The 288358-nt window shown below is 38.2% G+C and overlaps 6 protein-coding genes and 2 long non-coding RNA genes across 10 annotated transcripts; 3 read left to right on the top strand and 5 right to left on the bottom strand.

The window, feature by feature from the left end:
• Positions 1–49486: 49486 nt before the first annotated feature.
• On the top strand, positions 49487–225869 carry LOC116176069. Its single transcript, XM_031494536.1, is given in 130 exon segments — positions 49487–49800; positions 64729–64784; positions 93608–93806; positions 103757–103861; positions 104067–104183; positions 113036–113167; positions 113217–113332; positions 113383–113635; positions 113862–114104; positions 114379–114632; positions 114680–115040; positions 118130–118498; positions 118550–119056; positions 119106–119975; positions 120056–120349; positions 120401–123409; positions 127207–127360; positions 127410–127927; positions 127978–128892; positions 128940–129122; positions 129173–130022; positions 134607–134782; positions 134834–135754; positions 135805–135942; positions 136681–137463; positions 144979–145122; positions 145176–145247; positions 145383–145466; positions 146460–146675; positions 146941–147372; positions 147420–147710; positions 150194–151342; positions 151394–151720; positions 151798–153063; positions 153113–153415; positions 153472–153792; positions 155739–156059; positions 156111–156428; positions 156474–156791; positions 156841–157164; positions 157214–157519; positions 157569–157889; positions 157939–158262; positions 158318–158623; positions 158884–159201; positions 159261–159584; positions 162285–162593; positions 162642–162962; positions 163012–163347; positions 163398–163703; positions 163756–165348; positions 166008–167588; positions 171389–171712; positions 171763–172077; positions 172122–172808; positions 172858–173163; positions 173210–173848; positions 175056–175370; positions 175420–175749; positions 175799–176107; positions 176157–176462; positions 176513–177151; positions 177199–177513; positions 177560–177895; positions 178080–178382; positions 178430–178732; positions 178781–179101; positions 179148–179474; positions 179519–179830; positions 179879–180211; positions 180261–180869; positions 180922–181569; positions 181626–181934; positions 181983–182315; positions 182363–182668; positions 182713–183018; positions 183065–183709; positions 183757–184071; positions 184121–184453; positions 184501–184806; positions 184856–185164; positions 185216–185530; positions 185813–186139; positions 186189–186500; positions 186553–186879; positions 186934–187239; positions 187288–187593; positions 187643–187963; positions 190879–191202; positions 191255–191563; positions 191612–191941; positions 192069–192371; positions 192420–192725; positions 192779–193093; positions 193140–193829; positions 193879–194202; positions 194255–194560; positions 195275–195580; positions 195629–196276; positions 196325–196636; positions 196682–197008; positions 197064–197369; positions 197418–197723; positions 197769–198089; positions 198141–198464; positions 198513–198824; positions 198871–199197; positions 199337–199642; positions 199694–200365; positions 200416–200745; positions 200794–201108; positions 201159–201482; positions 201527–201826; positions 201874–202179; positions 202233–202556; positions 204888–205217; positions 205269–205859; positions 209801–209995; positions 210046–210399; positions 210447–210659; positions 210803–211201; positions 214075–214437; positions 214490–214894; positions 214951–215163; positions 215215–215400; positions 215545–217653; positions 222533–223266; positions 223315–223824; positions 224644–224827; positions 224878–225869. Coding segments are annotated over 130 exon segments (53715 nt in total). The 5' UTR covers positions 49487–49790; the 3' UTR covers positions 225117–225869.
• On the bottom strand, positions 98579–100109 carry LOC116176070. The gene is made up of 3 exons (XR_004146415.1): positions 100049–100109; positions 99861–100001; positions 98579–99800 (listed from the first exon to the last, which is right to left on the bottom strand). It is a non-coding gene; the product is annotated as an uncharacterized LOC116176070 (long non-coding RNA).
• LOC116176068 (max-like protein X) lies at positions 109735–110645 on the top strand. The gene is made up of 2 exons (XM_031494535.1): positions 109735–109907; positions 109960–110645. Exon 2 carries the CDS (start codon positions 109977–109979, stop codon positions 110562–110564), a length of 588 nt encoding a protein of 195 aa, XP_031350395.1. The 5' UTR covers positions 109735–109907; positions 109960–109976; the 3' UTR covers positions 110565–110645.
• A 2903-nt stretch (positions 225870–228772) lies between the features above and the next one.
• On the bottom strand, positions 228773–247378 carry LOC116176067 (vigilin-like). The gene is made up of 13 exons (XM_031494534.1): positions 247301–247378; positions 247163–247241; positions 246654–246873; positions 246395–246602; positions 241479–242085; positions 240651–240965; positions 240345–240602; positions 234851–235401; positions 234602–234799; positions 234195–234549; positions 230695–231189; positions 230333–230643; positions 228773–229957 (listed from the first exon to the last, which is right to left on the bottom strand). The coding sequence occupies exons 3-13, from the start codon at positions 246830–246832 to the stop codon at positions 229715–229717; spliced, it is 3720 nt and encodes a 1239-aa protein (XP_031350394.1). The 5' UTR covers positions 246833–246873; positions 247163–247241; positions 247301–247378; the 3' UTR covers positions 228773–229714.
• A 1412-nt stretch (positions 247379–248790) lies between these two features.
• LOC116176066 (succinate dehydrogenase [ubiquinone] iron-sulfur subunit, mitochondrial-like) lies at positions 248791–250509 on the bottom strand. 2 transcript variants are annotated; one of them, XM_031494533.1, is made up of 7 exons: positions 250344–250508; positions 250032–250284; positions 249678–249955; positions 249493–249627; positions 249280–249442; positions 249052–249174; positions 248791–249003 (listed from the first exon to the last, which is right to left on the bottom strand). In XM_031494533.1, the coding sequence occupies exons 2-7, from the start codon at positions 250080–250082 to the stop codon at positions 248899–248901; spliced, it is 855 nt and encodes a 284-aa protein (XP_031350393.1). In that variant the 5' UTR covers positions 250083–250284; positions 250344–250508; the 3' UTR covers positions 248791–248898. The 2 variants fall into 2 exon arrangements, with proteins under 2 accessions (XP_031350393.1, XP_031350391.1); XM_031494531.1 differs by having other exon boundaries at positions 250032–250509.
• A 4075-nt stretch (positions 250510–254584) lies between these two features.
• On the bottom strand, positions 254585–257290 carry LOC116176065 (ABC transporter G family member 20-like). The gene is made up of 8 exons (XM_031494530.1): positions 257046–257290; positions 256641–256991; positions 255971–256480; positions 255748–255925; positions 255582–255697; positions 255387–255457; positions 255072–255337; positions 254585–255022 (listed from the first exon to the last, which is right to left on the bottom strand). Exons 2-8 carry the CDS (start codon positions 256977–256979, stop codon positions 254718–254720), a joined length of 1785 nt encoding a protein of 594 aa, XP_031350390.1. The 5' UTR covers positions 256980–256991; positions 257046–257290; the 3' UTR covers positions 254585–254717.
• A 3114-nt stretch (positions 257291–260404) lies between these two features.
• LOC116176062 (E3 ubiquitin-protein ligase listerin) lies at positions 260405–278988 on the top strand. Its single transcript, XM_031494529.1, has 17 exons — positions 260405–260583; positions 260634–260828; positions 260878–261144; positions 263765–264235; positions 264284–264468; positions 271409–272240; positions 272289–272493; positions 272541–273352; positions 273402–273835; positions 274876–275062; positions 275111–275264; positions 276932–277286; positions 277338–277481; positions 277534–277667; positions 277717–278123; positions 278603–278770; positions 278826–278988. Exons 1-17 carry the CDS (start codon positions 260536–260538, stop codon positions 278883–278885), a joined length of 5058 nt encoding a protein of 1685 aa, XP_031350389.1. The 5' UTR covers positions 260405–260535; the 3' UTR covers positions 278886–278988.
• LOC116176064 lies at positions 264497–265044 on the bottom strand. 2 transcript variants are annotated; one of them, XR_004146414.1, is made up of 3 exons: positions 264942–265044; positions 264694–264869; positions 264497–264638 (listed from the first exon to the last, which is right to left on the bottom strand). It is a non-coding gene; the product is annotated as an uncharacterized LOC116176064 (long non-coding RNA). The 2 variants fall into 2 exon arrangements; XR_004146413.1 differs by having other exon boundaries at positions 264694–264859; positions 264942–265027.
• Positions 278989–288358: the final 9370 nt, after the last annotated feature.

Raw genomic sequence — 288358 nt, 5'->3', positions numbered from 1 at the left:
AAAACCTGCAAAGTTTATTTTAATACCACTAAGGTACGGAGAGTGATGAGTTGTTCTAGGCCTTTATCCTACTGCTCGTAGGATTGATCCGAAGACGCTCGGTCGTGGGATAATGCTCTTGGTTTTGGTGGACGCTTATATAGGTCAGTCGCCGCTAATTTCTAATACAGTAGGCTGGGGTAACATCCCCGACAATTCTATAGTCGGTCCGTGTAGAAAGCTGATGGAGATTTAATAATTTCCATTCCGATTGAAAGCCGTGACCCGATCGCATTTTCGTAGTTTTCGCCCCGTTTTAGAATATACACAGCGTTGTATACCAAACCAAATCAAACCGTCTAAAACAATTTGTTGAAGCGATATATATATTTATAATTGTCTACTTGAGAAGACAGTTTACCCACCTACTTGCGGTTAGCGCCATTTGTTTATAAAGTTTTAGACTCGCACCTGAAAATTCTTAACACATATTAATGTAGCTGTTGCAGTTTACTTTATTTTATTGTACAATGGTGTTTACATTAATATAACTAAATTTCTTTTAGTACCTGACGGTGATTATGCATTGCATTTGGTTCATACATAGGTGAATAAAGTTGAAGATTTCCTATTAATGCAAAGTGTGTTTTTTCGAATGAATGTTTCGCCTCAAGACCCCATTTACTAAAATGTTATTCTATTGCATCTAAGAGGTTTAATTTAATTTAATAAAGGTTATTGACTTATTATTTATCCCTTTACCCTTTCCTTAAGAGACCAGAAGAGGATAATTGACAGTTAAGCGGCGCACATTACATATAATTACATAACAAGAACCACACCCAACTTAATTAAGATATAGGGAGATTAACTAGAGGTGTGATAGAGTAGAAGAAGTAAATAACATACGTTACAGCGCGAATTATTCATACGCCACCAGGGCATTTGTTTATAGGTCCCGGAGGTCTAAAATGTCCCTCCATTACCTCTATTCGGGTGCAAATAGTGCAATTCAATGTGCGTCAAACTTCCTGGGAATTATTTTTACCCTCCTATTGCCTGTTTATATATTTGGTGCCCACAACTACTTTTCCGAAGGTACGAAAAGCGGGCACTTGCAGCAACATATTTTAATTATGCTCTATACATACCTATCATAATTAGATGCGTATGCAAAGCACTTTACCAATTCTACCGCTAATTATGAAGTGATCATAGACAAAAATAAATCAATCCTAAATAATTTGCACATTTATTAGTTAGTGCCCACTTTTGTTTCTGAGGGCCACACCACACCTAAACGGAAATGGAATTAATTTTCCTATTCGCACTGACTCACAGAAAAAAAGCTATAAATTTGGTAGTAGCACAAAGACCGCGAAATGTTGATAGGATATTACATAAACTAAGGAATTTTGTAAAAGATACCATAAACAAATTAACATCGTTGCCTTCGTTCCACATACCGTATCGTTTTTTGCTGTGAAATAATTCACATCTGGACAAGCGGTGCAAATCAAAAATCAAAACATCTATTCCGCAATGCCATAAATCTCTGAAGACTGCCCTAGATCAAAATAGAAACAAATAAATTAAATATTAATCATATCGGATGAAATACAAACCTGATTGGTAGGTTCGCCATTATCGGTCCCGTTAGTGCCTACTTAGAATTTTATTTCCTAACGAATACTTTTACTCTCCCCACCGTATTTTCCTTGAATGATTTACTGCTTATACATAATCGGCGAGACCAAATCCGTTAATTTCGCTATAGGGTACAATTTAAATATATAAGTACCTCGAGTGACAATAAGTGTGAGATGGGTTATCGTAATAATACATGATTATACACTAAAATAGAGATGTACGCGATTGCCAACTACCTACACTTACACATGCAACCGGTACTATAAATTTTGCAGTTTATCCCTCAACAAAATCTTGCAAATAACATAATTTAGAATTTTGTCTTAGATCAAAAATTCGATTGGAATCGTAGTTATTTGTATTGATCAAGTTTAGCTTTTTGCTGATCAAAGTGCGGAATTTACACAGTCTTAATTCTTGGGAACGCATTCTTCTCTATTGTTCGTGTTAGCAAGCTAAACGAGCCAGCGTAATTATAAGGTTAATTTAAAAATCATTTCATTAACGTTTTTTACCGGAATATTCATAAAAAGTGACAATTTTACAGTACACTTCCGTTTCATTGTAAGAAGACAATGTAGCTTGTTAACTGTTTTAACAACGCGGAGAACAATTTTAATCGTTATTTGCCAGAAAATGTAAAAAAGTCTTGGGCTGAATCGGAATTTGGGTGGACAATATTCCACTTTCCTCTTTCACTCAAAATTCCAGACGAAATTGAGATTAATGAAGGGAACTTACCATTCTCGAAAGGCACCAGCTACTTGAAGATCCTGAGAGTTTCTGAAACTCACAAAGTAACCATAAGCGACCGACTCATGAGCTTCAAAATATACTACCCGCCATAAGTATCTGAACACCCAGTGTACTTTGATCAATTTTGATGAAATTTTCAGGGCAGTTGTATTTATTTCGAAATAAGAAACGATGAAAATTTGAACATTATACAAATTAAGTATCACTAATAATAATCATAATGCTTCTGTGGCCTTCCCCTTCGCTGGATCTAACACGTGTGGGTTATGAGGGGTAGGAGCTAGGCCTACGATACTTGTAGGAGGCGTAGCTCAGATGACTATTCTATTCTATTCGCAGGGAAACCCGACCGGGCAGCACTTAGGCACACCAGAGGTCCATTGTGCCTCTCAATGAAAGATAGTTTAGCCTAGTTGCTTCACCCACCCCGGTTCCAGATAGATGTCTCCAAGGAGTTGATGAGCAGCTGTGTAGCTCTAACTTTGGCTACAAGGTTCCTGATGGGTTCGAATCCCAGGTAAGGCATAGCTGTTTGTGACTGTATAGTTGAGTGGGTAGAGTAACTAATTAGCTAACACTTCGCCCACTATAAAATAAAGGTAATAAAATAGTATATTAAGTATGGAGAACGGTAAGGGATTTTTACCGTTCGAAGACAATTGTTTGGAGGAGGAGCGGAGCGACGACTCCAATTATTGTCTGAGAACGGTAACCCTTAACGTTCGACGTGCTTATAACATTTTTTGCGCGATCGAAATTAAAATTATTCAACCAAATATAAATATGCACTAAGAAATTAACGAGCAGAATAAATCGAAATGATCGAAGTGGTATGGTGTACATCACTAGGTAACCAGTTTAATTGTCAAAATTGAAATTAATAATTTCATAAAATTGTGCATGTGTCTGATGTAGTTTGCTAGCTTTGCACTTCCTTTATGACTTTATGAGCCAGGTATTTGCCGGTGGCCGAATGGTGTGTCGAAGATTAAATTAAAGATTAAATGTAATGTAAGACTGTTAACATATATTGAACTGATTGTTTTTAAAAAGGCGTCGGTAAGTATTTTTGCTGTTCTGTTTTCAGATCGGTAAGTAATTTTGGCGTCGTCGTAATCATAGCAACTGGTAAATTCCACTTACTGTCATGGAAACACACATGGTAAATAGTCAGAAATGACCGATTGCGCAAAAAAATGCTTTACAACCACCTGTAAACACTTTAACATACTCGCAAACTTTACTCACTTCGTTGTTCCGAAGCCCCTTTCTTATTGTCTTGTTTTTAGAGGTGCCTGTAGCGCTAAAAGATAAAGATTTGTGCACGTACTCATCGGTAGCTTTCCAACTTTTTGGCACTTCATTATCGAGATATTCGCACTTAAAATTTTGATCCTCTTAACAGATACGCTCTTTGAAATCTTGTGTCTTTCTGTCGACACCTTTAATAAAAGGATTATATGACGGATCGAAACAGGGCTTTCAGAATCTCTAAGGGCGCCCAAAAACATTAGGGGTCGAATCACTAAAGGTGTTTATTCTTAAGAGCTAAAGGTATCAAAGATTCCCAAGGGGCTTTTGGCACCTTTAATAGAACTTAAGTGTTTAAATAGTCTTCAAGGCTCGTGGTCTTACAAGCACGAATTTACTTATATTTATACTCCCTCTCTCAGTATTCACTGTAATTAAGTTCCGCCTATTTTACTACGACAAAGCGCTTGTAAGTTCTGCGAGCCTCTTCTACAAGCTTTTGTCAATTCGACTTCGGTAAGAAACAAACATTTATCGATTCTCCTGCACTTATTTTATTACAATGACTCATTCTTAATTACCTCATTCCGAATATACACACGTAAAGCAGTGTTTATGATCCTATTTATTTACACGTGAAATAAAATTGCAATCCTAATCGCGATTTTTACTTGATATTTCTAATTCCTTGTTAGCCTCCACACGGTGGTTAAATAACATCCCAATTCGGGTAATCATTATAAACGAAACAAATATAACTTCTTCCAATGCTACCACTCAGCCATTCGTACGCTTAAAGTTACATGCATACCTAAATATAGCTTACGCGTTTTTGTCAATTAAAAAAATTCCTTTATAGGGAAATCCCATTACAATGTTCTAATTTTTTGCACGCCTGAAGTAGTTGATTGTGCACAAATATATGTTTTACACGACATCTACATTTGCCACCGGATTACCTAATTTTAGGTGAACGTGAACTGCCAGTCAAAGGTGCCCTTCATTATACGAGACCTAAGAACTGGTGTGTCGCTTTCTTTTTCAAGAGTTTGATTAATCAGTATTATTCGAAATTGAACGAGCAAAGGATATCGACGTTAGTATTGCCGTATAATTAAGGTAGCCATTTTATTAAAGAGAAATTAATTTAAATCTTTTCTTTTTTGGCATTTTTAGGCGAATTCATCTTTTCTCCTCCTTCCTTCCCTTTCTTGTACGAACAGAATGGTAAGACTTCGTAGACATACGACACGGCGGAATAAGCGAATGTTGCAGACAATCTACGCAATAAGTCTCGGAAAATTACCTAGTAATTCATTATTCTCTCATAATAAGTTGTAATTGCCGTAAAATTGTATCTGATCCTATACGTAAGGTGTTGATTATCTTACGGTAACCGTCAAACATCCCAGCTTTATGAGGCGCTATTGACGCTCGGATTATTGGTGTTGTAAACCGCCTTGGGCAACAGTAAAGATTGTCCTTAACGTTTCAAAAAAATGGCGGAAGTGTGTCTAATTGCATCGTAAGGTATGGGCAATTTTTATCGGATAAGTATTCCTTAAGCGCACATTACCTCTATTAGGTACTTTTCATGGTGTATAATAAACGATAGGTTTGTGTAATAAAGAGAAGCTTTGAGGTCTGTAATTATCATCTATCTCGATTTCTATTTATGGCGATTCTCATATCAGAATGAGTATAATGATGGTCTTCGACCTTGCCAACCTGCAAGGCCGCGAAGCAAGAATCCCAATTCAATCAACTAATCCGAAACTGTCCAAAACTAGTTTAACCACGCTTTCATCTCGATTTGCGCTAACGGTTCCATTTAGAACCCGCACGCAACGCTTTGCAATAAATTATTAACAGTTTTGGCAAGCTATCGATAGAGATAATGTTAAATTATAATGTTGGCGCATTGTATATCAAGTTTTGAAAACCCACGAATACACCTGAGCGAAACATCGCAATTATTAATCGTGATAAATCTGCGGGAGGACCACGGGGAATCAAACATTTCTTTTTGCATCAGGTAATTAATCAAAAATGCAAAACAGCTTTCGATTGCTATTATGTTTGCCTGTTTGGGCTTTATTTGCTGGAAGGAAATTTCAAACATGCAGGATTTGGCAAATATGCAAGTCACCAGGGCGACTTGGATGTTAGGTTTTCGCCTCGAGATCTTGAACTCGTGGAATCGTCATCGTATCTATGGTTTATGGGTTGATTTGGAATAACTACCTGCGATAGAATTATCGCCACATAACAAGAGCCATGTTTCTCACCTGTGGGTACGGAGTTGAGCGTAAAACCCTTAGGAGTCAGATACATCGGAGGCCGGGATCGTAAATCTTCGGAAGCTCAGGCTATTTTGTTGATTTTAATAATCGAGGCGCCTCCATCCTCTAGGCTTTGTCCGGTTGTAATTCAGAAAATATTAACAACAGTCTGGATACATAAATATTAAGTCTACTTCAGGTTAATAAGTCGTAACTCAGAAAAGTAGCAATTATAATTAAAGTTAATTTCGATGTAAACGAAGAACTAGAAATTGCAATTTAAATTGGTAAGTCGTAATTTAGAAACTGTCAGATTTAATTAAAAATTATCGAAGTCATCTTGTGAGATCGAAGTGACTTCAGCGCATTTTTGTGTGGTAGATCAGTATTCTATTACCTTGTCAGGGGCTACCACATTCCCTTTGTCGGTACCCGCCTTCGACGACGAATGATTTCTTGCCCTGACTCTTGTTTGATTGGTAGGGCGCGAATTGAGAAAACGAGTTAATGATTGAAGATGGCCGTCTGCTTTAATAAGAAGCCATTTTATAGGCATTCTTTAATTAATAAGAACCAGTAGTCCATTCAACAAGTAGTTTTTATTTATTCGAAACTAGTCTAAGGGAATTCGCATCTCTTTCACAGATAAAAAATTATTACATCCACCCAGGTTCGAACACCGGACCTTCGGATTTATAGCCCAACACTCTACCATTGAACTACAAAGTCGGTGACCTAGGAAATAGGCGATCAAATGGCATCCACATGCCTGCAGCTCTACGGATCGCGGGGAAGTCCCTTGTTCTGTTATATGTTGTTAAGTTTTGAACATAACCTTTATCGAACGAGCCGGTAACGTACAAATGTCTTTGCAAGCGTGACTGCTTGTTATTATTGTAATTTGTTGCAAACATAGTTTTTTAAGTCCATAAATTAATTGTGGGTTCAAAATCATTCCTGAACACTATCCAAAAGTTCATTAATAACCGACCTTTTTCCACCTAACCCCACTTTTTCCAACTTTCGACTGGACTACAGAGAAAATTAAAATTAATCAATTCGCGTTGGGTAATCAGAGCGACAAGTTAATTTCCCATTTCAAATTTTGATTATTTCGCGTCTGAAATATGGAAAGCTTAATCGTACATTTAAAAACCAATATTAATTCGGGTCGAGAACTACCAAGGAATAACCACGTCGTTTTCGTAGATAAATAAATTTGTGGGGAATTAATCAAGGGCGACAGTCGGTGTTTTTCGGGAATAAAAATAAGAATTAAATTGAACGCGAGTTTTCCAGTAGATTCAATTATATCTAGAAGGGGGAAGAGACTGTGGTCTCTTATTACACGATACAGAGAATTATTATGCAACCAGAGAACGTGAAATACGCGCGATTTCATCACATAAATTGGAGTCGAATTCGGTCAAGGACAGCTGAATTAAACGCGCTGGTGAACGCGAATCGAATACAAGCCTGAACGCCAGCCCAAATGTGAACGCGAACCTAAACGTGAACGCCAACTGAAACGTGAATGCTAAAACAGTGTACTAACCCTGAATAAACACAATTTGGATGCATTGAGGGAAAAACCCCCTCTTGATTTAATTTAAGCGATTGGAAGTGGGAGTTTGCTTGAGACGGATCATTTTCAAAAGTAGCTAACTTTTTGATGATATACCTACGGGACAATAACTCTACTAAATGGGATTGTCACGTACGCGTCACTAACTTGAACTGCTGTCTATCGATTAATCAGTAAATGTGTTTGACTGATAACACTTCTCTTATAATGACAACATTCTTCTAAATTACAGTGATAAAGATCAAGTGGAAAATTCTCACACGTAACATCACACTAACAAACTAAGCCCCCCCCCCCCCATCTTAACCTTTAAAATGTAACCCCTTGGATTCTAACAAACTGAATCATGGAGAACCCCCTTTTCTAAATTACCCCTAACTTGACTTTTGAAATCTAATTACAATATAATTAATGTTCAATCTTTTCCAATATGCGACAAAATCTTTGGAGTCTTGCATCCAATACCAATAACATTGTTAATTTTTCTGCACGAGTGAGAGTTACTTCTTTTAATGTAGCCATTTGCAGTCTGTACCCGTAAATTGAGCCTGCTTGTTAATTCTTCTCTGCGGTCGACTAAATTATCGCACCTTCTTAGTTTTTTAACGTATTTCGGTTTTTTTTCAGATTTAATTCCTTGCATAACTTTCAGTTGTCGACACCACCACGCCAAAAAGTACCAATTAAAATGACTCGTCATGATTTTCTTGACGTGCATTTTTCGGTCAAGTTCACATTCATAAATTAATGAGTTAATGCACGTATGTAACAAAAAAAAAACGCTTATTTTTTTCTATTAGAAAATTAATTAAATGTGTATGCATGTAATTTACGCGACTATGAGGTGATGAATACAACTTCATAGACCATTAGAGTGTAATAATAATCGATGGATGGATTTAAAAAACTCATCTTTTAAAATAGACGCGTGAATGGGGCTATTTGGTCAATTAAAACCACATAAGAAGAAAAAATATCGAAGAATGCTTATTAGTTATCTTATTGAGCGGTATTGGGTAGTTATGGTATCATAATTCATTTTTATCGTAATTGTAGTGGAAGAGAAAGTGGACGTGAAGGTCCCATATTGAAAGGGTTCGGTTGTTCTTTATGTCCTGCTTTCCATGAAATAGAATTTTTTAGGTGTCCGCATGACATTTCTACTATAAACGTTTCCGGTCTGGTATTGACATTTAAACGATTATACAAATTCAAGGTACTGAGAGCCCACTTAAGGAACCCTATTTGGGGGTATGACTAACAGTACATTCAATTAATCAATTTGATAGGTTTTGAATAATTGTTGAGTTGTTCTACATGCAATGCTCATCTTTAGTTGATTCACAACTGGTAGGTTGCAAACAGTGGACGTAACAGTAGGTACTACAAAAACGCCCAAAAACGTTTTTTCTCGATTATTGGAATGTTTTATACCAAAATCTAGAAAATATACAGGGTAATACGGAAATTTTAACGTTCCCCAATAAAATAATTGGAATCATTTGGTACAAAACTCTAGGTTGATGGAAAAAAATATCACCCATATCAAAAATTGGCTGGAAGCCAGATTGAGTTGTTCCCAACAAATGGCAATCGGAGGTAGATATTGGAAATAAGATCACGGTAATAAAAATAATCTCAGAGAAACATTTGTGCATTCAAGAAACCATGAAGTAAAACATTTTTTTTGTTCGTTGACTTCCGATCGAATAAAAAACCAAACGTTTCCTTACGAAGACATTCCTAACAATCGGATAATTGCACTTTATACGTTCGCGCACATGTAATTCATTTTGCAAGCGTCCAGCCGCTGTCATAATATTTTTACCCTGCTGGGTACATTGCACGCCGAGCATTCGCGAGCGTGCGTGAACTTTCGAAGAAAAAATCGGGAATTAATTTAAATAGACATGCATTTTGATTAAAGGATCGCTTCCACCATTACATTTCCTTAACCGATGTATAGTTGAGAAGGGGTGACATGAACTTTAAATAAGGTTGTTACCAGTAATCACAGATACGTGGGAGGTCTGGTGTAAGTTTGCTCCTTAAATCATTGGGAATTACTTATATGGTGCGCTGTTCTGTTATTCAAATGCGTGAGTGTGTCTCGTCTGTAATAAATTGATGTAAATTTTTCATAGATTTTTAATCGTTTCATCTCGATTATTCTGCACATTTTGGACGTTACAGGTATTTATCATGTGCGGTAGGTGGTTTTAAATGGTTTCCATGCCTAAAATGTGCCAATTTTTTGCCACTTTATGTTATGGATTATCGTAAATTTTCTTTAATATCAAAACCTCGCAGGGATAGCTTTGTATGATGACACAACGTATAGAATACTAATTACAGAACATACGTTATCAAGTACTAGGACGACTACACAAAGTATTCATGGTTATTTATGATCATACTAAGTTTACTGATTAATTATTAAAACTGACGAAGATTGAAATGAATATCCACCTTAGCCATGACTTCATATTGTAGTAATGCCAAACTATTATAGTAACAATTATATAAATTCAATATTCGGGATCGTTTGTTGTCTAGTTCTAGCAAGAAAAGAATGAGCATGAATTGAATATGCGTATTCGTCCAACATTAATGGAATACAAGATGTCGTCGTACAACCGTCAACAATGAACGTGGTTGTTAAAAAGCACCATGGCATTTCGTCGAATTTAATTTGTAGATCGCCGTAAAGCTTCGTCGTTATCATCGTCTGCCGCGCAAAATTTCGTCGTTCTTTCGCACAAATCATCGCCTTTGTCGTTTAATCGACTAACAATCTGGGTTGTCGTTGCCGAAAAAGGCAACCATCGCCATCATCGCTTAACGACTTCAGTTGTTTATTGGGCCTTCGTATAAGAAGAACTAGGTACTTCAAAACAACAAGTAACTCCTTTCGTTCATATTCCTTTCCCAATTGTTCCTTTGTATAGTACATGTGCGCCCCGTATCCAAGCCAAAACAAGATTATCTATTTACTTTTTTTTACATTTTTTAATCAATAAACACGTTAATAATTAGTGTCGCAATTCTTTCAACATTCCTTTTATACAAAAGCATAGCAAGCATGTCATATACCTACAGTCCACAGAAAAAATATCGATGTTTCGTTTTACACGCAATCCGGCTTGGCACAAACCGATTAGAATTCAACGAAGTTTTTTGAAGTGTCTACTATCGCTCGGTATGCACTGGATGTTTTGCATGAGGGTAAAAATCATCTTATACGTTAGGGCCACGCTTCGAGTAATGCCGTGCGCACCGATGAGCTTCGGTAGTAAGTAAGAAAAATTAAATAAGCATTCGCGAAATAATTATTACCATTTGGAAAAATAAATAAATTTAGAAATTACAGTAACAAAACCATGTGAGCGGAAAGCTCAAAATTATGGTACTTACGAAGCGCCGCTTGCGAAAATGCAAAATCCAAATGATCCCCTCTAAACAACGGCTTTATCTTTTATAAATATTTGCCATTTAGTGGGAGGAACGACGGTTTTCCAGCCTACACAGCGTATTCGCTTATCCACATCCAAAAATTAAAACTTCTTTAAGTAATTAATTGTGCGGCTTGCGGATCCTAAAAATCTGTAATTGGTCTTACCATTTTACTTCATTAAAAGCCCTTCTTTTGAAAAATTTACTGTAGCTGTTTGTCAATAAAGCCAGAATTGAGCTTAAGTTTTAGTTTTGTAAACCGCAGACCATTTCAACCGTTAATACCAGTTCATGTTCCCGTGGCCAATGGATTCCGAGTACTGCCGGAGCCGGAGCATTTAATTCGGAAATAGGGCACTTAATTAGTACCTAATTAGCACCTAATTATGCAATATGTTTGATTATGTTCTGCTGATCTTGCTCTGCTAGGTTCATTGACATCGTCCATTTAACCAAACGGAAAGTAAATGTTTGAGACAAGAAAACTAACACATTTTCAGCCCCCAGATATTTGGCTATCACGATAATTTAGAAACACGTATCCTTCGGTTGTATTGGCTATCAAGCTGCCTTTGCTTATTCTTGAGTGCGTGTTGATTAGGGTTTAAGGAATGAAAAGCAGTTTGTAATAATGCGAACACTCGTTGAGTAATTATTCAGGGACACCTGTCCCTCAATTCTGTGGTAGGACCAATAATTTTGGAAGACTCCGACTCCTTCGATATAGCCCTTATCGAGTTTAATAGTTAATCGTTTCCGATTATTTTATTCAGATCACGAGTTACGAAAAATTGGTACCTACTCACTAATGCACGCTTAGAATCACGAGCTTCTTTGAGCATCAAGCTATCCAAATGACAGAAGCTTTTTAATTCTTCAAATTATTGAAAACCTATTTCTTGTTAGTATGGCGAGGAATTCCGGTAGTAGGTCCGCGCGCAAATGGCGTGAACGGCGGCGGTCATCTGGGAAGCACTAAAACAAAATTAGCGGGAATAAAAGCAACAAAACACAAATTAATTAACGGTGTCTACGGGAAAGCAAATGCAGGAACACGAAACAATATCACCCTTAAAATTAATACCGTACTTACAAATGAAACTATCAAAACACCAGCGGTAAAAGATTCCCTCTAAACAACGGCTTTATCTTTTATAAAATTCGGCCATGCCATGGAGAGAACGCGGTGTCCCCAAGCAGCTCAGTGTATTCAACTAATAACGTCCAAAAAAAATGTTCTTTCATTAATTGTGCGACCTGCTGACGTCCTAAAAATCTGTAATTAGTCTTAAAATTCAAATTAATTAATAGCGCTTCTTTTGTAACCACTCACGACTTAATCTGATGTTGTTTACTGCAACTCATTAAATTAGCTACTTTTAATTATACGCACTTAAATGTGCGAAATGAAATTTCTAAATTCATACTTCTAATTAACCCTTATTGTATCTTGCTACTTTTCAGGTCGGCAAAAGGTCCCTTATCAAACTGATACCTTCGTAAACCTGCATGCCCTTGCACTTTTAATACTAATAACTAATAATAACTTAACGGAGCAGACATTCTAAAATTAATAATTCGCCCTCCTCTTCTAAATGACAATAGCTTTCGGACGTAACAAAGATAATTAAAATACCTTGAGGGGAACGGTTGCAAACGGCGAATTAATTGCAGCTTTTCTTTAGGGTAATACGGTAATTCGTTTACGGTAAACGGATAGAAGGTAAAGGTAATTGATTTAATTTCTAGAGTTGTGTTTCAGCCGCCATGTCCAACTACTAGAAAAAACAGAAATACTTTAGGCGCGACAATTTTTGGTGACGAAGCGCCTCCAGATACCGGGCGTACACCTACCGGGTAGTCTCATGGTCATGAAAGTATATAAACTGAAAGACGTAAAATAGGTGCTTCGTTACAATATGAAATGCTATTGCACTACTGTGGAACGCCTGTGTGCTTTCTAAGGGTAAGGGCCGATAGTGCAGCGGAGAGCCGGCGCTAACTCGCTTATTTGAGGTAGTTTTTTTTTTCGGAGTAGAAAGAATTGGGACCCACACCATTTTGTTCAGAAATGTTTGAACCTTCAGAATCTCGCTTTACGACATTTTCCCGTGGTCCTGACAAAAGTTATAGGCCGCTAAAGTTGAAATTTACTCATTTTCGCGCGCGCGACTAGACCACCAATAGTTATTTACATTATTAGTGCGGGAACAGTTATTTTGAAGATGAGCGCGAAGTTTGGTGGCGCGAGTGCGCAACGCGCACGAGCGACGCATCTCGCGCGAATCAAGCAAATACTGTTCACGCACGTAACATGTATTCTATTTTTTGCACGGATTAGTTAAATCGAATTTATATAAATTCAAATCCTTTTCGCGAGATTTTTGCGACATTATAATTCTATTGAAAAAATCAAGTCCTCTATGCCGATAAAGTAGAAATTTAAAATGTCAATTTATTGTTAAAAACTTCTGGTTTAAGCTTATTTTTGCCCGTGTACTACAGGGAATGATGTAAAGTGTATTTATATTTTCTTTTTTACTCTTCCATCATGCTACTTATTAGTTCATGATCCGCAGTTAATAGATAATTTCGTTGAATTTTTAGGCACTAGTGCGCGAAAGTAGATAGTCAATTGTAAAATTGACGTTCCCGACGTTCGTGTTTGATTGGGAAAACGCGATTTAGAACGAAGGAGTGCAAAAAAGTATTTATTTTCTCAGCAACTAAGCGATATACATCAATCATTCCTTTTGTAAAATGAAAGTACATTTATAGCAGAATCTAAAGCATTCAATTTACCTACCTTGTTATGCACAGTTTTTAGATTTCCAATATTTATAGCTCATTCGATGCTCCAAAGCATTGTGATTATTTTATTTTCTATAACATTACCGTGAATTTTTCATAATAAAAAAGGTACGGTCATTTAAGTAAAAACCTACCGACCTCGCCGAGTCGGTAATCGCGAGTGAGACGGAGAGGGAAGGATAGTCAGCAGCGTTCGCTAAACAAGGAGCGATGCGTAAGAGATTTTACTTTACTAAGAAATTTCTCCCCGAATACCAAAACTAGCTATTTAGGCCGTTTAGTTTACAAATGCATTCCGCCGAGTTGCATTGTAAAATCTCAAACAATTCATTAACTCCATGTATCTCAGTTCTTTGGTGAAATATATAGGTACAAATAGGTACCTTTCCTGTAAATTTTGGGGGTTACTCCACATTAGGTATCTCTTGTGCTGTGCTGTATATTGCAAGATCAGCAGTGACAACGGTATGATTTTGTCCCAAAGATTCAGGCTTGTTTTTTGATTTCACTAGACGATGGTTAGGATGGTATTGTAGCTCGCTGGTGGAGAATTCAAAAACGGCATAGGTATATTATATTGAATGGTAGATACCGGAACTTACTTAGGAGGATTATCAGCAGGTACTTAGGCTGTTACAGTCAGTTATCTGGTCGTTATCTAGTGATAGGTAAACCTGGTGGTCAATCATTTCTAGACATGCCGTCTGCATGATCTCGAATTTAAACTTAACTTAAATAATTTAAATATGTAGTCATCTCAATAGTTTCAAAACTTTTATAAGTTTATTTTTTCCCTCCGGTTCTTTTGAAATGTGTTAAATTCAACTTTCAACTTTTAATGTAATAATTCAACCCTCCGGTTGGTTGTCTTAACAAGGCTTGATAATAATTCGTTTTGAAACTTAGGACAACCGTTCCGGTTTAACCACCCTTCAGGTTTTTTCACTTGGCTTCGGCCAGTTAATAATTAAAAAACAACATGTTCGTCTTATTCGTCTTCAACGTTTGTAACTTACCGTTTTCCTGTTAAATTTCACATCGCCTGATGATGGCAGTACGCCGAAGCTATAGTCGCTTTTATTTTTAAAAACTTCAACGAATAAAAACTATATGGGGAAGGTTTAGAGAGTTTTGATCACACAATATATTTCAACCCCCATTTCTAGGAACCCCAAACCCCAAAAAAAAAAAAATCCATGTATTCGTTTAGGAGCCACCTTCAAAAAAGTGGTAAAGTTTCTTTTTTTCTCGGCAACAGTTACAGAGACTGGTGGTAAGTCTTTGAATAGGTTTTGCTGTATGCCCTTTCCCGTTTTGCAAATAATTTTTCAAAATTCCTACCGCAAAAGGGCACACCCCTCAATAGGGGTGCGAAAAAATGTTGATTTCGACGAAATTTGGTATCTGGTTGTTTTTGAATCTGAAATTAGTTTTTGAAAATTCGAAAAAAATAATTCCACTGCAATTCTTGGCCGGACAACGAAAATTGACAAAATTCCACGAAGTTTGTTGTCTAGGTACATACTTACGGAACAAAATTATTGAACAGTTTTTCTTAAAGTCATTTTTCAAACAAAAGTTACACTCATTTGCAAATTGGTCTTTCGGGTCAGAAAATGTTCTCCGACAGTGGCTCCGACAGTGGCATAACAAGTACAGTAAACGTCAATATTACATGTTCTGCTAAATGGTGTCTACCTACATTTCACAAAAATTTGTCAAATAAAAAATGATAATTTTATCACAGCGAGCAACTTCGACATCAATGAGGAAACAGTCACAGAATAAGAATAAGTAGGCCAAATTCTGTGGAAACAGACGAAAAAAATTCAACGCACAGTCCTTTTTCAACGACACAAGAAATCCAAATTCCTCGTTTACCTATCACTAGATAACGACCAGATAACTGACTTTAGCCTAAGTATGCTGATAATCCTCTTAAGTAAGTTCCGGTATCTACCATTCAATATAATATACCTATGCCGTTTTTGAATTCTCCACCAGCGAGCTACAATACCATCCTAACCATCGTCTAGTGAAATCAAAAAACAAGCCTGAATCTTTGGGACAAAATCATACCGTTGTTACTGCTGATCTTGCAATATACAGCACAGCACAAGAGATACCTAATGTGGAGTAACCCCCAAAATTTACAGGGAAAGGTACCTATTTGTACCTATATATTTCACCAAAGAACTGAGATACATGGAGTTAATGAATTGTTTGAGATTTTACAATGCAACTCGGCGGAATGCATTTGTAAACTAAACGGCCTAAATAGCTAGTTTTGGTATTCGGAGAGAAATTTCTTAGTAAAGTAAAATCTCTTACGCATCGCTCCTTGTTTAGCGAACGCTGCTGACTATCCTTCCCTCTCCGTCTCACTCGCGATTACCGACTCGGCGAGGTCGGTAGGTTTTTACTTAAATGACCGTAACTTTTTTATTATGAAAAATTCACGGTAATGTTATAGAAAATAAAATAATCACAATGCTTTGGAGCATCGAATGAGCTATAAATATTGGAAATCGATATCGTGAAATAAAAAGTTATGAGAGTTCAAAGTGCGCACTTTTCATCTGCTACACGAATTTTGGAAGTTGACGGTCATTTTTCTAAAAACTGTGCATAACAAGGTAGGTAAATATGAATGCTTTAGATTCTGCTATAAATGTACTTTCATTTTACAAAAGGAATTATTGATGTATATCGCTTAGTTGCTGAGAAAATAAATACTTTCGGTGGTCTAGTCGCGCGCGCGAAAATGAGTAAAGTTCAACTTTAGCGGCCTATAACTTTTGTCAGGACCACGGGAAAATGTCGTAAAGCGAGATTCTGAAGGTTCAAACATTTCTGAACAAAATGGTGTGGGTCCCAATTCTTTCTACTCCGAAAAAATTTTTTGAACGATTTCGCGGCTCTCTCCGCTGCACTACGAGGGAGGGAGACTCTTTTCCATGGCGCATTTTATGTTAAATGTTTTACTATATGTTGAACGGCTTAAGCAATTCGGACGATAATCATTTACGTCCAACATATCATATCATAACAGTAAAAGTACCACCGACAAATTCGATGACTCCCACATTCGTTACCTACGCATCGATCAATTGTCTCAACGAGTGTCAAACGATCTGTGAACATCAGAACATCTCCAAGGTGTTACCGCCAAATCGTACTTAGCGACCTACTTTCCATAGTGAATTGATATGTAAAGAGGAAGTTGCCAATATGGTCTTAAATATAAGCACAAGCAACTACACTCGCATTGCAAAATCAATTAAATGTCAATCCCAATTTTAATGCACCTACAAAAGAGTTGGGTAATGAAGATTCTTCACTGCTATAATTATTTTGTTCCACGTCAATAGTTATCAAAATATTATACTTTTATTATTTGATTGAGCTAATCGGTTGCATCGCATCTTAATGTGCCTATTGCGAATTCATGAATGAATAATTGTTAATCCTTTTATTCTCATTATGGTAAGACTATTTTGACACACACGTATCTACGTCAATCATGTAGTAGAAGCTTGAAATTCCGATAAAGTATATAGATACATTGATTTTGCTAATAACGTTACAAATAACGCTTTAGATAATATGGTTTACAGGGGCAGCCGCAGGAATTCTTTACTTATCAGTGACATGTCATGTTTTATATTTTACTCGCAATCGGTTAGTAATATCTGAATTTTTAACCTTCAAAGCGGTCGCATCGATTACTGATAAATTCCTGAAAAATTTTTCGCTCGATTAGAGCGTTGTGCGCGGGTCACCATCCCGTTGAAACCAACAGTTTCCAACTATGTACTTTTTTACTGGCCATATAAAAAAAATTAAGTGGTTATGTGAAACGTTGTATTACAAAGCTCTTATAGAGCTCAAGTATCGTGGTGGCAAGGAGAAAGAAAACAAGTTAAAATGTACCTAATCGTAAGCGATTTACAAAAAGTGCATTTCCACTTGCATTCATTTCCCATTTGTAAGATGCAACTATTGTTAAAATCGTAAAAATCCGGCCACAAATATGAAAGATAGCGTTGGAAATGTGCAATCCATTTTTGACGTGCTACTTCAATTTCAGTTTATAAGAGGAATTTCATTTCAATGTTTTTCTAAATAAGAAAGTTGGAACTGCGCATGCGCAAAATAAAATTTTGAAACTGGTGGTAGATTTTCCTTTATTCCAAGCACCTATGTATCAAATTTCGTTTAAATTCTTCCATAAATAAAAAAGTTGGCACTGCGCATGCGCAAAACCAAACTTTGAAACTGGCGTTTGATTTTCCTTTTTGTAAATCGTTTACGATTACTGTTTAACTTGTTTTTTATTTTTGCGCTAAAAATAAAAACGAAAACGACAAATTTCGATTTTTCTGGTATATCTTCGGAAGTAATTGAAATTTTCTTTACCGCATGATAATATTAATTACGCAACTTTCCCCTAATTTGACCCCATGATTTCCGAGATCCCCATGATACAGACATCCTTATCTTGGACACAGTGTATATTATAATATAAGCCTATAAGTACGAAATAATACATGATTAAAATGCGCTTTGCTTTACGTGAATCGTTTACGATAACACTTTTTACTTGTTTTAAATTGAACCGTAAATTTTACTACCAACCCAGCGGCTTTAATCTAAAAGCCCGTAGTCATAAATCACTGCCTTTGTTCTTCGTTACTACTTTAGAAGATTCTTCCATAGAACTTTTTACTACTGCCAATTCTAAAATGACCTTTTTCGCACATTGAAGAATTTCGTGTACTTTCTACACCTGATTTGTTCATAGTCCTTCGAGATTACTCTAGATTCCATGCAAGAAGATATTAACTTTACAAGAGCAAATGATGAGATTTTCAATTCCTCCAACTTGCTACGTATGTGCACTTTGGGAACCTTGACCGTCTAAATTCATAATAAAATCATGGTCCGTGATATTTACTGACTACTTGTTCTTTGTCTTTTAAGATATCCTCAAAAGATTAAGATGGTTACATACCCGTGACCGAGTAATCCTCAGAAAAACCGAATGGAATAACTACCAAATTAGGCATGTGTTTATTGAAGTTTTGAAATAAATAGGAAAAGGGCAGGACAGCTTTTAAAAAAATGCCGTATCAAATTTGACAGCGGACTTCATCATCATCACCATCCTACTTTTGTCATTAATCATACGCGACAGGTGCTTTTCTAAAAGCTGTTTATGTTCTGCATTATATAAGGTAACAAAGAGTTAATTTCTCATTAACGTATTTTTTAGGGCTCTTTGTTGAAGCTACTATTTTTATTTTCAAATTAGCCCATGTTCGTACCTAGGTAAAAATACTTGCGGAGCTCTTCGGTCACGATTATAAATGGTTAACAATAAGTTCTTCACGTTCACGTCTTTATTAGCGATATTTTTTTAATGCGTCTATTAGCATTTCGAAGGTTTAGTAGTTTATTGCGATAATTGTTTTTTATCACAATCCTTGAGAATCGTTGTTAATTCAATTGATGAAGTAAAACAAAAGCGGCGCAACAGATGCTCAAAGAGATCTTAAGGAAACCTTGACTTTTACAAAAATGTATATACGTAATAATAGTTATTTCTGTACAATTAATGCTTCTGCACACACACGATGAGGATGCTGATTTATAGGTATTCTATTAATTTTCTTAAAGCTTCTGTAAAATCTTACAGCTTAATTATTATCCTTTGGCAGAATCCTATTAGACTATTAAAAAAGTTACAGCGATGTGTAATTAATTTCGACTTAAAATCGAATTTTTGTACCGTGTGTACGAAAAAAAAGTTGGAGAACGTGATTCATTTCAGTTCGCCGGAGGCGTTGACTGCGCTATCTAAAATTCTTATTTTGTGTAATTTTGATCGTTTGCATTCTAATTTACTTTTTTAGATCTAGGAAGCTAGTCGGCCGTGAGTATCTTCATTTAAAGATAACCGTATGAACCAGAATGGTTCATTTCACAACTATTGTCTCATATTTATACGGTTTCCATGGAACTACTCATCAAGCAAATGGATAAACCACTCTGATAAATGTTTTAAATCGATAGTCAAGAATTTCCTTTGCTCATGGAAGTTGGGTTGGTAATTTGAATCCTAGATTGGAATCACAAGGTTCCTGAATTCGAACACGGGATCCCAATACATTAGGAGGAAAATGATTCGAGATCCACATTCCTGGCATTGTATAAATAGGATAGTAGTATATTTGAATCATTATACACTGAGATTTCAAATTCCCATATAAAAGGATTAAACTTTTACTTTGGGGAATTCGGGTGGGTAACGTATCCATTATCACCCGTTTGAGAAAGAAGAGCCAGCCGGATTGTTTGCGATTTTATTCCCTAAAGAAAACAGGATATTGTAAAAATCAAATTGGCGCGGCCAACTTTACCTATCCTCGATTTCACTAAAATGATTTTTTCTTTACCAGAAATGAGTCGTGTAATCAAATTTTGACAATAAGTCAAAAGTATGGACATATGTACATTCATAATATAATCTTAGCGAGAGGGAATTATGTTCCGTTCAGTACCGTTCGTGAATTGAGAATACGCGACTAAAACGCGAGATTCGCATCTTATTATCCTTAATGGGCGCAACGTTCTTATGTTAATACTATCGGACCGATATAAGATCAATCGCAATGAAGCAGCATTTCTCGTTGAAAACTCGTCGTTTCAAGGCTGTGTAAGATTTACATTTTCACCAAAAAGGGGTTAGTCGCCCTCCGACCGTTTTCCAAAGAGAACATTCGACATCTTCAACACAGTAGGAAGCAAAAGGTAGAATTTAACACGCAGAACACCACCGATCATTGATTGCTTATACGGAGCTCATGGAAGTATGGTAGAAACCACGTTGTTCTGTAAATATTTCATAGTAGTTTGTTAAAATAATTTTTAATGAATGAAATTTTACGTAGAATGGAAACATGTGTTAAATGTTATGTCCAATCGACCAAATTGATTTTAAGTGAGAACAAATGTATTTCCCAGTTATTTATTTCGTGTGCCTCACTCCCCATTTAATAACGTGTATTTTTAGTCCAGGCAAATTAACCATGTTTTAGTAAAAAAAAAATTGTTATTGAAGCTTTGTCAAATGCATATGTTAAAATGGTTTACAACAAATACAAAAAAAATAAATACGTGAGCAGAGGAGTGGAACTAAGTTGTTGGGGAGGGTGAAAAGGGGTGACAATCGTATTACGGCAATTTCCGGCAAAAGTTGAGACTAGAGACAAAAGTGTTGAATGGAAAAGTTGTAGATTGTGAAAAACTCTATAACTTTTTCCAGTTACTTTCTCACATAACTTCAAAGTAACTGAAAAAATCGCGAGAAACACTTTTAACTAGACTTGGTTGAAATATACTTTTTTATGATTCAAATAACAATTTTTTCCAATATGAAAAATTAAGAGGTTTTTCGGAAAAAACATTTTTTTTCAAATGAAACTTGTCCTTCAGAGATTTATCGTAGGGAGTTCTATTTGATGTCATTTTCTTCGCTTTTATCTATACTTGTTGATGAAATAAAAAATTACAGACCCTATTGAAGAAGAAGTTCAAAAAACGAAAAAAACTCCAAGACTTAAGTAACACTGAATTTTCTAGTAAATGTTCATAATTTGTTTGAAATTTGTCAAATACTGATTACAGCATTCAATTCTACAGGAAAAAATACAAAAGAACCTATTATTTCTGTGTTTGAAGAGACACTTTATTTCTTTACAGTTTAAAGTATTATAAACATTTAGGTCTCATAATAGAGCTTCATATGAATATGAAAAATAACAATCTTTTCCAATTTTCGGCGCATTTTTGCAAATGTAATTGTAAAAAGGTAGCTTTTAATCTCAGTTTGGCCGACCCCGGCTGCCTGGCTGGCTGGCTCGCAGCACATGCGCATCCCTAGAAGAACGCTTGTACCGGGTGAATCATTAGAACTGATGTCAGTTTGAATTTCGCGCGTACAATTCTAGTGTTTTTTACGGGATAGAATTGGCGATGATATATTTTTAGTTATTTTACTAATTCTTATTAGTCACCAGTGCCGTCGTTATTTCGTTAATTTGTTGTTGTTTTTAATTTACTTCTCGAATCTGTATTATCAAACAGTTTTTTCCAAAAGTACGCTGTAAATTCAAGAATTTGTTGAAGTAAGTAATTAAATAACGGTTAAATCAGACTAATGTGCATTTGTAGGTTAAAAATCCCCTTCTTGAGGATCCTCCAGTCCTGTCGAGAGCAGTTTATGGAAGGAAGAGTATCCCGATGTTATTATTTCTTATAAAGCTTTTGCCAATCATAAAAAACGAATCGTTGATAGATTTGAAAATAAGAATTGCATTTGCAAAGAAGAAAAAACAGGTCATCCATTACTAAGAAACGATGAAGTGATCGAAGACAAAGATTGGAAGCGAGTTCCAGAAAATCAGTCCGTCAGTTAAGTGCCCAAGCTGGTAAGTGGTATACGTAAAATGAATACCTATTATACCTATTAACTTTATTTTCGAATTACAGGAGTGTCTTATGCAACATGCCAACGAATTTTGCATAAAGATCTACGTATACATACACCCGTACCGGGTTTCTGTTCTACAGCAACTGCACGCTCTTGATTATGAGAATCGACGTAATTATTCTGATTGATTTAATAACAATTTAAATAACGACTTATTTGTAAATTAAAAATAAATTAATACTCCTTGGAGAGTGATTTTACATACACCACTGGAATTAGGCAAATGATAATCTATTATTACCAACCTTTAAAATTTTTTGTTTTGCGGGACATTCAAACTGTCATCAGTTCTAATGAATCACCCGGTAGAAAGACGAGAAGTGTACGTTACCTACCGGGGCCGTATAATTAATAACTTTAGGGACCGGGCTACATGATGTGGGGTAGGCGACATCTGGGCGCCATCCCCGAGTGTGTTATACTAACGTAGTGATTTTTCAGTTTTTTCCTTCTACAATTTTGGTCCGATTGTTTTCAAACTGGTGTCGTTGAAAAGATCCTGTACACGCGCACACGTACTCGGAATTTGTTTTTTTCCGATGGGAAAATAGGAATTCCAGCTATGAGAAGTGCTTCAAAAATTTGAGAATATTTGGCGAGGGATTTTAGCGAAATTCACTAAACTGGCGTATTTATATGATTGTGGAGGCGTCAGAAGTGGGTACCGACAAAGGGAATGTGGTAGCCCCCGATAAGATCTTACTGGTGGTGGAGTCAAAACTTCAAACGCGAATTGCGGGTGAAGGGGCGTCGAAAGAGGGTACCAACAAAGAGAATATGGTAGCCCCGACAAGTAAAATAGTATATTTCAACCAAGTCTCGTTAAAAGAAAATCATTTTTGTGGAAATGAACAATAAAATACAAAATCCGCGGTCGGAAATGCAGGTGGGCAACGTTGAGCGCATTATTTTCGGCGTACCTAGGAACGTGTTTCTTCAAAGCTGGCGTTATCAAGACTCATTGTATTTGGCGCATTATTTCTAATTACTCGAAGGTGGAGGTAGTGTTTCGTTAAATGCTGCAGAAACGAGTGCAGAAAACAAAAAAACGGAGTTGGTTCGCGACGGTTGGAATAGAGTGTAGGTCTGTTTACACTATTTATTCGGGCTGTCCGGTCCGCTCGATTTGATTGATTGAAGACGCAGTTCGTCATTTTCATAATAATTCTGTGCAGAAGAAAGTTTAACTGAAGTTGTGAAAAAGTTGTGAGAAGTTTAAAGCGTGTTGTCCGTTTTACGGAAGAAGTTAATCAAGTTGAAGAAAAGGAGTCGGTTTAGTACCCCGTGACCCGTGAGGCCATCTGCTAAGGTTCTCTCTTTGTCAAAGTAAAAAGTGTAAACCGTTCACACAGCTACCGATCCTTTTTGCCATCGCATCGCCAGTTCTTTTATAAAGTTTGTGTGTTAAATAAAAGTGAAGTTCTGAAGTCGTCAGCGTTTGTGTTGAGTTCCAGTTTATCGTAAACCTGTTCACGACCAGATTTTAGGACTATTAAAAGATAAAACAAGTTAAAAAGTAATCGTAAACGATTTACATAAAGCGCATTACCACTTGCATTCATTTCCCATTTGTAAGATGCAACTTCTGTTAAAATCGTAAAAATCCGGCCACAAATATAAAAGATAGCGTTGCACATGGGCAATCCATTTTTGACGTGCTACTTCAATTTCAGTTTATATAAGAAGAATTTCATTTCAATGCTTTTCTAAATAAGAAAGTTAGAACTGCGCATGCGCAAAACCAAATTTTGAAACGCGTTAGATTTTCCTTTATTCCAAGTGCCTATGTATCTTTCATTTAAATGCTTCCACAAATAAAAAAGTTGGCACTGCGCATGCGCAAAACCAAATTTTGAAATTGGCGTTAGATTTTCATTTATTCCAAGGGCCTATGTATCAAATTTCATTTACTTTTATAAATAAAAAAGTTTGCAATTCGGTTTATAAATGGTCGAGATGCGAAAAGGGCACTGTGAATTTTGAATCGATTCGACTCAACTTTTGGCATTGCATATTATATGGCTAAAGCTATGCCCATAGCGTCTCATAGAACGAGCGGGCGGACGGACGGACGGACGGACAAAGTGGCCAAAATAGCGCAATTTTTTATATATTGTGGAAATGCGCTAAAAACTGTAAGTACCTTTAAGATTTTTAACTATCGACCGTGTGCGTACGGGGTACCATGTAAAAACAAGCTTTGTAAACAACTCTTATTACAGGAATTTTGTTTTTATTTCCATTAATGTGTTTCGGGAAAAATTGTCAATCAATTAATTGTGTGTCGAATTCGAATCCATTGGACCACCCGCATAGTCAGATTTTTCTCTTCGTAGATTTATTTCAGGTGTCGAGGCCACCGAGTCTCCCAAATTATTAATTTCAATCAATATTAGGACTTTTCTTTGTAGCAGATGCCGGAAGTGTAAGAGTAGAAATTATAAAAAAGTTTCAACTTTGATTTGTTTGAGCAGGTGTTTTATGGGTGGTTTAGTTGACCGCATACGATTGCGCACAGCAATATATCCAAGCAATCCAATTTACATGAGTAGATATTTATTTGAGAGTGATCAAACCAGAGCATCCGGTTTTAATTTGCAAATTATTAAGTGGAAATAAAGTACGCAAGGTAAAAGTCGTTAACAATTGTTTATTACTGAACTAGCCGTGGTATTAATTAGTCCATTTGAAGAAATTAATTGATCTGATCTGAAATGATGGCAAAAGGTCTCAATCCATGCTGCAGGAAAGTGTTACTGAAATAGATGCTCTAGCTAGAGGAATATATGATTTATCTCGATTATTTCAATAACGAAAAGTCGAAAACCATATTTTTGGTAAGGTAGTTCCAGTACAAATTCAATTTCACGTCTTCAAAGTAAACGGGCAACTTTTTTCTACGAGAGTCGTCACTGGATTACCACTGCCAGAGTATTACTCGTATGTGTACCAGTTTACAACCGATGACTTTGCAGGGTTGGAGAACTTTCATTCCGAATCGATCATTCAACTACACAATTGCAAACAGTAAGCTCCGCCGTTTAAAAAATGACCGAGATAAATAGCGTCCATTATTAATCCACATTAAATCCGCGAATTATCGTACCAGCGGGCCTTTGAACAAAAAACTGCATCCAATCGATAACGGTAATTTTTTTCTAAAACAGTGCTGTTAATTAACCAAATTGCATCACTTTACAACTTTAAATCTTGGCTTCCCACATAAGTTGCTCAAAGTATATTTTTAGCTCTGATGGTTCGTTACCTGAAACTTGATTACCCACAAAACGACGAGAACGTTCGTGCAAAGAATTGCTAGGGTTATAAATTACGTCTACGTTTTTTTTACACATTTTATTGCGTTTTATAGACTTTAGTCATTTTTTCTACAATGTCCATTTAACATGATATAACCACAGGAAGGTTACTAAATGTCCTTGTTGCATCTTCTCAGTTTTTGTGGTCATCTTACAAAGGATTTGGACTCCATAATTAATTAATTGAAGGCTTACCTTAATTGCATCAACTTTGATTTGCAAATACCTTAAACAAACGCTTGAAGAAGGTAATTTGTACATGAAAGCTTTTAAAACACAATTATGCATTTAATTAAAGCTTACACAAAGCTAAAAATAGCCATGACTAACATTTTTACCGGAATAAAATAAGACCATTTAGAGAAGCACACCGCTTTAGGGTATCAGCCAAAAGGTAGCTAAACCACGATTTGTTGAACCTAACCGAACAATGGGCCGAGTCTATTGCAATAAAAACCGTTTTATTGACGGATGAAAAATCGTCTTCCCAAAATTTATGTAGATGATCCACCTACCATGCAAAATCTTGCGTGAATGGGCGTTAATTCCATGGACAAATTTATTGTTTTGTACGTATATGAAACTAAATGTTAATGACTCCTGAAAGAAAAAGACGAATTGGAAGTTTGGGCGTATTCTGAACACCAAGCAAATTTGAAGTAAAAGATTTCAAAGTGAAAAATAATTGGACCGGTTACGCTAAATTTCTGGTAGGTACACGTTTTCGAGCCGGTTTCTTTTACTGATTAAATGCCCGTTAAAAACATCTGAAGGTAATCAGTTGATTGTCTGTATAAATGTTTCGTCGCCGTCATAATACGTCTTGTAAACTTACCCGAAATGGCTTCTTACATAAGTTTTCCTTCCCATTAGCCCCATCATTGCTTTTTTGTGGTTTATTATTTAGCTTTTATTTTCATTGACAAATTGTTACAAGACTTTTTCATGTCGTATATAAATGTCCATGGTTAACGAACCATTTCAGGCAATGGTAGATAGATTTGAATCTTTTAAGCAGTCATTTCGGGGAAATGGGCGGATCGGCGGTTCGAAAAAGCAAGCGATTCAATACTGATTTTCTTAAAATGCTCAAGGTAATTAAAAATCTCACAAAGTGCTCACTTTAATATCGTCTTGTTAAATTATGTAATCTATGAACCTTATTTTCAAACAAGCTTAAAAATGTGACAACCGCTGATAAGAGAATCACTTAAGAAATTTGGTTTGCATTTGCACTAAAATGACATGCCACGCCGTGTCGAAGACAGCTGCATTTATATACCTCCAGCGAGACGAGGCGCAAAATTCTGCACTTGTTTTGATGCCTTCTAGACAAATGTTTAGTTTTGAGGGCGTCTATTCGTTTTTCCAATTCTTTATTATATCGTGGTTAAGAGTATTCGTGCTGTGTTCGATAAAGGAAATTAGAGGATGGTACTTTATGTTTTAAAAAATTGATAATCGTCGCAAGTGAGTTAAATTTCGATCAATATAAAAACGCGGATTTTTTAAAAATCGACGTTAGATCACGAGATTAAGTTCTCGTATAATGAATGGCTCCATTGACTTTCTTGAAGTTGAAATACGATTACTAATGAAATGATCCGACCCTAATTTTCTTAGAAAATATTATTTGCGTACAATTATCCGCTTCAGCAGTACCACAAAGGACAACAGGCAATTCAATAAGCCCAGCCCATTCTTCTAGTTATCACGGTCACATAGTGTTAACTCCGCATGTTAAAAAAAACTTCCACTATGGCTCGTATTTATCGTAATAGTTGGACACTTGGACAATTGGAATTCGCAAGTTATCCTTCCAATATGATGGTCACCAAACTTTACTTCGGATTTAAAATTGAACGCGTTTAATTTACATATACTGAACTTCTACTGTATCAGCATGAAATTTGGCAAAAAAATACCAGTTCTCCGTTAGTAGAGTTGTCTTATCAACATACAAATCCACCCTACGATAAATTCCCGGTGGTTGAACTTATGTTCGTTCGTTTTTCTAACACAAAATATAACAAACTCTCCGCTAAATTGCAGGTGACCGACCTCTAATAAATTCCCGGCGGGTGACAACAAATCAAACATATCCTGAATTAATTGACCCAACTTTCCTCACGGCTCAACGCACAATTCGCACAAATAAGAACCACCTCACGGTTATCGCACTTCACAACTCGAATTCTCTCGCGAGTCCAATGTTAATTTTTTACAAAATATAAAACTACCCCGCGCCAACTTACAGGTGGCCGACGTAAGTTTTCAGAGCTTCCAACGTGAACGATCTCGCGATTTGGTGCTAATTTCCTCACGGTTCTACCCGAACAACCAGCTCCCCACACTACTTTTCTTTTCTGATCGATACCCATCTCGCGTCTGAAACCCTTTCCACCAATAAAACTGACTCATCCGTCAAATCAGAACGCTTGACACCTATAAATTGGCTGACTCCGCGTGGAATATCGTAGCAGGCCGCATAACCACGAGTGCAAAATATGTAATCCGAACTAATCGCGTCATGGTCCCTCGACTCACTGGAGCCGCCAGCTTTAGCACGCATTGGCAAAACCAGGACCGTATTTCAGGACCACTCGCTCACACATAAAATCAAACAAGATCCTGCCAAATAATGAGAACAACCTTTATATCTTAAAGTGTAACAATAAAAAAATTAGTCGTAATCGGTAAAAAATAGTCTAAATCTTATCAATCCACAAACGTGCTGTTGTTTAGTCGTTTTCTGCGACACAAAGTCCGCTCAGTCGTAAGGTTGTTCTTTCCCGCCCCTAAACGGGTAAATGTCAGAAGAACATACCGTCAAAAATCAATATAAAATCAACCTGGTCCAAACTGATAAAAGAAATCAATATTTCGCATTCATTTACGGACCTTTATAACAAAAGCAAATGATAATGCTAATTTTACGTCAAATTTAAGTACTGAGGTGGTACGAGTGGACACTTTTTTACTTAGACAATTTAGATCTAGATAATTTATCGCGTTTAAAACTTCCGTTATTGTTCGTATTTACCGTAATAGTAGCAATTCGCAAGTTATCCCTTGAATTTGTAGGTCACGAAACTTTGATTCGCGTTTAAAACTTTACGCGCCGGTTGTATACGTCTATAACTTCGCTACCATATTAACACGAAATTTCTCCAAAAATAAATCACGCTCTTGATTATGTGTCGCCACAATATATTAAACGACCCTGCGGTAGTTAACTTAACCAAGTCAACGTGGAGTAACTCGGATGTTGCATATCTCACACAATACAGCAACTCAGCTAAGGAATCTGTTGTAATCTGAACCATATCACACGACTCAATGGCGCCTTACGTTTTCAAACGCATTTACAAAGTCAGGTCCGTGTTTAAGGACCACTCGCCCACGTAACATGACCAAAAAGTGCCAAACTAAAACTTGTAATATATTTAGTATATCGGACCCTGCCTAATTGAAGGACAAAAAATGGCATACATCGTGTTGGGAAGAACCCAACTCTCACGCTGCATACAAAAACTATACCTAGGAACAGAAATCACCTGACCGTTGATGTAGTTGCCGAGTAGCAATCTACAGAGGGAACCTAAAATTCATAAAAATCAAATATTAAAACTCACACTCCTATCCTGACCACGTACGGTGTCAAGATCATCACCGTTCCAAGTAGTCTTTTAGTTTTACACAAAATCTATTAAACATAGGTACTAGAATCACGTCGCAACAGAGTTCCAAAGCTAGAGAGTAGAACGGGCTCGCTCCCAGGCTCCATGTCTAAGCTTAATATAGTCTAAAATAGTGACAATCGAGAAAAAAAGGCAAATCGGTAAAAAATAGAAGACAAGATCTTGTAATTCCATGAACGCCCATTGCCCTCTAAAACTTTAGCGTTAGGGTTGCGAATAACTTGCAGTTGTTTAGTCGCCTCCTACGAGACGCAGTAGCAGTACCCTCTGCCGTAAGGTTATTATTTCTGACCCGTATTCTGTACAGGGTCCTGCAACAGCGGGTCGGTTTTTCTTAGCTCATACCTGGTAAAAATTTTAAAAAATCCTTTTGTGCAAATGTCAACTATATATAGATTGTTGTGCATCTATAGAAATTATTTTTGAACACAAGGTGCCCTATTTTTACGTTGTAAATAAATAACTGATTTTTTAAAAATTGAACACCCTATATATTTATTGTTTTGATTTGATAACTTTGTCAATGTTGCCATCTTATTAACTTTTTTGCGAATAATTCCCACTTTTATGAATCGCAGCGACCTTGTAGAAATAAATTTGAACAATAAAGTTAATCCGAGTAGAGGGCAGCACTTTGATAATGAAAAAGTTGGAGTTAGTAATACAGGATGTTCACAATGAAATGGTATAATTTTTGAATGGCAAAGTGCCATAACTATTTTCTGTTAAATGGGACTTTCACTATTTTATTTCGCTATTCGATAGTATTTTGTGTTTTCTTTCAATTTTTATAAGGGGCGTACCGTGTCTGAAGCTCGTAGTGTTCAGGTTATTCAATATTTTTCACAGAAGTACCTACCTATTAATTAATTACATATTTATACATCGGAGTAGGCCGTGATAATAACAAACAAAAGAATGCCCGAAAGTAAACAAAAACAAGTAAGTAAACAAATTAATTATTTACTGCAGATGTACTCCTTATTTCATAGTGCAATAAGATTAATTAAAAAGACTAGTTGATATTTGTTGAAATTCACCATACTGTTTTGTCATTTACATTGATAGTGCTAATACTTACTTACAGAGCTTATAGAAAGCTTACATAAAATTCAACAAGGGCCTCTGCTAATTCTTTCGGATTTGGACGTCTTGATTCGTTTCCTCTTTCCCTCGATTTTTTAGAGTCTGAAGCAAAGTGAGATTTTTGTTGCACTTAACACAGGTATTTCCGTATGCGGTACACTTCTCTTTACCATGTTTGTTTCCACAAAATTCGCATTTCCTTATTTCTGTCCTCGATTCTACCCCACAGCATTACGTGTGTGTTGTACAATTGCAGTGAAGGCAAATTGTAACAATGTGTACAAGGTGACTCGCTGTACCTACATAATCGATCTGTTAATTTGTGCTATCAATTGGAAATTTTGCGTTCATCGCTCAACGTTTCCTTTTACTATGATTTTGGGCTTATTTGTGCTACTAGTTTCAAATTGTAGGCTAATCCCGCTAATGAGTAATCAAAGTTTCTCGGATTCAATATTCAAATTCAAATTCAAATTCCTATATAATTCTTAGTAACAAATTTAGTCTTGGATTTAGTATATTTAAATCTGTGGTACTGGCGATAGTTTGCCAGCATCTTTCAAGAGATTGTTAATAAATCAGTATATCCATTCATGTATTTTGGATAATGACTGAATCACTGAATGTGAAGAGCACGTCTTTTTGTAGGGAGATCAGTCCAATTGATATAATTACACATCTTCCTATTGTACTGTATAAAAACAGTCATTTTGAATTGATCGCCTTCACATTCAAGTAGTTGGTAATTACATTATTATACTATTTAAATTTTCATAATATGCAAATAAGCATAGTTAGTAGTAGGTGGACTTTAATTATATTCGATACCTAAATTTAAACGATTCGACCTTTTTCTTTCACCGCTGTTAATGGATGTAGGTATCTGACAAGCTATTGTATGAAAATTAATCTTCTAACCATTTGTTTGATTTTTTTAATTAGTTTACTAAATTAATAGATCAACAATTGAAAGTAGGTAATAACCATCGGTCTGTAATTAAAACTGAAACCACATCACACGCAGTCTGCATTGTTTGAATTTATTTTCGCAACGAGTACCTATATAGGTACATGAAACTTTCGCGTCTTGAAGACAAGAAAAAAAGGATAATACAAATACGAAAGTTGCCTTTTTTTGCATTTAATTGGTGGTGTTAATCAAACACGAAAAGCCTAAATCAACGAAACCCCATATAAGTAAATGTTAACAGAACCAATGCTAAGTAAAGTCAAACAATGGCTGCAGAAGACCGACAGGATTTAAAAGTGTTAACTGTACTTTTAGATATTGTATACTTATGTAAATTTAAGACATAAAAACATCCATCGCATTTTGCACGTTGCGCTGTTCGCGCAACTTAAAAGCAATAAAATAGAGAAATCCAGCTAAAGTAATAAACATCATCCCCTACATCTTCGAAAATAACGTACGAGGTATTTGTTATTACAGGTAAAACGTAACCTTGTACGACCTTAAACAACTCGTTGTCTCAAGCATACACACGATCGCGTTGCGGATTTATGTAATAAATGTAATTATATATTAATATGGGTAGTAATGTCAATCTAAGTTTGTTTATAACGGATTTTTGCGTCGCCATTAAATAAAACCGTATAAGCGTGACTATGGAAAATAAGTGTTACAAACGCACAATTTAATTAATGCGTCCCTCTTAAGTGCTGTTATTTAATTTATTTAAAAAATACCGTTATTGTTTACTTTCATAAGGAGATGAAAATAGTGCTTTCTACGTTAATGTCTGTATGGTCACCGTAGTCGCGTTACTTCTTGCTGAAATGTTTTATATCAATCCAGCAAAACTGAAGGCATCCTTCTGCATACAAAATTCAGATTGTAATCATACAACCTAAACAAACAAGGTGTAGTTTGATAGTTTCATACATGAATAAATAGGAAATGATGTCCATTTCAATCCAAAATAATGTTTTCAATCTATTCCCACTATGCGCAGTTTTCGCAGGGACGACCTGAACCTGAACGCCAGTCACCCATCTGAAGATTGCAGCGTAAATTTGGTAAGGTGTACTAGTATAGGTACCTTAAAATGTTGGAGCAATAAACGCCATCTTACCATTTTCATGGATAACTAAGTGACTAGGTCAAAATGAAAATCTTGATTATTTTGGCGAACTTTTATCAAAAGTTATAATAATATGCAGGGTGTTCCGAGGTGTTCCATATAAAAAAGTCGCATTTTTGTTTATTATCTGAAAAATGCGACGCTGTTTTGATTTTTTAATTACTTACAGATTTAGATTCAGTAGAAAAAAAACAGAATTTTGATAATTTAACTGTTTCACTAACTGTAGGTATATTGATAAATCTGAAATTCTAAAAGGATTCTGAAAGGATACTCAGAAAATTCGTAGTTCTGATGTTTGTAAAATATTGTAAAACTATGATAATATAGGGTTCTAAGAAAATAGTGGTATAATTCTAACATGCTCCTAAGTAGATTCTACGACGATTCAGAGCCCCCTGCACTGAAAGAAAATCCTGTTTACCTTATGAGGGTTAAATGACATCTACACCTTTTTCAAGTGTAATTCAGAAACCATCACATTGTAATTCAGATTAGTCAATTGGATTTCAGAAAGTGTTAAATGTGATTCAGATTAGTAAACTAAATTTCAGAAACTATCAAATGTAATTCAGATTAGTTAATTTAATTTCAGAAAGCGTAAATTGTAATTTAGATTAGTCAATTGGATTTCAGAAAATGTTAATTGTAATTCAGAAACCATCACATGTAATTCAGAACCGTAATTTCAATTTCGGAGAGTGTATAAAATGTAATTCAGAAACTATGGAGTGTAATTCAGATCAGTAACTTAGGGTAGTGTCACACTTGGACACTATTGTGGCGCAACTTTTCAATATTGCACAAAAAATGTCTTGACCATTCTGCAAGGGTTCAGCACATTTTGGATGTAACAGGTGCCTGCATATTTGCAATTGAATTACTGCATTTCTTGTCATAGCAATTTGACAAATTGCACAATTATCTTTTAAATTCATAATATTGTTGAATATTTACACTCTCACTTTTTTTTATTTAATAATTAACGCTTGCAAACATACCTTGACAACAATAACAAAATCACATCCAGAGGTATTTTGATAATTTAATTTTTAAAGAAAAATAACGAATTCTCAATTACAATTGATAAATTCTCAATTACAAATGACGGACTCTGAAAAACAATTTACACTATCTGAAATACAAGTTACTAATCTGAATTACAATTTACGCTTTCTGAAATTAAAATGACTATCCTGAATTACACTTAACACTTTCTGAAATTCAATTGACTAATCTGAATTACAATTAATGTCTTCTGAAATATATCTTACGGTTTCTGAATTACACTTGAAAAAGGTGTAGTTGAATTTACCAAAGTGTTGCTGTAAGCATTAATATTAAGTAAAATTACTTAAATGATTGTTTAAAACAACTTTTTGGATTTAGTTAAACACTATCTAGTTAATGTATCCAGAGTTTAAGTAAGTTTAACATTGTTTAAGGGCACTATTAACTAAAAGAAGATTTTACTTGAATATGGTAACTTTCAGACATATGTCTTGTTACACTTACTAGACCAATTTGTTAGATTTACTTAAGTATAAGGTTAAATGTAATAAATAAGTAAAAAGGAACTATAATCGTTGGGTTAATATTTTACTTGACATATCGTAACAGGTACATAGTTACAAATTATTGCTTTGATTGGAAGTCAAAAATAAGCTAGAAGTAAAAAGTACTCCGACAGTAAGCGTCAATGTCATTCAACAGATATGCGGACAGTCTATTGATTTCCAAAATTTACGATACTGTTCGCCTTTATGGTAATTTATTAATTGAATTTGATCAAAACTTTGTGGGACAGAGCGTATCTGCACAGCATAGTAGGTATATGTTAAAATCTTGTAAAATAAATAAATATTTAAGAATTTTATTAACATTAGAAATAAGCGTTGTGCATCTGCTTCTGGAGGGATCTTTTTCTGGCACCCATGTCCACTTCCACCTGTATAAATTACAATGTAAAAAAAGGTGACATTATTCGTGTCGCTTGCGTTTTTAAAAAATTTCACTGTCTGTCAGGGGTTGAAACCGGGACCGAAAAGAACCGGTACAGGTACCGGAACTATTTGTATTTATAAACTCACTTGAAACCGGAAGCGTCATTTAAGAAGTTATGAAAAACAGAATCGCTTCCGGTACCATTATTATTATAAATATAGGCAGGGTTAAACGTAATCCTTCTCATGAGCATTTGACGTACCTATGACAAAAAAATCGGTAGGTAAACTTTGTCATGCTGAGATTCGGCATTAATCTCAGGACTCCAGAGAGAGTATTTTAGAGTTAGCTCGTGAACTCTCATGGGGTCAATAACGGTCCTTAATAGATTGCTTTCTAACAGTTATTATTTTTATCACTTACTTCGGTTTCAATATCATAACTTCTATTAAACACAAGTGATTTGCTTATATAACAAACGAAAAGCTTCTAAAGCTTCTAGAGTCAGGTTCAGCATATCCATAGGAATAACGCGCCACATTTTATGAGCCATTATCCATACTTCCTGGAATAACGCGCCACATCCGCTTTTATGATTTATAGCCGATTACTCATGGGGTCAATAACGGTCCTTAATAGATTGCTTTCTAACAGTTATTATTTTTATCACTTACTTCGGTTTCAATATCATAACTTCTATTAAACACAAGTGATTTGCTTATATAACAAACGAAAAGCTTCTAAAGCTTCTAGAGTCAGGTTCAGCATATCCATACTTCCTGGAATAACGCGCCACATCCGCTTTTATGATTTATCGCCGATTACCAATCCTTTATCGACCTGATGGCGCCTTGATATCGCTCTAGAAAATTCGATACAATAAAATAAAAGAAAAGTGCAGTTCATTTTATCGGCTAAGAATAAAATCTTGCTTTGTGAATTACGCTCAGAATTGTAAAATTTGCAATCTCAATGGTCAAAAATCAAAATTCTCACTTTTATTCAGAGCTGTCACACTAACTTTTACACCTCAACTTAAATACTTTGACTAAAACCAAAAAAGAATCAAAAACAGTAAGACGATTGAAGAGTGTGTGAGGAAAGCAATAGTTGAAACTGCTGTTGAGGCAAGGAAAGTTGACAGAGGTGAAACCAACAAAAAGAAGGTTTAATTCAACCAGAAAAAATAGGTTTCGTTTATGCAAAAGAATAATGTGCCTTAATTTTTGTATTATTTATTTAAGTTGAAACCCTTAAAAACCGAAAAAAAATTCAAACCGGAACCGATTACTAAAACCACAGAACCGGAAACGGTACCGAAAAACTGTAAACAATAATTCTAACTAAGTAGTGCGGTAGCCACAGGCAGTCAGTTGGAGCAATGGCGAAGTCTAGGGATCGGCGGCCGGTTACTAAACAAAATTACGGTACATGGACACGGTCACAAGGTAACCATTTCTCAAGCGGTCACAGAAGCACAAGTTAATTAGCAGTATCTACTGGAAACAAAATGCAGGAACGCAACCCAACCGTTTATAATTAACGGAAGGGAACGTATCAACCGCTTACGTTAATATTCAAACGGTACGGTAGATAAGAAAATCACTTTAATTAAATTAATTCATTAAATGTGTACTATGCGCTATGCAAAACGACGAAATATCGAAGAAGATCCCCTTAAATCATGCTTGTTAGCTTATATAGCAATCCCAAAAAATGTGGAAATGGAACTCGGATTTTCCAGCCGGCCGGCGTACTCGTGTGATAACGTCCAAAAATTTAATCTTTTTCAATTAATGTCCAGGCTCCCGGGCGCCCTAAAAATCTGGGGGCTACCTTAAAATCTATATTAATCTAGCGCGCTTCTAATGACAGTATTCAAAATCTAATCAGACGAAGTCTGCTGCAACACGATTGTCACTACGATTAATTATACTCACTTTATTGGTCGGATAAAAATTCTAAAATTTGGTATACAGTAATGCCAATTGCAACATGGAATTTCAGGTCAATCGCAAAAGGTCTGCGAAAATGAAATAAACTAGACGGTCTTGCGGATTTAATTATCGTTTTCGCTGAACTGAAACCATACCATATTAATTTTCTCTCATCCCCCAACCGACGATTTAATCATTCACGCAAAACTCAGGCATGGTCAGTTTATATCTTTTTCTCTTGCCGATGCGCGCATTGCAGTCTTGCAGCGGATTTTCCTTTCCATCTTAACAGATTCACAACCCGAAGTGAGCTACCCCTCTGCTTAACTATCATGCTTAAGATTATTACCCTATATTTTTGCAGGGGGTCTACTTAACTTAGCTGACTGCGCACATGATGCTCGCGTGACTTACCGCGTAATGCCTTCCGACTACCTCCCGCGGATTAACCACCACTTCAGCTTCAAAAAAATACGCCCAACTATGGCTTCGAATCTGTTCTACCAACAGATTTCATTACTTTTCATCAACGACAGGAAACCAATTTGCCGGCTAATTTGCTAGCAACCTCGGACTCGACAGTTCCCAAGCTCTAAATAACTGCAGATCTGTATTAGCCGAACGGTCACGTATCTACAGCTCGTGTACTCATCGAAGAAGTATGACAAAAGATAACCTCCACGCGGGGAGACTGCCTTAAAACAACTTGACAAATTTTATTAGTACACATTACCTAAACAGTAAACGAGGGAATTCTGCCCATTTTAATGACCATTTCCAATTAAATTGGCATTCGAATTTGTCATAATTATAGAACACGTTATTTTAATAATCCGGTGAATCCCCACCACTATCTTCCACTGTTTACTGCGCATCTGCAGGCACTAGAATTCTCATGCTTCTTCGAGGAATAAACGAGCTGTACATCCCATAATTTTTACTTATGGTTATGGGGCGACAAGTTGGGGCAAACAAAACTGTTAATAATTTGCTCAGGCAGGTATCAAAACTGGACTAAAGCTTGGAAATAATAAAGAAAAATTAATATAACGGGGTGTAAAATTTGCAAAAATGCTCGGAATAATCTTGCTTCCAAAAAAACCAAAAAGAATGTATGTATATTAAAAATGGTAACCAACTATCATGGCCGCAAGGTAGGTATCTCTAGCGAAGCCGACTGAAATAGTCTGCCGTTTAGTCGCCTCTTGCGACACCTAGTGCCATCTGTGGTGGGGTTTTCCACCCCTACACGCGTAAAAATTATATGTAGGTATATATGTACATGTACATAAGTAATAAAAAAAAAGTAGGTAGTAGTTAATTCTCCAGTGACTCAATCTCAATAAAGTTCCATATCGAACATTAATTGAATCTCTTGTACTTCTTTTTCGTCTCAATAGTTTCTTCTTGCACTGACGCTGCATGTACCTACAGTAGTAAACTAATCGGAAATCTTCCAAATTCTAGAAATAGTAGAAGGTATAGTTGGAATGAAGTAAAGTACGTGTTACCCGATTCGCTACAATATTGCACGTTCATCACTATTCTCTGTGCTAAATAATTTTATTTAAAGGAAATGTAGTTTCTGCCAATATACCCTATATTAACTCTTTGTCTTGTCTATCATTACGCGGCATCCGATCAATATTAAATCAACCAACAACGGAACAGAGAAATTAAAGTTATTAAAAGAAATTTTAATTAATATCGGATTGAAATTGGAAGTGGATATATTATTATGTTATCATGTAGATTATACCTAGGTACGTAAACGTCACTACTGCCCACAAGCTCTAGTCAGTAAATTGAAAGGTTGTAATTACGAAATTGTAATTTAACTATAACATTTCTTTATAAGAAATTAATGTCGAACTGGTTCTTTGAAAGGTGCGTGGAGTAATACGGTTGTAAAAAAGGTAAAATATGAATAACACTAAATTACTAAAAAGCGAAAGAATTATAATGATCGTGGGCTTCTGTGTACGTACAGTATCAGTTCGAGTTCAGTTGTAGGTTCAAAAACGCCATGGACATAATATATGTTGCGCGTATAGCTACTAATTATTTACAGTGCATATTCTACGTGTTGTTTTGATCCGCTTTGTAATACTCGTATGATAATTTGATAATTATTATTCTTAACGTGCCTATTTGCATAGTGCACTTTTTTAAATGATTGCTTACTCTACCCTTCCATCGCTCCTTCATTTGTGGCGTATCTATAAGTATCTCACAAATAATTACCTGAACATTCCTCATTGATCGTTATACAGTCTATACAGAGGATCTTGAGATATTACCAGAGTGCATGGTTTTTGTTTTTAACATTTGTTTCACTTTCATCTAATAACGGGCGATCAAAAATGAGTTGCTGTCGAGTCGCCTTTGGAAGTTTAAGTTAAGTACGATTTCCCATGTAAACAAAAATTCCAAATGTGACTCGACAGCAACTCATTTTTGATCACATGGTACATAAAAATCTCGTGTCACGGTGTTTGTGGTCGCACTGATTCAAAACGTCTCTACCGATTTGTATGATTTTTTTTGTATATTTGTCTGGCATTAGAATAGGTCGTAACGTATAGCTAGGTCATTATATAGCTCGCGAAATTCTTCCACTACGCGTCACAACGGGGACTCTGATATTTACCACTCCCGCACTTTCACTACCTCCTGACTTATTTTCACACACTCTCTTCGCACCTTGATCCATCTGCGCCTCTCCAGCCGGTTGTAGGTCACTAGCCTTTTCCACACCCAAAGGAAATATTCTTTGAATAGGACGAAGTAGTGCCCCCTTGACCGTCTGTACTCGCACCAAACGGACCTGATCATCAGCTCCAGAAAAAACGCCAAAATGCGTGCCAACCCCAGTGGAAACGTCTCTTGTCGTCATACCCCACCAGCACGAGTTCCCCGAGTAGTAGATTCTTAGAGAACCTCTTTTTCTTGAATCATCTGAGTTTCCGCAAATATTCACCCCGAAATCGTTGTCAAAGTTTTCTTTCTTTCCACGGCAATTTCTCTCTCATTGAAGTTTCGATTTTCCTTAGGCCAATATTATACTTGGTTTCACCTTTGGCACCTCGCTATAACAGCAATTGTCACGCAGAACATCCTTTAGGTCTAGAAGGTAGATGAGCAGGATTCAACAAACCAGTTCTCCGAAACGAAAACGGGGGTGAGATTCCGAATTTCGTTTAAACGGTTCCAAACAAAGCAATCCACGAAATGACAGTTGAATCGCTCCAGAAAAAACAATCGACGTCCAAATTCAAGCTTTCTTTACCGGTAGCATGTAAGTCTGGCTCCAATGGTAGCAGCTGCTTCAATGACGCTACCCTAGAGCTAGTAGCCAACAATCGTTAGAAAACCTACCTCGGTGTGACCCTACGGGGTCATTGGATTTGACCCATTTACAATAGACATGTTACATGTGGCATATAAGTCTACTATGCAAAGTTTCAACCGAATAGGTTCAAGCGTTTGGCAGGGAAAGGTGTGACCCCACGGGGTCATTGGATTTGACCCATTTTCAATTGACTTGTTACATGTGGCATATAGGTCAACTGTGCAAAGTTTGAACTGAATAGGTCCAAGCGTTTGGCAGACATAGACATGCCTTACCCCAAGGGGTCATTGGATTTGACCCATTTTCAATAGTCTTATTACTTATGGCATATAGGTCAACTATCCAAAATTTGAACCAAATCGGTCCAAGCGTTTGACAATTATCGTGTTCACGGACAGACGGACACCATCGACTGCCCTATGAAGCTTGCATCGCTTTGCTCTGGCGCCTAATAGTATGGTTATAACTTATAACGCATAGAAATATCAAATCAAGTACCAAAAGTCCACCCACTTCTTTCAATAGCTGCTTATCATTTCAAATTTGTTAATTGTTGCTATTCACTTGTAATTTTGACGCTTGATTACTTTATTGCTTTATCATAAGCATTGTCTGTTTTAATTGTTTGCATTCAAGGTTTCCTATTAACTTGTTTATTAAAATCTGCTGACAACTGTTGAGTTTATTTCAGTAATTAACCTTAGACTAAGCACGTCTAAAATTCGTTACTTTCAAATCTCTTACATCAATTTGCATTGAAAATTGAGATGCTTACGGGAAGTATATGTAATAATTTTCCTGTTTCTACCTACTTTAATGTAAATTTTGGTAATTAGACCCGATTATTTCATAAATGTTGTGTTTATTGGTGTTAGGTAAGTAGCCGATATGCCATCCTTCTTACCTTGACTAGAATAACAATCCAATCAACCTTGAATAAACTGGAATAATGGTCTTCTTCAACACATGAACGATTGTCACGCCACAGTAAGTGTCGATAAGCAAGCGTGACAATTGTCATTTCCAAATCATTTTGAGTTCCATTCACTGATGCAATTTATACAAGCCCTCGTACTGTTATCAAAAAGAAATGACAGGTTGTCAACGGATGAAATTAGTAACGTTGCGGCTCTTCGCCAATAAAATATTCCGTAAATCATGTATGAGGTCATATCCTTGTAATTTCTAATTTTATGGTATTTTATTTATGTTTTTAACGTATACAAGCATTTGAATATATCGGGGAATGGTAAAGGATGCTGCATCACATCGGTATATTTATGATCATTTGTGGAAATTTCTGCGTTGGCATTTGAATCATATTTTGATGTCACCAAAATTGTTTATAGATGAATAGCACGTAAACAGCAACAGGTGTAAAATCAGGCGTTGATCGTACTTTTGTTTTCATATGTTATATGTATTACCCATCGCCCACCTGCACTTGAAAGCGAGAACAATTACTATAGCGGATTACCTTTAATTACCGTATATCCATTGCTAAACATACATGATGAGAAACTTTACGGATAACGTCACTTTATTGTAATTGATAATAACATCACACATTCCGTTAAGAGAAAATGGAATGAGTGAGTGTATATGTAGTCAAAAAATTGAGAAGGTACACTATTATACCCCCAATGTCCGTTTGTCATCCTGCATCTTTCCTTAAAAGCTATCATATACTTTTGTCGCCTACTATAGTCGCCTCTTAAATAAAGTGACAATCCTAGTTATAGTTAGAAAAATTTTGTGTAAATCTCTTCCTCAGTCGTTAATTCAGAGTCAGGTGGCTTAATTAATTGCAGCCAATTCTTAAAAATATCAGGCTCCATTTTTGGCAAACGATATCTTTTTTGCAAATCTGTCTTCAGAATTTGTCACAGAACATTTACGTTTTCGACTTGCTTGTTGGTAATTAATTGTATACATAATTGTAATAGTGAATCATAAAAATAAAGAACAATAAGCCAAAAATTCAACTTTCATCATAACGACACGGATGCACACGCAGACACGGACAACACGGACGTAAACTGTGCGCCATCTATTGAATGTTCTCCAAACTTGTTGTATTGGTACAATTTTTCCCCCTTAGGATGCCCTTCTAAGATTGATTGTTCAATGTTCTGGGAAGCAGACTGACCTTTTTGCCACTGCGTGCCCTTTTATTCCCAAATTTTGATGGAGAAGACGCCAGTGTCAGCTGTCAACGTGAGGGTATCGTAAGTGATGACAGTGTGGCCACGTTCGCTGCACGTCTGTCAGCTGATCGCAATTTACATGTTGTGGTGTTGCCACAGGAATTTTGTTTCAGTAAAGCAATATACTGAAAAAGTTAAACCTGTTTTCTGCGAGAGAAAAACGGGTATGAAATTAGGTACTTGTGCCCAAAATTCAAATTCAGAAAAATGGAACTTTAAAACGTCCACGAATTAACAGAAAGAATAAAGTTCAAGATCGCCCCAAGATTCAGAAAAAACAATGGAAGATTCTAAAATCGAGTGGGTGTTGAAACATTTTTAAATTTGTTTCATATGTACCGCTTCATGCGAATAGAAATTTTGAAAAAGTTTAACGGCTACAGCATGGGCTGCCATAAAAACAGACGCGAGTCTCAATTTTGCATTGATTTCGTTTCGGTTTTTGAGCCCGGCGTCGATAACAGATTAGAATGGTTTGCGGAGATGCGATCAAAATCGCAAGTGCGAACGTGTCTATTGATATGTTTGACCTGATGGAAGGCTAAGAGTGCTGGCAGCGCGAAATTGAATCTACCTAATCTGGGACGTACTGTACACCAACTTTGTCAACCTACTTCCCGTAAAGAAAGAACTTAATGTACCAACAAATACGATCCTTAACGTAGGGGACTTTCAACAAAAACGATATCGATGGAGACTGACGCTAAATCGCGGAATGTTAGGGTAATGTGTATATTTTCAATTAGAAAATATGGTTTCTATTTACTGCGTGCTTTAATAGGAGTTGAGGGGAGGTTTATTTTGAACTAGTTGAATTTTCATCCTATTAAATTTTCAGTGAAGCTTCTCCCATTTAAGTACAGAATTGTGTCAGGACTTTAGGAATAAGAGTATTGAATTTTTCAACATAGTTATGCGAAGATAAATATAAACCGAAAGTAATTTTAATTGTGAAAGTGATCACTTGGGGTCATAATAAAAGATATTTTGCTAGGTAATCGAATTCACAGAAGTACGATTAATTTTTACATTGATTATTATAATACTCCAAATCACGAGAACAGGGTTTTTGGTGTATGTAGCACAAGAAGGAATTTATTATTTTTATAATTGAAATTTTGTAACTAACCGTTACAATGTATTACTTCTTGGACGCCCAGTAATTGGGTCGGTGTTTTTCCAACAAAATTGCTGTACAAATAACGATTTGGCAGTTAAAAAACGCAGAATCACTCCTTGGGAACTGAGCAATCGCGTTTGGTCTTTTTACTAACAGAAATGGTGCATAAATAACATATTTTCAGGTCTTCGGGTGTTCTTCAGAAGATATTCAAAATTCACAAACATATCAGAAATAGCCCGAAGAGCTAGTAGAAGAACAGAAAATGGCGCTAGTTTGATTATATTAAGAGGCACAGTGGACAAACTACCAAATGCCTTGCCTCTGAAATTCTTAGAAAGTTGACTTGTTTTAGAGCGATTGAAAATTGAATATTTGTGAAAGATTACAACCTGAGGACCTTTAGGATTTTTAGAAAATCTTGAAGATTCGTCTGTGATTTTACAAACATTCTTTTGGAAGAAGAGCTTGGTTTGACAGCTTGATTTAGTGGGTTCTGCTGTGGTCAAGAGGTTCTCAATTTCGGGTTTGAGCATTGCAATTCTTTAAGTCAATAATGATGCGATTTGGTAGAGCAGCTTCGAATAAAACCCCATCCACTTATAAAAGCAAAATTAAAACAAAATACTACACACGTTTTTTCTATAACTATAATAGGTTTGACGTTTCACTAAATCCGGAAGTTTCTCAAATATTCACTGTTTGGCATATTGTTCATGAGAAATACATAATTAATAGTTGCCTATTCGTTCGTTCGAGTCTTGATTATCGAAGAATAATGCGATTGGTTTTGATGCATAAGCAAACATAAAGGAAAATCCTATCTTGCATAATTTCGCAGAAAATAGAAACAAATAGGTACCTACATAATTGGATTTTTGAGCATTCGTTAGGGATGTTTGGCGAATGTGTCGAATTCTTCACGATTTTTTTAATGTAGGTAAAGGATGGAACAGCGATCAGATACGTTTCCACCAAATTACAATGCAAGTAAAGTAGGTAACTAATTGATAATTACCCGCATGGTTCGCTCAATAAAGAGTAGAAATATGTGAATTACTATTTAATTGACACGTAATGACCCATTTTGTCTAAATAATCAAATTGCATTCATCAATAGCTTACAATTTGCATTCACTTTAATGTGAAAATTGCAGAAATGTATTAATAATTCAAATTAGTAACATCTTGCAATATGCTGGGGGCACATCTAATACAATTCGCCATTAATATATAATCGGGGAACGATTATAGTGATTATACTATGCGATCAAAAATGAGTTGCTGTCGAGTGACCTTTGGAATTTTTGTTTACATGGGAAATCGTACTTAACTTGAACTTCCAAAGGCGACTCGACAGCAACTCATTTTTGATCGCCCGTTACACTATACATATATATGACCACTGAGGAGGCCAAAGGTGATTTTTATTCGCAGACTTTAAACGTCAAATAAAAGTTCTCGACAAATCCTATTCATAAGTTTAAATAATAAGACAGTCCAGCGGGACAAACGTGCAGGTCATTATTAATCACGCTCAGTGTATGATACTTAGGAAAAACGTTTATGACCGTTTGCAGCATCAAATTTAAACAGGCTTTTATTATATCCATGGCAGTCGACTCAAACAAATTCACAACCTTTCAATGACCTTTTAACGCGGGTTTTTCAATCATCCGCATTTAGTCATTGCATTTTAGATCCCTCAAATTTTTCCATTTCTTCAGATTCTTCACTTTAAATTCTTCTGACTCTTAGTCAAGATTATTCGGATTGTTCAACTTTTCGCATTCTTCCATTTCTTAGAATGTTTCAGGGCGTTTCTGCACTTACTACGGTTTTTCTGTTATTTCAGAAAACAACATCAGAACTTTAAGGCCCTTATGAATTTTTCTATTTTCTTCAATCTTACGAATCATCGACTCGTTAGGTTGTTCAGATTCTATAAATTCTTGGAATCTTTCAGATTCTTTACTTTCTTCATACTCATCCATTTTTTTAAATTGTTCAAATTTCTCTCTTCGAATGCTTTAGATTCGTCGGTGGAAAATTATCCACAAGATAGGCTAAATATTTTTCAATCGCAAAAAGCATTTTCAGCTTGGCGGAAATTTTCAAACTTGCCTGCGCGGGCCTCATATTCATAGGCGCCGACTTGACAAAATTTTTGGGGGGGCCCAAACATTTTTACGTACCTGCATAGGGTATCGGGTTACGGGTATAAGTAAAAAAAAACATTTTTATAACAACCCTAACCGACAACCGTCGACTTTTAACTAAAACCAGCAAGTACGAATTTTTGCATTTTTAAATAATGCACTTATCGTAGTAGGTGTAAGGTGCAGGTACCTATCTTTATCCTTTATCTTAGAAAGAAAAACTATGACGTCACATCAGGAGTCAGATTATTGCTTCTTAGAAGTGTCAACGGTTTCCTGCTTACTTGGGACGGTTTGTTATTGCATTTTTGCATTGAGGTAGAGGTATAAAGGTTTATTGTTGAGTCTAAAGCTGATTATGCAGTTTCAAGATTTGGTGTAAGTAACCACGAATACGAATACGGTATATAATTGTCACTTATTCAGAATTAGGGGAGCTGAGCCCCTCCAGTATAAATATTGGAGGGGCTGAAAGTGCTCGGCCACCCCTAAGTCGGCGCCTTTGCTCATATTCGTAAATAGCAGACGCGTTATCCCTTCGGAAAACACCGCAGCATTTTTAAAACAATTTGAGAAGAGAATCTTAAACGTACAAAAATAACCTTATGTCCAACTCCGCTCAATTGGGATGCGCGCTTTTGTAAAGAAAATGTAAAAAAATCTTCTCGTGCAAAGAATCGAACCCGAACCGCCCGATTGCAAGCCGTGTATCCTTAGCACTAGGTCATTATGGCACACATTCAATCGTGATTTAACTGAATACCCATTCCGACATAGTTGTGGGGAAAGGGTCAATTTTCGCATGCATGCGGACGCGTATGCCGTTTACAAATATACACGCGGGCCGTTCGAAATTCGTCCATGGACTACGTTGTGGCCCGCGGGCATGGTGATGAGCAGCCCTAGTTTAGTTCGTTCTTTTTTAATTCGGTAGCTTATAGCGCTGGCACCTGAGTAAAGAAAAATCTTGACGGTTACCGTCAACTTTCATATTTATAGAGATTTTTTTAAACTACAGATGTTTCTAGTAAAGACAAGCATATCTCATATTGTAAAAACCAGATGTGGGCAATGCGTCAACTGCGCAATGTGACCTTTCTTACTGATAGAGATATTTCTTGAAACTTTAACCAAACATTCTTCTAGTAAAGACAAGCATATCGCATATTCCAAAAATCAGATGTGCACATGCGCTAACTGTGCAAAACTAAGTTTCTTATTTATAAGAATATGTATGCCAACTTATTAACGAGCGACAAACGTTTATAATTTTGAACTTTCTGTCCGTCCGTCCATCCGTCTGTGGACACGATAACTCACTAACGGTTTCGAATTTTCCAATACTGTTTTTTGCAATAGGTAGATAATGGTCAAGGGACTAGTTCAGATGCTTCTAGCAAAGGCAAACACATTATCACATATTGTAAAAATCAGACCATAGATGCTTTTAGTAAAGAAAAAGTAGCTCACATATGGGAAATACTGATCTATCTAAACATGGAAAATGGGCTAAAGTTACTGAAAACCTTTTTGCTTGTTTTAGTTGAACTGCAGGTGGAACCATTATTCTAGTAGGTAGATAAAAAGAACTTTGCCGAACACTTGAGAGTAACGCAAATGAACATAATAGAAACGATGTAGTTTGAAACGAATTTGACGTAAAGAAATATTTTGGGCATTTGGAGAGAACCTAGAAGAAAATGGAGAAGAACTTGAAATGAGCTTGAGGCAAGCGAACAAAGAACTACGGTGGTAATTTGAGATTTGCGGACCTTCGGTACGGCTTATAAGGAAATTGGGAAAATGGAGTAGGATTTGTTGTGTGGTGCTGGTGCTAGTCCTGGTGTGTTGTTGGTGGTATTTTCCTTCTTTTTCTTTGCAAATCAGTTTTTTGCCCATAGGTACGTTTTAACGTGCTGACCCGATCTACCTATCTTCGCGGATCTTATAGATTTTGACGTTTAAAGATCAACCCGATTTTTGAAAATCAAACAAAAAAGGTTTTTTTCCATAACCTTTGACGGAGTGATCCGATCTTTACCTGTGTCGGCGATTATTATAGATTTTGGCCTGTATAATCCAAATCGACCAAACACAACGTAAGAGGCGCTTGAAGAATACATGGCGGGAAGGTCGAGGAAAATTTAAAAAGAAAGTTTATGGAAATGTGGAGTGTGTAACGCGTAACTCTTACGTTGCATTTAAAATATATCAAAGACAGATGTTGTCGTAGATATACCCGAGAGAGATAATTTTTGGACTGATGTAGAATCCAAAAAATGTGTAGCCATCAAGATCTGACCACCAGAAACAGAGGTAGATCCACATAAAGTTGTTTCAGATTTATCAGTCAGAGACGATTGTAAGAAATTTTGGTCTATAGAATCCCTAGCAATAAAGATCTGACCACAAAAAGATAGGAACGCAAACTCAAACAGTGTGTAACGCTAAGGCCATTACGTTACTTATTTAAATTTAGAAGCTGTAACAGATCTACCAGTAGAAGACGATTTCTGATCCATCCAATATCCAAAAAAATGAATATTCATAAGATCTGATCACTAGAAACAGAGGTAGAGCCACCAATTTGTAGAGTATGTAATGCCTTAAAAATTTAGCAACTTTTTTTAGAAACTTAAGAGACAATGAATTTGAAGGAATACTTGACGAGGAGCATTGAAAGAATTTGAACTTGAGCAAAGCACTTTATGAAAACTTAAGAGTTCGCCTAAGAAAAAATTGAGCGAAGACAGAGAACTCGAGAAGCAACATGGAGGAACCATAACAACAATTTGGGAGAAGCTTGGAAAGAAATTTGAGCGAGACTTCAGAAGAAATCAATGGAAACTTCGGGAACTTGGTGACCCACCTGAAAGACACAAGCGGAGCCAGAGAAAAAAGCTTTGCGAGAAATTAAAGAGAGAAGAAGAGTTGGATTGAATGCCTAAGCGACTCTATGGCGTATATAGAAGCTGTATATCAATTGTAAAAATTGGTTTCTTTAAAACTTCACAAAAAAAACACATTTCGGTGCTTTTTATTTTATAAACTTAAGGTGGAGAAGGGCTGTGCACGCAAATTCCGCTAATCGACCTTTTCATATTCTTCAGATTCTTCTCATCCTCCAATCTTTGGGATTCGATGCTATTTAACATTTTAAGTCGCGTGTGGTGGAACCAAATCCCAAAAAAAGGAAATAAATACATTTCGAAATCTCCTTCACCCACTTCAAAGATAGAAACAGATAATTTAAAATCTGAACCGCCATTGTATACGTGTAGCTGGACACGACTTAGCCATTCTGGCGATTGCGGCGACTTTTTGAATTATTTTGAGGTTAACTAATACTTTTTATGGAAACGCAAACGTACGTACATAATTCAGACAAACTATAAATAAGGAAATGTGACTTGCGTAGGGTAAAATAAATAATTACAAAACATTTCGAAAAGTTCCAAGTTCACTTACATCCTTCGGCTGCATTAACGACATGACAACCGTGAACATGACGTTTATTAACAACATGGAAATCTTGCCTTAGCTGCCAAACCATAATCGTACCGCGGTTAGAAAATGCTCGTTATACTGCAACATAAATTCTAAACGTTGAGAACGATTTTCGTTGCCGGAAGGAGCCAATCTATAGAAACGGCGGATGGCGTAAATATTTGCACATAACTTCGAATTTTGTCATTTTTTCACCTGGTTTAACAACCTTAGCCGTTTGTATAATGTAGACGATCTTGGTCATCCATCATCCAGCTGAAATAATATTACCTTTTTCACACTGAAAATGTTCTCTCACGCTAAATACTAAATATTACGTCATTAATCAATCTAACAATTAAAAACTGCGAAATTCACACACCTCAAGTCAGGAAACATTAATTATTTACCCGGTCCATATAAATCTCATAATGGGCCACAATTTAAAAAAAATGGCAATTTTAAGAAATACCAAGACGAGATTCGCTCATTTTTGGCACGTTAAGCTAACGGTACCCAATAAAGTCGATAAAAAGTTGACCGCAGCTCAAAGTGCAAATCATTTAAACTAACTCGATATACTATGGAGGAATTTCCTGAACGTTATTAACGTAGGTATATGAAAGAAGTAAAATGAACAATGTGTATAATTTATAACGTTTCTAACAATAAAAGGCAAATAAGTTGAGTTGAAGCGCGGTAATGCGAAGGGTTCGTTTCTCGCACCATCGTTCAAGTCTCCGCATATATTAAGTTTTCTGTGGGATGTTTCTGCTGCTGCATTCGATGATGTGGGATGCTAAAATTTTGCAGGAGTAAATCGCCTTCTATGAGCTCGACGACCGTACCAAAGTGAGTGACTTCGACTTCGCGAGTTCGAGCACACGCATACAAGAACCAATCCAAGCACGGTCTTCACGGCCGGTCGCCTTCCAAGACGCTCAACTTCTTAAGAACCTTCAGTCTGTTACAAGACATACAGTGAGTAGTAAGTGATACACACCCTTTGTGCAAAGTGGAGATAAAGGGGTGATAAGTGAGCCTTGGCGCATACGGCCATGGCGACAGGTGAGTTTTTTCCCTCTGCTTATTTTTTAACACAAATCCATTTCCTGAATAATTTTCCTTTCACCGTGTGCCGTACCCACTTTAACCATATATAGTGTGCGACAGGATTAACTGGCATTTTCGGATTTTTAAAAACTGGAAAAAAACAGTGAACATTCGTGACTAATACTGAAAGTGAAAAACTCGCATGTGTAGTGCTTCGGCAATGGAACAAAATTAAGTAAACTGATAGCAAGTGACTTTTTTGAGCTAATTATGAGGATCATGCGGTGAAATCGAGCCGAGCGACCTAAATCCCGCCACTTCTCTGGTATACTGGGCAAAGTAATCGGTTATTGTGCTAAAGTGATCAAATTACCTTCACAATTATCCCTTTTATCCATCCCGTATCATACAGTCTTTAAAGATCGATTACTTAACGAATCCGATCGATCTTACCCCATTTTTTTAATAACATATGGCTAGGCGCGATCGAAAGTAAAATGTTGGCAAACATTACAATTAGCTTTCAAATATATCGGAATTTAAATTTAAATGTTAATTGTACGAGAAAACCTTGAAGGAAATTCCATATTGTTAATGGACAATCAATTTTGTCACTTTCCAAATACGTTTGTGGTACAGTGATCAAAGTTTGCCAAGCATTTTGCTTAATCGTATACGAAATGCTGCATGAGTTGTAAATTTCCAAACGCCAATAACTGGAAACGAAATTTCAAAATGTTTGGATTTTCTGGGTGAACTAGAAGAGCGATCCGTAAAAGGGGCGATGATATAACCTATGATCTTACCCAATCACGATTTATCAACCGTCTAGAACGTAGAACCTTGAAAGTTGTCATTTTCACGTTTTTAAGATTAAACTGGGTGTTATTATTCAACATTTTAAAATAGATACGCTCATCTCGAGTATTTTGAAAACATAATTAACATCTCAGCCTGCAGCAAATCGGCTTTTTTTGGGAGACACGAATAATCTAATTATAAAGTTACGGCACTCGTTAAGTAACGTTTTGATTAATTTTCCTCTCAGAAGCGTACTTTCTTTGCAGATTGTGACAAATACGAACCAATTCCTGACGTCATTACTTTCTCCGACGTGTAATTAAGTAAACATGTGTTAACTTATTACGCAAACGCACTATTTCCTATTTCAGCCCTCTCGAGCTTATGAAATGGAGAGTTACTAAATTCCGTTCAGACGTCGGAAGTCTGTTTCCTAGCTGAATCTTGTGCAGGTATCGCGAAGTCAAGCGTGGATCTTTCATTTTTGAGGGAAAATCTGGCCGAAAATTTCAGCGTGGGCATACCAGACCTTTTGCGACACCTTTAGCATTTAACATAATTGCAAGGTCTCGCAAATGTTAACCGCGCGCGTTGAATTTTATTTGCATTATGGGATTAAAAGTGGGTGGCACGAAAAGTTAATGTGTCGTATCGAAAATGCCTCTAACTCGATTACTTTCTTTCACTTTCATGTGTGATTAAGTATCTGGGTTTCGCTTGAACATTGTAGCTTGCTGTATAATTATCACAATAAAATCTAAATGATTTTCTGAATCATGATGTAAATGGGAATGTGCGAGGTCGACCACTCTTAAAGTCAAAGACAATTTTGTAATCGGCGAACAGATACAGCAACCTACATTGCAACCCACTGCACTTTGCATCCGTTTATGATGACGTGTTGGTGGTGTACGTGCGATTACCACCACTATCCTTTGAGGTTTGCGAATTACAAGATTGGATTGAATATGGGACTGGGGAAGCCCCTTTCTGAACTTTTCTCAGCTTGCCGAGATCCATATCTTCCAATAACTTTTTGTTTGCCAATTAAATTCCTAGTATCATTGTTGAGGTGGGAAGACCGGCTGTAATATAAATGATCATTATATTCAGTATCGAACCGAATTAGGGTGCATAAGAAAACCTGTCCAATAAAACTAAACTTGTCCTTGCAGACTAATGACTAAGTTTGATCTGAGCTACCAAAGGCAATTAGTAAAGTTCCTTTGAAAATAGTTACATCCTGGCATGGATACTTTATTAAATTCAAATGGATGGTTTCTACGGAGTCCTCCAGTCTTTCATTTCATTAGAATCATTTTTGCATTAGTTCAATTGATCTCCATACTATAAGGTTAATTTTCCTTCATTTGTAAGTTGAAAACGTATAACAGCACAATATTACAAAGAAACGATTTGGTTTTGTCTACGAACTAAAGGTAGCATTGTAAAAATGATTCATGTTTCTGGAAACTTCGGCCGCACCAAGTGATTCCTTTACTCTAATACTTTACAAGCGTAGGGTTATTATCATCATTTTGTATAGTACCAATTAATCTGTCATTTTGTTTGAACAGTTCCATAAACCCTGTAATTACGCCTACTTTTAGAGACGTCATGATACTAACGCGAATCCAACTCAAAAAGTTTCTATTTTTAACTTTTACATCATCTGTCAAGTTAATATGTGCAGTGTAACCTTCCATCAAAACTGACACTTTGGTATATTGTATTATAAAATAATTTATTCCGAGCCATTAAAGCACTCGTCTTGGTTTACTGCTTTCTGGATGAGCAATCATCTTATCATCAAATCATGAGAATCTTGTATATCCAAGCGAATGCAAACTAACGAACATGTATTTTTGAGGATAATTTAGTTTCCCTCCTTCAAAGGTCATCTCATCAAAATATGTAAAAAGCTTTTTTACTTTTTCTTTGATTCAATTTTATGGTTAAAATGTATTTGGAAGATACTACTCTTACCTTTTGTGGTGGCAGTGCAGCGTTTCTCTTCACGTCGGTTTTTTATTTTTAAATCACTATAGGTAATTAATTGTTGGGAGTTAAAAAACCATACATTTTTGAAATTTACTTTTTATTTTATTTTTTTCATATATACTAACTTCCGGTATCACTTTCGGTTTAGCCGGAAATCCATGCAACTTTTTTAAGAGATTTGAAATTTAAAATATGCATATACAAAAAAAATGGAAAAATCTAGCATGCCGTGTGCTGTTAGGATGCGCGTTGTCTGTTATGTTACACGGATAGACCGTATTGCGCAAAAGTAAAGCTTCAAAACTAAACACTGAACAAGTTGATGTAGGTCTTTTCTGTGTGACATGACACACGGCATGCTAGATTGCATGAGTTTTCTAAATAATTTGTATATCAACCATATGCAATTATGCATATTTAAGGTTGTCGCACAGCAAATTAGTTGATCTTTCCAAAAACCTTAAAAAACATTGCATTTGAACAACAAAAGTTGCATCGGTGTGGTACCGGAAGTTTCGCCAAATAAAAAAGATATTGAGGCGACCCTCTTATCTTGAACGCACTGTATAATGATTATAAGAGTATCAACTCGCGTCTTTATATAAATTTATTTGGTTGTAAATGTGAAACTGTCAAACTGATCGAAGCACCACAATACGCTTGCTATTTTAAGCACATTTTCCATTACGCTATTGTCCGCACTTTGTCCGTCTGTACCACGACTAGTCCTCCAGTTTAAACTTTTTCGTTGTGGTTTTTTATACGGTGTAGCACAGATTTTTGGATTAGTCACTTCGTTCCCGAAATATGATTAATTCTGTGCGGGTCGCGAGGAATCACGTCTATACTAGTTTTAACGTTTTTTTGGAGATTTGAACAAACCCTTAACATTTGTAATCCTGGAGAATGTAAAAATATCGTAAACACTTTTTCAAATATTGTTGCATCAGGTATCAAAATGTGACTGAAAGTGTCAATGTATAGTCGTGGTCAAAAGTAATGTCCTCTCTCACATACCTCAACTGTAGAAGAAGTACTAATATGTTTTCCGCGATTTGGTTCAATTTCATTTCAATCTTAGGGACTTTCCTCATTTTGAGAAGATTTTATTTTCAGGGCTTTAAAAGGATAGATAGCCCATTTGAGTGACATCATCCGCAATTTCTGAACGTATTGAATTTATTCAATTGCACGTGTTAAAAATGACCGAAACAATATGTCCAATTTTTCAATTTATAGAAACTTTGATTTTTTAATTTTGTATGTGCGGAGGGGAGTTCTTTTATAAAACCCCACGGTTCCGTTAACTTAAACAATTGCAGTAATGGAGGTTGGGTCAGTTATTTACAATTTTTCTTCTATTTTCGTTCCCTTAAAGACGAGGCGGAAAAAATCAAACGTTCATTTTTATCTTCGCTTTTATCCGTAATAAACTTAAATTTCTTGAGCGTTTTTCACTCCTAAAGTTAAAAAGAACAGAGACTATCGATTTTAAAACCCACCCGCACTGCAAATGCTTATACAGGGTGAACATTTTGTATGGAATACTGATTAAATCCTCAAAACAAGATTTTTCAATGGCATTTTTATGGTATCCAAAATTGTAAAAAGTTTGCTACCGAACTACATACTTTAAATTTGTGCTCAGTTGCGTTCTTCTGAATGGTGAAGGGGAGTTTTCGTTCCATATTCTTAAAGAGTACACTTTTTGGGGTTTGGCAACATGAAAATCTGATATTACATAATCAAATTTAAGAGAAAAACTAAAATTGAGGAAAATAGTTGTGTCAGTGAATTTTATTATTTCTCTAGTTTGTGTTAAGAAAAAAACGCTATTCTTTTGTTAGTCACGTCAACGCACTTGCACTATTTTTCATGAGATACTATTAAAGAATGAGCCTTTTCTTTTAAATTTAAATTAAACCCTTTTTATGCTGCAATATCCAAAAAGTGTACTTTTTAATAATATATAATTAAAGGTGCAGTAATTGACGTTTAAAAAATATGCCCCCTTGACCATTCAGGGGTGCGCCACTGACCACAAATTTAAAGTACGTAGATTGGTAGCGCTTATTATTATTTTAGATACCATAAAAAGCTTCTTTCAAAAACGTTGTTTGGAAGTTATATCAAGTGTTTCAGACAAACCGTTTACCCTGTATCTCAAATAGGTACATTACAAAATTCTTCCCTGTATTCGTCTTTGGTGATTTCAATACCCTCCAGATCTTCGGCATATCACAAGCAGTGTTTGGTATATAAAATTTGGTCTACGGTCTCTCCCATAATACTCCTTCGAAATTTATACTATATAGTACAGTTCTCAGAAAAAAAGTATCATTTCCCTATGGAAGGTGTTCCAAACTAAACCTCTACAAAATTAAAAAAAAGTAATTGGTCATTTTATCTGTACCTAAATTAAAATTCAAAATAACATTACATAGTAAAAATAGGATAATATAACAATTAGGTTATTAAAAAAATACGACTTCATTACATCAAATAGTTTCTCGAGATATTCGAATTCAAATTTGCACGCATGCATCTAGCAAAAAACTTAATCTTCACTTTGTAAGTACTTTGTTGCGACCCTTCGTTCTCCAAAATGTATCATACTCCGTTGCTACTTATCGGGTCCGCCTCAGAGAGACCTATCACTTTCCATTTGAGAGTACCGACTTCCCACACTCGGTTCTCAAGGTATTCGCACATGAAGTTTTGACCCTACCAGCGGAATTTCAAACGCGACTTTTAATCCGGCTCATATTCAATAGTACTTACCCTTGAACTCGTAGAAATCGATTCACGAAGGTCGCTGTCTCTTTTCGAGTTAGACTAGGAGCGGTCGCACAGACAGACGGACAAAACCATCTCATATATGGATTTTTTTCTTTCGAAAAATTCCCTTAAAAATCGTTGGGTCTGCCAAATTCGTATATAAGGGGAACTAAATTTATCCTCATTTTCAAGTGTTACATTTCATCTGCTTGGTTGGACTTATGCCTATAGTTTAATAGATATGAAAAAATACGACATTATAAGTTATTGCTTTGTCTTTATCTTGTGCGGATCATTACTCATATTAGAATCATTTGATTTATTCAGTTCAGTTTGAATAACTCCCAAATTACACCACTAACTATCATAATCAGAGCCTACAGGTTTTAAAGAATACCAAAATTAATGTTAAATCAGACGCCACCTCATGAGATAAGATGAAAGGTTGTAAGACGAAATTTTGCGCGAACACGTCATATTTTTTTGTAAATTTTCCGGGAACTGGTTTAGTAGGGAGGCGCAAACTTTAGTTGGGACGTATGAGTAGGTATCTACCAAATCTGTCTCTCTTTCTCGGCTCCACTTGGGAAGTCCTCTGTATTTGTGTGGCAGACAGATGTCCCCTAACTGTCTAACATCTCTGTTCATACAAGGTGTTCCTAAATAATATGATGTAAATATGAAAGGGTTTTGTCTTATTTTATGACTAAAAGTGCGCATATAAACATAGACCCGCAAACGATTCGTTATCTATAGGGTGTTAAAGATTTTTAAGTTTTTTCTTTATATGTCCTGCAGTTTTTGCGATATTTCACTGAAGAGCTTATTTCATTGATTATATGATAGATCAATGGTAATGAGAACCTACAGGGTGTTATTTTTTTCTGGAGTGACGTTCCATTTTCTACCCCTGAACTTTTTTTCGGCGTGTCACTGGTAGATTGTGAAACAAGAATTTAAGTTTTCTGATTTGTTTAGAAACTTTTTTCTCTTTTAAAATTTTTGTATCTGCGACCGGTATCGAAAAAAATCCATTTTCAGTAGTTAGTTAAATGAAAGTATTATTTTAAGTTGAATCCTGTGTTGCATATGTCTATAAATTGTAAAGTGTACGATAGAACGTTAACACCCTGTAGATCGGTAACAAACTGTGAATATGAGCTAAATGAGCTAAAAGGCAGTTAGCATTAGCCAGGATTTTTTTAAAACGAGTTTTCCTGTGATATTAAAAATTCACTCTACCGGCTACATTATAATTCCCTAAATTAGAATAATCTCTCATTTTTTGTGGCTGATGAGTGATGGTCTCAGTCGTTCAGGCCAAATTTGAAAGTAGAGCCCTAGAGTGCAGATTGTGAAATCGAACCAACTTCCTCTATTCCTCAACATTACCATTTTCAAATATTTAAATTTAATATACAATCGTCATATTAACTTGATTTATACAACTCATTTCCATCGATAGTTTTTGATTTGGAGAAATGCAAATTAGCGGTATATAAAAATTGGAATTTCGCTAATTTGTAATCATTTCTACTGACGAATTTAATTACGCCATTAATTTTGCATTTTTCCATAATACGCTCGCCATGTAATTTAAATTCCTTGGTAGATGATGGGCATTATTTCATAGATTGTTCACCACTCGTTAATTTATGACATTGTAATTTGTTAATTTTGTAGTAACGTCGATTAAAATGCCTCTCCTTCATGTAGATTATGCCTAAACAGTTCTTTTATACCTGGAGATATAAAAACTTGTTCTTTAGATAAGGGTGGCACAAGCTAACAGGTGTTTAAGTTTGAATTTCCGGTACCTATCGGCATTTTTTGAATCGTTTTCGTCCTTTGACGCGGCTGCTTTAAAAGTGCATTTATATAACTTGCAGGCCTTGGATGACGTCGTCGAAGTTGACTAACATTCTTTGCACTACGACCAGGTCAAAGATCAAGCTATTGTAGGTACGGGCGACGTCTACAGAGTTCGTAGCTAAATACCGCCTAGTTTTTTTTATACACCTTGCATTGACAATTATTGTTGATTACATAAGTGATGCAATGGTCATTTTATATTTGTCATTTATGCCGATGGCGCTAAAAATTACGTTTCCTGAAGAAATTTCTCTCGGACATAAGTGTTAAGTCGTGACTACTTTATCTTAAACCAAATAACTTTCTCTTTGTATGTTGTTTATTCAACACTGACGCTGGTGCAAAGTGGTGCGAGTCTTACTTTACACGAACGTTTCTAGGACGAGAATACGTTTATGACCTTTCTGGTCTTAGCACGACAAGTCGTAAAAGGCCCACCCGTGAAACGTGCAAAAATAATGATTATTTTATAACTACCCAAACCGCCTGGCGTAATCCTCCTGACGTTTATGGACTTCACTTAGATGGTGGTAAGAACCCCGAACCCCGTCATGAGCTTGGGGTCAAACCCATCCTAACTCTATCATTAACTTCGACATACCACAACTTTTTTTTGCCATATCAAGTATTCAAAAATGGTAATGAAGACGTGGGTTTTTAACATGGTCAATAATTTGAAAATCACGAACGATTCTTGCAGTTAGTAATTTTGATTTTATCGCGCTATGTCCACTTATTGGCAAATTTACGGTCAACATTGCGAAAAAATCCTCGAATAAACCCGACGGGATCAATGCATCCTTTTTTCAATCCAAGCCTCATCCTTTGATTGGATTTCTGTGAGACCCGGATATATGAATCACCTTGATCATACTGGCCGATTTGGGCTGGCATTTAGCAAGGTTTGGTCATTATTTTCGCATTTGAGAATTTGCCTCCCCACCAATCGCGCAAAGTTTCGTACCTTGCTCGATCATTGAAATCTTCGAAACGCTCGCTACTGGCTAATTAATTCGAAAAGCAACGGAGCTGGGTACGGAGTAGTGAGAATTTCCTTGAGAATTTGTAGTACCTGTGTGTTTGAAATTCCATCTAGTCTTCTTCCTTCGTGTCCCATTTTTTTCATTCGTCTAAGGTTTGAGGTGGTCTTTATGCAAATGTGTGTTCAATGCCCTCGAAGAATTGTGTAGGCATCACACGGCGCCGTGACGTCAGATGAGAGGCGCGGTCAGCTCGCTTATTTCTGTGGTTTACCGTAAGGTATGTGTTTAAGAGAATTTTGAAGTGATAGTCGAAGCGTGTCAAATTCAGTTATCAAATTTAATTGTAAATTAATAACTGTAAATCAATTGGTGCCTCGTGATGCAATTAAAACAGTAGGCAGCTACGCGCAAGTAACATTTTTCGTGGTGTGCGCCTCACGCAATTTTGATCAAAAATAGCAACCTTGCATAAACCATTTCATCATCAGCTTCGGTTTTTCTACTTTTCCTTGCGTTCGCCTACACCGAGACGATTTAAATAAACTTAGAAAGTTGCTAAGTCTTTGTAGGAAAACGGGAATGTGTCATCGATTGGGGTTTCATTTAAATTTCAAATCAAACGCTTGTATTGATTAGTACATTCAAGGAAATAACATGTAGGAATTTGCAACTCGATGTTTCCTTGCTTGTTTGCCAGTTTATGATCTTACTAGAATATAATCCCTATTTTGGTTAGCGCTTACAAGGTACCTCGTTTACCACCTCTTACCTTTAATGTCCAACATTAATCGATATTCCTTGTAAACGGGAAAGGTGAACTGTTGAATGTGAACCTCGTACAATTAAGAGCCGGAATCCATATTATCAATCTAATTTTTGCTTATCTCCGTCCGTGGTGAAATTTTTACCATGGATGAGCAATATATTGATGACATATCTGGTTACAAAAGTTTCTTTTCCCAGTTTGTTCAAGTCATTTAGTTGCTAAGAAAATCGTTTATTGTATCCTGTTAGACATTTCACCATAAAATCGGTTTTCACGAGGAACTAGATAGATAAGGTGTCACCTGGTGAAGATCATTTCGATCGATTGCAATCGTTGGGTGTCCATCTTGCTGACGAAGAGGTCCCTAACAGCAATCGAATCTCTTTATTTTAGCACTTACATTTCGTTCTACGTAGGTGGCTGTATTCGTTTTTACCTTTCGCTTTCAAAACCAATGGCCATTTCCTAGTTCCGGAGATCGAAAAATCTCGCATCTGACTTTTTCTGCAACATCGATTATGATGATTGTACCAAGATTGGTATATACTCCATGCGGAAGCACACTGGATACTCATTCAAGATGGAGATTGGGTGTAGGAATAAATAAAATAATCTAAGGGCGTCACTAAAAGTTTTGGTAAGGATCGCCGTTTTTGTATTGACCACAAACTGCCCTTTACATTGTAATGAGAAGGGACTGCTCATCGTATCTTCTATTCTATTCTATTCACATTTTTCGCCACTCTCACCACTTTGCCTTTTCCGCATCACAACCTCCTTTTACATCGGAATAGGGAAGGGTTGCTTGTTTCATCTTCCATGCGCAATACCCGGCGCTTTTGTATGGACTTCCTTTTTCGTATCGACCACCGATTAGCATAGTACCCTACTTACTAGATACTATATTATAGGTAGAATAATTACAAACTTATGTATGGTTTTACACCAACAGTTTGTAATGTTTATTCACATAGGAACACAACAAAATCATTTACACAAATTCTTATCAACTTAAAACTAATCATTAAGATTATGGTAAGTTTGGGCTACTTCGCATTATTTTTTATTGAATATACCTAATTAAGGTACCCTTTAACCATTCTTGCTAATTTCATAATTGTGATTATGGTAAATTTTCCGGGTCGAAGTATGTGATGAATGTTGACGTGTGAGATAGGAACCGACACCACAGTCATCAGTGATAGGTCAGGAAAGAAGCATTCAAAATAAAGATATTAATTTCGAACAAACAATAGAGGGTAGAATAAGTATTAAATTCAGCCCCATCGAACAAGTTGATGAGCTTCAAAGCATCATGACAGACGGAAATGCATACAGGGTGTTTCGAAATTCGCGCACACGGACTATGGGATGGTGTTATACGACAAAATCTGAACAAAAAGTTCCTCTACCAGTTTTCCATCAGACCGCTATTTTTCGAGCTACCGCGGTTTTAAAAATCTCCGCGCCCCCTACGCTGCACCACTGGTTAAACTTAATAATAACACATTTTTAAAAACAAAAGAAGGTTCAAAATAAACTATAATTATGGCGAGTACATCATTACAACAGTAGTTCAAAATGTCCGCCGTCTGCTAGTAAACAAGCTTCAGCACGTCGAAAAAAAAAGTGCCGGTCTGATCAAAAACTGGTAGAGGAACTTTTTATTGAGTTTTCGTTGTATAACACCATCCCATAGTCCGTGTCGAAATTTACCTAATAATAAAACAGCTCGATTGATTGAAGTTTAATCCACTTCAGTGAACAGCGAGTCGGTGGATGAATGGAAAGAAGATAATTTAAATGTTGTGGGAGCAGCCGAAACTTCTAAAAGTGCTATACTTTACACCGCATATGAGTTTTCTACCTCCCAACCTATCTCATTTTACACATACCCACTATGAATCTTAGTAGTTGTCACATGATCAAAATATTACCATTACATTTTCCTCGCACTGTGTTCAAGGTAAGAATGTTTATTATGGGGATCTGGGAAACCATAAGAAAATACGACGATGGCTAATTAGGGGAAAGTCGTGGGAAAATAACTATCGGATAAATTGTACAGGGAACTTATCCGATAGGTACTGAGACGATTCAGGCGTTGTGCGCGGGTGCACCATCCTGTTGAAACAATGAAACCAACAGTTTCCAACTTTTATTTTTTGTGTGCCGTACATTGTTATATTCTCAGTGATGATTATTTCTCCGAACCGAACCGTTATATTGTAGAATTGAAAAAGTGGCAATGAGGAAGTGTCTTTATTTTTCTGTAACTATTACACCAGGAAAAAATATAAACAAAATCAGCAAATTTCGATTTTTCTGGCATACCTTCGGAAGTAATCGAAATTTTCTGTATGTTCAGTTCCGCAACTTTTATCTGATTTACCATCATCTGAAGAAAATTAAAGCAACTTTATTATTAATTTTGAAGGTGTAGGGAGTCCTCAAACGAAACAGACCCTAGGAGTACTTTGAAAGTCGGTAGTGTTATTTTCTGTTGATAGTTGGGAGATCCGCCATGTTTTGTCCAAATACACCGGATTGGTACAAATTAATCTTGCCGGACACAATTGTGATAGAATTATTGTAACCACAGTAAAATCTAATAATTCGGTTAAACCAATCAGGTCAATGATAAATTGGAAAAAAATATGGCCGACAATATGATCGCACTGTCTTTACAAAGTCACTGTAACCTAAATTACAGCGACTGTATACAAGATTCATGTCTGATTGGTTGCTGAATCATCCAGTACGCGGTAGCCATTATGTGGTAAACTTGAAATATCTTCAATGTATCTTCCGTATCTTCAATTATTAAAGTATTCCAGTGTTAATTGCTTTGAATTCGTATGTTTAATCTAGATATCGTGATAAATTCTGTTTGAATTTGCCACAACATGGCGGGTGGCCGATGTTTAAGCTCAATTGTCGCCACTGTCTTGCATAGGGTCCCTGTAACCTAAATGTGTTACCAATGAAATGCATCAGGTTAGCAAACTGTTGTTTGTGTATATCTGTGATCATAGGTAGGGATCAATTTCGTTGAAAAAATGTACAAACATTTTAGTTACTTTGGAACAAAATCTTTGACCCCAGAGACTTTTAAGGATTAGTTTAAAACCTTACAAAAAAAACTGATTCATTTTTGGGAAGTTGTTCCACAATATAGTGTTGATAAACAGGACCGGATTTACAGCTTGCCGGGCCTCCAAGTACGAGGTAGCGATGGGGCTCCTACCTCTACCTTAAAACAAAACAAAACGTAAACGTTAGAGTAACATATTCTAAACCATTTTACAACCTTCTCTACGCGACATTTTAACTAGGCTGGGCGTCCCCTTGGCCGCCACAAGCACGTGCTTGTTCTGCTCGTACGTAAATCCGGCCCTGGTGATAAAGATGTTCCAGGGTTTTTGACACATAAACAGGGGATAACAATTAAGAATGTCCCATAAAAATTTAGTGGTAGAGGAAACCGAAATTACTCTATCCTCAGCAACCCTGACAAGCTTGGCCGATCTTGAAAGTGAATTTTATTACTCCCCCATACTTACCAACTAATTTTCCGGAATTTAATTTTGGTTTTCTATAGGCGATTCTGGAATGTTTTCAGTGATTGTTGTGATTCGATTTTCTTTCAGTGGTGATAATCGGTTCCTTTCCGGTCATTGCCATATTGAATATGAATAGTGGAGTGCGTCATTTCTCCTGCTGATTTCTGTACCTTCTTTGGTAATCGTGTTTCCTCCATCCTTAATAAATAACCAAACCATATAGTAGACTCCATTTCTGTATCCAATCTACTATTGTTTCTGTGGCAGACCTACTTCTAATATCTTTGTTTTCTTTCCTTTCCATGCTAGATGTCCGGTTACTTCTTCTAAAATAATCTATTTCGGCCGCTATGGCGCTATGAACGTCTTTTATCTTCCTCTTTTATAATCCACATCCATTTGTCACTACTGAATCCACTATAGCTTATCTCTCTTATATGCATTAGATATCCTCATAATTTTGTCATATCGGTCTTCTCCGGCCGTCTGTCTCACCGTCCGTGGTTACAATTATGGAAAAATGTCTTAATTGTTATTTTCTCTGTCTTGCACTCAAAAGCTCAGACAAAGGTCAAGATCAACAATGTTCATGAGTTCATGAGATGTATCCGTCGATGTGTTCAAATCTTCAAATCCGTATATCTCTGAAACGATATGTACTCTCAAAGGGAAAAATGGAAGGTCTGAACGAAAAGTATCGGTCGGTGGGGTCAAAACGTCAAATGCGAACATCTCGAAAACGGGCTGTCACATGAAAGTACTGTAAAAGAGAAAATGAAAGGTCTGTTGATTTACTATGTAGCTACTTATCAAACACTAATCCCAAAACAAGCAGCGTGATATCTTCGCATAATCGTTATTGGTGTCGCGTCCCTTTAATAGTGTGGAAGAGTCCAGAAAACCTTGCTGGGGGGTTCCGGACGGGCGGTACTGAGAGCGGAATCTGGTGACTAGCCTGGGGGAACTAGCTAACACGGCGGTGTTGCGGAATTTCGCCTAGAACCTCATGCGGCAACGTTTCAGCGTTGGGAACCTTAATTTTTACACAGCCCTCGTATATTAATGATTATGTTTATCGGATCTAAAATCATTTTACCGAGGAATTTAATTTACCAATTTATATCCTGTCTCAACCTCTTGTGAACCAGGTTCTTCTGAAGGGCACTTGTCAGGCCATTTTTTTCATCTATTTAAATATTGATGAAATCCAACAGATCGTCCGGTATTTTTCGATCCTTTTTTAATGGGGAGTTTTAGTTAGGGTACTGAATGGTGTACAAAATGAACCAAATACAAACCAATTTCTTCAAATAAAATTCACAAACCGACGTCTGCGATTAAACTTTGTCGCAGGAGGTGATCTAGACATAGATCTAAATTACTTCATATTAATTAGGCAATATCAACTTTGTTAATGCAAAATTAGTCGTAACTTCACGAACTCGATTCTATAAACTATAAGTAAACTAATTAATTATTTGAGAAATTTCCACAGTTGCTACCTACTTATAGGTACATAACTGGTGGCATTAAGATCCTTGACAGTTTCATTCGAGACTAACATTCCTTGTCGCATAAGTTATCGAAAACCATTTCCATTAAAAAAACTAATTTACATGGTTACCTACCCAATGTTGAATAAGCAAAGCTGGTTTCTTTATTCACCACACCATACTTTCTCTTGTACTCATTAGATACCGAAAGGTACACATTCGTAAGCGTGCTTTCACAACCTTCTTATCAAAAACAATACATGTCTGGTTTGAGCCGTGTTATTATAATGGCAGAAGTCAAGGAAATCAACTGCCCTTTCAATTATTTATTAAATTAATTTAAGTCGCCGGTTTTAATGCCCAACATTCTTGACCTACACTTACAGCATCCAACAGTTAGCCTAAAATTTTTTCAATCGTTCAGCGTTCGCTACAGAGTTTTTTCTTCAATTGAACTGGAAGATTACACACGAACACAAGAAACGTGCAAAACTTCATAATATACCTACAATCCTGCAGCTTCATGTTCATAATAAATACGGCTCGAAGGAAATTTAAAATTCATGCATGATTTTTGTCGGAACGTGCACGACTCTGATTTTATTAGTCTGGAGTTGAAATCAGTGGCGTGCCCCTTTACGATTGTCTTAGGCAATTTATATACCTATGCCTTTTTTCTGTTACAGCAAAAATGAAAATCATTCTACCGCTTGTCGTTTGGTTATGGCTGCATACATCAACGGTGAGTAATTAGAAATCTTATTTTATGATATTAATAAAGTATTGCTCAATATCTCTCTACAACTAACGAGAGAACTATTGTTTGAAAGTATACCGAACTGGGTCACTTCTAGTTTTGTATTAATATTTTTTAGCGCTACCTATTTTATGTATACGTGTTATGTATTTCAAAATGAAAATGAAAGTATGTAATTTTTACATCTAGACAGAGAACTTGTTTATATAATTAGGGTCAAAATACACTTTAACGTGTCATGAACGTCGTACGGTCATTATTTGTCGTTATATGCATCATCTATTTTTGCGGTAACGGCCTTCGAAAATTAAGGCAAGTCAGATGTTCAATTTGGCTGTTCTTTGGCAGTTTCGGTACCGGTCTTTTAGCATATTCATTGCCTAGTGACATTTGCCGGTTAGTGATAATTTCAAATTTTTTATGGCCCAAAAACTGGTCTTTAGTGCACAATTACAACGCGATTAAATAAAAGACGCGGATTTTGGATGGTCAAGCTTTTGGCAGCCGACATGAAATCATCGTGTTGGGGAAGATAAATGTCAGAATCCCACAGTTAAAAGCCGTTTAAATTTGCATATACCTTTTGTTTCCTAGACTGGCGGTGTGACGAAAAAAAATCGCCATATGTCAGAAACCTTGATCTTTAACCTCTCCCCGTATTACGTAGAACATCCCACACGTACAGTACAGAAGGATTGAAAGTTGTCCAACCCACCTTACAAAGATCTTTGTACCCATTTATACCGATATGGAATTTTTTTGTCGATTTTCGTATCGTAACGAAATGCTTCTTGAATACAATGCAAATCATAGAGAAAGTGCGAAGGATGCGGCTCGCCATCCAAATTGTATAATCCCAAAAAATTTGTAATAAATGGAAAGTATCACAGATGAACTGTATAAACCAGTTAGATTGCACTGGCGCATTAAACGTTATAAAACTAGCTTGGAGATGTAATTATTAATTTTTTAGTATCTGCCGCGCTGGAACGGTTCTCATTTTTCTAACCTTGCCATTAACTTGTTGCGCTATTATACGATTTATTAGTTACCGCATTACATAATTCCTTTTTTACGTTTACTGCCCACTTGTAAACGTCTACATTACCCTAATGCCCTTTGTTTGGTTTCGAAGAATGGAATTGCCCATACAACATTGGTTCAAGCACACAATTTATGTGCACCGTAAATCACACGCGTTCCTCTACCCATTTACGGAGGCCGTATTACAGTTTTTAAAAAAAACTGGACTCAAACGGTTCTGTTGGACGTGGATATAAATCAAAGCCAATTTTTTAACTCCAAATTTAGAGATTGCGCATGGAGGTGCGTTCGGAATATTTTAGAACTACAGGCCTACTGTCCCATCGTGTGAAAGTACCAAGTCTCAGTCAAAACGCGTACGCAAATGTGACTGATTTAAATAATCTAAAGAAATGTCATAGACCCAACTATTTTGGGCCACGCACCTGTGAATACAAATTACTAACGTAACACAATTATTGTAAAAGCTTTCAATAGTCGATGACAATGGTTTGTTATTTTTTAACAAGCATTAAAATGTTGTTTATATTATTACATAACGTATTAAGGTAGCTGGCATCCGTTAATTGAGCATTGAAGCGGAGGAAAAAAACGGGACGTTGTTAGATCATCATAATTCTTAAATTTAATTCAAATTATATTGTAGCGTACAATGTCATTGAATAAATAACCGCAAGTACGTTAGGTGGACTTTGAAATAACACGTCGAATTAGACAGAGAAAGATGGGTGTTGTAATAGAAAACGAAGATTATTATCGTGTGTTAAAGTTATGTAACTTTTTTGCTATAGTGTTATATTTAAACCCATTGGAATTTGCTTTTTACAGCAACGGTATATTAAAGATGCTATAAATTTTAAGTTGGGCAATGCGTTTTTTTTTTAGTTTTAATGATCAGATACCTCAACATGAAGGTAAAGCAGAAATAACCACCATGAAAAAGGGCTCATTCGACCTTACCAATTGGTTCATAGTATAAACAAATAATTAATTATAAAAAAAACTAAAAAAGGAAATCTGCCATATGGAAGGAAAAGAAAAGTTGTGTAATATGGATGGGTGGTGTTTATCTTTTGTGCATACATTTGCTTAATATATACACATACACATAACAGTTTACAACCTGAAGATTATTGTAAACAAGTGTCCACACCATTTATGTGTAAAGGTCCAGAAGTAAACTACCCTTGGCCTACTTCTAATATGATATGAAGATGTTCACCAACAAACAGAGCAGATAAACACTAGCCCGGATTCCAAAGAACAATTCGTCCATGAGACACTACATTAGGGCTCAAAATCAATCACTTTTGTTGTTCCGGGATGAACTTGTGCGCGTAAATACAGCTTTTTTACGCACAAAGTTCGATAGAAAACCCACGTCGCAGGCATCGAACAATGGATGATATTGACAAACACAATTTTTTGGTTTTGTTACTAGCAGATTTTGGGACTTCGAAAAACGTACCTTCCAAACGAAATATTTTAGATCCATATTATTTGGGACAGACACCATCGATTCCCCTAGAAAGCTTACATCACTTTCCACTTAATAAATAAACAAATTGTACTTCATTTGTATGCGTATGATTTAGGCGCTCATTTGTTTGTTTCCTCCCAGTGTTTGTTCATTACTTTTTTTGATATAGTATTGACCTATTATAGATGTACTTTTAACGCATTTGCTGAAAAATTAAAAAAATCGCTATTAGGGTCACTTTGTTCGACCGCCCATCCCTACGGCTGTAGCGCTACTGCCTACTGAATCAAACAAAATATGGATGATTTCAATCTGTCGGTCCATTTGTACTTTCATTTTCGGCTAAACGACTGAACCGATTGGAACCAATCAGTCAATGTTTTTTGGATCGGCTGCGCCGCCTCACCTGGCACACCACGAAATTTCATACCGGTTTATCGCTCATTCTGGACCATAGAGGCCCAACATCTTGACCTAAACCCCAATTTAATTGAAGTGACCGTTCATTGCCTATTTATTTATTTAGCCTTTATTTTGAGTGGGCGGGATTTCAGCCAAAGCTACTCTACCAGATGTTAAAAAATGATGGCGCATGCGCAGACTCAATTTTCTTATTAATGGACGGAATTTTCTGAAGTTTTAAGAGAAGTTGCTTCCTAAAAACTAAGAACTTAAGAAGACTTATGAAATTTATTATTCTTGCGAAGTTCTATTTCTCATTTGTCACCCAATTCTTCTGAAATTTTAGCTGTTACAATAGTTAGTCATCATTTGTTAAATGGGTTGGTGCGTTGGTTTTTGCGTATTTAATCCGCGATAATATATTTTGATTCGCTTCGATGAACCAATTTGTAACAACCATTTGCGTCATACTATCGCATAGTATAGTTCTAGACATTATTAGCACTTTAACACATCCGTAAAGAAGTCCGGTTACTTGAAGAGCCGCCAGTTATCCCGCTCTTGCCGACATCCTCCTCAAATCACAGTTGCGATGTCCGCACAAAATCGATTGCTTTAAAATTAAGCTATCATTACTTAACGAAAAATCAAACTTAATTGAAAACAAAATAATGTAAACAACTGTCAATTATACCAAATGGCGGTCAGTCACTGGTGAATACCTAAAACAGAATTACGGCGCACGGCACAACAGCGGTTTCCCTAAGTGGCGACGGTAGCATTAACTAGAGCTACGGGAAAGAAAAGAACAGAGGAAAGCAACTCCCCTTCTAATGTACGAAAACAAACTATCAATCGCCTACCTAGTACCTACCTACCAACTTCACGTTGAACCGGATAAAAAATTGGACCAGCAACAAACTCACAAAGTTGCCAAAAAGGAAAAAGATCGCCTCTAAATTACTCTCATACCTTAAATAGCATTGGCAAAATACGGAGATGGAGCGTCGGAAATTCCTTCCGCTCTGCGTATTCGATTTATACTGTCCAAAAATTAAAATTTCTGCGGCCTGCTGATGCCCTAACAATCTAAGAGATGTTTCAGAATCCAGATTAATGAGACTACTCATTACGTAATCGGATGATGTTAACTGCAACTCATTTAATTAGTAACGGTTAATTATACTTAACTAAATGGCTGGATTAAAATTTCCAAATTCGATATTAATGCCCATTGTTACCTAGAATTTCGGATCGATCTAATACACGTTTTTGCTTAACATTAGGATATTAAAGTCTGTTAATAATTAGTTAACGGAGTAGAAATTCGAAAATATTCATTATCTTCCCTGACAAGAAAGCTTTCGAACCCTACAAAAACAATTAAAATATCTCGGGAAATATCTCTTTAGCGGCAATTCTTTCTACATAAAAATAGTTTTAAGCGGTACCTTCATCAAAGATATTTTCAAAACAGCGCTATTTTGCAATGTTAAACTGTCAAGAGTAAGAAGTTAAATTCTTTTATGTTCCATAATTTTTTGGTATTGAAGGCTGACAACGTTCTCAATACAGTTTTTTGGTGTAGAATAAGCGAATTAGATTTGTTTTAATTAAAGATCTTTATCTATCACGGTATATTTATACAATGTCTTGTAATCCTTAAAATTCTCTTCGAAATATACAGGATGGTTTATTTATATTGCCCAGAATTGGTATCAAAGATACGATTCAAATTGAGGAACGCTCCGTAGGCGACCATCGGCTTGAAATAGTCAACTTAGAGTGACTATCAAATTTTAGCGTGTGTAAAGTTGTTCATTATTTTTGCCTTTGACAGAAAGATTCCTTGACAATTTTAGATCCAAGGAACGTGTTTCTCTATTGGGCGGTGCAAAATTAGTGAAAAAAATTACAAAAGTCCTCGTATGTGCATCGATGAGACTTCAGCGCATTTTTAGCGTGACGGATCAGTATTGCATTAGCAATCAGTATTTTATCAGAAAATTTGAATTATAAAATAAGGTTTATGCAAACATATATTTCTTTATTAATTTTCACGAACTCTAATAATAATTGGACGATGGTATGAACAGTACGACTCGTAATCCGAACAATCAACAGTGTAGTTGACCATTTTGCCAAAAACTCCGTCAATTATTGTTCCGCCATTCGTTGTCACTGTTCGGGGAGAGATGATCACTATATTGAATTTCTCTTGAAGAAATTTCTCTACCCGATTTCCGACAGTTAATGGGAAATTAAAGTCTCCCATAATCAAGACGTCTTCAGTTGCCTCAATGAAATCCCCGATCTCCGATAACGCTGCAATCAACAAGTTGTTGCCTTTACTAGGAGCATCAGTGGTTCAAATTTCAAAGAAATATCTCCATAAATAAGAAAGTTGGCATTGCGCAGTCACTGCGCATGCCTACACATAATTTTTACTATTTGCGAAATGTTTGCCTTTACTAGAAGCATCTGTGGTTCAATTTCAAAGAAATATCTCCATAAATAGGAAAGTTGGCATTGCGCAGGGACTGCGCATGCGCACACATAATTTTTAGTATGTGCGCAATGTTTGCCTTTACTAGAAGCATGTGTGGTTAAAATTTCAAAGAAAAATCTCAGTAAATAGGAAAGTTCGCATTGCGCAGTCACTGCGCATGTCTACATAATTTTTACTATGTGTGAAATGTTTGCCTTTACTAGAAGCATCTGTGGTTAAAATTTCAAAGAAATATCTCCATAAATAAGAAAGTTGGCAATGCGCAGTCTGCGCAAAATAGAGAGTGCAATAAAACTGTCTGAAATGGGCAAATATAGACCATAGCAGCTATCAATTAGCGAAAACCCGAAGTCTCTAGGTGTCCCAGGGGCCGAGATCTCGATGGACGGACGGACGGACGGACGGACAGACGGAAACACGAGCACATAAGCGTTACCTCAACTTCGTTGTGTTACGCTAAAAACCGCTCAGACCTGGATACGATATTTTTAACCAAAATTATACCACAAACTGTAAAACTCATCACCGTGTTATGATTTTGATTAGTTTTCACCTTGAAGTAGTTATCCTAGATAAGTCATATTAGTGACCGTAGTTAGGCAATGCCAAAAGTATATTTTATAAAAAAGCCATTCCTCTACGTCAATCGGATCGGCTTAAAATCGATATACGCACGGACAAGTTTTCAAGCGGCGTTAGTTATTTCGCAAATTCTAATTAAACGCAACCACTACGGGCTTAATGAATGTCCATTGCGCCAATAACTCGACAAGACGGAGATAATGCATAAAACCGGACCTCTCTACGATGTCTAGATCAAAAGTTTTTCAATCCGCCCAGCCAGCCAGCCGGACAAAGTGAAATGATAAGCTCCTTTTTGTTACCAAAAATGCGCTAAAAAATCGCAAAGGTTCCAGACCAAAAGTCGTAGCAGATCATCGCCATCTTGAAGAATTGCGGATATTGTATAATATCCGAACATCCGAATCGTTAGTAATAACCCACTTTCATTTAAAAATCGCGCCAAACCTTTTTTTAACCATACTCGACGCAAAAACCAAGGTAGTAAGGGGGGGGGGGGGGAACTGTGTAAGGCCCGTCCTAACCACAAATAGGCACTACATGATCTACAATTTGATGCAGGAATAGGAATGAGCTTTTCGTGGGCTTTAATTTAGTGGATACGCTGCTTGCTAGAAATTAGTGTGCAAACCTCCCCAAAAGCTCACGAGGGCTAATTTTAGATCTTTGCTCAGGCAAGAAATGCTTTTTCCTCCCGTTATTTGTTTCGGGGGGAGCTCATCACCATGAACTTTACAGGAATATAAATCAAGGCTTTGCCCCATTTCGGCCTTTACAATTAAACCGAACAATCGTGCGATGTAACGACTTCGACCAAGGTTTCGTTGTGCTTTTTTAGATACCGTTAATTATATGCGTATAAAATATCTGGGCCAATTTTTTCATTAGCGCCCAGCCTTCACAAAAATGCATTTACGGTTAGATAGATCAATTTGATAAAAAATAATTTAATAAAAAGCCGTTACTGTGTCAAAATTGGATGAATACCAAATAAAAATGTTTATTTGGCCGCCAGTATAGAGTTTCACGATCTTCTTCGCGCTTGCGATTCGGCTAATAATTGAGGTTGTTGACATAGTAGTCAACACAATATCTTTAAGGAGAAGTTATCTTGGATTTTTGAACGTCATTAACCGGTCAGGCTGTAACGTCAAATTCGTTTACTAATTTGTTTTTAAAAAAATCGCGCATTCTTTTTAATTGGTACCGCTAGCATCGCACTTTCGAGATCCAGTTTGATATAATTTTTCTAAAAAAAGTACTGTTTACGTTTAAGTATTCTATTAAATGAACGTTCATCCGTTATGCACGGGTTGAATTACTTCATAAATTCCCGTATTCACTTATTTTCTACCACTTTTGTTTTTTTCCGGAACCGTTGTTCCGTGAGAGTTACGTAAGGATGTTTACATAACGGATATCAATTAAAAAAGTAGGTACTATAGACGAGACGATTTTGGCCGTTTTTTAAATTTTATGGTAAATTTTTCTGTGCATCCGGCGATGACGTTGCCTCACGTACTTCCGCCTTAATGTCTCATTGTATCTCGAGTCGTTGACGTTTCGTATTCGTAGTAGGTAGTTACCGCCATACATGTATAGTATGCCTACTGTATGGATCTAAGCGACATCCGTCAAATATAATTAAAATAATTACTCGGTAGCGTTGTGCTGTTATGGTTACAAGAGGTTGTATGTGCCATCAGCCAACGTAAACGTAAAACTATTCAAAGAAACGCTACGTTACAAACATTACTCTTGCAGATCGTTATTCGCTTCAGGCGTCTATACAACAATGCGCTCGCTATTGGAGAAAATCTACCATCGACCGTCAAATTGTAAAAGCACAGATTTATAAGGTAAACGTAAACTTGGTAGTAGGTTCAAGGATAGGTATAAATAGTAATGTTCCATTTAATTTTTTAACAGTTCCTTTTGATTAATATTCACAGAGGTTCGCAGTCTCACCTATCGTTAAAGTCTCCTTGCAGAGATTCCGTTACGAAAGATTTAATTGCTCGCATTGTGAACACCTGAAGTTTGGCAGACTTAAATAGTTATAATTAGAGTATACAGCAACACAATTACAGATCCTTGCCAGTCACCACACCCCCTTTTTCTTAATTGCAACCTTGCTTCAATCCCAATAGCCATGCTATTCTTCAAGGATACATTCCAAGATTTGCAGAAGTGCATTTCTTAAAGGTGACAATTTGATGCGTTTACCGTGCAATAAAGTAGAAATTCCGTCACAATTATCTACCAACTCGTCCCATTATCCAATGCGATGACGACCATCATTTCATCCGTTCGGTCGATATTTTTATCACATATAATTGCTATTCCTGAAAGATCTGACTTCATGCATCCAATTCCTGTCCCTGTCTTCGGTTATTAGGTAATTGTTTGAAGGACAGGAAGTAGAGATTTTTTTGGTTTTGAGATTTTTGAATGACATACTTAGTGCTCACATAAAAGTCGCTATACTTAATAGTTTTGATTCATTTTTTAAGGGACAATCACTACATTGTGATCTTACATGGCTTAACAACATTGAGTGAAACTTTTCCGCCATGGTATCAGTGTGGTAGAGATTCATTTTTGTAGTGTGTCATCAACATCGCCACCAAATGATTGGCGGGGTTGTTTAAACTCATTTGAAATAAAACCCAGGCAAGACAATTTTGGGCACTTATCCCCAAAGCTCTGTTTTGTTCTTCCTGAAATCACGTGTACCTTGTCTACTAAAAGTTTACGTTTTTAGAGAGTCGACGGGAACGATACTGTCCCAAAACATATCTTTTCCAGGACAAGCAACCATACTCGGCTAGGGATTGATAAGTCGGTTTGTTCTATTGTTCAGTAAACGTAGACTGCTTTGATTTGGAACCGGGGTAATATTTTGTATTGTTCTTAAATAGACAGTGGCGCTTCTTGACAATTTAGTGTCGTCCTCTTAATCCGGTTCTAACTTCTTCGCCAAAAAAGAGAGAGATAGCTGACTTGGATCTAAACTGCCAGATAAAACGTGCCGCCGAGTTGTGGATCTGTTTGTTATTTCAAGCCTACGAGTAAAAAATAAAAGGAGAGAACCTTGCATTAAAAGGGGACTTGACGGAAATGAACAAAAAGGAAGTTATAAAATTGCGAGAAGAGTGGGGAGAAACAAGTCATTATTGGCAGTGGTGTAATAAAACAAAATTGACATCGTCTCTTCTGTTTTATGATAAGTCAAGTCGACATAACATAACCAGCGCAAAGGAAGTGATATTTTGACGACTTCCGTCGCGTGTTATGCTATTTCCCACCACCGTTATATTCTCTCCTCTTATTTTTTACTCGTAGTTTCAAGCTGTGCTAGTGGTATGTCGCTGGTTAGGTTCCTTCCAGCTAAAACAATTTTTGAATCGGTGGCGCCATCTATTACTTTACAACAGAAAATGAAATAGTGCCATATATAATCGTAATGAGTAATGACAAACACCAAGCAGATGAATCCTTATTCTTTAAAGATAAAGTAAAGCTTTGAAAAGTTCGCCCCTCCGACTGCGATATAAATGAACTTGCACCCCAAAAAATAAAAAAAAATGAAACTGAGAGGGGGAGCAACTTCACCAAAGTGCCAATTCTATTTCTACAGGAACGTGATGTTCTTATTGATTCCTTAACTTTTTTAACCCTGTCGGATGCTTCGCTACTACAGATCTACTCGCCAAAATGGTATCTGAACATTACAAAGGGACAAACGAAACGCCCTTTAACACCAAAGTTCCAAGTTAGTTGACATTGCGCAGCTTGCGCATGCTCACATCTGACTTTTGCAATATACGATATGCTTGCCTTTACTACAAGTATCTGTGGATAACATTTCAAAAAATATCTGTAAATAAGAAAGTTGACATTGCGCAGTTTGCACATGCGCAAATTAATATTAAAGATTTTTCTTGACCCAAGTGCGAAAGCTATAAGCATAAGCTACCTAATGCAAAAAAACGAACTAAATATCTTGAAAATTGTAGGAGTAGTTAAGGCATCGGACAGACAGACACCAAAAACTAATTGAAAATTAAGTCAAGACTATACCATTAATTAAAATTATTGTAATAAATATTTATGTCTGCTTCTATCACATGGAGACAGCGCATGCGCACTCTCTTACATTCGATTCCTACACCACGAGCAGCTGTTATGCTGCGTCCTTCTCTTTCACACGGAACAATGTACATGTTGCTCTCTCGTTTGCCACTTAAAATTGCGGCAACCGTACCGCCCCGTGTGAAAGAGGACGCGGCATAACAGCTGCTCGTGGTGTTAAGCATCGATGTTAAGAGAGTGCACATGCACCCTCTCCATGTCGCAGAAGCAGACAGAAATATTAATTAAGGGTAGTCTTGATTGAATTTTTTAGGCAACCCACTTACAATGTGTTTGTTTTCATATTAAGATTGCTAAAAAATGTATTTCACTCGGTAAACAGATAAGTAGCCGAAGGTTGACCTTATGTGGGATCTTTAGACTATCACTTTTCTAACAAAATGCAGGTATAACTTATGCAGTTTACGTCTTCATAAAGAGCAACAGTTTGCGAGTGGTCGCGGAATTTATTGAACCAAGGACAACGTCGAGTGAGAACTGTTTCTGCAATACTTAATTATTATTCGCTAATGCAACCCAGTCACTCTGCCTAACCTACCATTCGCTCAGATCTGCACGAGGAATGTGCCCAACTTAAAAACTCTTGCAAAAAAAACGAGCAAGAAAATAGCCGCATTTGGATCAAGACACGCACGTATTTCAATCAAATTCGAGCTTTATGTACGAGTACGATGATCATAAATTGAAACATTTAACTTAATTGTGGTTCTTTCGCCGCATAAATAATTGCACTTAATTCCACTTTTACCCCGCCCACTTTTTATAATTGATACTCATCAATTACCGTGCATTTCGAGCATAATGCGTACCATGGAAAGAATGATTTTTTTCTGAAAGGATTAGATTTAAAAGCTCGCGATCCCATTTCACTATAGTTATCTAAAAAATATGCCTACCTATATAACAACATAATGATCGGATAATAATGTAGTATACAGGAAGCCGGGACATGTTCTCTTTAAGGTATTGAATCAAAAAGTACAGTTGGTACCTGGCAGATGATGAGGAGTTGATCTATTCTGCTAATTAAGAACTCATTATGCGTTACAATTAAACCCAATTTCACAAAATTCCGCCAAATCTATTAATAAATTTAATTATAGGGTGACAGCTGTATTTTATGTGCCTGAAATATAGACTTGTCGGACGACACGTCCTATTAATGCCTTAATAAATGTTTATACTTCTCTGTAGGTGTAATTGGCGACCATTGAGAACGTTTTTAATCATCATACAATGTACTTTTTTTCTCACGTTAAGTAGGTCAAAGCAATGCGGCTCTATTGTTTAGAGGATATACGTGTACCATCTGCATATAAAGGTCTTGTCTCATAAGCCGTAAGTCATAACACAGTGGGAACATTTTTGGAATTAGTTTATACCGGAAGCTAAAATGGGTGTTGGTACTCGAGCATAGTCCAAAGGTATTTGTTATTTTGCTGCATCTTGGCAATTTTTTGGCAAAAAAAAAATAATTTGGCTAAAATTTCGTTTTAGAAAAACTGGTGCTCCAATAAATAATAATCCAATACGACCTCCATGGCGCAAACCATGATTCCGTTGCGTTCCTCTCTTTTAAACTTTTTAATGGGTTCTTCTACACCTCCGTGATTTGTGCGTCTAATGAAATATGCCTATGTGAATTATTTTGTGTACACGTTCAGGTCACTTTGAAACTATTGCCGACGTTAACGACTGCATGCCTTGTATATAAGACATGTTGTGCAAAGCACGACTTAACTATAAATAAGCCAATCGTAGCAAAATGATTACTGTAACGCGGAGAGAAAAATTAACAACAAAAACGATACGTCCATAAACAAACGGTTTGGTCAACTTTCTTATTTTAAAATTCATTATTATGTTGCGTATTTTTTCAAAGGCATATATTTTTGTACAAAATATGCAGGCAATCACTAAATTATAATTTAACATCGTAACAGCATAACATAACGTAACATTCCAAGTAAAAATACAATTTTTCGTTTTTTTGTGAAGAGTGCTTTGGAAAAACAAAACGTTATTTTGTTCTAAACAAAAGTTGATCTCAAGTGGTGCCATTTACGTATGTGCTAGTTTTATTGCGAAAACGCCTTTTTCAAGTACACAACAAAGAGATACAAATTTACTACACTGCCAAACATTTGTTCAGAAACAAAAGAACGATTTGTTTTTTCAAAGCACTCTTCGCAAAAAATTTATTTTTAGGAATAATGTAATACTGAACCACCATGTGATACATTATTCTAAAGAGAAAAAAAAGGCGAATCTCAATCTGTCAAAACTAAAAATGACGTCCATAAAAAAATAATGTAGCCACGTGTTTCTTTGTCATCTTGAAGATTATTAAATCCAGGTCAGTGTCTCAAGTAATGAATTGACGACCTTTTGCGATGCGATATCAATCGATGCAAAGCTCTATTTAAAAGGGCTGTTAACTTTGACCTAATAAGCTATTCTTCCAAATTATCTACTGTCAAAAATAATAAATAAACTCCCTTATCTGAAAACTGCCCGTAAAATTTAGCGCAACAATGATTTTCAATTGACCCGAAAACAGTCCCGTTTATTTCTTCGTTTTCCCATTTAAATGTGAAACCATCTCCATTCGTAAGTTCCATATCGTTGTTCCCCGCCGTGGCAAGCTATTTCCACCGCCATCGCCCGAACTCCAAACACCTGCATTTGTCATCTTGCACGTGGCGTTGTTAGTAAACACGACTAATTAAATTCTCCCACAACGCCTTTTTACAAAGCATCTGATCAGATAAAACGTTTACCTTGTATGGAAATTACTATTAAATATTCCCTTATTTACTCACTAATTACAACAAATACCATTAAATGACTTAAACAATTCGATGTTTATTTGAAAGAAATTCCCAGGTCTTATCAGATAAACTGCTATTTCCAATGCGTAAACCGGAATTACGTTAACAGCACGTCAATTTTTAACTACAGAGTGGCTCGCTCTCATCTTCGGTATTATTTCAAGCTAGAGAAACAACACCCCCTGTAGTTTACACAAAAATACTCTGCAAACGTACGCCACTAACCCCAATGTGAAGATATAAGAACCTAAACACCGACACCTCTCAGGGCTATGCGGACTTATTAGAAGAGGCCAAGCTGGCAATGCGGGAAATGCTGCTTTTCCATTATTTAGTTTTATTGGTGGTTTGTGCCCAATTAATCTTTTGAACATGTTCAGAATTTGTTCTTTGTCAAATCTAACCAAATTTAGACTCACTGGTCATGTTCACCTTCCCACACCAAATACTCCGCCCAATTCATCATCTCGTGTCAAAATAAATACTTAAATCTTGTACAACGTATGTTAATATCATTGGTAATTAAAAACAAGTATGTAATAAACGGATAGGCATTCACGACTTGATGTTATGTATTATGTAATAATCTTAAATGTACATCGGCTTGTCTTGATAGAGCGCTCATTAATTTAATAACGAAAAGTACAGAAGATTATAATGTGAAGCCAAGAAAACTCAATGTTAATTGCCTGCCTGAACTAAAATAAAATGTCATATATTCCACAGATCGGTCAGCTACCTTTACGCTCTAGGAAATTAGAAATAACACAATCCTTCGTGGGTTGAAGAAAAAGAAGAGTGTTGAATATATCTACATAACATTAAAATCGTTCGCAAATATTTTATAACAGATGCGAGAACGAGGCGGTTAGATAAATATTAGAGACAAGACGTTAACATGCAATAAACTCAAATTCCCGTTGTTTATTGCCAGTTATACCTAGCGAAATTCTTGTAGAAAAAAGCGCGAACAAAAAATCCGTTACGGAGAGAAACTAAAAGTTCCAAATTTAATCGAGTAAAAACTTTCTGCTAATTTGTACATTAGGTCGAAGTGTAGAGATCCGTGAAATTTCGAAAAACGAGCTTAGGTTGTGTATGTACTTGTAGAGGACATTTAAATGCAAAGAAACTCCCGCTGTTTCCTTATAGAGATAAAAGTGAAACAATAGAATGTTGTAAATTTATGTTCTAAAAGAGCGATATTTTCCTCATTTTATATTCGATATCGATATCATCCGGGATAAAATCAAATTCAATTACGTATGCGACCATTGATACCATTCAATTGTCAGGGTAAGATTTATGCGTCTTCAGTACGCACTTTATTTTCTCAGTGAACCCTCTTTAATTATCTCTTTGAAAGACATTTATTAATAGGTAATTGTTGCGCGGTATTGTTGTTTTTCGTTATTATTCATTGTTCTAGTCGGAGACGTGTAATTTTGCCGTAGTCAAACACCGTCTTCTCCATCCATTCATCTATTCCTCTTTGTTTTGAAAGCAGAGATACGAATGCTACATTATTATTCATGGGGTGTACTTGCAGACAATATTTCACTAGACTTAATAATCAAAGCATTTGGTCGCCGGTTACCGATGAAGTACAGTTCTTCACATGGCATGCAATTCCATATATTTAAACAGTACCTAATCTAATGAGTTTGGAATATACGTATAGTTGCGGATATTCGGATAGTGTGAATATACGAATAGTTCGAATATTCATATTGTTAGTGGTATTGTAATAGTTGGAATATTCGAGATGCTCATATTGCCGATGTCATTTTTTGCAACAGACATACCAAATGTAAGGTTACCACCTCCGTACCAAAGTTTCAAACCCAATTTCCTTGCACGGTGATTCGCGGTCATTTTGTGCCCCTACTCTCTGACGTTTTGTATGGGCATGATAAGGAGACCTACTTCATTTTTCACCACCAAATTTTACACCCGAATTCCGAATTTTACTCATTTTGTACTTCTTTGGACGGCTGCTTCCGCATTTATATGTATATATTTATTATTCCGTCATTAAATGGTTTGATTTATAACATTTAATTATTATTTATCACTCAGTTATACACAATTCTTAACATGTAAACTTCAGTAATAATCACTTCGGCGTTGTTGTTGGAACTAAACTTAAACACGTTTCAATTTGCTTATGTAACAAACGGAAAGTTTTTAGGAAAAATTACGGAACGTTTTCGAAAATGGCGCATGAATTAACTTCCACGGGATGGTTGGTTTCCCTTTATCGTCGTGTATAATACACAACTGTTCAAAATTTTGTAGGTGTTTAATTTAGACGTCAAAACTAGCAAGTCTAGGTTCTCCCATCGTTTCCATGGAAACAATACTGTACTCTGTTCTGAACGTCGTTTTATATCGTGCTCTGCGTCCCATTTTTGATAAAAATGACATATGTTATTGGAATGCACAATCATTTGTTTCATTTTATCTACCCTTGCAGTTAAAGTGATCATTTTATCTACCCTTACGATTAAAAATACACTTAACCTACTCATCTATTAAATTAAAATGTCAATTCAACATCTTATATAACATAAAGTAAATTATCCAGGAATGTTTTCTGAATGCCGCGCAATTGCTTACCTGGATTCTTCCAATCTGTTCCAGACAATGACAATGTTACCTCATGTCCTTCACACATGAATATTAATCTTCCCTCTTTCTTCAAAAGTACTAAAACTAACATTCTTGTCCCTTTGCGTGGAAATCTTATATTCACAATAATTTGCTTCTGAAACGTTTCAATTTTAATAAAGCGTTTTACCACCACGATCTTCCGTTAACCCTCCGTTCTACGGGTACAATAGTGTAACTTCGTCCAACGGCCCTATCATCGGCGATTGAGCATCACATCCCGTTTTCTTTTGTTTTTATCTATGGATAATTTTCGATTAATTTGCTTAGCTTTTGTGAAGATTTTGTTTGCGTTGTTTTGGACGTTGTTACAATGTTTGAAAAGGCGGAAAATAGCGAAAAGAAGTTTGATTAGGCCCATAGCTCGGCTTCGCCTCGCGCTCTTCATTCAATAGCAATACATCACATTTTACTTCTGCAGCTTTGCCGCGTAATATATCTTCGATGTTGTGTATTTTCTCGTCTCGTATTTTACTAATAATTTATCCTCCGGGCTCAAAAACGTGGTCTTATGCTTTTTGGTCCACTCATATGCCCCCTTGCCCCGCAGGGGTGTGATAAAATTTCCTCTTCCATTGCATTCGACGCGTTAGTCCTCGTCCCCCAACCACGGCGGAGTCTCTGTAGCTGTTATCGTTATTAATTTTGTCGAGAGTGGTGGTGCCACATTGACTATCCACCCACCTGCGCTTCCTACGTTTTTTTCACAGAAAAAATTTTTGAAACCCTCCGAAGGAATTTTTAAATCTTTTCAAAAAAATTGCAGACGACGTCTCACTTGATACTCTTCAGATTTAAAAAGCGATCCTCACTATTTTGAGACATCTTTAAAAAAGTGTCTCTGAACTCTGAACAGGATGGAAGGGGACGCTGTCAGCATACGGTACACGTCTCCTCCATGACGGTGTGTCTTTTACACTTCTAACCGCAGCAGGAGGGGGGGGGGAGGTTATACAAAAAATGCTTTCTGCTTTCTACCCCCCCCCCCCATTATCGCTACACCCCGATTAAGTTCAATAAAAATTTTCCTTTTGCCATATAATTTACATTAAATTATTGCCTTCCATTAGGGTGGCGTGTACAAAAAGTGCAGAAGTTGCCTTGCGATTTCCTCAATAACTTTGTTTCGAAGTAAAAAAATGAACATCTGTTAACGACCGATGGTTGCTAAAGGTTTAAGCTTGTGAATGAAGTTAAATTTGATAACAAATTATTATCAGTGTGTGATAAGAATTATTTTATTTTATATGGCAGTTTTCTTTCCTAAATAACGGCGAAAGTACAGGAATTAGCTAAATAATTTTTGTTTCATGCAAATGTCGGAACATTATATATTTGTATGAATGCTATTTCAACCAAAAATTTGTACCCAGAAGGAAGTTATTGTGGAAACAATTTTTTCAATGTAAACGCCACCTTAAGTGTCGATTGCAATTTCAGTGTTCGAGTCACTCGACGTGACAAACTTTAGATCTATTCTCGCACTTTATATGTCGTACTGGTCATCCCCTCCCTTTTTGTTTTAGTGTTTTACCTGATTGCAGATTTGGCAGACAGTGCCCTTTCTGAGCTCAAACCTACTATTTTAATTTCGCCGACACTCTGTGAGATAACGTTTGTCGCATGTTGGTTATCGATACAGCCGAGTTATAATTAATATATATTTTCTTTGTGAGTCATTAAAAAAATTATAACTCCGTGATTCCTGTGGAAGTCTCATCTCTACTTTGCCTGAGCTGAGAGTAGATTGGAAGTAAATACAGTAGAGCCGTTATACATTGGCAATGGCAAACAACGGCGCTAACCGAAGTTCGGATTCACTGCGCATACAAACGTCTCTACTCAGAGCCCCGTCGTCGCACTAGGACACCTCCAGAGGAGAACACCAACCGGAAATTTTTCAACAGTTTTATAGAATATGAATATGATAATTATTTATATTCTAAGTGGCAAACTTAGTGGTTGTTTATGGTAAACACAGTCTCCCAATGACTATATATATTCAAAAATAGCTGAAAAGTTTTTGCCACTACTTTATACCTAGCTTAAAGTAATGCTCTGGCTCTACTGCAGTTTTGAGCTCACCTACATTTTCTTCCTTAAAACTCCGCGAATGTCTCCTTCGCCATCAAACTTTGAAAGTCCTTCTCATTAGTCATTTATATGTTTTGGCATGAGAAACTGGTGCCTTTAATGCAATTCTCTTATTTTTGTCTGATGTTTGCCAAAATGCGTTGAATGTAGTCCCAGTCTGAACAATTGTAGGGTGGAAAAAATACAAGGTCCTTTCAGCAAAATTATGTAAAACAACAGACAACCCGAAGGTGTTTCACTTTCACTAATAGTCGATTTGAAATGACACGCGAACAAAACAAATTCCGGTTCCTAACTGTACAAATTGTGTTCCATATGATGCTTTCAATCAAGTAAATAATTAAGCTTTGTTAATGCGTTACAGCGTATGGGACTGCAGCCTCTAATGTGTTTCATGCTCATCAGGCTCATTAAAACCGTTACAAATACCTATAATTACAGGACCAGTTATTCTTTTTTGTCTTTGATGGATTATATAATTTTTAGTGGTACGCTTTGCGCTCGTTACCGGTTGAAAATGAAGAAGATGAAAACTTCTCACGTACGGTACGCGATCGTAAATTACGCTTTCTAATCTCGTAAAATTCGCAATTAATTTATCGGGAGATAAATGATGAAAGATTTGGGTTATAATATCCATTCACTTTTGCGGCAGCGCCATTCTGATCCCAAGTGACAGCTAGATTAACAAAGGATAACTGTATACAATCATTTCAAGGTTCAGAGGAGAGTACTGTTAATTTTTTCTTCGACAGTGAGTCCTTTCATAAAAAAGTACTAGCACGCGTTGGGTCAGCGTACTTAAATTTGTTTAAACTATCCTTATCAATTACATTTCCTCATTCTTTAGAGAGTAATTGTTGTAGCCTTGCGCCCACGTAAGGTTGGAAAAGAAGAATCTTCAGTAGTCGAGGAGACGAGGGCAAGGACTGAGCGTACAACGCCCTCTTAGTGCAATTTCTCGGCATGTGTATGTGACTAATTATCATCCATCTCATGATAGTCGGAGTGAGGAAATGTCATTTTCAACTTAATTTAATTACTTTCACGCTACAACTCAAGCCATATTGTATCTGCATATTATGCCAGGCAATATCAATTTCGCTTTTGCCGACGATATTTATTGGATCAGTGCAATAAAATTGCTCGAATCCTAATGGAAAAAAGTAGCTCTGCAGATGTTAATAATAAAAAAGTGAATGCACCCGGAAGTATTGCAATCTGTAATTACAGGCAGTACTGAAAAGTCACTATCTTGAAATGTTTAAAGATCATTTTCAAAGACTTCGAATGCCGACTGTTAATAAAACTGGTTGTTGATGTAAAAGGGAAGATTGAAATGATGCACCTGATGACGATCGAGCAGGTGTTTAAAAATATATCAATTAGATATTTGCATTTTGTTACGTACGGTATATGCCGTTTGGCTCTTCTTAAGTGCCGTGCGCTATGCTTGACAAGGCTAATTTGCAAACCGTCAACTTCATGATTTATAAAGAGCTTTTGGACGACCGTATGTGGATAAATATTAATAAACTAAAACTGAAGACTTTCCTAACGGTTTTGAAATGTTTATACAAACAGGTAGGCATAATTATAAAATAATTATGCAAATTTTTCTAAAGGTTTATTGAGGTGAAGGTGGAAGCAAGTGAAACGATCCAAAATGACACCGAGAAACTCATAATGGCCGAATGCCGTAGATTAGCGTAATTATACAGACATTTCGTGATCAAATCAAGACCGCCATAAACGGTGAAACACGCCCAAGTATGTAATTAAAAAATTTGCACACTAAATATCTACCAATCTCGACCGGCGGGGCCATGTGTGCTTTTAATTTTAGATTTTTTAAAAGACTTTAAATGGTGCGTTGTTCCTGTTCTATATGTCTTATTTTTCTGTACAGATATGCGATTGGTCGACTGGTTCGAGGGCCCAAAATCGCGTTAACATAACTCGAAATGAGAAAACAAAATTGCTACCCCGAGATTATAGGAAAACTGCAATTTTTTTAAATATTACATGTAAATGATTGCAGAATTCAAGAAAAGAATCACACATGTACATTTATTATAGATAGATTTGCAACAGCCCTAGAGGAAGTTTTCTGAGGTATAGTGATTAGCGACATTCATAAATGCACATTTATGCGTTCTATTTCTACAGTAGTCATACATATACAAGGGGTAACCATTAATTATGTTATGTCAAGAAACAAGTTGTAAATCAGCATATGCATGATTAAAGCGCATTTTTGGTAATGCAGGTGAGTATTTTATTAGCGAAGTTTAAAATTATCGATCTCACGAGTAATTTTGGCTGCGTTAAATAATTAATTTTATTTAATTTCAATTGACGGTACGTCTTCATTTTGTAAAACAAATCACAAAGTAAATAATAAGTTTTTCTACTGGTAGCGCTATCTAACGGTAAAATTATAGCACCTCCGAAACCCATATCGAAATTATTTTCTTCAATTATCGATCTCATAAGTAATCTAACTCAAAATAGACTAGTGCCTGCACATCTACACTATAGCAGAAAGCTTTTAGTGAAAATTTGAAGTCTCTAGCTATTGTAGTTGTGGAGATCTAACGCGGACAGCCGGCCTGCCAGCAATGACGAATATAATAGCGTATTTTTTTCAAAAATGCTAAAAATTGGGTCGTAGAGGGAGAGAAAACAAACGTTTTGTTTAAATGAACTGGAGGTATATTTGTTTGGGAGCTGCGTACGCCCTTAAAAAGTCCCAACATTTTCGACTTTCTTTCTTAGCAACCTTAACACATAGAGGGATGGATTTTATGGATTTGCTTAGATTTTTGGATACACCTTTTTTGATTTTACAAAAATTTTTCTTACCGAATAAACGGGGATACGAAACAAAATTTCGATCTCAACCAAATATGGTATCTGATGAGTATCAACATACAATAACAAAAGCAAACTTAGTTTTTGAAAATTTCCAAAAAATAAAAAAGGCTTCATTATATTTCCATTTATCATTATTACTTCACTTTTTGGTAAGGTGGTGATGTTTTTGAGTATCTTAGGTGATTTCGACGACAAAATGTGTGGAACTTCTTTTTGAAAAATCGTATGAATGAATTGTAACTCGTATGGTTGCTAAGAAAAAAATTAAAGAAGAAATGTAAATTTCACCACTTCTTTAAGGGTGGCTCCCAAACGAAACACGTTTGACCCTCGAGATATATTTGGAAAAAAGTCGTTTTGATCCTCTCTACCCCCCGATTTTGTTTTACATACTTATATGTAACACCCTATATAAAGTGAGTACAAAAAGCCTGGACTGAAACCCGATCTCTCTCATTATAGACCTCTTTTATTGCAAACATCTTGAGGACTGAAAGTCACATTAGGTTCAATGGATGCCGGCCGCAGCATCTTAGTTAGCGTCGCACCCTGGCGGGACTTGTTCTTGCATAACGACTGACGATACAATCAAAGCATGATATGGTACTGGCCATGCCCGGTTTGAATTTCATGTAATTCGGTTCATAAATGGCCGAGATGACAAAAATTATCAAAGTCCTGGTGTGAGATCGAAGGACGTCAACTCATTTTAGTGTGGCAGATCAGTATTCCAGAATTAGCCAGTGTTGATTCCACCATCAGTAAGATCTTGACGGGGGCTACCATTCCCTTTGTCGGTACCTACTTCCGACGCAGACGCGCCGTTCACCTGCAATTCGCGTTTGAAGTTTTTACAAAATTTGCAAAAATGCGCTAAAAAGGCACTGTGAATGTTGAATCGATCAGGATCAACTTTTGTCGATGCGTATTATATCGCTAATGCCCAGTTTGAATTCCATGCAATTCGGTTCATAACTAAAGGAGATAACTCACGGAGATGTCAAAAGGGCCTTCTTTATTTTTTGGCCTGCATTGCCAATTCACGAACTCCGATCTACACACTATTAGAGGAAAGGTTACTTAGAGCTCAAGAAGATCTTTTGAGAGCATAAGAATTAAGACACAAGAAAAGCAAATAACCAGTTTAGAAAGAGAATATTTCAAGAAAAAGAAGAAGCGATGATATCAAAAGACAAGAAGTGAAGATTATTAAACAAAATAAACTGAAGTTACAAGAAGAATATTCAAGAAGAAGTTGAATTGGCACAATATTCCAAGTTACCTACTAAGTGAAGAAGAATTTGAAGATGATAAGGACGAAAAACAAGTTGAATAAATATAAAAATTACTGAAGATGAATGAAGAGATTAGTGAAAAAATGAAACCAAATGATGGAATTAGTTAGAAAAATACAAGTACTGAAGGATTTAAATTGCTTGCACAAAGAGGAGATCAATCAAGTGATAAAGATAAGAAGGATGAACATTTTTTTAATGCAAACAATTAATGAAGACAAGATAAGTGTAATGAAGTGACGTGTAGGTAGGCATTTGCTTTATATACAATTTTATTGAATAAGTTTAGGGTTTTTAGATTGGATAGGTTAGTCATCTATGAATTGTTGACATTGACTTTTAGGATTGTCTGGGGATAGTGGTTCTTGACTTTTCCATGCTTAGGAAATAGGTTTTTGAATATCTTGGAAGTGTTTGATTACGTTAGTGGGTATGGATTTCGATTGGAATTTTTTACAAGTTTTTGGTGTCATTTTGAAAATTTGTATGGAGAGTTCCCGTTTTTTTGACTGTTGTTTTTCAATTCTCATGAGGTTTTCTTCGTTTAAAAAACAGAAGGGGGTAGGGGGAAGGACAGCATTTATTTGTGTATCATTTCATCTTCGTAAAGTTACTACTCCGCAAATGAAATATGTATTGCGAAAATTAGTATAAAAATAGCAGAGAATTGGCTTTCCTTTTTTGTAAAATCAAATAGTTTATAGAAACGGTTAATGAAAAATTCTTAAAGCGGTACGTGACAGCTTAGGAATTAACAGGTACAAAGAACTCCGCAAGGAATTACCGAGTAAAAAGTACTCACTCGTAAATAACACGCGAAATAATAATATTTTATAACAAATGATATGCTCATTAGGTCTTCGTTATTGCTAAAAATTCCATCAATAACGTGTTGAGACTATTGAAAAAGACACAAAGTAGAATGTAGTAAAAGCAACAGTAACTATATTGATATAAAAGCTGGATGACACTACCAAAAACAATGGTTACCGGAGCGGGAAAAAGGATGCAACACATAATGGGCTTCCAAGACCTTAGTCCTCGATTGAGCATTTAGAAAAAAAGCAAGCTATGTGCTATGTGTAGGACAAAATCCGCCACTGGAGGAAATCGCCGAAAATTGGAATCGAGATAAGAAGCTGGCAAAAGTTTTTATTCGCCGTACGATTTTGCCCCACCTCGACTTTGTGTTATTCTATCGCTTCATGAGGAAGGGAAAAGCACGGAATTTCACAGTGACCTTCCTGTACCGGTCATGCTTAAGTTGATGGATCAAGTGTTTCATGAAGCGAGTTCAAATTCGTCCTCCCCATATCAAATATGCTTACCCATAATAAACATGCTTTGAAGGTGAAGGGTGGAAATCTAAAATTAACCCTCGCAATTCTAATCGACAGTGGCTTTTCTTCCCTTTTTTTTACATAAGAGCGACCTTTACATTTTAATTGCGTAATTGCATGCGCCTAATAGTCAGACGAACGGAGGTAATTGATACTAATTGCTTTATTATAGGTCGTGATTCTTTTTTCGCCACTACCGCTTTTAATTATAATCCCAAAGCGAAGCGCAAATCGTTAAAAGTAAAATTGCTAAGCCAAAAACGTTAGTTAATCGTTAATAAGGCTTAAAAGGAGAACAATGTTTATCCGAGTTGAAACGCTAATTAAATTTCCGCATTACTTCGCCGTGTGTATTTAATTGTTCTAGATTCTTTACCTAGAAAACTTTAATAAAAACAATGGCGTTAAAAATCGTTATTTACATTTGGCTAATTAACGTTTTTCCTCATTGCTTTAATTTGCATACGTATTTGTACAAGTCACCGCAATATTTAGATGAGTACTAACAGGACTTGCAGATTAGCGTAGGATTTGGTATGAACGTCCTTCGCAACTGACCAAGTGTCTTTCCATATACGGTCCGGTACAAGTAATCCCTCATGTCCCACGTCATATTCGCAGTTATTCCATCAACTTTTCACGCATAAATTTCTAGCAATATTTGTCCGCAAATAGAAATTGAGAGGTGTCTGTTGACGTACCGAAAGTGCTATTATGATGATCGTGAAGGCATCTTTCGTTCGCAAACAAAAAGCCAGGAATTTAAATCATATTTGATTTATAAAACAACCTGTACAAGTGCATCGACATTACCTGAACAAGTTTCAATTACGTAGAATGCAATGGAAGTATCAATTTAATTTTTTTCTAATTCCCGCAACTCGGAATTTACTATAATTTTATAAATTAGGTACTCATAGCATGGTTGGTGGTATTTCGACTTGTTTTTTAATTAGTTATTTTAATAAGTCAATACATGAAAGTAATGATGATCGAATGTACGGCAAATGGATCAAGATTAACATCTGCCATACCATATACAAACACCAGCAAGAATTATGCTATCTCATTTTTTTAAATATATAAGAGACAGTCTTTTGCGATTAGTAATCGAAATTAATCTATTCCTTGTTGTGTATCGGTTAATTCGAATACTCAAAGAGTAAAGACAAAAACATCTTGAAAATTGTCAATAATGAAAACAGTGTTTCTGTTTTAATTAATTGTTATCAATTTATCATCATCAAATATCATGTGCTCTTTACGGGCGAAAATCAAAAACAATGTCAGAATGACCCTATGTTTTGTTGATTAAAAGATATACAGAAACATATTTTATAAAACAGTTTCTGTATAATGATTGTTGAATAGTCTGGCGTTTTCAAAATAGCTATACTGGGTGAAGTCAAAAAGTTACCTGATCTAACCTCACTTTTTTACATGAAATACCCTGTAAATTTTAACCTAAAAACGAACATATTACATTTTCTGACAAAAATATGACTCACAATAAAGAAAATTTTCAAAAAATTAATCAAAAAGATTAAAAACAATTTATACAAATTCAAAAAAATTTTTGAGATCTTTTTTGAATGTTTTGAATCCTTTGAATCTTTTTTGAATATCATCCATCTTGTGTTACCTATACTAAAAAAAATTAATATGCTATATTTTTAGATTAAAATATAGATTGTGCAATTGACATTTTTTAAATTTTCCCTCGTATCTCTTTAAATGTGCGAAAATCAAATTTTCGTTTTACCATTTTAACTATGACTGTATGACCCAACAAGAGCACATGACGTTTAAATTACTTTTTTGATAGTACTAACAATTACAAACCCTATACAGGTGTCGAATGCGAGACACCCTGTAGGTACTATTAAGTTTTTTAAAAAACCAATTAAAGCATGGATTCTGGTTAATAATTACGTGCAACAAAAAACACACGTGTTTACACCTATTTCATTGTATATTAATAAACAATGTAAGAGGCAGGTATTCTAAAAATTGATCTTTACAAAGGTCGTATTTCAACGTAAGTAGATAATGGTTTTTGTACTTCTCATCGAATGAAGGTTTTTTCCCTCAAATATAGACGTTTCCTTTGCGTGTTGGAATGTTGAAAGATGTGCAAAAACGACATCGACGACAGTTTGAGAGAGCATCTCCGGAAATTAATCGTTTATGGATCGAGTTATTCAGCTATTATAAACTGCGTGCATTTATTTATCTATAGTTAATTATTACCGATTTTTAAATAATCAAAAAAATGAATATTTGATTCTCGATTAATTGAACTGTATTGCTGTGCATACCTGAAGCATTTGATGAAGCCGATTTATTCGGGAATCGGAATAATCTGAAGCATCGTATTTATTTGAACAATCTGAAAAATCGGAAGAATCAGAAGAAATTAAAAAACAGAAAGAATTCAACTAAACTGATGATCGGTCAAACTTAAGGTTCTGAAGAATTTTATGGATCTGAATAATTTGAAGAATCGGAAGAATTTGATGGATCCAGAATTAAGAAATGAAGGAACCTGAAAAATCTTATAGACCTGGAGGTTTTGTAAAATCGAAAGGATTTTATCGATTTAAAAATTCGGAAGAATTTGAAGAAACGTGAGTGTGATGCATTTGAAGAACATCTTATAGTTTCGAAAATCGGTAGAATTCTACGAAATGGAAGAATCAAGAATATCACGAAGGAACTAAAACATATGATGGAAGGGGAAGTATCCCAATAACCCGATCAAATGGAAAAAATAAAGAATTCGAATACTTAAAACAAAAGAAAGCGAAAAAGGTCCGAGCAAATGCAAGATTTTGAAAAAATCTCAAGAATCTAAAGTGTGATGCAATGATGAAACAGAACCGGGAAAATGACGTGAATAATGCAAACCATCCGAAGTAACCGAAGGATTCGAAATAAGCTCTATAAACTAAACGAAGGAGCCCGAGCATCTCTAGAATCTGAAGAAACTAATGTTCTGTGAGTCGGCAAGTCGGAGACTCCAAACAATGAGAGGATCGAATAAGTTTGAAGAGCCGGACGATACGAAGAATGTGCGTCAAAAATCGTCCAGAAAATAAGACTCTTATTAAAAATTAAAGATAAAAATCTTATGGATCGGAAAAATTTACAGATTGTGAAAGATCGAAAAAACTCGCAAGAACAAAACACTTAGAATCTATAGCATTGCAATGACTTGAAGGATAGGAAGAATTTGGCGAATAAAAAGAATTAGAGGCGATTGAATAATCGAGAGAATTGAATAGAAAGGAAAAAATCTTAAAAGGTCCTATATGGATCTCGAGGATTTGAAGAATCGATAAGTTTCGTTGAAACTGAGGCATCTGAAGAATCTGAATGATACATCAGAAGAATCTAAGAAAACTGCAATGAAGAATATAAAAAAATTGAATTTGAAGACAATAATGGATCCGAAGAAAGGGAATAATCCGAAAAAGTCAAATTCGAAGAATGTTAACAAACAAAGAATGTGAAGAAATCGGACAATTCCGAAGAATCGAAACAATGATTCTTATTTCATCTTTTTTAGCACAGTTAACAGTTGAGTGAAGCATTTAATTTCAGTTGTTTAACTCAATTCTTACTTAAAGCATTCATATTCTTTATTCAATGCTTAAAGCTTAAAGTTAATTAACAAGTCGTATCAGACACAGTTTTTGTTTAGAGATTACTGAAAATCGTTTGTCTTTATATCTGATTATCATCAATCAGAGCGATTATTTGATTATCGATTATAACAATTAAAATTTGTTGATTATTCATACAATTTAATGTCAAACTAATCAGATTGTTTTGTCGATTAATGCCAGTTTGTGTACCAGAACCAGAAAAACTATTGCAGTTATCTCACATGACACAATCGGTGATTGCCTAAAGCAAAAGATATGTTTGCCTAGGTAGGTACTGAATTTGATACAATATTGAAGGGCGCATACCACTTGCATTAAACGAAATTCTAACTGTACCAAATGAATAATACAGTCGTTACGGAAACTGAAAGGACCTTGCGATAACGGTTGGTTAACTCCAAGTTTCGCTTTGTGATTTTATATCCGCTTCTGTTTCTCCTTTTCATACAGAAATTCCTTGGGAGGTGAACTAATTTTTTTTGTTGGTGCATCAAACGATCTAAGTTAATAGCGACGGCCCCCGGTTTAAACCTTGCGACGCCCTCACTTTATCTATATCATTTACGGTCAAAGGAATTTCTCACACAAGCACATAAATTGCTGTTAAAGCATAATTTATAGTTTAGCAAAGATAATGGAAGAGGAAGCTTATAGACAGCTACATAAGTTTCTTAACGCTAATTGTAGGTGCACGTCAGGCACGTTAACAAGGACAAAGGACGATATTGGCAAAGGACGGACGGAGGATGAGGAAAAAAACCTGATCGTAACTCTAAACATAGTTACTAAAACACACGTTAACAATCTCGCTTCCCTGTTTCGTAATTAAACATTAAATGCTTTGAAGATCGTCGATGGTATTGAATGTAATTAATATAAACGTATTAAGTTACCTGTAAAACGTAAACGGTTACCATCGGCAATTTTCTTCTTATTGTTGTATCACTCAATTGACTTCGGTTTCGCAATATCCTCTAGTCGTTTATTTATATAATTATCTCCGACTGGAATCGTGCAGTATCTTCCATTTTATATTACCTATTAAATAATAGCGCACGGTTTTTTTTACCGTAGTCCTCCCAGGTTCAGAGCTTATCCGAACAAATTGCATGTGGTTATAGTGGTTGCTGTTGCTGCCAGTATTTATCGTATCGTATTTAAATAACATTAGTACAGGTGGTTGTAAAGCATCCAGACATTGAAGTTTTAATGGCAGTACGCTTGCAATCTTGATTGAGTGGTTTTTTTGTACATTTTATCCATTTTTCCCAAGATGAGAAAACAGCACGTAAGCCATAACTTACTGCAAGAGCAAGAGCTGATGATAAATAATGGAAAAACCGGGCGTAGACAATTTACCTAAATTACATTTGGAGATGGACAGGCACAGGATAACCGTTTATATAACTTCCTTAATTTTGCGCGACGTTTTCTAAACAAGGCTGCGTCAAGGTTGTGTATATTACAGCAACCGTGTACTATTTTCTATTACATTATAAACAACACTATGCATATTTAGTAGTTAGATATTAATTAAGAAAATGCAAAAGTAGGTACTAATCCAAGGTTTCGACCACTCCCAACCTTTTTCGGCCGTCTGTGCAAAATGGGCCAAACGTATCCTTCTCCTAGGCTACCTACCTTTCTCGAGCTGTGTCATGCAGATCAAATTACTGTTGTACTTACGTGCTTATCTCTGTTTAATATCTTAAATCCACGTCACGAGATTAATTTTTATACACCGTGCAAAAAGTCTATTAAGCTCTCGCTTTGACGAGAGGAGCTTTTGTGCTCGACAAAAAAAGTTCGTGGTACTAAACAATAGAATGCCAAACTAATGTTTTTTTCGTTTCCCTTTCAGACTGCCGAATCTTTTGGCGGAATTGGTTTTGGTATAAAACGAGAGATATTTTTTCTGAACCTGGAAGACGGATATTTTGGATGTCAGGTGAACGAATCGACCGACGTACTGCAATTATTCGAATTATCGAAACTATGCGACGGTTCGCCGAATTGTTTTATGGGAACCGACGAATTACGCAAGGAACTGAAATGTACAGGTGAGTGGGTACTTGATAAGTTTCGCCGTTTGTAATAAATAATGCATGAAACGAGTTTGTAACAAATCGCAGTCTTCTTTGTGACCAGTAGGTAATAGATTCAGAAATGCAGCTTTAACAAAAAGGAGATCGCCTTCGATTAAAGCAAACCAATAATGGCGACTACGTTTTTATTCACGTTTTGTAGATCTATACCTACGTCTAAGACCACGTGTAAATTAATGGGCTGAGTGGTTTGAACGAAAATTACTGTTAGAGCAAAAAAGTGAAAAATGCGAAAACCTGCATTTATTAGTTTTTATCAAATCAATGTTATGGAAAGGTTTTTGTAAATATCTAGGAAGTCGACAGAAAACGCGTAGGTATCATTAAAAATGTATTTACTTGATTTTACCATAATTGCTTGACGGTACCGTTAGAAGCAGCCCACGAATAAAAAATACAAATTAGATAGATCTGATACTTGATATTCTTAACAATTTTAGGTACAAATTAATTGTCAGGTTCCCCGTGTACGTGATGAATTATGGGTATCAAAAATTTAGGAATCCATATTTTATTTCAACCACTGACTTCTTTTGTTGGTGTTCTTTCAAAGTTTTTTACATAATGTTGCATCAGACCAGAAGAGGAATGATTCTAGGTTGTCCTGTGTTCTTATCAGCTTCATGGAATTCTGATCACCAAACATTTAAGAAGAATTTCAAATATAGTACATCGTGGTACAAATAGAAAATTTTTTTTGAGAAAAAATCGCGAATAAAAATTCACAGGCACAGTTAGAGCGGGGGGATCGACAGTCGCAATGGCCAATAATCGTCGAGTCTCTCAGTCGAGGGGGACGATTTTCCCAACTTCGCTGTTGAGTGGAAGCTTTGGAGTCCCTGGTTCGAATCCGGGTTCGAGCATAAACATTCCACGTGAAATGGCAACCGGTTACTAAAACACCCATATTTACACCTGTCCAGCTAGCTCTAGGCTCGAACTCTGAACAAAATTTCTACACTTGAAATCAGGAGTCTGTGACCCCGCGTCTTTGATATGTGAATCAATTTCAGACATACGCTAAAGCGCTGTCACATCTATCCAGTGTGCGAAATCGATAAAAAAAAATGTTCTCAAATTGATTCAGGAATCAGTGTACTTAACACTAAAATTTATAATTCTCCCAGCCCCGACGAAGATCTCGATAACGACTTTAATTAAATTCTTTGGAACACCCAGCAGCCTTGAGCACATCTCTGCAATTCCAACAAATTGAATTACAATTTTATTCAGACACCTAGACCTAGCGTAACCCTGGGCGAAGGATGCTAGACTCGTATAATCGTGTAATTGTAGTCGGTGCCCCTGCGTCATTGATTTGCGAATCAATTTCGGACATACGTATATGTATTCCGGAACAATGCAACATATAGCAAGTGTAAAAAATCTATACAAAACTTGTCTGAAATTGATTTACCAATCAATGACGCCGGGTCCACAGATCTTTGTGTACAATTTATAATGTTGCCCGCGTTAAGTCATATTCCCACCCTAATGTGACGTCACCAACGGACCTGGCTGTCAGAATTGTTATAGCTTGCCAAGTTGTAAACGATTTTATGTCTTACTAACCTATCATAGCACATTTTATATCTGTGATACGCGGGCATAAAGTACCACTTTATGCCCTAGGGCCTAGGGCATTAAGTATCACCATAGTAACTCATTTATACTTAATGACAAAACAAACAAATATTTGCAGTTCATTGAAAATTAGAAACGTCAATTATTAATTGTCAATACCTACTAAATCACAAGATTGGCCTTATTTCGTATAGTTTCTGGAACTTCTTCCTCATTCATGATGAATTGAGTTATTTAAAATTACGTTTGACGTTTGGATGGTTTCAATCACATTAACAAATTCGAACCACGCATACTCGATCAAACATAATGAATTATCTTGTAAACGAATTTTGACGGAGAAAACTATTTGTAAAACATAAAATTGTGTATGTACCACGGGCATAAACTGATGTTTATACTATCGGGCGACTAAAAAGCTCTCGGGCCATAGGCCCTCGAGCTTTTTAACTCGTTGCCCTCGAGAATATAAACATCACTATTATGCCCTTAATACATAAATAACTATTGTATTAGTGCTATATCCGTGTATCCGTATCGTAATCGTATATCATATAGCATTCTTGACTCGGGAGTCGGGGTACTGACTTTGCGTGATTACTTTTATCCTGGATCGTCATTTAGGCTCGAATAAGCACAAAACTGCTCATTTACATACGAAAACAAATTTATTGGACAATCAACGCGTGATGCCGAAATGGAAAAGAGGCAATCAGGGCCTGCGAACAATGCACCACGCACATGTGATCGATCGAAACAAATTAATTAAATGAAGCTTTAATTAGCTTATAATGACAATAATCTTAAATCCAATACTAATTTTCTTTCACACACGCACAAAAATACATCTACAAACTGGCGTGAAGTGGATTCCTCATAATAATGATTTCTACTTTATAACTTGGTTCTAAATTAAATGAACCTCTGCTTAAACTACTCAGTTACAATCAACATGTGATTTCAACGCAGCAAGGGCCCACTCCACTTTTGCACCGGCAGCCTTCTATATCTACAGAACCATCATATCACATATACAACGTGCGTATTTTGCTGAATACAATCTTATAATAAGCATATCCGTAAAGATACAATGTAGTCCTTTATATGTACAAATTTTCTTTACTTACAAAAGCCTTAATTAATTTTACATTGAATGACAATTAACGCTCGTTACAGTTTTTCTGCCAGTTTTGTTAACAATATTTCAGATTAATTGGAAGTTACGGGGTTTTATTTGTTTCGTTTGGTTTATTTAGGGAAGTTGACAGGAAAATACCACCGTACAGATTTGTAACGTCAAAATATGAATAGGGAACGTGTCAGAATAGTATATTAAGATACAAGTGTATAATCAAGTCTTTAAAGCACGCGCAACGAGTTTAAGGGCACGACGCAAAGCGGAGTGCCTTTAACGTTGCAAGTGCTTTAAAGACCAATTATACACGTGTATCTTATAGTATTTTTTATTATACCTGCAGTATAATTTAAAAATAGGTAATACAATGAAGTCATATTGACGTTATACTCGAATACATGTCTAATTAAGTGGGCTGGGTGTTCGTAATTTCACGATTGCCATGGAAATGTCACTTGACGTTTGCTTATAAAAATCATCGTCTTTGTGAATTAAACGATTTCCGTTGAAAAAGATAATACACCGCCCATTAAATCGCTTGTTGTAAAATCTAAACAAACGTTGGTAGGTGTAAAATCCAGCTCCAGTAAAGCCTATTATAAAGAATATGAAAAGTTGTTTCCATGGATGAATAGGAAGTTACTTACGAATACAGTCTTAAATGAATCGATAATGCTTGCATACATGAAGGAAATGTCAAAGGTATTTAAATCTTCTATATTTTGGTGCATTCATTCAAAACTTCCAAGCAATGTTGCGATTAAAAAGTGGAACAGATTTGGAAGCATGCCCTAAATTACGCGCGTTTGTGAAAGCTTCAACCAAAGGATGGGTACAAAAGCCAAAGAAATGTTCTGCATTTACAGAAAGCGACCTAAGAGGATTTTTTATTTCATCCAGATGACAGTTTCAAAAGTCATACTTGAAGTATCGTTACTTAGCAACTTTAAAGCACGTGTGTTTTAAAGGCCTTTTTTCGCTCGCATTTGAGTGTTTAAAACGGAGATTGTGATTCAGGTATAATAAAAAAGTAATTAATTATCTGGAATTTGGCATCGATACTGCCTTAATCGATATTTTATTTTATTTTATTTTATTATCCCTCTCTTGTTTATGGAACCTTGACGAAAGTTTTTCACCGCGGAAACACTGTTTTAATGCTATAACTTTCCTAAAATCCGGTCCGTGAGTCACTTGCTACTATAATGAAAAAAAGCTTCGTCGTTTCCAAAGTGAACGTCATCTGTTTTTGATAGTAACTTTTGGGCTTCCTCAATGTCTTCTTGAATGCATCTTCTTCCGTAGTCAATTCGTTGAAATGACTCACTGGCTTGAAATGCAAAATACATGTAAAGTCTGAAGAATTTTTGATGTAATGCACCGAGATAAGTGTAGGACAACAACTAGATCGTGTGCCGAAGAATCGCGAAAACAAGTAAGTCTAGTAAGTTATGTGTTCTAATCGTCGGCAAACGACTTGCAGATAATTTCTTTTCGGTACGCAGACGAGAAATAAGATTCCTAGCAGCACAGTGTGGAATCCCCCCCCCCCCAGCCCATACATTAGAAATTAGAATCAACGTTTCATCTGTTTTATCAAAAAAGTAACATGGGCGTCATGTGCTTGTTTTAAAACCTTGAAGTTTTTTTAGTTCGCCGAGATATGAAGTAAAATAAAAAAATTGTCAATTTCAGAATGACCCTATATTTTCTCAGTTGAAAGAAATGTTTACTAAAAAAGTTTCATGAATTGTTGAATAATCTGCTGTTTTCAAAGTAAGTATACATGGTCAGGTAAAAATGTTATCATTTTTTGTATATTTTATTCTAAACAGAATTCTCTCTTCAAAAATATAACACACTAGGTATGATATGCAAAAAAGAAAAATGTGATGCAAGGACATTCAGAAAAGGTTAAAAAGATTAACAAAAGAATTAAAAAAGGTTTCCATGATTCAAAAAATTCAAACAAAATTTCAAAAATTTTTTTTCAATTTTGAACTAATTATTCATTTTTTTAAATTTTTTCTTGTTATATTTTTAACAATAGAATTTAATGTGCTGCGTTTTTAGCGTAAAATACGCAGGGCGTTCTATTAAAACAAGTTGGAAAGTACTCAACGTGTCGAGCTACCTAAGGGCGTCTTTGTGCGACGGATCGAGGTTTTATTAGCAAACTTATTTCATGCTACAGTTTGAAATATAATATGCATGCAAATGATTGTGGCAGAAAGCTAATGCTCCAAACACGACCATTCTACGATAATTTTTTCGAGAGTTATACTTAAAAAACCTTTGCAGCCGACCAACCGAACAGCCAAAGTGAATATATACCTAAGCGCTACTTTTTTCAAAAACGCACTAAAAAAGAGGTTAGGTCGTATAACTTTTTATCTTACTTACTGTGCAAACGGTAAATTATTCGACAATTATTATTAAGAAACTTATGTAATACATATTTTTTGTAACTCTTTTAACTAAAAAAATATATGGCCATTCTCAAATTGACAAATATTTTGGTTTTCCCCCTTTCTCTTAAGGGAGCGAATATCTTTTTATTTTACCATTTTAAGTTTGCTCGGAAAAGAACGCATGACGCCTATATTACTGTTTTGACCGATGTTGTTTTGTGGAAGCCTTCTTTCTAGCAAACCAGGAAAGGGTGTTCGTGGCACCCTAAACAAGGTCCAGCAATTGATACACAAACCTTTTCGACGGGCCGTACCATCGTTGTCTTTACAGTCTTATTACGATCATTCTCACTTTTGCCGGAAATTGACTATTTCTCAAAGCCATTTAAAGAAAGATCAAATTGATCCATTAGGATCTTACGAGTCTCCTCCTTCCCGAATACCAGTTCTTTTACAACCACGGACGTGATCTTAACGAAAATATACGTCAAACTGCTGCGAATAAACCATTTATCATAGTAGAAGAAACCTAGGATGATATGATTGGTGAACGTCGAATTCGCACACCTCGTTAAAAAGCCTCATTGTCAATTGCACGTTGCTTAAAATAACAGTAGTCCCAAATTGCTTCCTTGAGGCTCACCATTTGAGTGGGATTTCATTACCTTACCATATTACATTGTCGATAATTTATCAGTGTCGTGACATACAAAAATTGTTTTCGCGTGGCTCACGAGCATTGTTCGAAACAAGATAATTCCCTCGGCAGCGCACGTACCAGACCGAAACCCAAATTGGCGTGGAGTAAAGATTGAGCACCTGCAAAATACGTTCAACTTTTAATACGGCGTTAATGCCTTATTTTTCCTGCGTACTTACAAAGAATGTTTACAATTTTGCACGCAACGAAGTATAACAAAAGGGGCACAACGAATTCATGTTTCCCTAAAAAATATTAGACACGGTTGTGGTTTCATTGTCCAAACGATATTAAAACAATTAGTGGTCACTTCCCGTACTCTGAAATCGTACATCATATTTCTAATGCGATTACTTTGATTACCTACGGAACAACTTTTACTTTAGATTATTATCGTAATTTGATGTAGGTACGTATGCCAAACGTGTGTGTACATTTTAAATAAGATTAATAAAACAAAGAGATATTATTTATTTAAACAATAGTCAACAGTTATAAAATAATGTCTCCATTTGTATAATTAGCACTGCATATTAGCGTTATGGTATTAGTAATAACTGTCCTAGAAAATCTATTAACATAATGAGAAATATACAGAAATATAATCTTTCTCAGAAAATTGATCTAGGGCTATTTGAATTTAGCCCTAATCTGTTCTGGCCTAGGTTCTGGAAGTGTCTCCTAGATGAGCATTTCAAATTAGCGCCTAACAACCTAGGCATCTAGTAATAATAAGTTTGTTATGTTGTGGTATTTAAAGCATCTTCTCTCTTCTACCTTAAAAATCTTCTTTAAGATTTCGTAAATAAATAACCAATCAAAACCAAATTTGATTAACGTCAGCTTCGAAATAAACTGCACACCTGTTGCTTTTTTATCGGCGATAACACGTGTTTGTCTTGAAACATTACACTTATTAAATAAACAAATCACAATAAACAAATTTCAAGGCGATCAAATTAAACATAACTTAAAGATTTAAAATTTAGTATACAAGACGACGTTGGACTTCAAATTTAAATAAAAAGAACGAACTCCGTGTTTAATTCAAAACCAGAAACCAAATGTACACTTTAAAAAATTGATATATCCCGCATAATACAGGGTAACGCATTATTATTACAGGGGCCGAGCCCAAGCAAAACGTTTAGCATGACGTTGTTTACATAACAATACCAATCATGAATGGTCATTTAGAGTTTTTTTATACAAGACTAATTCACTTAACATACCTATTCTTCATTAGATTTGAAAACCCTATGACCATAAACCTAAGAAATATAAACCCTGTTCAGAACATAACGAAATGTTGAAGCTCAAGTATCAAAACTAGGGTAGTCTAAGCTTCTAACTTGCATACTCAGTGCCGATTTTTCATGTTTCAGTTAAACTTATTTAATAGACAGAATGCCTTTGTATACATTAAAAATAAAAAAAGTTTTGCGTCATCTAGCGGTTAGTAACTAACCTGATCTCTTAGGCACCCAGCTTTGAAGCTTAACCTGAAAATCATGAGATAATCAAAACCGTGCCAAATTAGGTTAATAATAGGTTATACAGGAGTCAAGAATCTTAACAAAAGAAATTACCTAGGCGTCCAGGAACTTATCAGATCCTGGCCCTACTTTTGAGTCTAAATAGTCGAGAGACGACATAGTCTCGTATTTTAAATTTAGACCTACAAATCTTCTACGGAAATATCTAGAAGGCTGGCCATTGGTTAACTGGTACTTAATGCAAAACATACCTGGAAACTTAACGTTATTTCACTTAGGCTTAGACGTACTAGAGGAATCGTACTTTGTGAAGTTGCGTTTATTACGTATGGTAAAGTTGTGACTCATACGAGAAAAGCTACTATCCAATCTGGTCAATAATAAAACTCAAACTTTACCAATGGTTCTTTTGCTGTTTTACATATACCAAGATACTAAGCTTTTTTTTATAATTTGGTGATTTGGTTATGTAAAAAAATTAATAGGAACGCTACGGATTCGATTGCGTAATTAAAGGAACATATAAGTCCCTAAGTGATCACTTTCACAGCTAACATTACTTCAATATTACAATGATCTTGGCATAGCCATATTGAAAATTTAAATCTTACCTCTAAGGCACCGACACAAATTTGTACTTAAATGGGAGTAGGTTCATTAACTAAAAAAATGTTACAGACTGAACACAACGACACATTTTTTCAGTAACTGTTCGATCGGGATACATTTAACTTTTGTTAACAAGAGAGCCTTTTAAAAAAAGGTCTCGTTATAATCGACGTAGTTTTCTTCCGTAATCGAACAAACCGCATTAAACTTAGCACAAGAATTTACTTCAACTGTTTCTGCACAGATTATTCTGATTGCCACGAAACTGCGTCTTCAAATTACCAAAATATGTTCAATTACTTGGCAAAATTAGCGTACAGAGACGTACATGCTCTTTTTCCCGTCGCGAGGTGAACAGCATATGGCGAGACAGTCGCCTTTTTCTCACCACCCTCGTTTTTTTTCATTATTTCCGGATTTAACAGAACACCACTTCAACTAAACCATCGCACTCCTACTTCCGCCAAGTTCAAATGCAACGCCAATAAATAAGGAACGCTTGAGGAGTCCTCTTCCATGACTAACATATGGGAAAAAGAATCGTGCACTTGCATCTTCATGCGTCTTGAAATCAAAGAACTTTCTCGATAAGCAACGTCATTATCTCAAAAGGACAAGATATAAAGTACGCAAACTGACCAGATGATTCGCCCAAGTAAATAACAATTTAGGCGAAGCAGGTTCCTGAACAGCAAAATGCACTGTGTCGGGTCCTTACGAAATGCTTAATGAATCTCGATAATCACGTAGAAATCGCAAATCGAAGGTAGAAACGTAAATCTGGAGATCCGCCCCCGAAACGTAGCGGTGTTACAAACTGAGCTTCTTTTTTGCTGTGATTTTTAAGCGAGTGTAGTTTCAACCATTGGTGTTCGTGAACCGAACCCACTCTATACTTCTGAAGATCCATGACCGACAGGGCCGTCTGTTTCGAACTCAACCCAGCTACTATTTTGCCCTTCAGCTGCTCAAGTATTTGGGGCAGTTATTCCACTTCAATAAGCACTGTTACGATGCTACTCAGTAATTGCCTAGGCCTTTCATCTCCTCGATGATTTGTGTTAGACGGTTTTCTAACACTAAACTTCTTCATTTAGTAACGTTATAACTTATAACGAATACTACCTTGTTTGCGCATGTAGCTAGTCACATATAAAACGAATCTACCAAAATATGTAGCATGAAATCCATTATTTGACTTTTTTGCAATTCTAGAAGGTCTAGCAGTTCCATTATTCCTTAGCAAAGAGCGTAACATCCTTAATTATTCTCATAATTGCTCTTTTTTTACGGAACCTAACCTCACGGTTCAAAGTTGAATAACAGAAATTTACGTCAGCATTTCGCTTATTGTTAGCGTTACCCAAATTTCACAAAGCAACTTTCTAACCTACCTACAAAATTGCACGTGCAGGTAATCTTACCCATATCTTTCAGAAAATAGTACGCTCGCACGTAGAACACAGAAATGCCTTTAATGTTTTATGTATAAGTTGTGAACGTCTAAGATATCCTTCTCGCTGTTAATTACAATAATTAATTGTAAAGGATGTTAGGATAATTGCAAGGTATCGATAAATTGTCTATGATAAACAAATACGAATAATTGACAATGGTGGATTTCTGTTAATTAACAAAGTACGAAGGGCCCCACTGAATTTCAAGCAAACGTCTTAATAACACTATGCAACCAATTGGCTGACCACCCGTAGTAATCGTGTTAATCAAACGTGCCGAGGTATTTTTCTTGTCACAAAAAAGAATGGTAATCACCATAATCTTCCTAACGTTCTCTAAAGTGTAGGTGCTTCAATACAAATTAAATTGGATGTATGTGTGCACAAGTTCAGATCGTTTCGTGCTTGCCCTCTGGTATTCCATGCCATGCATTTCTGCGAAATTACCTTCTTCGTTTCTTGCATCAGAAGTATTCTGCAATTTCCTCGTTTAAACTGTGGTTTGATTTACAGATGACTGCCGAAAGGACGATGGGACCGTTTGTCAAAATGGTGTTTGTCTCGACAACAACTGCCATTGCAACGACGGTTATGGCGGCTGCAGTTGCGAAGTTCCAGGTAAGTTTTTTTTTTGTACGTGATGGCTAATTCAAAATGTGTTAAACGACGTTTATTTACTTCGCACCTAACGCACGACTGGCGTGTTGTAACGTGATGTACCTAATCGTTGCACGCACCAAAAAAACTATACACGTGACTTTTTATTCATCAAACCTTCAATGAACTAGATCTTCAATTAATCAACCAAATGATTCATTTTTAGACGAAAACGAATGTAAATATAGACCTTGCGACGTCTTCGCGCACTGCACCAACACCTTGGGAAGCTTTCAATGTACGTGCTTTCCTGGGTACCAAGGAGACGGTTTCCACTGTGAAGGTAAGTGCGGCGTGTAACTAATCTTCGCATCAATCGCCTTAGCTTTTGCGTAAAAATATCAGCCGATAAATTGCCTATCTCGTGAGCATCACAGCATTAGGTCTGGTTTTCAATCAACGAGGACAATGAACTTAGCGTTTGATTTATGACGGGAAACATTTCACGTACCTACGTACGTAATAATCACATTTTGATCAGGATAATGAAATTGATTGACCGCCCTATAGTAAGTACATGTGGAATTCCATCAGTAATCTAACATGCATAATTTTAATCTGTGCACAATCGAGCAATTTGATTCCTCCGTATATAGCAATTATGAGAGTATGCTTTAAAATACAAAGTCTTTACAATTGGCCGAAAGAACCTATAGCCGAGGTCAAGAAGAACTGTACCGTATAATGTGTCCTGGCCCCTGGGTCCCTCAAGGATTTTACTCACATCTAAGACAGCCGTAAAAGGGACGAGGAAGCAAACTGATTTTATCAAATGCACGATTTCTACTCGCACAAATTTGGCATTCCTTTCCGTCAACACAGAAGCAAATTGCCATATACGTCTTAAATACGTAACTGTTAGTTAGGTACTTAGAGCAACTGGACTACCTATATAATGACCTGTGACCCAAGTTTTGGATAAGAATCCAGTACCTAATAATCATGAATCATGAAAAAAACTGTTAGTCTAACATGCGCCCTCAGCGTGGTGGTAAAACTTTATAGGTACATGTGCAATATTGTGCAGCATGTGTTAAACGGTGTGATACGGGGCAAAAATTGGTTAAATTTTACAATGACATTAAGATGGTATCAAAAAATATTGCTGTGTGCAATGGTCTGCGGTGAACCACAACACCCTCAAAACACCTGTCCAGCTAGCTCAAAACAAATTGAAACTAACTTCTTATAATTTCTCCTCGATCACCTTCTGAAAACTACACAATTTTTCAACACCTAACACAATCCTTGAGCACAATGGGTTCGAATTAATTGATTGATAATCACAAAATTTTATTCCGAACACACATGAAAAGAACGTTTAAACAGAAGAAAAAGAAACTCGCAAAGCTTGTTCAGACAAAATATCCTGCGCGCAGGAATTACTTACCTACAGTTTTTTCTCTTTGAATAATCCTATTAATCTGGTCGTTCAACGGTTTGCGATAAGCAAGGCGCACTTAAATCCATACACAAACGCTGACAGCTTCTGAACTTTTCTTTATAATACAAATCTTCATGACAAACAACATTATCTCGATAAATAAAATGGCGTATTGTCCGTGGCTATTTAGACGGTACAAATTCTTAAATTTGATAATAAGAGAACCTTGATAGAAGGCCTGATGCAGAAACCGTGCTTCCGTTACCACTTCAGTCAACTTTCTTCTGTACAAAAATATTATGAAAATGACGAACTGCGTCTTCAGTTAATCAAATAGGGCGGAACGCTTGAATAAAAATCGCGTAACGAAACATACGCTTTCCAACAGTCGCGAATCAGCTACTTCGCAGCATTCTGCTTGCCGTATTTAACGAAACACCACTTCCATAATAAAACCAATCTTCCCCTTCCAGTTTTTTTTCAGATAAAGCGCCAATCAGAACGCGTCCCCGCTTACGCCGAACAAATGCGCACATCGCCAATTACATACACCTTCCGTTATCTCTTTTAACAGCGATAAAAAAAACACGTGCGTTAATTAAATCTCGTCCGATAATAAAAACTCTTATTGCAAACTACCAGATTTGCCTACATTTTACCACCCAATTTCACGTTTTACAACTCTAAATAAACAATACGCGGCTACATAGAATTCTAAAAGGAAAAATAGCACTACAGAAATACAAATTCAAATGAAATTATTAAATTAACCAATTCTGTGCTTATTCGCAAACATTCATGACATAATTAACTATACGCCCCATGGACAAAAAAATGGTACCGTAATAACATTCAAGATTAATAATACAATAATAATAATAATAAATAAATAAGAAACTTGGTACTGAGCATGCGCAAAATCAAATTTGCAAATGGCGTTACGTTTGCTTTTATTCCAAGTGGCTATGTATCAAATTTCATTTTAATGCTTTCATAAATACTTAAATAGGAAAGTTTGCCATTCGGTTTATAAATGGGTAAGATGCCAAAAGGGCAGATCTGGGTCGAGCGTTCTAAAAAACCGCTCGAGCGACGAGCGGTCTAATTGTCTCAAAAATGCTCGCGAGCATCGGGTTGTTGCTTGCGAGTTCCGAGCACTCCTAAAAGTGCTCGAGCGGTTTATCTCGAGCGGAAAAAACGCTCGCGAGCGGTGCTTAATCCTTCAGCGCTTGATGGCGGTTAAAAGCGCTCACGAGCAAAAACGCTCAGGAGCCGAAAAGCGCTCGGGAGCGGAAAAAGAGGTCACGAAAGAATAGCGCTCGAGCGCCGAACACTTTAAGTAAACGCTCAAGTATCGAGCACCAAGCGGCCGCTCCGAAAAGTGCTCGCGAGCGGACCACTCGCAAGTGCTTTTTCCGCTTGGAGCGTTTTTTCGAGCGGAACGCTCGCGAGCAGTACCCAGCTCTGCAAAAGGGCACTGTGAATGTTGATCGATTAGCTTCAACTTTTGGAATTGCGTTATATGTATATGGCTAAAACTATCCGCATATTGAATTTCATGCAATTCGGTTCATAACTCCAAAAGGGGCTTCTTTATTTTTTGGGCTACAGTGCCAATTCCGATCTACAAATTTGATAAAGAATCGACCTACAGAATTTCATCCTAATCGGGCCATTCGTTATCGAGATATCGTGCTAACGGACAGACGGACAGACACAGCAAAATTATAAACTCGCTAGGAGCTCGTTAATAAACAGTTTTACTTTTGTTCTGTCTTACATAGGTAGTAAGATATGATAGCATCCCAAAAAGGCCAACTTTTCATGTTCACCCTGTATCTCAGAAAGAAACGTAGGTATATTGATTCGGATTGTGGTATTAAAAGTTTCACAAAAAAGTGGCAAAATCCGCAAGTTTAAAAAAAAATGCTCGCACATCATCTATCATAATTTTTTCTTTCACATTGCTTGCACTAAAAACAAAATATACAGTGTGTGTTAAAGAGTAAACTTTGATAGAAAATTTTAAATTCGAATTCTGTGTCAATTTTTGAAATTTTTATAGGGTAGTCTGTGCTTCTTCTCTCATATGCTTCTTTTGGATCAAACTTAAAATAGTAAAATGAAAATTTGATAATATTCGCTGATGGCTTTAGAGACACGGGGAAAGTCCAAAATTGGTCAATTTTTTTAAAATTTCATTACAAAAGTGATAGTAGCGCTATTATAGGTTTACCAGCCGATTTTACGTTTATTTCCGCACAGTCGTTTTGTATAAAATCTAAACATTAAATTGACATACAGGGTGGTGACTTGCGTAACGCATCATAGGGATTTCAATGTAAAATTCATAACATGCGATTATTGGCAAATTATTTTAGAGCAAAAATGAATTAATGTTTTTTGTAGAAAATTTTTTTACGCCAATCAACCGTATTAGTTTTCAATTTTTTTCAAAACGAAAGAAAATTGGAAAAATAAAACCCGCATCTTTTCCAATAATAATCTGTGATGCCATGGAATTTTATAATACAAAAACTACGCCAATATCCGTCTTGCCATGGAATGTCTGCTATAAAACAAATCAAACTCTATCAAAAAGTATTACATTTAGAACAGCGAATTCAACATAAAGAAAGACCAAATTACTAAAAACGGTTTCCTAATATAACAATTTACAATAAATGTTCGAATAAGTCACCATTAACTGCACGACAGTAACCAAGTCGATCATAAAATCCATTTCGAACTGCTGCTAATTGATAACTGGATATCTTGTGACATTCTTCTTGAATTTTAATTCTTAACTCTTAACATTTTCAAAAGTTTACCCGGAAAAATTTTTCATAACTTTATTATTAAAACTTGTCGATAAAAATTCTCACACGCCACGACTGTTGTATGCAGAACAGCCATCTATTTGAAACCAAAGTTCTTGGTTGCCTCGTTCAACTTCTGCAGCAGCTGGAGCAATGTGTTCTAGAAGCACAATTTCCCGCGTAAAACGATTTCACCATTTCAATTTTCTCGAATAATGAATACATTTTTTATTTTATTTAATAAATTTTATAAACGAATTTTCTATTACAAGCAATAAGTAAATGTGATATCAAAAATAACAGAAGGGTTACTTTTTGTTTTAGAAAATTCCATGGCATCGCAGATTATTGAAAAAGATGCGGGTTTTATTTTTCCAATTTTCCGTCTTTTTAGGAAAAAAAATGAAAACTAATACGGTTGATTGGCGTAAAAAAATTTTTTCTACAAAAAACTTTAATACATTTTTGCTCTAAAATAATTTGCCAATAATCGCATGTTATCAATTTTACACTGAAATCCCTATGATGCGTTACGCAAGTTACCACCCTGTATATTATTATACCCTAATTCTAATTTTCGTATCGTTACAAAGTTATCTGATTCTAGTCAAACAAAATTCTTTCAAAAAATAACTGGATGCATATTCGAACACTTGTAATAATATCGAGATAAGAATAATACCTATAATAGAGGATGATCTCTCTATACAGGGTATTCCCAAATATGATGTAAATACGGAAGGGGCTAATTCTTTGACAAAACGATAATTAACTGTCTCGTTCAATACAAATGATCCGTCGTAAAATGAACAGTCTTGTGTAGGTATAAATCGTCGTGGTCCGTGGATATGATTTTGGGTATGAAATTTTCCCAACGTCCAAAAATGAATTATAACTATGTATGAATCGTTAAGGGTATGAAACAGACCATTAGCACAGGCATCAGTATGAAACGTCCAAAACATCCCCAACGCAATTAGGTACCTCCATCCATCCACAAGTTATGTGGTGTGGGTGGCTCCCACATTCCTTTCCCAAATCCGCACTTAATACGGAAACTGCATTCACCGATGTAATAATGTCTGCTCGGTCCCCGATAGAGGGCAAAAATTATTGAATTGGGAATAATAGGAATGGAATATTATACCGAAAATTAAAATTTTAGGCTTAACACCATCAAAACTGTTTAAAATAGAGTTTCATGGTCATTACGACTCGAGAAAGAAACCTTTGTTTGGTCGTGTTCGCTTGGCGCTATTATAATTTATCCTTTATACAAATTCGTGGTGTATTATACCGTTGGGTAGAAAGTTATTATTATTTACACATTAAACCACATTAGAACGTCTGCCAAATCCGTTAGTAAAATTAACAGTAATTCAAAAGAAGCTAACTGGCAAATTTCCGTTTTAAAGCGAGTGATTCTTAATTTTTTTCTCTTCGTTCGATAATGAACAGTTAGGCCGGGCTATTATAATAGTAACGTGTAAGGCATTCATTGACCATCGTGACTAGATAATTTTCTATGGAGGAAAGTTTGTTAAGAATTAACAATTCAGTTCGTGTCTCAATTTCAAATTGGAATTGGCGGCGCATTCATTGTGGGAAAATTTCGTTAGGTTGGCTGCACTGAGATTTGAGAACCAAATCAGCTGTTTCGTGTTGTGTTGTGTGAAGGTGCGTTTGAAGTCGTTATTTAAAAATTTCATTACTTTTAGTATAATTAAGTGCAAAAGAGTGGGTTTTAGTTAAACTGGTTTCTGAATGTAATGTGACCTCGCATTGGACAACTTCTAAGCGAAAGGTATGAGGAAAAACAGTCGTATTAATACAACGTCAAAGCAACTTGTGTTTAGTTTACACGTTCAAATCGATGGCCTCCCACAATACGGACGACGAAGAGGAGCCGGATTGTAAAAATTCGCCGTTGAGTTACAAGGAGCGTCGTCGCGAGGCACACACTCAAGCCGAACAAAAACGTAGAGATGCCATTAAGAAAGGCTACGATACTTTACAAGAATTGGTGCCAACATGTCAACAAACCGACGTCTCCGGTTACAAACTGAGCAAGGCGACCGTACTACAGAAATCGATCGACTACATCCAGTACTTGCAGCAGCAGAAAAAGAAGCAGGAGGACGAACGGAACGCGTTACGAAAGGAAGTCGTCGCCTTACGCATCATGCAAACGAACTACGAACAAATCGTCAAAGCGCAGCAGTCGCAGCCTAGCCATACCGAGACTCGCGTATCGGACGAAGTTAAATTTTCCGTCTTTCAACTGATAATGGAGCAGCTGTTTATGACGTTTCGTACGGTCTCCGTAAATAACTTTTCGGAACTTTCCGCCGGCGTATTCAGCTGGCTCGAGGAGTACTGCAAACCTCAGACTCTCAAAGATACCGTCCTACGCATACTGCAGCGACATAACATTATGATGCGCGATCAATCCTCAAATTAAGTGATATTCTTATTTTTTTTATTAATATTGGAATTATATGCTAGTTTTTTATGTAGAGTTTAATAAACTGTTGAACAGACAGACGCGCATTTATTCGTGTAATCTCCGGGGATATGACTCTAAACAGTAGCCAAGTGTAAGTGTTCCAAGGTAATTTCATTTGTAGTCTCAATTGTACCTTTAATCTGAGTGACCTTTGAGGATAGGTTACATCTAATCTTGGGACATAGTTGATTTGCCCTGGAAACTTTCCAAGTGGTGAGTAATCCATTAAATCAGCCGAAAGATTTCTCTCACGGCTGCCTCAAACGGTGCTATTCTGTTGTGCGAGAATATTTTTTCTAATTTTTAAATTATATAGTACCCTACCCAAGGAAATGTAAATTTTTAATGTTGGCAACATCTGGTTTTTTGTGAAAATTTTTAGTACTACCAACATAAGAGTAAAAAATGGTGGGTTTATACAAGATTACCTATATCAGTTCACTATTAACAATCATTAAGAAATAGCCAAACGAAACAAAGGATTATTGCGCGTTGCTAACCAACGAAACCATCCTGAGCTTAGGGAATTAATGATGTATAAACCCACCAAATAACCAATCCAATACCATAGCTAGAAGGCCAAGGCGTAGAGTATATCCATAGAACATAAGAGACTCCTTCATATCAACCTGTGAACAATCAAATGGTACTCAGTCCTTGTACTATTACATATATTGCTCAAACTGTGTACATCAAATTATTCCAGTGATTTACCCCTCGAGATTGCATCAACTTGAGTGGACAGAACTTTAAGGACTCTGCCACACAGAGCGCGGTCTGCGATATCCGAGGCGATATCTGTCTTATATGTAGGTAAATGCATTGTACCTGTAAAACAGAGAGTGTTCTGGCCGCGCGACTGCCCGCGTTTAACAGAATACAAATATCGCAGACCGCTCTCTGTGTGGCAGAGCCTTCCATCGTAACATTTTAAATTTACGAATTTTTATGAAAAAAATTTGACGTACATCACACTGTCTTTTTGTCTTTCTTTTTGGTAAAAAGCGAGGTAAAAAGTAAAGGTAAACAAATCATTGAAATAAATAAATACTTAACAGTTTTGCAATTTTATATTGCTGCGTGCAATGATATGCGGTCAAAATATGTACCACCCAACAGACACCTACCTAGCTAAGGTCTGTATAATGGGAACTGGCAGTTGCGTCATATCTAGGTTATCTCTCTTTAATACACGCAAGTTGGAAGTAACAGAAAATTGATGTCCTTAACGAGGTTCTTAGACCTTGATATATCAAGTCGCATGTTGGATGACGTTTGGCGTTTGCCACTTGTCAGTCATCATAACAAAGACTATCCTCCTCCAGGATAAATAAATAATAAACAAAATCAATATATGATGTACCCTCGGATGTACCTTAAAGCCAGATTAACATTATCGGTCACATCACAGTCAGATTATGGTCCGGTCACGGTGCGGTCAATTCGAGGGTCAATTATTGCACCGTGTATTCCTTAAGGCCCGTCAGAACATGTTCATAAGAAATACATGCTACAATGATAGCATCACGAATTTCTCCATTTTTTGTACTATGCGATCAAAAATGAGTTGCTGTCGACTATTTCGTCACCTTTGGAATTTTTGTTTCCATTGGAAATCGTATTTAATTTGAACTTCCAAAGGCGACTCCACAGCACCTTATTTTTGATCACCCGTTATATCAACCATATGCATAGTTTATGTTGTCATTTATCTGTTTTCACAAACACTTTTTAAATTTTTGTTTTACAGCTAAACAACTCGGCTTGCCTAAAGTACAAGAGAATCAAAATTTACTAGGCTCATAAACACACGTGACAAACTTTTTAAAAAATACTTAGCAACAAATAAAGTACAACAAATTCACTCCACAGACGAAAATAAAAACACAAAGTCGATTATACCTACTATAAAGAAATTTTTGTAATACAATAATAGTTTTTTCGATTTTCCTCCGTAGCCACTACATTGGAAAATTCAAAATTTTGTATGAGTCTCAGCTCCATCTCTCATGCCTTAACGTTTCTTATTAGTCACGGTGATAACTTTAGTTATGCAGAAGACTTGTGGAAGGATTTCTAGGATTGTGGAGGTTTCTCTTGCTTTGAATATATATTTTTCTTTACACTCCCTGCATGATTAAAATGTTTATAAGATCACACAGCTTCCCATGCGAGTTGTGTAATATTATGTCGAATGCAGTTGATATGCATGAGCCAGTTGTTCAAAATTGTGTCGTGAAGTAAGAAAAAACTCAAATTAGCCTCCTTCGCATCTCACTTCACATTGTGCGATCAGTCCATATTTCTCTTTGTGTTAGAATAATATTCGTGACGTAAGTACCATCTAATTCATGGCGATTGATGTGGAGACTACTACAAAATGTGTAGGCCGGTACATACCGACTTAATAAAAAAACTATTTCTAGACATAAACGAATGTGATGATCCAAGACTTGCATCAAGATGTGTCGCTAATGCTGAATGCTGCAACGTTCCCGCCCATTTCGTCTGCAAATGTTTGCCTGGATATCATGGCGATGGTGAAATTGCATGTTTAGGTAAGGCAGTTTTCGTAAAACTGTTGCATCGTTTAATGTGCCGCTTTAGATATCGACGAATGTGCAAAGCCGGGAGCGTGTGGAAGAAATGCCCTTTGCCAAAATTTGCCCGGAAACTATACGTGTACGTGCCCGCTGGGCTCCCGCGGAAATCCGTACGATGGAGTAAGTCGACGTCTAGGTACCTAGAGTTGGGGGTTAATTTGTAATTGTAGTGCACTGATGTCGACGAATGTGAAGATGAGAATGCTTGCGGACCTGGTGCTGTCTGTACAAATTTGGATGGTAGCAAACAGTGCAGTTGTCCACCCGGTTACCAAGGAGATGCTTACACTACAGGTTGCGATGACGTTGATGAATGCGCGAGACACCCGTGCGGGAAGAATGCTAAATGTACGAATCTGGAGGGCACCTTCAGCTGTACCTGTCCCAAAGGATATGCAGGAGATCCGTTGGTAATCTGCTCAGGTGAGTACCATTCAAATTTTGTGGACAAATGTATATATCTAAAACGAAACAATCGTGAAGACTGATTTTCTGTTGTCGTACAAAAATATATTTTTTGTAACTAATCGTAATTAGTGTGAATAACAGTTTTTAACCAACACAGCCCGTTGTTGAAAATCACTCTTCATATACACACACGATTTGCTTACCGCCGATATATGTAACCGTGCACTAATGCTGTCGTTAGATATTAACGAGTGTGACTCAAATCCATGCGCACAAAACGCGAAATGCGTCAACACTAACGGGAGCTTCAGTTGCTTATGTCCGGAGGGATATACCGGCTCAGCTCACGAAGAATGCCTGGATATCAACGAATGTGGTCGGCCTAACTCATGTGGGATAAACGCTAAATGCATTAATCTACTGGGATCATACAAATGTATCTGCCCTCCTGGTTTTATTGGCCAAGGGCAGCTATATTGCGAAAGTTAGTGCTTTTATTAAAATTTCGCTTACGCTTATAACTCCATTTTCATCTATTTACTTACCTATGGCTTTCTTGTGCAACAAATTATGTTTTTGTACAGATGTTGTTCTTGTTTCTTTTTTCTTTGTGATAATGATTTAGTTTCACTTTCAGCGCTCATATCTTGCAAATTTTATATCTTATCTTGTCTTTACTGTTCTGTTTCTTGCAGTATTTTCTTTAGGTTTTATGTTTGATTTTTTGAAAACATCCCATTGTAACCACATTTCTGTAGATATAAATGAATGTGACACGAATCCTTGTGGAAAGAATGCAGTGTGTAAAGACACAATCGGCGGATTCCTCTGTTCGTGTAAGGAGGACTATACCGGAGATCCATTTAAAGGATGCGTGGATATTGATGAGTGCGTTGCTTTGGAGAAACCGTGCGGAAACTTTGCCATTTGCGAGAATGCAGCTCCGGGCTATAACTGCATTTGCCCTCAGGGATATCGGGGGAACCCATCGCCCCAAGTTGCTTGCGAACAGGTAAAAGTGATCGAGCGCTTGCAATTCTGTTTTATTCGTAATTTTAGTTTGATGTGAATATTTTATGCAAATCGAATTTTGACTGCACTAATAACGCCGAATGTGTAGACAGTCAGTGTTTTTGTCAAAAAGGGTTCGTTCCGCAAGGCGCGACCTGCGTTGATATTAACGAATGTGAAGCGCATCCATGCGGTACTTTTTCGATGTGCACAAATACACCCGGTAGCTTTCATTGCGAATGTGAAAGTGGATACATCGGTGCGCCACCTAGGATACAATGTAAGGCACCTTGTGAGGACGTAAAATGTGGTCAGCACGCTTTTTGTAAACCGGACGGACAAGAAGCATACTGTATTTGTGAAGATGGTTGGACTTTTAATCCTAGTGATATAGCAGCTGGTTGTATTGGTAAGTGACTTTTATTTGACTACATCAGACATAGCCGTTGCTAGAGTACTTGGCGCTTGTGGCTAATGGATCTTTAGTACAGTATCTGAAAATTATTCTCATTTGGGCAGGCGACGCTCTAAAGCCGATTTGGTTGGCCAATCTTGAACGTATAGGGCATAGAGTATAAACAAGTTATAATATTTTTATTTTGTTATCTAAGATCTGGCATCTAAATACATATAATGGAAACCTTGTCGCGTGAAATGAACCTTTATCACACACAGAGATTTTCAAAATATTTCAAACATATGTTTTTGTAATTGTTGTGGGTCATTTGCATAATTTAAACCTGCTGTACGTATTTCTGCGCCCCTTGGATCAGAAAATGCCCCGCTGTAGCTTCTTCTCTCGTTATTAAAACCAACTAGCCTACCTGTCGCTGTCTTTTTAAACATTTCAATAGAAATTAGGCCTTTATTTTTAGACCAGTAAATGACCGTTTTGGCGTGTAATTTTTCGCGCCTCGCCGGATTTATTTGAAAATTTGGATTTAGGTTCCTCTTACCCTCTACTTCAAAGGTGAACTTGAGCCCAGGGTTGCTTTTACTTGGGGGGTGAATGCCACTCCTTCTTGGGGGGGAAAAAGATACGTTCAAAATAAATTGATAAATTGAGTAATTCTAAGCAACTTTTGTTATACAGGGTGGTGACTTGCGTCACGCATCATTGGGATTTCAATGTAAAATTCATAATATGCGATTATTGGCTCCCCAAATTATTTTAAAGCAAAAATGTATTAAGATTTTTTGTAGAAAAAAATTTTTTACGTCAATCAACCGTGTTAGTTTTCAATTTTTTGCATAAAAAAGACGGAAAATTGGAAAATAAAACCCACATCTTTTTCAATAGTCTGTGATGCCATGGAATTTTATAATACAAAAATTACGCCAATATCCGTCATGCCATGGAATGTCTGCTATAAAACAAATCAAATTTTATCAAAAAGTATTATATTTAGAACAGCGAATTCGACATAAAGAAAGACCAAATTACTAAACGCGGTTTCCTGATATAACAATTTACAATAAATGTTCGAGTAAGTCACCATTAACTGCAATACAGTAACCCAGTCGATCATAAAATCCATTTCGAACTGCTGCTAATTGATAACTGGATAAGTATCTTTTTGTTTTAGAAAATTCCATGGCATCGTAGATTATTGAAAAAGATGCGGGTTTTTTTTTCCAATTTTCCGTCTTTACATGAAAAAAATTGAAAACTAATACGGTTGATTGGTGTAAAAAAATTTTTTCTACAAAAAATCTTAATACATTTTTGCTCTAAAATAATTTGGGGAGCCAATAATCGCATGTTATGAATTTTACATTGCAATCCCTATGATGCGTTACGCAAGTCACCACCCTGTATAGAGTTTTTTCACTAAGTCAATAGTATTCGAGTTATTTGCGAGTGAAAATGTTCATTTTTCAACAAAAAAAAACACGCTTTCAGACAGTTTTTCGCAAATAACTCTAAAAGTAAGTATTGTATCGAAAAAAGTATTCTTAGCAAAAATATAGCTTATAAAAAAACAAACAAAATGGTCTATATATGAAGTCTGTAGACCCAGTAGAAGCAGAGTTGTAGCTCATGAAAGGTAGGTTCTCATTCGTCAAATTCCAAATCGAGTACTTCAACGTGAAATAACCAAAAAATGAGGCACTTTTCGGGAAAAACTTATGAATACTTTTTTTAAAGTGTTTGAAAAAACCTTTCTTTTTGTTTTTTAGAAAAGTTAGCATCAAAACTAAGTGAGTTACGCTCAAAATAAAGTTGGTCTTTTTTTTTGGTAAAAAAAATCAAGGAAATCACCCCCTAATTAGCACCCCAATTGTAATTAAGCGTTACCGCTTTACAGTTTACTTTATTTATGTAATGTTTATATGATCTGTAAGTTTGACCGGTGCAAAGTGCTTATTTTAAAAATTAAAAAAATGTAGTTTTGAAGTAAAAAAAAATTTTGAAATTTTGAAAAATTACTTTTTTTTTCAAAATAACTTCAAAAGTATTAGTGATACGAAAAATGCACAAGAATAAAAAGTAGTAGTGTAGCTTTTGCTTTTCTGAACATTTTGCTTTTTTTTTTGTTTTTCTGTAAAACAAAAATTGGTTAAGATATGGCCAAAGTTTGCATACACTCGACATTAGTGACTCATTACAACCCTTTTAAAAATAAGGGTTAAAAAAAATTAATTTGAATAATTTAAAAATAAATGTTATTGTTGTCTATTTGTTATTGAAAATCTAGAGATCTAGGACGTATGTCAAACAATAAGGGTTGTTTTTTTAATTGAAATAAAATAAATTCGTAAAATTGTAATTAAAAAATTACTGTATATACAGTATCAATGAAGAAAAAAAATTACTACAACTATTCGAATTTCTTCGCAAGGGTAGAAATTGGTAGAAAATAAAAATATTAAAGAAATCTAAATTTAATTGAATATAAAAAATAAACAGCAACCAACGGCACAAGTCCAATTTTGAAGTGGAGGGTAAGAATAACATAAATCCAAATTTCCATGCAAATCAGTGGAGTCAAAGTATTCTATGACATTGTTTTAATTATAACTATTTTAGAGGTAAGATTTAGGGGTTAAACTGTGATAAAATCTTAAGTTATGTTGTTTCATGTTAATTGATATTTATTCACTCCTTTAAAAGATGATTTGAATCTATTACCCGCTTTAATTTACAATTATACGATTTTTTTCTAATAGGGGTAGTTTTTCCCCTAAAAAATAGTGGAGGGTAAGTAGAACCTAAATCCACATTTTCATGCCATTCGGTGGAGACGCGGAAAATTACACAGTATCGCCGTATTCCACGTTCATTTACTGGCCTATTTAGTCTCCAAACCTTCCTGGATGACATAATTGCAGAAATCAACAATCATTTTGTTAGCCAGCAGTACCTATTTCATGTTTAAGCTTATCAAAAATTTCAATTGAGTGCCTTAGTAGTTATTGTGTCGATGGGAAAAAATCTACAATGGAGTTCTCCCACAATTAATTTCACAAAGTGACAACCTAACTTTAACCTTCCAGATATAAACGAATGTGAGAAAAACTACGGTCCGAATGGGAAATGTGGCCTTAACGCGGTATGCGAAAATTCACCCGGAAGCTTCTCCTGCTACTGTCCCGAAGGTTACACGGGAAACGCGCAAATGCAATGTCTTGATATCGACGAATGTTCGAAACCAAATGCATGCGGCGTTGGTGCCATCTGTAAGAACAGCCCCGGATCGTACACTTGCGTATGTCCTGACGGATCGGTGCCCGATCCCGACCCGTATACGCAGTGTAGCGAAATTGTGAAATGTAAGGCGAAGGAAGATTGTCCGGGAAATGGAATTTGTGACCCTCAAAAGCGTTGTATTTGTCCTGAACCGAACGTTGGCAACGACTGTAGACGTATGTATAAACAAAGCCCTTACGACTATGTCTTACATAATTAAACCCTAGATCCTTGCGAATCAGTTTTTTGTGGTCCCAATCAGCATTGTATGCTTCTAAACCACGAGGCCAAATGTATTTGTAGCGCTGGTTATACTAGCACTCACGCAGGATGTGTAGACATTGACGAATGTATTGGAAACCCGTGTGCGCTGGGAGGAATTTGTAAAAATGAACCGGGTGGTTTTTCATGTGAGTGCCCGGGAGGTACATCGGGAGACCCGTACAGATCCGGATGTTCAAAGTCGGAACAACCCATGACTTGCTCGGCTGCAAATCCTTGCCCTAGTGGAGAACAGTGCATAACCGATGATTATTTAGGCCAAAGCGCTTGTATTTGCGTGCAAGGTTACGTTAGAGACAAAAATACTGGAGGATGTAGAGACATCAATGAATGCACAGAACTGAGAGATAAACCTGCGTGTGGGTTAAGTGCGATTTGTAAAAATTTACCGGGAAGCTATGATTGTCAATGTCCACCTGGATATAATGGAAATCCCTTCTCTGAGTGCATAGGTATGTGCTATTGATTTATTTCAGACCTTAATTAATGCATTGCTTTTAGAATGCAATACGCCTGAATGTCGGTGTCAACCACCTTACAAACTAATGGATGGCAATTGCGTGCTGGCTGGGTGTTCAAAAGGTGAACCTTGCCCAGCAGGCGCAGAATGTATAACAATCACAGGAGGTGTTAGCTACTGTGCGTGTCCTAAAGGCTATCAAACTATGACTGACGGTTCGTGCGAAGATCTAAACGAGTGCACCCTAACTGACGCGTGTGGTTACGGGGCGGAATGCGTGAATACTCAAGGCTCCTACGAATGCCATTGTCCTCCTGGATATGACGGTGATGCGTATAATGGTCACTGCTCACCAGCGCACAAGAGATGTATTAACGATAATGACTGTTCAGCAAACGAGAAGTGCGTACAACCCGGAGAGTGCATTTGCCCGCCGCCGTTCTTTAGCGATAGACAAGATGGTTCCTGTAGAAATCCATGTGAGAGATTCCCTTGTGGAATCAATGCAAAATGCACGCCGAGTGATCCCCCAAGGTGTATGTGCCTGAACGGCTTTAAAGGCGATGCTCTCCAAGGTTGTGTCGATGTAGATGAATGCCTGAGTAACCCATGCGCCTATGCTGCTCACTGCTTAAACGAAAAAGGGGGCTACAAATGCGTTTGTCCGAAGGGAATGGTTGGTGATCCTTATAAATCGGGGTGTATTCTCGATCTGAATGGTAGCAGCAAAGCCGAATGTACCACTAATAACGATTGCGCTAGTACACTTGCCTGCGTCGATGGTACTTGTATCAGTCCGTGCGGTTCACTACTCTGTGGACCTAACGCTTACTGCGAACCTGAGAATCATGCAGCTTGGTGCAGATGTTCAGTCGGATTTACTAAAAACGAGGATGGCGAATGTGTTTCGTGTAAGTATCTAGTTTTACTGAAACTTCAATTATGATCACAAATCCACTATCTAATGATTTAACTTAATCTATTATTACAGTATGCGATGGGTATCTTTGCGCATCTGGTGCACAGTGCATTGTAACCAACTCCGGTCCAACTTGCAAGTGTATCGAAGGTTTGAGCGGAAATCCATTCCCAGGCGGTGACTGTACGACGGACGTCTGCTCCGCAGCAAATCCTTGCGCACACCCGAGCGTGTGCATTGGCGGTCGCTGCAAGGAGACCTGCGAAGGTGTCGTTTGTGGAATTGACGCCCATTGCGACGTTGCCACAAATAAATGCGTGTGTAGACCATCTTTCATTGGCAACCCCGATCTCATTTGCGTACCACGTAAGTACAACTGCAAGATTTTCTTAACAAATTCGTCAACGAATATTTTAGCGATCGAAAAACCGAAGTGCGCGCCCGGTTGTGGGAAGAACGCCCACTGCGAGTACTTCGTTATAAACCAATGCGTCTGTGATCCGGGTACCACTGGAAATCCTTATACCGAATGTAACAGTTTGGCAGCAACCTGCGCGACTGCCAAATGCGGTATTGGCGCCAAATGTAAAGAAACCTTTAATAGCGTCGAATGCTACTGCCCTCCCGCCTTTAAAGGAAATCCTTACGTTCAATGCCACGATATAGACGAGTGTATCAACAATGCTTGTGGCGACCACGCGGTCTGCATCAACACTATTGGAAGTTACGATTGCAGATGCAAAGAAGGTTTTATGGGTAATCCATTCGTGCTGTGCTCAAAAATGGATGGAGGAATATGTCTGGATGCCGGGTCGTGCCGTTGCAGTAACGATGTTCTTTGCCCAGCAGGATTTTTATGCGATAATGGACGATGTAGGAACGTATGCGAGGATATCAGATGTGGACCTAAAGCTTTATGCGATGCGGGACGCTGCATTTGTCCCCCTGGTTTTGTTGGAAATGCTAACGATTTGATTTCCGGCTGTAAATTGCGGAGACAATGCCATAACGATGCCGAGTGTTCCGACTTAGAAATATGCTTCCAGCTTGGGAAAGGTGTTAGAAAATGTGTGGATGCGTGTAGCAAAGTACAGTGCGGCCCGAACGCGCTTTGCGTCAGCGCAAATCACAGATCCACCTGTATTTGTGCGCCTGAGTATAAGGGCAACCCGAGTGATTTACTCCTAGGTTGCCAGTTGGAAGAGCGCAAACCACCAAGAGAATGTGATCACGATGTAGATTGTCCTTCAGGATCGATCTGCGATATTGATATGAGTGGGATTAACAAATGCGTGGATCCTTGTGCAACGGTAGCATGTGGACTTCACGAGTACTGCCAACTGGACCAATTCAAACATCCAACTTGTGTCTGCAAATCGGATTACAAGTGGAACCCAATTTCATCAGTTTGTGAAAAACCTTCGGTGCCCGATTGTATTGTTGACAATGACTGCCAGCAAGTTGCGAGATGTGTTCCAGACGCTTTGGGTGTTCCTAAATGTGTTCAGGTGTGCTCGCAATTTACCTGTCCACCTAACTCGATTTGCATTGCGCAGTCGCATAAGGGACATTGCCAGTGTTTGCCAGGTTTTACCGGAAACCCACGAGATCGCAGTGGATGTCAACCTGCAATACAAAACGAGTGTGGCTCAGACGCACAATGTGCCGAACATCAAATCTGTAGAAAACATCACGAGTCTGACGCGCTTGTTTGTCAGTCAGCCTGCGACAGCCTTACCTGTGGTCCTCACGCCGTTTGTATCGTTAATAACCACGTACCTCAGTGCCAATGCCCGCCCGGACCTTACGTCGGCGACCCCACCAATCTAAGCACCGGATGTAGAACCGTCCCTTGCGTTTACAACCTTGACTGTCCACCTCAGCAGCTTTGCAACAGGTTAACCCACACATGCACCGATGTCTGCGAGGAAGAATCTTGCGGCCTAAACGCCGTATGCATATCAGAAAATCACAAAGCAACCTGCCAGTGTCCACCGGGATATCGTGCCAATCCCATACCAGAAGTCGAATGCAAGTTATTAGAAGTTTGTAAACCGAATCCCTGTCACGCGTCGGCCGTATGCGAATCGACATCGAATGGACCTGTCTGCAAATGTCCACAAAATACGATAGGAGATCCGATTTTGTCCGGTTGTCGTCCTGAAGGAGATTGTCCAAACGGTAACGTCGATTGTCCAGTACAATCCGTCTGTCACGCCGGTAAATGCGTGAACCCTTGCGATGAATTGGTATGCGGACCTAACGCTCTTTGCCAAGTGATAAACCGCGCGCCGTTGTGCACATGTCCGCCTTCGTTTTTGCCTGGTCCTCAAGGTCCGAAAAGTGGCTGCATAAGGATCTCGACGAGTTGTAGTAGCGATCATGACTGTGGCAGTGAAGTTTGCTTCAACGGTCAATGTAAAGCGGTTTGCAGAAGTAACGAGGACTGTCTTTACGGAGAACGCTGCCTGCAAAAGATGTGTATGATACCTTGTGTCGGACACAGCCAATGTCGAGATAATCAAGCTTGCGTCAATGGAATGTGCCTGTTGGGATGTCGCAGTAACAAAAATTGTCCACACGATCAAGCTTGTATTAACAACAAATGTCAAAATCCGTGCGAACAGGAAGGAGTGTGCGGACCGAATGCCCTTTGCTCTTGCGTTCAACATTCGACAACATGCAAATGCCCAGCTGGATTTCAAGGAAATCCTACACCAGAGGAAGGCTGTGTTAGATCTTTCATTCTCTGTGCGGCTACAAATGACTGCCCTGCGGCGCATATGTGCATTGCAAATCAGTGCTCAATGCCCTGCTCAGAAGCTTCCATGTGTGCTGTAGGAGAACGTTGCATGGACAATAATTGTGTGAAAGTGTGCTTCGGCGACAGCAACTGTTTACCTGGAGAAGTTTGCAAGAAGGGTGTATGCAAAATAGGTTGCGCAACACATACCGACTGTACTCCGAATCACATTTGTGTACGCGGTAATTGCCAATGCGCTAACGGATTTATCAACGAGAATAATCAGTGCATTGACGTAAATGAATGCAACAACAGATCTTGTCCCTCAAGCGCTATATGTGTGAACACACCGGGATCGTATAGGTGCAGTTGCCCCGAAGGATACATTGGCGATCCCTTCATTGCGCCTGGTTGTTCGCTACCAAACCAATGTCGTCGAGATTCTGAATGCGGCAACTCGTTAGCCTGCCACGAAGGTCGATGCACTAATCCGTGTGCAGTGTTAAAATGTGGCCACAATGCACTTTGCAATGTATTCGATCATAGTGCCGCGTGCTCCTGTCCGACTGGTTATTTGGGAGATCCATTGGACACTCATTTGGGTTGTTTTAAGGTGGAATGCGTCAGCAGTACCTATTGTCCCAGTGACAAATATTGTGATATCAACAGTAACAAATGCATGAGTAAGTACTGTTTTTATATACTTGGTTGAATAGATTATCTGACTCAAACTCAACTTGCAATCTCTACTCAATACTACACAATAACAACGAGTCATTATCGAGCCAAATTTAGTTTTTATCAAGAAATATTCAGTCCAATTCTGTAACTAACAAGTTTGCAATATTGCTAACTATAGCAAGATTGCTGTACTATCCCGCCGAAGATCAAATTCACCGTTTCGATTCTGGTCAGGAAAATATTGCGTTGCCAATACTCACACACGTTGAATAAGTGTTAGTAAACACAAGGAAAACCTGTTGGTATTATAACAACCAACGAATTCTTCAAAAACCTTACAACTTTATTTTGAATGACTTTTTATTATTTTTCATACATTTGCATTCATTGACATTTGCCTATTCATCTCAAAAATATTAGCTGTGTTACGACAATTGCCTTAGATCATATCGTACATGGACTGCTATTAGCCCTATGCTTTCAATACAAAATGGGTGGTCACGGATAGAGGGCACTGTAGTCGTGGGTATGTGAATCTCACGGTAAACTAAAGTCGTGTAAACACCACGTGACTTTAGGAGTCATGAAATACATTACGGCTTATGGAAAATACTTGCGCGGCTCCACTATTTATTTTTTTACTCCGGATCCGTTCAACATAGAGCTACGAAATTTCAATAAGAGCTTGTCAATAGTACACACAATCAAATTATGATGTTCGTTAATTTTTAATAACACTAAAAATAATTAATTTTTAGGTTTAAAGTATTGAAGATAAAACGATGTTAGTAAATCCGTATTTTTCTATCTTTACATCGTCATATTTCTTTTTTTAGGAACTATATCATTTTAATCCTTTCGGTGTCTTAAACTAGAATGATATGCGCCTCCAATTATGCGCATGTAAAGCCTTATCTGGTATTAGTATAGTTTTAACAAGCCCTACAAAATCGCGCATTTATTATCCGCACAGAGCAAAATTCACCATGCGAGAAACTTTTTTGTTATTGCTATAATTGTATAACATATATCGAATGGAATTGTGGCCAAAGGACACAAAAATGTTCTTGTTTCAAATAATTGTTAGTAATCGATTTTCAAATAAATTGTGTTTGTGAGAAATTTACATTAAACTTATAAAATTAAAAATATTATCAGTCAAAAGTATGGAGTATATCTTATATCTTCGTTAATATGAATTTTGCAGTACATAAAGTATTTTAGTTATACTGCTCGTATGAAAGTGAAATGGGAAATTTCTCTTGTCCGCCTGTGAGGCCTGGTAAGTATCGTAGGCTTTCATCTTCGTTCTATGAATAAATAAAAATAACCTTCTGAATAAGGAAGTTTTAAAAAATAACTTTTTCTATCCAACTTACAGCAGTTTTAGTAAAAAGTACACCTTAAATAGGCAGTGCCGGACTGGTCCAGGCCGCTAAGCCGCTCAAGCGGACGGGGCTCTCGTAGGCCGGCGAAGTGGGGCTTCCACCGCGGGGGCTCACTAACACGGCTAACCGAGGCTCCGCAATGTGGAGTAGCGAGAAACGCCCGAGCGGAACCACCATTTGCGTTTTGCTTCTGGAAAGTGCAAGTTGTTTGAAATAAAAATGCAAATTTCCTTGTATTTTTTTCGGAGGGGGGTGTCTTGAGTGTGGGTGCTTTTTGATCATTACGCGCCCGGGGCGCTTACCAACCCAGTCCAGCCCTAGGAATAGGTACCATGATCGGCGCGTGCAAAGGAAGTTATTTCTTACCAATTTTCATATGATATTATGTTGCTCAGATTTCAATAAACCCTACAAATATAAAATTAATAATATATTTCAAGAATATAGACACAGTCATATTTTAAAACCCCGCTTTAGCGGCCTAGCGGCCTGCGCCAGTCCGGCACTGCCTATTCTCTACAAGCTGTACTTTTTACTAAAACTGCTGTAAGTTGGATAGAAAAAGTTATTTTTTAAAACTTCTTTATTCAAAAGGTTATTTTTATTTATTCATAGAACGAAGATGAAAGCCTACGATACTAATATTTTTAATTTTATAAGTTTAATGTAAATTTAAATCTCACAAACACAATTTATTTGAAAATCGATTACTAACAATTATTTGAAACATAATAATACCTTTGCGCGTTCACTTATTCTTGAAATCGTGCTATTTATTTCAGCTGCTGAAAAAAAGGAAACAAGAGACCATTTCTTAAAAATTCCTTCTGAAGAACATTTTTGTGTCCTTTGGCCACAATTCATTCGATATATGTGATACAATTATAGCAATAACAAAAAAGTTTCTCGCATGGCGAATTTTGCTCTGCGCGAATTATAAATGCGCGATTTTGTAGGGCCTGTTAAAACTATACTAATACCAGGCATTATATACGCATAATTGGAGGCGCATATCATTCTAGTTTAAGACACCGAAAGGATTATAATGATATAGTTCCTAGAAAAAGAAATATGACGATGTAAAGATTGAAAAACACGGATTTACTAACATCGTTTTATCTTCAATACTTTAAACCCAAAAATTAATTATTTTTAGTGTTATTAAAAATTAACGTACACCATAATTTGATTGTGTGTACTATTGACAAGCTCCCATTGAAATTCGTGGCTCTATGTTGAACGGATCCGGAGTAAAAAAATAAATAGTGGAGCCGCGCACGGATTTTCCATAAGCCGTAATGTATTTCATATGACTCCTAACGTCACGTGACTTTTTCGAGCGCTCCGGCCTGTAAGTATCGTAGGCCTCGATTAAACGCGTTGTGGCTTTACAAGTGCCGTGCGACTTGTAATTTGTATTTTCTCGCCATGGAAAATACAGATACCAAACAACGTGGCACTAGAACAACATAGGAGCAGCATTCCATAAGTGTGGACAATTTAGAAAACAAGTAAAAAAGTTTTCGCCCTAAGGCAAGTAACTTTAGCGCATTTTCCATGCATTAATCAGTAGTTCCCAAAAGTTCACAGAATGGACATAATGCACATGCGCAGTCTAATTGTTATGATATTTCTTGGTTCAGGTGCCAAATACGATTATCTTTCCTATCTGTTATTACAATTTCTCTATAAATAAGAAATGAAATTTGACAGTTGCGCAAACACACTGATGTTTTCAATATCCGGTATACCATAACCTATCGGTAGGCTACGGGATATATCTTGGCTACGGGTATACTTAGTATACTTATCTTTACTAGAGACATCTATGTTTAAAATTTCAAAAAAATATCTCTATAAATAGGAAAATTAACATTGCGCAGTTTAATCGTCAAGATTTTCCTTGGCTCAGATGCCAGAGCTATACGCTACTGAATGCAAAAAGAACGAACTAAATATCTTGGAACTCTAGGAGTAGTTAAGGCGTCGGACAGACGGACAGAGAAAGTGGCTGCAATAGCGCACCCAACTTCTTTGGAAAATACGCTAAAAATGCCATGTTAGTTCATGAAAAAACTGCTCCAAATGATATTAAAAAACTACATGAATTAACAGCGTTTAAAAATTCGTATTCAAACCATCAACCTGCCATATTTGAACGGGTGAAATACACTTGCTAAGACTTAACAACAGCACTTTACCTATTGCTAGGGTAAAGCAATTGAATTGTTAAAATTTTAGACAATATTGCTAAGTTTGTCAATACAGAATACCACTTTGAACAAATGTTGCTCATCTAGCAATTACCTCCGCTATTAGCAAGTTGCTAAGGTTATTTTAAGTTACAGAATTGGGCTGTCTATACTTATATAATAAATAAGTGCTATATGTGTATTTTGTTTTACTCGTAGATCCGTGTGATGTTACCGATTGCGGCAAAGGAAGTTGTTACGTCGAAAATCACATGGGACTGTGCTCATGTTTGCAAGGATTCACGCTAAGCAATGGACTATGCGTTGATATCGACGAATGTCTAACCAATAATCCGTGTCACCGATCTGCTACGTAAGTATGCATACTCGCGCCGATTCACATTTAACTGTCTTAATTGTAGCTGTCAAAATTCGCCGGGAGGCTTTACGTGCGTCTGCCCGGATGGCTTGGTCGGCGATCCGTTCGTGACGGGATGTCGCAAACCTGGCGATTGCCTCTCCGATGGCGATTGTCCGTCGTCCGCCACCTGCCTTGAGAATCGTTGCAGAAATCCGTGCGATCGTCCAGGAGTTTGCGGCCGGAACGCCGAGTGTGTGGCGGAACTGCACGCGGCCGTCTGCAGATGTCCCGTGCAAACGAGAGGCGACCCGCACGTCGAATGCTCGGCGATTGAGTGTCTCGATAGTAACGATTGTCCAACGGCGAAAGCGTGCGTCGATTCGAAATGCGTCGATCCTTGCTCTTTGGTTAAGGTCTGTGGCCAACATGCCGACTGTGTGTCAGCGAATCACGTGGGCGTTTGTAACTGTCGCGCCGGATTCTCCGGTGATCCTCACTTGGGTTGCGTTCCAATTTTGTACTGTGCCGATGATGGTCAGTGTCCTGGTGGTAGTAAGTGCGCCGCCGGTGTCTGCACCTGTAAGTACTTTATATTTAAATTGTTCTTTAAATACGTCAACTCATTTCAGCAATATGCGCAACTTCTCGCGAGTGTATCCAAGATCAGTTATGTATTCAAGGAATTTGCCAACCAACTTGCAAATCAAATTCGTCGTGCCCAGAATTTCAGTTTTGTTCAAACAATATATGTATGCAGGAGTTTAGGTGTCACTCGGATGGTGATTGCTCTTTGAGTGAAAAGTGTATACGGAACTCTTGGGGCCAAGCTGAATGTGTCGATGCATGTAGTGGCTATATATGTGGTAGAAATGCAGAATGTACATCTCAAAATCATCAAGCAGTATGCAGTTGTCAACCTGGGCATTATGGGAATGCAAAGGATGATAAAGTTGGTTGTCGTAAAGTGGAATGTGAAACTGATAGCCAGTGCAGTAATGACAAATTTTGTGAACAACACATGTGCAAAATTGCGTGTTTGGCCCGGAACCCTTGCGGGCGCAATGCACTTTGCTCCGCAGAAAAGCACAAACAGCTTTGCTACTGCCAACCAGGTTACACTGGTGACGCATACAAAAGTTGCCATTTAATCGATTTCTGCGCCGATACACCTTGTGGACCTGGAGCATCATGCCATAACTCTAGAGGATCATTTAGATGCCTATGCCCATCAGGAACAGTTGGTGATCCTTACAACGAAGGATGTCGCACTGCAGTGGAGTGTAATGTCAATTCCGACTGTCCCAGCGGAGCCGAATGCGTTAAAGCGAACGGAATTCATAAATGCAGAGATGTTTGCCAACACACAATCTGTGGAGCGAACGCCGAATGTGTGGCTGTAGATCACGTTGGTCATTGCACGTGCCTGAACGGGTATATTGGAAACCCGGCAGATATCAAAACTGGTTGCACACCCAAACCAGTATCTTGCCATACCACATCCGACTGTCCCTTGAACACCTACTGTTACGGCGAGATTTGTAGGCGTAAGTTTTTACTTTGTATATCCAGCTTGTTTAATTTCATATTTAAGCACCCTGCCAAGTGGATACAGAATGCGATTCAACTGCGAAATGTATTCAAGGCCAATGCTTAAATCCTTGCGAATCAAAGTCAGCATGCGGCATTAATGCACTCTGTAAAGTCATTAACCACGCGAGGCAGTGCTCTTGCCCCGAAGGGTTTATGGGAAATGAGAATGTCGAATGCATTAGAAGTATGTTCCTCTCAATTTTTCATTTTCTCCATTAAAATGTTTAATTTTAGCACCAACTGCATGCGATACCAATCAAGATTGTGCGACCGGACTCATCTGCCAAGATAAAACCTGTCGTTCGCGTTGTACAAATGATAACGAATGCGCATTTAACGAAAAGTGTCTGAAGGGTATCTGTATTTTGACATGTCGCGTCGACAACGATTGTTTCTTAGGTCACATTTGCTTACATAACAAGTGTGTCTTGGGATGTCATTCTGATGACGATTGCAGTGGAAGTGAATCATGTCGAAGCAATCGATGTGTTAACCCGTGCTCTGAATCTCCATGTGGACCAAATGCTTTGTGTACAGTCTCGAATCACAGGGCAACATGTTCGTGCGGAACCGGATTCGTTCCTAATCCCACCGCAAAGGTGGCGTGCGTTCGTTCGCCTGCTCAACCGTGCACCGAAAATCGAGGATGTCCCTACGGAACCACTTGCATGGATAAACAGTGTAAAACTGTATGTTCTTCCGACAAGGGCTGTTTAAGTAATGAACGCTGCGACGTACAGGCCGGCATATGCAAAGCTCTATGCAGACGCGACGACGATTGCAGAACGAGCGAAATTTGCGAAAACCTGATTTGCTTAATTGGCTGCAGAAGCGATAACGGTTGCGCATCAGACCGAAGCTGTAGCAATAACAAGTGCATCGACGTTTGCTCTTCGCCTACATCGTGCGGGACAAATGCTGAATGCAAAATTGTTAATCACCAAAAAGTGTGCACCTGTCCTCAACCGCTGGTAGGAAACGCATTGGAATCGTGCCAGCGACCTTTGATAGGTTGCTCTTCGGATTCGGAATGCAACTTTGGAAACGTTTGCTATGGTGGATTGTGTCAGAAAATGTGTCGCACGTGAGTATTTTGACAACTGTTTCAATTAGCTTGCATTGGCGTCAATCATAAAGCAATTCAGATTTGTGAGGATTCATATCCGTTACTGTATACAGTCACTATTTTCGATAAACGTGAAATATTTGAGACAATAATTCAACTCAAAATTAAGTTTTTGTTACCTATAGTAGGCTCGTCAAGTCCCATTTATTTTGATATTGTACCTGAATTCTTTCAATAATTGGGTTGGGAACTGTACCTAGCAATGATTTTCCAAATGAGCTCTTCTGAAAAGATGTATATCCTGTACTGTTTATGCATGATCTTTGATATCCGCCAAATACCTGAAATATTGTTTGATTACCTTATTCTGATATTTCCCTCTTTGGAAACAATGAGGAAGTACTGATGAAAGCAGATTATCAGTAGGTATTCAAAATGCATCTCGATCCCAAAAGGATGGAGGGCGGATATATCCTACCTTAGTATAAATAATTGTGACTTTAAATGAGCTTTATCTTTTATTATAGTCTTTATGATTATCACTATTGACTATAAGTGTATATCGGATGTGTACATATAATTTCATTTTATTACGCAAAACTTCCCAACACGGTATGATCTCGACCCAGAATGATTCGTATCCGTTACCATGTGTCGTCGCAATTTTTGATAGGTACCAATATCTGAAATAATAGTAACTACAACCCACAGTGGGCCTTACATTTATCGTATTCGTAGTATCCTTAAACTTGGAACTCGGTTCCTATATTCCAATATTTCGCTGTTTGGACGTATTTAGGAAAGCAAGCTCGAATGCAAATTATCACTACCAAGAATAGACGTCATGATGTGCCCTTCTTATTTAATTTTTCACCAATATTACGACAAGCCCCAGTGTCCCACCTAGGGGGAAACAACTTTGAATTTTTGGTGTACACCCCTTTGAATTAATTTGAATTAACATGAATTAATTTAAATTAGCCTGAATTAATTACAATAATGTGATTTAATTTGTATTAACGTAAATTAATTTGAATTATCGTGAATTAATTGAATTAACGTTAATTAATTTGAATGAATACGAATTAATGTGAATTAGCGTAAATACTTGTTCCTCTTAAGAAAAATTCGTTTCTAAAAAATCATCGATTCCTGAAAAAATTGCCCTTATAAATCTCCAGAAAATTCGCTTCAGAAAATTTGGTTGCGCTTAAAAAATCGCCCTTGGAATGTTTCATCCCTAAAAGCTTCTGCCCGGAAAAGTTTCTCACTGGAGATATTCGCTATAGAAAAATTCTCATCCTGAAAGTGTAGCCTCGAAAAAATCACTATTGTGTTTGATCTTCAAAGACTTGTTCCCGGAAAATTTCTTCTGGGAAAATTCCCTATGGAAAAATCCGCTTCCGGAAAATGTAGACCTGAAAAAGTCGCCTTGGGGATACGCGCACCCGAAAATTCTTTCCTGGAATAATTGTATAACAAATTTTTGTGTCCTGGAAATTTAGCCTCGAAAAAATCGCCCTTGTAATATTTGACATTAAAAACACGTCTCGCCCTGGAAAATGCCTGTCCTGAAAATGTAAACACGAAAAAATCGTTCTTGAAAAACTTTTCCCTGGAATACATGCGTGAAAAATTTGCCCCCAGAAAATTTAGTCTCGAAAAAATTTCTGTTGGAATATTTGACCCACAAACGCGTCCTGACAAAATTTGCCCTGGAAAATTCGTGTCCCGAAAATCGCCGATTCCCGTAAAAAATCGCCCTTAGATCCTGAAAATTCGCTAGGAAAAATCGCTCTCATTAAAAAAGGCTGGTAAAAATCTACCTTCGCTAGAATACTTGTGTGAATAATTCCAGAAAACTTGATGCGCTCTAAAAATCGCCCCTGGAATATTTGACCCCTAAAGACTTGTCCTCCGAAAAAAATATACGAGACAAATTCGCTATGAAAAAATAGCCTTTTTAAAATGGTTCCGTGCAAGATTCAACCCGTCAATTCATACAGGGATAATTCGCCTCTACGTATTTTCCTCCCGTAATATTTGCGTGAGAATTTCAAATTTTCGGGAGGGTTCTTCCTGGAAATCTTCTTGCCTAAAAAATTCGGCTACCGAGTAAAATCGTCCTTGGAATATTTGACTCCCAAAAACAATAAGGAAAATTGTTCTGGGAAAATTCGCTATGGATAAATTCTCTTCCGAGAAATTTACCTACGGAAAATGTAGGCTCCCAAAATTGCCCTTGAAACGAATCGTCCAGAAAACGAAATTCATCTACAGAAAATGTTGAAAAAAATCATCTTTCGATTATTTGGTCCTCAAAAAATCGTCAAAGAAAAATTTGGGTTGCCCTGGAATGCTCGCTTAAAAAACTCGCCCCGCAAACTTGCGTGGAAAACTTGTCCCCAGAAACGTAAAAAAATCGCCCTCGAAATATTTGACCCACAAAAATTGTCTCCTCAAAATTCGTCTTGTGAATATTTGTTGTGGAAAAATTCATTTCCAGAAAATTCGCATACGGAAAATTTAGCCTCTAACAAAATAGGCCTTGGAATATTTGACACTTACATAAAATCTCGTCTCCAAAAAATTCGCCCTGGGGAAATTCTCTATGGAAAAATTGTCGTCTTGAAAATTTAAGATAGATAAAATTGCTCTTGGAAAATTTTTCCCTGGTATGCTTGTGTAAAAAATGTGTCCCCAGAAAAAATCCGCCGTTGAAATATTTTACTCGCAAACTCTAGTCCTGGTAAAAATTTGCCTTGGAAAAATTCTAGATGGAAACAACTTTGAATGTTTGGTGTACACCCCTCTGTGTTAATTTGAACTAACGTTGCTACCGGGTAAATGAAAACGGTTTTGTTGTCTTAATGTAATGGCGGATACATTTGAACCGATACCCTTTTGCTATCAGATATGACCCTCATCATCCTGTTACCTTGACTTTGTTTATCCTTTTGGTAATAAATTTGAATTAAAGCGGCAAAAAAATTTAACTTTACATAAAATTAAGTGAAACCGTTACAACGTGAATTAATTAGAATTAACGTGATTCAATTTGATTAACGTAAATTAATTTGAATGAACGTGAATTAATTTGAATTTACGTGCATTAACTTGAATAAGCATTTTGCGTGAATTATTTTGAATTAACGTGAATTAATTTGAATTTGAATTTTTTGTGTACACCAAAAGTGGTACGTGTTTCCCCCTAGAGCCCCACATTAGATCTATTGCAGCAGTCTGCGTATCCCTGACCGTTTATCGGTTCAATTGTTGATTGGCGTCAAATATTTGTAATTATATTTTCAATTTTGGAACTTATTGGAAATAGTTAAATATATCAAAAACTGAATACAGAGTGAAACGTTTTATACTGCACTTATTTAAAGTCAGGCCAGAAGACTGTACACAAAACACCAAAACAAAAACCTAGCTAGCTCTTTACCTTACTTATTATCCCAGCACAAAACTCCTTCCCAATACAGAAGAGAGATTCGACTCTGCTCTCAGTTAAACTGTTAACTTCTATTATATATTGGGTCAGACCAAATGCCTTAAACTCCAAACTGAACAGCAAAATTTTGAATAATTAAAATGGACTTTGGGCAAGCATCCAATCGAAACAGTTGAATTAGAAATGAAGTCATTAGAAGGAAACACACGGAAATTAAGTGAAAGTTACATAAGTGCGATTTAATTCTAACACACACAAGGAAAATGACACAAAAACAAACAATTATTACACGAAGACATAAAATTAAACTTAATTACTTACATTACATGTCACGTTGAAAACACACTCATGGGGGCGCCGACAACCTCTTTTTTTTTAAGTACCTTATTAGATGGTCAAAACTTTACGACAATCCTCTAGCACGAATAAATTTGACACGTAGAATAATAATTAGCCGCGAACTCGGCTTCCAGCTACGCAAAGGGAACTTCTTCTATCTTCAAACTTAAAATAAACGTAATACTGCCTTGAACTTGGCTTAAGGCTGATTTAAATTTTCAAAGAAACGTGGTTCTGCGTTAAGTGAAGCAAAAAGCGACGCTTTTCCTGTGCAAATCCTATTTAAGGCGATACCTTTCTTCCGAAAATCCAAATTACATATAACAACCAATTATACACAGTTAACAACAGAAAATATCTCCTCAATTTACGTTAAAAAACCAAAATGATAGAGGTCGAATAATTTTACTAAACAAATTCTTATCAGACATTAATACTAGAAAAAATAAAAATTCATCTCTTTTAACTACACAGAAAAGGCGATAAATCACATCCACCTGTCAATTAAATTAAATATTTTACAGATAAAGACCAATACAACATTCTCGGAAATTTCTACGTTAAATAAAAATAAAAATGTAAACAAAAATAACATTGATTGCTTTCTCGTATGACAATAATTTTCGTGCCATTGCATAGACCAACGACAAATGATAAAATTTAATTATGAATGTTAATTACATAAATGGAGACCGCCCTTGCCCATCTTAATTAAGATTTCCAAAATTTTCATTCTGCCATCAGACGAAATATAACCGCATGCTGGTTGAAAAAGATAGGATAATTAAAAGGTTTATTTTTTGTAGGGATCAAAACTGTTTATCCGATGAAAAATGTGTGAAAGGCGTTTGTAAAGTAGTGTGCAATTCGGACGCCTCATGCGGGACGAATCAAATTTGTGAAAATCGCCTCTGCGACTTGGGTTGTCGAAGTGATCACACTTGCCAAAAACAAGAAGCTTGCATAAACAATAAATGCCAAAGTAAGTTTATTTGTCGATTTTCTCGCAGCTATAACTTAGCCGATATTTTAGATCCGTGCAAAGGTTACAGCTCTTGTGGTATCTGCGCCGACTGCAGCGTGGTTAATCACGTTCCTCAGTGTAGTTGCCCGACAAACTATTTGGGTAATCCTTTGGTCTCTTGTACACTGTCTATGGTGCAATGCGATGGAACGTGCGAATGTGACGAGGCAGGGTATTGTACGAAGAGTTGTCGAAATAACAGCGCCTGTTCGTGCGGAGAAATATGCAAATCCGGGCGATGCAGAGCGAAATGTTCTAATTCGAATCCTTGCGCTGCGGGCCACACCTGCAGAAACGGAGTTTGCTTTGCCGGCTGTAAAGTAAGCGCCGAATGCGCTAATGACGAATCTTGTATCAATGGGCGATGTGAAAATCCATGCAAAACCAAAAATGCGTGTGGACGTAACGCCGTTTGCAAAGTATCTGAACATCGTACGATATGTTTGTGTCCGGACGGATACCAAGGAGAACCCAGCAAGTCTTGTACGCCCTATGAATGTCGAATTGACAGTGATTGTGAAATAAATAAAAAGTGCGGTCGCGATGGTGCATGTAAAAATCCATGTTTGGAGAGAGGCGCTTGTGGTGTCAATGCTCAATGCAAGGTTGAACGCAGGAGAGCACAGTGTTCATGCCCACCTGGTTATGTAGGAAATGCAAAGATAGAATGTAAGCAAAACGTGATTGAGGTATGTTCGAAGAATTCCTGTGGGGAGAACGCTAAGTGTAAAGAAGTGAATGGAGGAATTGAGTGCATTTGCCCAGTGGACTGTACTGGTGACCCCTACAAGAAATGCATTTGTGGAGAGGGTCGAGTGAACTTATGCAAAGATCAACTTTGTGGAGTGAATGCTAAGTGTAAGGTTGTCAGAGCGAAGCCTCAGTGTTATTGTCCGCCAGAATATCCATTAGGAGATCCCACCATTGAATGTAAGTCTCTCAATATTTACTTTAGGCGTTAAGTTCACTGTGTGTCTTAGGTTCATTAAAACCTGGACATGTCGATTGTCGAACTGAAGGATGTGGTAAGAATGCGGAATGTATAAGAGAGCAGGCAGACTTTGTCTGTCGATGCCCACCTGGAACCTCAGGTCAACCTGAAGTTGAATGCTACAGGGGTGAGTCCCCTTTTAATCATTTATCACCTAACACTCACATACATTGTATACAACTGATTGCTTTATTTTTATATCAACGAACAATGTTAGTTGTAACAACACAATGTACAAATGTTGCACTGAATGTTCATAGGACTGTTGGATTTGTACATAATCATTTATTACACATTACACATGCAATATAAGTAAGGTGTATGAAGTTGTGTGGAGCACACTACAATTAGTTTGATGTCAAATTCATGCCAAACATCGTCTGGTATAAATGAGGCATTAAGCCATCGTTTCAAAGCACATCTGTTTCAACTTCACGCAACTCATTATTACTTATGTGGAATGTACACTTCAGGGTTCCAATCTGTCTTTTACAATCACTCTGACACTCCATTTGAGATCACATTCACACATTCCATGCACACATTCGTAGTATAGCTAATGTGTACAGCTGCAGTACAATAATGCATTTTATTGAACTGCACCTTGAATATAAGTCAGATTGGGAACTATGAAAGGAGCATTCTCACATTAACCTGTATATTAGTATACCTCTTGAATTGACTTAATGTTGTTGCTTGTAAATATTGCAGCTTTGTTCAAACTTTGTTGAGATAGCCTCTTTCATCTCTCTCATTCTCTGACTATCTTCATTACATTAGCATGTATTGTTTTGTATTGTGAGATATTTCCTTTCACGGTTCTTACAATGGCTTTCTTTTCTGCGCATCCCTGATGTCTTCATAGATGCGGAATGTAATAGCGACTCGGAGTGCCCTAACGAAAAAGCCTGCATCAACGACCAGTGCATAGATCCCTGCAGTTTAAGGGGCGCGTGTGGTCTAAACGCTTTGTGCCAAACGGTACAGCACCGACCACGATGTTCTTGTCCACATTGTCACGTTGGTATGGCTAATACGGCGTGTTATCCGGATCCAAAATGTGACAACACTCCAACACCGCCTACAACTGTATTCTGTACCGCTAACACAGATTGTCCAACAACTTTGGCATGCAATAGTAGATCAGGAGAATGCTATAGCCCTTGCAAGGTACCTTCGTTTAAATGCAAAGGTAATAAAAAATGCGAAGTTCATCAGCACCGAGCGACCTGCGTTTGCAAAAATGGTTTTGTCGTAAACGAATATGGCGAAATAGCCTGCGCCCCTGACAGTACAGAATGCTTGCACGACACCCAGTGTGCATCAAACCTAGCTTGTATTGAAGGGCGCTGTCAAAGTCCCTGCACTGCACTTAAAAAAGCTCCATGCCCTCCTGAAAAGGCATGCGATGTGTTAAACCATCGTCCAATTTGTATTTGTATGAAAGACTGCAGTCCCTCTATATCAATATGTTTGCGAGACAACGGTTGTCCTTCGTCTCAAGCCTGCCGAGCCTTACGTTGCGAAGATCCATGTGCAACAGCAAATTGCCCTCCAGACACTCCATGTGTTGTAGAGGATCACAGACCAATCTGCAAATTTTGTCCTCCAGGATTTATATCAGATTCTAAACACGGATGTCTTAAAGGTAAACATTTAATTTGGATTACCCAAAATCTTATAAACTACAAAGAAGCAAAAATAAAATGTGAAATTGCTTTTGGTTGAAGTATGCATTATAGACCCATTTTCTGCTACGACGTACTTACAAATTAAAGTCAAAACAAAAAATATGTTTGGCACTTCTATATGTTAAAAAATGTAAATTAATTATCTATCCCCTTTATTAGAAATCTTTCATAATCACTAATGAAACCTAAATTAGATTAACATGATAGACTACTTACTAATAGTACCTACACAAACATTTTAAAACTTTTTTTTGTATGTATATAATTCACAGCTGGCAATACAACAGATGAAACCTGCGCGAAGGATGATGACTGTAAGCAAACACAATCCTGCATTAAAGGCTTATGTGTAGACATTTGCACAAACAAGTGTGGCAAAGCAGCAATCTGTCAAGCACAGGCACATAACGCAATTTGTTTTTGTCCACCTGGATACGAAGGAAATGCATCAATAGAATGTTTTCCCTTAATATACACCAACACACCCACTACAATGTCCCCTTATTTTCCTGATCAAACCACACTTTCTATACTAACCAATCAAACTAGCAGTGAACCTACGAAAAAAGATATTGACGTTGACTTCAGTACTACTATGGGATCTACAATTACAATACAACACACACAGACGACGGACACTACATTCCCAACAACGCCCGACACATTCGCACCCGCTACAAAACTAGATAATACCACTGAAACGACTGTACCACAAGGTTATACCATTCCCATGGTTACAGTGACACCAGAAAACGTTAGCACTGAAAAACATAAGCCTGTTCTCTCCGAATACACTACCGAAACGGAACACACAACTACACCAAAAGAATATACTACTCACAAATATTCCGAAACAACTGGAACACACGAAGGTTATACCGTTCCTGTGGTCACAGTGACACCAGAGCATGTAAGCACTGAAAAACATACCACTATCTTATCACAATACACACCTGAAGCACCGACAACCACACCAAAGGAATATACCACTCACAAATATTCCGAAACAACTGCACCACATGAAGGTTATACCATTCCTGTAGTTACAGTGACACCAGAGCATGTAAGCACTGAAAAACATACCACTATCTTATCACAATACACACCTGAAGCACCGACAACCACACCAAAGGAATTTACCACTCACAAATATTCCGAAACAACTGCACCACACGAAGGTTATACCATTCCGGTGGTTACAGTGACACCAGAGCATGTTGGCACTGAAAAACATATAACAATACCTTCGGAATATACTACTGAAACAGAACACACAACCACACAAAAAGAAAATACCACTCACCAATATTCTGAAACAACTGCACCACACGAAGGTTATACCATTCCCGTGGTTACAGTGACACCAGAGCATATAAGTACTGAAAAACATACAACAATACCTTCGGAATATACTACTAAAACAGAACACACAACCACACAAAAAGAAAATACCACTCACAAATATTCTGAAACAACTGCACCACACGAAGGTTATACCATTCCGGTGGTTACAGTGACACCAGAGCATATAAGTACTGAAAAACATACAACAATACCTTCGGAATATACTACTGAAACAGAACACACAACCACACAAAAGGAATATACCACACACAAATATTCTGAAACAACTGCACCACATGAAGGTTATACCATTCCTGTAGTTACAGTGACACCAGAGCATGTAAGCACTGAAAAACATACCACTATCTTATCACAATACACACCTGAAGCACCGACAACCACACCAAAGGAATATACCACTCACAAATATTCCGAAACAACTGCACCACATGAAGGTTATACCATTCCTGTAGTTACAGTGACACCAGAGCATGTAAGCACTGAAAAACATACCACTATCTTATCACAATACACACCTGAAGCACCGACAACCACACCAAAGGAATTTACCACTCACAAATATTCCGAAACAACTGCACCACACGAAGGTTATACCATTCCGGTGGTTACAGTGACACCAGAGCATGTTGGCACTGAAAAACATATAACAATACCTTCGGAATATACTACTGAAACAGAACACACAACCACACAAAAAGAAAATACCACTCACCAATATTCTGAAACAACTGCACCACACGAAGGTTATACCATTCCCGTGGTTACAGTGACACCAGAGCATATAAGTACTGAAAAACATACAACAATACCTTCGGAATATACTACTAAAACAGAACACACAACCACACAAAAAGAAAATACCACTCACAAATATTCTGAAACAACTGCACCACACGAAGGTTATACCATTCCGGTGGTTACAGTGACACCAGAGCATGCTAGCACTGAAAAACATATAACAATACCTTCGGAATATACTACTGAAACAGAACACACAACCACACAAAAAGAAAATACCACTCACAAATATTCTGAAACAACTGCACCACACGAAGGTTATACCATTCCGGTGGTTACAGTGACACCAGAGCATATAAGTACTGAAAAACATACAACAATACCTTCGGAATATACTACTGAAACAGAACACACAACCACACAAAAGGAATATACCACACACAAATATTCTGAAACAACTGGACCACACGAAGGTTATACCATTCCTGTGGTTACAGTGACACCAGAGCACGCTAGCACTGAAAAACATACCACTATCTTATCACAATACACACCTGAAGCACCAACAACCACACCAAAGGAATATACCACTCACAAATATTCCGAAACAACTACACCACACGAAGGTTATACCATTCCTGTGATTACAGTGACACCAGAGCATGAGAGCACTGAAAAACATACAACAATACCTTCGGAATATACTACTGAAACAGAACACACAACCACACAAAAGGAATATACCACTCACAAATATTCTGAAACAACTGCACCACACGAAGGTTATACCGTTCCTGTGGTCACAGTGACATCAGAGCATGTAAGCACTCAAAAACATACAACAATACCTTCGGAATATACTACTGAAACAGAACACACAACCACACAAAAGGAATATACCACACACAAATATTCTGAAACAACTGGACCGCACGAAGGTTATACCATTCCTGTGGTTACAGTGAAACCAGAGCACGCTAGCACTGAAAAACATACCACTATCTCTTCACAATACACAACAGAAACGGAAAACACAGCCACACAAAAGGAATATACCACTCACAAATATTCCGAAACAACTGGAACACACGAAGGTTATACCGTTCCTGTGGTCACAGTGACATCAGAGCATGTGAGCACTGAAAAACATACAACAATACCTTCGGAATACACTACCGAAACAGAGCACACAACCACACCAAAAGAATATACCACTCACAAATATTCTGAAACAACTGCACCACACGAAGGTTATACCATTCCTGTGGTTACAGTGACACCAGAACATGCTATCACTGAAAAACATACAACTATACCTTCGGAATACACTACCGAAACAGAACACATAACCACACCAAAGGAATATACCACTCACAAATATTCTGAAACAACTACACCACACGAAGGTTATACCATTCCTGTGGTTACAGTGACACCAGAGCATGTAAGCACTGAAAAACATACAACAATACCTTCAGAATACACTACTGAAACAGAACACACAACCACACAAAAGGAATATACCACACACAAATATTCTGAAACAACTGCACCACACGAAGGTTATACCATTCCTGTGGTTACAGTGACACCAGAGCATGTAAGCACTGCACTGAAAAACATACAACAATACCTTCAGAATACACTACTGAAACAGAACACACAACCACACAAAAGGAATATACCACACACAAATATTCTGAAACAACTGCACCACACGAAGGTTATACCATTCCTGTGGTTACAGTGACACCAGAGCATGTAAGCACTGAAAAACATACAACAATACCTTCGGAATACACTACTGAAACAGATCACACAACGACACAAAAGGAATATACCACACACAAATATTCTGAAACAACTGCACCACACGAAGGTTATACCATTCCTGTGGTTACAGTGACACCAGAACATGCTATCACTGAAAAACATACAACAATACCTTCGGAATATACTACTGAAACAGAACACACAACCACACAAAAGGAATATACCACACACAAATATTCTGAAACAACTGCACCACACGAAGGTTATACCATTCCTGTGGTTACAGTGACACCAGAACATGCTATCACTGAAAAACATACAACTATACCTTCGGAATACACTACCGAAACAGAACACATAACCACACCAAAGGAATATACCACTCACAAATATTCTGAAACAACTACACCACACGAAGGTTATACCATTCCTGTGGTTACAGTGACACCAGATCATGTAAGCACTGAAAAACATACAACAATACCTTCGGAATACACTACTGAAACAGATCACACAACCACACCAAAGGAATATACCACTCACAAATATTCCGAAACAACTACACCATACGAGGGTTATACCATTCCTGTGGTTACTGTGACACCAGAGCATGTAAGCACTGAAAAACATACAACAATACCTTCAGAATACACTACTGAAACAGAACACACAACCACACAAAAGGAATATACCACACACAAATATTCTGAAACAACTGCACCACACGAAGGTTATACCATTCCTGTGGTTACAGTGACACCAGAGCATGTAAGCACTCAAAAACATACAACAATACCTTCGGAATACACTACCGAAACAGAACACACAACCACACCAAAAGAATATACCACTCGAAAATATTCTGAAACAACTGCACCACACGATGGTTATACCATTCCTGTGGTTACACAAACACCAGAACATGCTATCACTGAAAAACATACAACAATACCTTCGGAATACACTACTGAACCAGAACACACAACCACACCAAAAGAATATACCACTCGAAAATATTCTGAAACAACTGCACCACACGAGGGTTATACCATTCCTGTGGTTACAGTGACACCAGAGCGTGTTAGCACTGAAAAACATACAACAATACCTTCACAATACACTACCGAAACAGATCACACAACCACACCAAAGGAATATACCACTCACAAATATTCTAAAACAACTATACCACACGAAGGTTATACCGTTCCTGTGGTTACAGTGACACCAGAGCATGTGAGCACTGAAAAACATACAACAATACCTTCGGAATACACTACTGAAACAGAACACACAACCACACAAAAGGAATATACCACACACAAATATTCTGAAACAACTGGACCACACGAGGGTTATACCATTCCTGTGGTTCCAGTGACACCAGAGCATGTAAGCACTGAAAAACATACAACAATACCTTCGGAATACACTACTGAAACAGAACACACAACCACACAAAAGGAATATACCACACACAAATATTCTGAAACAACTGCACCACACGAAGGTTATACCATTCCTGTGGTTACAGTGACACCAGAGCATGTAAGCACTGAAAAACATACAACTATAACTTCGGAATACACTACTGAAACGGAACACACAACCACACAAAAGGAATATACCACACACAAATATTCTGAAACAACTGGACCACACGAGGGTTATACCGTTCCTGTGGTTACTGTGACACCAGAGCATTTAAGCACTGAAGGACATACAACAATACCTTCGGAATACACTACCGAAACAGAACACACAACCTCACCAAAAGAATATACCACTCATAAATATTCTAAAACAACTACACCACACGAGGGTTATACCATTCCTGTGGTTACTGTGACACCAGAGCATGTAAGCACTGAAAAACATACAACAATACCTTCGGAATACACTACCGAAACAGAACACACAACCACTCCAAAAGAATATACCACTCGCAAATATTCTGCAACAACTGCACCACACGATGGTTATACCATTCCTGTGGTTACACAAACACCAGAACATGCTATCACTGAAAAACATACAACAATACCTTCGGAATACACTACCGAAACAGAACACACAACCACTCCAAAAGAATATACCACTCGCAAATATTCTGAAACAACTGCACCACACGATGGTTATACCATTCCTGTCGTTACACAAACACCAGAACATGCTATCACTGAAAAACATACAACAATACCTTCGGAATACACTACCGAAACAGAACACACAACCACTCCAAAAGAATATACCACTCGCAAATATTCTGAAACAATTGCACCACACGATAGTTATACCATTCCTGTCGTTACACAAACACCAGAACATGCTATCACTGAAAAACATACAACAATACCTTCGGAATACACTACCGAAACAGAACACACAACCACTCCAAAAGAATATACCACTCGCAAATATTCTGAAACAACTGCACCACACGATGGTTATACCATTCCTGTGGTTACACAAACACCAGAACATGCTATCACTGAAAAACATACAACTATTCCTTCGGAATACACTACCGAAACGGAACACTCAACCACATCAAAAGAATATACCACCCACAAATATTCTGAATCTACAGTTTCTGATATTAGTGTAACATCTCAATTTACTACTGAAGACCATTATTCAACTCATAAAGTGTATGAATCCACTTTGGGTTTAGGAAACTTTTCAACCGATGGATACCCTTATTCCGTTACTAGCTTGAACGTTACTGAATTGCCATCTGTACCATTTACTGTAACCCCTACTACTACACCAAAATATTCTAAACCTACTGAATCACGTACTGGATTCAGTATACCGTTAGATGCGGTAACAATTTTAAAAGTAACTGAGATTAATAATATGTCTTATCCCTCGACTGATTTGCCTACTTCAGTATCTTCCACAATGCGTGGCGACTGCTCCATTGACACAGACTGTTCACTCGACACTACTTGCATTAACTACACCTGCCAGAATCCCTGCTCTGTCTATAATCCTTGTCTAGGGCGCTATGTGTGTGAAACCAGGTCTCATGTCGCTATGTGCCTGTGTCCATTTGATCAAAGACCAGATCTAGTTGATTGTAAAGTAATACCAGGTAATGATGAGTAAATATCTATTTGGGATTTGTGCTCTCGCATACTCTTCGATTTCAACGAAAATGCAAGCATGATATCTTGCAGCCTCTACCTCGTTACAACTGCATGAGGCTGTTAAGGTCCAACTACAGGAACCTCAAGATCCATTATGCATGACTGATTATGGATCGTCTCTACAGCAAAAGTTCTCGGCGAGAACTGATTATGTGTCTCTGTTGTTGTCTGTTATATAGTATTTTATTGTATTTTCATTTGTACATATGTACATAAATCTGGTGGTGGAATAATCTGTGCGAACTTGGTGGCTGGGGTGATTGGCAACTTTTGTATAGTTTGTTTTCTTATATTAGTTTTTGTTAGTGTTAGTAGTTCGCTTTTTGAATTTTTAGCTTTAATCGCTTTATTGTTTTTTACAGTAAAATGTGTTCGGTTTTTCTTGGTTTTGATTTAGTCTTTTCGCCTTTGTGCCAAGTATTTACATTTGTTAATGTTCCTCAGATATTTCTTGTCGCTCTCATTTGGACTGCCCATTGCAACAAGCTTGTATAAGTGCCCGATGTCAAAATCCTTGCTCGGTTTCCAATCCGTGCGCCTTGCAGCAAGATTGCCAGGTGAAAGATCATCAACCTATTTGCGTCAAAGGTAATGAAGTTCTAAATTAAATTGTTATTAAAATTCTTCTTTTGGGTATGTAGTGTGCCAGTGTCAATCACATGCGGATTGTGGGAGAAATATGGAGTGTGATGGATGTAATTGTATTGCCGGTCGTAAGTATATTCCTGCTATCACTTCGAAAGACAATTTGTTATTACGTACAACAGTTACATTTGTTTTAACTTATAACTACAAAAATTTTCTTTCGAATAGTTTTCATAAATAGACAACTAACCCTACCTCTTTAGGAGAACGGCCTCCTATTTTATCTGGGTGTGAACACTGCCCTCCAGGTGTTAAATGCGACCCCATTACCGGTGCTTGCATCAAAGGTAAGTCTGTTTGCTCCATTATAATAAATGCTGTTGGCAAACTAATCCCATGCATCCATTAATCCCTTATTAATCACAACATAATCTGGAGGAAGTGATCAACATGGAAAAGTTGCTTCGGTAAATGGCTGAGTTGAGATAAACGAACTAATTTTATTAATTTGTAGGTACTACGATTTTTAATTTCAGCTTTTAACCACTGTGAAATACATTGTAGAATCTCACATCGTGCTCGTCTATCAATTTACAAGACATGTGTCTCTGTAAAGATGATATAACATCAATTGCACTGGTAGAGTACAGCATGTCTGCACAAACACGTACACCTAGCACACGTTACACCACAGTAGAAGGTATGGCGCTATTTGCACAATGTATAAAAATTGGTTAGTAATCGTAATCGCAATTAGTGCGGTTTGTAGTTGGGGTTACTCAGTATACATACACAATCATTAATTCAAATTAAGTACTTGCTTTTAAATGCCGCTTCTGATATTTTAACTTTGGTGTAGGTAGGGCCCGCGTGAAGTGTCTACTATTGTGAAATGCAGTAACAATATTGGTTACTTTTTTTGTAATGTAAGTAAAGATTTGTGAATGCGGTATGCCACCTTTAGTACACTCAGATCCTGTTCTATAGAAACAATTTTTGAGTCACTCTACACATTGACAAACACCACGCATAGCAATTTTTTACTCGTATTAAGTTGACGCCAAAGTCCTTGATGTACAATTCATTCTGCCACACAGGGTCCAAGATCTCTGTTTGTATTTTCACTTTTAATCATTGTTGCACACTGTTCAAACACGTAGTCACCTGTAAACACGGTAATTGCACAACCCACATAGGCGAACACAGGAATGCTTCAAACACGCCTTTAGCGACACGGTGTTAGCACTGTATATAGTCGATGTAGTTTAGAAGCTTGTCTAACCAATAAAACCTAAGGAATACTGATCTCTAATGTTCTACTAATCAATCTAATTCACTAGAACCCGGCCATCCAAAAGCTCCACAACCGTGCGAGTCAGATATGGATTGTCTAGATTCGGAGGCGTGTTTTATGTCGGTCTGTCAAGATCCGTGCGAATTTACAAACGCATGTGCAAGCTCCGCCAAATGTCAGGCTAAAATGCACAGGCCAATATGTACATGCCCGATGGGATACGAAGGAAACCCCTCACTTAAATGCTTCAAATCACAACCTAGTAAGATAACATTATTAACAGTCTTTGAATATAGTATACATAAATTAATTATCAATAATTTTGGATTTTGTTTAACTAATTTTTTAACAGTGGAGTGCAATTCGCATATTGTTTCGTCATTTTATAACTATAGTCCAATGCGTCCTTGTAAAATATTCCGTTTCTTAGTTACAAAATGGCAGTGGAACTCATTGCGAGCACTTGACGTGTATATAAAATGTAAATTGGTTCTCATTCCCTCTTTTTTTGCACTTTTTCTCTGTAGTGAGTTGCATTACGAACAATGATTGTCCAGTGACGGAGGCGTGTATAAATCGGGCTTGTCAACGTCCATGTGATATACACAATCCTTGTACAGAGCACGCCATTTGTATAAATACGAACCACGGAACTGATTGTAGTTGCGCTGAAGGGTATCAAGGGAATGGATATGTAGGATGTATTCCAGGTGAGAAAAGCGTCTTTTAATTCGATTGCTATAAATGTCGTTTTACAGTGTACGACCACAAATCTGTCTGTCAGTACAATGAGGATTGTCCACCGGATAAATTGTGTGATCGATTGAACAGGATTTGTATCAACCCATGCTTTGAAGACTCGTGCGGTGAAAATGCGGAATGTATACCAAAGGAACACGCCATCACTTGTGTATGCCTGCCCGGTACCGTCGGCAATCCCTTCACATCTTGCGAAAAAGGTAACCTTTTCGAGTACAAATCCATGTTTAAAACGACTTCCTTTTAGTGCAAGGTTGTCGTTCCGATCGCGAATGTCCTACGAACGAAGCTTGTATCAATGGCAAATGCGGCTCACCCTGCCACTGCGGTTCAAACGCGATTTGCGAGGTGACGAATCACAAATCAACTTGTAAATGCCCCCCTGGCTATACCGGTAATGCGAAATTCTCGTGCCAACCACCGATCAATCTTTGCGATCCGAATCCGTGCGGTCAGCATGCTCTCTGCGAAATAGACAACGGCAGTCCGATTTGTTACTGTCCGAAAGGCCTGACGGGAAATCCATTTAAAATGTGCGGTAAGTGAACACACTATACCTTAACTGTTCCTACAGTTTTCAAGATATTTAGTTCGTTCTTTTTGCATTCGGTAGCGTATAGCTCTGGCACCTGAGCCAAGGAAAATTTTAACGATTAAACTGCGCATGCGCAGACTGGGCAATGTCGACTTCCTTATTTATCGAGATAACTTTTTGAAATCACAGATGCTTCTGTTAAAGGCAAACATATCTGATATTGCAAACATTAGATGTGCGCATGCGCAGTTAGTGCCAACTTCCTTATTTACGAAGATATTTCTTTGAAATTTTAACCATAGATGCTTCCAGTAAAGAAAAACATATTATATGTAGTAAACTAATAATGTCATTATCAAAGGCAAACACATCGCGCATAGTAAAAATCAAATGCGCGCATGCGCAGACTGAAAAATGTCAACTTTTTTATATCTTGTGAAGATCCTACTCTCTAGAGTAAAACCATAGACGCTTCTAGTAAAAACAAACATCGCATACCTATAGCATAATTAAATGTGCTCATGCGCGAACTGCGCAATGCTAACTTTTTTATTTATGGAGATATTTCCTTGAAATTTTAATCATATATGCCGCTTGTAAAGAAAAACAGTGCACATAGCTATGGCTTTTTGGGTAAGTAGTACTGATCAATTTATGGAAAATGCGATGAAGTTACTCGCCTTAACGCGAAAGTCTTTTTACTTGGTTAGTTACATACTCAAATGTCTCTTTGTCACTGAAATTCCTGCTTCCAGTCCTAAAACTGTTTATTTTGTTGACTCATTGACGCATTCCAACTTTGTTGAGCACTTTACACAATTATTCTACCTTATTATTTTAACCCTCTAGTGGCCGGTAGCTCAGAGTAAGAAATAAAGACTCTGAGGCCGGTAGCGGACGCTCGCTTCACACCATTGATTGTTTTACAAGTGCGCGACTATTTAGACCCCCACCGTTGTCATGCTCTTGTTACCTTCTGAGACAATACCCATATAAAGAATCAGTGCTTAACAGTCCATTCGATAAGTGTTGAATGTATAAAAAGTGCCCCTTGGTAAATGAAAATAAATCTATTTTTTACATTATTTTTTAATTAATTAATTTAACTTAATTTATTTAGTTTTGGTATGTACATTATTCCTTTATTTGTAATGAACTCCCAAAAATGTAAAAAGCGCTTACTATATTTTTTGAAAATTTTTTATAGTAATTAATTCGAAAACATTCAAATTAAGGGAGAAGTTCAGTACTGCAGCAATACCGCAGTCTGCTCTTTCATTTAACCCTATAGCAGTGTTTCTCAAACTTTTTTGTCTGGCGGCATACTAAAATTATTAAACAAAATTCGCGACACCCCTAGTATTATTTTTTTGCTGTTTTACAGTTAGTAAAGAGATAAAGGATGAGAAGTCTTCACAAAAACAATTTCTAAACACAAAAGCATTTAATAATAATAATAATAATATTGCCTTTATTGTTCAAAAAAAAAAGAAAACAAAGATTTATTGCAGTACATTAAGGGCGAAGTTCAGCACTGCGGCAATGCCACAGTCTGCTCTTCCACTTAACCCCATCCACTTAACCCCACCATTTAAAACTAGTTGTCAGGTAAACTCCTGACTTGACTTTCCAACTACTTTTAATAGTCATTGCAATTATTATTGGCCATAGTATAACATTTAGAAAATGCCCTCTAGCGCCGTTATTTTGAACCCGACGCAAAAAGTGTACAAGATTTTTTTGTAGACCTCATCAAGACACATCTTTTTTGTAATTGACATTTTTCACTCTGATGCTTACTTTTAGAAGAAAAATGAAATTTAGAAAAATAAAATAAATAGTTTAACTTTTCAATTCAAAACTTCTCAAAAGCAAAGGAACAAAAAAATTGTAATGAACCTTTTTGTAGAGTTTTTTAAGCCATTTTGGCCAGTGTATGCGAAAAAAATTTTAAAAAAATGTTTCAAGCCGTTATGACTTAAAATTTTGACACCCTCAACAACTTTGAAGATAGTTACGGATCAAAACCAAAATAGGACGTTTTCGATTCTACATACCACCCTATATGCACCCCAAATATGTTATAAGATTGAGAAAGTCTGATGTAATGCAATACCAGCATATGATTGATTAATGAATTATGAACAATAGAAATAAATAAAAGAAACTAAAAAACAGAATTGCAATAAAAAATGAATATTCATTTTTTATAATTATTTTAATTCCTTTTTTAATTTATGTAATTGTAAGCTTATTAAGTAAATATTTAAAAATTTCCCGGCACCCTTATGAAGTGCTTGCGGCACCCACTTTGAGAACCACTGCCCTATAGGGTCATACATAACCCTTGCAGAACATGAGTTCGCAGCGACCACTAGTGACCCAAAAAGTATAGCGACTACTGCAGGGTTAAATATAACAATATTGTCCCGCCACCACCTTGTTACATTAAAACAAAATAATTAAGACTGAAATTATCTTTTTAGTACCGGACGGCGGTAAATGCGATCCAAACCCGTGTGGTCCCAACTCAGGTTGCCGACTCGTGGGAAACAAAGCCGTGTGCTTCTGCCTGCCAGAATATGAAGGGACTCCGCCTCACGTACCTTGCGCCCTGCCCACGCATCCATGTAACCCATCGCCATGCGGCCCTAACACGCAATGCACAGTTTTATCAAACGGTTTCGCCAAATGCACCTGTTTACCCGGCTACTTGGAGAGTCCAAACACGATTCGCGGCTGTATAGAACAAAGAAACTTATGCGAACCTAATCCTTGTGGGCGAGGTGCAATATGCGATCCGCACCACGAACCGGTGTGCATCTGCCCGCAGGGTACCAGAGGGAATCCTTATCGTGCCTGCTTAGAATTGGCGCCGCCGACGATTTTGTGCCAACCGGGACCTTGCGGCGTAAACGCTGATTGTTACGTTACAAACAACCAAGAGCGATGCTACTGTAAACCGGGTTATATTGGTGACGCCTATACTGGATGCAGACTTGAACCTCACAGCCCGTGTCTGCCGAATCCATGTGGACCTGGAGCCGAGTGTATTGTGACATTAGAAGGCCGCTCACTGTGTAGATGCCCAGATGGCGTTGCTGGCGACCCAACGGGAACCCAAGGTTGTCACGGATATGAATGCGTCTTTGACGAAGACTGCCCCCACACGCAAGCTTGCATGGGACATAGATGTCGCGATCCTTGTCCTGGATCGTGCGGTGTTAACGCCAATTGCAGAGTAGAGAAACACCATCCTGTATGTACCTGCTTACACGACTTAACCGGAAATCCATTAACACGTTGTTATCCCGTACCGACTTATTTACCACCTGATCCTTGCATGCCAAGTCCTTGTGGTCTCAACACCTTGTGTCAAGTGATAGGAAGAAGACCAGTGTGCACATGTTTGCCCGAATTCAAAGGAGATCCACAGTTTGGATGTCATCCCGAGTGTGTATTAAATTCTGACTGTCCAGCAGAGAAGGCGTGTATAGATCGCCGCTGCAAAAATCCGTGTGCTCTAGGAGCAGTCTGTGGCTTATACGCTAAGTGTCAAGTTCGTGATCACACCGCTACCTGTATTTGTCAAGATGGATATGTTGGTGATGCGTTCTTCCAATGCATCCACAGGCGTAAGTGTTTTAATTTTGATTTTGGAAATGTATTCATTTTTATTTGTGCAGCAACTCCAACAGTGAACGTAACAATACCATGCATTCCCTCACCGTGTGGCCCCCACGCTCAATGTGATGTTTACGGAACTCAAGTTGCAATTTGTAATCCGTGCCTTGGACCCAACGCCATATATGATCCGCACTGCAGACCGGAATGTTTAACTAACGCCGATTGTCCATTCGATAATGCTTGCCTTGGAACAATCTGTGCTGATCCTTGTCCTGGGTCATGCGGTGTAAACGCAGACTGTACTGTTATCATGCATTCGCCTGTATGCAGTTGCCGCCACGGTTTATATGGAAATCCATTCGAACACTGTGCTGCGCCAAGTATTGGTAAGTAAAGTTCCGAGTGTGTATGCCAAAAGTTTTTACACTTACGCTTTACGTTTTACATTGTAATTTATGTTTAGTGCCAGAAGACAAGTCTGATACCTGTGAGACCACAAGTTGCGGAGCAAACGCACATTGCCAGCAAAAGAATAACGCGCTAGCATGCGTTTGTAAGCCTGGTTTCTTTGGAGATCCATGGATAGCATGTAGGCCAGAATGTGTGCTAAACACTCATTGTCCAATTAAGAAAGCTTGTGTTAATCAAAAGTGTGTGAATCCATGTGCCGGAGTGTGTGGTGTCAATGCTCACTGTAACGTCATCAATCACCAACCAGTATGCTATTGTCCGCCTGATTATCGAGGAGATCCATTCGTTTCATGTACGCTTTACAAACCGGTACCATTCCCAACAAATCCTTGCGATCCATCACCATGTGGCCCATTCAGTAGATGTCTAGTTTCTGCAAGCGGATTCGCCACCTGCTCTTGTTTGCCCAATTATAAAGGAACACCTCCGGCGTGCAAACCGGAATGTATAGTCAGCTCTGAGTGTTCACAAATGCAAGCTTGTGTCAATCAAAAATGTGTCGATCCATGCTCGGGCATGTGCGGTTTGAACGCTCTTTGCACTGTCATAAACCACAACCCAATTTGTAGCTGCCCGTCTAATTTACGCGGAGATCCATTCATCAACTGCTATACGGAAATAATCACAGAACCGAAGAAACCTCTGAATCCATGCGATCCGTCACCGTGTGGACCGAATTCGCTGTGCTCTCCAAAAGAAGGCCGCCCCGTTTGCTCGTGCGATACCAACTATATTGGTAGCCCTCCGTTCTGCCGGCCCGAATGCGTGCTCAACTCCGAATGTCCCGGAAATAAAGCGTGCTTGAAAGAGAAGTGTGTCAACCCGTGCCCGAAGAGCTGTGGAATAAACGCGAAATGTAACGTGGTAAATCACACTCCATTCTGCTACTGCATCGAGGGCTATGAAGGGGACGCTTTTATTGGTTGCTCGAAAGTTATTCGCCAGCCCGAAGATCCTTGCAATCCGTCACCTTGCGGAGGGAACGCTCAATGCTCGGTGGTTAACGGCGTAGCGCGCTGTAATTGTATACCTCCGTACATTGGAAACCCATACTCTGGCGGGTGTCGACCGGAATGTACCATAAACGCCGAATGCCCACCTCATTTGGCCTGCTTGAACCAACATTGTCGCGATCCGTGTCAAGGCTTATGTGGAGTCAACACTGAATGTCAAGTTGTCAATCACGTACCAACATGTTCTTGCTTACCATCGCATATTGGAGATCCATTTACAGCATGTCGTTTAAAACCAATACAACGTAAGTTTCCCGAAAGTTTACCGACGTTTTTTTAACAATGTTTATTTAGCAACCCCACCACAAAACCCATGCGAGCCGACACCATGTGGACAGAACAGCATCTGCAAAATTTCAAACGGTCTCGCTATCTGCTCATGCCAATCGAGCTACTTCGGTGCGCCACCAAATTGTCGACCTGAATGCTTGGTCAGCTCAGACTGCAATCAAGACAAAGCATGTATCAACAAAAAGTGTCAAGATCCATGTCCGGGATCTTGCGGATTAGGCGCACATTGCCAAGCGGTTTATCACAATCCAATTTGCAGTTGTCCATCTGAACACACCGGCGATCCATTTACACAGTGCGTCAAAGGTAAGTTACCGTTGTTGTTTCGGTTGGGGGTAATAACTAACGTTAATTTATGACAGAAGTAAAAGTACCAGTGGACCCGGGCACCCCGTGCATACCGTCGCCATGTGGACCCAACGCCGAATGTCGCGTCTTAAACTCCAGAGCTGTCTGTTCTTGTCTGCCCAGAATGTTAGGGGCACCACCCCATTGTCGACACGAATGCCTAATACATCAGGATTGCCCACTACACTTGGCGTGCTTTAATAATCAATGCAAAGATCCCTGCGTTGGTACCTGCGGCTTCAACACCCATTGTAACGTGCAAAATCATCAATCGATTTGCACCTGCCTTTCTGGATATGAAGGTGATCCATTTTCTGGCTGTAATCTGAAGCAAGGTAAGTGTTTACTTGATTTTTCATCGCTTGACACGTGCGAAATATTTTCGCGTAACTTAATCAACAACCTTCGTGCGAGAAAGTGTCAATGGAAATGAATCATAGGTTCAATGCTGCACATTTGATTGTAAATTCATATTTCGGTTTTTTATCTCCTCGTATGGAAATATCATATCCACAGACAATATCAAATAATAACAAAGTTCGTTGTGCATATGCGCTGTACGCGTGCATCCTGAATGCCCAGGAAATGCCTTCGTTTTGAATTCGGGAATATAGTCATTCTAGGAATTCTTAAAATTAAACAAAAATTACTTCATTATAGGCTGTCTCACCTTGACTTTACAGTACATGCTCTGTTGATCAACAACGCTGCCAAATGTCATCAGCATATGATTTGAAGCACCTGAGCGCAAATTATTAACGAGCTCCTAGCGAATTTATAATTTTGCGGTGTCTGTCCGTCCGTCCGTTAGCACGATAACTCATAAACGAATGGACCGATTACGATGAAATTTTGCAGGTGGATTCTTTATCAAATTTGTAGATCGGTTCGTGAATTGGCAATGTAGCCCAAAAAATAAAGTAGGCCCTTTTGACATCTCCGTTAGGTATGAACCTAATTGCATGAAATTCAATACGCGCATAGCTTTAGCCATATAAAACACAATTCCAAAAGTTGAGCCTAATCGATCAGCATTCACAGTGCCCTTTGCGCATCTCGACCATTTACAGACCGAATTGCAAACTTTCTAATTTATGAAGGTATTTAAATGAAATTTGATACATAGCCACTTGGAATAAAACCAAATTTAACGTTAGTTTCAAAATTTCGTTTTACGCATGCGCAGTGCCAACTTTCTTATTTATGGGAGCAATTAAATGAAATTTCATACATATACACATTAAAAAAGCAAAACTAACATAAGATTTAAAGTTTTGTTTGTACATGATATAGCCATACCCAGGAGCTCGTTTGCTATATTTGTTTAATTATTTATATTGTTAATCCTCGGGCCTAAAACATTCGGCACTATGCTAGATCGAATTATACTGACTAATTATTCCAACGGTACTGCATAATAATAATAATAATGCGGAATGCCCTGTACTGGCGCTGTTATGTTATAATACTTGTGTTCCTGTAGTAAGAGATGGCCTCGTGCCGCATGGGCCATTTTTCTATTCACCTGTATTACGCACTATTACCACCTTATGACGTAATATACTATTACAAAGTGCAGCGTTGACAATTTTGAACTTCCTGGACTGTTAACTTACAATATTGAACTTTCTCGCACACTTAATGTAAATAACTCAATGACGATGCTAGGATGGTATTGAAGTGCTTTATACAGATTTTGAACATTGTACTTTTATGTTAATTAGGAAGAAAATCTCTGCCGTATAGTACTTCATTACTTTCAAGTGAAATGTAAATAATTTCTTAATAATGGGCTTCAATAGGTAATGCATGAGTAGTATAGCAGTACGCATGCGCTTTTGATTGGTGTCTGGGTGAAAGGGATATCGGTGAACTTCTACAGTTTAAGCATACCAAATAATAATGATGACCATAATTTTGCAAGTAAATACAAATCGCCCAAATAAACAGACAAACATAACGATAGTGAAGATCCACGCTTAACTAAAAAATACCTGTCCGATGGTAATACAACCCCCCCCCCCCCCACTGCTTAGCTTTCCAAAACCACCGTGTTATATAATGCAATATAACATTGCTCACATATCATTGCACATGCAATAATTACTCAAGCCGTGCACCAAATTACAAACTGGCCCCTCCATTTAATACAGATTAATTGCATTGGTTCCTATGGAGCACACGCAGAATCAATAATTAAAATCACAAAATCACTCTTATAGTGATTACTAACAATAACCCAAATTCTTTCAAAAATAGAACACTTTTTAATATATTACAGTTGTTCCCCCGATTGACGTACATCCATGCAATCCGTCTCCTTGTGGATCGAACGCAATTTGCAAAGAGAGGTCAGGTGCCGGATCGTGCACTTGTCTGCCTGGATACTTTGGCGATCCTTACGCGGGATGTCGACCAGAATGTGTCGCGAACACCGACTGCCCCAGAGACAAAACGTGTGTTAACCAAAAATGTACCGATCCGTGTCCTGGAACATGCGGACTGAATGCTCAATGCACTGTCAATAATCACGCACCGTCTTGTCATTGCCTGCCCGGTTTTACAGGAAACCCCCTAAGATCGTGTCACACTCCGCCACCTAGTAAGATGTTTTTAATGTTAGGGCAATTTAATTGTAACCCTTTTTCTATAGCTCCAACTGAAACACCTAAGCAAAATACTTGTTCACCGTCACCGTGCGGCTTGTACAGTAATTGTCGCGTTGCAAACGGCCACCCGGTTTGCTCTTGCCAGGAGAATTATGTGGGTACTCCTCCGAGATGTCGACCAGAATGTATAGTTAGCGCAGACTGTCCTCAAAATAAAGCTTGCATTAACGCCAAGTGTCAAGATCCATGTCTCAACACTTGCGGTGCTCATGCCCGTTGCCAAGTGATTAATCACAATCCCATCTGTAGCTGTCCCCCAGATTACTCCGGAGATCCGTTTGTTGGCTGTCTGTTGGCACCAAGTAAGCACACTTTTGCCATGTATAGATACATCGTAAATTTTGTAGAAAAACCCGACGTTCCGAGGCAAAATCCCTGCATACCTTCACCTTGCGGATTAAACTCCCAATGCAGAGTTGTTGGAAACCAACCGGCATGCACATGTTTGCCAAACTACATAGGTCGGGCACCCAACTGTCGCCCTGAGTGCGCAATAAGCGCGGAATGTCCCGGAAATTTGGCTTGTGTTAACGAGAAATGCATCGATCCTTGTCCGGGCTCATGCGGAATTCATGCCAGCTGCATTGTTGTCAAACATTCGCCTGTGTGTCAGTGCGAGGTTGGGTATACAGGCGATGCATTTAATGGATGCGCACGTATTGAAAGTAATATACCAAGTCACTTGTTCGAGATGATTTTTAAATCCCATTTTAGTACAACCTACCCCAGAGAAGAGCACTCCTTGTCATCCATCACCTTGTGGTGGCAATGCCGTTTGTAAAGAGAGAAATGGTGCAGGTTCTTGTGTGTGCTTGCCCGAGTACTTTGGAGATCCGTACAGTGGCTGTCGACCCGAGTGTGTTATTAACACAGATTGTTCTCGTGATAAAGCTTGTGTCAATAGCAAATGCGTAAATCCTTGTCCTGGAACGTGTGGATTAAACGCGGAGTGCCGAGTGAACAACCACGCACCGTCTTGTTATTGCTTGGAACGTTATACTGGAAATCCGTTAGTGGCTTGCCATCCGGATACTCCGAGTATGTCAGTTACTTTCAACTTCTGTGCTTTACAATTGTTTTACTTTAGTTGTGGTTGAAAACCCCTGCTCCCCATCTCCGTGCGGTCCATACAGTCAATGTCGTACTGTAAACGATCACGCTGTGTGCTCTTGCCAAACCGGTTACATAGGAACACCTCCCACTTGCAAGCCAGAATGTATGATCAGCGCTGATTGTCCACCAACGAAAGCTTGCATCAATAGCAAGTGTCAAGACCCATGTCCTGGTACCTGCGGACTTAATGCGCGTTGCCAAGTCGTGAATCACAACCCCATTTGTAGTTGTCCACCCGAATTTACAGGGGACGCTTTTGTTAGATGCATTCCCGAGCCTAGTAAGATCGTGCCTTTCGTTGTAAAGTGAACTAAAATCGACATTTGCAGAGAAACCAGAAATTGTACCAAGTACCAATCCTTGCATACCATCCCCATGCGGACCATTTTCTCAGTGCCGCGTGGTCGGAAACACGCCCGCGTGTTCCTGCCTGCCAAACTATGTAGGACGCTCTCCAAACTGTAGACCGGAATGTACCATAAATTCGGAATGCTCTCCGAATCACGCTTGCCAAAATGAACGTTGTATTGATCCATGCCCTGGTTCTTGTGGCATAAATGCCGGTTGCGTTGTGATAAATCACCGCTCGGTTTGCTCATGCCAATCAGGGTATACCGGTGATCCTTTCGCAGGGTGTACGATTATTGCCAGTAAGAGCTTATCCCACAATGTTTACCTATCTCACTACATTCGTTTCAGTTAAAAAACCGACAGAGACACGTAATCCTTGCAATCCGTCTCCTTGTGGTGCAAACGCCATTTGTAAAGAACGAAACGGAGTCGGATCTTGCACTTGCATATCAGAATACTTTGGAGATCCATACACTGGTTGTAGACCAGAATGTGTCACGAACTCAGATTGCCCACGAGACAAAGCGTGTGTAAATAATAAATGCAAAGATCCTTGCCCTGGAACATGTGGAATAAACGCGGAATGCCATGTAAATAATCACGCTCCTTCTTGTACATGTATCTCTGGATATTCTGGAAATCCGCTAACGGCCTGTCACGTACCGCAACCTAGTAAGATCTATCTTTGTGTGCTTTTACTGTATTTTATTTTACTTTCTTTAAATAGCTGTGCATGAGGAACCTTGCCAACCTTCACCTTGTGGCCCTTACAGTCAATGTCGTGCTATAAATGGACATGCAGTGTGTTCTTGCCAAACTGACTATGTAGGAACACCGCCAGCTTGTCGGCCACAGTGTATGATCAGTGCTGATTGCCCACAGGATAAGGCTTGCATTAAGACTAAATGTCAGGATCCTTGTCCTGGTACATGTGGCCTCAATGCACGCTGCCAAGTTGTCAATCATAACCCTATATGTAGTTGTTCGCCTGATTTTACAGGCGATCCATTTGTTAGATGCGTACCAGAAATAAGTAAGATTTCAATTTCTTCTTCATCTATTGTATGTAGATCGTGTTTGTGCAGCATTGGTTGATGTTATATCATTGTTGTGTATTCATAAAACAATGCACTTTTTGTAAATATTTCATAGACCTATTTAAACACAATAATGTATATAATTGCAAACCGCAAATATGTATATAGAAGCTAATCCACTGATGCTACACATTACGTTTTAGTTTCCATTTTATCTTGCATGTCTTGTTCTTTGCATGTACTGTGTATATTTTAGAAAAACCTATTGATACTGGAAATCCATGTGTACCATCACCGTGTGGGCCTAACTCGCAATGTAAGGTTATCGGAAATCAAGCAGCATGTTCGTGCTTACCGAATTACATCGGTCGTGCTCCAAACTGTCGGCCTGAGTGTACAATAAATGCAGAATGTCCGGGAAATTTAGCTTGTCAAAATGAGAAATGTAAAGATCCTTGCCCTGGTTCATGCGGTTCATTTACGACCTGCATTGTAATTAAGCATGCTCCAGTGTGCCAGTGCGTTTCTGGTTATACTGGAGATCCATTCTCATTGTGTACACCAATTCCGCCTAGTAAGAATTGCGTAACGCTTACAAATAGAATGGTTAGTTATTTTTTTATGTGTTTATAGCACCTACTACGGAAGAACCGAGAACACCCTGCAACCCGTCGCCGTGTGGGGCCAACGCCGTGTGCAAAGAACAGAGGGGAGTTGGCTCTTGCAGTTGCTTACCCGAGTACTTTGGCGATCCCTACACTGGGTGCCGTCCTGAATGTGTCATCAACACCGACTGCGACAAAACGAAAGCTTGCGTTAATAATAAATGCGTTGATCCGTGCCCCGGAACGTGCGGATTAAATGCAGAATGTCAAGTGTTCAATCACGCACCGTCTTGCATTTGTATACAAGATTACACTGGCGACCCCACCAGATCATGCATACCCATGGAAAAAGGTAATATTTTTCAAAGTCCAATCGATGATTTTTTCTTAAAATTTTGTGCCGTGATACTATGGCAAATGTAAATGGTATATGTTACTGTGATAATGAACATTCCAATGTTCCAATGTTCATTATCATCAGTGGAGTTCTCATAATTGAAAGAAAAATGTAATCCCACTCAACATAACACAACATTGTTTTCAAAATTCAAAAACAATTGAATTTCTTTAATCTGATGCACAACGATAGACCATATAGTACATGGACTACTAATTGTAACTAAAATATGGTCAAGGACATCGCCAGGGTATGTGACTTTCAGGGTAAACGAGTCTGTTCGAAGTTGTCCGATGAGACACGATTTGAGACTGTCAACCTATAAATTAACAAACGTCAATTAATTCGCCTAGATATGCCAAAAAAGCAAACCTATTCCTATAGTCCGGGAGGTAGTGTTACTTTTCAACGTACCATAGTATGCACGATGATATTTATTTGTTATGATAGTACACATACCACCTAATATTAATCTAAGCGTCAGACCGCGGTGGGTAGATGTGAGGGAGGTCGAGGAACATGTCAAAAAAAGTTGCAAAAAAGTAGGATATTTAAACACCATATTTGATAATAGTACTTGTCAGACGCTGATTTGGTGGTGGAATGTGCGTCAGTCACGCGTGCGATGTTGTCGGAAAAATGGAAAATTAATTTTAAGAGTTAATCTTAAAGAGTATGCAACTTGAAATTTATATGGGTGATATGATAGTTTATAGTGCATATCACCCAAAACCAACCGGCAGACACCGCGATCATGGTGGAAAGATGAATTCGATTGCTGCTAGAGAGGGGTAGTGTAAAAAAACCAACGCATTTTTTCGACGATTATTACCTCCATACCACAGAACAGGTTTATGAAAAGACTAGACCACTAGAACTAAGTAGAATCATTTATTACTCATATAAAGCAGAACTAACATAAATCCAGTGTCCGAAACTATAGACAAGCAGTTTTTATATAAAATTTCAATTGGACGACCTGTGAATGAACATATTTAAAAATTTCTATTGAATGTGAGCAACGTAGGTAATAAACAACAACAATCTTTCATAAGAGAATGTTCACAAGATAAAGCCAGTTTCGAAAAACCAATAAAAATACAGTATTAATAACTAACGTATTGTGAAGATGCTGAGTGATCTATTCGAAAAATTACGGCGATTGTCTCTGAAGAATACTTTGAATATCGATACTATCGTATCCGCTTACTCCAGTTTCACTGTCTTTGTCACACAGAAGGTGAAATAACGATCGAATTCTATTACGATAATTTTCGCATCAGTATTCATAAACATACGGAATATTTTTTTGAAATTATTACCGAATATTTCAAAGAATGAATTGAATGATTAAAAAATTTGTTGTGGCCAGCACAGATACCACCTGCACATCTGTGATCTGCGCATCCGCGATTCTGTCCTTTTATATCTACGAATGAGTGTACCAAATTTGGTTCCAATCGGTTCAGTCGTTTAGCGGGAAATGAGAGTACAGGGGGTGTGACAGACCGATATCATTGAGATTTTGTTTCGGATTCGGATTCCTGGTGCTTGATAAGTGGGGGGGGGGGGGGTCATTTTTTACCCCAATGCTTTCTAACGTGCGGTTGGTAAAAGTCCATCGTAAACCATAACGTCACATTTTTGGGGCTCTGAACTCTAAATTTCCTTTTCTAACAAATGCAATAGAATTCATTTATTGGTTTTGCAAATTTCACCTTTTGTGTGTATTTCACTTTTTCCAATCTTTCTCTATCTTGTGAACACTCTGAGGAAAGTATTTTGCTGTGTTCCCTATAGTCAATAGAAATTTTTCAATATTTTCATTCACAGTTCGTCCATTTGAAATGTTACGTAAACATTGCTTATCAATACTTTCGGATAATGCTGTATATGAGTAATAACTGATTCTACTTGAATCAGTACGCTTCCTTTTTCTATTGCTTTGAAAATCAGCTGTAATGTCTTGCGTCTTTAGTAAACCTGTTCGGTCCATTATGGAGGTACCTAATGATAGCCGAGCGAATACTGTGACATTTTACACCACTCCTGTATAGTAGCAATCGAATTCGCCTTTCCGCCATGATCGTGACGTCTGTCGGTTGGGTTTGGGTGATATGCACTATAAACTATCATATCACCCATATAAATTTTAAGTTGCATACTCTTTAAGATTAATTTTCCATTTTTCCGACAACTTCGCACGTGTGACTAACGCACATTCCACCACCAAATCAGCGTCTGACGAGTACTATTATCAAATATGGTGTTTAAATATCCTACTCAAAAAAAATCATCGTGCATACTATAAGTTTTTTTGCAACTTTTTTTGACATGTTCCTCGACCTCCCTCATATCTACCCACCGCGAGCGCGCGGTCTGACGCTTAGATTAATATTAGGTGGTATGTGTACTATCAAAACAAATAAATATCATCTCTTTACGCAATCCGAGTGGTGTTTACACGACTTTAGTTTACCCTGAGATTCACATACCCACGACTGCGGTGCCCTCTGTCCGTGACCACCCATTTTGTATTGAAAGAGAGATAATAGCAGTCCATGTGCTATATGGTCTAAGTGCACAACATTGACATTCCAACGCAAATTTGCGGAAAAACATTGCCAGCACGAATTTAAACGCTTTTTTGTACAGTTGTAGTACCCAAAAATCCATGTGATCCTTCTCCGTGCGGACCTAACAGCCAGTGCCGTGTTATTCAAGACCACGCGGTCTGTTCGTGCAATCAAGGCTACATTGGAACACCTCCAAGTTGTAAACCGGAGTGCGTCGTCAGCTCGGAATGTCCACAAAATCAAGCGTGCGTCCAACAAAAATGCAAAGATCCATGTCCCGGAACGTGCGGCCTGAACGCCAAGTGTCAAGTTGTTAATCACAATCCGATTTGCACTTGCATGCTCGGCTATACAGGTGATCCGTTTGTAAGTTGCCAGAAGGCCGAAGGTAAGTACCGCAACTAATCGTAACACTTGTGATTATCATCCTCTATAGTAGTTATCACTCCGAAAGTTGAACCATGCAATCCTTCACCTTGCGGACCACATTCTCAATGTAAGGTGGTTAGCAACTCTGCTGCATGCTCTTGTCTTCCGAACTACGTCGGTCGCGCGCCAAACTGTAGGGCAGAATGCACTATCAATTCCGAGTGCTCGAATAATCTGGCGTGCATACACGAAAAATGCGTAAACCCCTGTTCAGATTCGTGCGGATTAAACGCGATATGTACGGTTGTAAATCACAGCCCGGTATGCTCCTGCTTGCCTGGATACATTGGTGACGCCTTCTCGGCTTGTCATTTAGTTCCACTTACATGTAAGCGCAATTGTGATATTTACGAATTGTGTGAACATTGATGTTTTAGCTACCGAGCCTACGCCACCTACCTCACCGTGCTTCCCGTCACCTTGCGGACCAAACGCTGAGTGCAGGGAACGTAATTCGGCCGGTTCTTGCATTTGTGCGCCTGGATTTGAAGGCAACCCGTACGATCAAGCGGTTGGTTGTGGTAGAGAGTGCGAAACGAACAGCCAGTGCGCTCCTACGCTTTCTTGCGTTTCGTACAAGTGTGTCGATCCTTGTCCTGGAACGTGCGGAATTGAAGCTCAATGCCATGTTGAAAATCACATTCCCGCCTGTAGTTGCTTACCAGGATTCACTGGTGATCCATTCTTCCAGTGTCGCCAACTGCCACCAACACGTAATTTGACCATTGCGCCTCGTAGAGTTTTACTAATTTTGTACTTATAGCTCCACCGCAAACAAACCCTTGCCAGCCCTCACCGTGTGGTCCAAACAGTCAATGCAGAAATGTCAACGCTCTTGCAGTCTGCTCTTGCCTTCCAAACTATATTGGTAACGCTCCACAATGTCGTCCAGAGTGCGTCGTTAGTTCTGAGTGCCCATTGGATAAGGCATGTGTTAATCAAAAATGCGCGGATCCTTGTCCAAATACTTGTGGCATCGGAGCACAATGCACAGTTAAGAATCATAACCCAATTTGCGCCTGCCCAGCTAAATATACTGGAGATCCATTTACACATTGCCATCCTTTACGTAAGCTCTTTGGTTCGTGTTGTATTGTTTAATTTGCAAACTTTTTTCACAGCGATCGATCCTGTAATTGTCACTGAGAGACCACCATCATGCTACCCTTCACCCTGCGGACCAAACTCGCACTGTCAAATGCACGGAGATGTTCCATCGTGCTCTTGTTTGCCAAATCACATTGGCAGTCCACCCAATTGTAGACCCGAATGCGTTTTGAACACCGAGTGTGGGAGCCAGCTGGCGTGTATCAACAAGAAATGTCAAGATCCCTGCGTGGGTTCCTGTGGATACAACGCAAAATGTCACGTGCTGAATCACCTGCCAATCTGTACATGCGAAGAGAGACACACCGGAGATCCTTTCACACAATGTTCTCTTATAGTAATCACCGAACCGAAAGTGCCTGAAGATCCATGCAATCCGTCACCCTGCGGCGCTAACGCAGAGTGCCATCCAGGAGGTGTTTGCAAATGCCTTTCAGACTATCAAGGAAATCCCTACGAGGCATGCAGGCCAGAATGTGTGCTCGGAAATGAATGTCCACGAAATAAAGCTTGTATACGTAATAAATGCGTTGATCCTTGCCCTGGCACTTGCGGAATAGACGCCACTTGCGATGTTATAAACCACATTCCTGTGTGCTCATGCCCGGAATCGTTCACCGGAGATCCGTTCACACACTGTCGCAAGACGCCGCTAACACCAGTTGCTCATCGTGATCCTTGCAATCCCTCACCATGCGGACCCAACAGCCAATGCAAAAATATTGGCGATTACGGGGTGTGTTCTTGCCTGCAAGGCTACATGGGAACGCCTCCGTCATGCAAGCCGGAATGCATTGTCAGCGCAGAATGTTCGCCAACAAGAGCTTGCATAAACCAAAAATGCATCGATCCATGTCTCGGTTCTTGCGGCTTAGGCGCTAGATGCGAAATCATCAACCACAGCCCTATTTGCAGTTGCGGAGAAGGACAGACGGGTGATCCATTCCAAAGTTGCACTGAGTTGCCTAAGGTGACATATCCACCTGAAGTTATAAACCCCTGTCTACCATCACCGTGTGGTCCAAACTCTCTTTGCAAAGCAGTAGGTGATATACCATCCTGTCAATGTATCCAAGACTACACTGGAAACCCACCAAATTGTCGTCCAGAGTGCGTTATAAATCCAGACTGTCCAAGTACACAGGCTTGTATTAACAACAAGTGCAAAGACCCATGTCCCGGTAGTTGCGGGGAGAACGCAGAGTGTCGGGTTATCTCTCACATGGTTACGTGCTCGTGTGCAAATGGTTACACTGGAAATCCGTTCGTTCAGTGTGTCGTTAAAAAGATCGAAATACAGAACCCGTGCGAGCCGTCGCCGTGCGGAGCGAATGCGAAATGTGAACAGAGAAATGGCGCAGGAGCCTGTACATGTATTGACGATTACCATGGCAATCCTTACGAAGGTTGCCGACCCGAATGCGTGCTTAGCTCAGATTGTCCTACGATTAAGGCTTGTATAAGAAATAAGTGTCAAGATCCGTGCCCTGGAATTTGCGGTCCGTTTGCTGAGTGCGCTGTGATTAATCACGTGCCCACGTGCAGCTGTGTCGCCGGATATGTTGGAGATCCATTTGCCGGATGCAGAGTTGAACCTACACCCATATGTAAGTACTTTCGCTTCAAAAAACAATCCGTGGTTCTATATAATTAGCAACCAGTTAGGAACATTACAAATTTCAAAAGTGCTTGTTAAGATATTGCTGTGCCCTATAAGCTACAAAAAATTCAAATTTTATAAACAAATAAAATGTTGTTTGTTAAAGATTGCTCGATATTGACCGAGTATATGCTAGAAGTACAATATCGCCGGCGAGTTCGAGTGCACTTATCTGCTGGACAGACCCCTCCTTAAATTTTAAATTAAAAATTAACCCAGTGAAAACCGCATTACTTTCTTTTAAGTTTAAGCGTGCTATAATTCAAAGCAGTGAATGTCAAAACTTCCCTCTTTCTCTCACAAATACTGTTTCCTTTTAAAGTTAATGAAGAAATGTGACGGGTATGCCTTATCTTGTATTTAAACTCAATTACCTACTCTTAAAACGTCAAAACTGATGACATTATTTATTTACACTAAAATGATAGCAAAGAAAATACGAACACGTGAACTCGATCTTTCCTTTCAGTACGGAAATTTTAAAACTACTGCCAAATCAGTGGAATTTACTAAATTAATGAAATAATAATCACGGTAGGGTTAGAAAAACACAGCAATATTTATCGTACATAATTTCAGACTTTAATACAATTTTGATTGTTGCAGATCCTACTGAAAGCCCTCTCCAAGATCCTTGTTTGCCTTCACCATGTGGACCGTACAGCCAATGTCGCAACGTGAACGGTCAAGGCGTGTGTTCTTGCTTACCCGAATACACAGGTTCGCCGCCGCATTGCAAACCTGAATGTACCGTCAGTTCGGAATGTCCACAAAATCAGGCGTGTTATAGATATAAATGTAGCAACCCGTGCAAAGGAGTTTGCGGGCTCGGTGCCAGATGCGAGGTGATTAACCACAACCCCATATGCAGCTGTCCGGAAAGGCTCAGCGGAGATCCGTTTGTAAGGTGCTACGAGGTGCTCATTCCGATAACGCCACCCAAGCACGTCGATCCGTGTATACCATCGCCTTGTGGTCTGTATTCGGCATGTAGAGTAATCAACGAACAGCCCTCTTGCTCTTGTTTGCCTAACTACATCGGGGTCCCACCGAACTGTCGACCCGAATGCGTCGTCAATACAGATTGTCCATCGAATTTGGCATGTATTACGGAGAAGTGCCGCGATCCTTGCCCTGGTTCTTGCGGTTTTAACGCAGAGTGCAGAGTACAGAATTATCTACCAATTTGCACGTGTATCAGCGGTTATGTTGGTGATGCCTTCGTACAGTGCTCGCCTAAACCTGAGGAACCCAAAGTTCCCAAACCTGACGGTTGTTATCCATCCCCTTGTGGTGCGAATGCTCAATGCTCAGGCAACGGTGTGTGCACTTGTCTGTCAGAATACCAAGGAGACCCCTATGTGGGATGTAGACCGGAATGTACTATGAATACAGATTGCTCGCCAAGCAAATCGTGCAGCAATCATAAATGTATTGATCCATGTCCAGGTACTTGCGGGCAGAATGCCGAATGCGATGTAATTAACCATATTCCGACATGCAGTTGTATAGCTAACTATCAGGGAGACCCGTTCACCATATGCCGCCCAGTACCAAGAATACCCGAAAAATCAGTGGAACCGTGCAATCCTTCACCGTGCGGCCCCAATAGTTTGTGCAAAGTGGTCAATGATGTTGCAGTATGCTCCTGTCAAGCTGGATACATTAGTAATCCACCGACTTGCCGACCGGAGTGCGTTGTAAGCGCTGAATGTCCATTAACCCAGGCGTGCTTAAATAACAAATGCCAAGATCCCTGTTTGGGAACGTGCGGAATTAGCGCAAGGTGCCAAGTGATAAACCACAATCCGATATGCAGCTGCGACAATGCATACAGCGGTGATCCGTTCACCAGATGTCTTCCCGAGGTGAAAGAGAAGCCCAAACCTGTCAACCCCTGCCAACCGACGCCGTGCGGTCCGAACTCCGTGTGTCAAGTGCGCGGCGAAAATCCGGCGTGTTCGTGCTTGCCGAACTATACCGGCGCTCCTCCGAATTGTCGACCCGAGTGCATCATAAATCCGGAATGTCCGAGTCAGTTCGCGTGTATTAATCAGAAGTGTCGCGATCCGTGTCCGGGTTCGTGCGGTTCGAACGCTGTGTGCAGTGTTATAAACCATAGTCCTGTGTGCAGCTGTCTTTCCGGATATAATGGCGATCCCTTCACTGGATGCATCATCACACCAGGTAGGATTTTTGAAATATTATCTACTTATCATTAAGTTTGGAAGCACACCGAATCGCAGGATTTTTAATATTTTTTTAATTAGCAGACCCAGCAGATTTTTGATAGTTTCGAGTTTGCCATATTCGTTGTATATATTTATTTGATAACTCAATCAATTATTTAGATAAATTGACATATATGCAATGGACGTTTTTAGTCCAAGAATCAACTACAAAATTGGCACGAGGTGGTTGTTACTCAACATTAAACGTTGTACACAAACAAATTATTATTGACAGGAAAGAATTGTGTCGTATAGCGCCAGGAAGTAAGATGTTTGACTCGCTATCAAATTTTGATGAAACATAGGGGAGCGAGTAGGCATCTCCAAAGTAACGTTATTTAATGTTCTTCAACCAAAATTGACAGCCCTAAAGCGTTAAACGTCGCAAATTTTCAGCCATCTGTGTCTATCAAGGGCCGGTGCGCATGTCGGGTTTTTAAACGTACGGTGCCGTTGCATGAACGGACCGGCACCGTACGTTTAAAAACCGGCGTGTGCACCGGGCCTAAGATGCTAGCCGTCGTTCGTCTAATCGTTGTTGCCGCCACGTTGGCGGCCCGGGTTCGATCCCTGGTCGATGCAAAATTTTTTAATATTTTTATAACCTTTAGCGTCATGCTTTCTGCTTGGAGTTGACTCTGCAGTCAAGCGTTGAATTTCATTTTACCTTATGCGTTCATATTACTACGCTTTAAGCGCTATACGTATACGTCATATGTTGGTTTCAACAGGATGGTGCACCCACGCACAACGTCCTGATCATGCGATAATACCTATCCGACAAATTTCCTGGAAAATGGAAAATGCCACGTTTTCAAGTGCTTTCCTCCTTTAATATGGGTATTTCGCCTTTTCAATCTTTGATGAGACTTTTAGTTCTTCAGATTTTAGGTTTTCGGATTTTTAAGACCTCGCGTTTTCATGTATTCAGATCTTTCAGTCGCCCAGCTTCCCAGCTACCTCGCAATTCTCTGAGTTTTTTAATCACTCTTCTTGAGGTTTTTCGCGCCTTCAAGTTTTTGAATTTTTTAGTTTTTCACTTTTCAATTTTGATATATTTTTTGTTTTGCACGACGGTATTAAAATTTTCCGATTTTCGGATATTTTCTTACTCAGCCTTTGAACTATTTGAATTATCAAATCTTCAAGCCCCCAAGTTTTCTTTCAATTATTCCATATTAATGGATGTAAGGAGAAGGGTACGCATCTTTCGTGATAACTGCTCCGAAATCTACACAGCCTCGGCGTCGATTGCGAAATGTGTTTCCACGACACCATTTTGTTCAATAATCTAGTACAACGTTTAATGTTATGTGCCAATCCGACGTAGTTACAGGTTCCCTCAAATAAATTTCGCCATTATTGCATTTAATTATTTGAAAGTATTATGGAATCCATGTTCTTGTGTATATAGAAACCTTTCAGAACTTTATTTCGTAATAAGATCTTTAGGTCTTTTGTGTACTACCTCAAGATCATAAATTCGACCCACTATCTTAAAATACCAGCGCCACTAGTGCCAGATATTTATTGAAAGTAAAAAATGTAAAAATAGGTAGCTACCCACCTATCATTATATTGCAATTATATTACGAAGGAAAAATTTAGTAATGCACATTTTGTGAAATGTGTAGGTATTATCATCAGTTGTAGATATATATGATCCTATCCGCGAGAGTGTGTGCTCCATACTTAAAACTGCATGTGTAAAGTGTTATTTAAATGTGTACCATACTTTTAAATGTGCGATTGCTATATTTAAAAGGCCTCAATTAGGGGCGAATAGCTCGTCAAACATAACGAATGTTGGGTTTATAGAATCATTATCAAGTTCACTATCATTAGACCAATAACCAATAGAAACAAATGTTTATTGTGCGTGGCTAACCAACGAAACCATGTCTTTGTTTCTATTGGCTGTTTCTTAATGGTCTCGTGATAGTAAACTAATGACAATGATAGAATAAGCGCACCATTAATGTTAGCTAGTTGGAAGATTTGTCTCTCAATTAGATCTAATTGAAACATATGTCTGTCAAATTGCACTAATTGACAAATGACAAATAGATCTTCGGTCAATTAGAAAATGCCACAGAATACGGCCTTCTCAGAATAGAAACAGCAATGTTACAAATTTGTATGGTATTTTGGCGGATCTTAGTGGGTGTGCTGTGAACTAAAGCATTAAATAAAGTCACTTCACTAAATATAGAAAGTACCGCAATCCATTGGGCTCGTGTGTTAGAGAGAGAACGCATGATTTTTGCCCAAAAATGGCGAAAGTTACCAGATTCTAGTAACTTTAATGTTAGGGATTGTTCCATCTGTTTGGAGATGTCTGTACCTATATATTTTTATAAAACATGACAGTACTATGAAGTTAGGTTATAAAAAATTACAGCTATTCAGATTTTATTTGTCAATTTTTTTAAGTTGGCAGCAAATTTGCCCAAAAATGGCGGATGATTGCGGTACTTTCTATATCTAGTGACTTTAGCATTAAAATCATAGTAGCGCCATCTGGTGACCAGCTTCTAAAGCCATGAAGTAATTTCCCCCAATTCGATCTAAATCATAAATATCGATAAAGAATACACAGTTGTTAAATTAAAGTGTATTTATACTCTGTTTTTAAACTAAGAGGAGTAAATTGAAAAGTCTGATTTACATCCGAAAAAGTTACTAAATTTAGTAACTTTTGGGAAATTGTTTTAAGTATGACACATACATACACATGTGTATTATGGGTTGCCTACTACATAAGGCATATATTCTAAAAAAATGCAGTGTTGATCATTTTTATGGCTTTTTAATACACTTTACCCTACACAATTTGGTTTACAAGAAATTTTAATTATTATGTAGACATAAATGCAACAGCAGACTTGTAAAAATTTTACAAGTTAGTAATCTAGTAATTTCATTGGCCAGAATTAATGCGAAGTCTCTGTTACATGGATCACATGATATTTTAGACATTTCTTCAAGATCAATTTAAGAACTAATTATTTACGTTTACAAATGAGTAACAAATAAAATATTGTACATTATACGCCAGGTAATAGTTTTTACTGGCTCTAGGAGATGACAGGCTCGCCTAACGGCTCGCCAGTTAACTTCTCCTATCGCCAGTAAAAACCCACTTACCTGGCTAATAATGTAAAATACTATTCCTGTAACGAGCAAAATTACAGGTTTTGCAAAAAAATATTTGAGTCTGCGATAAATAGTTCTCCGTACAACCACGGGAAACGCTGTAATCAGTGACAATTTAGCGCCATTTATGTTTCTGTTCTGTGAAGGTTTTATTCTGTGGAAAATGCCTCAGCCATTTCAACAGTAAACATCGTCACATATAAAAGTATGCCAATACTAAAAGTTTAAATAAGTATAACATATGGTGTAGCATGCTCGCTTTTGCTGTAATAATGCTTTACGCTTAAGAGGACAACTGAAGGTAAGGCTAGTCCTCCAACGATAACAACAACGGCTTCAGCATACAACAAATCCTCCCGCTCTTGCCCACGCAACCCCCCATTAACTCAAATTAGGTATTAATACATTAGGCTTGCCCAACACGAAAATAAGGTGATCGAAAATGAGCTTAAGCGCGATTTATATCGAAAAAATGATAGGTTATAACCCTAATGCTTTATACGCTTAAACCCCCACAAGCAAACCCTAACTACAAAAAGCAGTAACAAAGTTTAGTGGTAAAATAATGGGAAAATATTAAAGGTATGAAAACAATTTCAGTTTCCCCGCCCCGTGAAATCAGTCATCCCTGTACCCCGTCGCCCTGCGGTACCAATGCAATTTGTAAGGAACAAAATGGTGCCGGTTCCTGTGCCTGTCTGCAAGACTACATAGGAAACCCATATGAAAGTTGCCGACCCGAGTGCCTATACAACTCGGACTGTCCTTCACACCGTGCGTGCCTTAAGAACAAATGTCAAGACCCGTGCTCTGGAACATGTGGTGAACATGCGGAGTGTCAAGTTATAAACCACCTACCCCTGTGCACCTGCAGATCGGGTTACACAGGAGATCCATTCAGTTATTGTACCATAGCCGTAACCCGTAAGAATCATTACCGTACAATTTCACCAGTCACATAAAACATTTTATAGCTACCAAATCTGAACCGTCACACCCTTGTACCCCTACACCTTGTGGTCCCAACAGCCAATGCCGCGAGGTGAACGAGCAACCCGTTTGTTCGTGTCTATCCGGATACATTGGAACCCCACCCACGTGCCGTCCAGAATGTGTGGTCAACTCAGAATGTCCACCGACTAACGCGTGTATCAACCAAAAATGCTCGAATCCTTGCATTGGCACTTGTGGATTACGTACCAAATGCGAGGTTATAAATCACAGTCCAATATGCAGTTGTTCCCCTGGACATACCGGAGATCCGTTCACTAGATGCTATTTATTACCACGTAAGCCGCTTCCATCGTAAGCAAGGCTACAATTAACATTTTAGCACCCACTCCAAGCCCTCCAAAGGTTCACATGAACCCGTGCGCACCTTCTCCTTGCGGACCTTACTCAGAATGCCGCGAAATTAACGAATCTCCATCCTGTTCGTGTGTGAGCGGTTACATCGGCGCTCCACCCAACTGCAGACCGGAATGCACAATAAGCTCGGATTGTCTCAGCAACCAAGCGTGTATACGCGAAAAGTGCCGCGATCCGTGCCCCGGCTCCTGTGGAATTAACGCACAGTGTCACGTAACCAAACACACAGCTGTATGTAGTTGCCTTTCAGGTTTTACAGGTGATCCATTCAATAATTGCCATCCGATTCCACCTTCACCAAGTAAGCCTACGCACCAGCGTTGCCAGTTTAGTTTAACTAAAGGTTTTGTAGCGGTACCTCCCAAGACAACTGACCCGTGCGGACAGTGTGGTGCAAATACGCAGTGTATTTCCGGAGTTTGCACGTGCTTGCCTGATCACCAAGGGGATCCGTTCAGGGGTTGTAGACCTGAATGTCTTCTAAGCGCGGATTGCGCCAAAGATAAAGCATGTATTCGAAGCAGATGCCAGGATCCTTGTGTAGGAACTTGCGGTGAATTCGCCGAATGCCAAGTCATAAATCATATACCTATGTGTAGTTGCCCACCAGGACGTGTGGGAAATGCCTTCGTTCTTTGCAACATCATCAAAAGTAGCATCTGCACATTTCATTCGCGCGTGGTCTAATGTTCTCCTTTTAGCACCGTCACTGAAAGGTTCGTGCCATCCTTCACCTTGTGGACCAAACAGTCAATGTCGGGAAATTAACGGCCAAAGTGTCTGTTCTTGTGTACCTGGTTTTCTTGGTAGCCCACCAACGTGTCGTCCTGAATGCTTGGTCAGCGCAGAGTGCCAATTGAACGAAGCCTGCGTTAATCAAAAGTGTGGCAATCCATGCCTTGGCACCTGCGGTGTTAGTGCCCTCTGTCAGGTGGTTAACCACAACCCAATATGCAGCTGTCCTCGCGACTTCATCGGTGATCCATTTACTAGATGTTACATAAGACGTAGGTGGACTCCTTTCGATTGTTACCTTTTAACTATCCATTTTAGCTGCGGAAACCAAACCGGTGAACCCATGCAACCCGTCACCTTGTGGACCTCACGCACAGTGTAAAGTGATACATGAGTTACCCTCGTGCTCTTGTCTAGCTGGATTTAGCGGATCACCTCCAAATTGTAAACCGGAGTGCATAAGCAACAGCGAATGCGAATCTCGACTGGCTTGTATTAATCAAAAATGCAAGGATCCCTGCCCTAACACCTGCGGGCTGAATGCCGAATGTAGAGTAATAAGCCATACCCCCAACTGCGCATGTCTCGCTGGCTATACTGGTGACCCATTCTCTCATTGCCAACCTAAAGTGACTGTAATCGAACCTGAACATCTGACCCCATGCGTGCCATCGCCTTGTGGACCCAACGCCCAATGTAAAGAACACAACGGTGCCGGATCCTGCACTTGTCTCACCGATTACATCGGAAACCCTTACGAAGGCTGTCGCCCGGAATGTGTGTTGAACTCCGACTGTCCCTCGCATCGTGCTTGTATTCGAAATAAATGTCAAGATCCGTGTCCGGGAACTTGCGGCCAAAATGCCAATTGCCAAGTGGTTAATCACCTACCTTCCTGCACATGCACCCACGGATTTACCGGAGATCCATTTAGATATTGCAGTCATGTGATTGAACGTAAGTTTGCCCACAACACCCTTATATATGGCGTGTGTCGAAAAAATAACATTGTTGTTGGCGATTATAAGTTCGAGCAATTGATAATCGATTTCTAAAAATCATCGTTTATTTTGATTTTGTGATTTTCAAACAACTCGCCGTTTATTATCAATAGGTAATCTAATATCTTGATTAATCGATTACCTACCAACAATAGTCGTTTAATTATTAGGCGATTATTATTAAAATGTGAAACCTCGATTATTGATTATAGGTATTAAATGGAGCTTAAGCAAAATTTCCTCAACATTTCCGAAAATTTGGACTCCATTAGATATACAGAGTAAGTAAAAAGTCTCGAAACAGTCGATTTATATCTCCGTTGTTTATGAAGCATGTTTTTTTAATAAATTAAACAAATATAGCAAACGAGCTCCTGGGTAAGGCTATAGCATGTGCAAAACCAAATTTTAAACCTGATGTTAGTTTTGCTTTCATTTAAAGTGTATATGTATGAAATTTCATTTAATTGCTTCCATAAATAAGAAAGTTGGCACTACACATCCTACACAAAACCAAATTTGGAAAATGGCGCTACATTTGCTATGTATCAAATTTCATTTAAATCTTTCCATAAATAAGAAAGTTGTCGCTGCGCATACGCAAAACGAAATTTTGAAACTGGCGTTAAATTTGGTTTTACTTCAAGTGGCTATGTATCAAATTTTATTTAAATGCCTCCATAAATAAGAAAGTTGGCAAAACCAAATTTTGAAACTGGCGTTAAATTTAGTTTTATTCCAAGTGGTTATGTATCAAATTTCATTTAAATAGCTTCATAAATAAAAAGTTTGCAATTCGGTTTATAAATGGTCGAGATGGGAAAAGGGCACTGTGAATGTTGATCGATTAGACTCAATTTTTGGAATTGCGTTTTATATGGCTAAAGCTATACGCAAATTGAATTTCATGCAATTCGGTTCATAACTCACGGAGATGTCAAAAGGGCCTTCTTTATTTTTTGGGCTACATTGCGAATTCACGAACTCCGATCTAATTTGATAAAGAATCCACCTACAAAATTTTATCGTAATCCGTCCATTGTCCGTCGACTGTTCCAGGACTATATTCTTACCATGTACACAAAGCAATGAAACTTGCAACAATGTTATTTTTTGTGTCTATAGCGCCTTGGTACATACTCAATTTTATCAATTTATTTTAGCTCAGAAAAAAGAACGTGCAAATCCGTGTAGTCCATCACCGTGTGGTCCCAACAGTCAGTGCCGCGTTATAAACGAACAGGCTGTTTGTTCTTGTCTGCCCAATTATGAAGGTAGCCCACCCGGTTGTAGACCGGAATGCGTTGCGAGCACAGAGTGTGCACCGACAAAAGCTTGCGTTAATCAAAAATGCGTTGATCCATGCGTGGGAACATGCGGATTGAATACGCACTGCAAAGTTATCAATCACAGTCCGGTATGTAGCTGCAAGTTCGATTACACTGGAGATCCGTTTAGCAGATGTTATTCTCTTCCAAGTAAGCGCTTTTTTTCCCGGTTGCAGTTCATTTATTTTTGTATACGTAGCACCTCTACCTACCCGCATCCCCACTGTGACTGATCCGTGTGTACCATCTCCGTGTGGGTTAAATTCAGATTGCCGAAATCGAGAGGGATTAAGTTCATGTTCGTGCCTACCAGGTTTCATTGGAAGTCCACCAAATTGCAGACACGAATGCGTCATCAATTCGGAATGCTCAAGCAATAAGGCTTGTGTTCGTAATAAATGCATTGACCCATGTCCCGGTTCGTGTGGAGTAGGCGCTCACTGTTCTGTAATCAATCACAGCCCAACGTGTAGATGTATTGATGGTTATGTTGGAGATCCATTTACTAATTGCTACCCTGCACCATCCCGTAAGTGTCCCCAATTACGTCCATTATTACTAAACCGAGAAAATTCTAGCACCAAAAGTACCAGAAATCTCAGATCCATGCCACCCTTCACCTTGCGGACCAAACGCTCAGTGTCTCAAAGGGTTATGTACTTGCTTACCGGATTACCATGGCGACCCATATCGAGAATGTAGACCTGAATGTTTGATAAGCGATGATTGTGCCAAGGATAAAGCGTGTATGGGGAAGAAATGTCTGGACCCATGTCCCGGCACTTGCGGACAAAACGCCGAGTGCTCTGTTGTCAACCACATTCCCACGTGTGTATGTTCAAAAGGCTTTGAAGGTAACGCCTTTGTGTTGTGTTCGCCCAGTAGAGGTATGAGCTTTTGTAAATTTGCAAGCCAGGCTGAACTCTCACCTTTCAGAAGTGGAAATCAAACACCCATGCAATCCGTCTCCGTGTGGACCAAACAGTCAATGTCGAGAAGTTCAAGAGCTCGCAGTATGTTCGTGTGTGCCCGGTTTTATGGGTGCCCCGCCCACTTGCAGACCCGAATGCGTGGTCAGCAGTGAGTGTTCCTTGAACCAAGCATGCGTGAACCAAAAGTGTATCGATCCGTGCCCAGGCACTTGCGGTATATTAGCGACCTGTCAAGTAGTGAACCACAATCCCATATGTAGCTGCCTGTTGCAACATACAGGTGATCCGTTCGTTCGATGCCAGGAAATAAGTAAGATGTCCTTCCGTGGCAACTGAGCCCGTTACCGTTTTATTTTGTAGAAGAAGTAATCCCAGTTCAAAAAGCGTCGTGCCAACCATCTCCATGCGGACCCAATTCACAGTGTAAAATGTCTGGCGATTCGCCTTCGTGCTCATGTCTGCCAGATTACACAGGATCGCCTCCAAACTGTAAACCGGAATGTACCAGCAACAGCGAGTGTTCTATCCACCTCGCGTGTATAAATCTGAAATGCCGAGATCCTTGCCCGGGAAGTTGTGGAGTTAACGCGGAGTGCCGCGTAGTCAGTCACGCACCAAATTGTGCCTGCTTATCCGGTTTCAAGGGCGATCCATTTGTGCAGTGCTCCGTTGAGACTCACTTAGTCCCCGAGTTACTAACTCCCTGTGAGCCTTCACCTTGTGGAGCAAATGCGCAATGCAAAGAGCGGAATGGAGCCGGTGCCTGCATTTGTCTACCCGATTATATTGGAAACCCGTATGAAGGATGTCGACCTGAATGTATTTTAAATTCGGATTGCGCACCAAATTTAGCTTGCATGAATAGTAAATGCAAAGATCCGTGTCCAGGAACATGCGGACAGAACGCGAATTGCCAAGTTATTAACCATCTTCCGTCTTGTGTTTGTCAACCTGGCTACAGTGGCGATCCGTTCCGTTACTGTAATCCGTTCATTGAACGTAAGTCGTTAAACGATTTATACAATGAAGCACATTGTTAATTTCAGCGGTTAATAAACGCCCCACCGATGTCTGCCAGATTTCTCCTTGTGGTCCCAATAGTCAGTGTAAGGAAGCAAACGGACAGGCTGTCTGCTCATGCTCCCCAGGCTACATTGGAAGTCCACCCGCGTGCAGGCCAGAATGTGTCGTAAGCTCCGAATGCCCACTACATCAAGCTTGTGTGCAGCAAAAATGCGTCGACCCTTGTCCGGGAGTTTGTGGACTTAACGCCAAATGTCACGTAATTAATCACAGCCCGTTGTGCAGCTGCAGCTTTGATTATACTGGCGATCCGTTTTCGCGATGTTTCCCTGCACCTCGTAAGTCTTTATTTCAATCCGGCTCGAAGTAAATGTCCATTTCCAGCACCGCGCTTACCCGAAACGCCATTAATTAGAGAACCATGCGCTCCATCGCCGTGCGGGCCTAACTCCGAATGTCGAGACATTGGAGGATCCCCATCGTGTTCTTGCCTTGCGACTTACATTGGAAGCCCGCCGAACTGTAGACCAGAATGCTCGATAAATTCGGAATGTTCCAGCAACCTGGCGTGCATTCAGGAAAAATGTAGAGACCCGTGTTTGGGTTCCTGCGGATTGGGAGCGAAGTGTAATGTTTTCAATCACATCCCCATCTGTTTGTGTCCAGACGAATATACTGGAGATCCGTTTTCGAACTGCTATCCCAAACCTCCAGTTGAACGTAAGATAATTTTCCACAGTTGAATGCAAATGGTATTTAAATACTTGTCACTCAAAATTTAGTTATTCCATCCAAAAATTCGTTGATTTTAAAAATGAACCATTTTACGAAAAGTATTTAAATACAGAACGTATTCCCTCGGCTATAGCTAATTTTTATTATACAATTACCCCAACTTTTTTAGCCGGCCCAGTGAAATCTGATCCGTGCACTCCTTCACCCTGTGGCCCCAACGCCGAATGTAACCAAGGTACTTGTACCTGTCTACCAGAATACCAAGGGGACCCATATCGTGGATGCAGACCAGAATGCGTATTAAACAGTGACTGCAGCAGAAACATGGCGTGCTTGCGAAATAAGTGCATTGATCCATGTCCTGGTACTTGCGGTCAAGACGCCATCTGTACGGTGGTGAACCACGTCCCGATGTGCTCCTGTCCCGAAGAGTTCACCGGCAACGCATTTGTTTCGTGCAATAAATTTATAGGTAATTACAACAGTAACATCGGGCTACTTCATATCGAAAACTTTCAGTTGAAATACGAAATCCATGCTTACCATCACCCTGTGGCCCGAACAGCCAGTGTCGCGAGATTAACAGTCAAGCTGTTTGCTCTTGCGTGCCCGGATTTATTGGAAGCCCTCCCACTTGCCGTCCAGAATGCGTCGTTAGCACCGAATGTCCCTTAAACCAAGCGTGCGTCAATCAGAAATGCATCGATCCTTGTCCTGGCACGTGTGGATTAAACGCACTTTGCCAAGTGCTCAACCATAATCCGATATGTAGTTGTCCCACCGATCTTTCCGGTGATCCATTTTCGCGATGTTTCAAAACACGTAAGACATCCCCAACTTTTCAAAGATCACGCTAACCCAGTTTTCTAGCGACAGAACAACCGGTGGCACAAATCAATCACTGCCAACCGTCGCCATGCGGACCTTATTCTGAATGTAAAGTTGCGGGTGATTCGCCTTCCTGTTCGTGCCTACCCGACTTTATCGGAGTTCCTCCGAATTGTCGGCCGGAGTGTGTCAGTAACAGCGAATGTGCTAGCAATTTGGCTTGCATTAATCAGAAGTGCAAAGATCCGTGTGTTGGGGTGTGCGGACAAAATGCCGAATGTAGAGTTGTGAGTCACACGCCAAACTGCGTTTGTATTGGAGGTTATGCCGGAGATCCTTTCACTTACTGCACAGAAAATTCAAGTAAGCTCGCCTGTCACTCGGCAAGTGCTATACTGACATTTTCCAGAACTTCCCCAAGAGACATTAACGCCCTGCCAGCCTTCACCTTGTGGAGTAAACGCTCAGTGTAAAGAACGAAATGGTGCCGGTGCCTGTACTTGCTTGCCAGAATTTATCGGAAATCCATACGAAGGGTGTCGACCTGAGTGTGTGTTAAACTCAGATTGTCCATCGAACCGCGCATGTATTAATGGCAAATGTCAAGATCCCTGTCCGGGAACGTGCGGTCAAAGCGCCAATTGCCATGTGATCAATCACTTACCATCATGTACCTGTATCGTGGGATACACTGGAGATCCATTTAGATATTGCCACATAATCGCAGAGATAGAAAGTATGTCTAAGTCGCAAGGTTTGTGGTTTTAATCCTCCTTTCAGTTATAGAAACTCCGAAACAGCCTTGTACACCATCGCCTTGTGGACCAAACAGTCAATGTCGCGTAGTTAACGAGCAGGCAGTTTGTTCTTGCCTGCCAAATTTCCGTGGAAATCCACCTTCGTGTCGTCCAGAGTGTGTGGTTAGCTCGGAATGTCCCCTAAATAAAGCGTGCGTTGACCAAAAGTGTACTGATCCTTGCCCGGGAGTTTGTGGCCTTCAAGCAAACTGCGAGGTGATCAATCACAGTCCCATTTGTAGCTGCCAGTTTGGATATACGGGGGATCCATTTACGCGGTGCTTCCCAGCGCCCAGTAAGAGCTTAACATTCATTTTTATTGCCTAAGTAAGCATTTTTTTAGCCATAACACCTCTTCCAAAACCAGCTGATGTTAATCCATGTGTCCCTTCACCTTGCGGACCGAACTCTCAATGTAGAACAATTGGAGAATCACCAGCTTGTTCTTGTTTACCTAATTACGTAGGTAATGCTCCCAACTGCAGACCAGAATGTACCATTAGTGCCGAATGTCCCAGCACCAAAGCCTGTATTCGAGAGAAATGTAGAGACCCATGTCCTGGATCGTGTGGCATCGGTGCGAGGTGCACTGTTATTAACCACACTCCCGTGTGCAGTTGTCTGGAAGATTACATAGGAGATCCCTTCAGTAATTGTTATCCCAAGCCTCCACCACGTAAGACTCATTAATACAAATAACGTTATCAAATATACAACTTTCACAGCTAAGACACCTGAAGTAAAGGACGCGTGTAATCCATCGCCTTGCGGATCAAATGCACAATGCCACAATGGCGAATGCACTTGTTTGGATGAGTACCATGGAGATCCTTATAGAGGTTGCAGACCTGAATGTGTTTTAAACTCCGACTGTCCGAAAACACAGGCGTGTGTGCGTAACAAATGCGTAGATCCGTGTATCGGCACTTGTGGTCAAAACGCCGAGTGTAACGTGATCAATCACATTCCAATGTGCATCTGTACCAAAGGATACGCAGGAAACGCCTTCATTATTTGTTCACCTGTGATAGAACCTACCAAGCTCCACCCTTGCAACCCCACCCCTTGTGGCCCCAACAGCCAATGCAGAGAAATCAACGAGCAAGCTGTGTGTTCGTGCGTACCCGGTTTTATTGGTACTCCACCAACTTGTAGACCAGAGTGCGTCCTCAGCTCGGATTGCGCATTGAATCGAGGGTGTGTGAATCAGAAGTGTATAGATCCATGCGCAGGCATATGCGGGGCTTCTGCAATTTGCCAGGTGGTAAATCATAATCCCATATGTAGTTGCCCACCACAGTACACAGGAGATCCTTTTGTTCGATGTCTCTTCGGTAACTAATAAAACCTTTAACTGGGAAAGTATGTGACGGCCTTTCGTTTTAGATGAACCAATTTTGGTCCCAGTTGATCCATGCAAACCATCGCCATGCGGTCCGCATTCCCAGTGCAAAGTTTCAGGAGAATCGCCTTCGTGTTCTTGCCTACCTACCTACATTGGACAACCTCCCAACTGCAGGCCCGAATGTGTCAGTAGTAATGAGTGCTCTACACATCTGGCGTGCATAAATCAAAAATGCGTTGACCCCTGCCCCGGTATCTGCGGTATAAACGCCGAATGCCGAGTGGTTAGCCATACTCCCAACTGCGTATGCATCAATGACTACACCGGAGATCCGTTCACCCAATGCATTCCGCGCGCAATTTCTCCGACAAAGGAGCATTTATCGCCCTGCGTTCCCAACCCTTGCGGCGCAAACGCACAATGCAGGGAGCAAAACGGTGCCGGTTCCTGCATCTGCCTCTCAGAGTACATTGGAAATCCTTACGAAGGTTGTCGACCGGAATGTACATTAAATTCGGATTGCCCATCAAATCAAGCGTGCATCAAAAATAAGTGTGAAGATCCCTGTCCTGGAGTTTGTGGCCAGAATGCCGATTGTCAAGTTATAAATCATCTGCCTGCTTGCACGTGCAGAGCGAGCTTTACAGGGGATCCATTCCGGTTTTGCAAATATGAAGAACCTCCAAAACGTGAGTTATTTCTTCGATTTAATCACATCCATATTCGTATAATGACTTCTTTTCAGCTGAAACCCCTAAACAAACTTGCCACCCCTCACCTTGTGGACCAAATAGTCAGTGCCGCGAAGTCAACGGTCAACCAGTTTGTTCTTGTTTGCCCAATTATTCAGGTTCCCCACCAGGCTGTAGGCCTGAATGTGTTGTCAGCTCAGAGTGCGCATCATCCAAGGCCTGCGTCAATCAAAAGTGTACAGATCCCTGCGTGGGCGTTTGCGGTTTAAACGCAAAATGTCAAGTGATCAATCACAGCCCGATTTGTAGTTGCGAAGCGAGATACAGCGGCGATCCATTTACTCGCTGTTACCAGGCGCCTAGTAAGCTGACCTTACACTCCAACGCGTACGTTATTTTCTTCTTTTTAGCTCCACAACCTGCGATTACTCGACCGGCCGATCTAAATCCCTGCGTACCTTCTCCTTGCGGTCCCAACTCGCAGTGCCGCAATGTTGGAGACATACCTTCGTGTACTTGCCTACCTGAATACACAGGCAGCCCGCCTAATTGCCGTCCCGAGTGTACCATTAACTCGGAGTGTCCCACTGTTAAAACCTGCATTAGAGAGAAATGCAGAGATCCGTGTCCAGGTTTATGCGGAATGAACGCACGTTGTAGTGTAATTAATCACACTCCGATTTGCGTTTGTCCGGAGGGCTTTACAGGTGATCCGTTCAGTAGCTGCAACCCGAAACCTCCCCGTAAGTTTCGTGAGTAAAAGTACAATTTCAAAAACCTGAACTTCCAGATGTAGAACCAACCAAAAAGGATCCATGTAACCCTTCACCGTGCGGTTCCAATGCCCAATGTCACTCTGGCGTTTGTACTTGCATTTCTGAGTACCAAGGTGATCCGTACCAAGGCTGTAGACCTGAATGCGTCTTAAATTCAGATTGCGACAAATCGAAAGCTTGTATCAGGAGTAAATGTGTCGATCCTTGCATTGGAACTTGCGCTAGCAACGCAGAATGTCTTGTCGTTAATCATATCCCTATGTGTAGTTGTCCCCGAGGTTACACAGGAAGTGCGTTTGTTTCGTGCCACTTACTTCCAGGTAATTCTCACTGATTAAAGCGATACGTTTGACAGTGTTTTTAGAACCAGCCCCAATTCATCCGTGCAGCCCTTCACCATGTGGTCCAAACAGTTTGTGTCGCGAAATTAATGGCCAAGGCGTTTGTTCGTGCGTTATGGGTTACATTGGAAGCCCACCAAATTGTAGGCCGGAATGTGTGAGTAGCGCAGAGTGCGCTTTGAATTTTGCATGCGTCAATCAAAAATGTATCGACCCTTGTCCTGGCACTTGTGGAATTGGTGCAACGTGTCAGGTTGTAAACCACAATCCGATATGTAGCTGCCCATCACAATATTCAGGAGATCCATTTACTCGCTGTCTCCTATTAAGTAAGTGTTTTGACATGTGGAATTTGTATTATCACATCCTTTTTAGAAGAAGAACAACCACCGATCCTTAACCCGTGCCAGCCTTCTCCTTGTGGTCCATATTCGCAATGCAAAGTCTCGGGAGACTCGCCCTCTTGCTCATGTTTACCGCAGTTCATTGGCGCGCCTCCAAATTGTCGACCGGAATGTGTGAGCAACAGCGAGTGTCCCAGCCATTTCGCCTGCATGAACCAAAGATGCCAGGATCCTTGTCCCGGAGCGTGTGGTACAAATGCAGAATGTCGCGTTGTCAGTCATACACCGAATTGTGTTTGCATTTTGGACTATGCCGGTGATCCGTTTACCAGATGCGAGCCTAGGTTAACTCCTGTTGCTGTCGAGCAGCGCACGCCTTGTGTTCCCTCCCCGTGCGGATCTAACGCGATTTGTAAGGAACGTAACGGAGCCGGTTCATGTTCTTGTCTTGATGATTACGTGGGAAATCCCTACGAAGGCTGTCGGCCAGAATGTGTTTTGAATTCCGACTGTCCATCCAACTTGGCTTGCATTCGGAGCAAATGCCAAAATCCGTGCCCTGGCACTTGTGGTCAGAACGCGGAATGCCAAGTAATTAATCATCTCCCTTCGTGTATCTGCACTGTTGGCTTTACTGGAGATCCATTTAAGTATTGCAACCGTGCATCAGCCGAAAGTAAGTGCTTATGTCGTTGTGTAAGCAGTGATACAGTCGTGTTTTAGCGATTCCACCAGAAGCACGAAATCCTTGTGCCCCGTCTCCTTGTGGCCCGAACAGTCAATGCAAGGAAGTGAATCAGCAAGCTGTATGTTCCTGTTTACCTACTTACATTGGAACCCCTCCAGGTTGTAGACCAGAATGTACAGTAAGTTCCGAGTGTCCATCGAATAAGGCGTGTATTAATCAAAAATGCGACGATCCTTGTGTTGCCACCTGTGGTTTGCAATCGAAATGCACCGTTATTAACCATAGTCCGATATGCAGCTGCTCACCCGGATATACCGGAGATCCATTCACCAGATGTTACTCTATTCCGCGTAAGATGATTGCTGTATTGCCTGCTCGTGGATGACCCTTTGATTTTAGCTGCTCCCTTAACGCCTACAACTCCAATTGTAGTCAATCCATGCGTGCCGTCCCCGTGCGGGCTACACTCGCAATGTCGCGACGTAGGGGGCATTCCATCGTGCTCTTGTCTGTCTAATTATATTGGCACTCCGCCAAATTGTCGCCCAGAATGTACGATCAACGCGGAATGTTCCAGCAATTTGGCGTGTATAAAGGAAAAATGTAGAGACCCGTGTCTCGGTTCTTGCGGTGTTTCGGCACACTGTAGCGTTATCAATCATACACCTATTTGCACATGCTCTGAAGGTTATACTGGTGATCCGTTTAGTAGTTGCCACCCGCAGCCACCACGTAAGTCTTTCAGAGCGTAGTTGAGTTTCTTGTAATGGCAATTTTAGCGAAAAAACACGAAGAGGAGGATCCTTGTCACCCATCACCTTGTGGTGCAAACGCTCAGTGTAATTCAGGAACTTGCACATGTCTGCCAGAGTACCAAGGGGATCCGTACCGAGGGTGCAGACCCGAATGTGTTTTGAGTACCGATTGTGCACGTGACAAAGCTTGCATAAGAAGCAAGTGTGCTGATCCTTGCCCCGGGACTTGTGGAGTAAACGCCGAATGCTCAGTTATCAATCACGTTCCGATGTGCTCTTGTCTTTCTGGTTTTAGTGGAAACGCTTTCACATCCTGTACTCGCATTCCAGGTACCTACCTAGTTAGGCCAAAATTACCTACTATATAACCGTTTTCTAGAGCCTACAGTTAATGTAAACCCTTGTCACCCATCTCCATGCGGCCCCAACAGCCAATGTCGGCAGATAAATGATCAGGCTGTCTGCTCCTGCGTGCCCGGATACATTGGATCACCGCCAACTTGCAGACCGGAGTGTGTTGTCAGCTCGGAGTGCTCTCTGAACGAGGCTTGCGTTAATCAAAAATGCGTTAATCCTTGCCTCGGCACTTGCGGTATTCATGCCGTTTGCCAGGTCGTAAATCACAATCCGATATGCAGCTGTGCCCTCCAATACACCGGAGATCCATTCACGAGATGCCACATTATACGTAATACCTATCTCCAAATTAATTATAACGCTAAATGCCATGATATTTCAGGAGAAATTGAGAAACCAAAGAATCCTTGTCAGCCGTCCCCTTGTGGGCCAAACTCTCAATGTAAGATCACAGGCGACTCGCCTTCTTGCTCTTGCCTTCCCGAGTATCGAGGGTCGCCACCGAATTGCAAACCGGAATGTATTAGTAACAACGAATGCGCCTTTAATTTGGCTTGCATCAATACCAAATGTCAAGACCCGTGCCCTGGCAGTTGTGGACTTAACGCCGAATGCCGCGTCGTTAGTCATACCCCGACATGCGTTTGTCATCCGAATCATTTCGGAGATCCTTTCGTGCAATGCCATCTACAATCACGTAAGAAATCTTTGTTATGAGCGAGCATACAGCGTACTTTTGGGCACATTATTTGATTATCTCTTGGGTTAAAACTGATTCACTGATCTTTCATTTCCGTTCTTTATTTGGCAGTGTATGCCATCAACTAAGATGCGGTATTTTCTAAACGGTTCATCGTGGATTGTGTTTACAGTGACTAGAAATATTCTTAGCTGTCACAAATTTAGAAAAGAGGCAATCAAAGAAAACCCAAAAGTTTTAATAATCGCTCCTTTCAAAAATGGCAACCTTTGCTTTTAGCTGATGTTCAGGAGATTAGAACACCTTGCACTCCGTCACCGTGTGGAATTAACGCTCAGTGCAGAGAACAAAACGGAGCCGGCGCGTGTATTTGCCTTCCAGAATACGTGGGTAATCCTTACGAGGGATGCCGGCCGGAATGTACCCGAAACTCAGATTGTCCATCGAACCGAGCGTGCGTTAGAAACAAGTGCATTGATCCTTGTCCCGGAACGTGTTCACAGAACGCAGACTGTCAAGTGGTTAACCATCTTCCGTCGTGTACGTGCAGAACAGGATACACTGGTGATCCTTTCAGCTATTGCACTGTTATAAAAGAGGAAGACAGTGAGTCACCTATCTTTCAGAATTAAATTAGCCTAAACTTTAATTTTAGACATCAAACACTCTACAGATTTGTGTAATCCATCCCCATGCGGGCCTAACAGTAGGTGTCGCGTGGTTAACGAACAAGCCGTTTGCACTTGCCTCCCTGAATTTATCGGAAATCCACCCAGTTGCCGCCCCGAATGCGTAGTCAGCACTGAGTGTCCACAAGACAAGGCATGTTTGAATAGGAAATGTGTCGATCCCTGCCCGGGTACTTGTGGCGTTAACGCCAAATGTCAAGTTATCAATCACAGCCCCATCTGCAGCTGCACATCTGGAAATACCGGCGATCCATTTGTCAACTGCCACCGTGTACCTCGTAAGTCCCTCTCCAGCAACATTTAAATTGTCTAACAACTTGACATTCGCAGCTGTAGAAATCACGGTTTATCCAACTCGCAACCCGTGTGTACCTTCTCCTTGTGGACCCAACTCGCAGTGTCGCGAAATTGGAGACTCGCCGTCTTGCTCCTGTCAATTGGGCTATACGGGGAGCCCACCCAATTGCCGACCCGAATGCGTAATTAACTCAGAATGTCCCAGCAACTTAGCGTGTATGAACGAGAAGTGTCGAGATCCCTGCCCGGGCTCCTGTGGTACTGGTGCATCGTGCAGCGTTATCAACCACACCCCTACGTGTGTTTGCTACGAGGGTTACACTGGAGATCCGTTTAGTAGTTGCTATCCCAAACCACCACGTAATGCCAACTTCTCCACTTTGTGATTTATCAATTAACATAACAAAATTATAGCCAAGATTCCTGAGAAACCCGATCCATGTTACCCGTCGCCTTGCGGACCCAACGCTGAATGCCGCGAAGGTGTTTGTACCTGTTTGGTCGAATACCAAGGCGATCCGTATCGTGAATGTAGACCTGAGTGCGTTTTGAACAATGATTGCCCCAAGACCTTGGCATGTATTAGAAACAAATGCGTCGATCCATGCCCAGGAACTTGCGGGCAAAACGCAGAGTGTAGCGTTATAAATCACATACCAACCTGCGTATGCGCAACTGGTTTCAAAGGAAACGCATTTGCTTTCTGCCAACGTTTTGAAGGTAAATTGGCTCCTTGTTTGATTCTAGCTATTAACAAATTTGAAACAGAACCAACCGAAACTCATCCGTGTAGTCCATCTCCTTGCGGGCCCAACAGCCAGTGCAGAGAGATAAATGGACAGGCAGTTTGCTCATGCGTCGCTGGTTACCTAGGTACCCCTCCCACTTGTCGCCCTGAGTGTGTAGTCAGCTCTGAGTGTTTCCCGAACCAAGCGTGTAGTAACCAGAAGTGTATCGACCCCTGCCCCGGCACATGCGGTGTTAACGCTTTGTGCCAGGTTGTAAACCACAACCCCATCTGCAGTTGTGCACCTCAATATTCAGGGGATCCATTTATCAGATGTCATCTAATTAGTAAGTGAAACCAATCCCATGTCACAGAAACTCACCTGACTCACTCTAGTTGAACCACCAGTTAGGCTACCCACAGACCCTTGCCAACCGTCACCATGTGGTCCAAACTCCCAGTGTAAGGTCGTAAACGAGTCACCGTCTTGTTCCTGTCTGGCAAATTACATTGGTACACCGCCCAATTGCAAACCCGAGTGCATAACCAACAACGAATGTCTCAACCACTTAGCCTGTATCGATCAAAAATGCAAAGATCCCTGCGCTGGTATTTGCGGGTTAAACGCGGAATGTCGCGTTGTCAGTCATACGCCTAACTGCATATGTCTGAACGGATTCCTTGGGGACCCCTTCACGCAATGCAATCAAATTGAAAGTAAGAGAATAGACATTATTTTACCACTACTTTACTGCTCGCTTAACTGCTTTAAACGTAATACCTACCATAAGGTAAAAACCAAAAAAGTTCATGGTGTCTTGGTATATTATCATAACTCTATTTCAATGCTATTATAACAACGATAGAAAACTATAACTAAGGTCAGTTTGTAAATGAGTAAGTCACCTGCGAAAAAATTAAGGTATACCAGTCCCATTCACAGATTGCGCAATTCAAAATCCAATAAATAAAAAGTTAAGGTAATTTGAGATCTGTACTATCTAGGTACTGATCATGGTTACGGAATATAGAATACTCCAGACTCAGCGGTGTCGTTACCAAAAAATAAAGCCACGCCGCCTATGTTTTATATAATTTAAATAGCTTAAATTCTGAAACCCCGCCCACTCAAGAATAAAGGCAAAATAAAATAAAAATAAAAAATAATATGTGTACAGAATCAGGAATAAACTTCATGAGTTACTTAAGTCAGTTTAGATTTTAGAAAAATTAGTTCGTATCACCCAAAAGGTGTGAAAAGGTGATCAAAATAATTTACCTACTTACCAATTTATCGTGTGGTATGATTACCCATAACTGCTATAATTATGGAAACATAAAGTGATTAGTGATTACAGTTTCAAAATTCATATTGTTTGAAAATTCTTCATTTGCACCAAAATTTAAACCTGATTGTAGTTAATTAAGGGTCTTATATGTATAATTCACTAAACTACCATCAGGTTCAAATTTTGGTGCAAATGAAGAATTTTCAAACAATATGAATTTACTTTAAGGGTCCTAAATACGTCTACCAATCCGAAGGGTACAGATTCTAAAAGTACAAGAAGTAGAAAGTGTTCTTTCTGAGAAGACACAAAAATACAAATTCAAAAAAATTCTAAAAAATGCCACAAAATTAAAAAATGCAAATTCTATAAACTAATAAAAAAATAAATTCATAAATATTATAAAAATTCCAAAACGTGTGTACAAGAATACGAATTGGAAATTCTGAATTTCCGAAAATAAAACAATAAAAAAATTGGAAAATTCAGAAATGTATAAAAGTAGCAAATGTACAAAATTTAGAACTCGTTCTATCCGAGAAGAGATAATTATGTGTATACAAAAATTCAAATTAAAAAAAAAACAAATTCGGAAAAATTCTGCAAATTAAAAAATATAAATTCTTAATCATTAACAATAATTTGTGTATTTGAAAAGAGAAGAGATAATTATGTGTAATTACATAAAAATCAAAATTTTAAAAAAAAACAAGAAATTAGGAAACAGTTCCAAATGTAGAATTAGACATTGTTTCTTTAGAAAAGAGATAATTATGTGTACATAAAAATTTAAATATATTGGAAAAAATTCCACAAATTAAGAAATTAGATTTTTAATTAAATAAATTAAATTAACAAAAGTTTGATAAATATATAAAGATTAGAAAAATTCCGACAAGTGTATACAAAAATTCGATATCGGAATAATTCGGAATTAAAAAAAATTTTAATATTTAGAAGTAAAGAAACACAATTTTCAGAAAATTTTGGAAAATCAAAAATTCAATAGATAGGAATAGGCTATATGTATACTGTACTTTATATTACCTACTTATTACCCAGATAACCATTGATCCTAATTTTAAGAAAATTTGGGCGGTGCTTGACATTCAAAAAATTCATTCTAAAAAATTCTAAAAGAACGTTCTAAGAGGATTAGGTATGAAAAGATTCTAAAGTTTAAGTGATCCTAAGATCCACATGAGAAGGAATTAGGCAGATTTGTAAGAAAATTGCAGATATAGTGAAGAATGAAATCAAGTACCTTGGTAAATTAAATGCCACATTAATTATGGTGGAAAATTAAGAAAAAATTAATAAATTCGGGAAATTACTTAACATTAAAAAGTCTCCGAAAATTTATGCAAAAAATAAGAGTTGTTTTCCTCGAAAGGGCTATAACTCCTAAAATTAGTTATTCAACAAAATTGGAAAATACATTGAGATTATTACAATAATAGTCCAACAATAATAATTCAGAAAACCAGAAGTATTCTGAAATTTTAAACATTCGAAAAATAAACTTCGAAAAAACAAACATTCGAAGAGGATGAAAAGTTCAGAAAGAAAATTGAAAAATTGTAAAATTTTGGAATTTCAGATCAATTTAAAATATCTTCATGTGTGTATAAGATTCAAAATTGTTTTCTTTTTTTTTTGTGGAGCTGACATACAAAATGTGTAAAGTAAATTCAAATTTTGACAAATTTATGCGCTTACATTTTTCTATTTTTTTTAGTTTCTATTGAAAAATCAAACAAAAATTTTAAAATTCTGAAAATTCCAAAAAATGGAAAAACCCGCACACACCAATTTTAAGAGAATTGAAAATGTTTGAAAATTCTTGGTAAATTCAGGAAAATTCAAATAAACTTTCGACATACCTACAGTAAAATTCCAGGTTGTGTTTGCTCGTACAGAGACACGTATAGCCAAAACCAAAACCAAAAGAAATATGTTCTAGTGCCGAAATAAAAATGATTGGTAATCGCTAACCTATTTTGATCACCAGTTGGACCGGCCATTGAGGTATTCCGCATTGTATTTGTGCTATTTGATCTGTACCTATATTACTTCTCTGATTTACATTTAAACGGCATTGTTTTGCACAATGCATAAGTAAAAGCAGTATTTTGGGAATTTTGAATTGCGCGCTCTATGAACTGAGCCTGTATTACCTTTGTTTTAATTACGCATGCGCCGCGTTCTGAACTTCGTCGCACAATTTGTTCATGAGGAACTTAATTTTGCTCGAATACAAAATTACCTTTTTTAAGTTTCAGAACGAACATTATTCTCGTATGCAAAATCCTAATCTGTCAAAAATTTTAATGCGTATTTTAGACAAACCTATCGAAGTACGAACTCCCTGCGTGCCAACGCCGTGCGGAACGAACGCAATTTGTAAAGAACGCAACGGAGCGGGATCGTGCCTATGCCTTCCCGATTACATTGGAAACCCGTACGAAGGATGCCGGCCCGAATGCGTCCTAAACTCAGACTGCCCCTCGAATAGGGCGTGCATCAGAAATAAGTGTCAAGACCCCTGCCCCGGAACTTGCGGACAAAATGCGGATTGCCAAGTTGTCAACCACCTACCTTCGTGTACCTGTAGATTAGGCTACACTGGCGATCCCTTCGCCTATTGCAATATCGCGCCTCCAGAACGTAAGATACCTATACATCAGTAATAACTAATATCTTATATAATCACTTATAGCGACAACACCTCTTAATCCTTGCAATCCATCACCTTGCGGACCAAACAGTCAATGTCGTGAGATTAACAGCCAGGCAGTTTGCTCGTGTTTGCCTACTTATGTCGGCAGTCCTCCTGGTTGTCGACCTGAATGTGTAGTAAGCAGCGAATGTCCACCAAACAAAGCTTGCATCAATCAGAAGTGCGCCGATCCTTGCGAAGGAGCATGTGGGCTCAATACCAAATGTGAAGTTATCAATCACAGCCCGATATGTAGCTGTAACTTCGACTACACTGGCGATCCGTTCAGTCGATGCTACCCAATGCCTTGTAAGATTCTTACTGGTCTCATTTATCAAACTTTAACCGTTCTTTTAGCGCCAACCCCTGACCCCAAGCCCGCGTTCGTGGATCCGTGCGTTCCTTCACCTTGTGGCGCCAATGCGGAGTGCAGAAGCGTCGGCGATACGCCTTCGTGCTCCTGCCTCTCCGAATATATTGGAAGTCCACCAAATTGCAGGCCCGAATGCGTGATTAACTCGGAATGTCCTAGCAGTCAGGCTTGCATTAGACAGAAATGTAGAGATCCGTGTCCGGGCTCGTGCGGTGTAGAAGCGCGTTGTAGCGTTATCAATCATACGCCGATTTGCGCTTGTCCCGATGGGTATTCGGGCGATCCTTTCAATAATTGCTTCAGACAACCACCGAGTAAGTTTAATTTATCATTTTTGGTTTGTTCGCTGGTGTTCCTGAAGTTTGCTCGAAAGTAACTTTAAGGAGACCAACTAAGCAATCATGCGGTTCAATTCTTTTAATCAATGTCTCTTATAATTAGTTCCAAAACCAGTCGAAGATCCATGCCATCCCTCACCTTGTGGGGCCAACACTAATTGCGACAAAGGAATTTGCACTTGCTTACCGGAATACTTCGGAGATCCGTATCGAGGTTGTAGACCTGAGTGTGTATTAAATACTGATTGCTCCAAAGACAAGACGTGCATTAGGAATAAATGCACGGATCCTTGCCCCGGAACCTGCGGACAAAACGCTGAGTGTACGGTTATTAACCATATTCCTACTTGCGCGTGTCGAACCGGGTTTGTAGGAAACGCCTTCTTAGTATGCTCTGAAGCCAAAGGTAGTATGGTGGATAATGCAAATTGTTTCTCATGCGCTGTGTTTGTAGTACCTCAAGTGCTAAACCCTTGCAGTCCTTCACCTTGCGGTCCCAACAGTCAGTGTCGAGCAATAAATGATCAAGCCGTTTGTTCTTGCGTGCTCGGATTTAGTGGCAGCCCACCTAACTGTCGGCCTGAATGCGTTGTAAGCGCAGAGTGTGGTTTAAACCAAGCCTGTATTAACCAAAAGTGTATGGATCCATGTCTGGGAACTTGTGGCATTTCGGCTATTTGCCAAGTGGTTAATCACAATCCCATTTGCAGTTGCCCACCGCGTTATAGTGGAGATCCGTTCACCAGATGTGTGCTGATTCGTAAGTCTCTCTCAATGCCTTGGTTTATTTCTTATTTGTCGCGATACTTATAGATGAGCCCATAACTCCACCAATAAACCCTTGCCAACCGTCACCATGCGGACCATACTCACAATGCCAAGCTGTTGGCGATTCGCCTTCGTGCTCTTGCCTTCCAGAGTATCGGGGAACACCACCGAACTGCAAACCGGAATGTGTCAGTAGTTCTGAATGTTCAAGCCACTTGGCGTGTATCAACAAAAAATGTCAAGATCCGTGCGCGAACGCGTGTGGAGTTAACGCAGAATGCCGCGTGGTTAGTCACACCCCGAATTGCATATGCATCAACGGATACACAGGAGACGCCTTCCTTCAGTGCACTCTTGAACGTAAGTTTCGCATGCCTCGATACCTTGTATAATAACGTCCTTTTAGCTGAACTTCCCACGCGAAATCAGATAACACCTTGCATCCCTTCGCCTTGTGGCTCCAACGCGGTATGCCGAGAACACAACGGTGCCGGAGCGTGCAGCTGCAAAGATCAATATATTGGAAACCCTTACGAAGGCTGTCGACCGGAATGCGTGCTAAATTCAGATTGTGGTTCCAACCACGCCTGCATCAACAACAAATGTCAAGATCCTTGCCCCGGAACCTGCGGGCTCAATTCACTCTGCCAAGTAATCAACCACTTACCCTCGTGCCTTTGTATCTCTGGATATACAGGCGATCCGTTTAGATACTGCAGTCCTGTGGAGCCGACAAGTAAATATTTAAGCGCGCCCATTACTTTGACTGACACAAAATTTTTAGTTGAAAAGCCGAGACCAGCAAACGTATGCGAGCCATCGCCTTGTGGCCCGAACAGCCAATGTCGCGAAGTAAACACTCAAGCCGTCTGTTCATGTCTCCCCGAGTATATTGGAAGTCCACCTGGATGTCGACCCGAATGTGTGGTCAGTTCGGAGTGTGATCTACGCAAAGCTTGCGTCAACCGGAAGTGTGTCGACCCTTGTCCTGGTACTTGCGGCCTTAACAGTAGATGCGAGACGATCAACCACAGTCCCATTTGTAGCTGTAATAGCGGATACATTGGCGATCCGTTTACCAGATGCTATCTTCAACGTAAGATGACTACAGTTCAGCCGGGACTTTTTTAACCTCCAAATTTTAGCCGTTGTCGAGCCACCAAGACGTGTAGATCCCTGCGCGCCGTCACCTTGCGGCCCCAATTCACAATGTAGAGATATTGGCGGTTCGCCTTCGTGCTCGTGTCTGGCTGGTTTCACAGGAAGTCCCCCGAACTGCAAACCGGAATGTGTAGTCAACTCTGAGTGTGCTAGCAGTCGTGCTTGCATGCGAGAAAAATGCATGGACCCTTGTCCGGGATCATGCGGGCTTAACGCGCGGTGTGTTGTCATAAATCACACACCTGTATGCACTTGCCCCGATGAGTATACAGGCGATCCATTCAATAATTGTTACCCGAAACCACCTCGTAAGTTGCCATCTAGTGGTAAATCTCTGCAAAACTCACCAATTGATTTTAGCGAAAATACCAGAAAAACGAGACCCGTGCAATCCGTCACCCTGTGGACCCAACGCTCACTGCAATCTCGGTATATGCACTTGCCTAGTCGATTACCAAGGTGATCCTTACACTGGATGCCGACCTGAGTGTGTTTTGAACGACGATTGTGCCAAGGATAAGACTTGCATCAGGAGCAAATGTGTAGATCCTTGTCCGGGAACATGCGGACAGAATGCTGAGTGCACTGTGGTGAATCACATACCTACCTGCAGTTGTATTCGCGGTTACGTTGGAAACGCCTTCGTGTTATGTAACGAAGTTAAAGGTAACTCATTAAATTCATACCAAGGCAGTGTCTTTATGACAAATGGTCACATTTTCCCTTGTTGGAGGGTTTTGATTTGTCCATCAATGAGGCCCCCAACACGGGGTGTAGCGTGTGCGTGAATTGAGATCTAAGGTTTCACTTCATAAACCTGTAATAAACTAAAAGTTCCAACGTCTAGGAGATGAGGCAAAAGTTACAAAAGTCCTTTGCTTTGTTTTTTGCTTATATCTCAAAGCAGATCCATAGCAGGGAAATGTTTTGATTTTACTAAATTAAAGCCAGTAAAATTCTCCAGTAAAATTCTTTGGTTCTGCTTTTTACGAATGCGAACCATGTTCAAAGTATCCGCTGGGGAAGAATGACAGTTTCTTCTTCTCATTCTTTTCTATTGTTAGAACAAGTTCTTATATGGAAAAAGTAAAATTCTTTCAAGGTTTAATTTGCCTCAACTTTATATCAGATCGTTACTGCTCTACGTTTGGACCCTTGTCTGCTCAACAAACTAGCTTCAGAAAAACCCCAAGTGCGATGTTCTTAGTGACTGTCTCCCTTTGCCTAGCTTGAAATGATGTTTACTTCCCAACTACCCTCAACAAGCTTATAGTCGGGATCCAACTCACGCACACTACGACCTTTTTTTTAAATTATTTGGGACCACAACCCGTTAGAACATTAGGTTCGATGGTATTGACTTCAATTTGTATTATTTAGAAATTGTGCCTGAGAACCCCTGCCATCCGTCGCCGTGCGGCCCGAACAGTCAATGTAGGAGCATCAACGGACAGAGTGTCTGTTCGTGCGTGCCCGGTTTTATCGGCAGCCCACCGACCTGCAGACCGGAATGCGTAGTCAGCTCGGAATGTCAACTGAACGAGGCTTGCGTCAATCAGAAATGTATCGATCCATGTCCCGGTACTTGCGGAATAGGAGCCAACTGTCAGGTGGTAAACCACAATCCGATATGCAGCTGTCCCCAGAGGTTCACCGGGGATGCGTTCACGCGCTGCTATCAAATTCGTAAGATAGATCTACTCGAAGACATTGGTTTGAGTTTTAATATTTTAGCTGAGGTTGTGGAAACTCCGAAGAATCCTTGCGTACCGTCGCCGTGCGGGCCAAATTCGCAATGTACGATTGCGACCCATGGACAGTCGTGCGCTTGCCTACCTGGATTTATCGGATCGCCACCAAACTGTCGACCTGAATGTGTGAGCAACAGCGAATGTTCGAGTCATCTGGCCTGTATTAAGAGCAAATGCGTGGACCCTTGTCCCGGTTCGTGTGGAGTTAATTCTGAATGTCGTGTTGTGAGTCATACTCCAAACTGCGCGTGCCTTTCTGGGTACGAAGGTAATCCGTTTGTAAGCTGCGAGTTGAAGAGGGAAGTTATAAAACCAGTAGACCGACCAACGCCATGCGTACCATCACCTTGTGGGGCTAACGCTCAATGTAGAGAGCAGAACGGTGCTGGTTCTTGCACTTGCCTGCCTGGGTACATTGGAAACCCATACGAATCATGTCGTCCGGAATGTATATTAAACTCTGATTGTCCTTCGGATAAAGCATGTATTCAGACGAAATGTCAAGATCCTTGTCCGGGAACATGTGGTCAGAATGCTGATTGTCACGTTATTAACCACCTTCCCTCTTGCTCTTGTAAGAACAGTTACACTGGTGATCCATTCAGATATTGCAACGTTATTCAACCTGACCGTAAGTCATCAATGGTTGTAGTCTGGTTACCCAACATATTAATTGTAGGTACTCCTTCACCTGCCAATACTTGTAATCCATCTCCCTGCGGACCAAATAGTCAATGTCGCGAGATTAACGAACAGGCAGTTTGCTCTTGCCTTCCGAATTACATTGGTAGTCCTCCAAGCTGTCGACCAGAATGCACAGTCAGTTCCGAATGCTTACTCAACCAAGCCTGCATTAATCAAAAGTGTGCGGATCCTTGCCCAGGAAGTTGCGGATTGTACAGCGAATGCGAGGTTGTAAACCACAGCCCCATTTGTAGTTGCAAAGTGAGCTACACAGGGGATCCATTTACAAGATGTTACCCTATGCCAAGTAAGCCCATTAGTTCTCAGTTCAGTTTTACAAAATCATTTTTAGCGCCACCTCCAACTCCGAAACCCGCGGAAAATCCATGCGTGCCATCGCCTTGTGGCCCGAACTCTCAGTGTCATGACATTGGGGGCTCACCTGCGTGTTCGTGTCTGGCAAATTACATTGGAAGCCCGCCTAATTGCAAACCGGAATGTTCGATCAATGCTGAATGTCCTAGCAATTTTGCCTGTATTCGCGAGAAATGTCGAGATCCTTGCCCAGGCTCTTGCGGTGTAGCTGCTTACTGCACTGTTTTCAATCACATTCCTGTGTGTATCTGCAATGAAGGTTTTACCGGGGATCCATTTAATCAATGTCATAAAACGCCGCAAAGTAAGTGATTCAGTGGTTCGGTAGATTTGTGTGTAGGTAATCGGCTACATTTTAGTTCTACCGCCAGAGAAAGCCGATCCTTGTAACCCATCACCTTGCGGCTCTAACGCTCAATGTCACAATGGGGTTTGCTCTTGCCTCCCCGAATATCAAGGTGATCCTTATAGAGGATGTAGACCCGAGTGTGTATTAAATACAGATTGCGCCAAGGACAAGGCTTGCATACGAAACAAGTGTGTTGATCCATGCCCAGGAACGTGCGGCCAAAATGCAGAATGTGCAGTTCTCAATCATATACCAACGTGTACATGTCTACGAAACTTTGTAGGCAACGCTTTTGTCTTCTGCCATGAATTTAAAGGTAACATTTTCGTTGCATTGCGCATGTGCTAATTTCGTTTCTGTACAGAACCAGTTGAAAAACACCCATGTCAGCCTTCACCATGCGGCCCGAACAGTCAGTGTCGAGAAATTAATGATCAGGCCGTTTGCTCATGCGTACCTGGATTTATGGGTAGTCCACCAAATTGTAGACCAGAATGTGTTGTTAGTGCAGAATGCCAACTCAATCAAGCTTGTGTTAACCAAAAGTGCATTGATCCTTGCCCGGGAACATGCGGCATTGCCGCCGATTGCCAAGTGGTAAATCATAACCCAATTTGCAGTTGCCCACTTAAATACTCGGGAGATCCATTTACCAGATGTTACCCAATAAGTAAGTAATTCTCTATGGTAGGCTCATCTAAGTGGAACTTTCTAGTTGAAGAACCGGAACGGAAACCGATGAATCCATGCCAACCATCACCGTGTGGTTCCAATGCACAATGTAAAGTCATAGGTGACTCGCCTTCTTGCTCATGTTTGCCCGACTTTATTGGTGCCCCTCCTAATTGTCGACCAGAATGCGTTAGTAACAGCGAGTGCCTCAGCCACCTTGCATGTATTAATCAAAAGTGTAAGGACCCCTGTCCTGGTACCTGTGGTGTTAATGCAGAGTGTCGGGTTGTTAGTCACACTCCAAACTGTGTGTGCTCCACTGGTTTTATCGGTGATCCATTCACGTACTGCCAAGTACCACCTGGTAAGATCGCCCACATTTGATACACCACAAAGTAATCGGTCCGATTTTCAGAGACGAAACCCGAACGAACCAATCCCTGCAACCCCTCCCCTTGTGGAGCAAATGCCGTTTGCAGGGAACGAAACAACGCTGGGTCTTGCATGTGTCTACCTGATTATATTGGAAATCCCTACGAAGGTTGTCGCCCTGAGTGTGTCTTAAACTCGGACTGTCCATCGAATAGGGCTTGCATTAGAAACAAATGCGAAGATCCGTGTCCAGGCGCGTGCGGCCAAAATGCCGACTGTCACGTGGTCACGCACCTCCCGTCGTGTTTATGCCGAAGCGGTTACACTGGAGATCCATTCCAGTATTGTACTTTAACTCCCACCGACAGTAAGCGCATTTTAAGTCCTAAAAACGTTGTATAACCATTGTTTTAAGCTGGAAAGAAACCGACAAACCTATGCAATCCTTCACCCTGTGGACCTAACAGCCAATGTAGGGAGATTAACGAGCAGGCGGTTTGCTCGTGTTTACCTAATTACATCGGAAATCCACCTGCTTGCAGACCCGAATGTACGGTTAGCTCTGAATGCTCTCTCAACAGGGCGTGTATCAATCAGAAGTGTAGCGATCCTTGCCCGGGAACGTGCGGTCTTAACACGCGATGCGAAGTGCTAAATCACAGCCCGATTTGCAGCTGCAACATTGGATACTCAGGAGATCCATTCACTCGATGCTATCAAATGCCACGTAAGAGTCTATTACTCCTCAATTATTTTTTTAATAGTTGTACCAGCAGAACCTCCAGTAACGCCGCCGAAACCTGTTAACCCCTGCGTGCCGTCGCCTTGCGGACCTTACTCGATATGCCAAGATATAGGTGGAATCCCGTCGTGTTCTTGTGTCTCTGGTTACAGCGGAACCCCTCCGAATTGTAAACCGGAATGCACGATTAATGCCGAATGTCCAAGTAACAAGGCTTGCATGAGAGAGAAATGTCGAGACCCATGTCCTGGTTCGTGCGGTTTAGGGGCCGAATGTAGCGTTGTTAATCACACACCGATATGCGTTTGTGCCACCGGTTATACTGGCGATCCATTCAACAACTGCCGGTTATTGCCTCGTAAGTTACAATTTATTTTTCCAAGATTATACTGTCATTATGCCTTATAATGATCATTTTATTTTCATCTGGTGCCTTTTGGTTGGAACCCATCACACATTGACTGAAAATTTAACGTAACATTTAATGAACATTTTAGCTCTACCTCCTGCCAAAGTAGATCCATGCGAACGTCGACCTTGCGGACCTAACGCCCAATGTTCTGAGGGTGTTTGCACTTGCCTTCCTGAATACCAAGGAGACCCGTATAGGGGTTGCAGACCAGAATGTGTTCTGAACACAGATTGTCCGAAAAACAGAGCGTGCGTTAGAAACAAATGTACCGACCCTTGTCCTGGAACTTGCGGGCAAAACGCGGAATGTGCAGTTATCAATCACATTCCGACCTGTACGTGTCGGCAAGGTTTTGAAGGTAACGCCTTTTTGTTCTGTCAGGAAGTTAGAGGTAAGCATATGAGGTCTGTTGCTGCGGCTGGTGATAATTGTGCGTATTTAGTGCCCGAAGTGAAGCGCCCATGCCATCCATCACCGTGCGGCCAGAATAGTGAATGTCGAGAAATAAATGAACAAGCGGTATGCTCTTGCGTGCCCGGATTTATTGGGGCGCCACCTTCTTGTAGACCAGAATGTGTGGTTAGTGCTGAGTGTGGTTTAAATGAGGCTTGTGTAAATCAGAAGTGTATCGATCCATGCCCAGGCACTTGTGGGTTGCTGGCATTATGTCACGTAGTCAACCACAACCCCATTTGTAGTTGTCCTAGTCGGTACGAAGGAGATCCGTTCACGAGATGTGTGCCTATCCGTAAGCCCTTGATTAAAATTGACCGCAAACCGCTTACGTTTAATATTTCAGGAGACATTCCGGTTAAACCGGTCAATCCTTGCCAACCATCACCATGTGGACCAAATTCAGAGTGCAAAGTTACCGGAGATTCCCCCTCGTGTACGTGCCTACCTCAGTTCCTCGGAACTCCTCCTAACTGCAGACACGAATGTGTTAGTAATACAGAATGCCAGTCGCATTTGGCCTGTATCAATAACAGGTGCAAGGACCCATGCCCAGGAACCTGTGGTGTTAATACGGAATGTCGAGTGGTCAGTCATACTCCTAATTGTATGTGTATGACGGGCTACTTTGGAGATCCATTCAGGCAATGCAACATCGAAGGTAACGCAACGAAAAGTAAAACTAAAGCCGGTATTCACAAAACTGTTTAGAAAAACAACCACCGTCCGTTGACCAAATCAATCCGTGCTATCCTTCACCGTGCGGCTCCAATGCTATTTGCAAAGAAAGAAATGGTGCCGGATCGTGCACTTGCTTTGACAGCTACATTGGTAACCCATACGAGGGATGTAGACCCGAGTGCACTCTCAATTCCGATTGCCCATCCAATAAAGCCTGCATTCAAACAAAATGCCAAGATCCGTGCCCTGGAACCTGTGGACAAAACGCGGATTGTTACGTCATCAATCATTTACCATCATGCACATGCAGACATGGATTCTCAGGGGATCCCTTCACTTACTGCAGCGTGTACACGAAACGTACGGTCGACTATCCTAACGCATTCCCGTTTAATCCTCACATTTTAGCTGACGAAAAGAAACCAGTGAATCTCTGCAACCCATCACCGTGCGGCGCAAACAGTCAATGTCGTGAACTAAATGAGCAAGCGATCTGTTCGTGCTTGCCAAGTTATATCGGAGCGCCCCCGAATTGTCGGCCAGAGTGTACAGTTAGTTCCGAATGCCCCCTTTCCAAAGCTTGTCTCAATCAAAAATGTGTCGATCCGTGCCCGGGAACTTGCGGAATTAATGCCAGATGCGAAGTTATTAATCACAATCCTATTTGCAGCTGCAATGTAGGATATTCTGGTGATCCATTTACCAGATGCATCGTGATAACAAGTAAGAATCGACTACTATAACGAATGATAGTTTGTAATGTACATATTTAGCTCCACCGGAACCACGTCCCCAGCACCCTTGCATACCATCACCGTGTGGTCCTTACTCGCACTGCCGTGAAGTTGGCGAGTCACCTTCGTGCTCTTGCATCGCGGGTTACATTGGCTCACCTCCGAATTGTCGCCCTGAGTGTTCGGTCAACTCCGAATGTTCCAGTAATTTGGCATGTATCAAAGAAAAGTGTAGAGACCCTTGCATTGGATCGTGCGGTGTAAATGCCAAGTGTAGCGTTATTAATCATACACCAATTTGCACATGTCCAGATGGATTCATTGGTAACTCCTTTGATATCTGTCATCCTGAACCGAAAAAACGTAAGTTTCTTTATTAGTCACATCGATCTTATTTAAATTTGTAGCGCCTGCACCTGTAAATCCATGCAACCCCTCACCTTGTGGACCAAACGCGGACTGTCGCGATGGAATATGTACGTGTATAACGAGTTACTTCGGAGACCCATATCGACAATGTCGACCGGAATGCGTGCTTAATACCGACTGTCCTCACAACAGAGCGTGTATTAACAATAAGTGCGCCGATCCCTGCATTGGCGTATGTGGTCAAAATGCGGATTGTGCGGTCATAAACCACCTACCCTCTTGTAACTGCGCGGAAGGCTTTAGAGGCGATCCGTTTAGTTTTTGCCTAAAATATGAGCGTAAGTCTACTGTTTTAATTTTCTCATTTTGACATTAAATTATTTAGCTCCCGTCGAGAAACATCCTTGCTCGCCGTCCCCCTGTGGATCGAACAGCCAGTGTCGAGAAATCAACGAGCAAGCTGTTTGCTCATGCCTGCCCGGATATATTGGAAGTCCACCTGTTTGCAAACCGGAATGTATTGTCAGCGCTGAGTGCGCTTTGCACCAAGCTTGTGTCAATAAGAAATGTGTCGATCCATGCCCTGGCACGTGTGGTATTAACTCTCTCTGCCACGTTGTTAACCATAACCCGATTTGCACATGTCCAACACAATATTCTGGCGATCCGTTTGTTCACTGCCGTGTGATAAGTAAGATGATTTCCTTTCCCATGTAGATTAAGGCTTCATCTGTCCATTTTCAGTTGAGCCAAAACCAGAAGTAAAGGAACCGTGTAACCCATCACCGTGCGGCCCTTACTCACAGTGCCTACCATCTCCTGATAAAACTAGTTACACTTGTGCATGTTTAGATGGTTACACTGGCCAAGCACCGTATTGTAGACCGGAGTGTGTTAGCAATAACGAATGCCCCACCAGTCTGGCTTGCATTAACCAGAAGTGTAGAGATCCCTGTCCGGGATCGTGCGGTGTTAATGCTGAATGTCGCGTGGTAGCTCACGTTCCCAACTGTATATGCATTGACAACTATATCGGCGATCCGTTCACTTACTGTTCGCGTAAACCAAGTGAGTTTTAGATGTAGTTGTCTACGAAGCTTGTGGGGGTAAAGCAAATCCATGAACTTATTGAAAATCACCAATAATTGCAAAAATACTTTTTATTTTATAACCGATGTTAAATTGACATTTTAATAGGTTTAAATGAGTAGGCTCTTTATCCGTGAGGGTAGATAAAGTGATCACTTTAACGGTAAGCGTGGATAAAGTGAAACAAATCATTGTGCGTTCCAAGGACACCTGTCATTGTTATTAAAAATGGGACGCGCAGTACGAAATCAAATGAAGTTTTGAACAGAATACAATATTGTTATATTAAGTTATACTCATTTCAAGATTGGGCCTTCGGCTCACAAAGTGTCCCCTGCCTACTAATAAGTGATATAGATTTCGAATGTAGACAATTGAAAGTGTCGCAAATAACAAAAAAAATAACGATTTAAGTCGATATTGTGATTAAATGATCATAAAAAATTCGATATATCGATCTTGGTATGGTTGGTTTGTAAATTTGATTCCAAAAAGGTGTAGATTGTGCGTAGCTGCGGGTGGTGAGAAAATGATACATATTTAAGTAGAGTTCCATTACAATCAATAAGCATTATTCCAAGTATCATAATATCGACTTAAATCGGTATTTTTTTTGTTATTTGCTACATTTTCAATTCACTAGGTACATGCGAAATTAGATATCTCACTAGTAGGCGGGGGACACGTTTGTGAACCAAAAGCTCAATCTTCAAATGAGTAACTTTTGTTTGAAACGTAATTTTTAAAAAAACTGTTTGACAAAATTAAAAGAACCAATGAAATTTCATTGAATTTCATCCAACCTACATGGTTTTAATTTTAAAAAATAAAATTCAAAATACAAGAGTTCATCGACAAAACTGTTTGACAATTTTGTTCCTTAACTCATCAAGAGTTCTCTCCATTTTCGTTGTACGTAAGTACGTACTTGGTGTATTGAGAATCATTTTTTTTATTACGAATACGATGTACGGCACCAAAAAAAAAAACAAAAGTTGGAAACTATTGGCAAAATGACGCAACCGCACTCAACGCTCTAATCGTGCGAAAATAACCATTAGATAAATTTTCCATTTTCCAGGAAATTTGTACGATAGGTACTTGCACGAGTAGTGTTGTGCGCTGGTGCGCCATTCTGTTGAAACCAACAGTTTCCAACTTTTTTTGGTACCATACATTGTTATGTATTCGCTCAATACAACATGTACTTTTTTTACGGGTCATAAAAAATAATGTTGATGATGATTTCTTGGAAACGAAACGTTGTATTGAAATTTTTTCAACGCTGTTTTGTAGAACAATGAGAAAGTGTTTTTTGTTTTTGTCTTCAAATAAAATTAGACAAAAATAAAAACAAAATCGGTAAATTTCGGGTTTTCTGACATATCGTCGGTAATAATCGGAATGTTTTAGTTTTCTTTACAGCATGATAATTACCCTTTAATTGCGCAACTTCTCTCTAATTCTACCGTCGTATTTCCTATGGTTTCCGTCTTTTCGAGAGATCCCCATGCTAGACATCCTTATTTTGGACGCAGTATATATTCAAACTTAGATCTTTAATTCTGAAAGTTGGAATTAAAAGATGTAAGTCATCACACCCAGATGGTGACACGTACTGGTACTACAAATTTCAGCGATTAACTCAGGTCCACTTTCGATCCCTTTACACCCAAAAGCCCGTTCTTCCACACTTTAAATTATAGATAATAATGTCCGTTGCAATTTTTAAAACGTTTATCGATAGTTAATCGCGACGCGTACTTTATTAATAAATAACTGATTGAAAGTCTTAGATCTGTAGCCTTAACAATAATACTGCTCCAGTTTTACGTGGAGTTGGCACTAACGTTCAAACCGCCACAACCGTACAAAACACGGCAATATTTTATTTTTTGAGAAGTGGAAGTACAGTGGTACTTTTAGTCCGTAGGAACTAGAGATAGAAAGTGACACATGTAGCCAGTGCATGTTGTGTTAGGTATGTATAGCCATAGAGATTTACTCTATGGTATAGCTCACCATCTAAGAGTGGAGTGCACAAAATAATGTGTACAGGGTCAAAATAGAGAGGGATATGTATAAAAATTAGGTTGGGCAAGAGCAAACAAAAACACTACCTTTAAGGAACAAATGAGTTGATTTTCTGAAAGCCAAGGACGTCGTATCTTGTAAATAAGAGCATTCTTGTGGTTATTGGTGTTTGTTTTAATTGTAGAAATTTATAAAATATAATAATGTATTATGTACTTGCTATATGCTTAGATTTGATTTGAATGCCTACGTACTAAACCGTTTCTTCTTCTATAGTACATCCAGTGACACCGAAACCAGAAAACCCATGTCTTCCGTCACCATGTGGTGTCCACACACACTGCCGAGTGGAAAACAACTACGCCTATTGCGAATGTCTTCCTGACTACCATGGCAATCCGCACGAGGGATGTCGACCTGAATGCCTAGCCAACTCAGACTGTCCAATGAGCTTAGCGTGCATCCGTAACAAATGCCAAGATCCATGCCCGGGAACATGCGGCGTGGGCGCTTTATGCACCGTTGGCAATCACATACCGATATGCTCTTGTCCTGATGGCTTCACCGGAGACGCGTTCAGATACTGTTCCTATATAACACCAGAAGGTAAACCTTCACGAGTCTGAAACTATTAACGCTCATTTCATTAATTACTAGACAAAACGCCGAAGAATCCCTGCAATCCGTCGCCATGTGGTTTAAACACCGTCTGCAGGGTCTTGAACGACAATGCGATATGCGAGTGTCTGCCAGGATTCGAAGGCACGCCGTCGACAACTGGCTGCAAACCCGAATGTACGATCAGCGCTGACTGTCCCAGAAATAAGGCGTGCGTCAATACGAAATGCGTCGATCCCTGTCCTGGAGTTTGCGGTTTTGGAGCTGAATGCTTTACGATCAACCACAGTCCTGTTTGTAGCTGCCCGCACCCACTAATCGGAGATCCGTTCACGTTGTGTACGAAAGAGGAGCCTCAACCTAAGGATCCGTGCTACCCCTCGCCGTGTCGTACTAACGGCCACTGTAGGGCCGTTAACGGAGCGGCCGTGTGCGTTTATCCGGAATGCGTCATCAATCAAGACTGTCCACGCGATCGGGCCTGCTACTCGCAGAAATGCCACGATCCCTGCTTAGACGCCTGCGGTTTGAACGCCTTGTGCCAGGTTGTGAACCACAAAGCCATTTGCTCATGCCCGACCAACTATGTGGGATATCCCGAAGTGGAATGCACACTCAAAGTGAAAGAAGGTAGGTTGTTATGTTTAATTCTGTCAACAAACGATTTTAGGAGAGAGTTCTTGACAATGTGATAGATACGTTTAGGGTTTTTAGAAGGCAAAAGTACTCAAAAATCACTACCCTGTAGAAGATCATCCAATTGCAGAAGGTCTCCCACCTTTTTCGTTCGTAATATTTAAGTATACGTTTTTATTCACTGCAGGGATCAAGTTCTTCCTCCTTATCTGATGAGATCTGATGTTAAATAAATAAAGAAGTCTTGCAAGAATTGAATGGTAAACTCTATTAACATTCTAATTCGTTAAGGGCTGGGTATTTGATTTTTCCATCAAGACTTCCCCCAAAAATCAAGTCTTTACAGAATAGAAGCGCTATTCACTTACAAACAGACACTTCACTTACACCGATGGTGCTATGAAGGCTCTCGAAGCGCTGTATAGTGAGAGATTTGTGGGCAGATCTCTTGTTCATCTGAAGGCACACATTCGATTCTAATTGACCAGAATCCAAACTATCATGGATGAACTTCCTTCTGATGCTTTGTGCAACTGTGGAAAACAGGATTCTTCATTACATTAATGGCGCTTTGATTATCCACTGTCAACACAGAAATACATTTGCAGTCCATTTCATCGAGAATCCTTGTGATCCAGGATAGCTTCCCCTACAGTCAAACTTGTCACAACAGTCACTGGTTGGCTTGTAGATGTACATACCTCTGGATTTCTTTGCTTGACCAAGGACTGGGACCGCCATAGTTCTGAGTTCCTTTATGTACTTGAAGAGTCGTTTCACCATTGCCGATTCCTTTACACTAGGAAAATCCATATTTCTTGAAAGAAATCTGATGGCAAAACAAATGTCCGATCTTGGGGCTACAGCTAGGAATAGAAGGGACCCAATAGCTTCACAGTCTGGAACTTTGGTCTCCAGTTCCTGTCGTTCGAGATCTTCGCAAGCATCTTTTTAAATATTCGTTGAAATTTCCCGAGCAATAAAAATTGAACCATCGCCCAACTTTTCAATGTTACATCCCAGGCAAAATGTTCCATCACTGACGTACGTGGAAAGTTTCATTGAGCCAGAAGTCATCCCTGTTAACTACCAGGCACACGCAGGGTCATTATCAACATTGTCCTGAACTTCACAAAGAGGCAGGGATCATTTTTACTTTGAGTAAGGTCACATTTACTCAAAAAATTGGTCAACATATTCCTGCATCTAAGAGCTTTGCGTATTTCATGAATGCTTTTTCTCAACTGACGCCACCTGTCAGTTCCATCCATAACAGAAAGCACTTTTGACGTCAAATTGAATCATTTTGAGTTCTTCACGTGCACACACACTCAACAGAGAACGCACTGACTCCCATCTCACGGTAGGGCTGAAGGTTTCAGTGAAACCAATCCCTTCACGTTGCAGATAGCTCTCGTCTACAAGACGTGCCTTTTAACGCACCAGTGAATCATTGACCTTGTACATACACCGACAGTCAATCGCCTTCTTATCGGCCAGCCTAGGAAATAGGTTCTAAATGTGATTTTCATTGAGTCCATTTACCTCCTCGAATCATTGCCACTTTCCCATTGATCACTTGAGAACTTTCAATGGTGTACGTAGACGGTCCAGCTTCATAAGCTATCATGGTGTACCATTTTGAGGTTCCACTGACTGCATACTCCTTCAACTTCTTCAGAATCTTCAATTTGGATCTGTCTAGGAGTTTCCACTGTTGTTTTCCTCCATTTTACTCGAACAAGTCTTCATTCTTTAGGGTCTTGAATTCTGAAATTGATCCTGATGTCAACAAGCTCGACCTTGATTCAACAGGTCCTACTGCTTGTTCTTTTGGTACTTCCGGTTCTGGTGCTGGTGTAGGATTCTGATCTTCTTCTCAGTTAGTGACGTCACACTCGTACTCGCTTTTACTGGTACAGTAGTATACAGTCAAAGATGACAGTCGACTGCTTGAAGATCACATCCCTCGACACAGTGACTTCAGATTCCTCCCGTACCCATTTGCGATATCCACCCCACAGTACCCAACCAGATTACCTCAACGAGATTTCTTGTCAAACTTCCTCCTTTTCTCTTTTGGTACGTGTACAAAGCATTCAATGTCGAATACTTTAATATGGCTGACCGCAGGCTTCTTCTTGTACCAAAGTTCGTATGGCGAAATTCTGGAGATGGTCCTGTTTGGTTAATCGCCCACGCAGCTGTCATTGCAGCCTCAGCCCAAAATTTTTTGTGAATCCAGAAGCTTGCAACATAGTCCTAGCGGCTTCTACCAACGTCCGATTCTGTCGCTCTTCACCGCCATATCAGACATAGATGTTGGGTGGCGCAAACCATGCTCTTCTGTGATCTTTTGAACGTCCTTGATCACAAAGTCAATACTATTATCAGTGAAAGGTCTTTCCAAGCATCTTCACCAGGATAGTGATGACCTTCCATTTTCCGAAGCTCAAACGGTGCATTTTTCCATTAATGCTTGCATCACATAGTCTCATTTCAAGTTGCCATTGACGTCAATCCTGTTTTTCTGTGGGAAGGCCAGAACATGACGTTTGTTCTCATGCCAAATTTGTAAGTGATGTTCAGGAACAATGTGACTTTCAGCTGAGGTCTGTGGTATCACTCTCATGTTTATGAGGAACAGCCCATTTGATTTCTTGGATTGAGTGCATAAAACTTTGTCTTTGTAAATGTAGCAATTCTCACTGTTTATAACTGAATAGTACCATTTAACCAGTCAGAAAGCATCAAGAAGAAATTTTTACCTAGTCCCGAACAAACCACACATCCTTAAGATCACCCTTTTTAGCATTGCTATTGACAATCATTTCAATGTTGACAATGTCTTGAAAAAACCTCAAAAGTAAACATCCTGGTCATGTGCTGTGTTGCACCACCGGAATCTGCAATCCAAACATTGGGGAAATACACAGATTTGACTTCAGAACCTAACAAACCCAGACCCTTCCTGACTCCGCTCAGACTTGGACTTCTTGGAATTCTTACAGTCCCGCTTATCATGGCCGAACTCACCACATTTGTAACATTTCTTTATACTGGGCCCATAACCTGATGAGATCTGTGATTAAATAGGTAAAGAAGTCTTGCATGAATTGAATTAACGATAGAAAGAAATTTAATTTAACATGGCCAAAGAAGAAACATAACATATTTTTCATATCTGTTCTGTATTTTTTGTCACTTTAACATTCGAGACCATTTAAGGGCTCGTTATTTGATCTTTACATCAACATTATCCTTTTCAATAAAGACTCCATTGTGACAGCTACCTACCTTGATAACTGAGGCACACAGTTGTCTTTCTGCAATCTCAAGGCAGTGCCTCTCATTTGGCGAGACTATCAAAATGCCCAATTTGATTGAATTAACTGAATTGATGAACCTGTTCCCATCTAAGAAACACCCCTTACACGGAGCATACCATTTAACGATGTTGTCAATAAGTTTTCATATTATTCTAAGATTCGGTCTTATGAACCTGTTGTCTTAGAATGATTTGATTAACTCAACATTAGTTCTCATAAGATGGTGAAAGCATACTGAATCGCAATATACTTCAACCCCAACGTGTACAAATTTTTTCTCTGCAAGTTCTCTCGAGGGGTATGTCATACTGGAGAGACGTTCTCGGCAACACCGGGATTGTCAAGTATACTTCTTCTCCTTGCCACTCTAGAGGAAACTGACGTTGCAGTATTCATTCGATTTTGAGTCAACGGCCTGATAAGGAGATAGGATCTGGTGGCGTTCGAGAAGAACTGAACGCTTGGAAAAATCCTTTTTGCGCGATTTTGTCAGCTTTCAAAATGAAAGTGCGTGACTCACCTCCTATCATCAGAAACGTTTAATATATTTGTCTCTTAATGACCCCAAACAAATTCCCGAGTTTAATGAATATTAATAAATTGCAGAAGTAAAACCGGAATGCCTCCAAAACTCCGAGTGCACAAATGATAAGGCGTGTATCGATCAGAAATGTCGCAATCCATGTGAAGACGGTTTCAATGTGTGTGGACGCAACGCCGATTGCCGCGTTCAGCTGCATAGAGCGATCTGTATATGCAGAGAGGGATACTCTGGCAACGCACAAAGTGCCTGCTTTGAAAGTAATTAATGCAAATTTGCGCGGGCGTTTCGAATAACAGTGCTGTTTCAGTTGGATGTCGAAGCGATACCGAATGTCCGTTTAATCAGGCGTGTGTTAATAACGAATGCGTCGACCCTTGTTCGTACACACAGTGCGGATTAAGCGCGGTTTGCAGATCGGACGCTAACCATAGAGCCAGATGCTATTGTCCCGATCGATTCAAAGGCGATCCTTATGTCCGTTGCGAAAGACCGGAATGTATAACGGACGACGAGTGCCCGTTCAATCTTGCCTGCCAGAATGAGCGCTGTGAAGATCCTTGCAATTGTGGTAGTGGTGCACTATGCATCGTTGACAGACATCGTGCACTGTGCTCGTGTCCACCCGGTTACATTGGAAATCCTCTAGATTCTTGTCAAATTGGTATGTGCCCCCTTTGAGTTTTGTGTATGTAAACACCTTTTTTCTAGATAAACCAGTCGTTCCTTTGCAATGTCGAATTGATGCCGACTGCGCAAGTAAACTGGCTTGCTTCAACAATGTTTGCCAAAATCCGTGCCTGGTAACGAAACCTTGCGGTATTAACGCGGAATGTTCCGTAGTCGATACCTTGCCATTGCGAACAATGTCATGCTTGTGCCTACCAGGTTATGTAGGTGACGCTGATGTAGAATGTAAACAAGGTAAGCTTCATTCCACAGGCACTAATACGAAACAATTCTCTTTTAGGAAACATATCACTCACATTTCCCTACCTTTTACATCCCAAGCCAACAGCATTCTCACTCCTTTAAAATTTCGCGCTAATTGTATGTTTTCCGTTTAGTACCGACGGAAGAAGTGGGATGTAAGAGCAACGACGATTGCGCGTCTAGCGAGGCCTGTATTAGGAGACAGTGCGTGAATCCGTGCACCATCGGAAATCTATGTTCGCTAACCGCCGAATGCCATCCAGCCAATCACAAAGCGGTATGCCGCTGCCCCAGCGGACTGTACGGCGATCCGTTTATCAAGTGCTACGAACGCACCCCTGAGCCAACTCCCGAATGTAAAATCGACTCGGATTGTCCTTCGAATAAGGCTTGCAGCAATCAACGGTGTCAAGATTTGTGCGCGATATCCAACGTTTGCGGGTATCAGGCGGAATGTCGTATGCTGCTTCATAGACCAACTTGCGTCTGTCCGGATGGTTGGGGTGGTAATCCACAACGGCAGTGCTATAAACGTAAGTCGCATTTACACTTAAACAAGACTGTAGGAGTTTCCGTGTCGGGATCCATTTTTAATTTGATTACACGATTGTAATTATGAAACCAAATGTTCAAATTTTACGTAACAAAAAGGGAATAAATATGGGCATGATACTGCAGGGTGGGGTAGTATCTGACGCATCTCTCCAAATGGGGGGTACAAGGAAAATTTCGCTTCCAAGTAGCCACAATTACCGTAAAATGTCGACATGGCTCGCCGACGTAAGAGAATGACGGAGGTGTATGTACATTTTCGCCGTCGCCGATAAACGCGGTGTGTAACTGTACACGCGGCAAGCAGCAGTCGCGCATACTGTTTTCGTTGGTCATTGCGAACGCATCGGCGTTTGGCACGCTCATAGGACAGCTGCATTGTAAATACTATTTAGGAGTACAAGGCGGATGCTGGCCGCTTAATTATACAGGGTGAGTTAACGATTACGCGGAGTAACTTAATGCCTTGAAGATAAGATTTTTCAATAGAGTGCTTTTATATTATGATATGGTTGAATATTCTCCACATTTTAAAAATATTTGGAATTATACAGGGTGCGCCCACAAAGTAGGGCGCCAAAATGGTACATTTTTTTAAATAGAATCCCCTGTATTTGAACGCATTTTTGAATTCTACGTGTAATTGTACGTCTTTTTTATTATATTATGGTTAATATCCGAAAAGCTAGTAGTTTTAAAGATAATTCGATTTTTAAGAAAAATTGGGCATTTGCAAGCTTCAGTATATTGTCAAAATTATTACTTAAATTTTGATTTTATATCTTTCATCCTGGGTTAAGTAAAAGTCAAACAAATACATCTACTATGAAGCATTAGAAAAATAGCTTACAGTGTGTTTTTTTTCTAGATCCAAAGTTACAAAACTTCGTATTAAAAAATTTCACTTTTTTTAAATGGAACATCCTGTATATTTTCCTGTCATCTTTTAGCTCCTCCAAAAACCTTCAACTTTTGATAATAATCTCCTATCCCTATGTCTGATAGTTTTGGAAACATCTTGGTTTTCCTGGAGGAGCTAAAAGATGACAGAAAAATCTACGGAGTGTACCATTTAAAAAAAGTGAGATTTTTTAATATGAAGTTTTGTAACTTTGGATCTAGAAAAAAACACCCTGTAATTAACCCAGGATGAAAGATATAAAACCTGGAATCAAAATTTAAGTAATAATTTTGACAATATACTGACGCTTGCAAATGCCCAATTTTTCTTAAAAATCGAATTATCTTTAAAACTACTAGCTTTTCGGATATTAACCATATAATAAAAAAGACGTATAATTCCAAATATTTTAAAATGTGGAGAATATTCAACCATATCATAATACGAAAGCACTATCGAAAAATCTTATCTTCAAGGCATTAAGTTACTCCGCGCAATCGTTGACTCACCCTGTACAAGCGGTGTGACCCTATTATATTCTGACTTGAAAGGAATACAGAAAATATACAAAAGTTTATAATGCCGTTTTTAGAATAAGTATACGGATTCGGTAAAAAATCGAACTTATCCCCATTTCTTTGAATAGAACGCCCTGTATATTTTGATCTGAAAAGATACCATATTAAATACTTTTTATAAAAATATATGTAACACACGGTATTCAAAGAAGAGTCAAGTGATTCAAGGCAATTAAAAATACGTTCAAGGTTCATGTTAAAGAAAGATTTCAAAAAGATTTTTTTTTAACTTATGTTTTGTTTTAATTACACTTTTTTAACTATCTGAACATTTTGAAATTGACCATTTTTTTTATTTTCCCGCGTATGTTAAGTTAGCGAAAATGTTCAAATTTTAATTGTACCATTTTAAATTTGACCCAAAAAGAGCGCATCGCGCCTGTATTCGTTTTTTCATAGTATTAACAATTACGGAGATGTCCTATAAAAGCGTTGCAAACAACCCACTCTGTACAGGGTGGTTCAAATTCGTCGCCCACCATTAGCTCTGTAGTGGTGAGAGATACAGTGGAGGTTAAATGGAGGCAACGTTACTCCTTTTTGTGACTAAAAAAACGTAATTTGAAATTTTAAAAAATCTTTTAAAATAACTGAGATATGACCAAAAATTTCGTTTCCATTTTTCCTACCTTACACGGTCGCAAATAGCCGCTTCTCAAAAGAAGAAAAATAATGACATGTCACACTCCATACAGAAGAAAAATTTCAAAATCTAATTTTGATATTTATGTAAAAGTATAGAGTGTGACCCTTCATTATTTTTCTTTCTTGTCTCTATGTCATTCCGTAAATATCCAATGCGGCGTCCATAAGAAATAAGGAAGTAGTAACCTATAGTTCCTAGATCTAGCGCGTTATGGAAATGCTGATAACAGATTCAGATTTTCCGACAAAAATTGCCCATACAAAGTGCTAACAGAAACATCCATATCTGAAGGCTTAAGCTACGGAAATGAAAACGAAATTTGACATATTCAGAGTTTTGGTCATATCCCAGTTATTTCCAAAGATTTTTGAATAATTTCAAATGCGTTTTTTTAGTCACAAAAAGGGGCAACTTTATCCCCATTTAACCTGCACTGTAACAATTTTTGTTTATAAGGAAATTATAGTAAAGGTCACTACTCTCTCTTATGTACCCCCCCCCCCCCTTACAATAGATAAAGCTCTTCAAACAAATTTAAAATTATGTTTTTATTCCTCTTTTTTATTTTGTGTATTATCAAGCCCTTGCACTCAAATCAGGGTAAGTCAAAAAGAAGTGCCATTAGTGATAAAACTTTTAAACTACACGACATATGGCGAAAACTCTCATGATCTATTTATTCTTATTTAAAAATACTCGCAATCTAAACTATACCCACCATTTTTACAGCTCAATGTAAAATAAACGGAGATTGTCCATATGACAAACAATGCGTCAACGATAACTGCGTCAACCCTTGCGCTTCGCACTCGTGCGGTCGTGGAGCGGAATGCATAGTTACCTACCATCAAGCACAATGCCAGTGTCCCGGCGGTACGCAAGGTAATCCGCTTAGCTCCTGTATCACAGGAGTATGTCAATACAACGAAGACTGCGCCGATCACGAGGCATGCGACCGCCTGAACAGAATTTGCAGAACTGCGTGCGACGGAGATTCTTGCGCCGAGACCGCAACTTGCGTCGGACGCAACCATCAACCTCACTGCAATTGCCCAGCGGGTACATCTGGGAATCCCTACGTGCTTTGTTCGGGTATGTTCTCTAATTTTGTTTATGACACGATTATTTCATTGTGTATGTGTAGTAGATGAAGTCAAATCGACATGCAAAGGTGACGCAGACTGTCCTTCCCAATATGGTTGTGTAAACTCGAAATGTCAAAATCTCTGCGGCATTACCAACATCTGCAACTTAGACCAAGAGTGTAAAGTGATCGATACTTTACCTATACGCACTGTAATGTGTCAATGTCCTTTGGATACGGTTGCAGACAGCAGTGGACACTGCAAGGCAATCGGTCCGGAGCAACCTCAATGCCATACTGATTTAGATTGTAGCGATTCGGATAAATGCATACATGATCGTTGCATTGAAGCTTGCAAAGTAGATGGCTGTGGTTACAACGCCCAGTGTAATTCGGTGCACCATCAGTCCGTCTGTACTTGCGCCTTTGGCTACTTTGGAAATCCGCACGTTGAGTGCACTAATGGTAAAATACGTTCTGAGTTTTCAAATTTGGTTTTTCACATGACGAAATGATTACAGTGCCAATTTATCCACCACCAGTTCCACTACCCGAATGCTACAAAGATGACGATTGTCCATACTATGAAAGGTGCAAAAATGACATCTGCGTCAATCCGTGCGTTGTCGACAAACCATGCGCAATTGGAGCCTTCTGCTCTGTGAACAATCATCGGGCGATATGTATGTGTCCATCTGGATACGAAGGCAACCCCAAATTTGAATGTATCCCTCGTAAGTATCCAACAATTTGTAAGTGACAATGGTTAAAGGAAACTTTTCTAGCTATCGATAAGGGAATAGGCTGTAAATCCAACTCAGATTGTGCCGGATCTGAATCGTGTGTAAATAGTAGATGCGTTAGTCCGTGCAACTGTGGCCCCAATGCGGAGTGTAAAGTGACCAATCATTATCCCATCTGTTATTGCAAGTCGGCGTACTTTGGAAATCCGCAGATTGGTTGTGTGAAGCGTAAGTATTTTTAGTACTAGTATGAGAATAGAATAGTGAGTCAATGAGATTATTTGAATAATCAAAATTATACAGATAATCAAACTATTTGAATACCATCAACTACTGTAAATCATGATAATTAATTTGTTGATTTGAATTTAGTTGGGTGTCAGTCAGAAAACGAATGCGCCAATGACCAGCAGTGCTACAATGGACAATGCGTGAATCCGTGTATTTTGGGAGACCGTTGCGCGAGCACGGCTCTTTGCTATGGCAGCAACCATCGTGCCGCATGTAAATGTCCTGACGGTTACGCCGGAAATCCCTTCGACGCTTGCGAAAGAGTGGAATGTCATATTGATTCCGATTGTCCGATTAATAGAGCGTGTATTGACCAACGTTGCATTGATCCTTGCTCGAGTATCGCCAATCCGCCATGCGCACAAAATGCCAGATGTTACGTACAGAATCACGCTGCGGGTTGTATATGCCCGCCTCATCTACCAGAAGGAAATCCCCTGACGTACTGCGCACCGAAAATGACCGAGATGGGTCGCTATGAGTGTGAGCATGACGTAGATTGCCCCAGCAAGTTGGCGTGCATTAAAAATGCTTGTGTCAACCCCTGCGTCGCGTTAGTACCTTGCCATCCTACCTCGCACTGCAGCGTACTTGATACCGTACCTGTCCGTACAATGATATGCACATGTCCCGATGGATGGGTGCCTAACGAAAACGGAGAATGTCACGCTGTTTTAGTACCAGTGCCCCCAGGTTGCTCTTCCGACTCAGACTGCCCAAGCGATAAGGCTTGCGTAAACAGAATGTGTCGCAACCCATGCAACTGCGGCACTGACACCTCTTGTTTTGTCAAAAACCATCGACCGATCTGTTCATGCAAAGACGGTTATGAGGGTAACCCTAACACTGTATGTCACAAAGTGGGTTGCCGATCGAACTCAGAATGCGATTCCGGTAAAGCGTGTATTAACGGAAACTGTCTGAACCCATGCCTAGTACGCGATCAGTGCGGAATTAACGCCGAATGTTACGTGCGTGGAAACCAACCAGAATGTCGCTGCGTAAGTGGATACCGAGGCAATCCATATGAAAGATGTTTAGTAGTCGGATGTAGAACAAACAGCGAGTGTCCAGGCGAACGTCAGTGCATAAACGCACAATGCGTCAATCCCTGCGTGTACGAAAACCCATGCTCGTCAAGATCCGAATGCAGAGTACAAAACCACGTGGCGCTATGCAGATGTCCACCAGGTTACACCGGAAATCCTTTCGTTCAGTGTCGTCCTGAACCACAACCCGAATGTCGGCAGGACCCCGACTGTCCAGCCACCCTCGCTTGCATCGACAACAAATGCGGAAATCCATGCGAAATCTTTGAACCATGCGAAAGACCGGCGACATGCGAAGTTGCAAGTACTGTACCCCTACGTACAATGATTTGTATTTGCCCGCCTGGCTACATTAGCAGCGGTAGTGGTACTTGTCAACCCACTAAGGCCGTGATCGAAGTCGGAACTTGTAAATCGGACGACGATTGTCCCAACAATAAGGCTTGCTATAACGGCATATGCAGGAATCCATGCAATTGCGGACCGAACTCTGAATGTCTTGTCAAAAATCACAAACCGATCTGCAGCTGCAAACCGGGATACTTTGGTTACGCGGAAATAGAATGCGCCGCCGTCGGTTGTCGATCTAACGACGATTGTTTGGGTCATCACTCATGCGTTAACCGACAGTGCGTACCGGTGTGCGCGACCAACGGAACATCGTGCGGCAATCACGCCGAATGCTACGGACACAATCATCGCGCCGTCTGCGAGTGTGCGCCTGGTTTTATTGGCAACCCCCACGTCGCTTGCGTCGTCATCGGTTGCCGATCGAATCTCGATTGCCCCACAAACAAGGCGTGCGTGAATAAAAAATGCGAAAACCCGTGCGCCCTTGGAAAACCTTGCGATGAGACCTCGGAGTGCAAGATTTACAATCATGAAGTGGAGTGCGCCTGTCCACCTGGATATCTGAATACTAAGGCCGGTTGTCGAAAAGTGGAAGAAAAATGCCGTTACGATTCGGATTGTCCACAGCGCACCGCTTGCATCAATGGTAAATGCGATAATCCATGCGCGGTAATCAAACCCTGCGGCGACAATGCAGATTGCAAGGTTTTGGATACGTTACCAGTAAGGACGATGGTTTGTGAGTGTTTGCCTGGTTATATGGGTAACGCTGCAGTAAAATGTGAACCAGGTAAGTTTTCAAATTTGATTGTTTCTCGCCCATTCTCCTTTGAACCTCACTTTTTATTCTTGCCCAATATTTGACTCTTCGAAAATTTATGTCATGTCATAAACCTGATCGTTTGTTTATTATTAGTCTCAGACGTAGTGTCCTACCAGGTGCCTACACCGCACCCGCCTATTGTAGTATCTTCTTGGAATTTTGTATCGTTCCTAGGTAATCTTTTATCTAAAGAATCTGTACCCTGAACAACTCATACTGGTATCCAGAGGTGGTTTCTTCTTTCTACTTGCATCCCTTACACATTTCACTTGTTTTGAGGCCTTCATGATGTAGGTGTGTTTTTACTTCAACCGATTCTTGTCCCTTTAAAAAGCTTCAGCTTGTCTCTGACTCCAGTATTCGTTGCATAATTCAGAATGGTTTTCGATTTCCCTCCCACCGGAACATGTGGTATCCCGCTTTCATTTATCGACCTTAGAGGATTGGACCTTAAGACTCCTCTGTAGTCAATTTGTATTTCAGTGTTATTGCAATTGGTTAGACCACCATCAATACACACTGCTACATGATCTCCTTGAGTGAAACCAACGATGTATCTATCCTTCTCAGTTTTGCATATTCTTTTCATTTATTGTTAAGCACAATAGACCATGTATAATAATGATCAAGGACTAATTATGTAAACAAGTTTATCGAAAAGCTGTACAGTTTGACTGGAGATGCACAAATACCTATTTCTGTTACTGTTGAATATAGTATATTATATACCGCGGGACTGAAGTAGTACTTTTAATCCCGAAGGTAAAGTTTATGGCCCGACCGAAGGGAGGGCCATAATTTACCTGAGGGATTAAGACCACTACTTCAGTCGCAAGGTATATACGATATTTTTCGTACTTCCGAAACCGAAACACTTAATATGTATGGAGTTAGAGAACGGGTTCTTTCAAAAAATCGCTGCTTAACAAGTTACCATAGGAACGTTGCGTTGGTATGACAATCCCTATGCTATGGTAACAAAAATAATTTGGAAACTGTTTGCTAGTGTCATAATTTTGCGGTGGGTGACAAAGGTGTATTTGATATTGATAAAAAGCAGCCAAACTAGGTATAGAATTGATACCACCGAAATCCAAAAAACTATATGAGCAGCAGTACGATGCGTTTAAGAAGTAGTGCCGCATACAAAATGTGGAACAACCTACTGAAATTGCCTTGTTAGTAATTTCATCCTTCCGGGATTTTCGTCTAAATTTAATCCCGGCGGGACAAAAAGTGACACTTCAGTACTTGTCATAAAGGAGTGAAGTTCTTACTTTAGTCCCGGAAGTACGAAAAATTACTTATTCAATGCATTTACTGCAGTTTTCTGTAATGACACCTTCTGTAAATTACCTGGTTTTCAGGTAATTAGTGGACTAGATTAGCATTGTTTGTTATAACATTTTTTAATTACCCCTTTATTTCTTGTGATTTGTTCTAATCATTTTTCCTGATTTATAGATTTTTATAGTTATTAGGTACATGTGCATGAATGAATTCACTTAGGTATGGTAGATCCTAAAAAAACCGATACTTCGAGCACCTAAAATAAATTATCTTTACAATACAAGGGTGAACAACAACAAATATTGTATGTTTTTCATAAAAATGGTAGCTAACATTTAAAATTCTGTTACAAATGATTAAAAGTATAACAGTTATACTGATTCTAAATAAATCCTTATCCTTTCAAAAATTAATAACAATTGTACATTTAGCGTATTACTTATTTATATCTATGCACGACCCATGGAGAATTTTTCCGAACATCTTTTGTGCGGTAAGATGACTTCACTTTTTTGCCCTGAATTCAATGGTAAAAATAAAATTTACTTGATCCTCCTATTTTTTGAGGGACAAATATTCCTGTTGATAAAGTTGATATCAGTCTATATTGAAAAAAGAAGTAGGTAGTTGTAAAAAATTTACCGGTTTCTGTCGCTACATAGTATTGGAAATTTGAAAAAAATTCGCCAAGTTGATGTGAAGTTTGTGGGACTCCATCAAAAGGTATTCTCAAACGGAAAGATAAATAGTCGAATTTTTTTAAAAGTGCAAGAATTTTTTTATATCCACCACTTTCACTAACTTGACTTTACATGAGCAAAACAGTGACACTTTGTTTTAAATAAAATTGTCAGTGTCGGCCATTAGTTGTCGTATCCCGCTTAGGAATTTAACTAAAAAGGGGAATTGTATTTATATCGGTAGCGTTTCTTTTATATAACATACCACGACGTTTCCTATGTTTATGTTCCGCTAATTACTCCGCTACTTACCTTATTGTAATTCTAATATTTTGAAGAATTCGCCATTTTATAGAATGTGTAAGTATTGTAACATGTTTTCTAAAAACTATGATATCTTGTATTTGCCAAAAGTTCAATTTTTAGATTTTCATTGTTAATAATTAATATTATAAGAAATGTTAAATATTTTTTGTCTTTGTTATATAGTGTATTTTTAAATTTATTGTTATTCTACTCATATATTTAAATTTCTCTTTTTGTTATTTGCTTGCTTATTTGTTATATGGATTTTGTCCGTTAATTGGATACTCATCTGTTGGGCAAAATATACATTATTATTATTATTATTATTATTAATAAGTGAAAAAACTTTATGGAAAGCAAAGGGCATGTGCATCTTTTGCTTTTGGTCGCATTTCTCGAAATAGATAATTTTCACGAAGACTAACTCTTAGTCCAGTATGCAGATAATTTTAACCTTCAAAAGGTGGTGTAAAAGATTTTATTATTTTAAATGGTCCATTTGGGTCCAAATAACATGTATTTGAAGAGTACGCACAAATTTTTTCCCGGCACAACTTTTGGCAGCCTAAAAACCTCAACATTTTTGGCATTTTTTTAGTTTTTCGCTTAAAACTCGAAAACGGTCCGTATTTTATGAATAACACTTCTTTAGTAAAGTAAAGGAAACAAAATTATGCGTCGATAAAAAAAAAACAAAATCGGTCCAATAGAAAAATTTTTACAAGCGATCAAAAAACGCCCATTTTTTCCAACGAATTTCAAAAATTGGTACAATTTTAAATTGTTGGTACTTTTTGAACTCTCTGATTGTTGTTCTACAATCTTTAGGGAAGGGGGGTAGTGGATTTTTTCGTTCCTTTAGGAGCCACAACGCATTAAAAAAAGGTTAACTCAGTTCTTTAGAAAAGTTGGAAAAAATGGGCGTTTTTTGATCGCTTGTAAAAATTTTTCTATTGGACCGATTTTGTTGGTTTTTTTTTATCGACGCAGAATTTTGTTTCCTTTAATTTACTAAAGAAGTGTTATTCATAAAATATGGACCGCTTTTGAGTTTTAAGCGAAAAACTGAAAAAAGTCCGAACGTTTTGAGGTTTTTTGGCTGCCAAAAGTTGTGCCGGGAAAAAATTGGTGTGCACTTGTCAAAATCGTTTACACCACATTTTGCAGGAATCGGCCCTTCTGACTGCTCCGCATACTGGACTATCTGAGGAAACTGATAATTTTAGATGGAAAATATAGACAAACGTGTAATTTTTGATTTGATCTAACTAAACAAAGTGCTACGCTTCTGGTAGTTTGAAAGCATTGTTATAAAACAGAGTTCATATTCAGCACTACTTATGATATAAGTAATATGTGAAGTACCTAGTATTGTACGTACCCCTCGCCCCGTCAAAGGGAGATATTATTACAGCCTCATTATAGGGTTTTTTTAAATTTCTTTGAAGCATCCTAATGGTATGCAAAAGGTTTTAGAAATAAAAAATTATTTCCAATGTACCTATAATAGAATATCCATTTTTCGTCTTGGGAATATGTGACATTGTGATTTACAAATCAACAGCATTCAAATAAATAAATAATAAATAGTCATTTATCTAATCCATATCATTAGGAACGGCGTAACAATGTGTAGGGTAATGCCAGGTAGTTTCTTTTGTTTTCCCTTTCAAGTAATGAGTCGTCGCCTCGGGCGTTATTAGTGCAATTTGAGTTGCCTATCCTTACGTTAGTGTTTTGATTTTTTCTGAAGATTGCGAAACATATTTTTTAAAATATATGCCTTATCATAATAGATGGAAATAATATCTTTAAGTACCGCCGTAAGAAATACTGTCGGATTTCCAAATTGGTGCGGTACGTTTTTCTACCCTCATTACAACCGCTACAAAAAACGATTTTTCTATTCATTGATCTTCCTAAAAAACTAAGACCGATATTTCAATTTTTTGTAAGTACCGCCGTTCTTTTCATCATTGCAACTACAAAAGCAACATTTCATAAGAAAGTTTAGCTATTTTTCCAATATGGCGGATTGACTACAGAGGAGTTGTATTTTAATTTTATTTTGCCTTTATTTTTGAGTGGGCGGGGTTTCAGCCAAGACTGCTGTACCAACCCAACCCTCTATACATTTACAAATATCCATGCCCGAACCCGGATTCGAACCGGACCCTTGGCACCACAGTTCACACGGGCCGGCTAAGTTGTTCTATACTACTCCGGTATATACCTTACAAATTAGGAACTGCAGGAAAACCTAATTCTGAGTAGCCAGCAGAATGCTCGAAACTGATCCAAGGAAATTCCCATCTCTGTCACAGATAAAAAATTCTTACCTCAGCCCAAGTTCGCACACCCGACCTCCAGCTATGTAACTCAACGCTCTACCCCTGAGACACATAGACGGTTACAACACTCCCCCCCCCCTTGTGCCCCAAATATTGCTTACTCCTTGAAACTAATCCATTTTGTTCCTGTCCTCCACATAAGCAAACCCCTCCAAAATAACTTAACTGCCCAACAGCTTGAGTGTACAATATTGATTTCAATGTATGTGTTTTTTATAGTGTCACCATGCCGTCTCGATAAAGGTTACCGCTTAACACCCGACGGTAAATGCGAGTGTCCACCCGGCACCGCCCTCAACGAGAACGACGAATGCATCTTCTGTCAAATCGAAAAAGGATTTAAGATCAACGAGCAGGGACGTTGCGTCTGCGCTCTCGAGCGCGGTATGATTGTGGACGAGCACGGAAATTGCATCTGTCCTGTGGAATACGGTTATCGTTTAGACCAGCGCGGAAATTGTACGCCCGTACCTGGCGCCGAATGCGAGAATAACCACCACTGTCCCGATCATAAATTCTGCAATCCGCAAACGAAGACCTGCGATAATCCTTGCGTGCCGACAAAGTGCGGAAAGTACGCCTTCTGTAACGCGGTCAATCACCAAGCCGTCTGCCAATGTCAGTCCGGTTACTCAGGAAACCCAGAGGTCGATTGCAGTAAGTACACTCACTTAATGCGTCGAGGAACATGCACTCATTTAATCATTACAGCCCCAAGTATATTACATCATCGAACTGATTTCCCTATACCCGATATGGAAGTCAGCTGCCTGTCAGATGGCGTCCAAATACAAATCGATATAACTGACCAAGGCTTTAACGGAGTTCTGTACGTAAAAGGACACAGCAAAGATGAACAGTGTCGTCGAGTTATTACTGTACCATCAAATGAACGTTCACGAACTGAAATATTCAAGGTACAATTTGGCAACTGCGGATTAATCCATGTTAATGTAAGTATAACTGTTGCTGGTAACATTATTTGACATGTTTTTAAACAGGGTCAAGCCAGCTTTGTGCTTGTGATACAGAAACATCCGAAACTTGTGACTTACAAGGCGCAAGCTTATCACATTAGATGTATATACCAAACTGGAGAACAAAATGTCACCCTGGGTTTTAACGTATCCATGCTGACCACGGCTGGAACCATAGCTAACACAGGTCCTCCTCCAACCTGCGTCATGAAGATCGTAACGCAAACTGGCCAAGAAGTGAACTCGGCGGAAATTGGCGATAACTTAATGCTCCAAGTTGAAGTACAACCAGGCTCGATATATGGAGGATTTGCCAGAAGTTGTATTGCAAAGACGATGGGCGATAACGTCGAAAACGAGTATATAGTAACTGACGAGAATGGTTGCGCGACCGACCCCACCATTTTCGGCGAGTGGGAATATAACCATGATACTCAAAGCTTACTGGCCAGTTTTAACGCTTTTAAATTCCCGAGCAGTGATAATATAAGATTCCAGTGCAACATTCGTGTCTGCTTTGGAAGATGTCAACCGGTAAGTACAAAACCCTTCAATCATGGCTAGCAAACGTGACGGTTCTAAATTATGCATAGCACAAACTTCATCTGGGGAAGAAAATAGACAAGTATCTTTTATGTTTCGTTATATTGGATTATTTCTAAAAATTTCACATCAAATTAACATTAAGGTCGCGCTCCAATATTTCAAAATGATACGGCTTTCAGGATTGTAAGATCCTAAGATCACTATTTCTTTCCTGAGTGGCCTTCTTGAGTCTTTCTCCAATGTGGTAGATTTTCGTTTTTTAAAATCTTTCTAATTTGCATATGTCAAACATGGCGGTTCATGGGATGGGGATCTACACAAGATCTTGTTGGCTTATTGTAGTCTATCTATAGGTTTAAAATATTCTGCAAGTAGCATCTTGTAGCAATTCCTGGTTTTTCTGTCCCTCAAGGAACCTGTGCCTTGACCTATTATAGGCTTCACAGTGACACAGTATATGCACCTATTGCAACAGATGGGTTGACTGTATAGTTCCGTTTTATAACATGTTGGAAATCCACTTGCAGACTGCCACATGGATTCATGTTTCGTACACTTCTTATGTCTTAGGCTTTGCCATACGCGCATGCGCTATTCGTGCACATACTATTTGCTTCCATATGTGTCCTCAAATCGTATTCACATACAATTTGCGTAATGCTTTAATATCAGTCTTGACAGAACGTCTTTGCACTTTGACCATTATAGAATGTATTTAAATGTATTCAAACTCAATTAAAGGTACAGCTGTACTGACTCCAAAGAAATGATTCCACCCAATACCATTTTTATATCTGTTGTTACTAGGTCAATTGTCGTGGATATAACGCATTTGGAAGACGAAAACGTGCCATAGATTCCGAAAACAATACAGATGTGTTAATACCCGGCGATTTGATGAGCGGACAAGTACGAGAAGAAATTACTCTACAGTCTAACGCCATTTTAACTTTCGAAAGACGCGAACAACGTTTCGTAGATCCGACTGAAGGTATGTCTCTAGATGTTTGGGAGAATTTGTGATAACTTCAACGTTTTCAGCTCCCAACGCTCAACGGGCGGAGGATATCTGCGTGTCGATGATTGGTTTTATAATAGCCTTGGTCATAACGGCACTCTTAGCCTTGGTGGCCGTCGCGGTTGCAGTTTCGTGCTGGTTAATGGCGTATCGGCGCAGACCAAAGGCGACGGGACCTCTTCCGCATCCACCTGAGTTCCCGAATCCTCTCTTTACGACGCCCGAACCAATGGCAGAGCCCAGTCCGGACTACCTCACATAATCAATCGTAAAACAATGTAGATATTAAATTTAGGTTTTTATATAGACAATGAAGAAGAGTGTAATATGTATATTAAGTCGACCAAGACCATCTTCCTCTACTCACTGTGCCTTCGACTTAATGTAAATATTGCGAAGATGAAGCAAAGAAAAGTAATGTTCCACGCCATTGAAACGGAAAAATGGTTGTCACATTTCTATTTGGCTTCCTTTTCCATTGGCTTACTCCTTTAAGTTTCAAAGTCAAGGGGATGTACCATTAGATGGGTGGCGGTCTTAACACTAAATTTCACTAAATTATTTTGATCTAATGCCCTTGTCTGTATTTCTTAACAGTCGTAGTTTTAGTGCCTGACATAAATTGTTGTTTTAAAGCCATTGGAAGACGTAAGCGTATACATAAGACTATATAAATTGTATAAAAAGTGTGCGTGAAGAAGTGTGAATGTTAATTATGCTCAACTTTAATTGGTGCTGACTGATTTTTATTAGTAATTTTTGAGCAGTCATATTTAGTCATTCTTGTAGTATAAACTATTAAAATTAAATAAAAATTACGATGATAAAGTCTCTAGGAGGCAATGAATAGTATAAATCAAATAAAATTTGTCTTACTATTTCAAAAAGAAATTGGCTTCCTATAAATGTATAGTATACTTAACTTTATTCCTTTATTTATGTATCAATTTTTATTTAATGTCATTGTTTAACATGATTCCTTTTAACTGTTACATTTGTGATAATTGCTTTTTTTAAATAAAGTTTGTTTAATAATAATAAAAAAATGTGCCAAATTCTTGACAGAACAGCTTCAAACCAAAAATCGCACAGAGTGTCTTCTAAAAAGGGTAAGTGTATGGTAGTGACAACTAACTCACTAAAACTATTACTGCTACACCCACGGTTACACGCCAATTCGTCTCGCTAATGCAAGTGCAGTCAAACCCCAATAAATCATCCACATCTTTTTTAGGCAAAAATGCTTGTTTCAAAAGTGTCAACTGGGTTAGCACCCGCACAATCGGTATGAATTGAAGATTATTAGCAGAATAATTATTGGAATTTAATTTAAATAAAAAATATGCAAATTATTCAGGGTAAACTCCTCGGATCATAATTGCTGTACCGTAAAAGATAATAATAATAATGGTATATATTTTGTTAGTATAGCACCTACAATTGTCAAAATTAATGGTAAAACCATTTTCCAATTTAGTAACATGTCATGTAAATAAATATTTATGTGTCTATAAATAACAAATCTTTAAAATATAACAAACAGAAAAAACATATAGGTAAAACAATTAAACATTAAAAAAAATAGTTTAGCCCACCAACAGCATTTCAGCAATTCACAAGACTAGATAGCTGCGTCTGTTAAAAACGATTTGATTGTATTCCTGAAATTCTTCGGGAGTAATGCTCTGATTGTCGTTGGAAGTTTATATCGATTTAAATGCAAGTTTGATAAAATAAAAAAATATTAGAAATATGACGACGGTTATTTGCGGTATCTTTTATGGTAAAGGAAATATGACTTGCGGCAAGAAACGCCAGGAACGGACGGACTCGGACGCCACCAAGCGAAAATCTCGCGCCTGGTGCGAGGTCGACAATAGCCACGGACTGGCGGGTCGGTCACGGAAGCGTCGGGTAAACGCAACTGGAGAAACGGTAGCCAGGAATGGGACGGGTCCAGTCACGGCGGTCACTCGGAAAAAAAAACAGAATTACGACAGACTCCCGCGCCTATCACAAGTGAAAGCAACAAAACACAAATCGATGAAAACGGCGGAAAATCAATTGCAGGAAAATGAACAATAATCCCCATTCATTGTGCGTTTCCTATTTATCGAAACGTCTGTTTCGAGTAGGGAGTACTGGGACTCCCATTTCGTACGCGTAGGTATACCTTCGAGCTTCGACAAGTTAAACCAAATTTGAACTGTTTTTAATTAAGTACTCGGCCTGCAGTTATCAGAAAAATATGGGGCAACTTGCAAACATCTGAAAAATTTAGAGCGCATCCAAAGACACCTCTCTAAGACTCTTCTGATAACGTTCATCGCAACTCATTAAAGCGTCAGTCAGTAATTTTGGTTACCTAATTAGGGGCGTTCAAACTTTACTATGCGGTAATCCAATTAACACCTAGGCCTAATTGGAATTTTCCCGGCACAACAACTGCTGTATAGTTACACATATGCACGCTGCAAGACTGATAACGTGTAAACACTTCGATTTGGAACCCTTGTTTTCATTTACTGGTGGCTAACAATGTTTAAGGCATGGGCTTGGACGTTTTTGCAAAGAATAAGAGTTCTTTGAAAAAACATCCAATCGAATGCCGTAACAACATTGTTGGCTTGACAACATGCTTTATAATACCGGCCGTTAGTCTATATACATATTATTGTTACTTGTTACGTTCACTTTGAGCAAAAGTAACAAAATTGCCTTAGATAAGCACACGGTAAGCTCAGGCAAAGTAGAGGTGGGTTGTCGGGGGGAATATTGGGGTTCTTATAGCTACAAGCAAAAATAAAGCAGAAGGGAAGAATAGTAATAGTAGAGGTACCTACCTAATCTGAACTACTTAGTATTCAGTAAATGTGGAGAGAGGAGGAAATACTTGCCAAAAAGGGGAAACAAGGTAGACTAAAAGATCCTTGTTCTGGTCTGGGGTGTTAAAAGGGAATAAAACACTTGATAGGGATAGAACGTAAACAATATAGTTGACGTATCCAATCAATGGTGAATTAATCCAATGATCTTAATAATATTACAAATAAGATACTGTAATTTAAAGATCTGCTCCGTCAATCTTTGAATTTCAATTAACTTTGGAAGAAAAAAAGGGGGCCAACACGTGGTCGAAGAAAATATATTGATCCAAATACGCTTCCGCAAAAACAACGCTATAATCGTTAAGTGAATACTTATTACAATTTGATGGTATCGAAGACCAAAATGTAATCAAATGGTATATATTAGTAGGGGAAATCGACGAAAATAACAAAATTATTGGAATTTTCTAATCTCTAAATGGCGGTGGACCTTTACAAATTAATTTTTCTTGCGCAATATGAGAAAATCCAAATGAACGTTTTCACTTTAAAATATCGATGTCGAAAGCACAATCCTGTAGGAAATAATGAAGTAAATCGTAAATCAAAAGTAAGAAAAAAAAACGGCACGACCTTAAAACTTGTAAGATAAGTCCGTAAATAGCGTCAGCGAAACTTGGAAATAGAAAGAGAGAAAACTTCACTCAATTTAACACAGCGCCAGTATGTCCCAAAAATGGTCAACAAATTGTTAAGTAAGTAATGGCGTGAATCATCTTGCAAGTAATAATCGAGAATGCGTCTTGCACAATGATGGTGCGGAAGAAATTAAAGAAAGTTCTGTGCACCCTCGAACAACAACAGAATGAACGATTCAAAGAAATCAATCACAAGAGAATAAAGAAAAACTAAATCTAACTAATGAATTACAAAGAAGTTACCTAGGTGGCGTAAGGATTTAATAAAGGGTTGCATTCAAATGAAAGCACCGAGCAAGGGTAAACGAGCGAAATCCAGATTATCGTATTATTGTAATCTGCACGAGAGTTTTCTACCAGCGACACAAAGGGATTAAAAATAAAAAAATAAATGTCCTTTAAAATCTTATATTTCTCTCCCTCAGGTAGTCCTGGGCTAACAAAATCGACCACAAGGACTCATATGTATATATTATATACAAAAAATGATTCAAGTACTATATAAATCAACTCAAGATAATTGTACCGATTCAACAGTATGTTCAGTCATAATACAATAATTATCATTCATAATACAATATTTATACTTTGATAAGAATTAACTGCAAATTGTAAACGGAAGTGAATAAAAAATATATCCTACACCCCACTAACGGTATATTGTACAAGCTTCATTAGAGTACGGTCATATAAAAGAGGAAGGCACCGTGCACCGCCTCACAAAAACAGAGAGGTTATGACAAGTTTGCTTGACCATTTTACAACAAAACAGAATTATCTATATATATTAAATCTTCAAGAATGTAAATAAAAAACCAACAAAAATATGCTTATTTTCTAAAAATTTATGCACATATTAGTAACAAACATAATCAATTATATAAATACTCTTTAAATTAAAAATTAAACAATCATAACTTCTCCATCCGGATGATTAGAGCCATTATTAGGCCTTTAGGCAGCCAAGCATTCGTTGTCGACAAACTTGGCGGGAAGACCTAAAAGTAATAAAATCGTACGCGTCAATGTTGATTCAGTTCCATGTCAGAGTCCAGTGTCGTAGCCAGGCCTATTGTAATGCAGCAAACAGTGAGGGAAGAGGTCGCATAAATTGGCTAAATGATCTTATTCTAAATGTTAGTAAATATGTCGCATTATGCCCTCCATAAACGAAAAAGTAATCATTACGAATCAGTCCATTAACTATTACAATTTATTTAAATATTGGCAGTGATTTTGTATGTTCAGCAAAAATGGTACATTGGTACAGACAATTAAGTATTACACATGGTATGGACTGACCGCAAATTATTCGATGGTCTTTTGCAATGTTTTTAACGTCTGGATCCCCAGACACCCAGTACTTGACGAGATTGATGCGACGATTGGTCGACTTTGTGACCGCCAAACGATGGAAACTCGGTCACGCTGGCCGTGTTCGGTGCCGCGTTTGGCGACCTTTGCTCCCACGGTCCTCCCTGTACGACAAAACCGTTTCCTTCACCTCTGCGATCGCCAGAGTTATCCAATTTGGCAAACGGAGATGCATGTTCATGGCGTTCAATGACATCTTGCAACTGTTGACAAAGAAATGCTATTAAAGTAAACGATGAGCATCGTCTTGTAATTCTTAAATTCTCTTTTAAAAAAATATACAGTGGCATATGCGAAAGTTGAAGACGGTCTTTCCTTGGGATCGGTAATTCTGGAGTCCACGGTCGAGGGTGAGGATAAAAATTCATACAAATCTGAACTTCTCTCGATCGTGATTAATAAAACAGACAAAAAAAATCCGGCGCCACCAGAAGGTGTGGCCGTTGTATGGGGGCGGCAAAAAAACGTTTTCACACATTTCTGCGCAATTTGCGAATTAAACAATTTCGAAATTGTTATTAAACTTTTAGTTCTTGCGATAGCCACAATTTCTATTGAAATCTAAAACAACAACTTACGAATTCTTCTTCAAGCATGAGCAAGTGGTCCTTTGCTTCGAAAACGTTATCCTCCATTCCAGTTATGATGACGAGATTCGGATCAGGATCTTCGCTTCTTGGAAATTTAATGTCTACCTTGAAGTCATCCATGATTTTGCGAATATTCCTGCCTCGAGCGCCAATCAAACGCGAATGAACTTTTGAATCAATCGTAAGCTCTTCCTTAACAAACTCGTTCAATTCATTCACAATTTTCATTATGTCTTCTTTTGCTCTGTACACATTCTCCTCATAACCGGTAATGATGATCTTTTGCTCATCGGGATCACCTACAAAATGGCGGTTAAATATTTCGGAACTAAACTGAAAAAGTAACCTACCTCTTTTGGGAAACATGATTTGTACATCGTGATTTAGACGAATTTTCGAGATTACAGTTCCTTTTCTGCCAATAATTTTCGGATGATATTCGGGGTTGACATCGATATCAATTGAATACGATCTCAACTCGCGATCCTTGCGCTCCTTTTCCAATTCGAGAACGCGCTCTTCGACCGCTGCTTTTGCATCCTCCACGTTGGCAGGCGTTCCCGTAATTTTGATAATGTCTTGCTTATCTTCAGGCGGCGACAGAACGATATGGACGTCATACCTGTCCATGAGCTTCTTAACGTCTTGACCTTTCTGCCCAATAATGGACCGGTGCAGGTCGAATGGCACATTAACGTCAATGGTGATCGGAACAATATCGAGTAGGGCTTGTTTCGCTTTCTGGCAATTCTCATTTTTGCCTGTAATGCGGATGACGTCGCACGATCGGATGGGTTCGGCGTTTATGTCTCCGTTAATTTGACCCTCTTCGTTGTAATAGGGTTCTGCAAAAGGTTCCACTTTAACAAATACTGATTCAACAAAAATATGATGGTTGAACTAGTGCTGTGCAAAAAAACGATTAATCGATAACTTATCGATAATTATCGATTAATCGACAACCGATAAATTAAAAAAATGTATCGATTAATCCACAATTATCGATTAATCGATAAATTAGTCAATTAAAAGTAGTGCTTTCCACAATAACCGATAATTATCGATTTTAATAGATAGTGGATTAATTTTTAAAAAATGGTCGGCTAATCGATAATTTATTGAAAATTATGGAAAAATGTATCGATTGTGATTTTAAGGGATTGGTCGATAAATCGATAATCTACCAATTAATCTTACATCGATTTATCGCGAAAGCAATCACGTAAGAGCATTCCGGAATTGGCATGACACTTACAAAATATGATCACAATTCACAACTTACTTTAGGCTGGTTGAATTAGAAACTATTATGCTTAATTACAGTTTCTGTTAAAAAGTAATAATTTTGAGGTTATTGAAGGACGTACCAAAATTTTGAGGATTATTGTCTAGTTCTAGTTGATCACCTTTGATTTCAGAAAACTACAGAATTTAGTATTTTTAATATATTTAATATTTTTCAGAGCATCCTGTTTTTATTTAAATTATTAATATCAATACCAAATAACCAAAATTGTGAACGAGTGCATGCATTGAGAATATAGTTATATCGATAGGATTTACGAAAAGGTATCCACACTTTTCTCTCGATAAATATCGCTATTCGATTAATCAATGACAATCAGAGATCGACAATTTTCGACAGATGTCAATAATAATCTATTATTATCGACAATTAACGATTTTATTATCAGTTATCGATCATTATCGGACTAAACAGACTTATAACAATTTCATTTATCGCCCAGCACTAGGTTGAACAACATTATTGAAATATTATTTGGTGCTGATCTAGAAAATGCAGTTGGCGCCACTATCGTGGTTTAAATAAATCGTGAAGATTTACAATGAAAGATGCTGTAGCAGTACAGACATTTTAATAAATTACATTCATCAAGTTGGTTATGTCTAGATTGAAGGGTAGAGGATATGCATCCTTTTCAGTGAATGCACCTATTGTACGGTACGTGAAGGCAAGGTTAGTAAAGAGAGTAGGTTGCCTCGTAACTTTCAGTCAATAAACATTCAGTATTGAAATACGCGAGTGACGTCACCCAGAATCCCATTTTTTTCCAAAGTCCCTGTTTAGCATAGAAAGAAGCGAAATATTAAACGCACTTATTCAAAATAGCTTACATTTCATCTTCATAGGTACCCATGGGTAATGTGACGTTAATAAGCGCCCCCAGGTATGATCATGAAATTGATAGAAATGGATAGAGGGCACCTTAAACACGTTTAGAATAAAAAAAAATTTGCGGAAGAAGACCTAAATTTTCCACAATCTTAATTAAAAGTTCACTTCATTTTCTGGAAATTGATGTTATTTTACGTATATTTTGTCATTCTTAAGTTGGCGAAACTGAAAAATTTTATGTGACAGCTTTATTAATTTATATACAAAGGTGACAGTAAATTTTTGTAGGAGGTTATGTTAACTTCTTCTACTAAAATGAAATATGCTGGGTTTAACGTGTATATTAACAGATAATGTAATAAAAGTAGTATAACAGGTATAATATACAATACAATTTTAGGTTTTGTTCAACTTATACACCAAATAAGCAACACTTCCATGTTACTTGTGGATACACTTTAATAACACCACTTCTTGAAGCGTATATAGTCTAACCCCTTGAATGCATTACGGAAGAAGAATGTCGTAGAGAAGGTTATATATTGCATGTGGAAAAATCGATTTCTCTGTATCGATCACAGAAAGGGGAAACCCTGGCACTTCCTGCATGTTTCATATACCAATCGGTTCGTATTGACTACTGATTGAGTTGGAACGCCTTTTCGTATGAATCGCTGCTTAGCATCCACCGCCTAATACGGTCGAGAGGGCAAGGAATATCTCATGTAGAGAACTCCTCATTGCTATTATGGTATAATTAATGTATAATAGTTGTATATCATTGTTTAACATTTATTAAATAGTGAAGAAATAACATAACCTATTAAGAAATTAAAGTTGGCACTCACGAATGTTAAACACTACCAACTGAAAAACAATCTTGAAATTTGAAGTAATATAACCTCACTTTCGACGAAATGAACGGAACTTTTAATTAAGATTGTGAAAAATTTAGGCCTTCTTCCGCAAATTTTTTAATTGGAAACGTGTTATTAAGGTGCCCTCTATCCAATGCTATCAATTTCATAATCGTACCTGGGGGACTTATTAGCGTCACGTAAACCCCATTCTTTTTGTAATACAGTACTTACCTTTTGGAAAAGCGAAAAACTGAATCTGAGATCCATTTTCTTTCGATTTAACCGTTGGAGTTGCTATTACATATAGCAACGTTACAAAGAGTTCCATCCGGCATCTAATACTTTTAATTGATACTTAAGTATCCAACAGTAAGTAGGTATTCAATCAAATTATAATAAGTACACGTAATAGAGTCTTCAGCACTACCTGACAATTAAGTACTTACACAGTTCAAATAACTGTCAAAGTCAACGAAAATTAAACACCAATCAAATGGGACTTCCAGATCCTCGTTGACGCGTCTCTCTCTAAAGTTACGAGGCTACCTACTCTTTCTACTAACCATGACGCGAAGATACCCTCTCTTAATAGTAAGTAAATCAAAGTGAACAATGGTTTGTTACGAAAAACAAACAAGGAAGGAGCTGTCACCATTACTGAAGAAAAATACAAAACATGTTTCAAGCAGTGAAAACCCCTGAGGGAACAATGTATCAAGTGTGATGGAGAGTACTTTGAAGGAGATATATAATAAAACAGCTGAAATACAGTTGGTAGAATCTTTAGCACTTGTCACGCCTAAAGGGCAAATCAATGGGGTGAATGTCAAAATAACAGTGGGATACAACTTACCCATATTGTCACGATCGGGGAATTTAATTTGAACATCGAACTCGCTCGTAATCCCTTGCACCTTATGACCTTTAGCACCCATCACGGTACGATGATGTCTTTGCGGAATAATACATTCAATGGTCACCATCGACTCTAAATCGCTGATAATCTCCGTGATACGATTTTTAGCTGCATCGATGCAATCTTTAGCGCCCTTCAGAATGACCTTATCACTTTGAACACCAGAACGAGGAAATGATATCATGACACCACCGCAATCTTCACTGATACGATGCAGAACTTCTCCACGTCTGGCGACGAAATGTTTGTGATGTCGAGGATTTACAGTCATTTCACTTTCAATAATGTTATCCTGTAAACAACCACCGATTAAATTTATCAAGTGGGATGGGGACAATACATACAATATCTTTAATGGCGTCTTCCAAGATTGCCTTCGCTTGTTCTACAGCATTTTTCTTTCCTATGATTGTAATCAGTTCACGATCTTCATCAGAACTGTTGGGAAAGACAATTCTAGCTCCGGTAGAATCGCGAATTTTCTTAATGTTCGCCCCGTTTTTACCGATCAAAAACTTATGCTGTTGCGCTTTGGCACGTACCTATAAAAAACAGGTTAACAAAACAATGCAAAGCATGATAAGAAAACATACTTCCAAAGTGTAACTAGACAATTGTCGTTCATTTGTCAGTTCAGACAGCTGTTGTTTGGCACGCTCGACGTCTTCCTTCGGCCCGCGGATGGTAACCTTATCGCTCTTACTTTCCGCGCTGGGAAACTTAATAGCGACACCGCCGCAATCCTCCATAATGGAACGTATCAACTTCCCACCGGCACCAATAATGGAATTATAAAACTGTGGCGGTATGGTGATTTCGTCCGTAACGATGTTCTCAAGTTCGTCCTCGATTTTGCGGATTTTCTCCCTCGCCTCTTCGACGTTCTCCTTCTTGCCGGTTATGGTGATGACGTCGTTCTTGTCGCCCTCGGCGGGCAAATCGATTTTCGTCTGCGTCTCCTCTCTGATCTTGCGAATGTTGGCGCCGCCCTTACCGATTATAAACTTATGGAACTTCTTAAATATTGGCACATCGACTTGATACGAATTGTCGCATAGTTCTTTTACAAGCTTAACTAAATACTTATGACACTTATCTACGTCTTCTTTTGGACCACGAATTTTAACAACATCACGTTTATCACCTACAACATTTTTTCGGTTAGTGACACTTAAAAAAAACAATAATTTACAATCCCAATGGTTGCAAAAATGCGCTTAATGTTTACCAACAAATGAATGTCGTAATTCAACCATAAGTGTGACGTTATTGATAATGAATACGTTCAATTATTTCGAGCTAAGCTTGTCTGTGCTTTAGAGATTTGAGAAGATTTGATGACAATTATAGACCGGGAGGCAGCGTACATAGTAACTAAACCATAAGCGACAAAAAATTCGACAATACAGGCTGAAAGTACGTTAAAAACTAATAATAAAATCACTCGTCTGCCAGTCGTAAGTGGCAGCATTAACTTGGGGCGGCGCAGAATAGGTGACTTCTTTAGGTGATCAACTAAATTACCAAACTATAAGGGTCACGGAAAAGATTTCTATCAAGAAATCCCATTTTTTCCATAGTTTTCAAATATGCTATGGCAGACGATTTCAAGTGCAGCGTTGGTAGCGAAAGACGCCCTCCAATGTAGGGAAAAACACCCCTGAACTAAACCATGAGGACCGTATAAAAATTATACATAAAAAATTCCCCTTTTTGTCACTACTTTAAAATATATCCTGGCAGACGATATTAAGTGTAGCTTTAATAGTGGCAGACGTCTTAGAAGTTAAAAAATTTAGGTATAGCAAATCCCAGCGAGTGTGAGCGTGTGAGAGATAAGCGCGCGAGAGCACAACAAACAGAGATAGCTATAGATTTACGCACCGCTTGGAGTTACCAAATGAATTAAATTACGGAAAATAATAAATTGTTTATTTCGCGATAAGATTGTCGGTATTTCTTGAATTCTTCTCAGACTGAGAAACAGAAAACTTGAAGAGAAAAGAAGATAGATCTTCAACTCGTTCTAAACTACTATCCTCTGACTCCAGTTCCGTTGTCTCTATGTAACATTGATGGATCGATGATTAAAATCGACAAGTTTGTTTTGCTGAAACTTTTTCGGAAGTATGATTCTCCAAGTGCTCCTAGTCCATCGCCAGTTGTAGATGTTGTTTTAATCGATGGATTATTTTTTTTGCATCTTTTAAAAGATCTCCGGTAAACCTTTGAGCGATTTTCTGAACACATCCTCGGCAAGATTTGTGCTGTCAGCGAGAGAAGTACATCTTACTTTTGACAGATAGTTACCCCTTCCATGAAGGACGCAGAACATGATCGTTGGGATCAAAATAAGGAAAGATTACAATCCTACTCAATTTCTGTTTCCACTCAGAAACAGCCTGCGAATTTCATAAAACCACTTCGCAATGAAAGCTCAAAGCCTCTCTTATAGATTACTGATACCGTTCATAGGCAAAAAAGACCTGTTGCGCTTTACTTGGAAGGAAAGTTGTGTTTGCCACATATGAAGATAAGTGCTATAAATTTGTGACAAGGGAAGATGATGTGGTAAAAACTGAATTGTGCTGCAACCACTAAGAGGCAGATTCTCGAATAATTTACCATCTTGGTAAACTACCAACAAGTAGCAAAGTCATTATTAGAGGTTCTGATATGGATATTGCTGTTATTGCTTTGGGAAATTGACGCTACCATCAAGGTATAGATGGAAGTAGATCTCTCTTTCAATAACACGCAGAAATTCATAAATCTTCGAGAGGTGTTCGTGAATTTGGGTGTTGATGTGTGTAACGCGCAGGGTAACGCGTTACCGGGTTCCCACGAATTTACCGGATGTATGACTTGTGTATGGTCCTCATGGTTTAGTTCATCGCAATTTGGGCGAATGCCACCGAAAAATGTCTGAGTTTCTATAATCCGTTTTAATGAAGTGGATGGAACTATGTGAATCTGAAGTTTAGAATCAAATGGTTTGGAATATCTCAGTAGTCAGTATCCTATCGCTATCTCTGTTGGTTATGCTCTCGCGCGCTTATCTCTCACACGCTCGCACTCGCTGGGATTTACTATACCTAAATTTTTTTAACTTCTAAGACGTCTTCCACTATTAAAGCTACACTTAATATCGTCTGCCAGGATATATTTTAAAGTAGTGACAAAAAGAGGAATTTTTTATGTATAATTTTTATACCGTCCTCATGGTTTAGTTCAGGGGTGTTTTCCCTACATTGGAGGGCGTCTTTCGCTACCAACGCTGCACTTGAAATCGTCTGCCATAGCATATTTGAAAACTTTGGAAAAAATGGGATTTCTTGATACAAATCTTTTCCGTGACCCTTATAGTTTGGTAATTTACTTGATCACCTAAAGAAGTGACCTATTCAGCGCCGCCCCAAGTTAATGCTGCCACTTACGACTGGCAGACGAGTGATTTTATTATTAGTTTTCAACGTACTTTCAGCCTGTATTGTCAAATTTTTTGTCGCTTATGGTTTAGTTACTATGTACGCTGCCTCCCAGTCTATTATGTCAGTGTACTTTTTTAGATAAAGTTATGTCAAGTAAGGGATAAGTACATACTTTGCACTCTTACTATACCATGCAGTAATATTTATTAAGAAGTAAACATAGGGTTTTACATGTATTGCTTTTACTCTCTCTAATTTTAAATTACAAAATCTCTTTCGAAGAAAGCCTAATTTTATGCAACTTCTTGAAAAGAATAAAAATCTGGTTGTCATATTAATTAATTTGAATATTGCAATTTTCCTAGGTAACGACGCGACTGATTTTGTTCAAATAGAGTGGTTCAACATTTTTTGTATTTATTTTATTCTAACTACATAAAATTGAGAGATTTTGTTATTAAAAAACGATCAAAAAAAATTTGAGGACAAAATATTGATATTGACGCCCGCTGTAAGCATTTGAAAATCAAGGGTCAGCGTGAAACGTACCTATGCCCGAGACTAGACCGCGTGACGTCAGTAGCCAACCCATTTGCCGCCGCGCTAGCACAGTATACGAATGGGACCGATTTATTTATTGTATTTATTTGTGCACAATGCTGCAAAGATATCAAAAAGCTGATTCGCGAAATTTAGTTACCAAATGTGAGTGTGGAAATGATGTAAGAGTTGTATAATTCCACTACTGGACTGTTCTGAGGTTCATTTAAATTTGCATTAGCCAAAAACTCCATTTCCACATTAGCATTGGGTAAATTTCGCCATTCATCTTTTTTTATACCCTGGCAGCTATGTGCACACAGCACATTAACACAACGGTTCCAGTTTACGTGAATTCGTATAATCTGCCAATGCAGCGGCAAATGTGTTGGCTACTGGCGGCACGCGGTCTAGTCTCGGGCATAGGTACATTTTTTCTCTTCGCGCTGACACTTGATTTTCAAATGCTTACAGCGGGCGTCAATATCAATATTTTGCCCTCAAATTTTTATTGATCGTTATTTAATAACAAAATCTCAGGAATTCAGTAAAAATTAAAAAATTTCGAACCTGCCTATTTTGGATCAGTTTTGCCATGGTACAATAAGAAGACAAGGTAGGCCTATGCGAATGTGCTCGTGACGTCATTGGGATAACTTGGCTCTACCACTCAATAAAGTAATGGGGTTTATGTAGTCCTACCAGTTAATAAAAGTGGATCCCCTTTACGGATGTAATACGATTTGTTATGTCAACTGCGTCAAGTTTCTCACATTAAACTTAAAAAGTATCACGTTGTCAACACAAATATTTAAAGTTACAATAAAAATATGTAAGTAAAAATTATATTCGTGCTTCCAAATAAGGACAAGACCTCTAGCGGCAATAAAAAAACTTAAAAGGCTGATTAAATTTCAGAAATAAGTATAGTAAGTGGTACGTTTATCTTCTCTGTTTCCTGGAATTTATTTTTAAATGCATCCAGTGCGATTACTCAACCAACAATAAACAGGTCATCTGAATCTATTGTCACAGAAGATTTCCAAGAATTTAAAATGTGACCAGTAATGAACTACTCCAAGTTCGTCGCAGCACAATATTATAATGAACAGAAAAGATATGCCTAAATTTATAACGGATCGGTTTAAATATGTTTGTATTTACGATATGTACCTATGGTTGCTGCATTAACCTGACGCCAGTGAGCTATAGGCGGCCATGTTACTGGTGTACAAAGCATTAAATTTGCTACCCCTCCTCTCTCTTTCCTTCTCTACAGTCATAACTATCTACAGTACGCTGCGAAAGAGTTTGCCACCACCATCCTACAGATAAATTACCTACAGGCATCATAAAATTCTCAAGAGAAAATATATAAGCAAGCTTCAAAAAAGGAAAAGCGCAACTTTGGGTTATGAAAACACTGGCTTGAATGAGAATGGTCTCAGTGGGGGAACACTCAACTTACTAGCTGGCTGGGAGGAACTTCACCGGTAAGTTTGTTTGATCGTCAGAATGCGCAACAATGTTCAAAGCTGTTGTTAGTAAAGTTGTGGACACCAACAATAGTTGAGGTATCTTTGTGGTCTGGTGAAATTGATGATAAAGAAAATTAAATTTAATACCACATTCATTTCCTTAGTGACACACCACAAAACAGCGAAGATAACAATTTTGCAAACCTGGTTTAAAACTAACATTAACAAAAATCTTATTTTATTAACTGTGCGCCTTTTTAGATCCTCAGATATAAATTTATGTTATTCAAAATTTCTTTTTTGATATTTTGTGAAGTTCGTAATATCTAGATCTGCTGAACTGCATCTCAACTGTTACTTTCCATCTTTTTTTAGCTAATCTGATGTGCATATTGGTTTCTTTGTTAGGGCTAACATGAGAGTACGTAAAAAAGTTGGATGGTGGAAGGGGTCCAAATAAACCTTTTCAGAATTAAATAAATGGAGGGTTCAAAATGATTCCCTGGAAAACTACATACCAAAAAGTACCAAAATGCGGCTCAGTAACCAATGATACATGCAACCAAATTTTTGCAACCAAAAGGAATTAAAAAAGTTTTGGCAATAATCTGGAAGTAATTGAAAAAAAAAAATATTACCTGCACCCGGAAAATTGATCTGTACTTGGTTGAACTGCTCGCGAATTTCTCGAATTTTGTCACCCTTTGTACCGATAATATTCTTATAATGGCGCTGATCGATGATTATTTCCTTTTCTTTCTCATTTTCCAACTTAAAAACCATCTCCTCCAATTCCTGCCTGACCTTCTGCACCTCCGGCTGATTGCCCTCCAAACGAATTAATCCGCTCTCATCGATGTTAATTTGCACGCCGGTTTCGTCCTTGAGACGGTTTACTAAAACGACGAATCAGAAACATCGGTCCAAGTTTGTAGAACACCTACCGTTAGCACCACTTTTCCCGATGATGTGTTTGTAAAAACGGGGATCGACATTGATCTCTTCGAACACCAATTTCGATATCAACTCGCGAGCCTTCATTTCGATTTGCTCCTTCGCCTTTTCGACTTCCTCGGGTGGACCTTCGATTTTTATTTTGTTTTCCTTTTCAGTGAATTCGATGTGAACTTTGGGCAAATGTTGCGTTATTTCCTTTATGTTAGCACCCTTGCGACCGATTATGTACTTGTGAATCCAAGAAGGTGCTTCCACGTCGGTGGTACATACGGAATTGGCCTTCTCGCATACCTTACTTAAAGCTGAAAATAATAAGAGTTAGATTTCGGTGTAATGAGGGCAGTTTTAATTTTTCTTATTTTGTATCAAGTGTCCCATGATTAATGACAATTTCAAAATTCAAATTTGTTAAAAATTTAACAGGATATTTTTGAAAATTTCATTGATTGATGATAACAATCTTCCAATAGTCTTTAAGACATACATTTTTTTAATGTTCCAAAAATCAACATCAATTTTCGGATTCTGTCATTTCCATTTCTTGAACATTTTCTAAAGTTACCACTGCATTTTTCCAAATGAAGCTTTTAAAAATGTGCGAAAACATGCTGCATAATCTCTTTGCAAAACTTCCAACATTTATAAGAATTTTTGAAAACTCGCATTTTTTTAAAAATTGACAAATACCTATCTAAAAAGAGGCATTTAATAAAAAAGGCTTTAATAAAAAAATATTTGTGTTCAGATTTAAAAAATTTTAAATGACATCCTAGAAATCATGAGGTGCACTTGATAAAGACCAAATTGAAACTCACCGATTCCTAATTTATCATGGGGACCTCGAAGAGTAATCGTTCCTGTTGCCGAATCCGACGGAGGCATTTCCACACTGATACCGGTCTGTTGTAAAATTTCGGCGATATGTGATCCTCTTGGTCCGATAACGTATTTGTGTTGAGATTTCGGTACCTCAACCGAGACGGTCGTGCAGCGTTTCTCCATTTCCTTGTGAATGGCATCAATTTTCGCCTTAGCTGCTAGGACGCCGTCCTTCTCGCCTGCGATCGTAATTTCGTCTTGCATCACGGACGGAGGTGGAACGTTAATTCTTGCACCCGTTTCGTTAATCATGGCCGTTAGATTTTCATTGTAAGCACCGACGATAAAGGGATGGTAGATTTTGGGAACCGTTATGCGTTCGAACGCTTTTTTCGATTGCTCATCTGAAGTAATACGTATTTGGTGTTCGGCTTTTTCAATGCCTTCTTTTGTGCCCATTATGGTTATGATTTCGGAATTGTCATTCATGGAAGGTACGCTAATTTTCGTCGCAGTTACCTTTTCAAGTTCTTTCAATCGTTCTCCCTTCTTTCCCAAGATCCATCGGTGATGTTCTTTTGGTATCGATATTTGCTTGTTAGCCTAGGAGTTACATTTAAAAATAAATAAACGTTTAATCAAAAATGTAAGTATATTACAGATAGCTCATACCACATACTATCAATTGGCAAACTAAAGCAGGATGGATTAACCATCTGCTAAGTTAACACAAGGTTGATGTTAAGAGAACTGATTTCCTTTTTGAAACCCGCTATACAGTGTGTTCAAGATAAGAGGGTCACCTCAGAATATTTTAATTGGCGAGGTACAGCAAATTTGTCAAATATAATTTTATTATTTTATTCAAACTTCCGATATCACTTACGGTTTCACGCAAAATCGGTGCAACTTTTGTTTTTAAAATGCAATGCCTGTGTATTTTTTAAAGATATTTGAAAAGAGCATTGAATTTGCTGTATAACAACATAAAATATGCATATGATTGATATACAAAAAAATGGAGAAATTCAATATTTAAAATTTATGAAATCTAGCATGCTGTGTGCTGTCAGGATGCGTGGTGCGTGTTGCATTGTACGGGGAGATTCTGCTGTGCAAAAGTAAATCTTCAAAACGAAAAATTGAACAAGTTATTATACATGTTTTCTGTGTGATATGGCACATAGCATGCTAGATTTCATAAATTTTCCAAATATATTTTATCACGGATTTCTCAATTTTTTTAATATGAACCATATTTTATGTTGTCATAAAGAAAATTGGTTGCTATTTTCAAATACCTTAAAAAAACGTAAGCATTGCATTTAAAAAACAACATTGCGATGCAATATGCGATCAGAATGTCACATACAAAATTATATTTGAAAAATTTTTCGTATCTCGCCAAATAAAAGAGATATTGAGGTGCCCCTATTACCTCGAACGCACTGTACATCCGCATACAGAAATATTATGATCTCAGTTACGGATCCTGTACCATAACAACATCTTAATAATAATAATAATTTATTCTGAAAAACAAAGAAAATTTTCACAAATGGAACAGAGGTCCACATGGGCGATTTTCCACTCTTCCAGTAAAATTGTAACATAAGCATAAATCAAAACAAAATCCTTTGACATGCGACGCGTAACTTAATAATCTAATTAAATTATTAAAAATAAAAAATAAACATAAATATACACGCTTGAAAAAGACGTCGTTGCTATATATTTTTTTCGCGCCCCCATTTAGGATAGCCCATTGTAGGTTAGAGATGAAGTATCTTTCAGACGTATGTACCGAATCGACATTGCTTTTATCAGAAGGATAAAATATCAGAATTTCATAAAAATCGTTCCACAAATAAGAAAGTTGGTTCTACACATGCGTTACTCCATTTCATAGGAGTACTGGATTCACTTTCATCAGAAGTATTTCGATTGCACAACGAGATAGACCGCAGTTTTGTTAGCAAACACCGTTTGTTATTGTTTTGCCATATAGAATTTCTTTTTTTGTTCTTAATTGTTGTGAGAATGTAGCTTGCGTTGTTTTTAGGTAACGTTGGGAATTTCTAAAATACGAAAAAAGAGAAAAGATTCGGCTCAAAAAAGCACCAATATATCAATAATCTCTTTTTTAGTCAATCACATCATATAGGTTTGTAAAAATGCTTATTCGACATTCTTTTTAGGGCATTTTCCAACTTTTGTTGGAAGGGGCTATTACAGCAACTTTCTCCATCCGTCCGTTCGAAGCCTTAACTACTCCGACAGTTTTCAATATGTTTAGTTCATCCTTTTTGCATTCGGCGGCTTTATAGCTCTGGTACTCGAGCCAAGAAAAACCTTGACGATTAATTTGCGCATGCAATAGCTGGCAATATCAACTTCCTTATTTAGATGTTTTGTTTTTGAAATTTAGTAAACACAACCATATGGCAGATTGTAAAAATCAGATGTGCGCAATGTCATCTTTCTTATTTATGGAAATATTTTTTTAAAATTTTAACCAATGATTCTTCTAGTAAAGGCAAACATATCGCATATTTTACCACCTACACTGCACTGCACTTTGTACACATAAATAGTCTGTTACATGACCTTTCGGGAAGTAATGATCAATTCATGGAAAATGCGCTAAAGTTTCGTTCCAAAACTAAAAGATGATTGTGCAGGAACTCAAAACTGGTACGAATGCAAATGTACTATCTAAACACTACTATCTTAACAACAAAATTTCAACCCCCTACGACCACGTATAAGGGTGGAGGATAAACATTTTTTGTTTAGAAAAAAGGGCGACTTCATAATTGTTAATGTCATTTTGCACGCGTGTACAAAATATCACAATTATGACGCCGCCCTTTTTTATAAATAAAAATTTCTAACCTCCACACTCTTATAAAAGTACCCTTATACGTGGTCGTAAGGAGTTGAGCCCATGTGGCACAGTTAAGTTGTCGCTTGACTGCGGTACTAAGAGTGCCTGGTTCGAATCCGGGTTCAGGCTTCGATATTTGCAAATGTACAGTGGGTTGCGTTGGCTGAAACCCCGCCCACTCAAAAATAAAAGCCAAAAATATAATACTAATAAAGTAAAAAATAAAAGTTTTACATATGATTTGTTAAAGGCCCGTAAGTATGTAAAATTTGAGACATATCTGATTATATCTACCATTGTAGACCCAAAATCCTCCAACGTTTCACCCATTACAGAGTTCAAATTTAGGGGTCTCATTAAAAATTTTGGAGTTGAAATTGGCTTGGAGGTCAATGTCAAGGTCATCTTCAAGCTCCCTTACAATTGTACAACTTTTGTATGAAACTTTTTTCCAAAAAATATCATCCCAACAAGTTATTAAATCATTTCAAGGTAAATAAATCACCTAATACATATATAAATAAGAAATACCTACAAGGCAATTAGATGTTCCGTTAATTATATAGTACCTTTTAGCATTGTAAATAAAGTACTGATCATTGCAACATTCTGATGCCATTAATAAAAAAATTTTGATAATATCGAATTCGTTTCGGGGGCCATGGCAGTACGCAAACAGTCTGGTAGTATCTAGCAGCACACATGCAGGACCGGGTAGCATCACAGTACATCGGCAGGACGTAGCAGTACCCGCCAGTATGTAGACAAAATTACTGGGAGTACGTGTACAAAAGTTTTACCAGTGAGATCCCCTCGGTTGTTCCTAATCAGAAGTAATTTTTTAGTTTAGCAACAAATTAGCACATTATTAGCACTAATTTTCTGAATATGTCAGATTTTTTTCCTGTTGGTGGAGGGATCATCCACGATTATCTCAAAATACTTTGATTTGCATATTCAAGACATCAGAAAAAATACTGTAAATATAGAATACAGAAATTACATAAAATACAAAAAAATTCTCATCTACATCACTGTTATTGCTGGTGGAATTGCAAACAAAGTTTCATTTGCATTAACACCTTCTATTGCACAAGCTTAGAATCCTTTTCTTTGCATAAGTATTCCAAATTTTGAATTATCCAATTCAATTTAAACTTAAGGCCCATTAAGGCTACTGCAATGCTTTCATTTATATTTGCATTTAACTTAAACTGCTTTATTACACTTTTATAATGGAGATTCTGGGTTTCAAATCTTCCAGTTTACTTGAATGAGAACGGAGTGCCAGTAAGTAAAGTAAAATCATATTTTGATTACATATTATATGTTAAATACTGTAAAGAACCTGCATTCAGTGGATGGGAAATTGTTTCACTTTCAGCTGCAATTGTAGGGCTGCCAACTCTAGGATTGAACAGCAATAACTGTAGCAGCAATTACTGCTGTGGCATAACTTATTTTTCCGTCTCCGAACACTTAATAACCACTGCATGGAAATAAAAGAGAGGAAAGTTATGAAAAGCATCGATCTAACCTATATTTTTTTTAGGTTGGTATTAGTGAAGAAACAGAGCTAGGAACTAATTGAAGTTTTTACTTTTAAGTATTTAAATACTTTTAAAAAGTATTTTGCCCAAGCCTGTAGTCTCCACCACAAGTCCATATAAAACCCAAAAGTGAGGTTAAGTTCTCCTTTAGTAGAAGTGACTTCTTTCACCATTTTGGTTTATTTCTCTAGAACAGGATTTATGCGAGGTTGTAAATTTTAATTGTACACCCTGTATAGCTAGATGCCTTGTTCGTTCTTTTATATTCTGTTTAATGGCGCTCGAATATTATGCGTCTTCTTTACTTTCATGATGTAGATCGCATCTTTTAAAATAAGCCAGCCACAAACCTAAACCGTGTAATGAAAGATAATTATGATCAATTCAATGTAAGATGGGTTAGATACAAATTTCCTGATTTCTCTGTCATGAGCTATCTGTAGTGGATTTATCTCTGTGGCTTAATTTATCGTACCTGTGTTTGGAAGTGGATTAGGATCTTTCGACGAGCTTCTAACACCTCGTTTTGCTTTCCTGTTACAAGAAAAGTAAGCGATTGATCTTTGCTGGATGATATTTCAATATGTGCGCCCGTATCTTTCATGATGTTAAGACAGGCAGACATGGATTCGCCCTCTCCGAATTTCTCACTGTGATCAAGCTTGCGTTCTTCAAAAGGTACTCTAAGATTTAAGGTTAGAACGTTGCTTTTCACTCAGAATCTCGACAATTACCTAAAAACTTGCGTGACGACAGTCGAAGATACTCGCATTTTGACGTTATTCCACTGGCCCATAGCGTTGTTAACATTTTGCACTGCGGGGGCCGATTCTGGTAGTGCCGGAAAAAGATCATCATACCTGCAGTTGGAAGGCTCATAGGCCGCACCCTCTTCGATCACTGGTTGCTGCATTTTTGAATTGTCCTTTGTCGCGCCAAGTCGTTACAGCAACACTAAAAAAGTTTCGAGAATGTGGAGTTGCACAAATCTTGATAACAGTGGCAAAGTGCAAACAGGAACTTTGAACATATGGACTCAAAAGACATTTTCATTTATAACCAAAAAATTTATTGCAAAAGTGAAAATGAAAATCAGTGATAGGTAGTCATTGCATTAATTAGGAATAAATTTACAAATAAATGGAGATGATAAATTTGCCCACAAGGCAGTCGACGTGTCACATATACATATATAATCCAGCATGCACATGCAATTTAATTTACCCTTTCAAATAATACTTACTGTACTGTAAATACAGATAATCCGTCCTAGAAAAATGTGGATATCCTTAATGCCTCCAGTTTCTTTTCTGGATGTCTCACTAAAACAAAGCAACTTTAAAAAAAAATTCATTCACACTCACCAGGCATCTTCACATACCGACTTCCAATAAGAAAATGTGTGAATGTGAATGTGAAACGAAATTTGCCTGCGTATTATCACGGAAATAATAAATTAATACAGTCTACTGTTTTAAAGGTGCATCCGTACGATGTGTTGCATTTCATTTATCCTAGAGGTCGCCAATTTACAGGCGAAAAATGTACTCTTTAGCTAGTAGGTGAATAATAATTGATATACCGGGTGATCATAAATGTTCGTGGATGATGTCCGAGTTGGCAATTACAACTTACGATGTGATAGTATTAAGAAACTGGTACCTGAGGGGTTAACCAGGTGGCAAATGATCTATGGGACGATAAGCCAACGTCAAATAGCGTTGCTCGTGGCTCATAAAACAACCAATGGAAGCAAGCAATAAATAAGGCTTCGTAGACCAGTTCACCAGATCACTACTATGGCGCCGGCACCTCGCAAGTTGAGGATGTGCATTCATCAAAACACGAATGTTATGCTTCCCGAGAAGGCGCATTAAGACTTGGATTCTCATCGGAATGATGAACTCTTAAGAGGGAGTAGTTTCACACCGCCTTGCTGATTCCGGAGACAGGGGAGCGGCCTTGCATACCATTTCCACCGAGCAAGCTACAGCAGAACCGCGAAAGGGGCGTGGATTCGGTTCCACGAAGCTTAAAACCTGTAAGGACAATGGTTTGGATTCCAGACCCGTAGAGATACCGTTGGTGAGAAGGGTTTTGGAGGTTGTTATGATCCGTTGTTGTTGGTATGTAGTGCGGCAAAGAATTGGAGTAACTCGCTGCGCATGCGCGGACTCGACATGGTCAACTTCTTAGATTTCACATCAATATATATCTATGTTCTAAGCAAAGAAGTATTCTTTGGTTCTAAGTCTAAAACTAATTCATTCAAGGAAACTTAGCCCCCATGTTGAAATGCAGGGTTACCTTTCCCATTTATGACGATTTCCTAAGATATCTACCCACAGAGGCGTCCCTCAGGTGCTTCTAATAAAAACAAACTGGGCAACCATTCAAAAGTTAGTAGCGATCAAAACTCACAACCTCCCCATACACTTTATTACATTATTAACACATTAGTTTATAAGTAACGTTTTGATCACTTCCTTGCTGACTTTTGCATTATAACATCCCATTTTGAGATTTTCTACCATTTGCAATGAACTTGAGTGTCCATTGTTGAAACTCAAATTCAGGAGCACACAGATAATGCGCATAATAATAAATAAAAATACTTGTTTAATTTACATATTTTCGCTTACACATTCTTATTCCTAGAGCCTTTTTGGGAAGTACTGAAATACATTACAGCGGAAAATAACCTGTAGCATTGAATTTAGTTATAAATTCAATGCCTGTAGTAACGTAGGATTCAAAATTACCATAATCGACCCACAAGAGCCTCTCTAGTTTAGGGGGGGTTATATTACAATCAAATGCATTTCAACAATTTTGTTGTTTTTTTATTCAACATGAAATAAAACTCAAAAAGTGTGTACACTCAATGCCTTTCAAATAATATTCATAATTTAATTAAGACACCATATAATCTCCTCCAGTATTCACTATAAAAAATGAAAACAAAATGTTACAATTTATTTACTTATTATGAAGAGCAACCGGGTCCATTTCTGGATTAGGCTTTTTCTCCAGTCCAACGACTAGTCGCTTAAGGTGTGCAATTGCCAGACCAGGGTTTAATCCCTAAAGATTTAATAATTAATATCCAGCTGATATTGTTGAATGATATACCTTGGGACAGACACTAGTGCAATTCATAATAGTGTGACAGCGAAATACTGCATAACTATCTTTCAAACGTTCCAATCTTTCGGTGGTTGAAGTATCTCTCGAGTCAATAATCCATCTGTACGCCTTAAACACAAAAGAATTGTTTAACTACACTTACCCATTTTTGCCGATTAATTTAAACTGGTTGTAGTTCGTGCGAACCACCCAATGGCAGGTAGGTATACATACCTGCATTAAAACAGCAGGTCCTAAATACTTTTGACCATTCCACCAATAACTTGGACAGGAGGTAGAACAACAAGCACACAAAATGCACTCGTACAAACCATCTAACTTATCACGATCCTTCGTGCTTTGTAAATACTGATGCTTACCAACTTCTACCTCATCACTGAAATGTGTCTAATTTGAATCAATTCGAACAACTACAAGTGCACTTACTGACGTTGTAGCCATGGCTGAATCGATTTATACTGATTATAAAAGTGTGTCATATCAGGCACTAAATCTTTCACTACATACATATGAGGTAGAGGATATATTTTCATGGGTTTACTTAAATTGGAGTCAATTTTCCTAAAAAGTTGCACTATCATAATAACCAAGGAAACTGCAACATGTATTACGTAATACATGCGAGGCCATTAAGCCCATCCATGTTCATCGCACACGATCCACAAATCCCTTCGCGACAGGACCGGCGGAAGGTTAAAGTTGGATCCATTTCATTCTTGACCTTAATGAGGGCATCCAACACCATGGGACCACACTTATTTAAATCGACGACATACTCTTTTTGGTAGGGTTTCTGACCGCTATGTTCCGGATCCCAGCGGTAAATTGAAAATTTCTTATTTTTAGGTTTATCGGCGAAAATTGGAGCGGTGCGATGAAAGTTGCGTATCTAAAAGGCATTGCAATATGTTATCGGAAATTCAAATACCTTTAAGTACATTGTTATGTAAGAATTCTAACCATACCTGAGCAAATCCGTTTTTACAAACTTTTAACAGTTTTAACTCGTTCGCCATTATTATTTGAATATTTGTAGCAATTAAATTTGGATCATTTATGAAGTAAAAGTGACAGAACGAGAAATCCCGTCCTATTATTATTTTTTTTTGGTAATTTTGTGATCCTTTATTCTTATTGGGCGCCCTGGTGGATCCACCGAATATCACTGCACTTTTGGCGCGAAATTTGAGTTGCAGAGGGTGGTTGCAACCAGTGTTTCTGATTGGTAGAAAAATGTTTCTTACTCCCAAAGCTCTGACAAATTTATTATAGCATACAAAACAAATGCCTTCAATTCCTTTTTTGAAGCCTTCTACATCTCCCCTAAACGATTATGGTCACCATAAAAAGTGGACGCATTACAGCATCCCGAATGGACATCAACAGATTGGATACCACAAAACAGTAATATTACTGTTCTGTGTTGGATACTACACTACCTTACTCCTGCGCAATCACATTATATTATATTATCCAACATTTACAACCGTTACATACAACTCCCATACCTCTGAACGCTGTGGAAATTCTTTACAGTAACTTTGATCGCAAAACCAACGCCGCAATCTCATTAGACTATTTTCCTACCGACCTATTTCTCTCCTAAGCTGCGTCGCATCCTTTCCGCGAAATAGGATTTGTTTATTCGAGAAAGTTCTATACTGCATTCATTATAAGAAGGTAGTAGATGGCGCTGTGTTTAAAGATAGACGCACACAGGATAAATATAAAACCGCACCAAATTTGAAAAATATGAATATAAATCAAAAGATTTCACGTTTGGATCATTGAAATTGTCATCTAATGTCAGTTCGACAGTTTAGTTCGTAACCGAAACTACTAACATAACAAGATTGGTCACACATTTTATTTTTCGGCGTAATACAGACTCGTGGTTTAACCAATCACAGTGAAGGTCAAAGCTTCCCTATGATTTCTACCACTACCTTCTTAAAATGAATAGAGTATAGAAGTGTTTGTTTGCTATTACAGCAAATTGAATCGTGTTTAAGTTAGTTCCAACATCGATGCCAGGTTGTATTATGGAATATTCCTGATGTCCCAAACGAGTACTGGTTCAAAAATATATAGGTTCCACGGAAGTATATAACGACTAATATTAGAATGAGGTTTGGGCATGCGTGCTACCCAGCCCACTTACACAAAATACATGTCCTGGATTCCAGTCTGTGTCAACTTTGTAGAGAAACAAGTGATCTAAACCATATCTTTTTTAACTGTACAAAATATAGACTGCAACAATCCGAAAACTTAATCGAAAAATTAATTAAAGAAAATCTCTTCCCTCCTCATAATATATGCTCCTTATTAGCGCTAAATAGAAAATGTGTTTATGAATGCCTGTTTGAATTTATTTGTGAAACGAAAGTATTCCTGTGAGTTCCCTTAGTCTTGTACCTCTGTTACTATCCTACTTGTGGTAAGCCTTACCGTGGCCTGTTCTTGTTTGTAACAAAAAAAATGTCTTGAAGGGTCCCTTGACGAGAAGCGTGTGACCTCGTTCATTATCCTTTTTCTCCAAATAAATTATTACATATATATTGAAGCTGGCTGAATATGCTTTGCATCAAGCCATAAAAAAAAAACATCGATGCCGAAGTGGTAAGTACTGACATTGGCGCTCGTGCGTTTTAAATCTACATGTCATAAATTTTAGTAACAAATAATATTTTTCTCCAACCACCTGAATAAGACGCTATTTTGTGACAGTGTTCGGTACCTAAAATTGACGTTTTGCGGATTAATCGCTTTCACCATGGCAACTGTACAAAAAGTGGATACTTTTGGTCCTAGTACCAAAAAGAAATTGACCTTGAAAGTTGGCCAATTGAAAAATTACAATCACGGAGATATGTCACATTGACATCGTTTTACATTGCAGGTTGTAAGATATTTCTATACATACAAATCAAATATTTTTGCATATTCAATGCAAATAATGATGTTACCTATACATATGTACATGTATTGAAAATGATTTACGCTCGCTATTTTTATTTAAACCATGTGTAACGTAATTTACATATTCCGTGAACGTAATTTTAATACGTATACAACCCGCCGTCGCGCGTAACGCCATCTACTTCAGACCCATTGCACTATTATCTGTCATTTTGAATTCAAAATTTGAAAAAGTTAATTGCATTTAATTTTAATTAAAAAACTGTATGGTAAGTTTTTTATTTCAATACAAAATATAACAATATTAATTGTGTATACAATAGAAATGACTGAAACTGATAGCGACATGGATTGCACTCCGCCAGAGATTATAGAAACGGCAGAACATGCTACCTTAGATTGCTCCCTACAAAGTCGCGAGAGGTGAGAAGTAAGAAGTAAGAACGAATAGGTTATAAGTTAAACCAAAAAACTAGAGTGGCATGACACGTGAGGACAAGAAAGCAGAAGTTTTTATACTAGTAGTGAAACTGTGACTGAATCTAAATTCGAATATAATTTGAAGTAAAGGGGGTTGGAGAAAAAATTTTATGTTTTATTCGTACAAAAAAATGCGTTTTCGGGACTCGGAAGGTTGCTGGACTCCGCTAACGCGTCGTCCAGCAACTATCTTCCTCGTCCCGAAAACTGACATTTTTTGTACTTATGAAACAAATAACTATTAACTGCTATAAATCAATCTATTTAAGGACTGTTATAAATGCAAATGCACATAAGTAAATAAATCACGTAATAAATTTAAATTACAATACTATCAATCTCTTACCTCCCTACCATATTGATTTTACATCCCTCAGGTGCACCAAAGTTAAGAGAAAAAGAAAATTACCAGATCAACGGCAACTGCACTCTCGCGGCCTTTCTCCAAATCAGACAAGCATTCGATTCAGTCTGGCACTCTTCCGGACTTAAAAGTTCTGGTCAACATTCCGATCCCTTCACACCTCCCTAATGTTCACTTCTCACACCCTACTCTACATCCTCCACAACCAGAAAAAAACGCCAAAATGAGTTGTACACTCTTCGGTCTCCGCAGAAAACACATATACACGATATAACCGTTTGGGAAAATCACTGGATAATCTTGCCAAGTTCCGAGAAACCACACGCGATACCTACTCTCCAGACACCCTTGGCCTTAAAGTCCACTCAAAACGACGCGGGAATGCGGGAACGGGAGTGGGACTGACGCGGGATATATTTGTACAGCGGCATATGCACGTATGCATACCGATGCAGCAGTTCGCATACGTTATACTTGCATAATCTCGCTGTACAAATGTATCCCGCGTCCGTCCCGCTGCCGTTCCCGTGTCAGGTTTGATCTTTACTACGGTAAAAACCTACGACAACCACCTGATCACGTTCACCTACACTTGAACAACACACCAGGGTTTACAACTTAGCAAACTATAACATTCAATTCTGACACCCAGGTCCGTTGATGACGTCACATTAGGGTGGGGATATAACTTAACGCGGGCAGCGTTACTAGATCCTTGAGTCATACTCAAGAATACGTGATTCATAGTATTGTGATAGTATACCGAGATTCAAAGGTGCCGCGAAACGTCCGTAGTTTCGAGTTGAAAGTTTAGTGTTGCCAACTGTAAGGAAGTATAGGGTAAGTCAAGCAATGCCGCCAAAGGTCATTACAAAAGTCAGTTCACGATTGCTCTATTTACAGGAAAAGAACTGACAAGGAACCTGTAATGATCTCCTTGAGATCGGCTCGCCAGTCAACTTCTCCTATCGCCAGTAAAAACTCACTTACCTCTGGCTAATATATTGTATTTGTATTTATTTAGCATAATATAATTATTTATTGATATAATGAAAAAATTAGCAACAATCACATAAGCCAAGGCTCGTGCGTGATGGGCAATCGAGTATATTACGTCATGTAAGTACACTAATACAAAAAAAAAGAACAAAACAAAAATATAGATCACGTTAGCTTGGAGTAAAAATCCAATTCTACACCTAATAGCCTAATAGTAAAATACTATTACCTGAAACCGTCAAGAAAATTTAAATTTCAGGGCTATTTTGACATTAGAAAGTTGATCTTTACCTGACTAAGTAGGTAGGTACCAAAGAGATGGTTACTCTTTGCTAGTACTGTAATATTTTTGCCTGACTCCCATTACAGTGCTAGTACATGCAAAATAACAATTAGATCGTTCATTGAATAAGTTATTCAATGACTGTATAGTTGAAAAGTACAAAGCATAAACTGCAAACTGCCTTAAAAATGACACTGATTGTTTTAATTATTTTGAAGTCTCTATGGGAACAATTAAATAAAGTGATTTTAGCATGCGTGATTAGGTATCAAAATTTCACACATATGAATAATTTAATTTGGAAAAGTTTTCTATATACATGTTGCGGTTTCAGGTAAATAACTATTATTTTACTAGTGGCGTAGAGGTAAAATGCAAAATCTTTTGAAATAGTAAATATACCGTCACACTAGATGTATCCGAATGATTTTTAGGGATAAATACGGAATAAATACACTTTATTGGGTGAAACAACTTCTATAATGTTTAGGTACCTCTAAGTTTAACACTGTGTTATTTGCGATAATTCAGGAACTGTTATGGCATTTTTGCACCTAGACTTTGCGTCAACACATTTACTACTAAGCTAAACCCTCTGACACTTTAAGCCCGATTGCGAACCCTCATCAAAATCATTGAAGTTATCAATAATAATGTAATCCAAATCACTAGTGATATAAATCCTTTATAAACAGCTGGACGATTCAGTCCCCATCCTTTAATCATTATACACCGTAGGCTTTCAATTGCGCTAGTTAATGGTATAATTGAAGAAACCCCTTGTAATACGGGACTTATACACTGAGTTGGCCAAATCGTTCCACTAATAAATAGACAAGGCACTATCGATCCCAGCGCCATTGTCGTCGCTGAAAATTCCTTTATGCAGACCGAGGCAATGGTTAATCCTATACAAATAAATCGTATGCAAAGTAACACAAACGTCACATGTATTACCGTAAGCCATTCCGCATAAGCCCACCAAAATTCCTAAGTTGATTATAAGAAGAGAAGATCCATTTTGTGTGATCCCAAATGCGATATATGGAATTCCAAAAACAATAAATACTTCGATGAGCATGCATGTCAATTGCGTAATTAGGTATGATACTGTGAGTTCGGTTAAAGTAGCTCCAGAAAGTAACACTCGGTCCATATCTCCGCCCTTGCGGTCAATTATTAGATATAAAGAGGTCAACGTTATGGACATAAAAAATAATACGCTGAAATTAGTCGTTCAGAACGTTTTTTTTTTAATTTATAAGTACGTACGTGATTGTAACTCCGGGTATATAAAACTCTGTAAAATTTAATTGGGCTGAACCATGCACTGGTTGTTCTACCTGCAAAATTTCTGAATGAATAAGCGTTTTTATTCACAGTTCATGCGAGAGAATAAATAAATATGAGTGATTTCCAACTCAAATATACCCGAGAATATACCTATAACATGCCCGAAAAACATACCCGCACAGGTAGAGTCAGAACCTTTTTCTTTATACCACATTTTTCCAAAAAATTTTGAACAAACAATTGATACCAGTTGTATAAATACATTTTAATGAAGTTGGAAATGGCTGCATCTACAATAGTTTTTGTTAAAATATGGTACGGTGCAACTTGTGGTTATTACTTGTGGTGTCCCATACGACTACAATTTCGCCCTGCTCAAAATCCCACGAGCTTGCAAAATTCCACTGCTTAATTCGGTGTCTTAATCCTGTCGAATAATTCGCTTTTATTATTATTGCAGCATACAGTTTGCCTTTATTAACCGATGTAGTAATCGCCTCTTCGGAGAAATAATCAATCTACAAATGCACTTATTTCACAAATTGAAGCATCCGGAAGATTACCAATGTTAGTCCGTTTTCTTTGAGGTATTGCAAATAGATGCAGCTTAAATGTGTAGCGTTGCAGGTTAAAGTGTAATTGCAATCCGATTGCTTGACTTCGTAATTCAAAAGACCCACGGGTATATCTTTGGGATTATGTCCAATCGCCAAACAAAATGTAGCAATTTGCACAATAGTTACCGAAAAGAATATGAAAACAGTGTCCCAGTTTCGTCTCATCCATGTGAAATGTTTCCATAAAAGTGCATTCACGCGCTGTTTGCTTAAATTTTTTTTAGTGCCTACTGTGTAAACAAGGTTCCCCGTAGTACTACTATCGTGCACTTTATTCAAAGCAGGCTGAACATCATTTACAATAAAATCATCTTCTTCAGGGTCATGTGTATCGTCTGTATTCTGTTTTAGACTCACTTTAAGAAACACTTGTTCAAGAGAATCAACATTAAAACGTAACATCAAATCACGTGGGGAATCTTCACCAAGCAAACATCCCTTTCGAAGGAATCCTACCTGTGAAGGAGACAGAAGATATCAAAATGTATAGACTTGGAATAACGTGCGTAAAGGATAATGACTCGGGAGGGAGCGTAAGTAGTTTCTTCAAAAAATGTAAGAAAAGTCGTGATCTTGAAAAACATTACCATATTAGAGTCCTTTCACATTAACTTACTACATCTGCCTGAGAAGTTTCTTCTATATAATGGGTTGTGATTATAATTGTCGATTTCCTACGTATTTTTAATAAATGATCCCAAATCTCTTTACGTAAAATGGAATCCAAACCAACTGTAGGTTCATCGAGGACTAACAGTTCTGGTTCATGTACCAAGGCACACGCCAATGAGACTCTCCGCTGCTGACCACCGCTAAGATTGTTTATCACCATTTTGTAATCAGGTAAAGCCAATAGGGTACTTAGAAACTGGATTCTCGATACTATCCTGTCCTGTTCTAATCCATTTAACCAACCAAAATACCTTATTGCTTCTTCGATTGTAAAAAACGGCATTAATCCAAGTTCCTATAATTACACAGTGCTATAGGTTTGTTTTCTCAATAGGTAGGCGCAAAAGACTTGCTTGTGGCATGTAACCAACTCTGGGTCCCGGTATTCCAGTTTCCTTCGAACCGGATATGGCGCCGAAGACTAGTATTGTCCCAGAATCAACTTTTTTGAGGCCTAAAATGCAATTCAGAAGTGTTGTTTTGCCGCAGCCACTCGAACCTAATAGTCCATATCTGTAACAATAAAGATGGTTGTTGGTTTGTGCAGTACCGTACCACAGTAACCGTACCACGTAATAACAATGGGAATATTCGGCCGACAGAGATCAGTTAGGTGACAACGTTTTGTGTCTCTTGAGACCACTGAATCAAGTTTTGCAGTTCACCCCGCTGTTGCAGCATTGGAATACCATTATTAGGCTAGAAATACCTCCCGCACCGAACCAAGTACCTATTGGAGTACCGATACTTATAATCCGAAAACAAAGGCCACTTTTGATGTTGTAGCCACCAGACGCGAGATGTTCGCACAGTAATGCTACAAAAGGTAGCGGCTTTATCAACACTCGACAAAAATCTCTCTCCCCGTCTGCAAGAAGGAGGTAGGGAACGTTTTCCGTTATCCGCGATTCTTGACGAAAAGTGTCGTGCGAAAGTATTTATGTTGGTTTTAGGAGTCGAAGAGATAACGTAAACGTAATTGATTTAATGTCTAGAGTTGTGCTTCAGCCGCCGTTATCGTAAACAAAAGCTGTAATTAATTCGTCGTTTGCAACCGTTCACGTCAACATATTTCAATTATCTTTGTTGCGGCCTAAAGCTCTTGTCATTTAGAAGACGAGAGCAAATTCATATTTTAGAATTTCAGTTAAATAATATTATTAGATGATTTAGTTTCCCTATGCTAATTTAAAAACGCGCATTAAAACTGCAAGGCCATGCAGTTTTATGCACGCATCAGTTGATAAAGGGTCTTTTGGGCTGACCTGGGAAATTCCAAGAGACAATAGGTGTTCATATTAGAATGATGAATTTAGAAATATTATCCGGCAAGTTAAGTGTAATTTATTATCGGTAGCTAATTAAATGAGATGCAGTAAACAGCATCCGATTAGGTCGTGATGGATCTTAAAAGAAGCGCTTTTAATTAATTTAAATCGGACGTAAGCAGGCTCCACAATGAATTAAGGAAGTTTTAATTTTTAGATGTAGATAACCGAATACGCTGTGTGTCGGCTGGTGAACTGTCGATCCCTTCATGAAATAGCCGAATTTTTTAAAAGGTAAAGTGTTGTTTAGAAAGGATCTTTTGCATCCTCGTAAGCTACGCTTCCTTCTATTATTATAAAGGGGGATATCGTTTCACTTTCCTGCATTTGATTTCTCGTAGACACTGTTAATTGTTAATTAATTCGTGCTTGCATTCCCGTTAGTCGCTGCTGTATCCGTGTACCGTAATTCTGCTTTCAGTTCCTTCGCATCCCTTGGTGGCGTTCGAGTCCAACAGTTCTTCCCGTTCCGTCAGCTTCCGTTTGAGTTGAAAGTGATTTATACTTAATTTAATTGTAAATGTAAGCAAATACCTTAATATATTAATACAGGAAACTCGCTACTATTTGCATTTGCGTACGTGTGACATAAAGTCACTAAATATAGAAAGTACCGCAATCCATTGGGCTCGTGTGTTAGAGAGAGAACGCATGATTTTTGCCCAAAAATGGCGGAAGTTACCAGATTCTAGTAACTTTAATGTTAGGAATTGTTCACCTGTTTGGAGGTATCTGTATATATTTTTATAAAACATGACAGTACTATGAAGTTAGGTTATAAAAAATGACGGCTATTCAGATTTTATTTGTCAATTTTTTGAAGTTGGCAGCAAATTTGCCCAAAAATGGCGGATGATTGCGGTACTTTCTATATCTAGTGACTTTACTGTTTGTATGGTATTTTGGCGGAGCCTGGTGGGTGTACTGTGAACTAAAGCATCGAAATCAGAGAAGCGCCATCTGGTGACCAGCTTCTAAAGTCATGAAGTAATTTCCCAAATTCGATATAAATCATAAATATCGATAAAGAATACACAGTTGTTAAATTAAAGTGTATTTAGATACAATCACATTACATTATTTAACACAGAGAACTTAAATTACATGTTTACAAACTACATATAAAACTCAGAAGTGAGTGGAACTTACGGTTTGTAGATGTTAACACTTTGAAGAAAAATCCTTACATAACGATTTGTCGTACGAAATATTTGGTTTTAATTACTGTTTGGACTACATATTTTTGTTAAAAAATATCGTTTGAACTAAATTGTTTGTTCCAAGAGGTAATAAAACCGTTTCAGCAAATTGTCACACAAGTTTTTGACAACAAATGTTAACTTGATTCTGGTGCTTACTTGTTACTTGAGAAGCGAGGGTGGAAGTTGTTGAATTATGTAAAACGTATTTTGTATTCATTATCTAAAAGGAATTACAATATAAGTATCATTGAATTTATAATAAATTCAATGTAAGTATCTACGTCTATATAAATATAAAACTCAAGTCTACACCCTTTAGCGCCTATACCGTTGGTAATTTATAAATTCCATACCTTGCATAAATAGGAGAGAAATAACAGCACATTTCAATCCTCTTCGCGTTTCAAGCACAAAACAATCTGTTTCAAAATATGGGAAACGATGCCTTTTTGATATTTTATCGTTACAATCCGCCACACAACACTTTTTACGGTCACATAACTTGTTCATATTTTAAATCTTTCAAAAGTCAAAATTGACATGTACGTATAAAATCGATGGTAAAAATATTTCCTGTAACGAGCAAAATTACAGGTTTTGCAAAAAAAATATTTGAGTCTGCGATAAATAGTTCTCCGTACAACCACGGGAAACGCTGTAATCAGTGACAATTTAGCGCCATTTATGTTTCTGTTCTGTGAAGGTCTTAAGGTGGGTTCATAGCTCTCCGTTCATCCGTTGCGTTGATCCCTCAAACGGATAGTGCAATTTGTTAAGGTTCATAGCAATCCGTCCATATCGTACGTTTCCAAGGTAGGTATAACCATAACCTAAATTTTATTTTGTACTGTACCCACCGTGATCTTCAGTACGTAGAAACTACTATCAGAGTTAGTCTTTGCTATCAGATTATCACCTCGAAGAACGTAATAGACGAACACTGTTAAATTTGCTCTTAAAAGTCAACAACATAACAAACATAACCTTACTCTTGTTAAAAAACGGACCAACGGAAACGTAAATCTTCAACTTCAACCAACTTTTCCGTAGTTAATGGACGACGTACGGTTTAAAAATTTACTGTGTTCTGATTGGATAACGGATAAACGGAAACGTATGAACGGAGAGCTATGAACCCACCTTTATTTTGTGCCATATACTTCTCAGTTCTCTTATATATATGTCAGTCTGTCACTCAAACCTAACCTACAAAGTGTAATTGTGTAATTTGTACTGGCCACGAAAAATATAATTAAGTTTCATGTTCAAAGTAATTGTGTTATATATCTTTACTACATTGCAATAGGAAATGGGTGGAAAACATAAACAAGCACAAAGAACGAAGAACAATGCTAGGGTTTGTGTTAGAAATTGTAATGAAACCTTTACTATTCCTTTTTCATGTAGCCCTCCAGCAGCTGTAGAAGTGCCGAGCTTTTAGGGACAACCGTACCACAATTTGTGGGTTTTTCGGCTATGAAAGAATCCACAGCAATGTCTGGATTTTCTCTTGCCACCGATGACATGGATGCCTCTATAGATCCAAATTTTCAGCTAGTTTTAAAGAAGATGAGCAAAAAGGATGCCACCACCAAATCAAAGGTTTTAAAATAAACAAGAATAGGCAATTCATTTATTCCTAATTGTGTAGGCACTTCAAGAATTCACTGAACTTATTAAAACATCAGATATTGAAGCAGTGATAGCTGTTTTGCCATTTTGGCCAAGATTGTATTGTGTTTTGGCTACAGATACTGACCATAAAGTACGAGAAGGCACGCATATAGCTCATCATCAAGTCGTACTTAAAAGTAAACGAAATTTGGCGCCATATTTGAAGCAGTTTGCAGGTCCATGGTTTACATCACAATATGACACATATGCACCTGCAGCTAGTGCTGCTACAAAATCATTTCAGGTAGGTAGAATGTAATCTTTATCAAAAGCTGTAGCGACGCAATGGCAAAACTGACGTTTGCCACAGGTCATGGTAATTCAAACTAATTTGTTGGTAGTTAGGTGATTGCCTTATGAAGGAGAGGGAATCAGTGGTAATAATGAATGAAGCAACAATCAAGAGTACAGTATCGACCACAACCAGTGGTGTATTGGTAAATTACGATAGGGGTGTATGCAGGTGTTGTTTTAACCAAGGGCGGAGGCGTAATGGAATGAGTATCCGAGGTGTGTGGGGGGGGCTCCGAGGGACTAAATTTTTTTGTAATTTTTACAAAACATGGTTTTTTTCCTGTTTTTTGAGGTCTGTAGCCTGTAGGTACAACAAAAAAATAAATTAAGAATGCTATTATAATGCTAACAAAACATAACTACAAAAATGTCCGAAACCATACACGTATTAGTAATGAATTGTTAGAAACGTATATGTCTGTATTTTAAATTTTTGTGACATTTCCCAAAGGAATTCGCGTGCAATATCTGAGAAACAAAGAAGGAATAAATTTATGTAAAATTATTGAGTGTGACACATCATTATTTTTCTTTATTTTATAGCATATGTTAAAATGACATTGGGGATTTACGATAATTCAACCGTTTTAACCGGATTGGTAGAAATCATCATAGAAACAATTGTGGCAATAATTGTAACCATAGCAAAATCTACCAACCCGGTTTAATCGGTTGAATTATTGTAAATCCCCGTTTTAATAGGTTTGAATGAGTAGGCTAAGCCGTTCTTTAACCTATAGATAAAGTGATCACTTTAACCGTAAGGGTAAATAAAGTGAAACAAATGATTATGCATTCTGATGACATCTGTCGTTCATATGACAATTGTGTTTCTATGGAAACGATTGGGACGGCAGAACCTAATTTAATATGCTGGCGATATATTTTGAGTATTTTCAAAATGCGACCATCGGTGCCCACATCTTCAACTTGCGTTATCCGAATTGACCACGAACCATTGCCGCCAGCATATTAAATGCTTCTTGGTTAGAAAGCGGCATTTTAGAAAAGATTACAAATTCAAAAAACTGCACTTTCTGAATGTAAACACAGCAGAATAATTTACGGCTGTTATTATTTTATAATGCATCGTGTTTCATTTGTTTAATTTTCCAATGCCTACTTAAAAGTGTAGGGTGCTTTTCCAAACAATCTTTCGCGCCATCGACAAATACCGGAAATACAAGCATTTTTATTAATTAATTAATTAATTAATCTCATTTTCCCAATATTTGAGGTTCGAGATTTTGAAAAACGGTTTTCACTGGCCTCTTAGAATTTTGAGTCATAGTGTTAAAACTAGCCCCCTGGCGGAGAAGAATTCAACTAAATTAACTATATTTTGGTTAATTCTCATTGCCCAAGGAATGCTCTTTTCAACCATACTAAATTTGTTCAAATCGGTGAAACGGTTAAGAAGTTAAAGCAGGTTATTACAAAAACAATTGAACGCCCCACACCATCTTTGTTTTTGAAATAGGTAACTGAGTTTTTGTTTTTACGAAAATGATAGATAAACTGGTTCTCTTTAAAAATGTGAAAACAATTTGTAGATTATTATGCGAAATTTAAAGAAAATCTAATTTTAAAATTTAAAATGGCAGTTACGCCCTTTGTTGGTCAATTTTAGAACTTCGAAATATTTTCCAGCCTTAGTTAGCAGTTCTGTCTCGGGTTCTATTTATGAAGCCGTTTTCGCTTGTGCATGCATTTACCAGCCTGTTGAAGACGCGACATGCTCAAATATTGCTATTGTAATGTAAATTTAATTACGTTGTTTATTTATAACAATTAACAAATTTATAACAGTCTTGAAATTGATTAATTTATAACAATAAAAATATTGTTTATCACTCACGAATACACCATTTATAACAGCGCGACCTATTTATTACTTCGGCATCGAAATTAGAACTGCGCTGCAATGCAATGCTTATATAGCAAACGCCTCCCTTGAAAGATCTCAAGCGCTTTCGCAGGCATCTGACTATTGTAGAATGGTCTCGAACAAACAAGTCATATTTCTCGGAAAGATTACGTCACATCTGCCTTCGTTCTTTATCGCCGATGACTAATCTTGGATGATGCCTTGATATCTATCGGGATTTCTGGAATGTTTGCTACACTATGAAGGGATTGCAAACCAAAAATAAACATATTCAGAGGATGCCGGACAAAAAATCAAAATTGTAGAAGAGTTCAAGTGTTGTGAGAAATATTAGAAGATGTAACGTGTGTTAATTAAAAATTTGTGGCCGCGATGAAACGCGCCGTCAAAGGGGACGCTCCGCTGCTAGGTCCTTTGTCGTGAAATAAAAAATTAATTTTATTAAATAGAAATCCCCTTTTTTTGTGTTCACTGTTTCCACTAAAAAATAGGAACAATTACATCCACATATCTAAAATCAAAAGTTTTCGTAGAAAATGATCCGAATAAAATTAGTTGCACTATTTGTGATATTTTTTATGATTGGATTGGATTTAACAGTACCATCGGGAATCAAATGCTATTGCGTCAAAAAATTAAACACAAATAAATGAATACATTAAATAATGCTCTACATTTTTAGGATGCGTTTCCAAAAAATAAAATCAAGGAAGCTATTGCGTATTGTCAAGAGGAAATCTTATCTTACATTGGTGAAAATCTTACAATTCATACTTCAAGCACCTTAAGTAACCCAAAGATCACATCTCCCGAAGATGCGGAGGCTAAATACCAACGAGTTTTAATATCGAGTCTTCACGGATACACCTTGTACTTGCAACAACTATGCACAGATGAGATTGAGAAGCAAGAAGAATTAAATATGAAAATTATTTCAGACAGTAAGTTTTGGAAGTTTGCCAAAAATAAAGTACTTCCAATTAAATCTGCCTGGTATTGCGTGATATCGTCAATATGTCAAAAATCGCCCACATTTTTGAAAAAAGAGTACGCGCATATTGTTGGAGCTGTTTTTTCTGATTTAGACGAGAGCGAACCCATAGTTGTCCAATCCTTATGGGAAGCAATTCTTTCTGTTTTATCCACAATTGAGGTATTTTAACGCACATCAAATATTTGTATGAACAAATTATCTCTGCAGGAATGGTGGCAGTATGTTAATATTGACAAGCTGGTTTTTCCAAAGTTGTGGAAGTTGTTAAAAGAAGGTGGATTTGGAAATGCTTATGTGATTTTTCCTAATTTACTACCTCTGATTTCACATCTGCCTCCAAGTATTGACCAGAATTCCACTTTTTCCTTATTCTTCGAAAATATGTTTAAAGGGTAAAGTATTACGTATAAAATTTAGTAATGCACGCAAAGGATTTGTATTTTCATTGTGAATTGAAGTCACATATTTAATACAAACACAGGAGCCCATAAATCCAATGGAGAAAAGATCGTAGTTCAGGTCCCAATTTGGCCGATACCCTTGGATGGCGGGGAAACTAATCCTACACAGATTGTTATTGTTCATGAAAACAAGTTATCGGTTTTTGGAGTGCGTACCTCTTTCATATTATTGTCCTCAACTCAATTGAATATTATTAGGTATTGAATTATTTTAACCACCTTCCTATGTCCTGAATTTCCTGGGACGGTCGAAGCTTGTGTAAATTTAGCATGTCTCAGTATTGTCTTCGTTGGAGTGGTAATAATTTGGTCAGGCGAAAATCTTGAACAAACTTATTGGAATACTTACACTGATAGGTCAGACGACGTCAAAATGTTATAGGTCAGCAACAACAAGCACTCACCTGGCTTTTCAATTGCCATTAAAGATGAATTAATTGGGTTTATTCAGCAACAGACCATGAACACGACATCAGCTATCACATGGAATGACAGAAAAGTTTTAACATTAGGCGCTCCCCCTTGCATGGAGTAGGCTTAATATTACTCCATGTCAGCGATTGAAATATAAAACATTGTTTGCACATCAACTTTTTTGCTTTGTTTGCACTACATGAACAATCTTTTAGTGTGACTTCACTTCACAGTTGCAATACAAATCCTTTATAAACAATAATAAGTGGTAAACATAAACCGAAGGTTTGCATTAAGCCAACATTTTGTTTTTGTTCATCATTAATTTTAATGTATTTGTCTGTTTTCAAATTGGGCAATAAAGACATAGTGAAAAAAATCAATAACCAAATCGTGATAATAGTTAGCGTTGTTAGTCTTTGTATGCTTCCTTTTTGTAGTGTGTATTCTCTTATATTTTTCTACATTTTTTTTAGTAATCTTGTTTGTTCAGGATGTCAAATAATTTTCACAGTGCCCTTTTTTATATACAATTGAGGTCAATATAATTTGAAAATACCTTTAATAATTATTATCTTGTTTTCGTCCATGAATTTTGAAATTTATTAGGGCAGTGTTTTTTGCGCCTCACTTACCAAACAATTTCAAAATCATCATTTATTCAAGAAAAACCGTTAAAAACCAATGCAGTTATTTTATACGTTCACTGTCTGAATATTTCCGTAAAATTATTTTAAAAAACGTATTATCACCATTTTTTGGGTAGAATTACGACTAACTAATGTAAAAATAGTAGGTATCCAAATATGTTCTCAAAACACATTTTTGAAAAAATTATGCTACGAATTATTTCGTAGTTTGCATCAGCGATTAAAATTCTTTTTACTGCAGAATAATTCATAATGAAACAATTTGCGCTTTTCATTGATATTTACTTATCTATATGTCTCTCGCGGAAAATCTGTTCTTAAGGTCAAAAATATTGGTCATTCAACTGCGTTAGTGCTGCTTCTCAGGAAAGATAGGCAGTAATGCAAAATATACAGTGCATTTTATTTTTTATTTGGCGAATAATTTGACAAATATAATTTTATATGTGACAATACAATCTATCTGATCGCATATTGGAACTTACAGTATCACACCCGGTTAAATCTGAAATTTATGCAACTTTTGTTTTTCAAATGCAACGCATATGTTATTTTAAGATATTTGAAAAGAGCAATCCATTTGTTGTATGATAACATAAAATATGCATATGGTTGATATACCGGGTGATCAGTTTGAATTTCCCACAAAACTAAACATTTATATTGTTGGTAACAATCAATTTAATGTATCAGAAAACAATAATCACCAAGTTACTAAATTTCACTCTCAGGGTCATGATTTCAAATAGTTTCATGTAACGTCAGAAGCAATAAGGGTACACAAGGAGGTTTACGACACAAAAAGTGCTAACTATATGGAGACTGCAAGCTTTGCTTCAGGCTAGCGGCCTTCGAGCATTACATCCATATGAATTAATGTCTTATTGAATCATCGAATGAACTTCAGAAAACTGGCGGCGATTCACACTTGAAATTTTAAACTTCTCACATCATTTTTCTCTCTGATGTACGTTATCGAGTGATTTAAATTTATTTTTTTTTTCAAAAAATAAAACAAAATTTCGTCTTTAGCATCATCTGATTCTGAGTCAGAACTTAAGGTTAATAATAACAATTGTTTTGTTTATTTATCAATCATTTTCCAATTTGGCGGTTGCGAATAGAGAATGAAATACTGCATCTCAGTGGATCACCGCGTCACGTCACCTCACACGTCCTCTATGTGTCTCAATTTGCGCTTAGCCCTTTCCTTTTATGTACTTACTTTGATTGCTTTGAGACCTGTCTCATAATTATTTCTTGTTCTGCTCAGGTAATATTTTATGAAGCATTTTCCTTGTGGACAATAGCTATTTGTGTATTAAGAGCGCAAAATGGTATACAGGGTGGTGACTTGCGTAATGCACCATAGGGATTTCAATGTAAAATTCGTAACATGCGATTATTGGCTCCCCAAATTATTTTAGAGCAAAAATGTATTAAAGTTTTTTGTAGAAAAAATATTTTACGCCAATCAACCGTATTAGTTTTCAATTTTTTTCATATAAAGACGAAAAATTGGAAAAATTAAACCCGCATTTTTTTCAATAATCTGCGATGCCATGGAATTTTCTAAAACAAAAAGATATCCAGTGATCAATTAGCAGCAGTTCGAAATGGATTTTATGATCGACTTGGTTACTGTCTTGCAGTTAATCGTGACTTATTCGAACATTTATTGTAAATTGTTATATTAGGAAACCGTTTTTAGTAATTTGGTCTTTCTTTATGTTGAATTCTACGAGTAAAAAATAGGAGGAGAGAATATAACGGTGGTGGGAAATAGCATAACATGCGACGGAAGTTGTCATCATATCACTCCCTTTGCGCTGGTCAGTTATGTCGACTTGACATCATAAAACAGAAGAGACGATGTCAGTTTTGTTTTGTTACACCACTGCCAATAATGACGCGTTTCTCCCCACCCTTTTCGCACTTTTATAACTTCCATTTGGTCCATTTCCGTCCCCTTTTAATGCAAGGTTCTCTCCTTTTATTTTTTACTCGTAGTTGTCATTGGACACTGAGCAATGCATATTTAATTTATAGTTAATAATTGGAAGAGCGAGCGGTTTTTTTATTTTGTCGCTTGTGACAAAGTGACATTCCTCGAAAAATATGACGTTTGCGTTGTCAAATACGAGCGCAAATGTCTCTTTTGGATATCGATTGTAGAAAAAGAATGTTTAAGTAAAGTATCATTTACTAATAGACAAACTGTAATACGCAAACTGTGAAACTTGAAGTAGGTCTTCACTAAAGTCGCGTATTCATATAGCGAACGAATTTGACTCATGTGTAGGTACAAGCAATCACAAGCGTACGAATATGTTGCATTCTCTAGTTTTCGCTCACCAGATGGCACATCAAAGAAAATTCGCGAAGAAGTCGTGTGGTATATTTTCTAGTGTGTACTTACAGATGTTCATATTAATATTATTTATATGCACATCGTTTGTTTATCGTTTGTTTACGTTTGTTTAACTATTTTCATCGTTTTTTTACATTTCCGTATGTATTTTTTAAAAATTCAAAATGGGCGAGCTAACTTCACGGTGGCTCGCCCAAAATCATAATTTTGCTTGTTTATCGATGCAGGTCGGTTGTTTACGTTTGTTTAACTATTTTCATCGTTTGTTTACGTTTCCGTATGTCTTTTTTAAAAACTCAAAATGGGCGAACTAACTTCACTGTGGCTCGCCCAAAATCATAATGTTGCTAAGTTTGCAAGTCGTTTATTTATCGTCTGTGGGCGTGTAAACTTTATTGTCATTATATTATTTTTCATCGCAATATGCATCTTTTTAAAAAATGTTAAATGAACAATTAACTTAACAGTGGTGGGGCTAACATTCGCTTATGAACCACTCTACAATTGTAGCAGTAACATACATGCAGTGATTAGGTAAACGTAAAAGGCTCTAATAAATTAGTCACTGTTCTTCAAACAATTCTCTAATTTTCATATTAAAATGTACGATGGTACTTAGAACTGCCTACCGTTTTAATATTAGTTGAGACAGAGCTGGATCGAGTGTTCTAAAAAACCGCTCGAGCGACGAGCGTCCTAATCTCGGTTCTAATTGTCTCAAAAATGCTCGCAAGCATCGAGCTGTTTTGCCAAGCGAAACCGCTTACGGGTTCCGAGCACTGCTAAAAATGCTCGAGTGGTTTATCGCGAGCGCTTGGGAAAAGTGCTCGTGAGCAAAAAAAACGCTCAAGAGTGGAAAAAGCGCTCGGAAACGGAAAAAACGCTCGCGAGCGGCGCTTAATCCTTCAGAGCTTGAGGGCGGTTAAAAGCGCTCACAAGCGAAGGAAAATGCTCATGAGCACGAGCACCGAACATTTTAAGTAAACGCTCGAGTATCGAGCACCAAGCGGCCGCTCCGAAAAGTGCTCGAGGGCGTTTCATTTGTACCAAAAGTGAACTATTATTATAAGTCGGAAGATAAGTCCAGAAACAGGCCATTTTATAACGTATACTGCGTACTGAAACAAGTACCCAGCATGTTTATCGAAAGTACTGCAGACTATTTCCGAGGGCAACTCTAAAGAATTATAATAAATATTGAAAAACGCATTAAATTAGATGTAAGAATGTGGTACAATATTGACAATAGTAGCATTTCCATTGTAGATAACTTCATTGGTCACAATTCAAACACTGCTCAATTAAGTATTTCAATTATGTCAATCAACTGAACACGTACAACTGGCTTATAGTGTTTCATAGATGACTCGATCCATTCTAAAAAATACCATATCACGTCCGGCAAATAGGTCAAGATATATTTCTGTCTCAACTAATATTAAAACGGTAGGCAGTTCTAAGTACCATCATACATTTTAATATGAAAATTAGAGAATTGTTTGAAGAACAGTGACTACATCATTTTCTGTGACGTAATTACTATGCAATAATGCCAAATCTAGTTTTGAGCGATTTAGGTTATGTCACTTGTCAACAAGACAGTGCATTCTTTTTGTGAACAATCCACACCTTAAATAAAATAAAAATAATTTTTATTATTCATTTCGTTAATTGGAACCACAATATACATACAATATACTTTAATAACTTATGAACTGTACAAATGTAGCATCTCTTTTACAGAGAAAGTACTAAATATAAAATTTTACAGGTTATGTGATGTGATGGATGATATTCAAATTAATCGGAATCATCGAAACTGCTTTCGTGTTCAAAGTTTATAATAATAGTAGCAACGTTTTCAAGATCTAATTGCTTTTCTCTTTCGTACCACTCGTGTATTACAGTTTCCGTATCCTTAACTGAATTGCGCCACGTTTCGGAAGTTATCGATTGTAGTGATTCTTATCACATGTTTATGCAATTTTCAATGCTTCGTCCATCTCTACCAATGTGTCGATTGTAGTAATTTTTCGCTATGCCCCAAATATGTTCGATAGGATTAAAAACGCGATGCTAGGGTGGTAAACGTAAAACGAAGTAACCGTATTACTCGGCTAAGTGGTCAATGCCTTATGCGGTACATTTTAGCTGATTTATTCCTAAAAGTATCAACAAGATTTATATAACATCAAATAATTTGCGAACGTACTTACTGTGCAACCTTTTCAACAGTTCGGCTGTAAAATCATTTTCGGAGAACTGCACATTATGATCACCTAACCACACTTTAATGTTGTCTGTTTTTCCCGTTATCGAACACAATTACTGACGGGTTATCTAAATTCTTCAGTAATTTCTCTTCAAACCAATGCACAGCGAAAGACGTAGAAAATAATCAAAATCAAATCAAACGAAAAGTAAACCAAAAGCAACCTATCAAATTTACAAATTTAAACGCGACAACATAGCGAAATGCTACCAATTGTTGCGGCTAAAATAAACTACATGCTTAATGTGTTGCCTAATAAACGAAAGTAAGTTTACGTTGGTACGTCGTTTTCTTCAGGTAATGACGTGCAACGGAAGATATACTGAATAGACCGTAATTTATTAGCGCCTTTTACGTTTACCTAACCACTGCATGTATGTTACTGCTACAATTGTAGAGTGGTTCATAAGTGAATTTTAGCCCCACCACTGTTAAGTTAATTGTTCATTTAACATTTTTTAAAAAGATGCATATTGCGATGAAAAATAATATAATGACAGTAAAGTTTACGCGCCCACAGACGAAATGACTTGCAAACTTAACAACATTATGATTTTGGGTCAGCCACCGTGAAGTTAGTTCGCCCATTTGGAATTTTTTAAAAAGACATACGGAAATGCAAACAAACGATGAAAATAGTTAAACAAACGTAAACAAACGATAAACAAACGACCTGCATCGATAAACAAACAAAATTATGATTTTGGGCGAGCCACCGTAAAGTTAGCTCGCCCATTTTGAATTTTTAAAAAAGACATACTGAAATGTAAACAAACGATGAAAATAGTTAAACAAACGATAAACATACGACCTGCATCGATAAACAAACAAAATTATGATTTTGAATTTTTAAAAAAGACATACGGAAATGTAAACAAATGATGAAAATAGTTAAACAAACGTAAACAAACGATAAACAAACGATGTGCATACAAATAATATGAACAATGGGCGGCGCCAACTTCACGGACTTTACTTACAGTTTCCCACAGTATTCGCAAGGGCTGTATACTGCTTATATACACCCGCGAAAGCAGTCGTTCGGAAGCATGTGGGCAGAAATATTAACGTCGAACAAATTTGGGAGAATTCGGACAAATCCATTCGTTTGCTATATGAATACGAGCCTTTACGAGGTGGTACTAAAATAGTCATAATTTGTAGAATGAAACATCAGTCATCCACAAGAAGTCGACATGAATCATTAGCTATATCAACAACATACGTTGAGTGTTTGCAATACGTGATCATGAAGAACCATTCGGATATCGGTTTCTGCGAAAAATTAATTCGAAGTCACCTGTTTCCAGTTCTGGAATGGAGTCTTACGGATCCACAAGCATCCTACAAAGGTTTTTTCAATCAGATTTCGAAAATGATTCAATACTGGAGTAAAAATAGCAGCAGTGAAAGCTTTCCTCACTATATTAAATATTCTCAATTTTTCTGGAACAATTTAAATTCGTTGTGTCAAGGTTTACTGTTAAATTTAGAAATTTCATACGATAAAGAGCTGCTATCACAGTTTTCTTCAAGGCAAATAGAACTGTTGCAGTCACTTAAGCACATCGTTGCACACAAACAATTGAAAGTGTCATTTTGTGCTAACCAATCCCCTGAAAACATTACTGGTGAAAGTCACACTATGGTTTCGTTACTTGTGGACAAGTCTTATATGGACCTGTTAAATACTGTTGTGTATAAAACTTGTGCGAGTTATGTTAAATTCATAAATGAAAAACATTCTAAGGAACTGATTGAGTGCTTGGGATCTTTGGTGCAAGATTTTGACAGCGAATTCTTCTTCAGACGTTTAAACGCAGAGTTTGAAGGTGAAAATGTGAAGGAAAATTTAGTAAACGTTTACTGGAAATTGTTGCACAAATGGTTGAGCAATGAATCCATATGCTCAAATTCCGTTGTTGAGTTAATCTTTTTGTTGTTTAAATATTTGAGCGACGAGTCGAAAATGGAAGTTTTAAATAGTTTCGTTTTGGTGAGTATTCATTTTTGTCAATTGTGTGAGTTATGTTTGCTATTGCAGTTTCAAGGTACCGATTGCTTCGGTTGGTGTATTGCTCAGTCGTTGTCACATCCATATAATGAGGATGGTACAATTCAGAAATGGCTACACAAGGATGAGGTTAGCCATTTCTTAACATCTATAATGGAAAAAGAATTAAATGATACATCTACTCCCGAGTTAAAGTTAATTTTGAAAAAAGCTTTTATGGAAAAACAAAATGGAGGTAAGGAGACTAAATTGGTGTTTACGTTTTATAGTTTGTGTTTCCAGACTTGTATCTAAGTTTGCCTGCAATTTCTGACATAGTAATGGTCTTAAATAAATGTTTACTGCGTCACGAGGAGTATTCTGCTACCATTGATATGTGTGCGAGTTTTGCTGCACATATATCGGCTATCTTATACTCGCAAAATTATAAATTACAATTCGGCGATGATCTTTTACTCGCTATGTTCAATTTATGTTGCTCTTCGACTTTAGACCCTGATATTATTTCAGTGGATACAATATGGGAAGTAAACACTGCGTGGCAAGATGCTATTACAGTATTAGCTCAAGAATTAAGTTGGGTTGAATTTGAAACATTGTCATCAAAGTGTGCCGATGTTGTAACAAATGCAGTATTTGATGATACCAGCGATTATAATATAAATCACATGATCAAAGTCATAGTGAATTTTATCAAATGTATTAACGGGAATCCCATGCGAATATGGGATATTTTGAATTTATTCCTATTTCGCGATTTTGTCCAGCCTTGGAAACGTACACTGGTAAATGTTTGCCATTCCGCCGAATATGCCGTGGGTCATCTGTGCGCACCATTTGAGCCTATTTCTTTCGACAGCAGCTTTGATGAATCACTTATAAGTAAATATTTTATTTGGATGGATTTAGTTGCTGATGTTCTTGTAACACCTACTGCAACTTTAACTGAAGAGACTGATGAAGAGGATGATAATGTGACAACGACTGTTCAAACAGTGTTTAATTCAGTTTGTGTGTCTGACATTTTGGAGTTACTCATGGAAATGTTGGAATCACTAACTATAGCCACAATGTTTACAACACATTATGCATGCGTAAGTAGTTTGAGAAATATTTCCATTGCTTGTCATGCAATATTTTTAGACAAGGCACAGTGAAATTGTCTCATCACGTAAGAATTCAATGCAGTTAAAACTTAAAACTATATTTAATAACATGGACACACAATCTGTGGTACAAGTAGAAAACCGCATTCGAGAGAATTTAATTAGAAATAGCGGAGTGTCGGTAAACGTCCTTCACTTGTACCTTTCAAAAATTGTTTCGAAAAATCTAAGTGAAGAATATAGAAAATTATTGGAGGAGTGTGATGATCAATTGATCCGTTTACATTTAACGCAAGCATTTGCAAAATATGCAAAATATGAGCAGGTATATGACTGCTCAAGTGATACTGAACGTATTATTTATTTGAGAACATTAATGCATCTAGATCAACTTGAAATACCAAGTGCAGAGATTTTTAAGAGGATTGCTAATATTAATCAAGAATCGAAATCTCACTTCTTGTATGAGAGGTAGGTCTACTTCAGGGATTATTTTTCATGAGTAAAAATGTTTCCCCTGTTAACATCATCAAGGTCGTCTCTAGTGTAGTATGACATAATAAAAGTTCCAAATGCGAATCCTAAGTCTCTTGGATATATAAAATGAGCTTCAGTCTATGCAATACAAACATATTAAACGTTATACAAATCATTAGGTCGTCGGGAACGTTTTTCTTTGTTAGTAATTGCACACACTTGCACTTTTCGAATTAAACAAATGATCACTAGTTGGGACGCCAACATAACAGTCTGTGGAACTTCGACAGACGACTGTTAAATATTATTTATTTGAAACAAAATGCAAAAGTAAAATTACGCAAGCACAAACAGTCATCGTCTCAAAAAAATTCACACTAAGCCTGCTTTTACACTGTGATTCAGTCGCCCGAAAACCGGCATCTCGGATACACCTGAAACATTGCGTCTTATGGAGCCGTTCACACAGCATATACTTCCCACATACAGTATCGGCGACTAAATTTCAATCGCTCGCTAGTCTCAGTCGCCCGACGATTTTACATGATTTTGAGGGAGTGATGGGCTATTGGTTCATTGGAACTGTTTACACAAGGAGCCTTTTTCATTAGCCTTCAACTGCATCGCCGGAAAAGTACTTCCTGCAAAAGAGAAGTTTACAATGCCCAAAGTCTGCGAAGTGTATTTGACATAAATTCTGACGGCAGACTGTATCTCCGATACAGTATCCCCGTGTAAAAGCGGCCTTATTAAACCACTATGACTACTATGACGATAAAATTTTCCACGTCACTAGTCAGTAACTTTTGTGGCTATTAAACATCCGAACATCCCCGACGTCACGATTCACATGCGCGACACGAGACAAACTTATAACGGGCGAACTGTACTTAATTGTTCTATCTTGTATATGTTAACGATGAAATGGACTTACCACAAGTAGACTTGATTAAACTTTGTACCTATTTATCTTGTGTAATGGACAAATCTCTCGTTTTTGTAATGTTTTTATTAATCATATCTTTGTCTTTCAGTAATATTGCAAATAGTATTACTTGGAGTGAGGTAGAGTTGATCATTGAATGCATGCGGCTGTTTTCTAAAACTTTACAAAATCAACCGCACGGTATAAACAGTAACCAATGGGATTTTATGATTGTTACTTTTGTAACATGGACAAATAATATAGCAAATTTGAAGTACAAGTTTAGACGATTACAGGTACCGCTTTTGTAAATTAATCATCTGGTTTAATTATCTGTGTTTTAGATTAAATCGCTTATTGGTGCCTTATGTGAATTATTTGTATGTGTATGTGAATATGTAAAAAGCTGTGATAAAGAAAGTGTTAAAAACGAATGGACTGAGGTTTTTGCACAGGAAATTAATAAAGCTTTTCTTGGAATGTGGTTTTATATTAGTGGTGAGTGAATATACTTAATATTCTTATATTCTTATGGTTATAGAAATGATTCAATTATTTTGTTTATTGCACGGTCTATTATATGCATTGTAGCTGAATTTATGAACTTTCAAATGAAGATATTTTATTGGTCTATATTAATGTTAAATGTGCGAGTTACTTACTTTTTAAGAATGTATATAATTTAATTAATCTCAATTTGGTCAAGCTTACAGCGGAATTTATAATATAGTAGAGTTCCCGCGCGCTCAAAAGTAATTTAGAAATCAACCCCGTCAAGCTTTTAAAGGTAACAAGCAGCTAATGATATGATGTTTTTCCGTAGAGTTTGAACTACTAATTACCCCCCTAAATTCGTCTGTTGATATCGATGTCCAAACGGCCCAAAAAAGAAAAAAATGGAATTTTTCAAAAAGTCCCTATTTTTAATTATCTTTACAACGGTGCGTTTTGTTTGTCGTTATCTCTAATGGTAATTAAAATATAAGGATTTTTCTCCGCGCATTTTACATTGTATATACGGCAAGAACGCACACATAATCGTTAGCCATTCGCTTAAACAGTGTTTTGCAAAATGTAACTTTTTAAAATATGGTTTATAAGGCCATTGCTCTTAGACGAATCAGAATTTAGAAAAAAGTTTAAATAAAAATTATAGCTGTCTTGCGCACAAGTACGTTTTCTTGCTTCGCGCCGACTCTTGATTTTAAAGTGCTTACAACGGACGTAAATATCAATATTGGAGAGAGTCCAGTCCCGTGGTTATACGCAAAACCGCGAGATTTGGCAGTTTGAAGTTATTATCCAGAAATTAGGATCGTGTCATTATATGGTCAAATTGGATTGTGGTCGAGTGCTGAAGAGACATATAAATCAACTAATCTCCACAAGAGTTTCCCAAACAAAATACAGTTCAAGAGACCAATCACACTACAAGAATTATAGTCAACATCGATCTGTAATTTTCGACATTCCAAGACAAAAGCAATGTTTACAATCTCCATCAGATTGTATGTATTTTTTTTGTGTTTTTTAGTACTACCCGGATTCATGTTGTGCGAAAAAAACTAACAGTTTCTTGTGTTTATATTAAACAATCTGGTTACTAAGCTGGCAGCTTACTATAACTCTCGCCAGGCAAGATTGCTGGTCACAGCACACCTTTGTCCTATGTTTATCTTAAGATGCGAGCGACTTCCGGAAAAGGATCGTGCCAATGTTGAACGAAAAGTCTTTTTGTTCAACATTGACACGATACTATCCCGGAAGTCGCTCACATCTTTAGAAAAACATAGATTGTAGATCCTGCCGAGAGGTTTAGGTATTTTTGAGGAATATTTGTTTTGCTGTCATAATAGTCGGATTAAGGGGGTTGTTAATGTGTTTTTTCGAACTTAAACAAAAATTTTGTTTGTGCTAATAACTATTTTGTCCCCTCTGATAAACTGGCCTTTCAATAGTTTTCCAAATGGAATTTTGTGGTTGTTATGTGGCAGCGGTTTTTGAGGTAGCCAGGCCGTGCGCAATAGGAGGCGCTAATGAAAATTCTTTTTAGTTTATGCTATTGTTTTCAACCTTGAGATATTTATACCACGTATGGAGCAATTCTTAAAGCTCGTGTTTGTTTCAAAATCGTGAACACTTAACCTAATATGCATTTTTTGTAGCGTCTTATATGGAAAATTCTAGTGAAATACCAATAGTAGAATTGCCCTTCCTAGAAAAATTTGGAGCCATTATTGACCATTTAGATTGCAAACTATTATTTAACAATCCAAACCCGAAGCTACCAAAATGGTCGAAGCTAGTTACTCAAAGTTGCCTACTTCTTACACATTCTGTAAACGTTCTACAGATGTGGGGCTATCACATGCTGCAGGTGTTAATTCCAGGATTAGTTGAACTTGATTTGGCGGCAGTTACAACAAACACTCCTCACGAGAAAGGGCTGATATTTAACCAGTTCAGTGATACATTAAGCAACATTCGGGATGTAGTGGACCCTTTGCTAAATGAGTTTAAGTGTGTATCGCCCGGTTATTGTTTTAATTATTTTAATGGTTAAATTTACAGGTTAGGGGATGATAGCTGTAGAATTGAGCCGTACACAGATTCGTATACTTACACATCTGCTTATTTTTTGCTATGGGATATTTTATTATCTCTTTGTGAATTTTCGTCCACAGAACTACGATATCAATATGCTGATTGGCTTAAGTAAATAGCTAAATACATATTCTACTTGCTGAACTAATTTTTTATATTTAAGGAATGAAAATTTATTAAATAGTCTTTTGGATAACATTTACAAACTAATGCCTATCGAAGTGATGCATCAGTCTGAAGGAAAAAGTAAGCAATCCGTTGACCTTTTTTCTGGTAAATTTTCCACCAAGTTATCAGGTATTGGTATGAACTGTAAATAAAAATGTTTAATTAAAATTGTTTGTAGGTGCTTGTACCAGTAGAGTTATAGAGCATATGGTTTGTTGGTGCTATTTTTCGGCTTTGTCGCAATTACCTGCGCTAGTTAGACAATGGTGGTCACAAAAAGAACCTCGCATTTCTCAAATTGTTGAAAAGGTCACATCAACTTATATATCTCCACAACTTTGCAGTAGAGAATTTAGCGAAATAAGCAAGAATGAGACCAAATTTAAAAATATGGTGATTAAGGTGCATCCAAGTGTACGAGAGGTTGTTGCAGTGTATACTGTTGATGAGGCTCAAATGGAACTTGTAATAACACTAAAAAATAATTATCCACTTAGTAGTCCGGAAGTTCAGTGTAATAGACAGATAGGTGGTACATCCCATAGGCAATGGTTAATGCAGCTGAAAATGTGTGTTCTTCATCAGGTATTATTAACTGCTCATACATTACCTACTCTGTTTTGAATTTCACCATGTGCTTGCTTACCATAAAAATGGAAGAAAGTATTTTAAATGCGTTGAATTCAGAATAAAATGGTAAATTTAGAAAAAAATAGAAAATAGTATGTTTCTATTTAAAAAAACCATGATGACACCAACTTCCAGTATTTACGGAAACGGCGCCATCTTGAAATTATTTTATTTGGATTCACAATAGTCGATTATGACCGTTTCTATTTTAACTGCAAGTTTAAAACCTTACGGGCTCCAATTAGTATGAATTTTTAAAATCGAGTACTGACTCTGTATTTATATTACTAAAATGATGACCTACTTAGCGGGATGTCAGTAGATCTCTAAAACCAAATCTCACTAGAATTGGGAAATTAAAACAAACGTATATGGTGGATGTATTAGAACAGAATATCTAAGTATAAAATCACAAACGAATAACTGTATTGTAGAACGGTAGGATTTGGGATGCACTTTCTCTGTGGAATAATAACTTAGATAAAAAGTTCGACGGGGTTGAAGAATGTTATATCTGCTTTGCTGTTTTACATCAAGGAACTTACCAATTGCCAAAGCTCTCCTGCCACACCTGTAAGAAAAAATTCCATTCTGCATGCTTGGTATGTAACTTCTCTAAAATCATGTTCTATGGATTATGACGTTAATTGTTTTCAGTACAAATGGTTTAGCACCAGTAACAAGAGCACTTGCCCTATATGCAGAAATTTGTTTTAATTGTGATCTTACCTCTACTCGTAATTGCAGTTGTAAATATATTGTGAAGTAATATTTTTAAGATAGTCCATCAATATATTTTCTTTTACCTGTTAAATTTTTATGAGTTGTTTTATGGGTGTTCAGTCTTTGCTTAAATACGTAAAGAATATTCAATTTTGTCAAAAAATTACATTACATTTGTGTTTTCAAATAGAACCATAAGACATGGTTACCACAAGTCAGTTTGCCTTTTCGCAGTAAATGCTTGGCTAAAATCATGTGTCTCCAGATAGGAAGGTCTGTCCTTGCATTAATTTAAATAGACAGACGCTCATTTAAGCGAAGCGCAGCGTATGAAATCAATGGGAGCGGGAAAGACGCCCCGCCGCGCGTATGTTCGCGTCGGCCCTAATAGTTAACGGTACGCGAAAAGGTCATCAGTGAAAAATAATTATTTATATGACAAGAGCGTGATGTTCAATTTCGCGCATTGAGAGTGCAGGTGAAAATAACAGTCAAATGCGAGCTAGTGTTATATGAGGCACGTTTTTTTAAATAATTTCCGTGTGAAATTTATCGTTTGCAGTGCCACGCATGCTGTTCCTCGCATGCGCATCACATTTCTACATCTGCTGGCAAGTGACATCCGCCATTATGTATCCATTCGATAGTGTTAAGGGTTGTTTACAAGTATTAAAAATGCCCCCTCCTATCGCAAGTGTACGTGGTGTGATAGGTTAGGTTATTTTACAGTGACTTTATAAGGACAGTGGCGACAACTTATCATAATCCGCCATATTGGAGCTAAAAAATTGATTGTAAGATCAATATACCTTGTCATGTCAAATTGTGAGCGTAGAATTATAAATGTCAGTTTCATTTAAGTAAAGATTCTTGTTCAAAACGAACGGCGCAGAAATGATCGTTTAAAGCTTTGCAGAACAACCTATGGGAAAACAAATGCCTCCCAAATTCAAAATGGTATGGGTATATGGAAAACGGTATAATAAGTATGACATATGGTGCAATATCCAAAATGTACATATAAATAATCATTAAATTGTGTTTGACATTTCAGTGTCTTCTGTCACTTCTTGTCCCCTGTCGGGTGTTGCTCCTTCCAGACTTAAAAGTATTTCTTTAGTCTCTTAAATGGAAGACAAAACACGTTGATCTAGTCCACGGAGTACAAGAGATCAATATTCCATGTGCTCCAGCAAACATGAAACCAATTCAAGCGTATTTACGATCACAATTGAATTTGCTGCTAAATTTCGGATAAGCTGCTTCTCTAACCAGTTTTCTATCTAAACTCATTAGGTATTTAGGGCTTCTGAAAAAAATTTTACATCAATTACCAGTCGTAAGGTTAGGCACAGTTTTACATCTAAAAACACTAAGCGGATTACATACCTTATAATATCGTAATAAATCCAAACTATATGCGTCTTTAAAAATCGAGTTTATATAAAACTGGAGACGGAAAACGTAAAATAAAGCAAATACAAGAAGCAAAGTGTAAACTAGTAACATGAAGCCGTGACAATTACAGGTGACACTGTCAAAACAGTATAATTAATAATTATAGCACGGAGTGCACCGCGTCGTTTTGAAGGTTTTCTATTGGCCAGTTTGGAATTTAGCTCCAATATGGCGACCGGAACCAACGACCAATCAAAAACGAGATACCCTGTTGTCGCCACTGTCTCTATAAAGTCACTGTAGGTTATTTACCTCGCTGAAGTTACAGTGACTTTATAGAGACAGTGGCGACAACAGGGTATCTCGTTTTTGATTGGTCGTTGGTTCCGGTCGCCATATTGGAGCTAAATTCCAAACTGGCCAATAGAAAACCTTCAAAACGACGCGGTACACTCCGTGCTATAATTATTAATTATACTGTTTTGACAGTGTCACCTGTAATTGTCACGGCTTCATGTTACTAGTTTACACTTTGCTTCTTGTATTTGCTTTATTTTACGTTTTCCGTCTCCAGTTTTATATAAACTCGATTTTTAAAGACGCATATAGTTTGGATTTATTACGATATTATAAGGTATGTAATCCGCTTAGTGTTTTTAGATGTAAAACTGTGCCTAACCTTACGACTGGTAATTGATGTAAAATTTTTTTCAGAGCCCTAAATACCTAATGAGTTTAGATAGAAAACTGGTTAGAGAAGCAGCTTATCCGAAATTTAGCAGCAAATTCAATTGTGATCGTAAATACGCTTGAATTGGTTTCATGTTTGCTGGAGCACATGGAATATTGATCTCTTGTACTCCGTGGACTAGATCAACGTGTTTTGTCTTCCATTTAAGAGACTAAAGAAATACTTTTAAGTCCGGAAGGAGCAACACGCGACAGGGGACAAGAAGTGACAGAAGACACTGAAATGTCAAACACAATTTAATGATTATTTATATGTACATTTTGGATATTGCACCATATTTCATACTTATTATACCGTTTTCCATATACCCATACCTTTTTGAATTTGGGAGGCATTTGTTTTCCCATAGGTTGTTCTGCAAAGCTTTAAACGATCATTTCTGCGCCGTTCGTTTTGAACAAGAATCTTTACTTAAATGAAACTGACATTTATTATTCTACGCTCACAATTTGACATGACAAGGTATATTGATCTTACAATCAATTTTTTAGCTCCAATATGGCGGATTATGATAAGTTGTCGCCACTGTCCTTATAAAGTCACTGTAGCTGAAGTTACATTCGCTTTTTTTTTCAAGGACATTCGCTTTGGGGATAGTACCAACTTACATTGGAAAGTAAAAAATCCCTAACACCGGGCTGAAGTTACATTCGCTTTTTTTTAATAGTCTACCAAAGTGGTGGTACAGTGACCTATTGGTATTTACATCCCTTGCCAGTGGCTATTCGAAAGGGCACATATTCGAGATAACAAATCAATAGGCCCCTTTGCCTCGAATTTTTATTTATTGGACTTGGAATGTTAGTCCAGTCAAATTAGCGAATTTGACATTGAGAAGAAAAAGTGGGAGAATATTTTTACCCACCACTAATTACAGGGAAAACCCAAAATTTCACCCATGTTCAAATATTCATTTTCGTGATGTCTCACTACCTTAACTTGACATGAGCAAAACAATGACACTTTTTTAAAATAAATTTGTCAGTGTCGCCTATTAGTTATCGTATCCCGCTTAGAAATTTAGCTAAAAAGGAGAATTGGAACATTTTTTGTAACAGTTAAAATGAACAAGTGCAATCGAATTTCTTTGAAATGGTAGGCTCAGAATGTGAAAACTATTGGGCGCAACTTTCTCGCCAATTTATTTGTAAAAATCGAAATTTGTCGTTCCTTTATTTTTTGATAAGCGGATATTCCTGATATCTGATCATATTGAAAAAATAAGTAGCACTTGCCTCTCTAAGTCTCGACTCAGTAGTAGTGTTTGCGAATTGTGATACTGTGCTACCCGCTTGTGTGGTGGTCATGCGTTAGTCCAAAAAATCAAAACGGTGCCACATTTCTACACAAGAACAAATATGCGGCAAAAATGTTTCTAATTACTGGTACAGTCGTATTCCGCCTAGGGGTTTAGCTAAAAATTGGGCTACTATTTGATACCTTCCTAAACAAATTTCTTGAAGCATCCTGATAGAATGAAAAAGGTTTTAGAAATCAAAAATTATTTCCAATGTACCTACAATATGCATTTGGTACACTTTTCGTTTTGGGAATATGTGACATTATGATTGACAAATCAACAGCATTCATGAACATTAGCTAATTATATAGTAATTTATCTAATCCATATCATTAGGAACGGCGTAACAATGTGCAGGATAATGCCTGGTAGTTTCTTTTGTTTTTCCTTTCAAGTAATGAGGTGTCGCCTCAGGAGTTATAGTGCAATATGAGTTGCATATCCTTACGTTAGCGTTTTGATTTTTAGCGCATTTTTGCAAAAAATTTTTTTTGTAAAAAGTAGCATTATCATAATAGGTGGAAATAATATCTTTAAGTACCGCCGTAGGAAATACTGTCGGATTTCCAAATTGGTGCTGTAGGTTTTTCTACTCCCATTACAACGGCTGTTATTTACGAAAAACGATTTTTCTATTCATCGATCTTCCTAAAAAACTAAGACCAATATTTCAACTTTTTTTAAGTACCTACCGCCGTTCTTTTCATCATTACAAAGAATATCCACTATCGAGAATTTGTTAGACTTCAACTACAAAAGTAGCATTTCATAAGAAAGTTTAGCTATTTTTCCAATATAGCGGATTGACTACAGAGGAGCCTTCATAACAAAGGAAAGAATGTGGTCATGCCATTAAGACCTGCAAGGTCACATAGTATGCATCGCCTGCCCATTGTAGCGACCGGTAGCGACACAAACAGTGGGTGCTCGTGTAACCTCTGCTGTCATAACTATACTTGCTTGCCTTTTTTGTTGAATCATGCATATCGATAGTGACTTAATTGCAGTTTTAATTGCAGAAATTGTGGAAACTATCGATGATGTCAATTTTTACTTAAATCAAAATTTGTTGGTACACATAAGTCAAAGTTTAAGGTTTATTTGCAACGCAAAATTTAAGCAGTATTTATATTCAACATGGCATAAGAACGTAGGTACCTAATATTAAATTTATCACACAGGAATTAATAAATAATCGCCAAGTAATTAGTGAAAAGGTAAATAACTGTAGTGTGCCAAGACACCCTCCATCCAATGACAATGGTAAGTCCGATTCCTCTAATGTTTCATGCTGTGATGACGATAATTTTGATCCTTATGTCAATTCAGTGAACTTATCGTTTGACACATCACTAAATAATAATATCCAGGTAATTGACGGTACGGAAATTCCTTCACGAAGTCTTACTCCTATTCTTTCAAATGCGCAATTCCCAAAAATGTCATCACCAAAACCACCCTTTAAAGATCAACCAACAAAGTACGTTTCTAAAATTTCAATGGTTCCCTCACTGTTGCCGTTCGATTTGGATAAGGCATAGACACTTCTAAGTCAAAAATTGCCTTTAAAAAACATACCGTTTTCTCATTTCATTGCAGAAGTCGACATCCCTTTGAATGTTACACGTCCATATCAATTCAGTTTAGACACATATAGGGGCGCATTAAAGAAGGCAATGGTTATCCACCAGTTATATTGCGTATTATCTTTTACTGGGTTTCACGTTAGGAAAAATAAATATGTGGATTATGCGGTTTGTAAATACCCTGGATGCAGGAAATTTAAATTTAACTGCAGTGTACCCAAATCGAGTAGGTAATGTTATTAAGATTATCGCCTTTTCCAGTCATGGAACTTTTACGCACAGTGGGAAACCTCAGTTTCTTCATCTCAAAGGTAGTGAACGAAAGGAGGTGAAGAGCAACTTAGTTCACCAAAATCCCCGCTCATTCCAATTAGATAGTGCTAGGAAATTAGATCCCATTTCGGCTTCGTTAGGAAATTTTCAAAATTACAGGAGCTTAAGCGTTGTTCAGAAGGCAAAATCGGAGGCCTTGGCGGATAGTGATTTTTGGTCGAATGATTTTCTAGATTTGTTACTGAAATATGAAGAAGGAAGGGTGAAAGACAACCAATATATACAATTTGTGGGGCTTCCACTTCACGTTTGTTTATTTTCGAAATTTCAAATCGAACTCTTGAAAAAGAAAGGATTGTCGACCCTATTTTTCGACGCTACGGGATCATTGGTTAGGAACTTAAACTTCAATCCTCAGGGAAAGCGCATATTTTATTATGCAGGTGTCATACAAATTAATGACGCTATTCTTCCCATTTTGGAATTTATTTCAAGTACCCATGGCGCTGACTCACTAGCTTCTTGATCAGATTTAAATACTTCGTTGAAAAAAATTATCATAATTGGTCATGTTTTTCTCGGGTTGTTGTGGATTGGAGTTGGGCCTCCATTAATAGCTTTATGAGCGGATGGAATAATATGAGTGTGTTGCATTATTTAATCTCACATTCAATTATTTACAAAATAAAGATTCATCTGATCTGAAGGGCTTAGTACCTGTCCACATTTGCTGTGCACATTTTATGCACATCTTCGCAAGGCGCATAAAAAGTATATGAATATTAAGAAGGGCGTAGGCAATGTACTTCTAGATGGAATCGCTTCTTTGCTCATGTCGAAAACTATATGGACGAGGTGAATACATTCTTCAAACACGTTCTCATGATTATGTTGAGTCCATACGAAACTTCACATGTTCAAACTGCCTTTTCTGCAATGAGCAGTGGGCAATACAAACATATCTCAGACTCTGAAATGGAAGAAAGAGAGAACCATACAGATTCCGACGATCCTTACAATTTTCCCCACTCTCCCCGAGACACATTAATGTTCAAACATTTCAATTCAATATACAGAGACGTCGAAATTACAGCCATGAGTGTTTCTTCAACAACACCGAATCTGTTTTATTGTCCCGAGTTTGCAGAGCTGTTATTAAACAAATATAATCCCATATATCGTATTGTGGTCTGGACTATTGTTAACTTCGTTACAACAACGCATTTCCAATGCTGTAGTGGAATGCTGGTTCAAACAAATTAAGCACGATGTTGCGGAAAATAAGATGAAGCAAAAGGTTGGTAGGTTTATTTCAAAATTACAAAACCGCATGGAATCGCTATGTATGGAGACTAAATTCATCCCGCTATTAAAGCGAAGACAAAAGATTGCCTCTTCTACCACATCCCTTAAAGCAAATTTAGCTGATTTGCAGGAAGTTATCGTGGAAAATAAATCGATTCTAAAAAGGCCAAATACTCCTAAAGTCGTAAGTTCCCCTACAGTGCATGTGGATCCTAGTAAGGCATTGGTTGAAGAGGTTTGGAAAAAACGTCCATTTCCAGAATCGAAAACTCACTTTCAGTCCAGGCATTTCAAAAAGGTTAGGTTTAATAAAGTCATCGATGAAGAGGAGCCTTCATATTATTTTGGAAAAAGCATAAAAGGAAACTATATTGTTGGTAGGTATCATCAACCAGGATTTCGAAACATTCTTCTAGCTCATGATGAATATAGGTCCCTCTTTTAGGAGTTGGCTTGGCGGGTTTGCAATATATGCGGCAGTTCTTTCATTCATGAGAGATAATGCAAATCCCACAATCTTTCAACGACATTCTCCACTTCTTTGATGAAACATCTGTCATACCCTGTTGGACAGGAATTTGCATTAAACAATATTTCTTTGCTGGATACCACAACTATCGTTATGCCCTCGGTTATGCCATATAACATAAGAGGCAATCATTGGATTGTTTTAATGGTGGATTGTTTAAATTCCCAATTTATTGTGTATGACCCCTCACAGGACTCCACCTCCACGACCCATTCAGAGGTAGGAATATACTTGCGAAACTTTTCAGAGTATTTAAAGGACCGACACAGAAAATACGGTTTTCATTGTATAGACAATTACACTTTGAAAATTATCCGATTTCCTTATCAAACAGATTCACACAATGACGGAGTTTTCTGTATACACTATACATTTCGTTTATTTAATCATTCATTTGATACTGACAACTTTGTTCCCGCGCCCTTTCGCCTTAAGTTGCAAGAACTTCTTTTGAGGAATTCGGAAAATATGTACAATAGCTGCTTAGTATGTGGTTTGGAAGAAAAGAAAAGATGCCATCGCTGGGTTCAATGCTCCAATTCTTTTAGATGGTTACATTACTTATACTACATGTATTTCAGATATGTCTTCAAACTGCACGTTCATTTCCATTGCCTTGACACCTGGATTTGTTAGGAAAGTGCATTTGGAGAGGTATGGTAGTCGAAAGGCTGCATTACGCTTCAAATTGCATATTCATTTCCATTACTTTTGTCTTACGCTTATGTTCTTAAAGCCACTTTGTAAATTTTAAACAAATTGATCTGTGCCACTTGGTTCATGTTCATTTGCAATATACAGGGTGTTACACGACCGTTCGAAAAAAAAAATCGGGTTGTAGAGGGCATCAAAACAAGCACTTTTTCCAAATAAACCGAGGGTCCAACGTGTTTCGTTTGGGAGCCACCCCCCAAAGAGTGTTGAAATCTGCATTTCTTCTTTAATTTTTTTCTCAGCAACCATAAGAGTTACAAAGTCGGGTGGCATGTCTTTGAATAGGTTTTTGGGTATGCTCTTTCCGATTTTGCATTTTTTTTTTCAAAATTCCTACCCCTAAAGGGCGCACCCCTAAACTAGGGTGCAAAAAAAATTCTGATTTCGACGAAATTTGGTACCTGGGGGTTTTTTAACATGAAAATCACGAATCTGAAATTAGTTTTTGAAAATTCGAAAAAAAAAGTTCCACTGCAATTCTTGGCGGGACAACGAAAATAGAGATAATTCCACGAAATTTGTTGTGTACATACTAAACGAGTTAAGGAACAAAACTGTCGAACAGTTTTTTAATATAACTTTTCAAACAAAAGTTATACTCATTTGAATGTTGGTCCTTCGGGTCGCGAAGTGTCCCAAGCCTACTAGTAAGCCATAATTTCGCATTGTGTTGGTTGACAATGTCGCAAAAACAAAAGATTAACGGTTTGAGTCGATATTTTGTTATTTGGAATTAATTCGGTCATTAAATGATTAAAAAATTCGATGTATCGATTAAAACACCTACCAAGGTATTTTAAAGCGCTGATCGATTTATTTATTATCTAAATAAGGTAGGGGAAAAAGTCAAATCACTTTCCGTATGATACTTTTTCACTATGATCAAAAATTTTCATAATCTTAGGTTGAAAAATAACTTCCAAAAGAACACGCTCCTTTTAAGGACAAATTTCCCCTACCTTATTTAGATAATAAACAATCGATCAGCGCTTTAAGATACCTTGGTAGGTGTTTTAATCGATACATCGAATTTTTTAATCATTTCATGACCGAATTAATTCCAAATAACAAAATATCGACTCAAACCGTTAATCTTTTGTTTTTGCGACATTGTCAACCAACACATGCGAAATTATGGCTTACTAGTAGGCTTGGGAATCTTCGCGACCCGAAGGACCAACATTCAAATGAGTATAACTTTTGTTTGAAAAGTTATTTTAAAAAACTGTTCGACAGTTTTGTTCCTTAACTCGTTTAGTATGTACACAACAAATTTCGTGTAATTATCTCTATTTTCGTTGTCCCGCCAAGAATTGCAGTGGAACTTTTTTTTTCGAATTTTCAAAAACTAATTTCAAATTCGTGATTTTCATGTTAAAAAACCCCCAGATACCAAATTTCGTCGAAATCAGAATTTTTTTTTGCACCCTAGTTTAGGGGTGCGCCCTTTAGGGGTAGGAATTTTGAAAAAAAAATTGCAAAATCGGAAAGAGCATACCCAAAAACCTATTCAAAGACATGCCACCCGACTTTCTAACTCTTATGGTTGCTGAGAAAAAAATTAAAGAAGAAATGCAGATTTCAACACTCTTTGGGGGGTGGCTCCCAAAC

This window comes from Photinus pyralis, unplaced genomic scaffold, assembly GCF_008802855.1.
Source record: "Photinus pyralis isolate 1611_PpyrPB1 unplaced genomic scaffold, Ppyr1.3 Ppyr1.4_LG7, whole genome shotgun sequence".
NCBI classification, from domain to species: Eukaryota; Metazoa; Arthropoda; class Insecta; order Coleoptera; family Lampyridae; genus Photinus; species Photinus pyralis.
The sequence above is the reverse complement of the archived record's forward strand: the minus strand, read 5'-3'. Positions and strand labels throughout refer to the sequence as shown.

Excerpts from the sequence above, each read along its gene's own strand:
- LOC116176068 (XM_031494535.1), top strand. The coding sequence starts at position 109,977 with ATGGCCTCCCACAATACGGACGACGAAGAGGAGCCGGATTGTAAAAAT.
- LOC116176067 (XM_031494534.1), bottom strand. The coding sequence starts at position 246,832 with ATGCAGCAACCAGTGATCGAAGAGGGTGCGGCCTATGAGCCTTCCAAC. Across the intron at positions 240,603-240,650 it reads CGGGAAAAGTGGTGCTAACG|TAAACCGTCTCAAGGACGAA; the intron begins GTAGGTGTTCTA and ends TCGTCGTTTTAG. Across the intron at positions 229,958-230,332 it reads TCATGCTTGAAGAAGAATTC|TTGCAAGATGTCATTGAACG; the intron begins GTAAGTTGTTGT and ends CTTTGTCAACAG.
- LOC116176066 (XM_031494531.1), bottom strand. The coding sequence starts at position 250,082 with ATGGCGAACGAGTTAAAACTGTTAAAAGTTTGTAAAAACGGATTTGCT. Across the intron at positions 249,956-250,031 it reads GTAAAAACGGATTTGCTCAG|ATACGCAACTTTCATCGCAC; the intron begins GTATGGTTAGAA and ends AATGCCTTTTAG. Across the intron at positions 249,628-249,677 it reads AATGGCCTCGCATGTATTAC|GAAAATTGACTCCAATTTAA; the intron begins GTAATACATGTT and ends GCAACTTTTTAG.
- LOC116176065 (XM_031494530.1), bottom strand. The coding sequence starts at position 256,979 with ATGCCGTTTTTTACAATCGAAGAAGCAATAAGGTATTTTGGTTGGTTA. Across the intron at positions 255,926-255,970 it reads AAGAAAACGGACTAACATTG|ATTGATTATTTCTCCGAAGA; the intron begins GTAATCTTCCGG and ends GTGCATTTGTAG. Across the intron at positions 255,698-255,747 it reads AGTCGTATGGGACACCACAA|ATGCAGCCATTTCCAACTTC; the intron begins GTAATAACCACA and ends AAACTATTGTAG.
- LOC116176062 (XM_031494529.1), top strand. The coding sequence starts at position 260,536 with ATGGGTGGAAAACATAAACAAGCACAAAGAACGAAGAACAATGCTAGG. Across the intron at positions 273,353-273,401 it reads TTACAACACATTATGCATGC|ACAAGGCACAGTGAAATTGT; the intron begins GTAAGTAGTTTG and ends CAATATTTTTAG. Across the intron at positions 275,063-275,110 it reads ACAAGTTTAGACGATTACAG|ATTAAATCGCTTATTGGTGC; the intron begins GTACCGCTTTTG and ends TCTGTGTTTTAG.